This window comes from Aulonocara stuartgranti (assembly GCF_965226115.1).
Source record: "Aulonocara stuartgranti genome assembly, chromosome: 18".
In the NCBI taxonomy this organism is placed as follows: domain Eukaryota; kingdom Metazoa; phylum Chordata; class Actinopteri; order Cichliformes; family Cichlidae; genus Aulonocara; species Aulonocara stuartgranti.
In genome coordinates this window covers 9,836,388-10,063,776 of record NC_138954.1, presented here as the reverse complement: position 1 = coordinate 10,063,776, position 227,389 = coordinate 9,836,388, and the positions used below count along the sequence as shown (strand labels likewise).

The 227,389-nt window shown below is 39.1% G+C and overlaps 11 protein-coding genes and 1 long non-coding RNA gene across 35 annotated transcripts in view; 1 reads left to right on the top strand and 11 right to left on the bottom strand.

The window, feature by feature from the left end:
• Positions 1 to 27,012: 27,012 nt before the first annotated feature.
• On the bottom strand, positions 27,013 to 31,635 carry rabggtb (Rab geranylgeranyltransferase subunit beta). The gene is made up of 9 exons (XM_082513693.1): positions 31,560 to 31,635; positions 31,118 to 31,225; positions 30,613 to 30,810; positions 30,203 to 30,308; positions 30,045 to 30,097; positions 29,636 to 29,746; positions 29,073 to 29,198; positions 28,410 to 28,559; positions 27,013 to 28,218 (listed from the first exon to the last, which is right to left on the bottom strand). The coding sequence occupies exons 1-9, from the start codon at positions 31,560 to 31,562 to the stop codon at positions 28,078 to 28,080; spliced, it is 996 nt and encodes a 331-aa protein (XP_082369819.1). The 5' UTR covers positions 31,563 to 31,635; the 3' UTR covers positions 27,013 to 28,077.
• A 1,283-nt stretch (positions 31,636 to 32,918) lies between these two features.
• On the bottom strand, positions 32,919 to 40,912 carry acadm (acyl-CoA dehydrogenase medium chain). The gene is made up of 12 exons (XM_082512720.1): positions 40,819 to 40,912; positions 39,999 to 40,110; positions 39,737 to 39,834; positions 38,972 to 39,041; positions 38,594 to 38,694; positions 37,677 to 37,757; positions 35,352 to 35,482; positions 35,082 to 35,190; positions 34,701 to 34,841; positions 33,816 to 33,911; positions 33,452 to 33,700; positions 32,919 to 33,370 (listed from the first exon to the last, which is right to left on the bottom strand). The coding sequence occupies exons 1-12, from the start codon at positions 40,831 to 40,833 to the stop codon at positions 33,299 to 33,301; spliced, it is 1,275 nt and encodes a 424-aa protein (XP_082368846.1). The 5' UTR covers positions 40,834 to 40,912; the 3' UTR covers positions 32,919 to 33,298.
• Positions 40,913 to 48,913: 8,001 nt separating this feature from the next.
• rps8a (ribosomal protein S8a) lies at positions 48,914 to 52,456 on the bottom strand. Its single transcript, XM_082512232.1, has 6 exons — positions 52,353 to 52,456; positions 50,797 to 50,903; positions 50,435 to 50,534; positions 50,052 to 50,227; positions 49,475 to 49,604; positions 48,914 to 49,068 (listed from the first exon to the last, which is right to left on the bottom strand). The coding sequence occupies exons 1-6, from the start codon at positions 52,354 to 52,356 to the stop codon at positions 48,959 to 48,961; spliced, it is 627 nt and encodes a 208-aa protein (XP_082368358.1). The 5' UTR covers positions 52,357 to 52,456; the 3' UTR covers positions 48,914 to 48,958.
• A 2,777-nt stretch (positions 52,457 to 55,233) lies between these two features.
• hectd3 (HECT domain containing 3) lies at positions 55,234 to 66,332 on the bottom strand. The gene is made up of 20 exons (XM_082513692.1): positions 66,247 to 66,332; positions 65,437 to 65,882; positions 64,069 to 64,322; positions 63,836 to 63,971; positions 63,264 to 63,385; positions 62,755 to 62,868; positions 62,546 to 62,628; positions 62,266 to 62,431; positions 62,004 to 62,085; positions 61,718 to 61,900; positions 61,584 to 61,636; positions 61,319 to 61,487; positions 61,126 to 61,239; positions 60,861 to 60,950; positions 57,031 to 57,237; positions 56,794 to 56,923; positions 56,242 to 56,316; positions 55,780 to 55,861; positions 55,614 to 55,685; positions 55,234 to 55,454 (listed from the first exon to the last, which is right to left on the bottom strand). The coding sequence occupies exons 2-20, from the start codon at positions 65,785 to 65,787 to the stop codon at positions 55,370 to 55,372; spliced, it is 2,568 nt and encodes an 855-aa protein (XP_082369818.1). The 5' UTR covers positions 65,788 to 65,882; positions 66,247 to 66,332; the 3' UTR covers positions 55,234 to 55,369.
• A 964-nt stretch (positions 66,333 to 67,296) lies between these two features.
• Positions 67,297 to 71,492, bottom strand: best4 (bestrophin 4). The gene is made up of 10 exons (XM_082514979.1): positions 71,478 to 71,492; positions 71,231 to 71,399; positions 71,046 to 71,146; positions 70,728 to 70,961; positions 69,873 to 70,027; positions 69,681 to 69,758; positions 69,084 to 69,236; positions 68,464 to 68,544; positions 68,227 to 68,381; positions 67,297 to 67,666 (listed from the first exon to the last, which is right to left on the bottom strand). Exons 2-10 carry the CDS (start codon positions 71,380 to 71,382, stop codon positions 67,399 to 67,401), a joined length of 1,377 nt encoding a protein of 458 aa, XP_082371105.1. The 5' UTR covers positions 71,383 to 71,399; positions 71,478 to 71,492; the 3' UTR covers positions 67,297 to 67,398.
• Positions 71,493 to 76,065: 4,573 nt separating this feature from the next.
• Positions 76,066 to 87,914, bottom strand: LOC309693574 (uncharacterized protein). Its single transcript, XM_082512927.1, has 3 exons — positions 87,605 to 87,914; positions 81,349 to 81,497; positions 76,066 to 81,262 (listed from the first exon to the last, which is right to left on the bottom strand). Exon 3 carries the CDS (start codon positions 81,258 to 81,260, stop codon positions 80,019 to 80,021), a length of 1,242 nt encoding a protein of 413 aa, XP_082369053.1. The 5' UTR covers positions 81,261 to 81,262; positions 81,349 to 81,497; positions 87,605 to 87,914; the 3' UTR covers positions 76,066 to 80,018.
• A 398-nt stretch (positions 87,915 to 88,312) lies between these two features.
• Positions 88,313 to 91,577, bottom strand: LOC309694082. The gene is made up of 3 exons (XR_014272792.1): positions 91,171 to 91,577; positions 90,257 to 90,353; positions 88,313 to 90,002 (listed from the first exon to the last, which is right to left on the bottom strand). It is a non-coding gene; the product is annotated as an uncharacterized lncRNA (long non-coding RNA).
• Positions 91,578 to 92,733: 1,156 nt separating this feature from the next.
• Positions 92,734 to 161,304, bottom strand: glis1a (GLIS family zinc finger 1a). Of its 3 annotated transcripts, none has more exons than XM_082514827.1 (10): positions 160,824 to 161,304; positions 129,792 to 129,856; positions 128,735 to 129,663; positions 118,801 to 118,962; positions 109,707 to 109,820; positions 106,564 to 106,690; positions 103,274 to 103,427; positions 96,707 to 96,840; positions 96,522 to 96,620; positions 92,734 to 95,995 (listed from the first exon to the last, which is right to left on the bottom strand). In XM_082514827.1, the coding sequence occupies exons 3-10, from the start codon at positions 129,626 to 129,628 to the stop codon at positions 95,853 to 95,855; spliced, it is 1,827 nt and encodes a 608-aa protein (XP_082370953.1). In that variant the 5' UTR covers positions 129,629 to 129,663; positions 129,792 to 129,856; positions 160,824 to 161,304; the 3' UTR covers positions 92,734 to 95,852. The 3 variants fall into 3 exon arrangements, with proteins under 3 accessions (XP_082370953.1, XP_082370954.1, XP_082370952.1); XM_082514828.1 differs by having other exon boundaries at positions 128,735 to 129,650; XM_082514826.1 differs by having other exon boundaries at positions 128,735 to 129,856; positions 160,824 to 161,303.
• A 4,954-nt stretch (positions 161,305 to 166,258) lies between these two features.
• LOC309693472 (heterogeneous nuclear ribonucleoprotein C) lies at positions 166,259 to 176,678 on the top strand. Of its 14 annotated transcripts, none has more exons than XM_082512711.1 (10): positions 166,261 to 166,496; positions 169,266 to 169,374; positions 170,890 to 171,158; positions 172,487 to 172,559; positions 172,750 to 172,809; positions 172,899 to 172,931; positions 173,060 to 173,229; positions 173,720 to 173,833; positions 174,119 to 174,282; positions 176,058 to 176,678. In XM_082512711.1, exons 2-10 carry the CDS (start codon positions 169,370 to 169,372, stop codon positions 176,160 to 176,162), a joined length of 993 nt encoding a protein of 330 aa, XP_082368837.1. In that variant the 5' UTR covers positions 166,261 to 166,496; positions 169,266 to 169,369; the 3' UTR covers positions 176,163 to 176,678. The 14 variants fall into 14 exon arrangements, with proteins under 14 accessions (XP_082368840.1, XP_082368837.1, XP_082368827.1 ...); XM_082512701.1 differs by having other exon boundaries at positions 166,262 to 166,496; positions 174,116 to 174,282; XM_082512708.1 differs by having other exon boundaries at positions 166,262 to 166,496; positions 169,204 to 169,374; positions 174,116 to 174,282.
• Positions 176,679 to 177,571: 893 nt separating this feature from the next.
• On the bottom strand, positions 177,572 to 182,554 carry LOC309693388 (putative ferric-chelate reductase 1). Its single transcript, XM_082512520.1, has 7 exons — positions 182,414 to 182,554; positions 181,727 to 181,826; positions 180,467 to 180,673; positions 179,682 to 179,792; positions 179,313 to 179,454; positions 179,018 to 179,164; positions 177,572 to 178,494 (listed from the first exon to the last, which is right to left on the bottom strand). The coding sequence occupies exons 2-7, from the start codon at positions 181,823 to 181,825 to the stop codon at positions 178,442 to 178,444; spliced, it is 759 nt and encodes a 252-aa protein (XP_082368646.1). The 5' UTR covers position 181,826; positions 182,414 to 182,554; the 3' UTR covers positions 177,572 to 178,441.
• A 10,034-nt stretch (positions 182,555 to 192,588) lies between these two features.
• Positions 192,589 to 217,086, bottom strand: LOC309694737 (uncharacterized protein). Its single transcript, XM_082514945.1, has 33 exons — positions 216,974 to 217,086; positions 215,280 to 215,332; positions 214,738 to 214,764; positions 214,584 to 214,652; positions 213,574 to 213,627; positions 213,350 to 213,430; positions 213,125 to 213,187; positions 212,978 to 213,043; positions 212,498 to 212,536; positions 212,368 to 212,418; positions 210,669 to 210,773; positions 210,472 to 210,537; positions 206,959 to 207,018; positions 206,732 to 206,803; positions 206,518 to 206,583; positions 206,239 to 206,307; positions 206,018 to 206,077; positions 205,692 to 205,757; positions 201,625 to 201,690; positions 201,107 to 201,160; positions 200,940 to 201,011; positions 200,774 to 200,845; positions 200,328 to 200,384; positions 199,938 to 200,009; positions 199,788 to 199,856; positions 199,585 to 199,656; positions 199,323 to 199,385; positions 199,075 to 199,137; positions 198,301 to 198,375; positions 198,178 to 198,217; positions 197,317 to 197,368; positions 196,683 to 197,097; positions 192,589 to 195,786 (listed from the first exon to the last, which is right to left on the bottom strand). Exons 2-33 carry the CDS (start codon positions 215,325 to 215,327, stop codon positions 194,158 to 194,160), a joined length of 3,933 nt encoding a protein of 1,310 aa, XP_082371071.1. The 5' UTR covers positions 215,328 to 215,332; positions 216,974 to 217,086; the 3' UTR covers positions 192,589 to 194,157.
• Positions 217,087 to 219,903: 2,817 nt separating this feature from the next.
• Positions 219,904 to 227,389, bottom strand: part of apol1 (apolipoprotein L, 1) — a 25,529-nt gene continuing 18,043 nt past the window's right edge. For all 9 annotated transcript variants that reach the window (XM_082513089.1, XM_082513091.1, XM_082513090.1 and 6 more), the window contains 5 exons: positions 224,843 to 224,887; positions 224,036 to 224,113; positions 223,914 to 223,950; positions 223,562 to 223,613; positions 219,904 to 222,816 (listed from right to left, as the gene is read on the bottom strand). In XM_082513089.1, the coding sequence (XP_082369215.1) occupies positions 221,811 to 222,816; positions 223,562 to 223,613; positions 223,914 to 223,950; positions 224,036 to 224,113; positions 224,843 to 224,887 (1,218 nt within the window). In that variant the 3' untranslated portion in view covers positions 219,904 to 221,810. The remainder of the gene's footprint in view (positions 222,817 to 223,561; positions 223,614 to 223,913; positions 223,951 to 224,035; positions 224,114 to 224,842; positions 224,888 to 227,389) is intronic.

Here is a 227,389-nt window from a genome sequence, read left to right as displayed (position 1 = left end):
CACCACCACCAGGTGAAGTGTCTTGCCCAAGGACACAACGACCGAGACTGTCCAAGCCGGGGCTCAAACCGGCAACCTTCCGATTACAAGGCGAACTCCCAACTCTTGAGCCACGATCGCCCTCAAGACAAATAAAGGCATTTTTTAGTCTTCTTTTGAAGACTGAGAGCCAAACGTAACAGCTTAAAATGTCTGGCTAATATCAAGCTTAACCTGATATAACTATGCAGTCAATGAAAAATCCATTTATTTAAATTTACTGCTGGACTTAATAGATCAGATATTTTTCAGCAAGATTTCTGCTCATGTTCAGAACTGTCTGCACAATTACACTTTCACACATGTTTGATCTGTGTTTTGGGATGCTTTTTACCTCAGCTACATCACTGAAGCTAACCAAAATGAGAAGGAAAGGGAACATTATGCAAAGCGTTTATAAGTAACTTTTCTATGAAATATTTATACTTTCATGAACTTGGTGGTATGATGTTGTCCTGAATTATATCTAATCTACAGAAAAAAGTGCTGTCAGTCATATTCACTGATTTTTCATTTTTCTCATCTCTTTCTCTGGTTTCCTCTTCTGAATTCATACAAGTCAAAGTATAGGTGTAGGAACCAAGAGAACAAGTAATCATTACTGTACAAAATCAGAGTAAAATACATATAGACAACTATTTATATTCTGTGTGTTATTAACAGAATGCCAATCTTCATCTTTATTTTTTAACAAAAGAGTTATCTGATACCAATACTGTGTGTTGTTTACCTTTGAGGCACACTGATCTGATCAGACACTATACTCCAGTAGTCCTTGAAATTCAAAAAGTTCTAAACTGGTAAATTGTAAAAATCAACATGTGATTTCACCAGTGCCGAGACGAACAAAGTTAAAATTGAATCATAAGTCAGGCAGAAAGAGGCAGAATGATAACACAGTGCACCGCTGAGAGAATTTGGAACTGGAAAAATCTAATCTGGGATTTTAATGTGAGGATTTATCTTCCTTTTTTTATTTAGCTTGCTCTGTGAACCCAAAGCACAGCTGTTACCTTTGAACTGGCAATACAGGTCAAATGTGCTCGTGGGCCTACAGCTGGACTGCAGCTGATGGGCCCTGGAGCTGAGGGTGGCCCAGTTTAAACTAAAATAATGACAAAGTCAATGTTAATTCAATTCCATTCATATCATTTTGGTTCAGTTTTACTAATATAAATTCACAGTCACAGCCACCTAAAGATACTTTATATTGTAAAGACCCTACAGTATTAGAAAGATGTTTAAAGTCCATTTGTTTCATTAACGGTGGATCTTAGAAGGTTAACCAAAGCGATGGGTAACTGGGCATGCTTTCAATAATTTAAGGATCTCATATGTGTTAATTCACTTGTGGTTTGCTTTCCATATCACAATGGTCTAAGAAGCGTGTGGATGTCAGTGCACAGTGAGGTACATTTTTCTTCTGCCACTCTTTTGTTACCTTGGTTTTGGGTCATTCTTATGCTTGAAGACCCATCTGTGAGTCATCTTCAGTGTTCTGGCTGAGAGAAGGAGGCTCTTGTTCAGGATTTTGAACCCTTAATAGAAAAACAGCTGCAAAGCATGTTTCCTCCTCCGTGCTTAAGTGTGGGGGTGGTGTGATTTTGGTTTCATCTGACCACAGCAGTCTCTGGCAAATTTAAGATCATCCTGTACATGTTCCTTCTTGAGCAGAGGGACCTTGTGGACCCTGCATTGTGTGTTACCTCCCAGTTTGGGGCTGATCCGCCACCTTTCTCATGATCATTCTAACCCCATGAGGCAAGAACTTGCATGGAGCTCCAGACTGAGGGCAATTGGTGGTCATTTTTATTTGTTTCATTTCCAAATAATCACACCAATATTTGTCATTTTCTCACCAAGCTTCTTGCTGGTGGTCTTGTAGTCCATTCCACCCTTGTGCAGGTCAACGGTCTGCTTCTTGATGTCCTTTGACAGCTCTTTGGTCTTTCCCATGATGGTGGAGGGGGAAAAATCATTGTGAGGACGTGTGCTTTATACACAAAATAAGCTGCAATCAGTAAGAGTATCTGTAATTGACTAATTGTATGACACACAGCCAATCTGGGAATTCCGGTTGAGTTATTTCACTCAATGACATGCAAAGCGACTTATATCTTTTATGTAATGTATTTTTTTGTGGATTTTTGGTTAATATTCTTTCTCTCTCTCTGCTATAATGAAACTATTATAACAATTAGAGACTGTTCAATACAAATTCAACAGGGGATTCCCCCACTGTCCACACAGAGTCCTCGCTCTTTACATTCAAATAATTATTTCCCTCACTGTACGTACAACTGCTTAAAAATTGAGACAGACCCCATACACTCCCATTTAAAAAAAAAAAAAAAAAAAAAAGCTTTACCACCCCACCACCACCCCTTTCAACACAGCAGTACAGTGTTTATCTTTTTTCTATTTTTAAACCCATTTAGGAGTCACCACAGCAGATTATCTCCTTCCTTCCCTATCCCTAGCATCTTCTGTCACACAAATCCTCTGCATCCATAAACTTTCTCTGGGTCTTCCTCTTCCCCTCCTGTCTGGCAGCTCCAACTTCATTACACCCGCCATCCCTCCTCTGCACATGTCCAAAACATCTCCGCCTTTCCTCTCTAACTTCTCCAAACGCTCAGTCTGAGCTGTCCCCCTCATGTACTCATTTCCACTCCTATCCATCCTGTAAACTTTCTTTTATAGTTAATAAATTACACATTTAAATTGCATTAGAGGTTCATTCATGAGCACAATTACTCAGTGAGAGGGTTTGTACCGTTTGATCTTATTTAGTGTTCAGTTGTACCGAGACACACAGGTGCACCTTGCTAACCAAGCCAGCTAGCCAGTGCTGATACTTTCCTGGGTCTGCCTTGTCATCCAAATAAAGTCACATAAATTTTTAAAGCAAAGAAAAATGGCAAAAGTCATGCTGGCAATAAGTTTTCAAGCAGCAGAATACAAGCCGACGACACAGCAGCATAAAAATAGATATACTTCTGGGGTGTTCATGTGTGCCCACATGCACATTCATACTGCTCGAGTATAATCCTAACTTTTCCATATTAAGCCAATCAGTGACAAACTATATAAAAAAAAAAACTATAACATTTTAACCCCTAATGAACTTGTTGACAGATGGCATTTATCAACAGATATTTTATATTGGTGGTTTTTCTTCTACTAATACATAATCAGATGTACTTAAATGTAGTAGAATTTTTTTGCATTTGTATATTTTCAGTACAAATTCCTGATTATACTTGTGTGCCTTTACTCAAATAACATTAAAACACAGTAAAAGTACTGCCACCATAGAGTTAAGGGTTCAATTTACATAGAGGGCAGGTTGGTAACAGTTGGGAAGGTAAAAAGTTAAGGCTATATTTATTTCTTTCACGACATGACATTTATAGATGCAATTTGTGTTGAAATATCCATCAGCCCTACTGTTATATTTTTGGGAGCTTATAATTTTTAAATTAACTGTGGGAAGAAGCTGAAACAAGGGCAATAAACTAGAAAATCTTTTTACGTTTGTTTGCAACATCAAAATACTTCAGAGGAAGCACACTATGGGGAGATGCATGAAAAAAAAAAGTTTCTCTGACTCAAATCAACAAGCTCTTTTCTGGAAGCAGGATACTGAGCCGTACAAAGAGAGTATCAAGTGCAGTATAATGTGGAGAAGAAGTCATGTTGGGAGAAAATCAGTGTGAAAATCAGTGATCTTGTCAGATCAAAATTAACCTCTGGGAACATGTTATCTTGTAAGAACAACATCCATATGTTGTTCTTACAGCAAGTCCTGCTGGAACACGATCGCCGTTCCAAAGATAGCACATTTTAATCTTGTGAGGATAAGATATTTTTGTGGGAATGCGATCAGGTTGTTGTGAAGTTATTGCAGTGTGAGAAAACAAGAACAGAAGTTGCAGGAGCAGGTCGTTACATTACGGAAACAAGATCGATTTGTGGAAAGAATTATTGAAATGAAAATCATGCAAGTCTAGATAATCTTGCTGTGCTGTTGTGACAGCTCCTTCCATTTGCCACAGATTTGACATTTTCCAGTGTAGTCGTTCTCCCAGTGGGCTCTTTGGGTCAGCGCCGCCTTTTGTAAGGAGTGTCAGGAAAATGTAGAATAATTTAATTTTTCAAGTGTGTCCTCTGACTGTAATAAGTCTTTGGGGATGCAGCCACACTGCTGCCAAGTTTCATTTCACCTCGCTGCATGATGCAGATGTTATTTAGCTCTTTTTTGCTTTGAGAACAGACTAGAGCCAGAGTCAAGGATTGACTCATAAAATCAAATTCACAGCAACGATAAAAATGTAGCAAATAGTTAAAAACTTAAATCACCATTGTGGTTGTTTTCTCTCCCAGTATTTTTACTGGGTGTTGTTTATTAGGCAGTTTCTTGGAGTGGACTTAATTATGTAAGACAGACACACACTTATTGTACGGCTATATCAGTAATGCTGAGAGAAAATAGTTTGTTTTTAAGCTCGCAGCTCTGTTTGATTTGTTTTTCTTTTATAATTACAAAAACTTATGTGAGAACATTTTTGTTGTTTTCTCTGGTGGGTAGATAAAGTCAAACTTGCACTTTTTTTTTCAAGTGCTGATTTCACATGAATGCAAAACTGTGGCATTGAAGAAAATTGATCAATTACCTCCAAGAGCAGTAATCAGTGCTGAAGTTGTGAAAGTTTCTAAATTAAATCCTGAAATATTGAGAAGTGAGCCAAATTAGATTTTTGTCATTTTTCCATTTGTATCTTAGCTTTTTGTTGTTGTCGTGAAATTCCAGCAAACAGATGCCGTTTGAGGTAACACAAGGACTCAAGGCTACCTCAGGATACCTTAAGAGTCTGTTACACAGCAGGAAAATTACAGGTTCGCTGCTGTCAGCGAGAACATGCAAATACCACACAGCATGCACACAGGTGACTGATGAGCTCGAACGAGGTCATGAAGGGATGAGGATAACCACTGAGCCAGTGGACTATCACTGTGTGAGGTCATTAGTGTGTTTGATTACCTTATTTTTAATCATCAATATTCCCATAATATTCATAAAGTCTTACTGTTTTATTAAGCCTTCTTTTTTCTGAGTGTGTGAATGGGTGGATGACTGGATATGTAAAGCGCTTTGGGGTCCTTAGGGACTAGTAAAGCGCTATATAAATACAGGCCATTTACCATTTACCATTCTCTATTAGCCTTTTTACTGTAGTTCTGTGTTATTAGAATTTATTACAGGGCTGCACAAGTTACTCTTTATTTAAACAGTCTAGAGAAAGAAACAACAGAATCATATTATTACCAGTAAAACAGATAGCCAAAACAGAAAACACAATCAAAAACAACCTGTGGCTTTTCTAGGCAGAGTTTCCATGTTCTAGCTCGTCCATGTGTTTGTTATGGATACCCTGGCTTCCCCCGACAGCCCAGAGGCATGCGCTTCAGGTTAACTGGTGATTTTAAATTGGCCGTATAGGTGTGAGTGCGGCCATCTGTCTCTCTGTATTAGCCCAGTAATATATTGGCAGCCTGTCCAGGGCGTAACCCACCTCTCACCCAATGACAGCTGGGATAGGGTGCAGCCTAACTGTGACCCTGTACAGGATTGTGAAAGAGGATGGACGGATGGAATCAGAAAATAAAAAAATAAAAGGTTTTCAAGCTAACCATCAGTTACCAAAACTTTTCTCATTTAGAGTCAACAGCTGTATGTACTGTTGATCCCATTACAGTTTGTGCTTCTTATGGAACAGTTTTTGCTCCAACACAGGGAATTTAATAAAAGTGATTGTGGAGCACCAGTGTGCTACTCACCACTTTTGGATGAATGCAACTTTGTGTGCTTATCCAATTTGAAATGCAAGTTAAAGGGTGGCTCCTTTGACAGTGATATTGCTAACGTGCACCAGCAAGTGATCAGAATGGCACTTCCAGGGAGTCGTGCAAATGTGGCGAGAGCAGTGTATGGCTGCTGAAAGGGAGGACTTCAAAGAAAAAGGCTGAATTTAAATGAGGTTTTTGCTCTTTATAGGTGCAGTGGTGGAAATTTTTGATGGCACCTCATAAATTTATCATGTAACTCCAAAATAGTGGTATTCATGAACATCAATGGATGAAGAGCTTGCCATTTTTACATTTTCTTTCATTATTACACATTGCCAAGAGATCGGTGAATAAGGAATATTTTTGGAATGAGGTTGCATTTGATTCATACAAAATCACAGAGATGGACATGGCTGAAGAGTTTAGGTATTTGAAATGCTTTGCTACAGGGAAGAAAGTCACTAAACAGAAATGGCTGCAGCCAAACCCTCTAACAGCGGACCAATCGATGGCAGCTGTCAGCAAAATAAAGTATGGAGAATCTGACCTTTCTCTTTAAGACTGCAATATGATAAATAAATAAAAAAAAATTTAAATGCTAAAAAAAAAAAAAAATAGCTATATAGAGCAAACATTTGTGGATTTTTTCTCTAGTCACCTTAACTTAAACCTACTTAAGTCTATGAAAGCTAAGCATTGCTGACATCCATAAACTGTATATTAAAGATGGACATTGTGACATCACACACTGGTTAGTGAAGTCCTGTTGTGCAAGCAGATGGTAGGTGTTAAAGGTTAAGATTAGTCTGTGAGTGTGTGTGAATGATAGATAAAATCACTTGTACAAAAAATGTTTGTGTGAATGTGATCATTGATGGGTGAGGAATGCTGTATAAAATGCTCAAGTAGAGTAGAAAATGTAATTATTTAAGAATCAGTCCGTTTATCCTCTACCATGATTTTCCCACAGACTTCTAATCATCAGATTTTTGCAGTCAAAGAAGTCGCCCCCTGCTGGCCTTTGGGGGCAATACAGGTTTAAGGCAATTCTGCACTGGCTTCTTTCAGAATCTGGAGCTATGTTAATCTTTTTACATACAGACACTCAAAAAGATCTTCTTTGATGCATTTTAACACCATTCAAAGACATTATGGATGATCAGGTTTGAATCATATGATGCTGCCATCAAAGCCGAAGAGGGTAAAATAAATACAAAGATATTCTGAAATAAAATGTTATAAGATTTTTTTTTTAACTTACCATTCATATTGTTAAGGTGTTATTTATTTTAATAGAAAAGTTTAATTTAACACAATGACCACACTGTGTACATATGCTGATGAGATACAATAGATCAGTCCATATGATGACAGCCTGGTCAGTGTTAACTACCTTCAGAAAATACCGATGTAAATAAAGTTGTCTCCTTTCAAAGAGTTTGCTTAAAGGCGATCTCAAACTGTTACTTGAATGAAATCCTGTCTTGCCAAGGTGTCACATTCCTTTATGAGAGAAGGATTAAATATATTGTAGAAATCTCATTTTAAAAAGCCAAGGACACACAAACACAAGTTGTGGCCACACAACCATCAAATTTCAATTTAACCTTCTTTGACAGCACATATTTGGAGAGCTGATTTGGTTTGAGACATTGATTTTATGTTCTTTCACAGAAACTCTTGGAAATATCAGAGAAAGTGATAGAAACTTGGCAAACATCCTGTCTGTCTTTCCCATCACGCTATTCTGATGCTGCCTTTGTGTTCCTCCTGCCTGTATGGAAGGCTGTAATTGAGTTCAGCTGCAGCCTGCCTCCCTGCCAGATGACATGACACCTTGAGTAAACAGAAATTTTCCAAGATGTCAGTCTTGTTTGCAAATGAAAGAAACCAATCTCAGGTTCTCTTTTTTTTTAACAAAAAATATTTGATATACACCAGCTGCAATTACTGAAGCACAAACAAGCATGGATTCACGAGGTACAGACACTTGCTGCTTGAAAAGAAGCACATACCCACACCTATAAAACGCTCTGAGTGGGTAACCACAGCCTGCTGGTACACCTCACTTCTTTTGATTAGGTTCTACAGCATTGATTAAACTTCTCAGTTATTTTCGGCAGGTGTGAAGCAGGTCCTCTCAACAAATCAATAGCTCTATCGGGGATATCACCAAATCTCCTTCTTTCTCGCTGTCTCCATCTCTTCTCTTTTAAAGCTTTTCAAACAGAGCATGAAAAAAGTAACCCTCAAACGCTGGAAGTGCAACATCACGGATTAAAATTCTCAGAGTAGCGTGTGCGTGCCACTGAAAGAGAAAGTCAAGGTCATCTGCATCTGAAATTACCTCTGGATGATTAACGGACTACGGATCATACTCTGTCACCTTTCATGATGTGATAAGCACCTATCAGTCTCAAGGAAGCAGAGGAAGGTAGCGCTACACCTTCAAGTTAGAAACTGTCTCAGATGGGTGTCTCTGCTTTGTACAGTGGATCAAATGACCGACAGCTTCACCTTCAACTAGCAGCAAGTGAACTTCCAGTTGACTTTCCAATATAGAAACAAAGTGTTTTGTCCCACTTCCACAGGCCTGATGTGTACAAACCAAATGCATGCATGTACATATTTACTTAGTATACTGTGCCATGGCCAAAAGAAAATCCTCATCCTCATCAATCATATTTAAATATCCACCCACAGCAGCAATAAAACTCTAGGGTTTCTCGCTTGTGTACTGATGGGACGGTGTGTTATGTTGGTAGTGTTCCAGCGTGGGCACACAACATGTTAAAATCCTACATGGATTTAAACTGTGGTATGGATTTAGGACACAGCTTAAAGTCTTCCCCCTTGCTAGCAGCTCTAGAAAGCTATAACATGATGCTGACATTAACACTAACAAGTTAGTAAAACCAAAATATTCATCTCCTTAGCATGCCTGCATGTCAACATTTGCTGTTCAAAGATTTTTGCTTTACAGGTACTTGGTTACAGATGTGAACTGCTCCATTGCATTTTTGCCTGATGTAGAAGAAAGCTTTGTGATGACAGAGTTATTGCACTAAACAGGAATATGTGCAAGTTAAACTATCAAACAGCTGTAGAGATTTTCCACTCTGAATGTTTTGGGAAACAAAAATCAGGAGGATTCTTCCTCTGAGGACCATGCATATCAGTACAAAGGTTTGTTCCAGTAAATCTGTTATTTATATTTCTAAAACTCAAGAAAATTCAACCATCCAGATTGTATTTTTTCACTGAAGGCATTACAACAAGAAAACACTAAACATTACTTTTGTTTCAACAGCATGGCATTGTGATAAAAGTCCAGAAGTTGGCCTCCTTGCAGATAAGGGCCACCCTATTAAAAATGTTTGAACCACTGTGAAACAAATAATATGACAAAGGAGATCAACTGAAATCCTATCTCAAGCAAGAATATAGGGGGGAACAGCCAAACTGCATCAATAGATATCAGCTCCCAAACGCTCACAGAGTGCTGTTCAAAGAAGAAACCATGCAGCACAAGCCGCTTGTCTGACATTAGTTATCACTGCGTCCAAATGCTCTTTCAGTTTCCAAAAGCAAACAGCCACCGAGGCATGGTGTTAAAAATGGTTCAAATTTTTTACAACTCTAATAAAATATAAGTGAATTTAGGAGCTTAATGTTGTTAGATTATTAATATTAAGTTAGCTAAATAAATGCCACTACATACCATGTTTTCTCTGAAGACAGAGCAAATGCACAAGCACATGGAAGATGAAGGTTAAAGGTTAAATTGTTCTAAATAAAAGTGCATGTTGAGACTGCCTGATTAGCAGAGACAAATACAACCATATGGTAGGAAGAAGACCAGCCAACACGCTGTCAGTGACTGATATGTTGAAAAAGTTGTGATCCCAGGTTTCAGTTCACACTGGAATAAATCAGAGTCTGAAGTGTTATAATATTTTTCGTCCTAAACACCATAATACACCTGAATATGAATATTCAAAAAAATAAGGAACACAGCACTGGAATAAAATAGAATAGCCCTTTATTTTCATTGTACATGTACAACAAAAAGGGAACGAACCTCATCTAGTGCAGCAGACTCTTGGGCTCAGAAATGGGGTTAAGTCAACCTTTAACAAGCTGACAGTAAACACTCTCCTTTCCTAACTAGGGGGACCAGGTGGGACTGCACAGCACATTTATCCCTTGTCCTCCTGCCCCAAATATTGAAACAATGTCCTACATTTTGATTTGTTCCAGTTTTTGAAAGTCAACACTGAGAAACTTTTATTGAGTGGCTGTGGAAAAAAAACAGCCACTCAAAAGAATTTAATCACGGGTCTTCTGCAGATTAACACTTCACTGTCTTTTGCTCCCTATGCCACCGCTAAAGTGGAAAATTGCAGATTTTTCATAGAAAATAGAAAAACACAAATGAATGTGAATCATACCATAGCAAAGACTGAGAATTACTTCCCACTGGTTTCACCCAACTATTAGAAATGTCATAGAGTTTGTTATGCTTCTATCAGTTATGTGTGAGCTCAAAACAAGATGTACCAGTTGATGGATGAATCCCACTTTAACCCAAATGATTACTAAGCAACTGAAGCAACAGGTAACAACAGTGTGATGGCATTAGCCACGCATCGGTAAAATCAGTCCATACATTCACCTTAGTTTGTTTCGCAGTTAAGTCAAGCAATATAATCAATTAATGTCTTTGCTTAAACCTAACAGTGATATTTTGAAGTGCAGCTATAATAGCATTTAGTGGTTTTACCAAAAGAAAAGTTTTCTGTTACTAATTATGTTTCTCTTTCTTTGAGTTACCTGATTTGGGAAGGTGGCTGTTTCCTGTCTGGGCAAAAGGCGTGGCCAAGAGCTGAGGAGTTGGATGGTCGTGCTTGGCAGGACCAACCAAGTGCTTCTCAGAAACGGGGATGTTTTAGGTTTACTTATGTAGTTTCGTGCTTAGTTAGTATTGGCGTTTGTTTTTGTTTCCCCTATCGTGTGTAAATGGTTTGGCCAAACCACTGTAAAGGTTACCCTCTTGTGTCTTTGTGTTCAGGTCAGTTTGTGAGTTAAGTTGTGTCCACGTTGTTTGGTTAATTTTCTGGAAGTTACAGTTTGAGTAGAGTTATATTTAGTTGACCTCTTTCATGGGCCTGCCAATTATATTTTGAATTTTGTCTGTTTGAACTTTTTGGGGTTGGTTAAAATTAAAAAAGGCCATTTTGAAGACATTTTTCCTGTGTCCTCTATGCCAGGGGTCTCGAACTCCAGGCCTCGAGGGCCACTGTCCTGCAAGTTTTAGATGTGTCCTTGATCCAACACAGCAGATTTAAATGGCTAAGTTACCAACATGTCTTGAAGTTCTCCAGAGGCCTGGTAATGAACTAATCATTTGATTCAGGTGTGTTGACCCAGGGTGAGATCTAAAACCTGCAGGACACCGGCCCTCGAGGCCTGGAGTTCGAGACCCCTGCTCTGACAGTTTTAAACATTACTGTTAGAAACATAATGAGGAGAAGCTTCTTCCCCCCAGGCTATTCGGGCCCTGAATCAGGTGTAGGACTGGACTCTCACACACATCACATCACCGCACGCACTCTGTTTATTTGCACACTAATTATAATTTATTATCTCTTTTTTTCTTTCAAAATTTCTTTCATAAATCGTTATTTGCACATTCTTACTACTGTAAATTTCTGAGTTAAAATCTGTAAATTTTGTAGTAATCTGTGAATCTTGCTGTCATTCTTACTGTCATTTAATGGGCGGGCATTGCACAGCAATAAGCATTTCACCACATGTTGTTCTGTGTATGGTTGTGTGTGTGTGTGACAAATAAAATTCGAATTTTAACTAATTTTTTTCCGCTTGTTCCACTTGGGCCTATTCCTGCTGCCGTAGGCTAAGTGACAGGGTGCACCCTGGACAAGTCACCAAGCGTTCAAACCTGTGGGCTATTTGGAATCAACAGTTAATGACCAGTTAGTTAACCCTAACCTCTTTGGACCGTGGGAGAGAAACCCTAATTCCCAATAAAATGCTATAAGAACTTGGACTATATCCACTATTCATCACTAATCTATTCAGTAATCTATTCAGTATTTCACTCAATCAATTAAAAAACAAAAAACAAAAAGTGATCCCCGTAAGTAAAGTCTGTAGTATTCATCCTCGATATGTCATGACAATTCATCTAAAAGCTTTTCACCAATGAGAAATTGTGTGCCTTCAGCACACAGTTAAAACAACCACCTTTTTTAAAAGTGAGAATGTGAGAAAAAATATTTTGAATTTTTTTAATGCTTCAGATTAATGTTTGCTCACATTTCAATAGAATGAGTTGAGACTTGCCATTTTAGACGAGCTTCTCTTGCGTCTGATAACAAAAACTGCCTGCAGAGAGAGAGAAAAGACATTGTGTCTGAAGTGTTCCCACAGAAGCTTGTGATGAAAAGGTGTGGGGAAAAAAGTACCCGAGGACAAAAAGTTAAAATCGTATAAATGTGTAAAAATAGAGGGTAACACAGAGAAAGGCAGACAGCCTAATAGTCATAACAGATTTAGACTGCTTGAAGGAAGCATTGCCCTGAGGTTCATTTAAGTACTTTTCTCTCATCAGCGAGGAAAAGATCTAAAACTGTGAAAAGAAAAGAGAAGCCAGTGCAGTTTTTTCTCCCAGAGCTATTGTCTAAAAATACTGGACACCATGCTGCGAAGTATGGCTCTGATTTCAGTTTCACAGAACCTGCATCCATTTGCTTGATGGGAACAGTTGGCGTTGGTCTGATTCCCAGGCTTCAGTTCGGTGCAGTGAACCCAGTAAGAAGATGCCTGAGTGATGATGCCCTCTCTGCCCCCTGAAACCCTCCTCCTGTGCTGACAGACACAGACACAAAGACTCTGATAGAGGCTCTCAGCTGATGGAGACAAGCCTGTAAGTACTATTGTAGCAATAATAATTGCAGATATAAGTGATGTCAAAGCATACCTCAGCATGTACAGTGGGGGATTCAATTTCTAATAAGGAGGAATTCCTCTGTTTTATATTACATACATACACATAGTCAAGCTGCATGTTCTCCACATTTGTTCAAACCTGAAAATCCATTTTATCCCAGCAGGATCTTGAAATGTTCTGAAAAAACCCCAGAGACGTAATTTCTCTTTCACAGTCTTCCCATGGCTCCAAAATTTTTCAACAGGTTTGTGGTCAGTTACAGGAAAATCTTTGGTCTTAAAGGCTTAAAATAAGTATATAAGAAATTAACATATAGAGAAACCTCAACCTTGCATTCTTTTTAATGGCCAGCGGGGGAAGGGGGGGGGGGGGGGGGGGGGGAATGTCCCGTGGTTGCAAAAAGAAGTCCGGCTGCATAGAAGTCTGTAACAAAATGACTCCACTTCTCACTTGTTTCAACACCTCAGGAGACATTTTTGCAAAAAGAGTATGATTTCAATCTCCTTTTTTCAATCTTTTTTCATATGACATTAGCTCTGGTAAGTGGCTATCATGTAAGCAACCAATGTCCTTGGTTTATCCACCAGTGGGATGTGTCACAGTGACTACATCCATGTTTTATAGTCCATATAGCCTTCAAAGCTGTGTTTGAACTCACTTTTCTGCTGCAGTATGAATCATTCTTCACAAAGATGCAAACCAGAGAGTCGAAGATGCCTCTGAAGAGTAGACTGCTACTCTTTCTTGGTCTAGGAGGAGTGGATTCAAAGCTCAGAGCAGTGACTTCAGACTTCACTATGGGTTCACCCTATTGCCATTCACCTTTGTCTTGGATTCAGCAGTAAACAGGAGTTTTTCCCTCTTTCTCCATGAAATGCTGGCATGTCTTAGCCCAACACGGATGTTTTTTAAGACATCACTTGAGACACTACTTGTAGACAACAGATTTTTTTAACAAGGCTTTTGGTGAAAAGTCTTAGCAAATTCTGTCTGTGATGAAGCTGTTTTTCTGTCTCCCAGTGAATGCAACCTACAAATCTAATTTCAGAGTGGAAAATAATAAACTTACACCAGGGTTCTTTATGTAAGGTTTATAGCATGAAGCCAGAGATCTGAGAGTACACCACAAGTCAAAACAGCCTTGCAATACTAATTGAAAACAACCTGTTAGACAGATGAATTAGTTTAATACAGTGGACACAGATATATTGTTAAAAATGATTCACTGATCATGAAATATTGAATAGCTAGCGTTGGGAAATGGATTTCTCCAGAAAAGCTACCTACTGTGGCTCTGTTCTGGCCATTACTTTGTCTTAAGTCTGGGCTTCTTATAAGAGTGTGGTGAGTTCTGTAGCTCAGCTGCAGGGGAAGGGTTGGCCAACTTGGCTGGTAACGATCGTCTAATCATGCCTCCTCTATTTCAGTAGCACATTGGGACCTGGAAGAGGAAGAGAGCTGAGTTGGAGCAGCAGTGCGAGGAAACTGGGCAAACAAGAGAGAAAGGGACAGCGGCTGCTGCAGCTTGGAAACAGCTCTGTAAATAAAAGTCACAAATATTATAACCACTGTGTGTGTCATGCTTTCTAAAACCCATTTATGCTGAAAATCTCTTTGAGGAGTATGGGAAAAATGGCATCGGTGTTCAGTGGGTTTCAAATTAACAATATTAGTTAAGTGTGGATGTGAGGTTGGCTCAAACTGATCGAACACCATAAAGAATCAAATAGTTTTAAAAAAGATATGACGTATGGTTGATCTGAGTACAGGAACAGTACAGTACAGTACAGTCTCATTAAGCCATGACTGGGATTTTACTTTGGAGTGGTGTGACCTTAATGAGCCAACAATGTTCAGGATAGTGAAGCAAGTGTTGTTAAAATAATTTAAGATATGCTATGCACAGAGATGAACTGGGAGAGAGTAATGGATCATAAAATGATTAAAACAAATTGGTCGGTGGTAACAGATGTAATATAACATGAGCATCAAATAGAAACACATCTTTGGACCATTATTTCTGGAAGGCTGACTTTCCTGATGGGGAAAGAAACTGCAATTTCAATTTCACTGGTATGCCCTGATAATCCAAAACATAAAAATAAATCAAACAGACTACCTCAACTTTTGTGTGGACACGGTCGCCCCTGCTAAGACGGTACGGTGTTATCCTAATAACAAACCGTGGGTAACACAGGAAGTCAAAGCTGTCCTCAACATGAAGAAGAAGGCTTTCAGGAGCAAAGTGAAGGAGGAGATGAAGGCAGCACAGCGGGAGGTGAAACGCTGCCTGAGGGAAGCAAAGGACACCTACAGGAGGAAGGTGGAGCAGAAGTTGGAGAGGAACAATATGAGGGAGGTCTGGAATGGTGTGAAAACCATCACAGGCCACAACACCAAGAAAAGCACAGTGGGGGGGACTGTGGAGAAGGCAAACGAACTCAACAACTTCTTCAACAGGTTTGACCAGCCCACAACCCCCCCACCCTCACCTTCACTACAGAGTCCAATCCCCACTCTCCTACCTCCCTCGCTTCCCCCCCTTCCTGACACCATGACACCCCCCTCCTCCAATCCCTCTCTCAGCAGCAAGACATCTCCCCCCCTCCCCTCTTCCCAAACATCTCCCAGTGTCACAGTGGATCAGGTCAGGAGACAACTGAGGAAGCTTCGCCCCAGAAAGGCAGCAGGCCCAGACAAGGTGTGTCCTAGGATGCTAAAGGCGTGTGCTGCTGAACTTGGGGAGCCGCTACAACGAGTCTTCAACCTCAGTCTGCGACTGGGGAGAGTGCCCGCCCTATGGAAGACATCCTGCATCGTCCCGGTCCCCAAAAAGAACCGGCCCAATGAGCTGAATGACTTCCGACCGGTGGCACTGACGTCACATCTTATGAAGACTCTAGAGCGGCTCTTCCTCAACCTCCTCCGACCACAGGTACAACATGCCCAGGACCCACTACAGTTTGCATACAAGGCGGATGTCGGCGTGGAGGATGCCATCCTGTACCTCCTGCATAGAGCCCACTCACACCTGGATGGGGGAAAAGGCACGGTCAGGATCCTGTTTCTTGACTTTTCCAGTGCCTTTAATACCATCCGGCCCTGTATGCTTCAAGAAAAACTGAACAGGATGGAGGTGGACCCCTGCCTGGTGGCTTGGATCTCCGACTACCTCACCGACAGACCACAGTACGTCAGGCTGAAGGACATCACGTCTGACACAGTGGTCAGCAGCACAGGAGCACCACAGGGAACTGTGCTGTCCCCTCTTCTCTTCACCCTGTACACCTCTGACTTCTGCTACAACTCTGAATTATGCCACATTCAGAAGTTTGCAGACGACACAGCCATCATGGGGTGTATCTGGGATGATCAGGAAGAGGAGTACAGAAGTCTGGTGAGGAACTTTGTCGCATGGAGTCACACAAACCACCTGCAACTCAACACCTCAAAGACTAAGGAACTGGTTGTGGACTTCGGGAGGTCTAGAGCAGGTCCACTGCCGGTTCAGATAGAGGGGGAGGAGGTGGAGGTGGTCAACAAGTACAAGTACCTCGGGCTGTGGGTGGACAATAAACTGGACTGGTCATGCAACACAGAGTACCTGTATAAAAAAGCCCAAAGCCGACTGTACTTCCTCAGGAGGCTGAGGTCTTTTAACATCTGCAGGAAGCTCCTGAGGATGTTTTACCAGTCAGTGGTTGCTGGAGTACTTTTCTATGCTGTGGTGTGCTGGGGGAGCAGCACAACAAAGAAGGACTCATCCAGGCTGGAGAAACTGATCAGGAGGGCTAGCTCTGTGGTCGGCATGAAGCTGGACACTCTGGTGACAGTGGCAGAGAAAAGGACATTAAAGAAACTGATGGACATTATGGACAATGCTGGGCATCCTCTGCACACGGCCATTAACAACCAGAAGAGTCTGTTCAGTGACAGGTTGCTTCTCCCAAAGACAAGAACTAACAGACTTAAAAACCTTTGTCCCACACGCCATCAGACTGTTTAACTCCTCTCTGGAGGAGAGAGGGAGGGGAAACAGGAGGACAAAGGAGGGAACAACTAAGCTGTAGTGCCTCTTCACCTCACTGTGCAATACCTTGTGCAATACTTTTGTAAATAGTCAATGGTGCAATAGACTCAATACTTGAAATGTGCAATTCACTTGTATTTTTATTTTTATTCCTATTTATTCTATTTATCCCCTTCGTATATTTTATTTATATTGTCTCTGTATTTATATATATGTGTGTGTGTATAACTCTGTAACTTCTGTCGGTGCTGTGCTTTTTTGGAAATCGAATTTCCCAGAGGAACCCACCCGAGGGATTAATAAAGTTCTATCTTATCTTATCTTATCTTATCTTATCTTAGATAAAACTACATTGCTCAAATTTTTTTTATCATATTAGAAATTGTGCAGAAATTTTTTTAAATGGGCTTATTTCTTTTTCTAATATTGACCTCAGCTTCTGTTCACTGCACTTGCCTTGAGCACACAAATCCCACTCGCCAGCTTTTCAAATCATTTTGTTTATGAACAGCATCCAACCAGAAGAAAGCTGGCTTAAAGGTAGAGTAGTATCAAGACCTACTGTAAGATAAATACGTTTTTTTAAAACAGTGGATCATTCAAAGCCATTGTAGCAGAACCAAATAAAAACAAGGACCCTGAAAATGATTGTAATCAGTTGGACCATAAAATGTAAAGGTGATTAGGAGATCCTGACAAAATGATAACACTATCAGCAAAATTTAACAGCTGCTGTGGAATCTCACTGTGCTTCAGCAGGTGGACTTTTCCAGGTCGTCACATTTGAAATCTTCATATTTATCTTTTTCTTGGCTGCTTTCTGAGCTCCTTTTATCTAAATCTAATCAGCTGTATTACAAATTTGGTCACACATTACCACACAAGAAATCTCTGTTAGTTTTTTTTTCTCTATTATTGAATACACTGACAACTTTTTATAATTAAAAATGGGCTGAATTATAATTTTGGTGAAATATAATGGAAATTTTAGCTTTAATTCAACATTTAATTCAACATATTTTCACAAAGATTATTTAGAGTATTTTCTCTGGATTGATCTCAAACAACAAACCCTTCTTCAGAAAACTCTTAATTTTCACAGTTGTCTTATGATGAACATTTTAATATTTCATAGTGATCTGGTAGTTGTGGCTTTCCAGAACAGACCTGTGTAAACCACAATTTTCACACATCTGTTTCAGAGGCTATACTCACACTTCGTATCGCCTGCAGCCACAGAAACAGCGGATAATCCGCTGTCCTGTGTTCCTCCGCTTTCAAGACAGCTCACAAGAATGAATCATTTTGACTCACTATGACAAATTTCTCTCAAGCATAAATTGAAATGTAATTACCACAAGTTCTTTTGGACACTGTGTCATTTTGTTAATGTATGAATGATTCATCTCAGAACACAAGGTTCATTTGTATTAATAAATGAATTGCAGACTAGGAGTCCGTGCCCAAGTAAAAATTTTGTTTCCATTTCCATTTTCCCTTCAGCAGCTTTAAGGACATTTTTATTCTTTCTGAACTCTGATCCATGTCATCATCACAGTCCAAAATTTGTGCTTTACTGCCTCCTAGTGAATACAACAGTAGGTGATAATGGGTTAGAAAGATTTGTCAGATTACCAGTTATCACTGTAGGGCAATAAATATGACATCTGCTGCTTTTCACACACATCATACCAAAGACAAATCTAGCACCCGGTGGTCCATTTACCAGCTGTTATGGAGCTTTTCATCATCTCATTTTTTCTTGTTATTGTGGAAATGTAGCTGCAACCTGTCATTTCAAAAGTTATGGAAGAAGCTGTTCAGGGAAAGATGAACGAGAGGTGTGAAGATCTGCATCATAAAAGCAGATGTCAAAAAGTGCATAACTCATTTAGGTTTTTATTCCAGATTTATTGTAAATTAAAAATAGGGAAGATTTGGATTATAATTTATAAGAAATATTTAATGCTCTGTTCTGGCTATTACTTGATTTCATCAGGCTTAACACTATGACCACCTGCCTAAGATTGCATTTGTCCCCCTTTTGCTGCAAAAAGAACACTGACCTGTCGAAGCATGGATTTCATGGACCCCTGAGGACGTGCAACCAAGATGTTAGCAACAGATCCTCAGCCACATCCATCAGGGAATATCATTTCAATGTAAGCATGTACATGGTCTGTAACAATGCTTAGGAAGGTGCTACAAAGTAACATTCACATGGATGGCAGGACCCAAAGTTTCAAAGCAGAAAATTGCCCAAAGCATCACACTGCCACCACTGACATCCCCAGGTAAGGTACGCATAAGCATCCGACCATCCACATGATGTAAAACAAGGGTAGGCAAGTCCAGGCCTCGAGTGCTGGTGTCCTGCAGGTTTTAGATGTGTCCTTGATCCAACACAGCTGATTTGATGGCTAAATGACCTCCTCAACATGTCCTGAAGTTCTCCTGCTAATGAATTAATCATCTAATTCAGATGTGTTGACCCAGGGTGATATCTAAAACCTGCAGGACACTGGCACTCGAGGCCTGGAGTTGCCTGGGGAACTCGACACTACCCCTGATGTAAAATAAAACATGATTCATCAGACCAGACCGACTTCTTCCAGGGCTTCATGCTCACATGTCCATTATTCGTCCTTTCGGCAGTGGACATTGGTCAGCATCCACACTCTGACTGGTCTGCAAAGCCACATTAGCTCATCTGTCAGACCAGACCACACAACTTTTCCTCACCACATGCATCACTGAGCCTTAGCCATTGATGTTTTGGAGATGCTCTGACCCAGTCATCTAGCCATCAGAACTGGAACCTTATCAAATTTCCTCAAATCATCACCCTTCCCCAGTTCCTGCTCCCAACATAAACTTTGAAGATAAAATGATGAAGAGATAATGAGTGTTATTCACTTCACCCCTCAGTGGTCATAATGTTATGCCTGATTAGTGCATACCTCAAAGGTATGTTTTATAAGTTCTTCCTTTTAAAGAGCAGGGTAGTGCTAAATATACTGATAACAAGTGAATTACAATTAAAAATCAGATGTATCTCACAAGTTCTGAATTCCTAACAAAGAAGACTATTAGGTTCTTGCAACCTATGGTTAAGTAGCTTGTAGAACCACCTTTAGCAGCAAGTAATCCTTTTCTGTGTGACTTTATCAGTCTCTCAGTGGGAATTTTGGCCCATTCTTATTTACAGCGTTGCTTCAGTTTATCAAGAGGCAGGCATTAATTTTTGCACAGCTCTCTTAGGTTTCTGCCACAGCATTTTAATCTGGTTGAGGTCTGGGCTTTGACTGGACTGTTGCAGCACAATGATTCTTTACATTTTCAGTCATTCTGTTGTAGATTTGCTGCTGTGCTTGGGTTCACTTTCTAATTGCATGACACAATTTCGGTCAAGTTTTGATGACTGAGAATGCATCAAGACATGTAACTCTAGGGTTTCGTGCTTCATCTTGTCTGAGCACACTCTGACTTTGCGGTGAGTTTGCTGGTACAACCACTCCTGGGAAGACTGGCATTGAGCAAGACTTCATATTAACCATCAGCAGTGAGATTTCAATAATCATGCCTTCTACACTTCTCTATCTACTGATGTCTCGTTTCACTACTGTGGGGTTTTTCCTTAGTAACTTCAAGTTGTTAGTTGCTTAGAAAATCAATCCTCATGAGACACAATGAAATATTCTCTTGAAAGTTAAAAGTTCAGCCCAGCGTACATCTCAGAGGTGCCCTGCTGTCATGAAACTGCAGATGCTCCAGAACAGCTTCCAAACAGACCTTGAGTTCAGATTGTTTTGCCTGCTCCTGTTTCTGAGGTCAGGAGTAAACTTTTGTTCATGTTACTCAATAGCACTACCTGTAGGGATGTTCTGTTTTCTTAAGAGTCTGGCTTAGTTCAAACTCTCTTAAAAATATAATGTTTGATGTATGAATAAAATATAAGAAAAAAAAGAAATCTTATCCAGTCTAAGTGGCTGACAGTTCACCATAGAAGAAAATGAGTCATTAAAAAATCATGAAGGATGGTGTTGATGCCTGATCGGAACTTCAGGTCACAGCAAAAAACAAAAAAAGATAAAGTGGAAAGTAATTAAGATGAGAACGAAGTCATGATTTTCTCTCTTGATATTTTGCAAGTCAGTCTCACAGCAAATGTACACCAGCTACAGCTTTCTACAGTGGGAACGGCTCTAAAATTATGAGATACTTTCACTTATTCCTGTTTCTTTCTACTGACCTGCATACAAGTCATGTGAATGTCATATTTTTTCATTTTTTCCATTCCAGGTGGTGCATGACTCAAACACTGGACTTATCCTAGAGACTGGGGTTTAGATTCTGTGTAGGTTCGTTTTTAATATTTAATTTGTATTTTTTAAAATATATATTTTTTGCTGTTTAGGCATGTTATCTTTAGAGTTTGACCCAGGAGACTTGGAGTTTGCGTCCTATGTGGTATCATTAGTTTTTCTGTATTTTTTTTTATATTGTTTTTAGTTGTTCTTCTGACAGTGTTTAGTTTTGTTTGGTTTTTGGGTGCAATTATTTTTTCATACTATTTTTAGACATTGTCTTTAGGGCCATCATAGCTGTTACACCTTTTGCTTTGAAACTGTGCAGTTTTTAATCATCTATACATCCACACATTTTCTTAATTGCTTTTCCATTTCAGGGTGATGAGAGAGCTGGAGCCTATTTCACGCTCGTGTTCGTACCAATTTAGAATTGCCAGTTAACTTTAGTGTGGGAGGATTGTAGAGTGCCCAGACAGAACACCCACACAAGCACCAGGAGAGCACAAAAACTCCACACAGAAACGCTCCAGCCAGCCAGCAGATTTGAACCAAGAACCCTCTTGATGTGAGGCAACAGAGCTGACCACTGTACTGCTTTGGTACCCCATGAGGAACTTAATTGTTGAATAAAAACTGGACTTGTCTAAAGAGCAATCCTGACCGCCTACCACCATCCATAAAGCTGAGTATTAGACTTCTTGTTTTCACCAGGAGTCATGGGCCAGTTTTTCTTGGCTGAGCACACAGACTTCTTGACCCTAGTCTTCACTGGATGCCTCAAAATTCACATTGTGAGCAAAAACTTTGTTGAATTTTGGTGTTTGTTAGCGTTGGACCTTTTCCTGCTAAATTATCCATCTCATGGTTTATCATACAGACATGACAGTGGTTTAAAAATTCTTATTAATAAGTAATCCAGGAAAAAGTCAGTTACGTTTGTGAGTTCTTTAGACAGAAGCTTCAAGCAAAATCAGCAAACCTCAGAGATTTTTGAGGCAGTTTTGTTTTTCTTCACCTTCAGACTGAAAATAAGCTCACTGCATAGAGCTGCCTGAGAGATTTTAGACACCTGATATCCTTTCACTTCAGCCAAAGCACTGAAAAACCTATATTTTTGAATGACAACACGGTGAAGCTTTAAGCAAAGCCACAATACCAGCTGCAGCTGCTCTGTCAGTTGATGGGTAACAAACTCACCAGCAACATGAGGTAAATTATAAATTTGTTGGAAACAAACAAGACTGTCCAATTCATGCCAAAGCTGCAAAACCGACCTCTCGCGGAGCTGCTGGGAGGCAATAACAGAAGCAGAATAAAACCAAACTGGGTGAAAAGTTAAAAACAAAACTGCTCCAAACTCATGAGTAATCTCTACACACATAATATTGCTGTGGCTTAATTAAACATTTATTAAGTGATTGTCTGCTGTGCCTGTGGTTTAGCAGCGTTTGGCTGCAGCTGCCTGTCCTGGACTAATCCTCTGTATTTTGTGCTGAGAGATAACGAGAGGGTGACAGGACTGAGAAGAGGAGAGGGAGGAAAAATGGGTTGCGGCTTTCCTTGCAAACAAATACGACAGAGAGGTGAAAGCTGTGATCCATCCATCTGTCTCTCTGCTCCTTTTCTCTCTTTGGTTTCCTCACTCTTCGCCTCTGTCTCTCATTCACACTTTTTTCTTTTTTTTTTTTGCTTCTCTCCCACCTTCTGTCTTCCCTGTCTCTTTCTCACTAATGAGAGCCAGTGGGGTTTCTCAGCAGCCTAACAACCAGCATGTTTGTCTCTGCCCAGACACCAGGGGCCCACAGATTACTGCTCCCCCATGGACTAAATGAATACACAAATAAATACAAGGCTCCCAGTATATTTTCTGCAGCACCACATTGCACTAAGAATATAACACGATGAAAAATGCATGCGACAGGAATGGTGGCAGAGGTGAAGGCAGGGCCAGGGGCACCTTGGGTCTGATTGGCCCCTGCATACCTCACGCCAGAGTCAGAGAAGGATGGCTTGTTAGTATTATGGATGGAATATTGAACAGGTCAGCTGAAGATGTGGGGGACCTCATGATTCCAGGTTTTATTAAACGAGGTGGCACAAGGGCGGCCAAGGAAACTGCTGGGAGGCCAGGGGCAAAATCATAAAAAAATATTTTAAGATATCATCTACAAAAAGACACAAAACAAACTGATGCAAAATGACCACAGGTATATCCAAGAAGGCCAAAACACACTAAAAAAACCCAAATCAGGCTCAAAAGTTCATAAAAAGATTGAAAAGTATTAAAAAATAGACCCAATAAGACCACAAGCAGATTCACAAGGACCACCGACAGCCAAAAAACAGTGAGAAACGTGTCCCTCTGGACTCACAGAGCTTAAAAATGACCATGCAATCATGTTAAATATCTTAACACCTTCACAATGTTCTAATGGCGCTTCTCAACAGGAATTAACAGCTCTATGAAATAAGGCTTAGACACAGACACAAAATGACCACTGAAAGACACAAAGCAACAACACATGAAAACAAAACTGAAAATAAATGTAAAAGGACTACAAACAGCTGTAAAATAACCCTGTCACTAACAAGAATCAAAACTTTAAACGCGTCTTATCTAAAGTTACTTCCCAGCATGATGAAGTTCATCAGAATATTAATGTAAAATGTGCTTCACCATCTTCACGATCCTGATGCTCTAATTACTGCCGGGAGATAATAACGTTCTCCATAGTTACTGCAATCATTTTATCATTAGACTGACATTTTATTAAAGCCTTTGTTAGAAAATTGTTTCAGTTAAAGTGTCATTTTCTTATCGCCGTTACATTGCAGGGGGAAATCTTATCTTCATTACATGGAGGAAAACAGGTAGGAGAGAATTACAGAGACGGACTGCATCCATCTTTTTACCCCGGTCCATTACTGCAGTCTGCCACCGCTGTGAAACACAATCTCTCACACAGCATCGGCAGAGTCTGTGGGCTGCCAGCTTCATTACTGCAGCATCAATCTTAATGCTGGAAGTAAAAGAGTTTTATCCTAATCAATGCAATTCATGAAAGTCTTTAACTACAATCTGTTTAAATGCTTAACATTAGATATTAAAGCTAAAATATCTCATGACAGACTGTGGATTTAGTTTATGGATTGCAAAAGGAAAGAATAAAACTCCAGTATGACACCGTCTATAACCTGACTTCAAAAACATGTAAATTTCAATAGCATAACCAAAAACTAAATGTAGAGTATACTGCATGTTATGGCTTGTGTACTGAACTGCATTAATTTAATGCCTAATACAATTTCTATCCAGTCTGTTGGTTTTATATAATTATGACGGACTTAAGAGAGACTTAAAGCAACATATATATATATATATATATATATATATATATATATATATATATATATATATATATATATATATATATATATATATAATAAATAAAGGTAAGGCTGCCATCTAGTGGCAAAGCTAATTTAGTTCTGCAGAACGAGCTCATACATATGAAAACGACGTCTATACAATATTTAAGATTCTGGTACAAAGTACAAACATGTTAAAAAAATGTTTTCAAATAGTGACTGTTTATGCAGTTCAGAGGCGTTATGACAGGGAATCAACAGACTCTTTATGAATGCTTTCCAGATCAGTTTTAATCCATTAGTAATTAAAACCTCTGGGCTTCCAGACTCTCTAATCAGCCAATCACATGGCAGCAACTCAGTGCATTTGGTCAAGATGACCTGCTGAAGTTCAAGCTGACTATCAAAGTGCAAACGAAAGGTGATTTGAGTGATTTTAAATGTGTCAGAGTTTTTGCCAAACAGGAAGGTCTGAGTGTTTCAGAAACGGTTGGACTATTCTGATTTTCCCACACAATCACCTCACATTCTATCACATGTCAGAGCTCAGACTGCTTTGACTGATAGGAAAGTAACTCAAATAACCACTCGTTACAACCACAGTATGTAGAAGGGAATCTCTGAATACAGCACCGTGAACCTTGAAGCAGCTGAGCCACGGCAGCAGAAGAGTTTTGAAAGGTTTTCCTTTGGTCATGTTGCACTTTTTAGAGTGAAATAACTGCAAAAATGATTCACACAGCTTAAGTTACCGTGCTCACAAGATGAAATGTTTGCATATCACACATGCAAAGATGCTAAAGTAACAGCAGACACAGGTTACAGCTTCAAAAGCAAACCAACAGCAAAAAAAAACCCAATATTTAAAACTAAAATATTAATTGTTGTTTAATTGTCTTTCATTTAAAAATCTCCCACATTTCAGTGCTCCAGCTCACCCAGTGTGAAAAATGCATGTTCCTCTTTTCATTTTTTAAATAGTTTTCCATTTTTAAGTAACATCACAGTGAGGGGCTTACTTGGGGTTATGGGTAAACATTAAACCAAAACCTTTAATCAAGAAATCAGCACATTATTCCACAATGAAAAATAATCATCACTCAGTATCACCATAATTAGCCCCATGCGAGCCAAATGAAACAGCCTGTCCATTAGTGATAATCTAGCTGTAATATAGGAGAAAAACAAAGGAGGTATTTTCTCTGCATTATTTACCTCTTTTGATTTTTCTTATATTATATTCATATTTTTACAGCAGTAGGTCTGAATCCTCCTTACCGCTGATCATTACACCTTTTCTTCCACCATGGAGTAATCAGCTTCATCTAAAAACCTGTTAGTATTTTATTGGTAGTCGATTGAAGTTTACCTGAGCATGAGAGGCAGCAGATGGCCTTCCTCTTTTGTTAGCTGAATAAGTAAAATAAACCAAACTGTTACCCTGGTCTGCAAAATGGATTTGTTTACTCTGTGGCTGTTCAAGTTCTGTGTAACTTTTATGTAGTTTGAAGTAAATTGCCACCATGGCACCTTTCTCACTTTGTCTTCTACAGCAGGGTAACAATAGATTCTTCTAAATTGAAGCCCAAATACGTAAATAGACTCGATGTGCATGTTAGAGATGAATTGCTATGGGATTTGAAAATTCAAAGCCCAAGTTTAGTTTAAGTCTTTGTGGGGCATTATTCAAATTTATTCACCAAAACACTATGGAGACTCTAAACTTGTATCACTTACAATTAATGTAAAAGTAGACTTTAACTTACACGTTTACTATTCGGATATGGGGAAAAGTCTCAATATAGTTGCCTTCTTTTCATTTTCATTAGAGTCAAGTTTCAACTTGTATTTTAAATAAGCTCCAGCTGCTCAGTTAATCACACGGGGTCCAACAGCGACAGAGGCGGCGCCGCGTGTTTGATTTGGCTGATTTTTACATCAGAAGCTCTTCCTGACCCCAAGGGATTTGTGTTTCCTCCTGGAATCAAATTCATATTAATGACACAAAACGTATATTTTAAACAATCAAACAGAAATAAAGCAAAACAACATCATCATCAATCATATGGTCCTTTTAATGCTTGATCTGAAGATGCTTTTATGGGTTTGAGCGGCCTTTTCATCCCGACAATAAAATCTCGTTTTTGACATCATTTTTGTCTGTTGCAAGTTTGAATCATATCCAGAATGTACAATTACGGGAAGATAAAACTCCGATGACTGGCATTATTTATCTGCATTATCTTTGTTTGCTGACGAAGTCAATTTGTTTTTTATTTTAATATGTTTAGTGAGCAGAATCCATTGAAAACTGAACTTTAAAACTTATAATAACACAGGGGTCACTCTATGTGACTATTCATTTTGTATAGCAATAACATTTACTCAGTATTAAAAGCCCTTAAAAGGGGAAAACTAATAAGAACGAATGCTTTACCAACTCACTGATAATGTCTCTCTTTATTGACACTTAACAGTTAACAAAGAACAGATAGAAATTTAATTCTGTAAGACGAGAAGAGTGCACAAAGTGAACTTGAAGCTGTCTGAAAAGCCATTTCATTTGACGGTAAGACTGGAAATATTTCATGTTGCACGCACTGTGGAGGCAAATCTAACACAGCTGCACTGAGCAACATACATTTAAATAAATAGTGTAACTAGGATCCTGGATAAGACATTAAACGTACCAATGATAGTGTTTAAGCTCTGGGTGGTTCCAGTCACAAAGAGAACATTTTCTCTTTCCATAAAGCCCGCCAAAATAAGAGTCTGTGTAGGTTTTATTTTAATGCATGGAGAAAGCTGTCCTATGACACATCTCCACTTCTAAAGCCTACTGAGCAGTGTTGCTCTTCACATGCTCTTATCAAATACATAATAAGCTAAAGGCAGGAAATTGAAAAAGCTCTAGCTTTATGTGTGACAACATACTAAAATAGCAAATCTAACTTTTACCTTTTCTCCCTCAGCCGAATTCATCTGACTCATCGCTTCCATTCTTCACTCTCAAGTTCAAAGCTGATAAGCTATGAATATTCCCAGTCATTCCAGTAACAAACATGATAATAAAGCACGATAGGACAGAATAGAAGGAACTTCTGGCCAAAGAAACTCATAACACTAATAGCTTCTTGGCTAGAGGACAAGCTGGAAGGTGATAACATCAGGAAGATGAAACATTTTAACTGTGAGCAAACTTTCACATTTTCCCCCACAAACTGACATAGTGAGTAAGTTGAGAAGTTGTTGTTGCATGTTGTTGAATGTTTTTGCATGATTTCCAGCCTTCTGCAAAGATGACACGTCAAAGCATCTTTTTAAGCCCCTCCTTTCGTTGCAGTGACACAAGAACACCGACTCGATGAGTAGCAGGAGGATTAAAACAGAGAGGTTCAGAGGAAGTCATGTCCAAACTGTGAGACTCTGTGCACCCGAAATCCAGCCGTGCCATGAGCTTCTGTTTTGTGCGGGTGGAAAAAGTGTCTGTGTGATGCATCAGAGGGTTAGCTGAGGAGGTCAGGCTGCAGACCAATACGCTGAAGGACATCCTCGGGCATGCACAGCACCGGATTCACCGGTTTGATCTGTTCGTCTCCAAGCAGGGAGAGACCTGCAACCCCGAACAGGGTGTGGAAAGGATCCACCTGCAAAGGAGGATTAATAGGAATCAATAAGACTGATTATAGAGAAAATACTACAAAAGTGGGCCACAGAAATGGACCAAAACACTTCGCACTCAGTGTCTTTGAAACCACCTGCTTTACCTCACATGCAAAGACTTTTTTTCAGTCCAAAACATAAATATTCAAATTTAGATTCTTAAAATTCTTCTCACCATATCTCCTGGTCTATCGGCAAAACCTCCCGTCTCCTCGTCTTGACAGGCCAAAATAAACTTTCGCAGCTTGTCTTTGTCAATCCAGCGGATCCTGCCGATGATTTTCAGCGAGGCCAAAACCCACCACGAGTAGCACACATCTGGAAGCTGAATGATACCGAAAGTAAACCACAGCTGTTGCACGTATTTTCTGCCACATGCCGGTTCAGAATATGGAGGCAGCAGTCTGCAGAGACACTGAGAGCTCCCTCTACCCACTCCACCTCCTTTAGCTCCACTTTTCTTGGTAGGATATGTCTGAAACACCTCAACTAGGAGGCGTCAAGTCAGTCAGCCCAGTCAGTCTTAGTCAGATGCCTGACAACCTCAACTGCCTCCTTTTGATGTGGAGGAGTGGCTCTACTTTGAGGCCCAAAGAGGACAGAGAACCCAGCCACCCTTTGGAGGAAGCTGATCTCCTCCTTTCAGACACATTAATATTTTATTTAATCTTAAAAACTGTATTTATTACCAGGTAATCCAATAAATCATCAGCCTGTTCAATCTGCATTATTGCTTCTACAGCTCAAACTCTTCAACTGCGAAGGAGTCTGAACTTCAAACTATAAAACCAGATACTTTCATTAAGTAACTCAATACTTCACAGTGTTTGGCACAAACCTTCTCAGGTCGACCATTCAGGCCTCCAGACGGCAGCTGTCTCTCACACAGCCACCACCCCAGCAGGTCAGCGTTCAACTGGTGTAACTGGCCAGTGAGCGACAGGAAGCCAGTGCAGCAGTAAATCTGACAGACAGGAAGGAAAACACCGGAAATTGATTTAAATAACAACTGATCCTAAAGTGCCAAATTCACCACCATCCAGGTTGAACACGTCATCCTTACACTGCAACTGTCTTGGCCTCATTTATAAGTCAGCTTCATTCAACAAGACTGGTGTGCAGGAGCAAATCAGGCAGGAAGTGTCAACTTAACATATCATTCCTTTATTTTATTTTAGGTTGAAACTTAAAAGAGTTTTGCTGCTTTTGTTTAAAAAGATTGATTTACTGTCTGACATCAATTCAATCAATTTAAAAAATGAAATTGTTATGATTATTGAATCTATTGACAAATAATTGCAATTTTGCTCAATTCTATTTTCTATCAAATAGAAACAAAACACTTCTGAGAGTCTCCAAACTTCTCTGTGGGAGTAAATATCAGTATATCAGTGAACTCACCTGACCAGCATGAGACTCAGAACCAGGTCTGCATCCAAAGCCTCCATCAAAGTTCATACATGACAAAACAAACTCTACGGCTTTGTCAACATTGATCGTGTCCATCTTGCCCTGGGAAACAAAAAACATCTTAAAATGAAGTATAATGAGCTTAAATTAACAGTTTATTAAAACATGCTTGTTAAGACTTAAGAATGAAAGGGCTGTTGAGTCAACTGATGAACTTTGTGATATTGTGTAACTTTATTATTTATTTAGCCTCATTTTATCGACACAAAATAAAGTCCGATGCTCCCACATAACACTGCCGAGTAATGGACTTTCTAAAACAGGTTCAACTATAAAAAGTTTTAAGTTAAATAATAAATCATGTAAATAATAATTTACATGGAAAGACTAACATACATACCAGTAATGCGAGTGTAGCAACAGCGCAGAAGGAAAACCGTGTGTCTATTTCTCCTGCAAAGACAAAAAAAATTTAGAAAAATTGTTCTTAGCTTTATTTATTTCTTCCCTAACTTAGAAGCACGTGTATTGTGGGATGTGAGAGTAAAACTCACTCACCCCACTTGTCCCCCGCAAAAGAGCCATCTTCCTGCTGCAGCCCTTTGACATATTCCACAACTTTGTCCACATCAATCGCATCTACGCTGTCATACAAGCACAAGATCTGAGGAAGAGAGTTCACAAAATACTAATAAACAAGAGAACATAAAATACACCATGTGCAGACCATTCAAGTTCCTTTACAGACCAGACACTATGGGACATAATTTGAGATGTTTATTTGAGCTAAATATAAGCAGCACTATGAAGAAAAATAAATAAACATCTAGAGGAATAAACACTAGAACTGCTAAAAAATTTTGCTAAAGAGGGGCCAATTCAGAAATATTAAAGCACATATAAATATTTAAAAGTTCAGTGTATCATCTAGAATTAAAGCTGTAGAGAATACGAGAGTAATCTGCTACCTGGACGGCACTGAGGGTGTAGAGCAGGTGGGGGTCATGTCCGATGCTGGCGCTGATGCCTCCACACTCGTGCTGACAAGCTTTGATGAAGTCTACGATCTCCTGCTGGTTCATTCTGGGTAGCTCCCCCATCAGGTCCATCACAGTCAGCCCCCAATAGATGCCGCTCATCCTCAGGTACTCAGACAGCGTGTACTCCTGACAAAACACCAAAGGTCAGCAGCGTTAGTTCAAAAACATTGGCTGCTTTTTAGTGATTGCCCCTCTGAACTCCAAAGTCTACCACAGAAGTTCAACTGGATTGTTATCTGGAGGTTTTGAAGACCACCCATTCAGCGACCCCTTAGAATTTGAGTCCCACACTTTCTCATCCCATTCAGTAACTCCTCATCTTCTTTGGGTAGGATCATTGTCGGCGGAATGACAACGACCACCCTTTTCTTGCAAGTGGCCAAGCCCAGAATAGAAACACAGATATCAAGGCTCTGATGAGGCCTGTACTCACATAGTCGTCCTTTTTGGAGCCGTAGGCAGCGATGTAGTCTGCGTGTTTCTCCAGCAGCAGCGTGCTGGGAGCGTCGGGCTTTATGATCACATCTTTCACCTGGGTCCCCTGAAATTCAACACACATCAACAACACGTCAGACAGCCTTAAAACTCAATAACCTGAAAAAAATCAAACTTGACTTCTTCCTCTTCGTAATCTAGCGCTGAGTTAACCCCTGTTTAGCAGATAAATGGCTGACTGTTAACATGATTCACGGCTTGTTGACAGGCTGCTACATGCTAACATCTTAGCCACTCTGCTAGCTGCTTTCACTGATTAGCGCGCTTGTGTGGGACTAAGTTTGGATAGACTAGAGGAAAGAGCACACTTACATAATATTTTATTGTAATGTTATCCTAAACTACACTCGTTATCACACTAGAAACAGGTCGCTAGTTACCATTCTGACATGATCCGGCGTTTTCCTTCTTCCTCTTCTACAACAATTCGGGCTGTTGGTTTGAAGCGCGTTATTGCCACCTATTGGTTTGGAAGGAGAACTGCAGCCTAAATCCTCATATTTGAAGTGATATTTGTTACTCGAATATATTTAAGCACAAATGTTCAGGTATCTTACTCAAGTCATTTATTTTTGCAGTGTTGGGGGAAAATTTCCCACTGCAATTATTTTTCCATAACCATCATGTGCAACTTCGAGCAAGGCACCACTGAAAACACTATGACCAGCTACATCACTGTGTGGTTTGGAAACTCCACCTGAATCACATAGTAAATGCAGCAGAAAATATCACTGGTTGCTTCATTGCCCTCCCACCTCGACAACTGTAACACCTGCCTAGCAGTCAGTATTGTGGTGACCTCCTCCATCAGACTGATACACAGCTTCAAAATATTGAACTCCTTCCTTCCTCAACTCACTCCCCACTCTGTCCCCCTAGAAGACTGGATTCTAACAAACCCACACATGAGCAATGTGTCTTACACCTAGCCTTTACATAAAGGACATTAGTGCTGCTGTTGTGTCTTGACGACTATATGGCTGTTATCTACACAGATTACTTCAATTACAGAACTGAAAATGAAGCAGACTTTTTAAAGTTAAAGAAGTTGTTTTAATAAATATAATGAATATTTGACAGATTCCTAACAAGTGAAGCTTGCAATAAAAAGAAATAAAAAAAAAACAACATGGTTGTGAATGCTCTGTCATTAGGTAATGAGCTTTCTCTCAGCATGTGGAGGACTCAGAAGAAATGAAATTTAGAAAAGACTCAAATTGCTTGTTTATTTAGCAAATGGGAGAAAGGAGAAGAAAGAAAAATAAATGTTTAGACTGAATGAAATAATTTATTCAGTGACAATTTATGGACACAATTCTCTATGATGTGACAACGGTCTATCGTCAGCTCATCCACACGTGCCTTGTCTGCACAGGTAAGCCGTAAAGCTGACGCTTTACACTGGATATTCATTTGAAATCTAGAAGAGACAGCAGCTAAATGTAAAATCAAACTGTTTTCAGACAGCATGCAATTTTACACTCATCAGTATGTTTACACATTCTGGCAAGAAATTCATTTCTACATTTAAAACCTTTTGTTTTTAAAAAAACAAGCAAAGATCAGTATGAGAGTCAGAACTGAGAGAAAAGGCTTAGAGTAAGGCATGAAGAAATTAATGACCATTTATCAAACTCCTGATGCAAAGAAGAGTGAATGTGATCAAACACCAATCACACTGTTCAAGTACTGCAGCAACAGAGTAAGGCTGAAGGTTAGAAAAAAGGACTAGGCTTGCACTAACTTTAGTCCCAACAGTTCTGGTTCATCAGCAGAAGCTTCACAGCACAACAGGCAATTGGTAGATCACACTATTAATGCTACACAATAGGCCCCCCACCATCATCATTAACAGAAACTGTTCTGTGATCAGGACATAGCTGTGTCATATTCTGCGACTTGATGGATTGGTGTAACTTATGGCATCGTGAATTCTGAGGCAAAAGGAGGCTGATGAGTCTTGTTGATCTGGATCACTCTTGAAAACCGCAGTAGGATGAAGTGACATTAATGCAAAATTTTGATCGTTATCCTGAGTTCAAGTGGCCAAATAGAACAGAAACAAATACATTATGTATACCAAACATGAAAAGTAAGTTTAAATGATGATGAGCAGACTTCATTTCTTGGCTCTTCCCAGGTGTTCTCGGGCAATAATGAGCCTTTGGATCTGAGCTGTGCCCTCGTAGATCTACAAAAGAAATCAGATTAATTAAAGAAGATGAAGCTGAGATGGTGTAGTAGTGCATAGTTGCACATTATTGTCACCCACCTGGTAGATCTTTGCATCCCTCATGAGCTTCTCTACAGGGTACTCGCTATTGAAGCCGTTGCCTCCAAATATCTGAACAGCATCAGAGGCCACCTGATTGGCGATGTCCCCTGCGAAGGCCTTGGCGATGGAAGCGTAGTAGGTGTTTCTGCGGCCCTGGTCCACCTCCCAGGCAGCACGCTGGTACGCCATCCTAGCCAGCTCTACCTTCATCGCCATCTCAGCCAGGAGGAAGGACACAGCTTGGTGCTGCAAATCAAGAAACAGAAGCACGTTGATCTTTTCTTCATCTGAGTTTAAAACAAAAAGCAGTCCAATTAAGGATACCCAGATTTTAAAGGACAAACAAAATGCATGAACACACCTCAGCAATAACTTTGCCGAAGGTCTTCCTCTCCAGAGCGTAACTGGTGGCTTCGTCGAGCGCCCTCTGTGCCAGGCCGGTAGCTCCTGCTGCCACCTGCATTGGAGCAAATACATGAACAACCGTGCTCAGACAAATCTTCAGCTACAAGTTTAAACTTTTGTCCTTAAATCTGGTGATGTTGCATCCATTGTTGTCCTTGTTTAGTTTCCTGCTGATGTTTTACTACATTTCAAAGTTCCTGTTGTAACAGAGGCAGCTCATAAACTGAAACAAAGCCAGGGTTTTCTTTGGCATTTTGCCTATATAGGATAGAGACAGTGGACTGACAGGAAAGCGGGGAGAGAGGGGGGAAAACAGGCCGCAAAGGGCAGGAGGTCAGACTTGAACCTGGACCGCTGCTTTTCTGGCCATGCAATCACATGGTCAACCACTGAGCCAAACTGGCACCCAATTATCGCCATTTAAATCATGGTTCATATTTGTTAGCACACGTTTGAAAATTTAAGAGTCCACACTAGTGCATCTTTGTACTGCTGAGTCACACTCAAACTACAAGCTCAGAGACAACTTTGATCAATATTAGACAGTGAAAATAATAAGATATTCTCCTTAGCTGCAAGTGTTAATTCTCCAGGAGCACAATATATATCCCTTAAACTGTAGCAAGTTAAATTAGATTCAAATGACAGGGGGGGGGGGACCCACTGCTTAACACCTTTAAAGACCAATAACTTCAGATTTTTGCACTCCAATTTCTAATCCTTTTATTTGCAGATATAATTTGATGCCAAAAGATGAATCATGTCTTTACTTCTTGTAAAGATGAAGCTATGCACAGTAGTCGTTACAGATGTTAGGTTTTGTCACAGCTGGAAAACTTACTGGTGGCCTGGTCATGTCAAAGGCACCCATGGCAATTTTGAATCCAGATCCCTCTCCGATCAGGACATTCTCCTTCGGTATTCTCACATCCTCAAAGGTAATGCCCCTCGTGTCAGAACACCTCTGGCCCATGTTCATTTCCTACAGGCACAAAAACAAAATAAAATTTAAAATGGGATACATTTACAAACTGAACATTTTTCCTCCTTTTATTACATATAATTTTTAACAAACAACAATCATTTGTACTACTCAGTAAATTATCTGACATTACATGTCTAATGTTTATAGAACAGAGCATCAAACTTCTGCAACATTTAAAATATGATTTACTCACTGAAGAATGTGCTTAATGTTTTAAAAGACTCTTTTTCAGCTCACCTTCCTTCCTATTTGAATTCCCGGAGTGTCTGCATCCACAATGAAGCCAGTAAAAGCCTTGCTGGCTGAACACTTGGGATCTGAGTTAGTGCGAGCAAGCAGGAAGTACCTAAAAGTATTAGAGACTAAATTACCAGACAGAAGTTGCTGTAGTAGTCAGAGAGAAAAGTAGTGCAAATTTCAGCATTCAGAGTGGCCTTGAGGACGAATGCCCTTTAAAACTGATCACTACAACTTTGCAATACATCAGCAGCAACTGTGAGCACACACCAGTTAGCTTTCCCTCCGTTGGTGATCCACATCTTCTGCCCATTAACAACATACTCATCGCCCATTTTTACGGCTCGTGTTTTGATGCCAGCCACGTCAGATCCTGCCCCGGGCTCAGTGACACAGTACGCCTGCAGAAACCCACACAGGAGTTAAAATGAGAACAGCAGCACCGTCTTTCATTGCATGTTTGCTGCTGTCAGCACACAGTAGTAAGACACAGAGTTTATGGTCCTTTTTACAAGATAAATAAGGCATGACGGTATAACAAGAAGCACTCTGAACTGCCTTGTTGTTCAAAGTCTCCTACACAAACAAACTTTCCTTCATTTGTTACCATTTATTCTATAAAGGGTATTAATAAACAAACTTGAAAGTTAAATGCTCTGTCATTGTGTTTGTTGTTGTTGGGTTGATTATTGACGTCACCTGCGCCCACCATATGTTAAGGTGGTGCTTTAAAAAGAGTCACAGCCACAGGTCGTAGAAACTGAAGCCACAGGCTGAAGTGTGTTTGTTTCTACCATATATTAAAGACATTTGTGATGCAACTGCCTGCCAGTGTCCTTCAAAGTTTTAGGTGGGTCATAGCGACTTAAAGATTACAAAAGTTCCTATAAAGAAGAACTTTCTGTGATAAAGCTCAAGAAGCGTCTACAGGAGGTGCTGGATTATACGCATGGAACATCAAACTGGCGATCCCAGTGGATGGAAAGGATGCACAGAGAGCACAAAAGGGTAGGCAACCAGTCATCAGACGGGCTCTCCACTGAAGTAGTGATCCACTTTTTAGCATCACCGAGCAGAACGGTTTGCACCAAAAAAAAAAAAAAGTCATCTACAACAAGGTTCACAGAGTGGCAGGAGGTACAGATGGACACGCAAAGAGGACTTCAGGACATCCAGCATAAATCAACTTATCCAAACAGACAGTTAAGTAATCAGGAATTATCTTCTTTTTAAACCATCTTAAAAAATAAAAAATGTCAATTTACAAGCAACACTTAATTGCAATAACACCAAATTATTTCAATGAATGTAAAGACTCTGGACACCACTCCCTCTGTACAAACCATTTACCAAAATGAGGAGCAAACAATTAGTGGATTACAATTAAGAAATTAAAATCTAGGAAATTCTTTATTTGCACCAGAATCTAATGCCTCTGTATCAACTTTGTTGTTTAGTTGAAGAAGAAGTTAAGTTCTTTTTGTTTTTCCTAGAGCAACAAAATGTTCTTTTTAAAATTCTCGCTGCATGAAAGGCTCTAAAAGATCTCTCAGTTATGATTTGTCATTTGCTAATGTTGATAAAGGTCATCCAGTAGTGCTGCTAGATAAGCTCGTGAGTCCACTGAATATTACAGATTTCCACTGAGGTCTACGGAAGTCCGTCCACAGAATTCCTCATTAAATTAGCAGAAACAGTTTAGTAAGAACTCTCCCTTACAGAAACAGGAAGTCTCACTGGGTAGCCCTTTCAGTCCCAATTATGGAAATTCATTCATGGAGAAGTTTGAGCCTGATCATCTCCTGCTTATCCAGGGCCAGGTCTCAGAGGCAGCAGCCCAAGCAGAAGAGCCCAGACCTCCCTCTCCCCAGCCACCTCCTCCAGCTCATGGCACACCGAGGTGTGCCCAGGCCAGCCAAAAGACATAATCTCTGCCTCCTCCTGGTAGGACATGCCCAGAACGCCTTACCCAAGAGGCACCAAGAAGGAATCTCAATCAGATCCTCAAACCATATCAGCTTGCTCATTGTGCCATATGGCAACGGCACCTCTGCTCGGACTCCCTCCCAAATGACTGAAATTCTCACCCCATCACCAAGGAAGGGGCCAGCCAGTCCAGAGAAAACCACCACTTGCATCCACATCTTATTTTTTTGGTCACTACCCAGAGCTCATAGCCATAAGTGAGGTTAGTGATTTAGAGGGATAAATCAACAGCCTCCAGCTGACACTGCAGAGGCTCGCACCCAAGTGTGAAACAGCAAGAATGAGAATTAGCACCTAAAAATATGACGCCATCATTCTCCACAAGAAACACCTGAACTGAATGTTTGTAAGTACTTTAATTCTAGATGACAGTTTGGCACATTGACACTTAACTAAAATCAAGAGTAGTAACCATGACAGTTAAAGATCTAATATTTCCCTATCAAATATTACAGAGGAAAGAAATATTCCTTAAAATATATGAGGGCACTCTTATCTGTATGCATGTTCTGCAGTAGATGATTGAACTACTGCAGAACAAGCAATATCACTAGATGCTGCATTCTTCCAAATATCAAATCATGTCATCGTTTCCAATTAAATACTTACACACATGAGAGGCTCCTCAGTCAGCCGTCCCAGGTATTTCTTCTTCTGTGCATCACTGCCAGCAATAATGACAGGCATTTGCTGTGTGGGGGAAAACAGATACAGTTCATTCTAACACAGCTACTCTTCTCCTCTGTGCTCAATATGCATGAAATAAACTTTGGGAAAACATCATTAGCCTTATTTTCTTAACATGAAATACTTTTGTACGTGTGAATCTAAACAGCTGGCTGATGAACAGTCAAAAGCCGGCTCCAGGGAGCCCGTGATGGCTGATTACATAAACCCCCAAGTTTCCCCCCGGGTTCAAAATAACCTTTTAATCATCCCTGATATGAGTTCTGTCCTGCTGCCAAACTCTTGTTTATTGGCTTTCGTTTTAAATTGTCTTCTTGGTAAATGGACTGTATTTGTATAGCGCTTTACTTAGTCCGTAAGGACCCCAAAGCGCTTTACACTACATTCAGTCATCCACCCATTCACACACACTGGTGATGGCAAGCTACATTGTAGCCACAGCTGCCCTGGGGCGCACTGACAGAGGTACCTGCTCCGATTCCTGTCCATATGTACTGAAAAATTATGCCTCTCTGGCTAAGACTTCTCCTTTTCCCTTACTTTAGGAGACATTTTCTCCTCTGAATGTGGAATGAGAGTCAGATTCTGATAATATATGGCCCCTTGAAGCAAAATTGTATTTGTAATAATTTGCTAAATAAACAATATGCTTGGCAGCAGTCCATTTTTGGTGGATCAGTTGCAACAACAGGTTGTAAAACATATTTAAACAAGTTACAAAGCCAGTTTAAAGGCTCTAAATCTGGTTCTAGGTTTGTGTCTTGGTGGGCCTTAAATAAATAAATAAATAAATAAATAAATAAATAAATAAATAAATAAGCAAGCTGTGAATAACTTACTCCGAGAGAGTTTGCCTCCATGGCAGTTTGCATCCCTGTGCATCCATAAGCCAGTTCCTCTGTGATGAGGCAGCTGTCAAAGCTCGACAAACCCATTCCACCTGAAAACAAAGAGGAACAAATAAGGTTTTCAAATGCAGTGTTCAGTGTGTCGAGTTTCCTGAAATTAACACATGTCCACTGCCATTTTCCCCCAGGAACAGCAAACATGGTCACACTAGGCAACAACATTACAGCTATCTGTATTATCTCTTTATGTAAAGGCAACATGTATGGTATGATGGAGACTGCACTAATATTTTACCTGTGAATGAATCTCATCCATGCAAAGCAAAGTTTAGAATGAGCCACTAAATTTCAAATAAGAATGCAACACACCATATTCCTGTGGAATGTGACCGTTAACCAGACCAAGCTCCCACGCCTTCTTGATGATGGGGAAAGGATACTGTAAAGGGAGACAACATGTCAGTGTTACCACTTTTAATTTCGTTGTACCTGTAACAATGACAAAGACATTATGTTTCTGATTGTGATTCTACTAAGCCTCTAACAATCATGCCAAAGGAAAAAAAATAGAAAGGTTAAAGACAAGTCTGTGTACACAAGCAAATATCCACACACACACACACACACACACACACACACACACACACACTTTTTGTCCGCTAGAGTGGGATTTTCACGGCATATTCTGCACCAAAATCTGTGCGTTCATCATTTGTTTGAAGCCAGCTCACCTCCTGCAACCACTTTTCTGAGAATATGCGATTCTTTTGTGGTTCGGACTCCTGACATTTCTTTGTAAGTGGAGGAACACCAAAGTAACTGCTTATAGGAGCTTGCTTCTTCGACATCTTTACGACTTCTAAACAAATGTCTGTCCTCCTCCAGAAAATCTTATGTACGCAAACACGCGTTGCAACTTCTTATCTGATGCGCGTCTTTTATTTTGACAGCGAATGCGCACCTGCGGACCACTTATGTGCACCCCTGACTATAGACCTACTAAGTGATAACCGTAATTGAAAATCTCTACAGACATCAACAGTACAAGCACATCTACATATATGAAGTAAAAAAAAAAATTTTTTTTTAAAAATTTGACAATCGCTACAGCAGCCCAATCCTCGCTTTACTCACTTCACCACTCTTGTCATAAGCAGGAGCAACAGGTATGATCTCTTCTCGTGCAAACCTCCTCGCCAACTGCTGGAACTCCTTCTGCTGATCGGTCAACTCTGTGGGCCAAAGAAGCAACAAAGCATTTTAGCTTTATTTTAATAGATCCCTATAAACTACATCACTGGAGCGGTTATTTGCTAAACAAGAATTTCATGCATCAGTTACATGAGACCCTACTTTAAAAACAAAATGATATTACCAAGGCCTACAGCCTATTTACCAAATGAGAAGCCAAGGGGTGGAGCAGGGCTGCTGGAAGATGCTGTGGCACTGGCTGTAGCTGTAGAAGAGCTCTGCAGACGGATCCCACACCGCACACCAGCTCTGAGGACCTGTATGTAAAAAATATAGGTATGCATCAGACAGTTTGTGACACCTCACACCTGTTAAATTAAAAACTTAAGAATCATTAATCACCACCCATGAAAATGACACAAAAAGCCTAATGTGAGGGCACTTTCTTAGCACTGCGAGTTTCCTGTTCGTGAATTCTTTACTCATATTCATAAGCCTGTGAGCCGTGGTAATGTTTGGCTGCAACCCAGGAATAGGAGCATTAATGGTTGAGTTATTTGTCTTTTACTGCCGTGTTTGACAGTTGTGTCTTCATATTCCTGTTTACTTCTGTAACAGTGCTTTTCAATCGCTTGTTTGTTTGCTGAGATGTAACATTGAGATTTATAAAGGGGTAGAGTCTGTCTCTTAAATTTCTTTGAAAACTCCAATGTTGCCTAGTCCAATTTAAAAAGGTAAACCTTTTGGTGTAACTAATGCACTAATGCGTATTTTGACAATATAAAATTACGTGTAGATTTAGGAGAAACCTTTTTACATGTAGACTAAATGAACATTCCTCTGATAACGTCTCATAACGCTACAGCACTGAGCTAGCTAACGCTAGCGTGTGACGTAGTCGCTAAACGTGCAGAAAATCGGATGAAGATCGATAAACTGTCAATCGGGAGGTGCTCACAGAAAATCTTTAAGGAGTTAACCCACAACAGAGACAGGTAGATCATTGTTAAGATAGAGAATTTTACCTTGTTCAGCAGCATTGTTATTGCACCAGAGGACTCTCTACACTAACCGTGTTCTACCTTTGCCCTACTTCTACATAAGCGTCCTCTCACCCAATCAAAGCAGTGACATTAGTCACGTGTCATTGGTTGGCCGTGACTGTGACTTTTACCCCAGTTAGTTACTTAAAAGCTTCACCTTACAGCAGATATCACTTTAAAATGCGTTAAAGCACAGAAAGATTACTTTAGCCAAATAAAACGAAACTAAACCTAGATGTTTTTCCCCAAAAAAATAATCATTAACTAAAATAAAACACGACCAAGATTAGGCTTTAGTGCACATTTATGGAGAATTTGTACAGGTGGAAAGTAACGAAGTACAAATACTTAGTTACTGTACTTAAGTAGAATTTTCAGGCATCTGTACCTAACTTGAGTAGTTTTGTTTTCTGACAACTTTTTACATTTACTCCCTACATTTTTAAACAAATATCTGTACTATCTACTCCTTACATTTCAAAACAGACTTTACTTTTGACTTAACGCATTTGAGGGAACTTATTATTATTATTTCAAACATCAAACCAATTTCACCATAAACAGTGACGCATGAAAGGCAATCCTGTTCTCTGTGGTATTTAATAAACTGAAAATTTAAAGCTCACTTGTAAGTCCTGTGTTTTTTAATCAGATGTTAGAATCAGATTTTTTTTCATATTGTGAAACCTGCTGCAAAACAAACCATAGCAGACTAACTGTGTTTTTAAAAGGTTGCATTAAAATCCGCTGCTTTTTAGCACAGGGTAAACAGGTTAGCTGGTTGTACTGTGATGGATTTAAAGTTACGGTGTGTGAATGGTGAACAGTGGTTGTGGTGCTCATGGTCAGAGTCAGGTCACATCAAGTGTAGCTGAGATGAATTTGAATTTAAGCTGATGATGCTTAGATTCATTGACTGAATTCCACCTTCATACAAACTGTACTGTCTAATATAAAGGCAGCATAAACAGTGTGCTGTCAGTGCAGAGGATGGAAATCAGCCAGGCCAACATTAAACATCTGCTGACATCTTGTTGAATTTAGGTGTGCAAGAAAATCTACTCATAAGAAATTACTGCGAGTTGTGATTCTTTTCTCCACACTGAGCCACTACAACTAATTTTAGGTTTCCCCCTCCTGCTGAATCCCACTTTAACCTCGTTCCTACTCGTTTTCCTGTTAAGAGGCAAAGTCAGTGTGATCAACTATATTATTATTGTGTATTATTATTATTGAGACAACACAATCAAAGGTTCTGAATATTTTGAAATGATTTAATAATTTAGGTGAGCTTATTGATCCAAATATCAATAGTATCAGTACCACCACTGCTATTGGTACTGGATCAATACTAGCACAATAGTATCAATACTTCATGCTCATTAAAAAAATGTTCAAAAAGCTCTTCCCAGGAGGGTGACACGGTTTCCCCCCTGGTGGTCTTCCTCGGGTCCTCGTACTCTGGGACCTTTGGATGTCTAGGGCCTGGATCTCCTCCATACCTGCTTCATGCTCTGGGGGACGGGGCTATGGCTCCCCACACTCCGTGCTGATCCACACAGGTGTTCACAGACACAAACTACACCTTTGTTGGCTGCTACCTCAAATCACATTGTGCGCTGTCAATCATACGTACTGCACAGTAACATGTAATATTTAGTATCTACTGTTAGCTACTGTTAGCTACTTTATTGTGATGGTGTTGTATTTATTATGTTGCTCTTTTTTGTTTGTTTTCTCTTCTGTTTTTTCTTATCTCCATACAGGTGATCCAGGTGTTTTGTTTGTTTTTCAATTCTTTCTTTCCCCTTTCTCACCATCTCTTCTCCCCTCTATTTTTCTTTCTCTCCCTCTCTTTCTTTCATTCTTTCTCCCTGTCCTATCCCCCAGTCATGTCTACCCCGTCTGTAACAACCGAAAATCAAGTAAAATAAATACTTAATTATAATAAAGGTCAATCAAATATGACAAGGCCATGATGATCCAATTGGTAAAGTAAATCCGCTTGGCATCTTTCTTGGCCTTCAGACAACAATTCTGATGGCTAAAGATCCAAACGGGACAGGCAAAAAAAAAAAGAAAGAAGAAGTGGCAGGATGTACTGTGAAGTGTACAGGGCTCTACTCTGCACAGATTCAAAAAAAATGCTGCAAAACTGATACTGCAAAAGCAACCTGAGAGTTTCTCAAACTAAAGAAATGAGATATTCTTTAATGGTCAAGTCAACCCAACAGAGCATGCTTTTCAGGCCTGGCAGAGCAGGACAGGACAGGTGATGTCCATGAGTTTTTCAGCTATTGACTACAAAAGGTGTCTATGATACAGTTACTAAATGATTTTGAAGTACTGCATCTGTTTTCTGGACAGGAAACACTCAAACTCTCTATTAAAAGTTGAGTAGTTTTGAATATTTGCAAAACATATTTTAGTCTATCGAACACATTTTAATATTACAGGGAGTGCAGAATTATTAGGCAAGTTGTATTTTTGAGGAATAATTTTATTATTGAACAACAACCATGTTCTCAATGAAACCAAAAAACTCATTAATATCAAAGCTGAATGTTCTTGGAAGTAGTTTTTAGTTTGTTTTTAGTTTTAGCTATTTTAGGGGGATATCTGTGTGTGCAGGTGACTATTACTGTGCATAATTATTAGGCAACTTAACAAAAAACAAATATATACCCATTTCAATTATTTATTTTTACCAGTGAAACCAATATAACATCTCCACATTCACAAATATACATTTCTGACATTCAAAAACAAAACAAAAACAAATCAGCGACCAATATAGCCACCTTTCTTTGCAAGGACACTCAAAAGCCTGCCATCCATGGATTCTGTCAGTGTTTTGATCTGTTCACCATCAACATTGCGTGCAGCAGCAACCACAGCCTCCCAGACACTGTTCAGAGAGGTGTACTGTTTTCCCTCCTTGTAAATCTCACATTTGATGATGGACCACAGGTTCTCAATGGGGTTCAGATCAGGTGAACAAGGTGGCCATGTCATTAGTTTTTCTTCTTTTATACCCTTTCTTGCCAGCCACGCTGTGGAGTACTTGGACGCGTGTGATGGAGCATTGTCCTGCATGAAAATCATGTTTTTCTTGAAGGATGCAGACTTCTTCCTGTACCACTGCTTGAAGAAGGTGTCTTCCAGAAACTGGCAGTAGGACTGGGAGTTGAGCTTGACTCCATCCTCAACCCGAAAAGGCCCCACAAGCTCATCTTTGATGATACCAGCCCAAACCAGTACTCCACCTCCACCTTGCTGGCGTCTGAGTCGGACTGGAGCTCTCTGCCCTTTACCAATCCAGCCACGGGCCCATCCATCTGGCCCATCAAGACTCACTCTCATTTCATCAGTCCATAAAACCTTAGAAAAATCAGTCTTAAGATATTTCTTGGCCCAGTCTTGACGTTTCAGCTTGTGTGTCTTGTTCAGTGGTGGTCGTCTTTCAGCCTTTCTTACCTTGGCCATGTCTCTGAGTATTGCACACCTTGTGCTTTTGGGCACTCCAGTGATGTTGCAGCTCTGAAATATGGCCAAACTGGTGGCAAGTGGCATCTTGGCAGCTGCACGCTTGACTTTTCTCAGTTCCATCCATCCATTCGCTTCTGCTTATCCTTTTCAGGGTCACGGGGGGCGCTGGAGCCTATCCCAGCTGTCATAGGGCGAGAGGCAGGGTACACCCTGGACAGGTCGCCAGTCTGTCGCAGGGCCAACACACAGGGACAGACAACCATTCGCACTCACATTCATTCGTACATTCACACCTAGTGACAATTTGGATTATCCAATTAACCTATCCCCACAAGCTGCATGTCTTTGGACAGTGGGAGGAAGCCGGAGTACCCGGAGGGAATCCACGCAAACACGGGGAGAACATGCAAACTCCACACAGAAAGACCCCGGCCTGATGTTGGAATTGAACTCAGGACCTTCTTGCTGTGCAGCAACAGTGCTAACCACCGTGCTGCCCTTTTCTCAGTTCATGGGCAGTTATTTTGCGCCTTGGTTTTTCCACACGCTTCTTGTGACCCTGTTGACTATTTTGAATGAAACGCTTGATTGTTCGATGATCACGCTTCAGAAGCTTTGCAATTTTGAGACTGCTGCATCCCTCTGCAAGATATCTCACTATTTTTGACTTTTCTGAGCCTGTCAAGTCCTTCTTTTGACCCATTTTGCCAAAGGAAAGGACGTTGCCTAATAATTATCCACACCTGATATAGGGTGTTGATGTCATTAGACCACACCCCTTCTCATTACAGAGATGCACATCACCTAATATGCTTAATTGGTAGTAGGCTTTCGAGCCTATACAGCTTGGAGTAAGACAACATGCATGAAGAGGATGATGTGGACAAAATACTCATTTGCCTAATAATTCTGCACTCCCTGTAGACAAGAATAACACAAGTAAATAAAAAAAATTGCAGATTTTAAATGATGATTTCATAACCATGTCTTCTTGGGAAGCTGAGTTAAACTAACTACTGCCAGACTCAAGAAGTTATTTAAATAGAACCTGCCTGACAAAGTGACAAAGACTAAAACAAACACATTGTGTGTCCCATGATCTAAAGAAACAGGTGACAAACAAAGTCATTGACATCTATCAGCCTGGAAAGAGTTACAAAGCAATTTCTCAGGCTTTGGGACTCCAGTGATCCATTGTGAGAGTCATTATCTGCAAATAGAGAAATCCTGGAACAGCAGTGAACCTTCTCAGGAGTCAACGCTTCGACTTCAACTCACCCAAGAGGTCTCAAAAGAACCCAGAAAACCATCTAAAGAACTCAGAGTCTCAGTGAAGGTCGGAGTTCAGTGATAAGAATGAGATTGGGCAAAAATGGCATCCATGGGAGAATTCCAAAGGCTCATCTCACATTTTCTAAAAAAATATCTAATGATCCCCAAGAGAGAAAATGTTCTGTGGACCGAGAAATTCAATTCTCTGGAAGGTTTGATTCCTGTAACCTCTGGCATAAAACTAACACACCATGGAGGGTTACGTGGCCATGTCAAAATCCTGACTTAACCCTGCTTGAAATAATGAAAACCGTCTGCGCTTGCATTAACACAATTTTGCGAAGAAAAGTGGAAAAAAAGCTCCTCCACAGTGATACGAAAGACTGACAGTTACTACCAGAGATGGGCAGTAACGCGTTACTGTAATCCAGTTACTTTTTTCAACTAAAGAGTAATGTACGGGATTACTATAGCAAAAAAAGTATTTAGATTACTGATTAGATCAACCATGGATAATAAGGAGTGCAGGAGAGAGTACGAGCATGCAGCATTCAAAGCGTTGACGTACTGACATTACTTTGAGTTTTATTCCGTAAAAAGTGAATGAAACATTAGTGTCCACTGTACACTCTGCGTGGGAATGTGAAATTCACAGAGAAACCCCTGGATCCCCCCACTAACATGACTGCTGTGGCACCAGGCAAACCTCCACCCGCCCCACTCCTGCTAAACAGGTGACAATAGATTTAAGAGCGAAAGGACTTAGTGCCGCTGAATCTTTAATTGTAATTATTTTTTGCCGTGTTTTACTTGCATCTATTTGAAAGAGCGAGTGTAAACACAAAACATTATTTTATTTTATATGTTGAAATATGCAGAAAACAGTTTTTTTTATTTTAATTTAAATTTTTTTTGACATTTAGGAGTCACTGTACAGTATCATGTGCATCAGCTTCAATAATTTGTTACAGATATCCATCTAAATGTCTTCTTCTTTTTTTAACAACGAAAACATCCATGCAAAAGAAGAAAAAAGAAGAAGAAACTAAGAAGAAGAAAAACAAAACAAAATGACAAAAACAATTAGTGAGAGAGATTTAATTACCAGTAATATAAATAATAAATCTAAGGTTAACAAAGTCTAAATCTGGCCTGCGTGTTATTATATAGTCCATCCATTTCTTACAACATGACACACACAGGTCCCTCTTGTAGTTCACATCCGCTCGTTTTCTCCATCCTGTAAATGTCCATTATGACGTCCATCCACATGTTCATTGTTGGGCTCTGACATGAAAGTCATTTTTTGTGAGGGCTTTTTTGCCTACCACCAACAAAATATTAAACAAATATTTATCGTTCTCTGTCCATCCTTCTGGCATGAGTCCAAAAAATAAAGATTTACTTTCTAGAGGCAAATAACTTCCAAATATCTCTTGTACTGCTACATGTATTCCCTTCCAATAAGTTTTAATAACACGACAGTCCCAGTAATTATATGATAATGATTTGCATTTGTGTTTCCACAATTCTTCCAGCAAATGGGAGGGTTACTTTGATTTTTGGTGAGATGTAATAAAATATGTTATCAGGCTTTTCCAACCAAATTCCCTCCAGCTCTGTGAGCTGCTACATTTCCATTGGTATGTCCTTATTGTTTTCCACTCCTCCTTCATAATATCTATACCTCCCTCCATTTCCCATTGTTTTAATATGTAGGGTTGAGTGTGATTTCATGTTTATTAACCCTTTATACAAGGCAGCGATAAAGCCTCTATCTTTATTTGAGCTGTATGCCCAGTCTAATAGCTGTTTGCTTAATTCAGCCTTAGATTTGATCTTTTTGCCTCATCTGTAGGTATCTACAAAAATCCTGTGTTTCTAACGAGTATTTTTCTTTAACCTTTTCAAAACTAGTAGTCTACCTTTCTCCATTACCATACATAAAGCTGTTAATCCTTTATTTGTCCAATCTTTGAATCTAGAATCCAATTTACTTGGAACAAAATGTGTATCGTATGCACACCACTTAAGAATTGCTACATCTTCTTTTAGTTTATACTATTTTATTACTATTTCCCAAATTTTAAAAGTCAGCTTGATCCATGGATTTAAAATAGTTTTTATTAAATCTTGCAGGCTACTCGCTAATTGTATTCAAGCAATTGTGTTTTACTCACATTAACTTTGTATCCTGATAACAGAAAATAGGTTTAAATGTTAAACAAGTCTCTTCAAGTCAAAGACAGTTGCATATAACTCAATTTTTGCTTAAAGCAATGTGCATAAAATTGAAAGATTAAAACTAATAAAACAACTTTTAGAAAGAGGCTTTTCATTTGATTCAATTTTATATGATGGATTATGCAGAAAAAACTGAATTGGGCTGAAAGTTCTTTTGCTTTATTCTGTAATCAGGTTGTGCATCATGTTTTCGAAAAGTAACTACTTAATGATAAGTAATCATTAAGTAATGGATTACTTTTTTCGAGAAGTAATTAGTAATTACTTTTTTTCAAGTAACTTGACCAACACTGGTTACCACAAATGCTTGATTACAGATTCGTTTTTGCTGCAAAGGGTTTCGTGACTCATTAGGTTTAAGGGGAATTGTTTTTTCACAAAGGTCCAGACTGAGGTTAGGGTGGTGTTTTTACCCTTAATGAATGGAATTTTCTCAGGTTATCTTTTGGCTAATACTTTTTAACCTAAAACACACCTCATCAAATTGGTTTAAAGACTTAAAACATTTAACCACGTGAGTTTCAATTAATGCAATCCTTATGTTCTTCTAAGGAACTGATTTTCTCATTTTCTACACACACACACACACACACAACACTTTACCTCTCAAATATGTTATCCAATATTTGCAGGCTACATTGGCAGAAATAAAACACCCTCAAGATTTTTTCTGGTTATTTGCATCAAATCCACTGCTAAGTGTTAAAAGTCATACCTCGACTCCAACACAAGCAGTGTTAATGTAACGAACAGACATTAACAAGTATTTGCCTTATATTTACACCAACACCTAAGCAGCAGAGGCCTTTCCTCATTAAAATAGGTGTGGGAATGTCATTCTAAATAGTTGCTTTTACTCAGATCTGAATACTCCTCCAACTCAGCAATTCATCTAATGCACTCTTTAACGCATGCAGACCTGAAGGCAGTCAGAAATCTACATTTTTATATTTGTCACTAATTATAAGGTGTGATCAGTTTACCCCCAGTTAGCCTTTGAAAAGAAAATCCAGTTCTGATTGAATGCACAAATAACAGTCACATCCAGTGAAAGAGCAGACACAGTGGACAATTGTGGGACGTTTGGATTTTATTGACGTATCAAACAGCTGTACATCTATTTGCCTTTCTTGGCCTTGATCTTCCTCAGGTAGAACTCCAGCTCCTTGCCCTCCAGGATGTAGCCGTCTGCTCTGCCGCACTGGCCGGGTCTGGAGGCGATGCAAGCTGCATGAAGGAAGATGGAAGCAGAGTCAGTCACATTATCAAGGTCAGTACATCAAGTTTCAGATGTGTGGGTTTGATGTTGCAGAAATATATTTAAGGCAATGAGAGCATGTTAACGTCAGTCTTTGCATTTCTCCTGTCATTTGACCTTTCAATAAAAATACAAATATTTTATTCCTAGCAAATTTTTAAACAGTCGCTCAAAATTATTTATAATTCTTGTGGAAAGTGAAAACCTTTTTGTTAAATACACCAAAAACACTGCCCTGGTATTTGTATTTTAACACATATGCACAAGATAAACTGCCACACATGATTACACTTTCATACTCCAAAATGAAAACTTTCAAACAGCACTCACCACTTATCCAAGTAAAAATAATTCTGCCACAAATGTTGGACTTACCGAGCAGTTTTCCCTGCTGGAACTGCTCTTCCAGGAGTGAGCTGATCTTGGCGTTCTTCTTGCGCTCATCGTACTTCTTCTGGGTCTTCTTTGACCTCTTCCTGTTCAGGATCTCTTCCTCCTCAGGGCTCTGCATCAGGATGGGAAAGCAAAGCTCTTTAGATGTTGCAAAAAATTACTGCACAAAAACCACATGCTTTGAATGTTCTTTTAATGAGCAACTTCAGTTGACAGGTCTTTCTCAGAGTCTTTACTATCACCACTTCCATTCAGTAGCAGAACTGGACAAGTTATCGTCATGGAAAGACATATCAAATCTGTTATCTTTGTTAATAAAGATAAAAGGCTTGTACTTTGGTTGTTTATGGACAAATAAAGACGTCTTCCACTGAAGGGAGACGAAAGGCATTAAAAAAAAAAAAAAAATTTAAGAGTCTTTGGTATGACAAAGCTGCTGCATATGAAAGCGATGTGCCTCCATTAGCATTTAAAAAGCGTTCACAGTAACACAAGAGAATGCGAAACCTAGTTATAACATGCTTTAACTACAAGCATCAACACTGAGCTTATGACATACCAGCTTGGCGCCCTTCTTGCGTCCCAGTGGAGTGGCGTAGTGAGCCTCATACCACTGCCTGAAGGGAAGACTGTCAACAAGGACGATGCAGTTCTTCACCAGGGTCTTGGTTCTGACCAGCTCGTTGTTGGAGGCATTGTAGACCACATCAATGATCCTGGTCTTCCGTGTGCAGCCTGAATACACAAAACCCAGGCACGATCATTAAACTTCCCACTGAATCTGACTACATAGTTTCATAAATCATTTAACTATGAATAGAGAGAAGGTGTCTTTCTCAGGAGTCTTTGCTGTCACCACTTGCATTCAGTAGCAGAACTGGACAAAGTTATCATCATGGAAAGGTGTGTGGAATATCAAAAGGTATTCCAGGAGAAACTTACACTCAGAGCCCCATGAGAAGTTTCCATTGTCCAACCTCAGAGCTCGGTACTTCTTGTTCCCACCGCGGACCCTCACCGTGTGGATGCGGCGAGCTCCAATCTTTAAAAAAAAAAAACAACAAGAACACATTGTATTATAGTTTATAAAATGATTTGTGTGAAACCTCCTTTCCTGAGCAGCAGCATGCATATGCTTTGAAGCGTGTCAGTGTAACTATGACAAGTCCTAACATTGGTAAGCCCAAAGCTTTGAACCAAAACGGCTCAAAAAAAAGACCCACCTAAGGTCAAGTTTTCATCACCCACGCTACCACATTATTCAGTCTAATCAGGTAAGAGGTGCCCCCCGCAAAAAAAGTCACCTTTGTGTTTGCAGCAGGTCGCCCGAGCTCATACTTCCTCTTCTTGTGGTAGGGTTTGCGTTTACCGCCGGTCTTGCGGCGTTTATGCCAGTTGTCCCTTGAGATACCTGCAAAAGTAAAATACGGAAAACTAGGAGTCAGTTTACTGGGCCAACAACAAGATACTAGCAAGAAGATTATTTTTTTGTGCTTGAGCAATCAGTTCTCCAAGGTAAGGGTTGTCCGCAATTTGATTTGGATTCCGCATAAAAGAGTTTCATCATGTCGCTCAAGCAATCAAATGGTACTTTAAAATGGCAAGATGTAGTTGCTTTTGCAAAAAGTTAAAAATTAACAAAGCCAACTTGTGTTGCATATTAACACAGATTTAAACTATTTTAACAGTAAACAAAAAACTGAGATGAGCCAACTTCCAGACTCAAAACCACACAGCAATATTTCAGGACTTGCCAATAATAACACAGCTAACAGCATCTTGACAAAGTGACCAACACCAGTTTGGTTACATGCAATACTCAGATACATGCATTCAGAAGCTCTTACAGACCCACTACATCACATTGGTACCTTAAAATCTCAGTCTTCTAGGCTACAAATACACCCTAGACTGTGCTATCATAGCATTCCTAAAGTCAGGACATAAACATATTTCCACAACTATTATATATATTCGTTTGGGTTTTCAGTAGTAATCCAGGGGCCCTACATCACCAACGTGGACCTAAAGCCACCAAAACATGTGGCTAGTGACATCTCCTGTGTTCCACCCTGCATGCAGGCCTGCTAACTGTCCCACTCAATGAGCATTAGTCTTTATTCTCCAAGTGGCTGGTGCTCCACTACTCCATGTTATGGTTTGAATGTGGACCAGATAATTCAGTCCATCTTCCAAAGCACAACAAGGAACATTTAGAGGTGAAGCCCAAGGTGTCCCACTGGAGAACATGAATGCATCATAGAGCATGCAGGAAGGGAGACACGAGACAGGCCGGGTCTACCTGCGACATAGCTTTCAAAATAAGATGCCTCTAAATAGGACAAAATAAAGCTGAATTAAGCTCGACAACAATAACTAGACAAAATACTTCTCTAAAAAAGCATAAGCATTTACATTATTACGTTAAGCGTCTCAGCCAAGCAGCGTGACAAGATCACGATAGGCATGCTAACTAAGCTAACTTCGACCAGCCTAAACAGTTGAATTTGCGAGCAAAGATGTCCAACACTTCTCGTATAAAGCCAAATTAACGCGAAAACACCGCTACTTCACAATAAAACGTCCCAAACCAGCCACAAGAGAAGTCTTTGGGGACGCTTCAGCCTCAACAGCTAACTACATAGCCATTGAGTGCAGCCATCTTGGATACTCGCTTCAGATAACGACTAGAAAATATTTCTTTAAAACAAATTAAACATACTATAGACAGCAAAGAGTCAACTATTTCTATTTAGATGACAACATTTATCGCTATAGCAAACCATTACTGGAATATTCCTTCGTTAAAACATCAGATGGGTAAGGATTCGGTCTCCGGCGCGAGCATGAAAACACGTACCCATTCTCAGGCGCCGGCTAGAAAGAGGAACCGCAAGGGCTCATGGGGAGGTTTGAACACCCTAGGTCTCGCGAGAACTAACTCTTCAGCGAACGAGATTTCCTTTATTGTCTCAGAAAAGTTTCGAGATATCACTACCAGAGACAGAACAACATTACAGAAAGTACAAAATTGCTTTCATATTCTCTAAGGTTTTCATTTTCTTCTTCTTCATCAGACTGTTTCATTTATGTGTGGACACAGCAGATCATCTGCCTCCATCTCACTCCATCCCTTGCATCCTCTTCAGTTACACCAGCTTTCTGCATGCTCTTCTTCTCCTCTGAGGTCTTCCTCCGTCCAGTATATCCAATTCCCTCCTTTGCACATGTCTAAACCATGGTAGCCTTGAAACTCTAACTTTGCCTCCAAATCGCTCAGCCTGACCGTGTCCCTCTGATGTACTCATTTATAATCTTGCCTATTCTGGTCACTCTCAATTAAGGTCTGAGCATCTCCAGTTCTTCAACCTCCAGCTTTCCCTCCTGTCTTCCTGCAGTGCCGCCATCTTCATACACCATAGCAGGCCCTACTATCATCTTGTAAACCTTCCCTTTTACTCTTGCTGTTATCATTTTTCCAGATATCGCTCAAGGTATCACATACAGGTGCATCTCAAAATCTGAAATATTCTGAAAAAGTTTATTTTTTTCATAATTTTATTCAAAAATGTGAACTTTTTTATATCCCAATAACACATCTCAAGCCTTTTTTGTTTTATTTTAGATGACTGTGGCTTATAAATCATGAAAATCAGAAATTCATTATCTAAAATTATTAGAACATATAGTATATATGTTACTATATGTTAGTTAAGTCATATTTTTTCCAGTTGTGGTCTGAAGTTTACACACTCGTCATGGGCATAAATATCATGGTAATTCTGGGACTTTCATGATTTATTTGCTTATGCAACATACATCTTTCATAACTTTAAAAAAACAAACAAACAAGAATTGGATGTACAAATTTGAACTTTATTTTCCTCTAATCCACACAGGGTCCAAAATATGCATGCACCTCCTCATATATTTGGCTAAAATCTGCTTTAGCAAGATACCAGATACTTGTGGTTCTGCCTTAATTCTGGCAGGATATTTGGCCACTCTTCTTGGCAGAATTGGTAGAATTCATTTAAATTGATTTCCCTGGCATGGACCCACAATCCACACATTTTTAATAAGGTTAAGGCTGAGGCTTCGAAAGCGCCAGTCCACACGCATTATGTTAGCCTGCTTCATCCATTTCAAAACCAGTTCTGTTAGGGTGTTTGGGCTCATTGTCCTCTTGAAACACCCAACTGCCTTCAAGTTTAGTTGTTGATCCAAAGTAAAGTATAAGAATTTGAAGGTACTCCCTCCTCATTATTCTATCCACTTTGTGGAATATACCAGTTCCACTGGCGGCAAAACAGCCCCAGAGCATGATGCAACCACCATCTGGTATAATGTTTTTAGGTCATCTTTACTCCTCCAAACAAACCTCTTGTCACTGCAGCCAAATAACTCAGTTGGTCTTGTCTGACCATAAAACTTTTGTCCAGAATGTATTTAGCTTGTCCATCTGGGCAGCGGCACATTTCAGTCACGCTTGAAAGTATCAACTTTGAAGCAAGGCAGTCTTTCTTGGTCAGCAACCTCTCAGTCCATGGTGATATAAAACTCCCTCCACTGTTCCTGCAGTCTCCAGCTCATGTTAGGCTTAAGTATTTCGCTGTTCCTGAACATCCTAACCAATTTGATCTTATCTAAGAGTGACGGTTGAGTTTTTTAACAGACCTTGCCAAAGGGATGGCAGATCCAAACAAAGTATTATTTTTATTTACTTGTCCTTTTATAAATTCCATCTGTGCCTTGTAGCAACTGTCAGACAAATATAACCACAATAACAGAGTTGTTACCATTGCAGACATTAAAGACACTAACAACAAGAAAGTGGTGTAGGAACACAATCACACATCAAATATAAGTAAGGGACATCCATATCACACCACATCATATAATCACCTATATTTGTTGAACAGAGAAAGGTTGAAAAGACCTCTGGGCTCAAGATCTTTTATAGACTGGGCCATTACTGCCATATGAAGTGGCTGGTGAGTGGATAATGACATGTATTTAATTACTGCTGTGACAAAAGGACTTGATGACTGCAGGGAATGGTGCAAATGTTCTGTTTATGTATTTGCATGCACGCGTCTTTCAGCGTGCCTTTGTCTGCTTCTCACTGTGTATCACCATGTTGTTATTTTTGCTTTTGTACTCCAACTCTCCTCCCCGAGTCCCGTCACGCTGCTTAAATAGAGGAGCCACGATTAAACGATGGCTACCTGCTGTTGACCATCCTTCCCTGGCACTGCCCTCTCCCTCTTCAGTGGCTGAGTCACAAACCACACCCCGCAACAACTTCTATTTTGTTTTACAATTTTTAGAGTTAGTAGTGAAAACAGATGTCATTTCAAAATGTATAATAAAAGAATAGACATAATGTTAAAGAACGTGTAACACAGGTACTTTAAATAGGTTGTTTTCAGATACAAATATAATAAAATAAAGATTAAGAATGAGTAAATACATATAATGCGTAAATCTGATGTAAAATTTTATTAACAGTAATTAATTGGACCGTGTGTTATACAGATGACTTTATCTGTTTGATCATTTTTAACAGTTTGGGTTTAGAAACACTGTTTACTCATTTTTATTACCAGCAACATTTAAACATGACATGTCATGATAACTTCTTCCTGTTTTGTCTGGGTTAAATGAGTCTTGAAGAAAAATTTGATCTTTTACTGAGTTGAACACATAAAAAGTTAATAAAAACCATACTGAGTCACGTCCATGTTTCCATATAGTTATTTATTATATACAGCTATTGGTTATTTGGCAGTTGTGAGGGTATGGTGAAAAGTTGGCAAGATATCTTGATTCGACTGAGTTGTGGCGTGTGCAGCGGTCAGTGAAACAGTAGGGAGATCACTCTTCCCAGGGACTCATGTCGGTATCAATGGCCACACAGTTGTACGCAGCATAGCGCAGCTTCTCCTCACAAACTTTCGCACTGCAGGACAAAACAAGGAATAGAGGAAACACAAGACAATAATGTAACAGTGCTGTCAACTTCAAAAACTGCTTAATAATCTTTAAGAGATTTAACTTCTGTTAAATCATCAATGCATCATTAATAACAGTGCACATAAAGCACATGGGGTTGTTATACCTCGGATAGTTGGGTAGATAAAGGGTACTAGAACATGTGGAGGACTGTGGAAGTGCATCAGTCGTTTCAGAGCTGAATCAAGAAAACAAACAACAAAAAACAAATTACAATCAAATCTAAATCTAATTGTAGTCAAATAATAATAACTACGTACACTTGAACTCACCCTTGTTTGTCAGGAAAGACGTAGATAGGTGCAGGAAGACGACTTCGACCGGTTACAAACCTCAGAAACCTGCTGCGATCCTCTGAAGACAGAAATCAAGAATATCAGTCTGGGTCAAAATCTGCACTTGAATAATGCAGACACAAATACAATTTAGCATCTTTATATAAACCTAGAACCTAGACCATAAATTCACCATGAAAGAGTGAACCGAGCTCATAGACAAAGCACGATAAGGTTTATTTTTCAATCTTATACAACCCGTCTTCTTCTTAACACCAGAGGATCTGCCCCCTGCTGGTCATTACAAAAAATAGCAATTTAAGGGATTTCTCCATTGGCGTCATTTTTCGGACCCAAAAGCTTTATCTGTCTTTTATATTTGGCCATTGGTGCAGAGTTTATGTTGTGAGAGCCATTTACTAATTTTTAAAATGGGGCAAAAATAAACAGTGAACTCACCATTGGTGAAGTTTGTCAGCGCCTCCCATAAGTACTGCACTCTAACATCACTTTGTTCCAGGTCCTCATAACGTGCTGGTGGGGAGAACAAAAGATTACAATGGTTTGGTTACTTGCAGCATTTTGTGACTTAATACAACTTGCATCTTATTACTTCACCTTAACTTGTACCTTAACAGAAACAACATCTCAGACCTCATTTGTGGTCGAGGATTTGAAAGGAACGTGGATAAAACGAAGATGGGAAAAGTCCCACAAGAGGTCAACCTGTTTTGTATTTTTAAAGCTACGCCAAGTCCACTTGTGAAAAAAGGTACCACATGCATACACGGGTGTACTGAAAATGAAATACAATTCATTCGAAAACATAACAGATACCACTGCTAAAATTAGATTTAGTTTAAACTAAGCTAGAATTTTATTTGAATTTATCCACTTCCAGTTGTGTCTTGGATAAATTACTTGCAAATGGTCCCATTTCACTTTCTTAATTACGACAGAAAAATGTCTGCTTATAGTCAAAGTCAGTTTAAATCCAGGCCGGACACTCACTGAGTCGCTTCAGAGCTTCCACAGTGATCTCTGGGTCTCCACATATTTTCTTTTCCACTTCCTGCCAGGTGAGCAGGTCCAGCACTGCCTGAGGAACCACCTTCAGCAGTCCCGTCTGTATGGCAGCAATCTGTAACACACGTGTACAAACCACTAAAACATCACTGGAGTATTTTACAAAGAGTTGGCTTAAAGAGTAAAAGAAATACGGGTAATTCCAATTTATGTGAAGCCCACCTGCTGTTTGCTCTCCTCCATCCGAGCTTTCTGCACCAGGCGGATAAACTCACTGCGGTCCTCATAACGAACTGACACATTACTGCCACCGGGGATCAGTTCCACCATTGAGCCATCCGTCAGCAGAGTGGTGTAGACCAGCTCCTCCCCAAATCGGAACTCAAATGTCTCCTGGTCCATGTTCTCCATGGCCTCCAGAAGGTTTACCTGAACACATGTTCACAGTGAGGCAACCAGGAAAACAACCCATCCAATCTGTTAATTCCTTCTAGATTTTAATTTTAATGCAAAAAGAAAAAAACAAACCCAAAACGCTACATGAAACAAATGTAATCGATCAACAAACTGTAGGAGCAAATTAATAATTATTATAAAATAGTGACAATAAATTCTTGTACTTTTATGAAACACAGTCAGCAGAGACTTTTCTTCTTTCAAAGCTTTGACATTTAAATGACACCACCTATGGAACGCCAGGACTGCCATAATGAATTAATTAAATACACCATTAAATAATTAATTAAATGTGGCAATAATTAATTAAAATTGGAATTAATTAATTAAATAAATAGTTATGATATATGTAATTAATTAATTATTGACACATTTAATTAATTATTTATGTATTTCACGTTTTAATTAATTATTGACACATTTAATTAATTAATTATTGACATATTTAATTAATTATTTATGTATTTCACATTTTAATTAATTATTGACACATTTAATTAATTATTGACACATTTAATTAATTATTTAATGATATATTTATTTATTTCATTTTGGCAGTCCTGACGCCTGGCTCTCATCATGAAATAATTTTATCTGTCAGCCTCACCCATCAAACTCAGGGGGCGGGGTTAACGCTGATCGAGTCAAAACCATTGCTTTGGCCTGGTGGCCATTGTTTCTAGCACACAACAACCGGCATGTGGAAGCTAACAGAACTGAGCTTTGAAAAACCCTGTTTGTGTGTTACCAAATACCGTTTTAATATTTTTTTAGCCGAGAATGTAGTGGTTTAATCTTCATGTGTCTGGTCGGTTTGTCAAGATACAGCCTCTTTGCAAAAGTGTTTCGATGATTTCGGAGATGTCGTCCCAGTCTCACGGCAAAGCGTGGGATAGACCCGCTCGCCTCGCAAGCAATCCCACCGACAAAGCGCAGGCCCCGGTACACAGCTGTAGTAACCCCCGCTGACTTCTTTTACTGAGGTTATATTTATCGGTGTTTTATTTCCTGATGTTCTTATGTGTCCTACGTGTTTCAGTCGCCAATTCTGAATTATAACTAACATTAAAAACATGTTTAAGGAGGAGAGAGAGCAAATAAATCTGTTCAACATCTGATCTTTGGGTTTTTGTTCAGTAATCAGCGTGACCTGTGTATAAACACATAAAAGAGATAACGTTGGTGTTTCCGTCATGTAGTAACTGCTGGCTTTAACTGTACAAAGGTTGTTCGACACTATGAAACACATACAGACTTCATGATGTTCGGCTAATATTTTTATTGTGAATATTAATCATGCTGACCTCGCTCTGTACACCACGCAGCGAGGTCAGCATATCCACGATATCCTCAGCTCCATGAGTTAACACAAAGTTTCCCAGCTGACTATCTAACTGCCAACTATTCCAGAGACGTGAAAATATACAGCATAAAGAAAAGTGTAAGAGACTCAGCAGCAGATTAGAATAACAGTTATACATTTAATAAATCACCAAATGAATCCAAGAAACGAGCAAACCTGTTCCGACAATTTGAATTTGTATTCCCTCAGCTGCAGACTCGCTGCTGTTTAAATGTTTGAAAAGGAAGATTAGATATAAACAAACGTCAAACATAGACTCAGTCTGCCTTCACATTTGATATGAGGCCAGCACGTATAGTGGCCTCAGCAGGCTATTACTGAAATACACGTGCTATATCATAAACTATGATATAAACAGGGAGGTCCTATTAACATGTTTAGTTTTAAAGGACACCTTCCTGCCTTTAGTCTCATTCATGAGCAGTATTAGTTTTCTTCTAACATCCAGAAGTCTGCACGATGTGTTTCATAGTTTGTAACAAGCCTTTGACAGGTAAACATAACATGACCGAAAAAGCAAAAAAAAAAAAAAAAAAAAAAGAGAGAGAGAGAGAGAGAGAGAGAGTGTTGACATAAGAAGAGAAAATTCTCTCAATTATGGAGACAGGCAAATGGTTCATTTATGTTTGATGTGTGTTTATTCCTCCCTAAATATCGTCGGTGAAGTTTGCCATGCACGTCAGATTTTCCTGCGCATTTTTATACCTCTGCCAACAGAGAGAGAAAAAAAAATCACATTCTAACAGACAGCTGGTGCTTAGAATACAGTTGAATAACTATTAAAAAACAGATGATATTTAGATGATAGTTCAGTCTAACACATGTGCCAGTGAACCATTAAACGTCTGTGAAACTATGCAGTTATGAAACGTAACTTTAACCTCAGCCAAACCGATTTGCTCAGTTGTAAATAAAACAGCGAAGTAAACGTGACCCGACAGACAGAACCTGAGTGAATGAAGTCCAGCGTTTAACCACTGAGAGCTAAAACTCAGCTGAGGTTTCAAAGCTGTGTGCCGGTGATTGGACATCAGCCGCTGATAAAGCTGGCTCGCCTATAAAGTGCTCTGTAAGGAAACAAGCTCCAGCAGCTCTGCGCTCGGGGAAAACACTATATTTACTTATCTTGTGCAGAAAAATGCGCTGACATTGCGTTATATCGAGCACCGGCTGCCCAGTTAAACTGTGACTATCACCAGGTAACTAGGCGTGTTTCTTGAATTAGCAGCAGGTGTTAAACAGCTGACAGATGAGGAGGAGGATGCATGCAGGTAAACTGAGGGTCTGCTGAGCTGATCGCTGGTTTCGTGAGAAAAATGTCAGCTCGTTCTTTATGTTACAGAAGCACAGAGACACAAGACCAGGCGGAAAGAGACGATCGTTCGGTGAAAATGAGAATCTGCGAATGCAACATGTGGAACACGGAGAGTGGAATATGTAAACAAACCGGTTAACGTAACCCCCTCGGTGCGCTCTGCATGCTAACTGTTAGCAGAGCTAGTGAAATCTCTGAAAACATCTGAGCACTTTTGCAAACATGTTCTATGTTGACAACCTGACCAGACATACGGCGCGACATTCGCGGCTAAAACACTGTTAAAAGTGTAGCTGGTGACAGAAAAACGGGGTATTTTAAAACTACACCACCACCATTGCTGCCTGTGATTTGATCTGCATTCTGGGATAACTGGCTGCCCCAAGTCTACACAAGCAATCGATTATCTAGGATCGACCTGTTTTGACTTACTTTGCACGGCAACCAATCAAATGTTAGAGAAGCTGCATGGGCAGCGTTAACCCCGCCCCCTGAGTTTGATGGGTGAGGCTGACAGATAAAATTATTTCATGACGAGAGCCAGGCGTCAGGACTGCCAAAATGAAATAAATAAATATATCATTAAATAATTAATTAAATGTGTCAATAATTAATTAAATGTGTCAATAATTAATTAAAATGTGAAATACATAAATAATTAATTAAATGTGTCAATAATTAATTAATTAAATGTGTCAATAATTAATTAAAATGTGAAATACATAAATAATTAATTAAATGTGTCAATAATTAATTAATTACATGTGTCATAACTATTTATTTAATTAATTAATTCCAATTTTAATTAATTATTGACACATTTAATTAATTATTTAATGGTGTATTTAATTAATTCATTATGGCAGTCCTGGCGTTCCATACACCACCATGTAAATGTAATGATTTGAATATCCTCACCAGTACAGAGTCTACTGCAGCAAAGTCTTTACTCCAGCTGACAGCTTCCCCAATCAGCTGCTTCCACACAAGCCCCGGAAGAGCCAAAACCTGCAGGAGTGAACACACAGCAAGTCTGAAAAGTCAAATATCTACAACTAATAAATATTTACAATGGTAATTATCTATGTTACAATAATTTAATAAAACCATTACATTTTTGTTAAAACCCAATAAATATTCTTACACTATTTCTAAAATTGCAAACAACCTACAAAAGACTCACCAAGAAATCTTTCCCTCTGAGAGCAGCACCCATCAGCTGACCGATCCACTCGTATTTGTGGAACTCTTTACAGGAAGGGGTGGGAACGTAATAATCTCTAGCCTCAAAGTCACCCTGACAGATGAGCAAAAGACACTTTTAGAACAACAGTGATATCCATTCTGATGATAGGCGGCAATGGGATAGTGACTACCTGATTGGATGTCCGGCTGAAGAACGGGAGAGGCATGGGACACTCGGACGAGCTGGGGCAAAGCTCCTCCGACATGTCTGCGAGGCTATCTCGAAATCCACCTCCTTGGTCGATAATTCCCTCTGCAATGAACTTGCATTCCCACCACTGGTCATAACGAGCGGGCCACCTGAAGGATCAAAAAGGCACACTGGAGATTCAGATTTTAATCCTCGAGTTATAAAAGTCCTAAATATTGGACACAAGAGGCTGATAAAATGCACACCTGTAATCTAAAGTTTTCTCAAACTTGTCTGACGGCTTGAGACCCTCATACACCTGCAAGAGGAAAAATAAAGCATCTGAATTATTGCACATCTTCTCTACACATTGAATTTTAGGCTTCCTTCTGGTCCCTACCTGGTTGAAGACGGCGTTCTTGCAGGTTGGGTCCAGAGATGAGTTGTCCCTGTGCTCCATGGCCAGACGTCGGTTAATGTAGAGTCGAGGCATGAAGTTTGGCTTACTGGTCTCCGAGTCTTTCAGGCACTGAGTGATGAGGGCTGAGCGGCGCTTGGACAGCAGCAAGAACTGCTTTATGCTCTAATGGGCACCAAAAGACACATGTTATAAAGAAACACATAAAAAATGCTTGCTGTTGTGCACAGATCATAAATGACATGTTAAAAGCTTTAGGACGGCTCACTTTGATCTGGTTGAAGGTACCCAGGCTGTAATCCCAGGCTGGCACTAGGTGCGGGAGCGCGCTGTCCAAAAGATTGATAAACCTGCAGACAGAAAGAGACACAAACTGGAAACACCTTCTGTTTACAGATAACATGGACAATCAGAACACTTTATCTTGAGGGTAAAGACCTGAGAAGTTGAAGAAGGATATTTTTTCCAAGCCCGAAGACAAATATTTAGTTCTGTAAAAAGTACATGGGGCACAATGTTCGCTGACCTACCTCTGGATAACTAACGCTCTGCGGTACAGGATATCTGGTGGGGTGCCCTGCAGACGTGGGTAGCGGACGAGGTTAGAGGACTGGAAAACATCAGCGTTCAGACCCAGATCCCTCTCACAGGACGACTTAATCTTCAAGCCTCGGATCCGCACATCTATTCCATCCTCTGTAAAAGCCAAAATGAGGAAAAAAGCGTTGCTTTATGTTCAGTGCAAAAGCTCCTGCAAAAGCATTCAAACAGAAATCAGCTAGTTTGACACAAAAACATAAAAATTCTGACCTCTACATTCCTCGATCCGAATTTCTATAACTGGTAAATGGGAAGTCATATCCTCAAGCACACACACTTCTCCTATCAGATTACTAGAAACATAAAAGTAAAAGTACATAAATGTAGAATATAAACTGTAATCAGTATGCATTCATTTTTGAACTTTTTTTTTTGTTAAATTGCAAACTGTAGCAATAATCTCGTTTGACAAAACTTACTCATCTATGGTGACGTCACTTAGCTTCTTTAGGTTGTCTCCTTCTCCTCCAAACACTGTGACTCTTTTGGGCATGTAGTTATCATCCGTTGAGTCCACAGTCAGTATCAGCTTACTAGTAAACAAAACAGGCAATAAATAAAATATTGAGACCTCAGCAGCTTATCAGTGAAACAAAAAGAGACATAAAGTGCTTCACATTTTTAAATGTCTAATATAGCAACTCTACGTGATGATTACACCATCATAGGGATAGTGCAAAATTTGGGTATAATACCCAGATCAGTTGTTGTCAAACTTCTTACTTTAGAACCCAAAAACATTATATTCATACCATTATATATACTAATATTAATATATACATTACACCACAAGGCAAAAAACTGCATGTGGCACAGTTTACATTACAGTTTATCTTAATGATCTTGTTGTCATAGTCACTGCACTGTCCAAGCCTTTGACTTTATTTTTACTATTCTTTACTATTACTCAATTTTTGTGTTTCCTTACTTGACCACAGTGCCTTTCTTCATGTGCAGGCGGATCCAGTGTTGGCCCTGCATGCCGTCGCTCTCCCAGTAAGTTTCAACATCGCCATCTGTCAGGCAACTCGCCCCCCCGCTGGGATCTTCCTGTAAGCAAATATCAAGGTTTGATGAATGGACTGAATTCATAAACAAACCCATTTTAAATTCATAAATACATACATATTTGTCATACCCACAAATAATTACATGCATGTTATACTAGACTGTCTATCATGATGGTCACTGGGTCAAATTAAAGTCATAAAAACTTCTCAGATCAATCTAGTTTCCTTTCACTGCATTTTTGATGTCATCAGGAAAGAGGTCCAATGTAACTCCACCGAGAACGCCAATCCATGTTTTGCCAACGTTAAAAAGAAAAGAAAACAAACCTTACGGACTAGTTACTAGTATTCTATTTACCTTAACATGACATCACAAACTACAATCCTCATTTTCTTTTTTTTATACTTAGAAAGATTTAGACTGTTTGAAATGAGATTTAAAGTCAGTCGATGCGAGTTTCATTTGTGACGAGGGCTTAATTTTGCTCACCGAGCATGAAGACACATCGATGCTGGTCACACACTGCTTCACACTCCCCAAGTTCTCGTCCTCTTTTCCTATGTGATCGTAGAAGTAATGCACGAGGTCCTCATCACATTCATATGTCCAAGTAGGAGGAACATACCTGAAACAGTTCAACTGAGCATTAATTGCATTCATTTTAAAATCTGCTGCACCAGAAAACTCAACTTTCCATTTTAACTTTGCACAGACGGACTCACCTCAGCTTCTGGATGGCAGCCTCATCACACTCTGCGATTTTGGGTTTCTCGCCAATGTAAAGTGCATTCTCCACATCCACCACTTGTTCCCACCTGTTGCAGGGCTTGTGGTCGTAGCCAAAGAGCTGCTGCTGCCTAGTGACAGTCTCTGGTGACTCCACGGGTACCAGCCTGTCGCCTCCCTCGGTGTGTTTACACACGAGGATCCAGCCTTCCTCCAAATCTTGGCCCGGACGGTGCTCCTCCAGCTGCTCCTGGGGACAGCCACGGATCAACTGGTCAACATTTGCTTTCTTACCAAATTTACAATAATTGAGAACACACAAATCAACCTATAATACCTTTTTCGAGTTCCATATTTTAAATTTTGTGTCACAGCTCATAAAAAATTCTTATTTATCTTGTATACAAAGTTCATCCACTTTCTGAAAAATCCATATTTCACTCCACCCTTGTTACCTTTAAGCCAACTGTTTTCCTGAATGGCTTGCCCTTTTGCAACCAGTGGGATTAAACAGCAGGTATGAGGAGCTGCATGTCTGAGATGACATTAGGGATATCAGCTTTCTATGACCTCATACAGAGCCAAGAGCTGAAAAACTGTCTGAAATAGTTTTATTTGATGCCAAACACAGGAATTATATTCCTGTGTTTGGCTTACATGAATTATTTGTATGTAACAAAACCCATTATTTCTAACTTTAACCACAATAGACATGTGCACCATTATTGTGCAATATACACTGCAATAATTATAATCAAGATTAATCTATTTTTGCTGTAATAAAATGTGGCAAAAATATATAAACCTCTCTCTTTCTAACTCAGTTGCTCGAGCTTATATTCATGATTCATCATTTTACAGAGCTCTTATTGATAGTGACAAGATCACCTGTTTTTCTGAGATTACCAGTTAAACCTAATGCATATCTTTGGATGAAAATCACTGCAGACATGAGAAGATCCTAATATGATATCACAAACTGAAATCTTCAGTCTTGCCTTTCATTCAGAAAAAACATTTGATATAAGAACTGGAATCAGTTAATGTGAGTTTCATTTGTAAAGAGGGTCAAATTTCACTACTATGTACCTAATATGTTACTTTGCAGCTCAATACTTTTATTCTTTGACCCTTTTAGAGCTGTGTTATACTGAGCCTTAGCAAAGCCACTCAGTTCATCCACTGTCTGAAACTGTCTGAGTGCTTTTAGGCTCACTGGATTATTGGACCTCATTATTTAATGTGAGCATCCACCACTGTAACAGTATGTAAAGTGTATGTAAACAAAGGGTTATTGTTGTTTCAAGCAGCACAAAGACTTTTACTGATGTCACTGCATCCAAGGGGAAGTAACAGCGTCTTACCTTATTCATTTTGACCCAAAGGCCCTGGCTATTACAGTACTCCTCCCCTGTTGTCCGGATGCATGTCCCTTTCTTTGGTTCAATGTTGTACTTGCATGCTTTCTTACTGTGGGCAGTCTGATGGGGGCTTTCGAAGACAGAGACTATGGTTTTTCCCACGGTGGAGCCTCCCGCAGAGGCACCGGAGGAGGAAGCGGATGAGCTGGAAGATGAATCCTTGCAGATTTTGTAGCACACTTCTTTGGGGACATAACACAGACACTCGGGCACCGGTTCGCTCCTCCTGAAAGTTTCGATGCACCTGTTCAGGAAGCGGATCCTGCCGAGCAGCAGGTGAGGGTTGTCGCCCATCGTGAAGGTGGCAGTCAGTAGCTCAGCAGTAGCAGGAGCTCATCGGCTGACATTACACCGCTTTTGTTTTCCTGCGTGGCTGCGCAGGGATGCTCCTGTCAAACCAAACAAAACCCAACTTTCTTTAGAAACTTTGTCTTCGTTTAAAATATCGATTAATTAAACTGGCTCCTAGCTCTCCTAATAAAATCTGAACACTGTTTGAAATGCTAGGAATTCGCTAATCAGCAGGCAAAGTTCCCTGACACAAATATCACCTCCTCCCATTAGGTAAAAGTGAGAGCGCTAACATTAGCATGCTACCAGGGTGTTCAGTAAACGAGTCCATCCCTCACCGCAGCTGTCATCAACAACCCTGGCGGCCAGCTAGGCTCATATTTAACAAAACTTCACGGGACATGAACATTTCACGGAGTAAGAAGTGTGGTCAATTCTTAAAAACAGTAGATACCAACGTACCTGCTGACAAGTGTCCCGCACCCTGTTACAGATTCTATGGTTTTCTGACAACACGGAAGAGCAAAGACTCTTCTGATCCTTCCGGCCTTCCGTCGCTGTTTCCTTTACAAAATAAAAGCTTCTCAGTCGAGTATTTAATTTTCTTAACTTTTGAAGGCTGAACTCCGAAAATAATTGCCAGAAAGTTCACATTTTTCGAACCCTGACTGTTTATCCAACCTTCCAACACAACTTTAAAAAAAAAGAAATTAAAAATAAATCTGCATGGATGAGTTTTAATTGGTATTTGCTACAGCCGGGATTTTTGCGAAATTCATTGATTAATATGTTTTTATAAAAACTCATAAAAACTCGTGTCAGATACGATTAAATACATTAGTGTGATCTAAGTGTAAAGAATAAACTGCAACTTTAATATCATTATTGTTAGTGTTGTTGTTGTTAAGGGAAATCACGTGGATTTATGTAAATACAGTTATAGCAAGGGAGGATTACTTACTGAACAAAGGCTTCAGACCTCCAAGGCTTTCACAATCAAAGGTTTACTATGGATTGAGTTAAATACACCTTTTTAATAGCATTAATCACATCTTACAGAGCCTGTGTGGAAGACAAACCTATTTCAGTATATTCAACAATCATAAACATTCATAATTTTCATTATACCGATAAAGTTTTCATTTATGAAAGACTTACAGTCATCAGGGTTTTACAGTGTTTTCAGTCACAGTGTTTTCTGCTTTGAAACACTTTAGCTCCCTCCAAAGAGTTTTTAGCCACTTAAAGTAAATTGCACAATAATGATAATAATAACATATTTTTCATCTGGAATTTTATTTACTCAAGAATATCAGACATTTTTTTCTCATAATACATAGATTTCTGACAGATAGGATAAAATGGGTCTCTGACACAGTACTAAGCAAACAGGAGATCTAATAGTTAATAATTAAATAAATAATTAGTTTTGTGCTTAATTTCCAAAAATGTCTACAAATAAAATCTGAAAAGGATGAAATCTTATTGTAGTTCACAGTTAAAAACAAGCGAGACCTTTCAATGTCACATTTCCACCTCCCCAAAAAATGTTTTCAAACATTTTTTTGTCATGTTTACAATAAACGTTTTCAAAAACATGACAGCAAGTATCAATTAGTTGTGTTCAATTAAAACTTTAATTAGTCCCCTTTCTTGTTCTTTGTGAGTGATCACATCTATTTCCCTTTCATCATCCCCGTCTGCCTCGTTTGGGTTTGACGAGACTTCCTTCAGAGAAGAGAGGCTCCCACTGCGCAGGATGCCTTTACCCCACTGCAGAAGGCTGTTGAGCCCATCACTCACAGAGCCCTGAAGGTGCAAATGCTGTTTGTTCATAGGAGTGCCTCCAGGCTGGTGAATCTCTAGATCTTCAGCACTCATCCTGAAAACATGGAAGATACTTTAAACCCAAAGATGGCAGTGGTTGTGATTTATTTAGGAATGTAAAATCAAGCTATTACAACAAACTGTCCAGAATGGAAGTGTTAAATAAATTTTAAGTATAAAAATATACTTACATTTTCAAAATTGTAACTGAAAATTATGATATATTCCCATTATCATTATGTAATATTATCATTATTATTATATTATATTATCATTATCATATGGATTAAAATTTTTATAAAAAATGAAAAAGATTTTTGACAAGCTACAAAAAAAAAAAGAAAAATCAAGATAATCATAGAAGGATTGATATATAATTCCAGTTCTACTTATAAATAGAGTTCACAAATATTTACATTTTGAATAAAATACACACACACATATATAACATAACATAACAAGATGAAAGAGGTGGCTTGGGTGAGGGAAGTCTGGGCCTCTCTGCTCAGGCCGCTGCCCCCGCTACCCGAACCCCATAAGGTTCGGGTAGGGTGGATGGATGGATGAATGGATGGATATACTCATATATCTTAAATTCCATCCCTCTCACTTTACCTCATGTCATAAGTGGAGCCTTTGAATGCTGGTCTGAGGCTCTCCGCTGCTGTCGACAGAGTGTAAGGGATGGAGAAGTGTCTCTGCATCCAGTGTTTGTCCTTCACCATTGGAGCCAGATTCTGGTACATGTCGTCCACAGCCAGCATTGACACCTGCGGGAGAAAGAAAGAGATTTAACATCTCATTCTAGGTTTCTAGTAGTCATAATTAGGGGGAATGTCTGAAGGGGAAAACCTGAAAGTTTCTGTCAATCAACTGGTTCGTTTCAAAGTCATCATCATCTTCGCCAAATGGATTGATGATCAGCTCTCCCACCTACAAAACAGAAACAGAAACTGGACAAGCAAACAGTGGGGAAAAAAACTGCATGCGTCAGTGCTTCAGCATGCCTTTCTCCATGCAGCTGTGATATTCAGTAAACATCTCAGTCTACTGTTCCCAACTGATGGGTCAGGGGCCTCCAATTGGTCACCAGATAACTTAGAGGGTTTATGAGTTGAACAAAGAAAGTTCGCATACATAAGCTTGGCGTAGTTGTATTAGTTATTCAAGTAAAACCAAAAGACAATCTTGATAGGAAATCTCTTTTTAGAACAGCAGCAACAAAGACCTCAGCATCACATCATTGTTATTTTTTTTACTTTTCAACTGCTGTGAACAACCAATTTATGCTCATAAGGTGTATTTTATGAGCTTATTGGATGTCTTTTTTTTAAAAGTAAAATCATACAAAACCACAATGTTAAAACTGTCACAAAAAATAAAAAGTACATATTTCCCTCTGAAATATGATAAGACTATATTATAGAGCCTGGAATGGAAGTGTGCACTTATACATGATGGTGCTGTGTTACCTTGAGCCAGCCAGTGTAAAAGAAGAACTGCAGCAGGGTAAAAACAGGGACGTACAAGTCCAGTCTGTGGTCCTTGTAACCTTTCTCGGGATTCAGGAATTGTCGGCCAATCACACAGAAGCCAAAAAATGAGTAAACTGCAATAGTTACTACCTACACAGAAAAAAAAAAAACAATGAGATAGAAAATTAGGGGTTGCTAAGTACAGTTGTGTCTCAGGAGGTAGAATCATCTGGTGATTTATATGAAATTGATGAAATCTGACAAGCACATATGTTGTTGAAAAGAAACAGCAGAAAGGTTTTGTCATGTAAAAAAACACATTTTATGTAATGATCTAGGCAAAAAACCTGAACTGGTCATGAGTTAAAGAAGCATATCCATGTGCACCACTAATATGATTCAGGACAACAGCAACATTACATGCTGATGGTTGGTTTAATCTATAAAAAAATCTAAAAAGAATCCAAGTTTTATTTGATAATTCCTTAATATGTTCTAGATATAAAAATCTTTGAATGTATTTAGTTATGAATCAAGTCTATAGTGATGTACAGCACTTAAATGAATGGCTCATATTTCATTGGCTGATCGTACCTGAGTGTAGACCAGAGGGATGCTTATCCAGTCGTAGTGGAACAGCAGACTGCACTTTGCTCTGTAGTTATTGAGTTCCTGCAGATGTAGTACAGCAGTGGAGTTTACGCACACTTTAGAGCCATAGATTATTTGTAAGTCATAGAAAATGTGTAGGTCTGCTCTTGTTGCATTCTTTAGTAAACTCCTCACATCCATCAGCAGCCTCAGAGCTATGTCGTCCCTCACTCGGCCCTCCTCTCTCGCTCTGGACGCCAGGTTTGAAAACCACGTCAGAGGCATCCAGTACTTGTTGAAGTCAGAGTGCAGTGACTCAAACTTTTTCAGCTCCTCCAAGGTCATAAATCCTGCCCACGTATTAGACACACTTAGTTAACATGATATATGAAACCATTAAATTACTGACAGCAATTAAAGTGACTGCAATAAACTGAACTGCATAACACTGAAATGTTAGTATTAGGATTTTATTCACTTTAAAATACAATGAAGTAAATGTGTTTGAGTTTTGGTCTGTTAGTTAAACTAAACAAGACTGAGAATCATGATGGCTGTTCTTTTTTTTTCCCATTTTTCCCCCCGTTGTAACTGACAAAATACTTGTATCCCAAAAGCCCCACTGCCCAACTCAATCTTAATCACACATTTTTACTAAATGGACAAACTCCTTATCCCTGTGAGGTGTACAGTGGTATATTGTGACCTATAAAAACAATTCTCTTGGCTGAACTCTTCCCTGTTTTAGTGCTAAAAATATATATTTCTGTGTGTTTATAAGTATTTGATGTGTAGAAAAAACTTATTTCAGCATTATTTTGTAACTTATAACTAAGATTTGGTGAAGTAAAAAGATGCCTGTGAGAAGTACAAAAAGAAGAAGTCTTGAGTAATGAGCCCTTTATTTTTTCCTCAGTATTGTCTATATTGGAAGCACTGTCTTTCTTACTGGTACATTCAGCAATTATTATATGTCTGAATATGGTGCAAAAGGTACATTTGAGATTTTTAAAATTAACTCGACTTTTGATTAAGAACTGTTGCTCTCACCAGCCTCCACAATGTGGTCCAAAGTTGGGAACCGCTTGTGAACTCTTGTGCTAATGGAGCGGAGAATAAGGACTGAAGATAAATTGGCATATCTCATGAGGGTTCGTCTCAGCAGACGGCCCTTCTCATCAGTCCCGTGGACGTTCCCAGACACCACCATCATCAGGTTGTCAGGCAGTGGGAAGCTGGTGTACTGACCCCACCACCTATTAAAGGCCAAGGTCACATAGAAACCTAGAATAAAACAAAAAAAAGAGAGAAAGTTCATGCATATGATTTTTTTTTTAGTTCTTTAACTGCTGTATGATTCATTCTTACCAAGCACAAACAAAACAGGGATGTAGTTGGTGTTGGTGAACTGATCACAGTAAAGGGCGATACGCTCAAACAGATCCTGCTGCCTCCGTGTGAGGAGAAACCTGTGGAGCAAATTAAAATTGTCACTGCGAGACAAACAAGCAAAGCTAGGTAAGAGTAAGAGCGGTATGAAAATGTGAATTTACCTGTAAAACAAACTGAAAAACAAATAAACACTACAAAACACCAGTAACTCCTTGTAGAGCAGCCTGTAGATGCTTCCCTTCCACCTGAACAGGAGCCTGGAAAAGCCAGCAAACCTGGCATTGGCCACCTCAAGACTGTAGGAAACTGTCATGTTTAAGCACCAAATCCCTGAAAAGCATTAAAAGGCATTTAAATGTATGTTTAATAATTACATATACATAAAAGACTTTTTAAGACCTGTCCTACCTCCACCTGTGCTGAATCCTGTTGTCCTGAGAAAAAAGTTTCTTCCTCTGGGCCTGAATTTAAAGCTCTCTGTGGCGCTGTCATAAATTAACACCTTAGTTTTATTACTTGGGAACCTGCAGCCTAAGTGAAACACACCTACGGTTACAGACTGCATGAAAACATCTCTTTTTAAGCTCACATAACTGGTTTGAGTGATCAGCAATCAAGTTATTATTCAGTAAAACCTTCCAGTAAAAGTTATAATCTATAAGGTTCTCAGTCAACACAAAAGTGTTAATAATTATTGTGTTAATTCCTCCTGTTAGTGCTGAGCTGACTTAAATATTTTTAAAAAGTTAAATTATTCTTACAGCTGTCATTTATTCTAAAAAAAAAGAAAAAAGATAAAGAATAATTAATGATACACAAAAGCAAAAAACAAAACAAAAGACAAAAAAAATCTAGTGTTGTATCACATTAAGCAAACAGAAACACTAAATTATTACATGTCAGAGGCAGTTGGGCTTAAAAAATATATTTTATTTATATACAAATTATACATATACCTGTATAGGGCAGCAAGGTGTCATGGTGTTTAGCACTGTTAGCTCACAACAAGAAAGTCTGAATCCAGCATCTGTCCGAGGCCTTTCTATGTGGAGTTTGCAAGTCCAAAAACGTGAAGTTAGTGGGTTAGGTTAACTGGTGACTCTAAATGGCCCATAGGTGTGACTTTGAGTGTGAATGGTTGTCTGTCTCTCTGTGTTAGCCCTGTGACAGACGGATGACCTGTCCAGGGTGTACCCCGCCTCTCACCCCGTGCCAGCTCCAGTCCCCCCCTGACCCTGAAGTGGAGACGTGAAAGAGGATAGATGGATGAATAAGCTATATAAATTTAGATTTTTAATGAAACTTGTACGCAAACAATTGGACTGCAGCTTCTTCTAAACTATGTATGATTTATCACACTCAGGAATGCATTTTTTATAAGAGCAGACTATAATAATCGTGTATAATGTTACATAATGACGTCATTACAGCTCATATTGGATTGTAATCTCTGCAGGGGAATAGCTCTTTATATGACTTCTAAATATTTAGAATTGAGGATTTATTTTATGATCAAGACTGCCATCTGTTTTATAAATGTATCCATTTTATGTGCGTATTTGAGAGGATTATATCAGCTGTGTCAGTTTTACTGTTTGATGATGTATTTATTACTGTTATTGACTTGCTTCGTCTAGTTATCCGTTTTGTTTTTTAATCATTTGTTCTCACATAATAAAAAATGTGGCGTTTTAAGCTATATGTAATACTATTCTGACTGCTGTATGTGCCTTTTCTTTTCAAATAAGGTTTACTTACATATGTAAAGTAGAAAGCAATATTTAAGTGAAAATGCACTGCACACTTTTTCTGTCGACATGCCTTTTTCTGATGTAACACAAATAAGTACTTTGGACCTGCTATCTCAGCATCCTGCCACAGAAAATCAAACAGAGCGCACACAGATTGATTGCTCAGCAGAGGCCGCTAGGTGCGTAGACTGTGTTATTTACTGGTGACTGTGATAGCAACAGTCTAAACATCAGAGCTGTCAGAGGTGTCCATCCCTCCAGTCTCCGTCCTTTGTAACTGGTTGCTGTGCTTAGCTCACTTGTTTGTTTTTCACATAGTTACAGCTCCTCACTGTAAATCAGACTCTTCTTTTCCAGCCCTGCTTTGGACACTGGTTCTGTTTGCTCACCTCTGAGTGGACATTTATGAGGCCATGTATCCTCCACTGGAGCCTGGATCAGCAATCACTGTGGACTTCTCCATTCCCAGCCTGAATCCGAGTCTCACAGTGTTTACATTTTTATTTGCACTGATTTTTGTTTTACTAGGAGATTAAAAAAATATATATATATCCACGCTAAAAAAGAACTAATCTCAATTCCTGACACTAGGTGGCATTATTGTAATGTGGAGCATGGCTCTGAGCCTCAGCCCTTAGGCCTGTATTTACTTCATAAACAGAGACACCCAGAGGCTCCTTTATTGACAGAAAACAATCAAAGGAACATCTGACATATTTAACACTTTGTTTGCATTTTATGTCAAAACTCTCTCTTTATTACTGGTTCCAGAAATCTTAAAAGTCTTGCTTTTTACTTTGCTTCCCTCGTGAGTATCAAACTGACACACAATGGTTTGTCTGTGATCTTGATCTATAGATGAAACACACGCCCAGATTAGCATCCATGGATACTCAGACAACTGTTTCAGCCTAGTCATTTCCTGCCTTTGGCTACTGATTGTGGCTAAGATCTCTGAGAATGGCACTTCCATGCCGATCATTTTGGTAACCCAATGCTGTAATTACAACTTCCCACGGTGAGTGAAATTAGAGCTCAAAAGAGGGATTTCAGGTAGCTGGGGTCAGCCTGGGTCATTGCCAGGGCAGAAAGGGGAACAGAAAAAGATTAGGAGTCTGTTTTCAGAGATACTGAACACAAATACTTAAAGACAAGCTTTTATTTCTCTGTCAACAATATTAAAGTGTATACACAATCAACATAGTGCATCTTCCTGTATAAATGTGGTTAAAAAAATCAGTGCTTTTATTACATACAGTATTGCCATTTTACATCTGAATGATTACTAATGATTCAGCGATACTGAAGACGTTACGGAGTGTCAAATATGTAGCTAATGGCACAAAATCTGTCTGCAGCATTTGCAAAGTGTTAACATTACAGAGAATCAGGACACAATTTTGTCTCAGGCAGATATCTGACTCATTGTCAGTTTTACAGCATTTTTACTGAAAAAACAACAACGTTACACTTAGCCTGTCACCACAAAAACAAGCCAACGTAGTTTGTTTTTCTTTCCTTTACAACAGTAGCCTTTCTTAATGAAAGTAGACTGACTAATTATAAAAAACAAACAAACAACAAAAAATCCCAAGCCTTGACTTATATTTGACACTTTTAAGACATCTCAGGCTGTTTATCAACTGTTTTATGAATTGATAGTTTATTAGTTTTCTTTTTTCTTTTTTTTTTTAAATCTTTGTTCAAAGACAATAAAACATATACAATGATTTTGCTGGTCCGGACTTAAGATTAAACTAGCCTACATAGCCTATTAACTAAGATGTCTAACAGGCTTTTTAGGCTAACAAACAGTTTGTCAAACAAAGCTCGTTTATGTTAAAATGAAGGAGGGTTATAAAGTTTGATTACTTTTTTAAATATTCGGATTCCATGTATCCTATTATTTAATTTTGGCAATTTTAATTTCCCAGCAGGACTAAATTTAATCAAATTCAAATATATTTAGTCTAAATGTTACGGCCCTAGCAGGGCCTCCTTCTGAAGGTGCCTGTGTGGGCGTGTCCCACCACCTCTTCTGCCTGAGGTGCCACACTTCCCTTTTGTGCAGCTGACTCTCGTCAGTAATCAAGGAGATTTAAGCCCAGGGAAAGGTGATCTCTGGGCCAGAGTGCCATTAGTGTGGTTACAGCTTGTGAGCTGAGTGTTTGTAGCTAGTGAGCTGTGTTTTTGGTGGTTTTCAGCTAGTGAGCTTCATGTCCGTATTTGCAGTTAGTGAGCTGCTCTTTCTTTTTGGCTTACGTTTTACTTTATTGACAAAAGCCTGAGTTTTGTTTTCTTAAATGGTGATAGCGGCTTGTCCGTCTCTTTTAGTTGAGCTACTTTAATAAAACTCTTTAATTTAACCCTCATGCCTTCTTGTCTCCTTTTTCTGACCCGGACACTTTTTGTTACTTCCCCCTCACCGCCTAGACCCCTCAGGGGAACGTAACACTAAAAAAAAAAAAAAGTGTGCTTATTGAAATGTATTTGACACTAAGCAATAGCACAACACAAATGTCCAGTAATTTAGAATGTAATTTTAGAAACATGTAAACCTTTGGACTTGTAGGTATTTATACAGTCAAAAGTATAGTTAAGGTAGTGAAGTTTGAAAGTTGGCGCTTTTTTATGCCTCTTCCAAAATTTCAAAAGTTAGCATGTTTGCTAACTAGCAAGAAAATTAACCAAATATATGATTCATTTACAACTTTAGAATGTGGGTTTACAGGTTACAATAAAAAAAAAAAGGTTAATAGTACATTCACCGTAGCTTTCTACTGTTTTTAAATGTTAATCCTGAATGTTATCAGTGTGGTTTAGCTAAAGTTATCTTATATATATCAAGCTTTGGCTAAACTTTAAACAAAACAAAACTGGAGAGACCACATCATAAGAGACTACTTCATTCATTCTAAATTAAAAACACACTGTTTCATATATGAGGTAATACGAGGTAAGGTTTACTTATTGCTAACTTTACATGTAGCCTTAGCCTCACTCTTTTTATGCATTTTTTGTATACACCAAATACATTTTTTTTAACATTAGTCATTTCAATTAATATTGAGAAACCATAGGCAATATTTTATTTTTACCAGTTCATGAAGTAAGTTTATTATTAGCTAAAATTCATTTGAATCTCAGTGTTGCTTCAATGTAATTAGCAAAATAGTCAAAACAAATGTTTGTTTGTTTTTTTATATATATATACAAGGACACATAAGAACGACAGTAAGTTAAAAAAAAACTAAAAAAAATGTTTATTAATTGAATCTAAATTATAGAATTTGATTTAAACTTTTAAAATGTGGTGAAATTCAGCAAAACTCTCTGTCACACGGGCTTAGGTGACTTAGGAACTGTACCAAAAACCACCTTGTGATTGCTTTGGCTACTAGCAGGTTGCTAAAGTTTGCATTGAAGACAGACTTCACTGCAAACCCTTGCTATCCAACTACCAGTTGTTAGTGAAGATTGAAGAAGCGTAATGTAAAATAGGAACTGGAGAATGTTCATCTTCACGGAAAAAGTGTGTCAAACGACTGAAACTAACAGGCTTGAACACACAAAACTTCACTTTGAAAGCAAAATGTCTCAGTTTCCAGTTTGCGTTGCACTCTTCACAGTTCTACAACACTTAGTGAGGAGTTGGCGAATGTTTGCAGACAAGTTAGAATGCTCCATGCAAACTACGGGCAATCACAGCAATCTGTTGGCAATCAAAGTAATCACAGAGGTTTTTGGTGCAGCACTATATACCGCTGTCTGATTAATTTTATCCAACAACACCCAGGAAGCACTTGCCAACTATTCAGGAAGAAAATGTTTTTCCTTAGCAACCTCTTGCTAGGTCCCCAACCAGTCTCCAGGGCTGTGTGACTAGAACTTAGACTCCAGGAAATGTTTTGTCTTTAGTGGTGGGGATAAAGACAAGACATTCATGTAACAGAGTACAACCTGACTCTAACAATATGCTAACTTGTATATAATTTTTGCATGTTTGGCCAGATGAAGGTACCGAAACTACTTGGTTAGTTTTAGGAAAAGACTGTGGAGGAAAAGACTGTGGATTGGGTTAAAATACTACATTTATGACTACCACAGGATAAATGAGGCAAATTGTGTCCATATTTACAAACAAGCAAATCACATTTCATGGCTATTTCACAAATTGTGAAATTAAATTTTGTCAGCAGGTTATTCAGTCAGAAATAAAGTCCAGTACATAACTGCTGCCAATGTAAACCTATGACAAAAATATAAAGCTTGACAGGCACTGAAATAATAACCAGAGAATAACATCTAAAATGCACAGAACTGTACATCAGTGGCATGTAGCTGTATGTCCCTTTTACATTAACATAACAACAAGCTGTTTTGTGAATCAACTGTCTTTGCATTTGTCTTTTGACCGAAGAGCACTTGGCAACCTTACAATGTTGATATATAAAGCTTAAACGTAAAATATGTGAAAACTCATCTGGAAAATACAGATCAGTTTTTTTCAATTGCAGGAAGTTCCACACCCTTTGCTGCACCCTCAGTATTTCACTGAACAAAAAAACCAATTAGCCTGCGAAACCAGCAAGTGTGAGAGCGAGACATCCGTCTGTTTTCCACATCTTTGATAAGGATCGAGTGTCCTACACTGTCACAATAACCCTGCTGAGCACTGTTTTCTTTCGTGCAGGTCTCAGCTCCACTTTACCGAACAAGCACTGCTTAGATTTGTATCTTAAACCAGCATTTAGGCCCAACTGCCATGGCCTTTTTCAAACTCTCTGCACATTTCAGTGTGTGACGCAAAGCAAGCGTCGTCATCTTGTCTGTCCTTTTATCCTCCCTTAACAATGAAAGACACATAAAATTAGATTTGTCATCTTAGCTTTACATTCTACATTTAGCTCTAAATTAACTACGAACATAGCGGTGGGATTAGTCATTGTTAAGCACCTATATTTCTGGTTGTGCAGCTTAATCAGGAATTCTCTTGTGTTCGGTACAACAAGTCGAACAGGAATGGCCGGAACAACGACAGTTGTGTGAGGTAAAGAAAAAGTAGACACAAAAGGCTGCTGTACTTAGCAGTTAAAAATATATCCTCGTTCCTTGTCTTTAAAATGACATTAAATGCACACTGCACTCGACTCAGTATTAAACAGAATAAATCTATTTCCGCGTTTTTCCATAAGCGAAAAAAAAAAGAAAAAAGGAAAATCAGGCCTCCCTTTTGAGCCGTCACTGCGTTCCTCGGGTCCCACAGGAAAAGCTCCAGATTAAATCACTTCCTCACACATTGTGATACTGTGGAGGCTGGACCACACTGTCCCTGTAACTAGTTAATGCATTGTTTTGATTTGGCTGTTGTTTTTTTACACACTAATAGGAAATTTGGGGAAATACATTTATTTTTTCTACCCAGTTATAGACTGATAAAGCTCCCTGATCTGTGTGTTACGTATGGAGACAGAGGTAAAGGAGCATTGTTCTTCCTAGAACTGAGGGCTTCTGGACTGAGATCTCAGATGTAGTATATCCACCTGATTATCACTAGATATAATTTAACTTAATGTTATTTTTTTATGCTAGAATATAAGAAGTTTTATGAAGGAGCATAAAAGTGATTTACTTGCATTCCTGATCAGAAAATTTAATTTTGCTGTTTGAATGTTATGTTTGATTCATTTCTGGCCTCTCACTGAAGTCCAGTATACTGTCTCAAATTCAAGTATGAAAAATTTAGTTCAGTGAATTCAGTTATTTCAGTTGTAAACAAGTCTTTGAAAGATTTCTGAAATATTTGTGTTTTCTTAGTTTTTTGACAGGTGGTCTAAGAAATTTGTAAGGTACTCTATGTTGGATGCTTGTAGTAAAAGCCAAAGGTCTAAATTGTGTGTATAAAGCCTGCGAGCCAAAAACCCAGGCTTCATTCTGCTTTTAGCATTTGTTTTTCTCTTTTGTTTCTCCTCTAGGTGCTGTATAAATGTCATATAGAGTGGGTAATCGTAATATGGTCTAAGCACACAGCTATAGCTGCGAGCACAAAAGCCTCACTCCTGCTGTTCAAATCTGCTCCTTCTACAGGGCAGCCAATCAGAAGAAACTTGGCTTAAAGGGAGATAAAAAAAGTCTTGTTTCAGACATAGAAGAGCTGACCAACATAACAGGTCTTCTTTCGATGAAGGGCAAAGAGCTATCTGGCTTTGCCCAGGTTAGACATCAACATACTAGCACCTTAAAAAGGCCCAGTCAAACCAGAATACTGAAAACATTAAATTTGTATACATTTAGTTACCCAAATTTATGCCTCAAAGCAAGCCAACACAGCAGTGCTGGTTTTGAAAGAAACCAAATTAGTGTAAAGTAGATGTTTTTCTGTGGGTTAAGAACAGGCGCATCAGTGTCGGCTGCATTTGACTTACAGGAAGTCCTTCACTGCTAATTTAAACTGCACTGTTATCAATGCTGTGCTTTTCCACCTATGACAAGTCAACATGTCCACTGTAAAAAACAACAACATGTATTTCTGCCTCTGATCACTGACACTAATACATGTATGAATTTATTTCTAAATAAGCTTTGGACTAGCATTAGCATCTTCATGTTAGCGCTTCCCTGTTAGATGTAAAACTGTTATCAAACCTCCAAAACTAATTACAGAAATCTTGGTATTTCCAGGCTTTTAAACTTAAAAACGTAACTTTATTTATTCCAGACACAGAAGCAGAAATAAAAAACTTCTAAAATACTATGGCGTGAGCATGCATCGAAGCCATGACAGATTTGTCATTTATTGAGCTACAGTGTTGTTTCTGCTTAACTTTAGTTTCTGCATTTATCAGATAGGGCAGTACAGACAGAGCAGGCCCTGCTGTATCTTTATGCTATGGGAGGCTAACTTCTAGAAACTTTCTGTGTGTTATGACACAAGTATATGACTATTTTAAGGAAAACTCTTTTCAGATATTTGAGAGAATCAAGTGGATCAGTTGCCAAACCAACTGAGACTAGGTAGTTCTGCTCTGATGAAATAAAAAAGAAGACAGACAAAAACACAAAGAAGGACAGAAACCTGTAGTAACTTTGGCAGGAATATCTTAAGACCTCATCATGCAGGAAGTTGGTTTGAAGGCACCATGTGAATGCCACAAATATTCTAATAAAGATTTTTTAAAGTATTTCCTGTAATGCTGATCTATTCTTTGGTGGAAGATGATGTCGCCACATTCTCGTACTCGCCATGGTCCGAGTCCTCCAGTTCGATACCTGGCACCAGGTTGTAGTACTCGGTTGACTGAGTCATGTAAGCTTTCTCCCTGTCAGCTGAGTCTTTCATCACTTCTGTGACACTCACCGTGTCCAGCTCTGTATTATTGGCCCCATCAGGCTCCTGGGAGCCTTGCCTCTCCTCTGTGGAGCTGGAGCGGCACGAGGTGACTCGCGGAAGAGACTCTACTGAGCCCAGCTTGATCTCCACTTCTTCATAGATGTCCCTGGTGCTGCCCAGGAGGGCGGATGCTGGGCGAAGCAGCAGCTGGTTCTTCAGGATCCCCTCTCCAGCTTTACCCTGCTCAGCCGCTGAAGGCTGCTGTTTGCTGCGATGCTTCTGGCCGTTGGAGCTGGAACTGTGAGGCCTCTTTTTTGAGCTGCTGAAAGTAGGCACTTCTTTTTTCTTCCTCGTCCTCCCACAGCACCAGCAGAGCAGCAAGGTGGACAGGACGAGGAGGGGAAGGACAATGAAGAGCGCTGTGAGGCCGGCTGGCCGACACGCATCGGAAACCTTCACCGACAACACAGTCCTGCCGGCCAGGTGCCAGGGAGAGAAGCAGGTCATGTTCCAAAGCAGATCCTGCAGTTTGATGGTGCGATTAGCCTCCCTTCTTGCCTCCAGGCCTTCCACTAACAAGCAAGAGCAGTCCCAGCGGTTCCCATCCAGCTCCAACTTTTGAAGCCTCGGATTGTCCAATATAGAGCTAGGGAGGAAATTTAGCTGGTTTTCTTGTAGAAACAACTTCTGGAGGTTGTTGGAGTCCTTTAGAAAGTCCCCAGGAAGCTCCTGAAGTAAGTTCCCAGCCAGATCCAGCTCCTTCAGACTGGGCTGTCTCCCCAGAAACCCACTTGGTAACATTTTTAGTCTATTATGACTCAAAAAGACCTTCTGCAATGCAGAGGCCCCAGAAGCCTCTTCGCCACTGATATCGAGAGAGCTGATATTACAGTTGGAGAGATCCAGTGTCACTATGTTTGTTTCATTGGTAAACACAGACCAGTCCACACGGGTGAAAGCAGATCCAGAGTAGTTCAGGCAACACACATCAGCAGGAACCTTGGAGGGAAACTGGGACATAATGGTGGCTCCTGGACAAACACATCCAACAGCAAGTCCTGTCTTCACTAGCAATATGAAAATCAGCCGGAGACTCCACTGGAAAACCATCTCTGAAACAGAAAAGACTGTTAAACCCAGCACAGAAAACATGACTTCATCACTACATATTGGTGCTCTGTCTGTTACTCCACCCTACCTGTTTCCTTGTCTCTAGGAAGGGATCCACTTTATGTTGGCTAACAGAGCTGGAATTATAGTTGTAAACCTAGCAGCTCCTCCTCCAGGTTGCTGTGAGGATCGCAGGAGTTGGCATGGTGACGCGAATCACTGGGGATCAGTTGCTAGCTGTGAGAGAGGAAACAGATGCTTCTATGACTCTCACATGAAAGTAATCTCTTAACTGGCAGATGGGAGTTACACATGCATGAGTGGAGTGAAAAACCGGACTCTAATCTGAGAAGAAGGTTATCTACACAGACTTAGACCCCCTCAAATCTGGATCTATGTCTCACTTTAATGCCAACATGTCAATAAACTTGCTCTTTGAAACAACCTCCAGCATTTTGGTGTTTATGGTTGAAGTTGATTTAACTGTGTGTTTGTGTAAACCTGCTTGTAAGAATTAACTTTGTAAGGTAAATACAGTAGTACTTAATAGTTCAGTTTAAGCCTGAATTTTTGTTTAAATAATTATAATTAATTATAATGCCAGTCAGAAACACCCAAGCTTACTAGCATGCCTTGTAAAAAGTGATATACAACTAAAGTATAAAACTGTAGTTAGAAAATTGCTTGAAAGAAAGTCTTAAAGACTTCACGTGTGATGCAATTTACCAAATGCACAGTGTACAGGATGTACACGCTTTATACATGGAGATAAAAATGATGCTGAGGTTCATTATGGTCACAAAAATGCAGCAGGGTTTCCCACAGATTCTGAGTCTATTTGTGGAAGTTGGGGCCGAGCATGTGTGTGTGTGCACTCGACGGGGGCACATGCACACTTCTTAAGTAAATAAACTGAAAAGACTACTTGGTGACAAATAAATAACAGATTAATAAAAGCAGCAGTTTGTGAGCATGAACTCTGTGGACATGAGCTGCACTTGCTCAAGGCAGCTTTGATTCACAGTAACTGTACCTGTAACTTGTACCATACAGAGTTTATATAAACCATGCAGATAAATATAAATAGCATCCATAGCAGATTTGAGCTATTCCCAGTTTGTGTTCTTTCTGTTAAATTTGGGGCTTGAAAAGCCCACATATTGTTGCTGTGATGGTTTTTCCAGAATCCTCAGTGACTCTTTGGACCACCGGGATAAAAATATGCCCTCCAATGAAGATAAATGAGATTTAGAACCTGTTTACAACATTTCTTGGAGCGAAAAATCTGTCTGTGCAATCAGCGAGCTGAATATTTTTACTTCCAGATGTAGAAGAGTCTGTGGGGATTCTTCAGAACAACAGTAAGTGCTTTTAAATGACCTTCTGGTGCATTTAAACTTTGCTGGTTAATTTAGTTTTGGAAAAACAAATGGTTACCTCAGTGAATATATGCTCTTAATGTCTGTGTAGGGCACTGGACTTAACTTCAACAGCAAAATACAAATGTGCTATTTTTATCCATAAATATAAACTTTGTTTTGTAGCGTCTGGACAGGTTCATTTTGAAAATGTACGGGAATAAACAATTTCACAGCACGTATAGTAAAAAACGAAGATGACTCAGAGGATGGTACCCAAAATGTCTTATTTCACTGTAATTTCACTCCATCGTAATTACTTTAAACTCAGGTTTCATCCCTGCCGTGTGTCTGGCTGGGAGAACGTGACACGACAATATTTTGGAAAACCTGCACTTGGAGACACAAATAAACTAATTGCTGGTCACTTCCTAAAACTCACATGTGTACTGTGACGCCGCCTGAACATGAAAGCGCATGTGGTCGGCATAAACAAGGCCTTTCTTTTCCAAATGACTTACATGTGAAGCGGGCAGGATGACACCAGCCGGGACGGAGACTGTGTTTGTTTCGCCCGCCAAAAAAAGGAATGCGATAAATTATCAAACAAAAAAGCAAGACCCACCGCGGTCTGCCTGTAGACCTCATGTAACCATGGCAACCAACATTTGAAACCAACTTAAGGTAGGGACGGGCTTATCCCAAATAACCTTCACACAACTAAGTCACATGTTAACAACTGGCAACTAGTTACGGTTTCTTCCTGGGTTCAAACCTGAGCAGGGACCTTCTGGGTAGAGTGTGCATGTTCTCCCCGTGACTTTTATCTTAACTTATTGTTGCTCTTTGCTCACAAGCTCAAAATCTATTAGTTGTTCCTTGTACAAGACCAGGGGGTTAGGGCCTTGCAGTCTGTGACTCCAAGGCTCTGGAACAGATTACGACTCCAACTCTGTTTAGCTGACTGAAACTTTTCTGTTTAATCAGGCTTTTTAATTTGTTTTGTTTTCATTTAACATAGTTCTCGTCTTATATTAATTGTGTTTTAATTCTTGTACGTGCTTTGTGACTTTTATGCCTGTGAAATGTGCTACAGATATAAACTTTACTTACTTTGGATCCCTGGTTTCTCCTACCCCGCCTATCTCAGCTCAGGACACTCTCACCAAAGAGATTCCTAATCTCAGCCAAACTCCAGATGCCAGAATTAAACAAGTGATAGAGAATTTATCTGAAACCTTCTAAAACAGGGGTCCCCAATCCCAGTCCACAAGGGCCGGTGTCCCTGCAGGTTTTAGATCTCACCCTGGGTCAACACACCTGAATCACATGATTAGTTCATTACCAGGCCTCTGGAGAACTTCAAGACATGTTGAGAAAGTAATTTATCCATTTAAATCAGCTGTGATGGATCAAGGACACATCTAAAACCTGCAGGGACACCGGCCCGCGTGGACTGGGATTGGGGACCCCTGTTCTAAAAGAAGAACATTTGCTTTTCTTCTAAGCTGTTCTCTGGATTTTGGACCTTTGTTTGGGGAAAACAAGACACAAATCTTCAAGTCTCAGAAAGCTCAATGTATTTTCACTATTTTGATGTCTTATATCAAAACGGGTTATATATTGAACCCACTCTATATAGCGACAGCACTCCCTGATAGCAGTGCGCTCCCAAGCAGCGAAATGCAAATCATTAAAACTGCTCATGAACAGGTTGCTGTGTTTGCCCGTTTGTTCCTCTTTTCATTTTCTCTTTTCAAATATGGATAACCGTGTTCTGACTGGGAATATTCTGTGTGAATGTGTTCTAAATAATTTTGATTGTTTTGTTTACTGGTTCCATTTATCATACTTTTCTAAATGATTAAATACATTCTGGTAGAAATAAAAAGGGGGGCTAAGGCCTTGAACGGGCCTTTGATGTGTCAGTGGGATGTGTCCCAGCTAAAGAGGCTTGCCTTGAATCGTGCAGTCTCAGAGGCTCTACTGCCAACATCCTGGAGTTGGACAACACAATTCCCAGACCAGAACCAACCAGACATGTCTATAATTCCTGGTTTACTCAAGTGTAGCGTTTTTAATAATTTTCTCAGACTCTTCCAGATCGTGAGTGTGCTCCTCTGTAAAACCAGATGTTCTCCTGGACATAAAAGAGGCACAAATGGCTTTTTTTCAACCTTGACTTAAAATATCAGCACAGCAGCGAGGCTCCTGAACAAATGCAGGAAGTGAGCGTCAGTGGAGAGAAATAATCTGCCTTGAGCTGATATCTGCCGCTTGTAGAGATGATCTAACATTTCTAGTATGAGTATGAGGGAGGATGAGATATGGTCGGTATGAAGGAGGCTGTATATGTTAAAGGGAAAGTCTGTATTAAATGGGATCTTATTGCACTTCTGACAGTGAAAACAGCTTCATAGAGAGTATAACAGCTTTAATTGTGTATTTTAATCGTCACTTTAGACTAAAACTAAATTCTTTAATATTAGCATGAAGTGACTTTGAGTAAAACACATCCTTTACAGGGAATAGCTGATTTTTCCCAGCAGAGCCAAGCTGTTAATGTGAACTAGAAGTTTAGAAACGATACAGCACTGCAGGATCTTTTAATGATATCTGCTACATTAAAAAAAAAGTTTGACCAAGATCCAGACCGAATGACACATTTTACAGTTGAAAAACCGTAAATTAACCTTGTTAATGTTCTCTGTAACAATAAAGTACTATCCCTTAATAAACCTGATCCAGTGTGGCTGCACTGTTATATCTTCTTAATAATTTTCCAACAGATACATCTGCACTCGGCTACTGATATACTGGTCTAGCTTTAGCTGTCATATTGGACGTAATGGCTGGTATGGCAACAGAGCAACAGTCACTGGAGACGAGTTTCTGGACACCTGATAAATGTAAAGTCATTTACATCATTCTTGTTTTGGTTTGGTTTGTGCAAACTCCTGAGACAAATATCTGTCCTCTTTAGCAGCTACGTGCTCCAGTGTGTTCACCAGCTGGTTTCTAACTTTGTGTCTGCAGTTTGGTGCGAAGCCAGCAGTCCACAGACAGTTTACATAGCTTTTTAACACTCAGGAGAACAGTGAGAGTGAACCAACGCTGGCCAGAAAACAAAAGATGAGCTGAAAGACACTAAAAGTGAGGGGTGAAAACAGTTATATCAGTCATTTGCTCCTTCTGCCGCGAGCATTCCTGGGATGACAAACAGGCATGTTTCCACTTCAGAGGAATAAAATCTGAATAAAATATGATCACTTCCATCTCCATATTTTTATTTTCTCATATTTATTCAGGACGAATATGGGAACTTGAAGGTCTCCCTGCTGGAAACTAAACATCTAAATCTGTTGCAGAGTACTGAACATGTGACATTCACTTGTGCTGGGATGCTGATTAGTTGATATATGGAGTAAAGCGTCATTAAAGGGGACTTATCATTCTCTATAATTCTTTCTTTTTTTATTATACCGAGGCTCGATACAGCTCCTTGGTTCTGAAACAAATCATTGCCTTTAAGGCAAATTGCTTCTGATTGGCTGCTCTTCACAAACAGAAGGTTTCACAGCAGGCAGTTGGTGCTTCTGACCTCACAGCCAGATCATTGTTTGGGTGGATGACTATATTATTATTATACAGAGCCAAGAGCAGGAAAAACTGTCTTTAAAAACACTGAGCTTTTTGGCTCACAGGCATAATACTTACACTTACTCTGACATCAGTTTTTAACACTCCGCTCATGTTTAATATTAAAATCCAGTCTTCTAATCGTATATGTATGACAGAAACAGACAGAGAGCATGTTAGGTCCAGATTAAAAAGCAGACATTTATTGATAAATCCTCAAAAAATAAGGAAACAAGACAGCAATCACCAATTTAAGATCTACCAGTGGATGTTCATATGTCATCATTTGAACAGAGCCTGTATAGTGCTCTGTTTATTTATAATATGCACCATTTCATTTGCATGTTGCACAGCCCTGTGAGAAATCTTTGTTCTAACTGATGGCTATCAAGACCCAGGAACATCCCTCTGAACACGGAAAAGGAAAATGCGTGAAGGAAATAATTTGCCTGGAGTTGGACACTTTGGTTCAAATGTTCACACCCGAGCAGGAGCCAAGTCTGGACAGCTCTTGTATATGTGCAACTAAGTTCATGCAGTCGCTCGTTAAGATAACTGCATGTCTGAAATGTCAAACTCCCATCTCGCCCTGATAACAGGGGCAGTGAAAAGGTTATAGGGTCCCTGCTGAGCAGCATCTGACTGACATGCCTTGTTTGAGGTGTCAGTCAGTCTATGTCCAGTATTCAGTGCAAACATTAGCTGATGAGCTGATCTTTGGATTCTGACACTACACACAAACATAAGTCACTTGCTGACCTTTGCAGATCTTCTGAGTTACGCCTTTAAGAAGATTTAAATCTGGAGAACAAGGATGAGCTCACTGACCAGCAATGTGAGTTGCTACATCCTCTCTGGGAGCAGAGCTTCCTCTGAAATAACGGTCTCCATTCTCCTTCATTTGAGCAGAAAATATCTGAGCTAAATTAGAGCTGCAGCTGACCACACACTGGGGTGGGGGTGGTGGGGGGGTGATTTGGGGGCTTATTGTGTAAAATTTTAATTCTCCAAACTCAGTACTGTTAAATATTCAAATGTAATTCAATAATTACCAAAATCAAATTAATTAAATATTCTAAACACTTATTTGGTGTATGGTCGACTTTCTGAATGTGATTGGATAGCACTGGGTCACATAGGTCCGTGACCACCTGCAGTGCTTAAATCTGGCCACTGTTCACCATAAAAACACATTAAAAGCATTATTCTACGACTCGGACCAAAACAAAGTGGCTATAATTGAAAAAACAAACAAACAAACAAACACGGGAACACCTCCTAAAAGTTAAGTGAAGGTGCGTTTTGACGCACAAACACGCAGTCCATATTTAAAACACATCACCTTACCTGCGATGTCAGCTACAGGCGTGTTGCGCTGAAACCCTGATGGACGACTCGAACATCACGCACAGCCACGGCAGCAGCTCCTCTCTCCTCTCTGCATCCCATCAAGTGGTCCGTCTGAAGGGCTTCCCCTCTTCCAGCGAATCCGGGGGCGCGTCTTCCTCCGAGAGGAGTGTGGAAACACAGCCTCCTGGTTGTGTGAGGGAGTGTATCTTTGTGTGGGTGTTAATAAAGTTAATCCTTACACAATGTGATCCTTTATTTGGTTGAAGACGACAGATTGAACCCTCGCTGAGCACCGGGCAAAGTTTAACTGAAGCCACTGAAGGTGTGTGATGTAGCAGGGCGCCACCTCTTGGTTGAAGTCGTTTTCAACATTTCACCGACTCAGGATCGGATGAATCCAGTGTTGGCGTATTTTAAATAATAAAAAGCAGATAAATATAAACTTGAATTCTAGCAAAATTTTGTAAAAATTGAGTGCATATGTTGTATTGGTTATTTCATGCACTAAAAACAGCTGAAAGTGGCTGAGAAAAATGTCTGACTCGTATAATCCACAACCCACAGGATGCTGCTGTTCCAACAGTAAATAATCAGAATCAGAACACTTTATTAATCCCAGAGGGAATTACATAAAGAACTATTAATATCAAAAATTAATTAATGGCACAAGTAAACACACTTGTCACTTTAGCAGGGGTACAGATACTTTGGCAAGAGTTGAATCAACGATTCAACTTTATTACTCAAGTAAAAGTGAAGGAGTATTGCCTCTGAAATATAGGCATTTATTAAAGTCAGACTTATATACTGGAAGATTCAAAAAATCATCTTAGAAACTTCCGATTGTTCCAAGTCCCAGTAATTGTGGCAGTTTGAAAAAGATTTAATAAAGGTTTCATAAAATAACAGTCAAATTTCAGATGAGAGAAGAAGAAAAAAACTAAATGAAAGTGGCTTACTGCAGAGTGCAATTACTGCACTTGTGTTCATTATGGACCGATTTCTGACAGAAACGTTACACACTGCAAATTCATTCCCTCACTCACTTTAAAATAAATAAAATACTGATCATCTCGATGCCCCTTGTATTGTGGCTCTCCTGCTTTGAAAGGGAAACTGCAAATACATGATTGCAACTACAAAGATATGCACGGGCCAGCTTCACTGATGCTCTGCTCCACAGAGTTAGTTTTTTTAGGACTTCTGCCTCGGCCTAAACCAACACACTCTCAAAATTTGACCAGCTGTTCCTGAGACGTAAAGTTGAAAACTTTCCAGATTTTGTTTTCTCTATTCTGAATATTGACACATTTAACCTGGTTTCCCTTTTAAGTGAAATTTTATAAGACTTGGTACATAAATATTTCAGGTATTGTCAAAATGTTGTGATCTTTGACCACCGAATAATTAACTTGAACACTCAGTTTCAGGCGATCTTCTATACTTTTGGATCTGTATGATGCCAGTGAGAGTGGATATCCCAAATATGATCATCTCAGCCACAAAGAAGCTCCATCCATCTGCTGTTCAAGCCTTATGCTTGTGATAGGCAACCAATCAGAAGAGGTTACATGGAGGCAGAGGAGACCTAAACTCATATGGAACTGTGAACCAAACAAAGCTCCTTTAATAAAGTGCAAAAAAATATGTTGAATTCCCTCTAAACAAGAAATTATAATATAAAGACCAAAATATAATCAATTCAGTGTGGAATACATATGTGTCAGCAAATTTTCTACTGTGTTTTTCTCCACATACTGTCAATGATCCACTGAACAGCCCCCACTGTTGTTCTGAGGCAGCTCAGTCATCCAAGTCTCACATGAATGCCTTTTGGGAAGTCAAAGAGGCCATAAGCTTTACTAACACCTTTGCTTTTACTATGAGATGCAGCTTTAATGTTTTCTTTGTATGTGCACCAATAAGTTCTTTTTGTAGAGAACGACGGTGCAGTGAGGGCACTTCACTGACTTTAAATACATCACACGTGAAGAGAGCAGCTCTGTGGCTTCAGACTGTGCCGCCTCGGCAGGTGGTTTACAGGCGTCTGGAGGGGGAGCCGAGTTTGGCTGACAGGATGGCGGAGTGTCAACAGGTGACACAAGTGTGCAACAATGGTCTGACATTACAGAGTCCTCTCCAGCTGATGTGGGAAGGTTACGCTCCAAAGGAGGCTGCGCTGACCTCTGCTGGGGAGCACAGGGAATGAAAAAGGATGATGACGATGATGCAGGTGCCCTGATTTCTGCCGAAGGTGGCACTGTATCACATGTGTTTCGACATCCAGTTACGTGTAATGTCATATCCTCTTTGCGCATGATTGTTTTTTCACAGTGCGGGCAGTGGTAATGACCCGTGTCTCGGCAAGGCAGGTTGCATCTGCAAATGTTTGTATCTGCAAGGGACAGCCATACATCACAGTTAGGAATTTAGCTGTCTAGCTGTGATTTTACTCAGTGATGCGATGGCATAAATATTTAAAAATCATGTTTCTTTCAAAGTAACTCTAGCTTTCTTCTAAAGCTGATCTACTGACTCCAAATCAGAGTTGGTAAGAGTAAGTAAAACTGTTGACCTTTAAATGTACGGTAAATGCAACGCTGTTAATCAAAAGAAGCCCACATTTATTTCCTCTTGTCATCAGCTTACCTTGGAAATAAACGGCATTTTTGATGTGGGACTCCAGATGTCTGCACATAGTCCTTGCACGTGTGGTGGTGAATTTGGGACACAGAGGGCAGCCCAGCTGTAAACAATTCCCAGTTTTACTCTTTAACTGGCATCCAGTCTTAATTATGGATGGATGCATCCTTCATCATATTTTTATTTACTTTTTCCTTTATACAAAAATAAAACATATGATGATGATGGATGGATGCATCTGGAAAACAGTTTTTTTATTATCATTATTACTTGTTCTATGTGGTTATTTTATAAATTATGAAAGAATAAACTACACAGCCCACATTAGGAGCCGGTTTCCAGGACAGTGACTAGGTTAAATGCCAACCGTCTCCTTACACGTTGTTAGGCTTGTCAACTGCGAGGGTCACAGTAAGCTCCAAGAGTCACAGTAAGCTCCAAGAGTCACAATCTTAAAAATGAGCTATATGTAAGAATTTATTTTAAAGCTGATTCAAAAAGAAACAATTTTGCTACCAAATGCAGTTTATTATCCAAAATATGTTTTCTGCCTCTCTGACAAATAAAAATCATCATCAGCCACACAACAGACTGAACAATGAACAATAACACACACACACACACACACACACACACACACACTGAACCTTCAAATTCACACTAATATAACAAAACCCCGTCAAACCAGTAAATATTTAAAGTGTCTATCAATTCAGATAAAGTATTGAAGAACCTTTTTCTACACCAATCAGCTGTGACCAATAAAGGACGTTCTGGTCTGCGCATGCGTGATTATCTCAAGCGCTGACAGCTAAAAACAAACACTCGCTTTGACAGGTTTAACACTTTAAGACTGTCACACACTAGATTCTTCGGTATATTCAAGTTTAATGTAACGTAACTTTAGAAAATATTCTTACCGCTGTGAGAAAACAAAAACAGATGCAGACGGACCTCCGCGACAGTTACCTCCACAGGTTGCAGGAAATTACGTGGGCAACTTTACTTCCTCGTCTTTAGGTTTACTGTGGTTAGACTAAAGGTGCAAGTCGCCCCCTACTGTAGTAGACGGTAACATCGTCATTACAGTATATTTTGAATATTAGACCTGGTTTCTATATATTTAATTGAAGCCTTTTGAGCTATCAGCTTCTCTTCCCGGACCTGCCTCACTCTGTTTCCCTGCATTTGTCTTTTTAATATGAACTTCTCGACTTCCTGACCTCTATGTAACATCGTCTTAACTCTGATGAAGAGCAGCTGAATTGATTACATGGCTAGTGCTGCTAAATCCTGCAGGAAGTGTATTAACAGAGGACTACAAAAGGAGAAGTGCTGAGTAATCTGGCCCTGTCATACCTTAAAAGCCTCACAATATCATTTTAGCTAACCTGAGCACTTTGCTCTCAGACTGCAGGCTTGTTGTTGGTTCCTAGAGTTTCTAAAAGTACAATGTTAGAGAAAGGATTCAGGTGTTAGGCCTCTGTCCTATGCAACCAGCTCAGAGACATACACCCTCTCTACTTTTAAGATTAGACTCAAAGCTTTCATTTTTCATGAAGATTCTGGATGATCATTTATGAATCAATCACACTAGAGTAAAAAATGAATGGCTAATTCATTGCAACTAGGAACAATTCGTGGTTGCATTTGGCAACTGATTGCAAATAGTTGCAGCTGGTGGCCCAGAGATTGAATGTGCCACATGCTAAACCACCCTAAACCTTTGGGTGGCCAGTTGTAAAGGTAAGCTGGTGGGAGACAGACAAAGGTTAGCAAATAACTGCTGTCTGACTTATAAATTCAGACCGATTGGTTGCTTTGTTCTAATGTGACTGTGGCATTAGCTGTGCTGCTGTAGGCCCAACCTGCTGGGCGACTTCCCATGATGCACCAATTCTCCTCTTTTCACTCCTAGTGCGTTTATATGGCACTACTGTAACTTTTCTCTGCTCTTGCCTGTAGTTTTGTGTTTTGTCTTATTTGTTGATCCTCCTCCATTCGGTCATGGCATGATTGCCCCTCTTTAAGCTGGTTCAGGGAGTTCTCTTCAATGCACCATCACCAAGTAGTTGGTCATGCAGGAATGCTAATACAATATTAAGCACCTTGAGATGACTGAGATGAACTGGAGGGATGTAGAAATAAATAATTTGATTGAAAATAATCTGAAGTATGTGTACTTGTGTTTTTTGTTTCTAATGCAGCATAATCCAATCATTTCATGTTCTAAAACCATTTTCTTATAACTATTGCTCTAGGAAATGTAGCTAGTAACCTTTCAAAAGTCTTACAATTTAGAGTGGGAATGAACTTGATCCAGCTGGTCCAGTAGATGGCAGCATTACCCAACCAAGATCGTCCACTTCTAAACATGGAAAACCCAAAATAACAAAATTAAGAATTATAATCATTGTTTGTCACATTTCACACTAAAATGCAGTACTGATTCAGTACTTAAAAACAAAACAAAAACAAGCAAATACAAACAGATTCTTTTTATTTTGGTATAAAAGACAGATGCATTTTTATACAGTTCAGTAAGAAAACTCTACAAAATTACTACAAAATCAGTGTAAACATTTTCTGGTTGGTCATTTTCTCAAAGTCTCTAAGCCGAGACAGAAAAGAGTGCAGAGAAGATACTGTAAACACTGAAAATAACACTGATTGAAACTGTACAATAAACACATAAAAGGCAGCGCGCTGAAGAAACGAGTCACACGATTATACTGCTGTCCTGTTTTTGAGAATAACTTTATTTTAGTGCAGTTTATTGCATAGTTTTGTTTGTTTCATCAACATCAACTCCCCTTTGTGACATTTCTGGAACATTTCTATACAGCAGCCCTCTTTTGGGTATCTGCTGCAGTTTCCCCTCTAGTCACAAGCAGAGTGAGTTTGCTCATTGACACTGCAGATACAAGATAATCTGGTTACTCACAAACACACACTATGACCTTAAAGGAGTAAATTATTATCTTCAGATGATGTCTTTCTTGTTGCGAGCTACATATGATGACTGTTTAGTGTAAGGCTGCAGCTGGGTTAGGTTAGCTTCACACGAGGACTGGAAATAGCTTCATACAGCTTTAAAATGTTTTCCAAGCTTCCTACTTGAGACAGAATATTGTTGTGCACACCATAAAGCATGCTAAAATTCATCCTTTTGACTTCACACACATATGAACGGGATAAAATGAAACAACTTCCACTGCTCTATTAAAAAGCTACTTTCAGCTGCTCTTTTATTCATAAGGAGTCACCACAGCAGGTAGTTTGATTGTCTGAGATATCTTTAATACCAACATTTGTTGATAGGCCTCTGTGTAACTGACTGAGGTGCTACCTGTAGCTACAGGCAAGGACATCATAAACTGCAGCTGTACAGGATGTGGGCTATGTTTATAAAACTATAAATGTCAGAGGTTCCATACATGAATTTGCTTTGAATAAGTGAAAACCCTTCACAGCACATCTAAATGTTAAGACTCCAGTTTATAGATTTCTATTCAGACATTCAACTGAGCATTTTTGTGGTCGACTCATTTGTTTTACATACATACAAAAAAAAAAAAAAAAATTAAGACTGGGAGGAGACACAAACCCAGCCTCTAGTGACTCAAGCCAGTGTACTCCCTCAGTGCCAGAACCAAGCCTGGATGAATGTGGGAGGGACACTGCATCAGCAAAGCCGAGTGTATATCCTCCTGAGAACTACAGGAAAAAAGTATCTTTCAGTTTAACTTTATTGTGATTTCCTGTCTCTTTGGATCAGAGGCCACACAAATACATGAGATATCATTGGAAACATAAATGAATAGACTGATTATCAGGAGGAAATGGTTGGAACCATTTGCTACGCCTCCCCTTGGAAAGAAGGGAGCAGCTGAAAGCATCTTCTGTGGATGTTTTTTAGGTCCATTTTATTGCTTTTGTTAGACCCATGCTAGCTGTTTCCAGTCTTTATCCCGCACTCAGCTAACCAGCTGGTAGCTGTAACTTCATAGTTAATACAACAACAAGAAAGAGATATCGGTCTTCTTATGTAACCCGGATAAACACACAGCAAGAATCTCTCCCAAACGCTGGACTAAGCTTTGAAATGTTTAAACTGCTGAATGTGTTGAATTAAAAAGCTGAATCTGAGCGTTTTATTTACAACTTTATGTCTTTGAGTTATTCTTGAACCTCCACTGTTTTATCTAAATCACTGTGAGGACTGCAAACATTTAAAAAACATATTTACACACAAACAACAAGAAAATATGAAATTAGAACATTTTGTGAATGTGGATGTTTCGTTTTACTGATGTCTTTGTAATCATCTTCTACATTCCACTTTGTGTACCCACACGAGGTTGGGAAGCATTGCATTATGGATTACTTCTTTGATTATCTCCTACAAACCAAGCCACTGCAGAGGCAGAAGTGTCCTCACTAGCTAAGATCAACATTGGAGACAAAGACAAATAAAATGAAGTCTGCAGCTCCTTCTATCCAGAAAACACAAATGTTGTGGTCATTTTTGAATTTAGAAAAAAAAAAAAGTCATTGCTACTTTGCTACTGAGAATACTGTGCAGAAATCTTGACCAACTCCTAATTTCATTATACTTTACTTCCAAGCAGCCAAACACTCTTGTAATCTTTAAAGTGCTCTTGAGCAATAGCCCTCCAGGCTTTCTGAAAGTCTTTCAACATTTTTCTTTGGACACTGGTTAGAGCTTGTACCTGAGCATTTTCACAGGAATGTTTTTGTTTATTAAGCCACTTTACACTGACCTCTGAGCAGCATCTTTAAAGAATTTTAGGGAACTGAACAAGCAAGGGCCAAACGAAGAAGTGGCAGGCTTATAACGCTATTCTAGTAATAGTATTATCATCTGACAGACATGCCCTTGGGGATCCTGTCAGATCTGATACTGTCAGATTTCGGTCCACCATTCAGTACCGTCTGATAATCATCTTAGTGGCAACGCTCCCAAACACACTGAAGATGCAGTAAAAGCTTACCTGAATAGAAAAACACACAACGGAACAGTATCGGTCATGAACTGGGCTCCCTGTTTCAACATTACTGAAACAGTATGGGATCATGTAGACAGAGCACAGAGCTCAATGCAGCAAACATCCAAAGAAAAGCTTTAAATGTTCTTCAGGAAGTCTGGAGGACATTTCCTAAAGACTACTTAAAGAAATTAAATGAAAGCATCATACCAGATATTGACTTTCAAGCTTTTTAGAAATCTGCAAACACTGTTTCTGCCTTATATCTTTGAACATTTCAACAAATGGCATTGCCTATTTCCCATTTTGCTAGTGAAATATAAAGAAATGTTGGGTGGGTCAAGACTCTTGCACAGTACTGTCTCTCTGTGATTTTCCCTTTTGGCCATTTGTTTGTTTGTCCACAGATCCACAGCTTAACAAGAGTTTTTCAGCCTCTAGTTATTTTTGTACCATTTAAACTCCCACTGGCTTTTTTCTCTTGCCAAAAAAGGAACAATGCTGATAAAATGCTCCTTAGATATATATATATACACAAGTGAGTGATTGTCAGCTGTCGCATTCATGCTGCATAGAATATTTCTGGGTGTCCATCACGAGTCCAGATAGACGGAGTAAATCTGACTGAGGCAGCGGTCGACACCACCTGCCTGGAAGAGGAAGCTGTCGTCTGGGCAGGGAGGCAAGGAGTAACCGCCCCCCGCCTGACCCTGCAGGTCCTGCAGCAAGTCAAACCCTGACAGAAGGGAAAAAAAAAAACAACACAGCAAATGAGTTATTTAAATGTGAAAGGTTTTATTATTACATATGGGAAAGAGTTTAGTTGGAGGTTTTAAAAAAAAAATGCAAACAGATAGTTGCCTTCATAATTGTTTGAGCAATTATAATCAATGTTTTATAATAAATGGCATCAAATAACAGCATGGAAACCATGAGGCAATATTAAAACCTACTACAGCTCACTGTTTATCTGTCTGCTCAGTAAATGTTTAGTCTCAGTTTGCTCCCACTGTTCTTATAGTGTCACTTTCAGTAGCTGCTTTTAGTAAAAAGTCTCTAAAAACCTTCAATTGACCAAATGGACAACAAGCGGATAAAAAGCTATTAGCCTCAGTAAAGTTTTACTCTTTAGTCAGATAATTATCAGCTATATAGATCTTTTTAAAATTGCATTAGAAAGCTTATTTCAGCTCTGAAATAAAACTACAGGTTACCACAGATATAGTTAGCAACAAGCTACATTTGTGTAGTTGACGTCTCACCTGTAGAGTGGGAGGCGGGCTGGTTGGTGAAGTAACTTGCAGGCTCAAAACCTCCATCGCTGGGTGCCTGAGCCATCTTTCCCTCTCCATACAGGCAGCCTAGGAGAATCACAGAGTAGACAAAGATGAAGCATGGCATTGAACACACGCCTCGCTCACATTACTTGACTTGATGTTGTCTGTACCGTGTTGCTGCGAGAACACTTGCTGTTGGTGGTTGTAGGTTTTCTGGAAGCCCTGCAGCCGGACATCTACTCTGTCTGAGCAGGGACTCGCTGGGATCACGTCAGCGGACACAAACAAGGAAGCTGGTCTGTTCCTGGAAACGCACAACATAAACATTTATCTAGCATCAAATCACAAAAACAGTTGCCTCAAAGCGCTTTATACTGTAAGGTAAAAACTCTACAGTAATGTGGAGAAAACCCCAACAACCAGACAACCAACCACCAGGCCAATTTTGGATTAAGCCCTGCTGCCACAGATGACCACCTTTTCTGCTTGCTCACCTTCCTTATAAATGGCTTCTTCACAGACATCCAACCAGTGAAATCATTCCTGATTATTCTCAAGTAGACAGATAACAGTAGATGGATCAACTGATGGGCCAGATGCCTTTTTCAGGTCGTGCGTCAGGTCTTTGGTAGATTTTTTAAATATTTCTTAAGGACATGACTTTCAGAAACTGCCGTAGATCATTTTTAGGCCCATCACTTTTCCTTTTGTTTTTTAGGCAAAACTGGACCAGTTTGCTTAACCTTCTAGGACCTGGCGTCCACATATGTGGACATCACATTATGGGTTGTCTAGACCACAATACTAAATTTTACTCTGCAAGGGCCTGATATCCACTTACGAGGACATTATACTGCCACCGTTCTACTGAAATTTAAGACGAATGTCCTCATAAGTGGATCTAATTTTTCAAAGAAACAAAAATCAGGTAAAAAAATAAATAAATCTGGTAATTCTTTGTTTTTATATTCATCAGGTTCCAATCAGCCCAAATAGCAAAGAAAAAAAAAAAATGCCATGAAAGAGTTCGGGTCTTAGGAGGTTAAGGACACACTCCACACCACATTGAGATAAGTTTTCAGTTAATAGTTCTTTGAAAATTTTTTTTAAAGACCTCCAGAAACTGCAGAACTGTTGCTCAAGAGCACTTTAAATAATTACAAGAAAGTCCAGCTCCTTGGAAGTAAACCATAAAGAAATAAGAGATGACTTAAGATTTCTAAAGTTAGTAACATCAAACTATTCTCCACAAACACGGTTAACTTTAAACTCCAGTACTGATTACTGCGTGTGTTTCAGTGTTAAAATGAATAAACACTGACCACATTCATCATAGTGATGGAGTGCTACGTGTCAACAGGTCCTACTGAAGCCATTTAAAGACCAAATCTAAGTACAAGTTGAAAGTGACAGGTTTGATGGTTTAACTCAAAAATTATTATTTATTTTTTTTAAAGTGGAAATGAAGTTTCCAGAGAATTGATCCTGTATGTGACTGACTCAGCCCGGCCTGTTTCTACACTAATGCTGTTTTTGGCCTGACCTTCACTTCTGCTGAACTGCTGAAAGTTTCTGTCACACTGAGATGTATATCAGCGTTTGTTAAGCACCATAAAATTCAACACAAGTTTTCCAAGCCAATAAATATTATGGTAAAACGATAATGATGTTGTAACTCTCTGATTGATGGAACTTCAATCTTAGTTGTATTAAACTAAAGTGTGAAAATTATTTCATAGGGAAGGTTTCAATCAATGTAAGCAACAACACTGACTCTGATACAATGAACCCAGGGCACGAGGTTTTCAGGTAATTAAATCAGATAATCAGCTGACCGCTGTATACATCAGAAACATGTAAACACTTCTCTTCTGCAAACAGTGCAGTTTGTATAAGAAAGCGTTTCCACCTCAGGAGGGTAATGTGCTGCAGAGAGCTGTATCCATCTCTTTGCTGCAAGAATGTGCTGACTGTGCACAAACACTCTGACTCAACATGGAAACGAATGAGTCAGTGGAGCCAAGTCGACGAGAAGAAAGAAAGGCAGCTGAATTTCTCTCTAAGGAGATACGCAGCTGAAAAAAAAAAAAAAAAAAACCCCGTACGGTATTCAAGTGCCCCCCTTCCACCTTCAAAGAGCCCACTCTCAGCATTTCATGTGGCCTGAAGGCTTTCCTGGATGATGTACTGCAGCATATTGGTCCCCAGAGAGCCAAACAGCACTGGTTTCTGCTGGAAGACTTTTAGTGGGCTTCATAAACAAGCCAGGCCTTGTCAGAGATACCGATGGCTGCTGGTCTGAACATCGTATATTTTCGCATCTGATCAGCTATAAAAAGAGGAAATGTTTGGAGATTTCTTTACATATCTCTCATTTATCATCCCCAAGTCTCTTTATTACCCATTTCCCATGTCAGATGCTATTACATTTAAGTTAACAGTCTCTGCTTTCATTGGAGAAATACAATAAAAGCCAAAATTAATCAGAAGGACTTTTTGAAACCCAAACTGATATAACTTACAGATGGCTGTGGCTTCCCGAGGTAATAAAATCCAGGTTTTGTATAGTATTATGTAAACAACGTGGCCTTTGATATAGTGTGGCTGTTGAAATGAATGTGCTGCAATGACTGCAAGGCAAAAGAATTCAACACATCTTTGAATTTCCCCTCACTGGCCCCTGAACCATCAGCGCTGACCTTAACTATAAACAACGCCGTCTGCGCCACGGCTTACATTCTTGTAATGTTGCAACAACATAGTTGAGATGTCTGAGCTGTGCTGGGTCGATCTGTCACTTTGTGGCCGGTGTGCCCAACTGCTCACATGCACGAGCTTACCGAGGGCCCAGGGCTGAGGACGCGGCTGTCAGTAAACCTCAGGAAACTTTTTGTCTGATCATATTTTACCAACTGACCCTCTGCAGGACTCACGTTTTTCTTACTAACTACAGCTGCCATCCTTACTGCTTATGCAGAATGAAAGGAATCCAGCTTGCAGAATTTAAGATCTTCTGCGCATTGTGCTGCATTTAATTGGTGCCAGCTTATGATCACAAACCTGATGTTTCGAATTTGAATTTTGAAAGTATTTCGGTGATATGGATTTAATGGATCACAGGGGATTACGTTAAATCTGTGCAATACAGATGGAGATTTAATGGGATCTAAGTGCTACCACTAAGTGCTTAGGGAAACTACAGCACAAGCATTTCATTTTAGAGCTACAGCAAGTAAAAAAAGTGAAGGATTTCACTTAAAGCGGCTATTTAGGTCCAATGTCACTTGGAGTTTCTGCAAAATAAACTTCATTACATCGCCTTCCTTCAACGTGTATAATAGTGTTTCTGTGTGAGCGCTATCCTGGTTAGTGTGCCTGTATCTGATGGACACGCTGCTGCAAAAAAATGCAAATCCAGCACCACGCTACCTCTCTCTTCCAACCGCACAATATATACAAACACTGTGCATCACAAATACTAAACTGATGGACAAGCCTCACTGCGGGCCTCTGTAAATTATTAAAAGACGTCAAAATGGCTCATTACAGCCAGAGTAAACATTGGCCTCCCTATGAGGTCAGAGCATGATGCTGCCTGCACCATGAAGAAAAGATAATTTACTTTCACGTGTTTAACGTCTCTCGTCTAAGTCATTTTGTGGAAAATCAAGTGCTTGTCTGGTATTAGCTTTGGCAGGTTGTCATATACTGTGGGCACCAGTGGGATTCAATGACATCCTCCGCTGCTATAAAGAGACGTCAATGGACGGATTGTGCATAGCTTCATGGAAGCTCTACTGTAGCTGCACATTTTAGGAAGGCGGAGAGATTCTGAGAGAGGTGAGCAAAGTTCCTAAAAATGCACAAAAGCATCCAAATGTTTGATTTATTAAAATCTGTATTTGTTTTGTAAACTTTAAAGTGGTTTTAGAAGTGAAATATGTGATGAAATCCAGATCAAATAGTACTTACAAATTCTGTGTTTTCTTGTATATATATTGGTTGACCGACACAATACAATCTCCTCAACCCAAGGCCTGTGGCTGGCACACATACATTTATGATGTAGTTTTATCACTACAAATACAATAACTTCTTGAGTAGTTTTCAAAGAGGAACAACTAACCGTAACGTGTAAGAACATCTGAAAAACAGAAGTGGACTTTTTTCATTTGTAATCATAAGAAAAAAAAATAAAGATCTTGCAATAAAAAAAAGCTTCTGCGTTGAGACAAATTTCCATTGATACATATTTCTTACATTTTAAAAATCACTAAGCATTTCCATAAACAATCTCAGATATGTGTCTAATCAATACAATGCACTTTGCTTTAGCAGTCAGGGTCAAATCTGAATCCTTTCAAAAAAGATGACATTGACCAAAAAATAAAAAAATAAAAAACCTTCTTCAGCTTCAATTCTAATCAGTGGATTCGCCATCACTTAAACATGCAGACTACTTTTGCAGTTTGCACAATATCACTAAGGGATAGAAGTGAGGTTGGCTTAAATGTCAATATGTATCCCATAAACCAGGGGTGGAGAACTCCAGGCCTCAAGGGCCGGTGTCCTGCAGGTTTTAGATATATTACCCTGGGTCAACAAACCTGAATCAAATGATTAGTTCATTACCAGGCCTCTGGAAAACTTCAAGACACGCTAAGGAGGTAATTTAGCGATTTAAATCAGCTGTATTGTATCACACTCCGGTATTATCAGTGAAGGAGTTCTAGTTAATTGCACTTCTAAGTGGTCTAAGTAAAGTAAGACACACGAGGCTGTCGGCATAAATAAAAGAATAAAAGACAAGTGGCACAAAATCATGGAAGGATATGTTTTTGTCTAGTCCACTTTTCTCGCTGATGAATTGGGCAGCATCTCCTCTGCCTGCCTTTCTGGAAAAGTCACAACTATACATAGTAGACCTTTTGCTACTTTCATTTCAACCCTAAGGGTCAATGATGAACCCTAAAGCTTAAACCTGTTGAAATCAGTGCTCAGAGAAAACAACCAATCTTAACATTTAAGCCAAACACCGAAAGGCCACTTGAAAACAACCCTTGGAAATATTGGAAGAATTTCATATGAAACAATGTGCATTATATGGTAATATTTTATATCATTTATTAAACCACAAAAATGTTATTCTGGCCTTTATTGATGCTATTTTATTAGACAGACTGTTTTTGTTTTTACTATAGTGCCAATAAAAGTTACTTTATGGGCAAACCTTCAATGACCAATAATTTTAGGCCCTATTGTCCAGAAACTGCAGCCCTGGAGGCTTTCAGCTGTATCTTTTTAGTCTCACTTCTACTTTTATACTTGCCTAGAGAAAATTTGTCTCAGCTTACAGTGCACATAAGTTCTGTGGTCTCCAACTACCCAATCAGTGCGACCACAAAGCCATAACTCCATCTCTGGTGATAATGTCTCTGGTTTATTCAAGAATGCACAAGCTCGGATCTCTCTGGCTTTTTCTAGAAATCAGAGATGAGGGAAAGCAAAACAAAATGACTGTGAAATCTTTAGTATCACTTTGAAGCTTCAGTGTTTGATATGGAACAGAGCCGGACTGCTCAGAAGTGTTAAGCAGCTTAGAAACACTTTAATACATGCCAGATATGTTTAAACAATACGTTTAGGACATATAAAAGCAGAGGTTTTGGGGGCGAATCCTTGAAAAGGATACAGAAAGGAGCATAAAATTGAGGTCTGTTAGTTTTCACTATTTTTATCTATAGTAGAAAATAACTCTGAATAAAAACTGCCACATGAGATCTTATTCAGCTCCACTGTGGTGAGTTGGCAGCAGAAATCCCAGCAGCAGATAACTGAAAACCTTGCCAGACACCACGAGGGGTAAGTAGGAAAATATGTCTTTTCTTTATTTTTGTGATTTGGATGAACTGACTATTTTACGTTTGCCTCTTGTTTTATTGTTAAATGTCAGTAAAGTAATCTCCTTCCCAAGAAATAAAAGCAGCCCAATGTTGAAATACATGACACTAAGTCACTCAACGCCCGAGCCCCCCCCCTACTTGTCAGAGCTCCTCTCTGCCTATGCTCCAGGAAAACCCACGAGATCTAGTTCAAAACTATTGTTGTCCATTCCACGGACTAACCTCAAATCTCGTGGTGATAGATCCTTCTCTGTGGCAGGTCCCAGACTTTGGAATAGTCTCCCCTTTAATATTAGATCTGCTCAAACTCTTGAGCAATTTAAATCTTTACTAAAGACACACTTTTACGCTCTGGCTTTTAACACATTATGACCCAAGCATTTTGGATTTATCTGAATTAGTTAGTATTGTTTCAATTCTTCTATTCTATTGTTTCTATTGTTATTATTGTATTACACTGTAGTTTTTAATTTTATTGTTATTGTTAAGCACTTTGTGCAGCATCGGCTGTTGGAAATGTGCTATATAAATAAATCTGACCTTGACCTTGACCTTGACAGTGTAGAAATTAAAAATGATAGATGTTTCTTTGCTTTTTATTATATGAAAGAAAATATTCACAATGGTGCAACAAGATGCAACCTTGGGGAAGATAAACTTCCATCAGATTTAACTACTGCCACTGCTGCCCATAAGCAAGTCACTAAACATCTATTACTCTGCTATAAAAACTAAGTGGACTGTTTCCAGTCCAGCTTCGTTGTATGAATAAATAAATAAATGCTCAGGGGATGCACCGCATTTAACTTGAACTTGCTCTGATCTTACACTCACCCCTCTCTCATGCTCCCCGGGCTTGTTAATGAAGATATTGGGCTATTAGCATCAAAGTTTCCCTCCAGGCCTGGATACCTCGAGTCTGCTGATGGGGGCAGAAACTCTGAATTCCCCCGACTGTGGGCGGTGCTGCTGCTGTTTGAGTACACACCTGAAAGAGAGCCACAGATAACCTCAGTAAATCTGCTCCACCAAACATTTTGAGCATCCACCTCCACATCTGGTCCCACATCTAGTCTGAGGTCTCTGCAGCAAAGGTTGGATGATGTATATAACAGTTACAATAGAGTAGGAGTTAACATTAGAATCACTAGAAACTTCAACTGCAACGTATTTCACTTCAACACCAAATTACATGTAGCCAAGTTTTCCAAACACCAAAAGTTTAGGAAGTGTTGCAATGCTTTTCATTCTCACATCTTTTGCTGTCAGAGATCGACCGCAAGTAGTTGTGGCAACTAACTGGTTGCCCGGAGGCTGAGTGTGCAATCTCCTCATACACTGGGTAAATACTTTCAATTGCACAGCAATTGCACAAACAATCACAGTCAGACAGAACGACTTTGATTAGTTTTAGACAGACTGGTGAATGTTTTAAGATAACTGGCATTTAGAAATGCAGAAAGATTACCAGGGTGTTGCAATAAATCTGTGTCAGCCTGCAACACCTTTCCTGTCAGTCGAGGCTTAACTCAACTAGTTGCTAACTGGCTGCTCATACTCTTGACAGGCACTCGTAAACATGACCATATTTCCCCAGTCTTGGCTTGTTTACACTGGCTTCCAGGACGTTGTAGAATTGATTTTAAAATTTTATTGCTTGTTTTTAAATCTCTAAATGGATTAGCTCTGTCATACCTCTCTGATTTGTTAACTAAAAATACTCCAAATAGAACTCTCAGGTCAGCTGAGAAGCAGGCTGAAAAACTGAGGAGACTGGGCCTTTGCGATAGCTGCGCCCAAACTTTGGAACAGTCTGCCTCTTGAAATTAGGATCTTTCCAACATTTTTAAAACCCATCTGAAAACACATTTTTACTCTCTACCTTTTAATTGTGTTAAAATTGTGTTTTACTTTGTTCTTTGTGTGGGTTTCTTCTACTTTTTTACTTTTTTACTATGTACAGCACTTTGGTCAACCTGTGTTGTTTTTAAATGACCTTATAAATAAATGGATTGATTGATTGATATATAAATAAAAGTTGCTGAGCATCTGTGCCGTTAAATCTTCCTACTACATCACTATCACATCACTACCTGTAATGATGATTTTCACTGGGTTCAAGCTGTATTGAATTGTATTATAACAAACACCAATAAAATATAAAGAAATGAAAGGCTGACTCTACTCAGTGTTGCACTTTATTTTTCAGCACAGCCTGAATTCTCTCAAGCTGTCTTGCAATTTCTTTAAGTAGTCTTCAGAAACGGCTCTCCAGGCTTCTGGAAGGACATTCAAAGATCTTTGGATGTTGGCTGCCTCTTGTTCCTTTCTCTGTCAAGATAATGCAACACTGCTTCAACAATGCTGATGTTTGGGCTCTGAGGAAGTCAGTCCATGACTGATAGTGCTCCACTGTTGGCTCTTCTATCCAGGTATGCTTCTACTGTCCGCAATAATTTTCATGGTGAAAAATTGAACTAATATCAGTCAGATGCTTTGCAGATGGTATAACATGGTGGATTAAAATCTGACTGTACTCTTCTGCAATCATTCAATTTTGACAAGCGCCCCAACACCGCTGGCTGAGAAGCAGCCCCAGACCATGACAGAGCCTCCTCCATGTTTTACAGATGGCTGTAGGGATGTTTGTACCGCTCTACTGACCTCCTCCATAAATACTGAAAGGCCAATAAAACTCTAATTCGTATTCATTTCCCAATAACAGCTGTTGCCAGTGATCTTCAGTCCAGTTACTGAGTAATTTGGCATACCTCAGCCTCTCTTCACATTTCTGATGAGGCTTCAGTGAACAGTAGATGGATCACCTGAGGGGTTAGATTTTCCTCTCAAGTCCTGTGTTAGGTATTTCCTAACATTTGGTGGGTGTGTTTGTTAAGTTTGGGAAGAAATTATGTTTTTGCAACAGATTGTTGGTACCAAGGTGCCTGCAGACATAATTTAAAATGGGTTCTTTGCAAAGTTGTCTGTGTAGACACAACACTGATTCAATTAGGTCCCTTTTACAAGGATTGGACTAAAAATGAGTAACAAAAAAAAGCAGCCAATGTTCAAAGAAAAGCTTTGAAAGACCTTTAGAAAGCCTAGAGAATTATTGCTCAAGACCACTTTAAAAAATGGCAAGAAAGTCTGGCTCCTTGTAGGCAAACAAAACTGTCGAAAATATTAAAATACTCAATTTATAGTTAAATGAAACTCTTCCAAATTATCGTGCAGTAGTGACATTTCCCCCCACTGATGAGCAACTCAATGTGCTATAGAAAAACAATTTCTGGTGTAAATACAAGTATATTACACACAGTGTGCACATATGGACAGATGGGGATTAGACTATGTTGCAAGCAGACTTTGAGGAGTTTCCATGGTCAGCGTAATCCATTTTTCTGTAAACCTTTCAGAGCCACATTTCAAGCCTACAGGGGCTGAATGCTCAATATCACAATACTAAGCTCAATATTAAGCCAAGCTGACAATGATAGTGTGTGTCACCATAAATCCACCTAGTATACCACAACAGAAAGCAGTTTTCAGGCTATAACATTTGGCCATTTGAGATAAGAAAAAGTCCTCCTGGGATTTTTTCAAAATTAAACACTGACATGCTTGTTTCACCCTGACTAAACATAGCTCATAGCGTGCCGCTTGAGGCTTTTCCCTCAAAGTCTTCTGAGTAAAACGGCGAGTAGTCTGAAGTAATAGACATGGACAGCTTTCCTGGACGCTCTCCACTGTCTTTGGCCAACTGAGCCTCAGTGTACCTGACAGCTTCTTGATTCTGGTTCAGCCATTGAAATGGAAAGAAAAAGAGCTTGGCTGGAAAACCCGTTTGGAGAAGCTGAAGGACAAGTGGGGTGAAGGCCAACTTGCCCACAGTCATGGTGCCCAGTAATTGGACAAGGTAAACACTGGCATGATGAGCTATCATCGAAGGAATGAGAGAGGAGGGAAAGGAAAAGGAGCAAATGAGGCCATGGGAGAAAATGAAAGAGACAGCTTAACAGCCCAGGTGTTTTGGGCAATTACTCTTTTCTTTTGGGTTTTGCTCATTTCCAGAGAGGCGCTGGAGGCTAAGCACAGACTTCTGCTACCGTTTCATCTGCACATACCTGTGAAGTCATCTAAAGCCGGTAAAGGTGAGCTGTTTTTTTGGTGCGACGAGGCAGAGCTGTGGAGATGCTGGCGTGCCAGGCAGTCACTTAAGATGTCAGATTCCAGCATCGTGTGCACCTGAACCTGACAACAACACAAAACGCATTACAGCCATATAGATACATGTCATATAACAGCACTGTGTTATCATGCTGGTGACCAAGTGTGGGTGTTTGCCAGCATGCAGGGATGAGAATAATTACGTTAAAGCTGCAGCTTAGTTGTCTTCCAACTATATGCTGTTGGGCAACGCAGCTCCCATGCAAGTTTAAACTAAATGACTTCTCTTTTGATTTCATTCAGTAAAGCAACTGAAAACACAGTGAGCGAGCTGCAGGAGGTTTTCTACTGTTCATTTATCAAAGAAATGAGTTTGCACCAGATGCCTGGTTCTTGTTTCATCTTGCGATCCAGCTTCTTGAGGTACAAAATCCAGAAATCTTATTAGGCAATCGTATTCCAAAAACGTTCTAGCAAAGTTAAGGCTAAACAATTGGCTTTATTTTCCAGCGCTAAACAGAACATCCCCCCGGAACTTTCCAAAACAATTTATTGACAGCTTCGGGATTCAGAAGAAGCTCGCGGCAGACACCCAGGAACCACAAAAGCGGCGTGAATAATCAGCAAGAAATGCTCACCCAAAGTAGCGTTCACGAAGCCAGAAACTTCAATCGCTGTGACACATCAGCTCGAATAAATGTATGCCCGTGAGGAGCTTAAGAAGCTCATCTTTAATATTTCAAAGTTCCAATTAGCCCCACAGGGTTTACTGCAGCACAGGGCGTGTCGACTGTGTCACAACTTACCAACACACGTGGTTCTGTTTAAACCAAACAAGGCATGCGAATACACACACAAAGCCCCAGTGTCACTCACAGGCCATAGAAAACAAACAAGGCCCAGATAAAGCAGAACAATAGGCTCCCTATTCGGACTTCCAGGGAGTGTGTGTAATACTTTGTTTTGTTGTATTTCATCCTACTGAATCATAAACATACCCACTCTCTCCTGCTGCTGCTGTAGTTCTCCAGAAATAAGACCTGCAACCCCCGAGAAGCCCCCTTTCTCTTTGAAAGTTATATAAAGAAGCAGTTCTCTACTATCTATATTTAAGAAAAAAAATTCTGGAAGAACAACATTGTTTTGAACTTTAAGGTTAAACGGGAACAAACATGCATCTCATTTGCTTTTAAACATGAGGTAACAATCAGGAAATAAAATCAAGATGTAGCACCAGAAAAAACCCTGTTTTACTTTCTCTTCCTGAGCTTGTTCATTTTTAGCTACAGATTTTCTATTCAGGGTCTCATGAATGACTGTGTGTGTCTTTATGGAATTTAAAACATAACCTTTTTTGGGGGGCAATTTTTATGTTTTAATAATTATTGAAAAAAGCTGTCTATTTTTAACTGAAATGCCAGATTTGGGGAATGGCACACTCACTGATATTTTTAGGAAAGCAAAGCTTTTATTTGTGTATCACTTTTACAGAAAGAAAATCCTTGTTCAGAAATTGCATGCTTTTACGGTCACTCATTTCTTCCAAATTGGATCAATTTTAAATGAATTCAAGTTCATTTAAATGATTTGGCACCTGCAGGCAGGACATCTGCCTCCAGATGTTAGGCTTGACCATAAATGCTTCAGTTTGGCTTTTGATTAATATGTCTTTCATTCTTTATTTTATGTAAATGTGTATGCTTATAATGGTGAGTATTGTTCCGTAACCACTGCTGATTAAGCAGCTGTCTATGTTGGCCAGGACTCTGTTGCGAAAGACATTTTAAACCTCAAGGGTCTTGTCACCAGCTTAAAATGAGGTTAAATACAAACATGCAGTCATGTGAATAATAAGGTTTCGAAATCTAAGTTCACCCTATGATCTAGCAGCAATAACCTGAAATAATTGTTTTCTGTATGACTTTATTAATATGTGGAGGAAATTTGGCCCACTCGTCTTTTCAACGTTGCTTCAGTCCATTGAGGTTTGCAGGAATTTGTTTATGTACAGCTCTCTTAAGGTCCCACCACAACATTTCAATCAGCCTGAGGTCCATTGCAACACCTTTTTAACCATTCTGTTGTAGAGTTTTTGCTGTTTTTGGACTCATTGTCCTGTTGCATGACCCAGTATAAGCAAGATATAAATGTAGGACAGATGGCCTTATATTGAATCTAAATATCGGTATACAGAGGTGTTCATGTTTGACTCAGTGGCTGCAAGGTACCCGGGTCCTTTGGCTGCAAAAGAAACCCAAATGATCACCGCTTCATCAATGTGGTTGATAGCGGCGGCTATGTTGTGTTTGTACTGATATGCTTGTTTTTTACCAAATGTGGGACAGTTGCCGACATTGTTTTTAGTTTGTAGAGCCTCTTTGTCATTTGTCATAATAACCTTCAAGTTTTGTGCTGAAATAAAATCAAAAACATGCATGGCTGCTCCTAATAACTTCATCAAATAATGAGTGGAGCCTTCATAGCAGTTTGTATTGTTTTCATTATTATGAGAAGAAACACAACTTAACATGTATTCCAAACAAGAGAAGACAAATATCCATCATAAATACAAACTCCAGATGTGCTGTGTATAATTGCAGACAGTCAAGTATAATAAATTGGGAAGGAAAAAAAAATCTATCAAGTAATATAACTTAAAACATTTCATGTTTTATGATGTTAAGCTGTTGAGAAATAATCAATTGATTCCAGTAAATTTCAGCCCTGTGAAGGTGGCTCAGGAATACAAGGCACTGATGTGATCCTGGTTTAAATTATGTACTTTTGATCCCATCCAATAAAAGCTTAAATATGACCCCACTATTGGACAACCTGATAGGTGAGTGGTTAGGGTGCACACTGCATGTTTTACTCCTGGCTAGACGGACCTTTATTGAATGTCTTTTCCACTATCCACCCAAACCATCCATTAAGGGCAAAAAAAATGCAGCTCAAATTTAAAAAAACGTCCCCAGGTTGCTTTTAAAAATGCTTTGGCCATAATTTTTTATTTCTAACCACACTTTCTGAATCCTCCCTTTGCTTCTGAACGACACACAGTCAAGTTTTAAAAACATAGAAAGGTTTTAATGTTCATTACCTTGACCTCCTTTTCCTGAAGGCCTTTGGCTGAATGAGCTTTGACGTGCTTTCGTAATGAGCTGGGGTCAGTGTAGCGCTTGGTGCATCCCGGTATCTGACAGGCGTATGGTTTCTGTGAATGAACCACAAGAAGGAGAGGTGAGAGAAGTTTGACTGAACATTTAGAAGCACCTTGGTTTAACTTTCTGTTATAAAAAGAAAACAGGTGTGCTGCTATTAAAAAGAGCACAAATTATTTTTTGGTGTTTTGGGGAACACTTTCTCCTGCAACTCTTCTTCTAGCGGATTGCAAAAATTTAGCAATGTTGATTTCAGTACTGAGCTAAGGAGAACAAACCTTTTTTTGTACAGAAAACACAACAAAAATAGCACAACACGCCAAATTAAACCCAGAGCTTGAGAGTTATTATTAGATTTACTGTAAGGTGCAGACTACACCATCTCTTATATATCCTACATTATGTATTGAGAAGGTTACGAATTTTCTACACCAGAACTGAATAATATTCACAACACGATGATGATTTTATAGTCTCATCAGATACAACGATGTCAAACATAAAATGTGTGTACAAATAATGGCACAAGTTCAGATGACTCACATCCACACTGAAGGCATAAACATTTAGGATAAAGATCGTAAATGTGGCTACTTCTTGTGACAACTGGACTAACAGAGGAAGAAAGAAGATGTAGTTCTGTCAACATTTTACATAAAGTGCTCCTCAGCTGAAAGGGAGGATATTTACCTTTCATCTGCAGGCTTAAAAGAGGGGAAGAGAGAAGAGAGTTTAGCCATAAATCATTTCATTCATAAAGTAAACTGTATGAGCTACCTGCAGTCTTTGTATTCATATAAAAGTATTTATTTCTGCACATTATTTCCTGAAGGAATAAACATTTCATAGCAGGCTAAAGCAGCTGGAAGACAAAGTATTTTCTGGTGTAATGATATAAAATACTACAGTTAACTGAGTCCTCCTGAAATAAGTAAAATGAGTAACATCGTGGAATGTGTGTTGAAATGTTTTTTACTGTACAAATAGCTCATTTCTTATATGCAGACAGGTTTTCATCATTTTACTTCGAAGTAGAAAGTTGAGTAAGATGACTGTATTTCACAATTTAGTGAATAAATGAGCTCATTGCCATGAATCTCAGATCTCTTTTTTATTCGCTCTTTTTCATTGCCAAGTATTTAACAAGTGGATTCAATTATACATTCATGAAAACACATGTACAGTGTTTATTTGAGCCTTTTGGGTTTATGTGCTGGGATGTGAGCACTACAAGTCAAAAAAATAATGAGCGTCAGGTTTGATGATCGTATTTTTCAGGACATTTTAGCAGAAAATGTGACGAGAGCTGTGATGTAGTTAACACTGCCCAGTTTCTCATCTTTGTACGTGGGATTACGAAAAAAGTTTGAGATTACAGCAGAGATCACAGCTGTGCGCTAGATGAAAGAGACTATGACGAAGAGTGATTTGTTTAATGAAATCAGATAAACTTGCTGCTGTTACATTAGTAGCGAAATCTGACTAAAACTGATCATTTTGTGTTGTATTATAAACCAGGAGGTGTTGCACAAGTCAGAGCTAAAACAACACATTGTTGATGTTGTAAATAAATAGTTAACTTCACCAGGGCAAGGGTTTTAGAGGTGCATGAAGCTGAACATTGTGAGGCTACCACACAGGTCAGCCTGGACTAAAAAGGGTTTAGGACCTGCTGCACATCCATGATGAGAATCTGGCATTCCAACATATCCAAGAAGTTCTCAGTTGGGGGCATTTGAATACAGTGAATCTGTAAAAAGCTCTGATCTGAGCTTTATGAAGAAGCCAACAGAAGATAGGTACACTGTGGTATTAAAGGGATAGACATAGTCAGCAACAATACTCAGGTAGTGTAGTGTGGTGTTTAAACTACACCAAGGGTGCCAAAAAAAGGAAAAAAAGATAAAGAAATTGCCAAGAAAATACCCCTGTACCACCACCCTGCTACTGTTGACACGTAGCAGGGTGGATCTATGCTTTCGTGTTGTTTTTATGTTTAAATTCTGATCTTAAAAGAACCAGACAAGGCAATATTGTTTCTCCAATCTCCTCTGGAGGAAATGCAGAGTAAAGCTGAGCTTAGTGAGGTAGGAAAAACAAATCACCATGGGCAACAGTGAGGTGTTTTGGGCATGACTTTTTATCTGCTTCTTAGCGTGGAGCATCCCAGACAACATTTGAAAACCCCTGCTTTTCAAAATGACTTCTTTCTCTGTAATTAGTCATTTGCCTGAAGATCTAATATGGAAACACTGCAAAGAAATATCATTTCTTTTTTCTTTCTAATATGGCAGCTTTCAGCATATTTGTCACACTTATCTTTGTAAAATATAAAAATTTAACTCAGCTTTTAAATGATAATTTCATTTATTAAGGGAGAGAACTATCCAAACTTAACTTGCCCTGTGAGAAAAAGTAATTTCCCCCTTAAATTGATGAATTAATTAAAAAAAAATAGGACCCATCTAATAAAGGGAAGTAGGCTAAAAGATCTCAATAACAACAAATAATGCTACAATCTAAAGAAACAGATGAGAAACTCCTCTGTCATTGACATCTGTCTGTCTGGAAATGAAGACAGATGTATGAAGTCATTTTTAAGGCTTTGGGACTCCAGCGAACCGCAGTGAGAGTCATTATATACAAACGGAGAAAACTCGGAACAGTGGTGATCATTCCCAGGAATGACTGACCCACCAAAATTACTGCAAGAGCAAATTGACGACTCATCCAGGAGGTCACAGAAGAACCCAGAACATTCTAAAGAACTCACTTGCCTCAGTTAAGGTCAGTTTTTGTGATTCAACAATTAAAAAAAGAGACAAACGAAGAAACATCTTGATAATCCTCAAGACTTTTGTGTCTCGACACTGTTGGACTAATGAGTGAAAAGTAGATTGTTTGGAATGTCTGACTCCTGTTACATCTCATGTTAAACTAACACTTTTCATATAAAGAACATCATACCAGCAGTGGCAGTAGTGTGATGGTCTGGATCCAGACAACCATAGTTGAGGAAACCATGAATTTTGCTCTTTACCAGAAAATCCTGAAGCTAAATGTTTAGCTATCAATTCAAGCCCTGAAGCTCAGGCTCAGTTTGGTTATGCAGCAGGACAGTGATCCAAAAAACGTCAGCAAGTCCACCTCTGAATGGCTGAAATGCAAAAAAAAAAAAAAGAGCCTTTGAAGCTTGGCCTTAGTCAAAGTGTGGATTTAAATGAAATTGAGTTGCTTTGGCATGACCATAAACGGTCTGTCCATGCTTGAAAACCCTCCAATGTGGCTGAATTAAAACAATTCTGCAAAGAAGCCAAAATTCCTCCACAGTGATGTTATTATTACAAAAACTTGAAAATTTGATTGCTGTTTGTGTTGCCAAGGCTGGCACAACTAGTTATTAGGTTTAGGAGTCAGCTGCTTTTTCACAAAGGTTCAGGTAGGATTGGATAAGCTTTTTTCCTTTATCATATAAAAAAGAAAAAAACAGCATTTTTGCATTTTACCTGGGTTATCTTTGGCTAATGTTAAAAACTGTTTGATGATCTTGGGTTTGACAGTAATGCAAAAAACAAAGTAGTATTGAAAAATCACTTGTATTTTTTAATGATGCAACAAAACAATGAATGAAGCAAATGAGTAAAAATGCTGTAAAAAGAATTTTTAGTAGAAATATATCAGGACAGGCTTGACTATAATAATGCTTGTGTCAGTGGGATTGTTATTTTTCTAATGTCTGCTCGATTTTTCTTCTCCAGTATTCCCAATTTTTGTGTAATTCTTAAACAAATACATTTCAAATTATAGACATGCAATACCAACGTAGATCTGGCATCAGAGTAAGTGCTGCTCTACAGTGTCTGGGAAAAAAAAAAAAGGAAAAAAAGGGGGCAATTTCAAAACTATTTCAGGAAAAATATTCCCTGTGAGACCAGCTCAGTTCTCTCTTAGTCTAAACAGATCAGCACCAAATGAAGTGCTGTCTTTCTAATCTTAGCATAAATTCAGGGTAATGACATGCAAAGTGGTTATGGCAAATGACAGCTCTGAGACAGACTGTAAATTCATAAACTGCATATCAGTTTCCAATTATGTGTGCCAAAAAAATTTTGAAATCTTTTTTTCCTGTTGCCAGGGCTCAACCCAAAAAAACCCAAAACAAAACCCTGGCATTATTCAGCACCACATTTCATATCGGATTTGTCACAGTCCATCACCTTTTTGCACTTCACTGCCATCGTAAAATGAAAGCTCTCAATGCTTTTAATACATTTCCAAATTCTCAAAACAAACCACATTTTTATGTTATGTGAGCGTTAAGATAAGATAAGATAAGATAACCTTTATTAGTCCCACACGTGGGAAATTTGTTTTGTCACAGCAGGAAGTGCAGAGTGCAAAAGTTATGAGGCAAAAATTAGAATACAATAAGAAGTATTCTAAGTTAACTTAGAAAGGTAATTCCTGCTTGAGCCTGCACTTACTTTAGGACAAAATTCCCCAAAGTGTCATATTAGTAACACAATACAAGCTGTTTAATCAAACTTGAAAAACATTTCTTGGCCTGCCGTTGCACTACTCAGCAGTTATTTACATTCAGACAGGCTTCCACTGGGCCTCCAGGATGGCGCCAGATGTGTCTGATTGTTAATTTGTGACGCAACTTCGAAGCCCCCATTAGCCAGTGTGAAACCACTAAAGGGAGAAAATAACTTGCTGTAATAACAGTGGAGCGAATCGTGAAGCTCCATCTCATCCGTGTAATAAGAGATCTGATTCGCGGGATTACAGCTAAATTCTCATCACTTGTCAGCAGGAGTAGAAATAACTGTGGTCTGTAGGGTAAATCCACAGCAGGTATGCAGTTTCACAATCCCAAAAATGTCAGACTGTAAAGCAGAGACCACCTCACACCTTATATTACTGAGCAAATATTATTTATCTTAATATTCAGAGCAATTATGTGTAGTCTTGTGTTTTTAAAGTGTATGGTCTCATGCATTGCAGCAATTTTTAAACATAATTTATTGTGTATTTTGTATAAATGTTTCAAGTAAATTCACCCAGACAGACATGAGCAGTGATACTATAGATTCACTCGCCACTTTTTTAGATACACCTGTTTATTTGCTCATTAATGCATTAATCTAATCAGCCAATCACATGGCAGCAACTAGGCTTACTGAGGCATGTAGACATGGCCAAGACAACCTGCTGAAGCTCAAACTGAGCATCAAAATGAGGGAGAAAGGTAATTTAAACATCTTTGAACACGGCATCGTTTTGGTTCCAGACAGGGTGGTCTGAGTTTTTTGGAAACTGCTGATCTACTGGGAATTTTTCCACGCAGTCATCTGTAGGGTTTACAGAGAGACAAAATTAAAAATACCTGCTTGATGTCAGTGGTCAGAGGAGAATAGCCGGATTCTTTAACCTGACAACAACTCAAATAACCTGAATGAATAGCACGTTGAACCTTGAATCAGATGGGATACAGCAGCAGAAAACCACAATGAATGCCACAATAGAACAATAGAAGACTGGATTTCTGCTCTAACGTTCGGATGGTAGGGTCAGAATTTGGTATCAACAACATGAAAGCACGGATCTATCCTCCCTTGTTTCAGCGGTTCAGACTGCTGGTGGTGTAATGGTGTAGGGGATATTTTCCCTTAGTACCAGCTGAAGATCATTTAAACATCACGAGGTACCTGAGCACTGCTGTAGTGTACCCATCTTCTGATGGCTGCTTCCAGCAGATTCGTAAAGCTCAAATGTTCTCCAACTGATTTCCGAACATAAAAATGAGTTTACTATGCTCAAATGACATTTACAGTCATCAGTTTCACTCCCATAGAGCACATTTCGGATGTGGTGGAATGGCAGTTTGGCATCATGGATGTGCAGCCAACAAATGTGCAGCAACTGTGCAGCATAGTGTTGAATCCAAGCAATGAAGAGATAAGTCAGTTCTGAAAACAAAAGTGGATTTAACCTCCTAAGACCCGAACTCTTCCACGGCATGCATTTTTAATTTCTCTTTGATATTTGGGCTGATTGGGGCCCGATGAATGTAAAAACAAAGAATTACTAGATTTTTTTTTACCTTATTTTTGTTTTTAAGAAAAATAAGAGCCACATATGAGGATATTCGTTTAAAATTTTGATAGAACAGTAGCAGCAAAATTGAGTATTTTGGTCTAAATAACCCAAAATGTGATGTCCACATATGTGGACGCCAGGTCCTAAGAGGTTAACCCCATACTACGAAAGTGTATCTAACCCAGAGGCTCAAAAGGAAAAGTCAATTTCACTCAGTTATTTTTAGGTAAATACCATCTGCCAAGAAGGTGATGTAACTGACTGCTTTGTTTTGTTTTGTTATTTGTTACCAGGTTTGCTCAAAAAAGTTATACTGTGCATCAAAGGCTTGGAGGTGGACAGAGATTTCCAAATATTAAATTATTTTGAATAACCTTAGACACTAAAATGTTGTTTAAACATAAAAGTTATGACAGGTTCATCTACAAGATTCATCCAAACTGTAGCAAAGCACTCTTACTTTATATTTAAAGTTATTCTAAAACTTATTTTAAATTTTTTAGAATTCAGTACTTTTTTCTACAATATTTTAAATGAGATTTAAAAAAAATAAAGCGCTTTCTGAAAAGACCTCATCATATTATTAAATCCTATTTATTTAAAAAACAGTTCTTCAACAATCTAATAATGTATTATTAGATTTGCTTGTTATTGGAGGACATTTACTTGTAAGTAAATGTCCTCCAATAACATTTTACCCAAGGGACGGAAGTTTTATCAGAAATATCTTGTGAAAGTCTTGATCCAGCTGATTTTTACATCATTATTATAAAATCACTTCATAACATTTTCCATGTTTTGCCAACAAACACTTTGGTCCAAAAAATGTAACTAATCATTTCAGCCGATAAAAATAAGTGTAATGGTTTAATAACTAATGTTTTTTCCCTAAAATATAGTCAAGCAAAGTTATTATGTAATATTAAAAAATATATATATATTAAAGTAGATAAATACCATACTAATGCAGCATTTAAATACATCCCCTGGGCATGAGAACACCTTCATGGAAAGAGTGACAATGCTGGCACGACACTTGACACCTGGTACACAAGAGTGGATTACGAGAAAAGGCCTGTTTCTGTTCTTTCTCAGGCTCCATCAGCTGTGGATTTCATAACTTATTTTGCAGTTGTAACCTTAATTTATGATCATCAAGAGCACGGGGGACACTCACTCCCACTAGTTTGAGTCCCCTGATGAATTTAATGTCGTTACTGTAGATGGTGTGTATGAAAATTCCTGGAAATTCACGCTGTCTTCACGGTTGAATGGATTCTATTTTTTCCCTGTTTTGTATAAACTGATCTGACACAAGCAGACTCTGCACAGCAAGTTAAAATTGGCTCACACGCACTAGCAGTTTATCTTCCCGAGTCATTCCCAGAAGGTCCCATAGAAAGCTGAGGGAGAGGCAGTCTGCTGCACTTTAACCCTCTGAGGTCTCAGCCACTGTTTTCAACTGTCTGCTGCCTCTGTTAACATAGCACTACATCTACAACAAAGCACATATAAAATCCTGAATAAATGCAGTACTGTAAAATAATTAACGCGTTTTAAGCACACCTGTGTTGGTATGAAAGTTTAAAAAGTCAATTTAATGTTTATTCATTTTTCAGCACACGTCTAAAAAAGACCAAATTGTGCTATATAAATAAACTTGCCTTGCCTAAAGTTCTCATGTGGCAAACAGAATTATAATATTGTGGTCGGCGATTAGGTGGAACCTTTTTCTCCTTAACCCTAACCTGTACACCGTACCTTTGTATTTAAAACAACCGCTGAAGTTTGGTGGGGGTACTGTCATCACAAAAGTCACAAAAACACAGTCTGTTTTTCAGGATTACTTTGAAACAAATGTACCTCTAAACAAAGTTTATGTCACTTATGTTGTCCAGACAAATCAGGTACATGTCGCCGTGCCAACCCAAGTAACAGAGCTCTAACATAAGTGGCAACATTGTAGCCCAAACCATGATTTTGTATTATTTTTTTTATAAACTTAACCCAGAGGTTTTAAATATCTAAACCCAATCAGGTAATTTATTTTTAACTAACAACATAGTTAAAAATACTAAAAAAGGAAACATGTATGACTCAAACTTGCATCTCCGGCTGTAATGACTACCTCCACTACGACTCACTACAAAATAAAAATCATGTCCAGAAACACAGTGCACTAGATTAGAGCTGATTAGAGCTGAATTCATTTTCCTACGCCACATTAGCAAGAAGCTTGTTTACCTGAATTTCCCCAATGAGGGACAATAAAGGATATTTCTATTGTACTTCTAGAGATTGTGACCATTTCCCAAGCTGTGTTAAACTTATTAAACTGCATTAGTTTAGAAATACTATGTTGACAAAAAAAAAGTGTAGAAATCTACAGTTTTGCTGTGTGTGCTCTCATTAAAGAGTAATAAAGTTGTTGCTGTGGTATTGGGATCCTACATTGTTTGAATTATCAGCCTTAGTGCATTTACACAATATGCAATTAGGGCAAAGGCAAAATACAGCAACAGAATGGGCATTAATGCCAGTGAGTGTCTTTAATTACAAGAGTTAATATAGCATACAAACATGTCAAGAAAAGCTCGTTTTTTTGTCTCCATTTTAAAAATGGCGCTATTTCCAACATACAGCAGTTCAACCAGGCTGAAAGAGGTTACATGCATGTATGATGAGTTCACTGTCTCTGACCCAAGCCAGAATAATTCTTCATGTTATCTTCAGATTCTTTCTGTACTTGCATATAGCGTGTTTACATGACCTTGACCTCTTTGTGACCTACTGTTATGGTGACGTTTGCTTGGAGAAGCAAAAAGCAACCAGCTATTGAGTCCACTCTAATACTACAAACTGACAGAAAGCTCAAATTAGGAGAACGTGCACTATAATAGAGCACATCCTAAATGGAAGGAGCCCACTGACCGTGTCCAGATGTGTGCGCTGGTGTTTAGCACGATCACTGGAGTTGCTGAAAGCCTTGAGGCAGCCGGGGTGCTGGCAAATGTAAGGTTTCTCCCCCGTGTGGCTCCTCAGGTGGATCTTCAGGTTCTCCAGACGGGAGAACGCCTTGGAGCAGCCCTCAAACTAACAAATAGAAAAGCAGAAGATTTTATATAGAAAAATTATTTAAGAAAATGTGCCTAGATTATCTTTAAAAATTAGTAAAAGTGGCACTTTGCCCATCAGCGTACACTCAACAATGACAAAATGAAACCATGTGTTTAGACATTTTTGCAAATCAATTGCATTTAATACCATCAGTTAGTGGGGAACCATACACGGTGAATATGTGCCATCCTATGTTTTCCAAATATTAAAAAGAATGTTCGTAACAGGACAACGCATTAACCCATTCCACTCCTGAGGCGCCTGTATTAGAAGGAGACCGTGTGATATTTAAACAGAACCTGTTGCTTTTTATAAAGACTAGTAAGCAAGTCTACATTCACTCAACAAGTTGCTTAGTGAAACCATGACTAAGAAGATCCAGCAGGTAACAGGTAATGGAGTAAAAATATTTAAAATTGGTTCAGCAGTATCAGTGTTTACTAATATATTGTCATTAGTCTGCTTCTTTCATAATTAAAGATTAAAGAGGAGTTAAAGGATTTTTTTTTTTCCATTTATATATTTTAACTGTACTCAGATGCACTGAAAAAGCAGTAGATGAAATAACTTGATAGTGTTGTGCACACTGCTGATAATAGTTGTGTAACAATCTAAAAAGAGGGCTTGAAATTCAAATCCTAGATACTGTCACCTTAGAGAGTTGAATGTCATATCGCCTAAAAGCTACCGCCACCGCTTTAATCCAGTGACAAGCAGTCCCGACTCACTCCGCTGACCCGATACTCGTTTCTCCTGTTCACGCTGGCCATGAACACGGGTATAATGTGCTTCATATAAAAGTAATGGGTTTCAAAAACCCCGGTGTGACCAACTTTTTTGTGAAAGTGCATGCAGTGAGCCAAAATAAAGCTTCAGCACTTTGAGAACGTAACAGTTTATTTAAAAATTTGGGAAAAAGAATGTTCATAACTGGACGATTTCTGTCACTTTATTTGAAAAGTTTGGGGGCTTTTAAGTGCAGTTTGCCATCAGTTTATTGCATTTACACAAGAAATCAGTGTCTAGTTCTTGAAAGATTTTAAGATCTACCGATTCAAATCTGTGACGGTAGACTAACAACTACATGAGAATTTAAAAAAAAAAAAAATCATTCTGACATCTCTTTAGGGACTCAAAACAAAATAACAAAACTACAACATAAACTAAGAAATCATTAAATCCCCTTATGTTCCTTTAAAATGCTTAAGTTGTAACTACGTTTGACATAGAACTTAATGTCCTTACAGAAAAAACTAAACCAGAGGCAATGTACCAGTATTTATATCATAAACTTCAGGTAGTGGCTGTTCTCCACTCAGAGAAAAAAAAACGTAGCCAAAACCACACAAACACACACGCACCGACTGCGGTAGGTACTGTTTCAATGAGCCTCAGCATGCTTACATACTGCCCGACATACTGCCTATGGTTTATATCTTTACAGAAATTCCAATTTCTACTGATCAGTGTTTCATATTGTATCTTTATGTCAGAACGCCAAATATATGGAAATATTTAAAAAGGAAGTAAGAGACAGCATAGACCAGGGGTGTCCAAGTCCAGGCCTCAAGGACCGGTGTCCTGCAGGTTTTAGATATCACCCTGGATCAACACACTTGAATCAAATGGTTAGTTCATTACCAGCCCTCTGGAGAACTTCAAGACATGTTGAGGAGGTAATTTAGCCATTTAAATCTGCTGTGTTGGATCAAGGTCACATTTAAAACCTGCAGGACACCAGACCTCGAGGCCTGGAGTTGGACACCGCTGGCATAGACACACGCAGAAGATTTACATATAGACCAGGGGTCCCCAATCCCAGTCCACGAGGGCCGGTGTCCCTGCAGGCTTCAGATGTGTCCTTGATCAATCACAGCTGATTTAAATGGATAGATTACCTTCTTAACAGGTCTTGAAGTTTTCCAGAGGCCTGGTAATGAACTAATCTTGTGATTCAGGTGTGTTGACCCAGGGTGAGATCTAAAACCTGCAGGGACACCGGCCCTTGTGGACTGGGATTGGGGACCCCTGATTTAGACCATTTTCATTTGTCAGTATTTTTTATATTTAGAAAAAGGTTTTGAATCAAAATAAAATAATTTTTTATTCCCATGACACAATTTACTCTATAGATTTAACTGTTCTCTCTTCAAAATGACAAAGAAAAAAAATCAAGACCGATCATCGTGTGTGTGACACTTAAATTTGCATTTAAAAGAAAATAATCCCCTTATAATCTATAGATATTTTATAGATTCTATACAAATATTATATTTATTTCTTAAAACTTTTGATAAAATCTTCAGAAAATTGGTCTCTAGACTCAGTTCTAGTTTAGCACTGAAGGCTTGAATAAAGTAATTCTTTTACATTTTTTTTTTAATATCCAGAATTTATTCCACACATTTATTAGCCATCACTAATGAGTCTATAAATGTCACTCACCTCATTAGGTTTAATAAGCCTGTACATAAAAAACACACTACATCATCTTGATTAATTAATCCAAGCTTTGAAAACACCTCGCCACAAAAATACAGACGGGCAATTGAAGCATTCAAACACTGAGTCACACAAGAACACAGATGAAGCCCTGAGAAAGTGAAGCTGTAACATTTCAACAATGTGCAGCTGTGAAGTCAAACCTCACAACATTAGTCTGAGTTATCTGAGAAAAAAAAGAAGCTTTTTTGTAGTTTAATCCATTGCCACAGGAGGACAATATTTAAGATCTATAGTTTATGTTCTGATATTTAATGCAAATGTAATTTACTCTACATTTTTCAAGACTTAATATCTTTGCCATTATTAATTTTTATTCCCCTTTGAAAAAGCACCTACTTTTTCAAAACAATTTTTCTTCTTATTTTACTAATACACACAACCCTGCCAATGTTCGCACATACAGACACACACACTTATAATTTAAAACTACGTTATCAGGAATAGAGATGGCACGATACCACTTTTTTATGTCTGATACCGATACCGATATCATAAATTTGGATATCTGCCGATACCGATATGAATCCGATATAGTGTTTTTTAATCAACAAAACTGTTTTTTAAATATCTTGCTGCATTTTGTATAAGTTCATACTCAAGTTTAAAACAACAACTACACTAAAGCTATTCTGTTATACCTGTATACAAAAAAAATATTTCATAGTTCAGCAATACTGATCAATCTAATAAACTTAAACCTACACCATCCTCCCTATTCTGGTATTTTAAAGAGTACTTAGCGTAAATATTAAGCAACCTAACTAATAGGGTTCCAACTCCCAGCAACAACAAAAATAAAAAAATAAAAAAATAGGGAACCACCCCTCATGCTCCACCTCATGATGCTTAATCGACGTAATCAACCTTAATTTGATGCAGTGTGAAAAAAAATGCACAGAAATCAATTATTTTTCAAGAAATATTAAATAGATTCAACATCTTTCTTCAACAAAATTGCAGACTGCACAGATGGTACCTTCCCAAAGGAAAAAGTACTATAGCTTACTAGGGTATATATTTATATTAGACTTAATAGTCACTATATACAGTAATGGACTTCTATTCATTTTACATCAAATTAAAACTTTGGGTGTCAGATAATTATTTATTAAAAGCTTGACATTTTAAATGAGAATAAGAAAGAAAAGTATGTCTTTGTGCCCCCTTTTCCCTGTTCATGCTCTATCGGCCCCCCTGGCTAAACTTTGCTAGATCCGCCCCTGCACATTTACCAGCCGTCAGCTACGTAGAAAAAGATCCTCGAGTAGAAAGTAATATTAAATACATTCTAACAACAGCTTATCAAGCTTAAACGTGCTGCTGTTGTTCAGCCGCTGGTTTCCTCTTTCTGGTGCAAAGTGGGCCAAAAGCAAACTAGAGAGACGGACTCGCGACAGAAAAGCCGATCAGCTGATCATTAAGCAGTTTCATGATTGAAGTAGCAGCAAGAAGAGGCAGTCGCCTGTTAAGCTTAACGCAGGAATGCTTTACAAACATTCAGAGATGGACTTACACACTTGCTTTACTTCTCTCGGGGATAACTTTGTCGGAGATGAAATGCCGGGTTGCTAGCGAAGCTCCAAATGCTATCCAGACCACCGACAGGTCCCGCATGCCACAGCCGCTCTATCACGTGATGCATACTGCTCCGACGTGCTAACGTTCTGAGGTGAGTTACGGCGTGTTGCAAGTTTTGTGAGGTGCTTTCGTGATATTTAATGGATCGGATTACTTTTTTTTTTTTCTCCGATATCCGATCCAGTAATTTAGGCCAGTATCGGACCGATACCGATACGTAATATCGGATCGGTCCATCTCTAATCAGGAATGAAAAAGACGATCACTCCACACTATATCAGGTACACCTTGTCAGTACTGGGTTGGACCCTCTTTTGCCTTCACAGGCATCTTACTGTAATTCTTGGTGGTGCAGATTAAACTAGGTGCTGTTTACACCAAATCCTAACCCTACAACCCAAATTTAACATCAGAAATCAATACTCGTCACACCAGTTGATGTTTTCTCTGATATTCTACGGTCCAATTTTGCTGAGGCCATGCAACTTGTATATTCAGGTTCCTGTTATTAGGTAACAGGATTGGCAGATGATGTTCTTCTGCTTCACTGATTGTAAAGAGTTGTTATTGAAGTTCCTGCCGTCTTCTATTAGACCAACAAGGCATTTACGCCCAGAGAACTGCTACCGATGGGATTATTTCATTTATAAACCATTCTCTGTAAACCTTACAGGTGGTTGTGCAGGAAAATCAGCGTAAATTAGAAGTATTGGAAATACTCAGACCCGACCATCTGGTACTAACAATCATGCCACCGTTTGATGCCCAGTTTAAACTTCAGCAGGTTGTCTCGAGAATGTCTTCATCCATGTCTTGGGTTGCCATGATTAGCTGATAGATATCTAATACCTAAAAACAAACAAACAAACAAACAAAACTAGCTAATGGGTAAAGTTTCATAAAAGAAAAAAAAAACAAGCCCTGCAGTTTATACTACAGATGTGATATAATGACGAGTAAAAGAACCATTGACTAATACTTATTATTTATAATTACATATTTGGTACTCTCTTGAGTCTTATAATTCCTGCTAAAAATATTTTGATGGGAAGACATTTTATTCTGCCTTTACAGCTGATAATATTAATTTTTCAGACAATGCTCGTCATTCGAGGGTCACTGGTTTTGGTCTTTTCATGGTTATATGACAGACAGATCATAAATGTACATACATGTGTATTTTATTGAAGCGTCATAAATTACACATGATGACTCTCACACAGTGGGTTTAGAGGTGCTTTGAGAACTCGTGTTTACAGCCTGAGGAACACCTGTCCAATCTGGGGCTTGACATTACGAGCTGGTAAATAAAGCTGAATTCATTAACAAACACTGACTGCATTCATGTGAGATATATTCATTTTCCACTGCAGCACCGGGAATGACTTAATTCACATCTTCTGGCATAAGAACTTTATGAAAATGAAATGACGTTATTCACGTAGTTCAAGTTTGACTAATGACTAATTTTTTGTGTTTATGTTGATTTAATATTTATTAGTTGGCAGCAGGCTGGATCACTATAATGAACTAATTCACTTATGAAGGAAGCGTATCCCAGAGTGAGAACTTCTGAATGAATTACTAATCCTTAGGCTGATGACAGCAGGGAATAACGGAGAGAGCTGCTCAGGGATGGGGACTTGGCACCAAACAGCAGGTCATAATGGGGCAGATGTATTCAGGTCATGAATTATTGAGCTTCATGAAGTGACTCATGACAGAAGTGATGCAGGATGACGCATCGCTGGGGCTCAAAGGCCACTGTTGTGATGGTAAATGTAGAAAGGACCGTGTTTTCACACCAGCGTGGTTGTAGATCTGTCTTTATCTTAGTGGCCTGGGTTAAATTTATGGCTCAAATATATGAGCCTCTTTTTTTAACCCTTTAAGACCTACCATAGAACCAAGTCCGCCAGAGCTTATATTATATTTTTACATGCTGTGGAGCCATTTTTGGGAGCATTTCAAGTTGCTATACATCAATACAAGCATTATAGCCCAGATTTTAATAATATGTATTCATTAAGTGCATAGTAATTACATAAATTGCAAAAAAGTGCAATAAACTACAAAAAAATTGAAAATCGTTTTTGATTTTTTAACATATATTTGTAGTTAGAGAAATTTAAGAGGCTTATCCCTCAAAACTGTAAATACAAAAAAGTTGCACAAAATAGTTTCCCACCACAGGAAATTTATTTTGAGTGTCTTCATAGTTTAATTTTTGAAATACACCAATTTTTATACACTGCTGGAAAAACGAAAATAAATATTATACTGCAAATTTGCAAAAAAGCAGCATATGCATCAAAATAAACTATTTCCAGCAGTGCAATATGAGTCCTAAGCATCCCAGAAACGACACAGAAAGTCATAAAGTCAAAGATAACTTTTAAAAAGAGCAGTATAGGCCCTGAGGCCCTGATCGCAAAAAAGACTACATTTCCGCGAAAATGACGTCACTTCCGGTTTCGGCCAGGTAATGGCGGAAATGCAAAAGTTCGCGCTGACGTCTATTCCAACGTAGGAAGTGTTTTGAACAGCTGATCGGACCGGCAAAGCGTGTTTCTGGAATATTATGTTTTTGTTCCTGCAAGCGCTTTTTATGCAGTTTTTGCAAAGCTTTATGTGGAAGGAAACCGTGACCTAGGACAAGCTGATGGCACAATATGTAAGTACAACTCCTCCGGTTTCATATGCAAAAAAAATTTTTGCGCTAGCTTAGGTGGTTGCAGTGCTACCGGGATTTAAAAATAGTTACGCATAACAGAGCGTTCCCGCTCCGATCGGCTCTAAAGGGTTAATTATTTATTGACATTTAAAGTTTTATCTGCTGAAACTAGCGAGCTATAGAAGCAAACCCATTGGGTGTTTTTTGTTTGTGCAATGAACAAAACAAAGGAAAGATTCTGCATCCATCCACTTCCTGCTGCTTATCTGGGTCTGGGCTGTGGGGCAAGCAGTCAAGGCAGTCAAGGCAGCCCCCCCCCCTCCCCCCTCCAGAACCTCCCTGTCTCAAGACCCCCACAGAGGGACACCAAGTCACTTTCCACTGTGAAATAATCAGGTAATCAACCTTTTAATTCTATAAATGAAAAAGGGAAAATCAGATTAAGTTACACATAATGTGACAGGAAAATATATATATATAACAATAGATGCATACACATTTTACTGTGGTTTTCTTCTACTCTTGTGCTGCATTTCTGAAACTGCATAGGTAATAATCCTGGGGACTTGTAGTATTCAAAAACTGCACACAATGGCCACAAATATGAAAAACCATCTTTTTGTCTTTAGGAACATACTTTCCATAAGAGACAATCATTTAGCTGCTGATCTAAGGACAATGCATAATGTCTATGCTAGGCAATAAATTAAATGCATCTGTCAGAAAAGGCTCAGGGTGATCAGCGGTTTTCGTATGCTTAGACACATCCTCCATTCATACATTCATTCATTCCTCCTCTGGCATTCATGAGTCAGGGAAACCTGTTGTGACGAGAGGAAAAGGTTTAAATCATTTCCCTGTCTAACAGATGGTTCATCAGTCTGGCAGAAATCAGTAGAAGACTGTGAGCTCATTAATGCCTTTCAAACCCAGTTAAAGCTCCAAGTGGCCCTGGCCCATGCGATGCTGGAAAGGATGAGATACTGTATGTTTTGACTGACTGTTCTAAGATTTGGCATGTGCTGGATAAATCTCTCCAAGTGAAGGGAATAAACAAACAAACAAAAAACGTTCATTCTCACAAAAAAACACATACACTGTAGCAGCCAGCTTAACTAGACATTAACCAACAGGGATGCACGTGCAGACTGGATCGGACACAAAACAGCCTTTAACCTCTCGGTTTTCTAGTACTGTATTTTTCGGACCATAAGGCGCACGGTCGATGAACGAGTCTTTTTTCATACATACGGCGCACTGGATTATAAGGCGCATTAAGCAAAAAAAAAAAAAAAAAGCCAGATAAGTCAAACTTTACTCAACTCGTTCCATTGATTCATTAATGTTGAATTCTCTCGCAGCTACTCTATTCCCATGTTGTCACAGTATATTAATGACTAACCTTATATTTTACAGCACCCTGCCATGCGATTGCATTTGTCCCTAACCATCAGGAACCCTCACGTTAACTTTTGAGTGGAAAAAAGTTAGCGTTCATCCTCCAGCTTCACTGTGTTTATGTTATGCTAACATAGCAGTGTCGCTAGCGATCACGTAGCACATCATTATATACCATGCTAGTCCAACTTCAGTAACCCTACAAAAGTCACTGCTGTTTAGTTTTCTTCTTCTTTATTTATGTTAGAAGTGATAGCAGAGCTGTATGTTTTAATTTATTTAGAAATCCCATACAGAACATGGTATATCATCCTTAGGTAGAAACTAGCAAGCTAACTTCCTGCTAACTTCTAACTCTGTTAAATTTCATAAATTCTGTTTTCATGGATGCCCGGATGTTAAACTTAATTGTTACACCTGGTAAAGCAGCAACACTGATCATTTTATTAAAGATAAAAGAATTTAGACCGTTTCTAACTCTCAGTGATGTCGCAGTGTTTATTGTGTACCACATAAAGTTGGTTCAAGGTCAGTAAGCAAACAGAATTCATACATAAAGTGCATAAGGCTCACTGTCAATTTTTGAGAAAATTAAAGGATTTTAAGTGCGCCTTATAGCCCGAAAAATACGCTGCCTGTACGTCCATTAGTTCTTAGGTGAGAATAAAGCAGCTATCATTTGGGTTTGTTCACAGTTGTGATCCTCTTGTGTCCTGCATCATGTTCCCTTCCTTGATCAACAGGTCCCAACATTCTCGTTATATACCAGGGGAATCAGGAGAAAACAGCCTTCTGGTACGATGGCTGTGCATGCCAGTACTTTATCACAGCCACACATTTAGGGGGACCCATTATGCTTTTCTTCATTTCCTTAGGTAATATATATATATATGTCTATGTTATAATAGCGGATGCTCATTAAGTTTCACATAATGACATTAGTGTATGTACAATCCTCATTAATTGCAGATGGCTACAAACGCTTGGCTTTAGTTTCCATCTGCACCTGATTCTGTATGAGCTAGAGCAGATATCCCTTATATGGCTGTCTCAGACACACAAGCCCCACCCAAGTGCTGTTCAAAATATCTTTTTATTTGGGGCATCAAATCAGAAGAAAGTTAGCTTAAAGGAAGGGAAGGGGAAGAGAACTAAAAGACTTGTTTCAGATAAAGGATGACAAAGAATGGTTATTTTGACCTGGGAATCATGTCAAGTGGGTCTACTAGAAAACATGAAGTTAGAAATAAGTATAACAGGTCCCTTTCAAAGAATTAATGGACACAAAGTGCTGGTTTTATGTTTTGATGCTTAAAACCCCTTCCATTTGACAAGGTACTACTAAGAATATTACTGTTATTGCTAAATTAAATAGTTGCCGCATTGCTCTAATAAACTACTGTTGTATAAATTCCTTAACGGGGAAAACTCTTCCAAGAGATTTCTGTTTTGCAGTTTGAGAAGTAGTTTGTGTCTTCTCTCAGTAACTTCAGATTTATTTATTTATTTATTTATTTATTTATTTTAAACGGTCCGTTCTGACTCAGTTATCCATTTATTCTGTCATTTAACTGTTGACTAAAGCAAACTCACCATGCACTTGTTGGGTTTTTCTCCAGAATGGACCCTCATGTGGATAAGCAGCTTGTAGCGAGCATTGAACGGTTTGTTGCGTCGCACGCAGCCAGTCCAGAAACATGCAAACTCCTCCCCCTTTCTCTGGTCGATGTGCACTTTCTCGATGTGCCTCACTAGCTCCTCCTGGGTGCTATAAGTGGCACTGCAGTCGATCCAATGACACGGTTGCTCCTGCTGGTCAAGCGTGGGGTCCTGTCCCACAGGTACGTTAATCATGGGGGACTGAAGAGAGGACTGTGTGCTGTCCTGATTGCTGTATCCTTGAAAAGCCTGATTTAAATGGTACAGCTCCCCCTGCTGGTTGCTAATTTGAAACTGTTCCCTCTTACATGGCAAGAAATCATCTGCAGGTTCTTGTTTTACGGAGCAATATTCCTCCTGTGGCTTTTGTTGTTGTTGAGACAATTTATTGTTGGCATCAGAAAGAGGCAAGCAAGATGCAAAAAGTAGAGATGAGGAGGCAGAAGACAGTGAGGAAGGTGGCGAGGCGAAAGATGAAGATGTGGCACAGCTGGTGAGCATGTAGGAAATTGGGAAGGAAGGCTGAGGGTAGCAGCTAAACCTCTGAGTGCTGTTTTGGGTGTCTGTGTGAGCTGTGGTTGCAAAGTCCTCCACAGTCTTTTCTACGTGGGATCCGGCTGTCTTACAGTTGAGCAGGGAGGTGAGGTCACGCCCAAGCGAGGAGAGCGACAGTGAGGTCCTGGGAAGACAGCACAGGCCTCCCGATTGGATCGATGGCTGGCAGAAGCCACCAGAAGACAGCGGCGCCTGAAGATCCTCAGCATCCTCAAACACACTCCCAAATCCAGGAAGAGTCACATCTGGAGGCCCGAGATCAGGGGGCCACATGCCAGCCCCCACTCACAGACTCCTACCAAGAGATCCTGTCAGTAAAATCGTTGAAGTCGATTATCTTGGAGCAATTTTAAGACCCCATTGTAGATAAAACCCTCTGCAGCATCTTTTCGCATTCAAAGGTAATCAAATTAGATTCATGTGCAACTTCTGGCACCTTCTGAATGTGTAGACTTCAGTCATTTGTTCCAAAGTGTTGCGTGGTCAGTCATCACTCCAGCACTGTGGGAGACAAAAACCAAACCCAAATGAGTCATCATAAAAAATACATAAATTTAAAAAAGTGCTTGAATCTTTTATGATCGAAAAAACAGTTTAAAACCTGAAGAATTGCATTCAAGTATATGTACCCTAGTTTTCTTGCCTAACTACGACACAAGTCTTGAAAATAAACAAGGTCAGTTAGCTGCAAAAGCTACTGCTGAAGCTAGAGTTAAAGCTGACCTACAGTATGATGCTCTTTGCAGCTCCATAATTTTAATATTGGAATCTAGCAGAACAGCTTTGCATAGGCCACATTTCAATAATAATCCTTATTTATCTTATCCTGGGCCTTGGTGCAGCCCCTTTGTTCATCTAGTGTCTGAAACAAGTTGTTCTAGCCTATCTGCCCTTAACTTTTCTGTCTTCTGACTGGCTGTCTTTTGCAGACAGAGCGCTAAAACAACAGGTGGGTGGGGATTTACTGCTCAAGGGCAGCGCTGACATAAAAAGGGCCTACTATACAGAAATCTATAGTCAAAAGGGCTGTGAACCAGACAGATAAATGTTGTAGAGCAAAAAATAAAATATAATAGCCTGAAATTTAAAAAGATTAGCGTACGATGCAGCATGAAATGGAAAAGCTGCAAAAAGTCACTGCGCTGGAACGAGACACGTGTGATGATCTGTGCATTTGAAAAGAGATATTCCATCTCTTACACTCAAGCCTCACCACATCTACCATGGAATTCACCCATCAACCACTGGTTCATCACTCGGCCATTGCCTCAGCAGAGTTTCCTTCACAAACAAATTTCCAAAGATGCTTCTCTCATGAGAAGCATTACTCTAAACTTAAGGACTCACAAAACTAAGAAAATCTTGATCAAACTGGGGATTATTTTCACCAAAACTGTCTGTAACACTCTGGAGGTCCTTGGATTTTATGGTGTTTAGTGTCCTGGCTGTTGGGTTTAATGATTTGTTTTTTTACTTTCATTTTAAAAGAAAAACCTGTTTCATTTCTGACCACTACACAACATGCAGAAGACTGTTTAAAAAAAAAAAAAAAAAAAGAGGACTGGAACGCTCATATTGTCTAATGAATGTTTCTTATAAAAATTCAATACTTGTATCACCTTGAACTGACAATTCATTAAACATTCATGTGTTGTGTTGATAAAGGATGATGTACCACTCATGCTGCTAAAGAGGACTTGTGAGCTTGTTTCAGTCTGAAACACTAATCAACACAAGAAGTTTTTTTACTTATAGTAATTTATATTGAGCAGCACGGCTCTAGCCTAGGACCTCTCAATCTTTATGCAAACATGGGTGGAAAGGAAAAGGTGGTGAGAGCAGTGACAAGACCCAACAGGCATCAATAAGAGCAGATTTACTTTGATCAAGTCAGATACACCATGAAAAGGAGGAACTGGGGTGGAGGCTGTCTAAAAAGAGGCAGATCTGCACCTAGTATGGGACAGACTAAAGCACAATAAACAGTGTGCCCTTGAAAAGATTTACCAATTGGTTATGTAGAAGGGTATCAGCTGAGCCATCAGCTAATGTGGGCTGGTAATGAGATGAGCTGCTGAGCCCGGAGTGCAGCCGAGCTCGACTTTGAGACCTGCCTGAACTAACGCTGCGCTGTTTGGAGATCAAACAGAAGTTGACTCAAGTAGATTTACCCCAACTCCCTAAAAGGCCTTAAACACAATCTATAAACAGATTTTGATTTGTAAAAATGATGGACTTGCCCTTTTAAAGACAGCACTTAGCACATTTTACCATGTCGGCTGAACTGAGTCAGGATTGATTGTAACTCAGCTGGTGTGACAACTTGCCACGCTGTTCAACAGTATGAAGCATGAAACCCAGACTGTCTCATTCTCTAAATGTTATTCCCTCATTTCCATTTTGTGTCCAATCATTAACAACAAATAGACCACAGTGACCAGAAGGAAAGGTTTTGGATGGAGTAAAAACCAAAACAAACACAGTCCAGCGCTCCTTGTCAGCAGACTTCAGTCAAATATCTTAGAGTGTAATTCTGCAACGAGTGTGTGTTTGCTGCTGCGACACTCAGAGCTGATTCATTACTCCAGGCATTTAGGCCACCCTTGCAGCAAACAGCCAGTTGCTGTGTGGCAGCCGATTGCCTGGAACCTGGTCCAGATGCTTGTTAACAGAGGAAGAGTAATGGACCGCATCTCACCGCTTGCTACTGATGCAATACAGGGAGGCTGGAAAATGGTGGGCCAAACACAAGCACCCCCACCCCTGTCACATATACAGTAGCTCTACTGTGCAGAAGTCCTTGACTGTTTATTGGACTTGACTTGATTTCCACAGTTCTCTACCATCTGCCAGATATCGATGATCTAATTTTCAGTAGGATCGCTGCCACGTGTAATTAGTCATTGGAAAGATTCAAAAGGATTTTATGCTGATGGTTATTTTACGAGCCACAGGCCAACACAGCTAAGAGGATGAGTAAGTTCAGTTCTGTAGTTATATTAGCTGACGAAGGAGTCGCTAAGTGTAGGTTAATGCCCATAGTTTCCTGTTATAGTCTGGTTTACAGTTTTACGATTCTTCCTGTAAATCGCTGGAGTTCCCCCACCATAGTCATGTCATGGGAACTGTGGTTGACTTTTAATTAGAGAGGCTGCGATGTGTCTGTGTGTCGATGAGTTGCAAGGGATTAACGATAGCAGATGTGGTTTGGCATGTTTGAAATGGGATAATTCCAAACTAGATTCTTTTAGCTGTAAGACCTTATGAATATGAAGATTTGATGTTCACATTTGTAATCTAACTGCTCCTCTTTAGCGTCAAACCGGGACTTGTGTAAAAATCCTCTATGCCATAAATACAGCTGTAAATATAGCACACAGAGGACATTTTTAGCATTGTCTGTTCGCAAACCACTTTGGTCTTGATCCAGAAAGAAGAGTTAGACGGCAATACTAAGAAAAGTGACCCACAAAGCCTCAACTGAACCAGCAAACTCTATGAAATAGCAGCCTCATCTCATGTGGCGTCTTTTAAGGACTCACTCGCTGTGGTTAGCTAAACACAGCTGTGGCATTTCAGGACAAGCAAATGTGTACTTGTCTCAACAATAAGCACTTTGGGTCTTGAATTACAAACTTTTTCAGTGCCTCTTGGTTCAACTCAAACATGGGAAAGATATCCTTATTAAACTGAGAAATGCGAACACATACAACAGAATTAGGTTTCCCAAATCTTCATAAATAATCCAGAGCTGTGGCAATTAGAGTTCACTGACTTGTGCTAAGACTGAGCACACATTACTAAGTAAATAATATTTATTTCTTGTTTTCCACTCTTATCACCATCTTGCCCAAGGACACTTCGACGTGCAGACTGGAGGAGCCAGGAAATCGAGCCTCTGACCCTCTAATTAGCAGATGACCAACAAAAAAAAAAAAAAAAAAAAAAAACTAAAACAAAATATAAACAAACAAAAAAAACGTGTGCAGATTAAAGATATCATACCACACCAAAAGATGATATTTCCCAGTAAAAACCACATCTGTAAACAACAAAAACCTGACTGGTGGGTCTTAAACCCACAAACTTTGAATCACATCTCAAGTGTTTGACTAGGAATCTAACGTGCTATTGTTTGCACCAAAAAGCCTGTTACAGATCAACTTTATTTACACATAAGAGTAAAGTTTAGTACACACAAATACGCAGGATCTCATTGTTTTGCACTGTCAAAACAGCACACAGTTTGAGTTATCACTTCATCAGGTGCATGTGAACTCAGCATTTTGTCAGATTCTTATGAGTAAGACTTAATATGTTTGTCTCTGGGAGCTTTTGACAGAGGAAAAAGGTTCTCCAAGCACATAACGGTCAGACTACCCTCTCCCACCCAGCCCTTAAAGCTGAAGTAATCAATATGTGTTATGCAAGCGTTTAAGAACAAAGATGAGCGTGTCAAAGTGTTTCGGTTTCTTTCAGCTCATTGTTTTGGATGAATGTAAACTTGATGCTCTCATCAATCATGTTTCCAGACACAGCAGGAAGCCGTTTTAGTCAAAGAGCTCTGATAAAACCTCTGTGCACAACTTACTGAGCACCAGACCAAGACAGACGGCATTAGTGACCAGCTGTTGAACATGGCAGAGGAATTAGTCACTCCCTATGGAATTTCTTTTGTGATTACTGTGGCTAAAAAATGCTTTGCAGCAGCTTTTCTCAAAAATTCCAGATTCATGTGGCAAAGATTTATGTCCTTTTACTGCATTAAAATTGTAATTATTGCAAACTGTAGTTATATACACATTGCAATTATAGCAACATTACAAGCATAATGTTCATAAGTGTAACTTTTTTAAAGAAAAACTGCATCAACTTAAAATGAAAAGAATGTATCTGTTTTTACAGTACACACATGTCATGTTAACAACACTTTGTTTGCAACATTTTCCCAAGCTCTTTAACGGCAATTCTTTTTCTGCATGCCTTAACTATGCACAAAAGGTATGAAATTACAGGATAAATCATGGCCCAAATGTTGTTGTTTTAAAAGCTTTGTGGGTGACTTCACTAATACAAATGTTAAAAAAAATAAAATTGAAAGTTCTTGAGTAATTTTGGTTAATCTCAGAAATAACATAAATTCCAAGATGGACTAAATGGCAAATAAAGAATGGCCTATTTGGTGTTGGTGGAGACCAAAATCAGTGATTAAATGAGGCAACAAGGACGTTTTTTCCTAACACAACATGTTAGTGATAAATTTAAAACATGGTTTGGTGCCTTCAGGCTAAAACAACAGCAGCAATCAGGAGGATTAGCTAAGACAAGCTTTTGATATGTTTTGGTGCAGCAGTCCCCAACCCCGGACCACCGACAGGTACTGGTCCGTGAGCCGCTTGATACCAGGCCGTGAGAGTTGAGGCTCGGGTTATGGTTTTCGGGGATTTTATCGTTAACTCTGTTTCCCTGGGTCTTTTCCCGTGTTGTAGTTGCGCGTCTTATTTTGAAAGAAATATTTATGCATTACCATAGTGACCAGAGAGCATTAAGAGGAAGATTTTACTCTCGGTGTTGTTGGCGCATTTCAGGAGAAGGCTGCTAATAAAGTTACACAATTACACAGTGAATTTGCGTTGATTGTTGCGTTTACACAACAATATAGTTTTTGTCTTGGTCGTATCATTTTATTTTATTGTATTTATCTGCGACACTGTAAAGGCCGTTCTGCGAAAATATTGTTGACATTAAACCGGTCTGTGGCACAAAAAAGGTTTGGGACCGCTGTTTTAGTGAATAAAGTAGAAAGACATGGAGAACACAAACCTCTTTGTGTTTGTGTCCTTTTTAAATGATCAAATAGTAAAAACAACAAAACAAGAGTTTAAAAGGTAAATATTCATTATCTACTATTCTGAATAATATGTGCATATGTGAATGTGCAGTATTTACAATATTTTTCGTGTACATGTATTCATTAGTGATGATTTTCATATTGGCTTACAGAAAGAAGTTGCTATAATATCAAAACAAAGTAGCATTTCTAAGACATATTTGCATCATTCATTTCAAAGTACACCTAAGTTCTGATTTGTAACTCTCCCATTGAGTTATATTAGACTTCTCACATAAATCATGCAAGACTAAAACAAGTGTAAATCTTAGTTCCTGAATTAGAAAGAAAATACATGTAGAAATCCTCAAGGCAGCAGCATATTTCAGGTTAAGACAATATGTTTGCAGGAGAATAAAATCTCATAAATGTGGCTGGCAATGCATTAAAGAAAGCTTTTTAATTACATAACTAGTTTCACAACTGTCACTTGTGTTTTTATAATGAACATGAGAGACCAGTATCCCAGTAACCAAGAAAGTTGGCCGCAGTCTGAGAGTTTACACTTCTCTAAATAATTTGTCTCAGATCCTCCAATTTCAAGTTCAAGTTCAAGTTCAAGTTCAACTTTATTGTCACTTCAACCATATACAGTTTAAAAATACACAGTGAGGCGAAACAACGTTCCTCCAGGAACCAAGGTGCTACAAGACAAGTTAGTGCAAAAAAATAATAATATATAATATATCTAGTAATAATATTGTGCAAAAGAGCATTTACAGGTTGGTGTGTGCGATGGTTTGGTGGTGTAGGTCAGTGTGTTTGCGCTTTGTGTTGGTTAGTCAGTCCAGTCTCAATGTTTTGAGGTATTTGAGTTAAGCTGAGTGATAATGTTAGTGTATGTGTGTGTGTGCGTGTTTATCAGTCAGTCCCTTTTTGCTGAGGAGACGGATGGCTTGTGGAAAAAAGCTGTTGCACAGTCTGGATGTGCGTGCCCGAATGCTTCGGTACCTTTTTCCAGATGGCAGGAGTGTAAAGAGTGTGTGAGAGGGGTGTGTCCGATCAGCCACAATGCTGGTGGCTTTGCGAATGCAGCGTGTGGTGTAGATGTCCTCAATAGAGGGTAGAGAGACCCCGATGATCTTCTCTGCTGTTCCCACTATCCGCTGTAGGGTCTTGCGGTCTGATATGGCACAGCTCCCAAACCAGACAGTGATGCAGCCGCTCAGGATGCTCTCAATAGTTCCTCTATAGAAGGTGGTCAGGATCGGTGGTGGAAGCCGGGCCTTTCTCAGTCTTCTCAGAAAGAAGAGACGCTGTTGGGCTTTCTTGTGCAGGGAGCTGGTGTTGAGGGACCAGCCGAGGTCCTTCTCCAGGTGTACACCCAGGAATTTGGTGCTGTCAACGATCTCCACAGAGGAGCCGTTGATGCTCAGCGGTGAGTGGTCGCCTCGTGTCCTCCTAAAGTCAACAACCATCTCTTTTGTCTTGTCAACATTCAGAGACAGGTTGTTGTCCTTACACCAGTCCGTTAGTCTCTGCACTTCCTCTCTGTACGCTGACTCGTCGTTCTTGCTAATGAGACCCACCACGGTCGTGTCATCAGCGAATTTAATGATGTGATTTGAACTGTGTGTTGCTACACAGTCATGAGTCAGCAGTGTGAACAGCAGAGGACTGAGCACACAGCCTTGTGGGGCCCCAGTGCTCAGTGTGGTGGTGCTGGAGGTGCAGTTCCCGATCCGTACTGACTGAGGCCTTCCGGTCAGAAAGTCCAGGATCCAGTTGCAGAGGGAGGTGTTCAGGCCTAACAGGCTCAGCTTTCCGATCAGTTGTTGGGGGATGATCGTGTTAAATGCTGAGCTGAAATCTATGTACAGCATTCGGACGTGTGAGTCCTTCTTGTCCAAGTGTGTCAGGGCAAGATGGAGTGCAGTGGAGATGGCGTCGTCCGTTGAGCGGTTATGGCGGTATGCAAATTGCATTGGGTCCAGTGAGGGGGGCAGCAGGGTCTTGATGTGTCTCATGACGAGCCGTTCGAAGCACTTCATGATGGTGGGTGTAAGTGCGATAGGGCGGTAGTCATTGAGACAGGACACAGAAGACTTCTTGGGCACGGGGACGATGGTGGTGGCCTTGAAGCACGTGGGGACAACGGCACTGCTCAGAGAGATGTTGAAGATGTCGGTGAGAAAACACCTTAATCCTGTGAAAACAATTTTGTGGGATTGTGGTATGCTAATAAATCCTAGTTTACTGCATTTTCAGGTCATTAGCCTATATTTGTCCACAGGAAACTGGAAAGGCAAACTTTTTTCCTAACAGCTTCCTGCTTTATATTCAGTACACATTCACACCTTGCTATATTCATACAAGTGACTGCACTAAAGATTCAAATAAGCTTCCCTACTTTGCTCTTATGTTTTTATAAGTACTACTTGCTCGTGCTACAGTTGGTCAGTAATTTTAGTTCGATGTTAGGTGGTTGCTCGGAAACATGATGACATCACTATATATCATGCATAATGAAAGCTTTGTGGATATAAATTAGATGTTACTGTTTTGAAACTGAAATTAAATCCTTAGTGGTTTTATGAGGTGTTAAAAGTGAGTAAATGCTACAAATGGTCAGTGATTTTAGCCTGTTTGTAGGTGCTTGCTAGGCAACATGATTGTATTAATCATAACATCCAATATAGATAAAAATCTTCAGGGGCCAGTGTTGGATGTTCAACTCCTGATGGGGTAAGAGGAATTCGCAAGCAAACAAACACACGGAGATTTCATGTATTAAAGTCAGATTTTCCAGAAAGACAAACCAGTAACCAGTAACCAGTAACTAAGTAAATATTCTCCCATTTATTCCCCTATAGATCTTTCTATATATTGACGCATCTGTTTCTTTCTACTACTGTTCAAAATCTATGAACACCCCCCCCCCCCCCAAAAAAAAAAAAAAAACCCAAAAAACTTTAATGAATCCCTTTTAATGAGCTAGTGAAAAAGTTCATTTCCTGAAATAAATACTTTTTTTTTGCCGGTCAACTCATAGCCAATTGCAGAAAAAATCTAGACATAAATTTTTATTCCAGGTTTATTCTTGACTGATCTTTTGAATTCTGTATAAGAAAGCATATTAAATGTAATGTTATTAAAAATGTATTGCTACTTTACAATATTGGACCACTTTAAATGGCAAATTACAACAGAAGGAAATTACTGCTGCTCTAACATAATTCAGTCTCAGTTTTACAGTTAAGCACAGAGTTAGCTCAGGCAGTTCAGCTAACCTCGATTGCCAGCTCACATCACCTGAAGGTTCAGCCAATACCCTTTTATTCATCCAGTTTCCTAGCTCCTATAGGGTTCACTGATTAAGCTGCAGACAGTCTTGCAAGCCACTTTGCAACCCACCTCTATCTTTTGTGCTCTGACTTAATCATTGCCAGTTTTGTTGTCAGTGATCTCTGTTCTGTTCCATGCTGGGTCATGGGTAACAGAGCCAAGCTGCTAAATATACATTCGTGCACATTAGTGGAATTTATTGGGTCCTCAAATAAGCACATTTACAGATACCTCACAAAATGTTTATGGTAAACAGTAGCAGAGAAATTGTGACGCTGCTTTTTTGATGCTCAAACGCATGAATCCAGATCCAACAGCAAACACAAGCTTCAATTTACTACTGTAAGCTCATGATTTCACAAACATGAAATGTACTTACTTTGAAATCTGAGTTCTGCAGCTCCACCGAACCTCAGTGTTTATTTGCCGATTTACCCCAGAAGACAGAAAAGAAAACTACCTGCTGTGCTGATATATCTACCGCTAAGAGACCAACTGGCACCTTTTGCATATATATTAACAGTGACAACTGTTCATCATCATCCTCAGCAAGACTCCCATCAGAAGACACATAGAGGGCAGTAATAAATTCCTATAAATGTGCTTTGGATCACAGTCCTGCATGCTGGGGGACAGAGTTTTTGTAAAAGTGAATAAAAATATGAGCACAATCTTCTGCTTCTGTTCTGCACTAAACTCTAAAAATGTCCCATCTGTACAAGCTGTCAAACTGATTCAGCTTCAACAGGAGAACGATTTATTTTCACTGAGGGAAGACGCCTGAGCTGAAGCTGCTGACCTGACACTGCGGGCTGAATACAGAGACACGTTGTTGTGATTAGAGGTGTACGTTACCCTTTTCCAAAACCAAGAACCAAGTACCCAATGCTGAGAAAAGTCTTAAATATTTTTAAACACAATTTGCTGTTGGCCATCACGAGCTATGAACTTAAACACTGACGTAACTAAAAATTTTCAAATGTGAGTTTGAACAAAAATTGTTTGGAGTGTCAAGATAAAGATTCACAGGAACTTGTGTCCTACATTAAAATCCCACTAAACTCTGATGGGATTTTATTCAGAAGTAACTAAATATCAGCACAGAAAAGAGGACAAAAAAAGCAAGATGCCAAAAGTCTAAAACTGTATCAGATTTTTCTAAAAAAAAATCGGAGCGCACACATAAAGATCAGAGTTTGTAAAGAGGGAAAAAAAGAAAAATCAAAAAAAGAGAAACCCTTTAAGAGCAAAGCACTCTTCGTGCTAAGAGTGCCACAACAATCCAGCAACAACTAACTAATCATCAAGTGTGAACACGTGTTTAACAGCTTGGCAGTTTGATGATCTGGAGCATTCAGGTGTGTTAACACAATGACAAAGTAGTCCCAGAAATGGATGTCCCAGCAAATTGACCCCAAAGTCAGACCGCTCAGTGAAATTGCACAGTGCACAGTGGTGGAGGGGCAATAATTGGGGTTTGTTTTATTGCGCGACATGGGAATGTCGCAGTCAGAGTCCACCGTGAACTCTTCTGTATACCAAATTATTCTAGAGTCAAATGTGAAGCCATAAACAAATGCCTGCAAACTTCAATAAAATGAAGCAACGTCGTTAGAAAGAATGGGCAAAAAAATGCTCCAAAATGATGTGGAGGAAGTAAAGTCACACAGAAAAACATTCACGGGGCATTTGATCATAATTATGTAAGTGACATGACTGAGATGTGACAAAAGTTTATCTAAACTGCAAAATAAATGAGTATTACAAAAAAAAAAAAAAAGAAATCAGGAAATTACAGAAACAATAAACACAGAATCTTGTGACAGTGTATCTACATGTACAAAAATACGAACAAAACTCTGGTTGTCATTATTTTTAGTGGTTCCACTGCGCTTTATGTTTTTATTGATGACAGACTGGATGCTGGTCACGAACCAATTATAGTTACCATCTTTCAAGACCTGCAATGTTCATTCTTCAGCCTGTTTTTCATTTTCCAATGTTGTGTGAGTAAGAGTGCTTTAAGCTTCAGTTAGTCAATGTGACAGACGTGCTGTGGGAAGTTTCAGTACAAGTGGAGAACAGAATAGAACCAGGCTGCACAAATGATTACTGAAATAGATACTAGTGTCTTTATCGTGACATTACAAGACACCAGAGGTACAACATCAGTTCTTGTAAGTCCATGTGTTTCTGGTAAGATTATTTTCATGCCAATACTGTGTAGTCTGAACCCTTCATTATGGAAATTTTATGTATTAAGCATTGCATCAGTTGCTGACTGAATTTGCCAGTGTTTTTTCAGGTGGAAATTTAAAAAAAGGAAAATAGCCCAGAGCTTGAGAGGTTAACCACAACCACAATTGTTCCCAAACCTAACCAAACCTTAGCCACTGTGTTGTCACACATGAAAACATGTTACAAGAACTGTGTTTTGGAGGTTTGGGAAAGCACAGACTGCTGAGGTTTTCTGCCAAATATGGGCATCATGTCAAGAAAATATCCTGCTGAAGGCCTATGCTGTACTTGGATTTTAACATGAAGACTGAACGACACGTGAACACTTCACAAAAAATTCTACTGCGAATTAAAGAGCTTTGTGTTGACCGAGAGCTCAAATGGAAAGTCAGACATAACTAGAAGATGAAGCAGGTGCAAAAACACCTGTGGATGGTATGGCCATGCCAAAGTTCCAGTCTGGGGACATCAATGCCACTGATGAGGACCACATGGCTGAGAGTTGGCACCTCGTTTCTGAACCTGTCCGCTCTGTGTGCCAGTCAGCTTCTCGCAGCCAGTTCTGTGTGAAAAAGGTGCTGAATACATTTATTCCACGCAAGTATAAATCCCTACGGCATCCGTGTCAGCTCAATAAAAGAGGGCAATGTGAAGCTGCAACACTGCCATGACAAAAATCAGTGGTGACGCCAGTTAAGACGCTCAGCCATGTCTATATTTGCAAGCATTGCTGAAAGCAAGGCTAGTTCTGGTAACAAAAAACACCAATGCCTGCAGCACAGCTTGAAACTGAAGGAAAGAATGCAAAGCTGCAATACAAGACCCCAACAGAGGACCCGATTAGTCTTCCATCCCCACAAATATAGACTCTGCAGCTGGAAGGAAAAACAGAGACCATCCATCAAAAAAATAAAGATCCAGGTAAGTGTTATTTAAAACAGATATGCCCTCAAGGCTGGGATTGGTTACAGTGGCCGTGAAAGCTCAACAGCTTAGAACAGACATGCAAAAAGACAAAACAAGTGATGTTTAACAACAATGTAAATAAAATACAGAAATGAGCTGCAAATAACAGACTGAACAATGACAGATGGCATGTGCAACGGATAAGCACTCTGGTTGTTAACCAGGTGACTCGTCAAAGAAGCCTGTGCGTTGTGGTAGAAAATGAACTTTATGTGCATTTATTTTAATGTTCTTATTACATAATACATCTAGAAGATTATGCCTCTAAAAATTAAAAATCATAGTTTACTTATATTTGGTTGCTTTTTCATTCAAGGTTGAGCAATACAGTGCACATTTTTACCATGAAACTTAGTAGAGGAGATGCAGAGACGACCATCTGTTTTACAGTTGATGAGCCCAAAGGCTGTGAAGACAGCATTTTAGATCAGGAAAGCAAGCACGATCATAGTCATTGTTTTTTTTTAAACAATCATCCTCATCTTGTTTTTTTTGGTTTTCTTGTTTTTTCACACTTGCAGTATCATGCTCTGTTAATTTGTGTCGGAGGTTCGTTTCTGTAACATTCTCAAGCGATCCCTGCAAAACTTTCTCATTACTCACCTTGTCACCACATTTGTCTCTGTCGCCTTTATCTTAACCAAAAATGAATTTTCAAATTGAAGCCTTGCCATATTGACACTCTGACACTGTGGATGATGCACATTTGGACTTCACTAAACACTGGAAGTGGTGTACTTTTGCACAAGAAGATGGCCTTGAAGTGGCTTCAAGTCTAATTCAAATCAGACATGTTTATTTTCTCTTTATAGGCGCAGGAGCAAAACTTTTTGACCACATCTGGCATGACTATAGATGTGTGCTATGAAATCATTTGGAATAGTTATAGGCCTGCAATTCAAATCAATGTTCCAAATAGAAAATACATATAACTAATCATAAAACTGGCTTTGTTTAGCCCCAAGCACACAAGGCTGGACACTAATCGCCGACATGCATGTGCGAACTACTTACTGAAATGTAGTGAAACTGTTAAAAGTGGGACACAAACCAAAAACAGAGACTGATTGCTTTCAAAGTAAATGTTCCACCTTCTGAAATGTGTTAAATACAACTGTAAGGCACAATTTTTACTCTGAAAGCAAATAATCTCCATATCTGGTTTAACTTGCACTTTTTCAAGTCATTACCACTCAACTAGTAATTGTCAGCTGTTTGCAGACAAGCTGGTGACATCCAACGTTTTTACAGATGTAGGACCTTTAGTTGTTTTGTTTGTTTGTTTGTTTTAAGAGAAATATATACAGAGCCTAAAAACTGATCTTACTTGTGTGGCTAAATCTATCACAAAGCCTCACTGGGTCACCAGTATAGCTTCAATTGTTTTAATAAACTGAGTTTTGATGATGTGAAACAGAGGGAGAGAATATCAACATTTGTTTTCCACTTATTTTGATGCAGTGTTTCTGCTCTAATAATTCTGTTTTTGTTAGTGATTCTTGCTGGTTGTAGACTTTGCAACGGTGCTCTTGTTGAACTTCACATAAAAGCTAAGTAACTAATATCCATCATCTGTGCCGGTAACTCAAACTTAACTATATAATCACCTGCAGCTGGTCTGAAGTTGAGATGCTTTAACGAAGTCTTGGCTGGTTTCCTGCGAGTGTTTCAGCTCAGTGTGCTGTGACCCCGTTTGCCTCGAGTCTCTGACGTGATGACTGTGGCTGGTGAAAATCTGACTCACTGGTAAAATCCCCTCCCTTATTTTGATATATTCAGTCACTTTTATCATTAGTATTTAACACTCCCAATTCCCTAACACCCCAGTCCAGTTAAGTTGTGTGAGCGAAACCAAAAAATTGTTTGATTTCGAGACGCAGTTCGGGTCAAAGTAAGCTCACTGGGAGCAGGTGAATGATTCACTCTGGTATTGCAGAACATGAGGATTTGCTCTTGGGTCACAATTCATGCATGCCATCTTAATAAAAGGTTTAAATTACTGTTGACTTTATTCACAGTAATCCTTCCTCTGCACTGAGACATTTAATAGCCCAGATAGGGATTTTAGAAATGTGCAATTTATTGAAACTCCAAACTAAAGTCTATTTTACTGGATGAGCAGGAGGGATTTTGTTCTTTTGTTTCATTTTGAATTACATATCTGCACATAGAAATGACCTATTTCAGTTTTCTATGAGACACACACACACACACACACACACACACACACTATGGTTGTAATCAAAATCGCTCTGCAGTTCAACAAAAAATTTGCTTCACTAAGTGTTTTTATAATAACGTAGCAGTGAGTGACATTAGAAAAGCTAAAACATGAGAAGAGAACTGCATGTTTGAGGCGTGAAGACGTAAAATCAGCACACTTTCCACTGTTTCCTCTGTGCAGAAGTAGGGGATTCACCAGCAAAGGGGAAAACCAAAGGAGGAGAAAAATTCAAACAAGAAATGATTTTATTTACTTTGTTTATCTAATTTATTTGAAGTTGTTTGTTCTTTCATTGCAGAGCTGCTTTCTGTCATGTGCTGTCACTGTAGTTTTGCTCCTCTGTTTTGATTTTGTTTTAAGTAGTAAAACCTTTCAAATAAACACTATTTACACATTAAAAAGATTGAGAATTTGTCTTTTGGTGTGTTTTCAAGAACAACAAGAGGGTACATTTTGGTGTTGTAAATGACTCCCAAGTGGCCCGTTACTGGTGGAGACAAGCTTTTCCATGATCTCATTGCATTATACAATTTACTGTAATATCTGTTGCAGATTTAGAAAACACCATGTAGCACTGTCGACTTTGTATGAAAGATGGAAAAAGCTCTAAATCTGCATTCCCACTAATGACCAGCAGTGTGAGACTGGCCTCGTTCACCATTTTCAAGTCTTAAAATTCAACATGAGGTGCAATTTGTACATTATAGTCCTCGACAGACTACAGGAGGAGATGCTGTCCATCGATCATCTAGTGTCAAAAAACCAAGATGATGCTGGCCAAATAGAAGATGGAATTGGCAACAGATGATGCTACATTGACTAAATCCATCTTTTATAAATAGGGTTTGCTTAACACTTGTAATTATTAGTACGTTCAGTTGGTTGTGATTTCACAGATTAACAAAAGCAGATATTACATTTTGTAGTGAGGTGAAGCTGAGTGTAATCAAAGGAACAAAAAAGAATTTGTATCATAGTTTTGAGTAGCTCATAAGAAACTTGCTCATATGTGAGAAATGACTACAATGATATAGGCTTTAGAGTCAAGCTATTACCTGACAATGTAAACTTTAAGTCCAAAAGTACCAAAGTCCAGAGTCCATATAAAATATGCGATGAGCTGAGCCAGGTTAGGTTTTGAAAACCAGACACCATAAGCATAGGATGGATTTGACGGTGAAACTGAGGTAAACTACATACTCCTAAGGCAACAACTTATCAAACACAAAGTAGGCCCAACCCAGCGTCATTCTTTTGTATCCTTCTGGAGATTACACACCAAACATGTTGAAAAAGCAAAACTGACATGAAATTCAGAATGTTTCCACTGCAAACTTGCAGCTTGTAATTAGTGTAACATTATATTCAGAAAAAAATCATTCACCATCAAACATGAGCTTTATAAATAAAAAGGAAGAAACAAGGATTCTGTGTTCAATTCAATTAAATGCTTAATTGTCCAACAAGGGGAAATTAGTTTAGCAGCAAGAGCAATAATAAGAATAAACAAAACAATAATAAAAAGTTCTTGTTCTTCAAAGTCATGTTACCAAACCAAGCAGTGATACAGAAAGAAATAACAGATTCAATAAAAGGTCTGTAAAACAAAGACAACATTTCAGAAGAGACATTAAAAGATCCCATTTACCTGAAAAAGAATCTGTCTATAGGTTCATCCAGTTATCAAGACTCCAGGAGAGGAAGTTGCATCACGACTGCTGCATGTCAGTGGGGCAGATTGAGTGCTTGTTGGCAGATATGGGAACGCATTTGAGGAAGCAGGTAAATAATTTCAGAGAGTCTAGCAGCGTCTAGCTGCGTGTCTCAGGTAGAATAGCATTGTTTTACTATTTGATCTGAATGGTCAGATCTGTTAGTTCACATTTAAAAATAAAACATAACCCAGCAAAATTATGTGGTTGGTTTGAACAGCTGTGAATGATGAGTGAGAAAAATATTTTTAATGGTAAATGGCCTGTATTTGTATAGCGCTTTTACTAGTCCCCCCTAGGGACCCCAAAGCGCTTTACACACCCAGTCATCCACTCATTCACACACACATTCACACACTGGTGGAGGCAAGCTACAGTTGTAGCCACAGCTGCCCTGGGGCAGACTGACAGAAGCGAGGCTACCATATCGTGCCATCGGCACTTCTGGCCCACACCAGTAGGCGGTAGGTGAAGTCTTGCCCAAGGACACAACGACTGAGACTGTCTGAGCCGGGAACCTTCCGATTACAAGGCGAACTCCCAACTCTTGAGCCACGATCGCCCCATGCATGAAACATTTGCACAAAGTTTTGCACTTGTGTGTAAAGGCCTTAATGGGGTCCATAACTTACTAAAGGAACTTCAATTCAATAAGACTTGAAACAGCAACTGAAACCATAAACTCAATAGGAAAGTGAATACTTAGGTGATCAAAGCAGAGAGCCTAGGGGTCATTTTCCCATAGACTTTAATGCAAACATTTGGCTGCCAGAGGAGTCACCCGCTGCTTTCCATCAAAAATATTTTAAGTTATAAGCACTTTCATAATGACTTTTATGTGCAGGGTATGTTTTTTGGTTTTGAAAAGACTATAGCAATGCTTCTTGCGGCAAAATCCATTTTCCCCACTTGTGAATTTCACTCATGTCAACAAGCAAGACATAATTAAGTGATTTTCCTTAAAGCTGCGATATATCCGACTTGGCGCACAACATATGGAAGTATCGGCAGAAGTAAGCAAACACTAATACTTTATACTTGCAACTCTGCAATAAAAAAAACCCTCAAAGTTATTACACTGGGTTCAAGTTACACTCACACACAGTAGCTATTAATAGCAATTTATTATGGGTCTCCTCTGTGACCAAAACATATCCAAGTGCAACGCGAGAATGTGAAAAGACAGCAGAAATCTGCAGTGATGAGTGAGAATCAGCAGCACAAGTGGACTGGCAGCCAACAATCCAGAGTTTCCTAATGACATGAACACAGCATTATATTATCATGCAATTCCTGTTTGACGCAAGACCTTAAGCAATCTGTAAATTTTTTCTTAGGCAAGTGTTGAGATATGCCATTTCAGCTCTCAGCATCTGCGACACCAATTCACATTTCATTTTTCTTCCTTCGCTTTTAAACTCAAACCATAAAAAAAAATATGTGGGTCTCTGCCTTTCCCTCCATCACCGCTCACCTATGCTGCTCCGGCCTCCCCTCTTGGCAAACCTAAACCTTTACAAGCAGGTGTGGATCTGTGAGAAACTTTGTTTTAGTGCAGATGGCAGGAAATTCCAGTGAAATGACAGCGGCTCAGTCTAAACCACAAGTTGTTGTGAGCAGCACTCATGGACCAGATAGAGCAGGGCCAGCAGCAGCAGTGCCTATGGACCAAACTTGGACTCCTGGCCTGCCAGCGCCTTGAAATATGAGCAGCTTCACGAGGCGTCTGTTAAAACTCTTCTGCAATGGACTTATTCCTGGTATGGTGGGTACTGACTGACTCCAGTGTGTCTTTCCAAACAAATTTTGGGTGGTATTTGGTCTGAGCAACCCTGTGAAAACAGATTATGTTTTACATCTAGTGGTTTATTGTAGCCGATGTTTGGTGAACCATCAGTATTTCAGCCAGTAGATCAGTCAGGGCAGCATCAAGCAACACTTTCCAGCTTTTCATGCAGGGCTCCTCCACATGATGTCATGGGAGAATTAGCGAGTGAAGAAGCCGCACATCCAACACTACAAAGCCGGGAATTTAAAGTTTGTTTTTATATAAATCTTGTTACATTGACTATATTGTTAATAATGTAATCTATTACAGTTAGCTGAATAAACAGTTTGACAAAGTTATGCGGTCGTGTTTAGGACAGCCTCAGTTTCACTGGCATCTTCTTGTCCTTGAACACTTTAGTTTCCCTTTCAGTGGCTTTAACGTTGGTAAAATCAGCCAATTCATCAGTGACTGACAGTGTCAGCGTGTTCCAGCTGTTCATTGCACTGATATGATAATTACACAGAGGTTTTCTGGAGTGCCACATTTGCCTCATATGATTTATATTTTTGCATGAGATATCCCACTTGATCCACACCTAATTTTCTGTTTTTTGGGTTGTTTTTTGTTTTTTTACTCCTGTCATCAAGTGGAAATATTCAACATGTTTTCCACAAAGTTTTAGCCCGACAAATTTTGTATCTTTGGAAATGTTGGAATGTGAAGAACAATTTAAAATGTTGTATTTTTTCTGCCTTGGGACAAATTTCACCACAAGCTTCTTATATTGTTAACTCAATGCAATCAGTCATTCAGCACCTCATGTATCAACTGAAGGTGTTCCTGAGATTTATTTTTCTTTGCTGTAGGAATCTGACAAACTTTCCATTAACATGTAAAACGTTCCTTGTGCTGCCATGTAGTTGATATTTTTTTAAAAGCAGCAAAGTACGTGAACTTTAAAATGGGACTTATTATTCTCATTTCCAACTTCACAGTTCAAAATAATCCTTGATTTTTATATTTTATTGGATGTTGGCACAGCCCCTCAGTTCATCCACTCTCTCAAATAAGTTGTTGTACTGATCAGAAGGTTGGTGGTTTGATCCCCCACCACTCTCCAATGCACCCATTGGACTATAAATGTGTGTGAATGTTAGATAGAAAGCACTTAAGCATTAAAAAAGTGCCTGTGTGTATGAGGTGTAGAGTAGAACAGCAGTATGTAAGATCGAGTCCATTTACCATCTGATATCAGTGACAGTAGCCAACAGCACAAATGTTGTTTCCTGCAAGATGTAACCTTTCATAGAAAGTTGAGTTTTTTTCCCCCTATATCATCATACATATAATTCGCTCAAATTACCTTAAAATATTGTGATATAATTTTGAAGCTGTATCACCCACCTCTACACTGAATTACAGTTCAAGTTACATTTCACTGTAATTCTGCATGCTTTGTAGCTGTGCATGGCTATTTTATCTAACGTGTGCTATCAAAATTATATTTAAATATACTCTGACACCAGATACTTTTGCCCAGTACATGCTTCTGTGTGTGTGTGTGTGTGTGTGTGTGTGTGTGTGTGTGTGTGTGTGTGTGTGTCAAAAACAAATAAAGTGAATACAGAAGTTGTAGGAATAATGAGCAATAAATCGTAGTGTGAGCTAGGAAAACATACACAATCAATAAAAGGAAGGAAGTCAGAAGTGTTTACAGCTGTTTAAAATGGCAACACTAAGACAGAATGAAAAGCCAGCAATCATAAAATGAAGAAAGCCACAATGGAGACATCCAGAGATAATGGTGAATTTTCTGGAAGAGAATCATAGTGTTGCGCTTCATTGTTCGCATTGAAAATGACAGAAATAATTGCGTAACATCTGAAAGAGAGCTGAGAGAGAAGCCGGGTTTATTTCTTAGCTCCGCACAGCTTGCTAATCACAGCGTGATTATCAGCTTCAGAAAGTTACAGAAATGGCAGGAAACGAGCAACTTTGATTAGATGTCGGTAAGGTCCATGTGTGCGAAACCATTTGAAACTATACACAGCCTCACTGTGGAGGTAAGGGTTTAATGACCTTCTACCTTTATCAGACCTAACACAGAGGTGATGGTCTTAAGCCTTAGAGTGGAAGCTTCACACAGTAATTACAATATGTGGAGAAAATAGAACTTTCTCAGTTGCATCAAAGAAAGAAATGCATGCATGCGTCTACTTCCACATATGGAAGTGAACGTATTACTGAGTACACTGTTAGAACAACAACAACTTTCCCCAAAGGAGTGAAAGTTTGAGTCATATCTCTCTACCTTATTCACTCTCTTGCACTTGGATGCTGAGGAGTGAATATGGCACAGTCACGCAAGAAAGGGGGGAGGAAAAAAAAGCACATCAAAATACTCATTAAAGTAATGCTTTTAACAAGTTCCAGGACACAATCTTAACTGTACTCTGAGTATTCATTTCAAAACAACTCTCACCAACCCTCTTCTTTGTAAGCATCAGTGAAAACTCATGTTTTACTTCAACATTTCTCCCTGCAGTTCCAGCAGACCCTACGCCACCTTTGAAACACTCCTTTTTTCTTTCTTTAAAAAAATAAAAATAAAAAATAAACACAGAAATGTAAATTGATTTCCTTCTGGGAGTAGATGAAAGCTACATATGTCGCTCTGCAGATTCTTCAAGCCATCATTAATTTTGACAGATCTCTTTAATTTAACTGCTATATTTGTTATGCTTGTATGTTAGTCTTAGGAGGTTCCCAGTAATAATATTTGAACTTTATTGCAACAACTCCCTCTGCATTGAGTCTGTTACTCTCTTTAGTGCACACGTCCCAACACAAACTAATGCAAAAAACAGCACATGATGTTGTTACTGGCAGTGGCTACATGCTCTGTAAGAAGTATACTTTTAATTTAACATAATAATTTTGTCATTTTTCTAGGACAGTTCCTCTTTGTTGCCGAGTTATTTACCAATCTGTTTGCTGGCACATTGTTTATTGCTGCTGCATTGATTTAATCACTTTCTGCTCTGCTCTCTTGCTGCTTCTGCTCCAACCTCCTGCTGAAGACCCCATGGGAAATAAACCAATTAGCTTTATTTTGTTATCCTTTATGAATGTGTGTTCATCTTCAAAACTGTACTGTAACAAAAGACAACAGAGCTTTAAAATATGGGACATGTTCTTAATATACCCTAAACTGCACTTGCTGATATTTTTTTCATATGTAAAAATGGAAGAGGTCTCCCACAGAGGATTACTGCCAGCTCTGCCTTTACCCAACAGCTTTGATCAGTTAGATCAATCATTGTTTTGGTTTTACGGCCTACGGATGTATTATTTTGGTTTACTTTGACCACCACGCATGGCTTTTTATTCAGTATGAAGCCCTAAAAATACACTAAACACCACCTGCTAAGGACCAAAAGAGAGCCAGAAATAGATTAGATCTGAACACAGTGGACCATTAACCAGACCAAAGGCCAGACATTTCCCTCAAAGTTGGTGAAGACCAAAAGCGGAGCTAGAAGGAGTTAAAAAGGAACTAACCAGTCACTGTGCTAGGTATGCCAATTTAATTCCTCATTAATTCTATTCATAATTCATTCTAATCAGACAATTAAGCAGCTCAATGCATTTAGGCATGAACACATGCTCAAGACAAACTCCTGAAGTTCAAACCGAGCATCAAACCGAGGAAGAAGGGTGATTTCAGTGAGTTTGAACGTGACAGGATTGTTGGTGGCAGACAGGCTGGTCTGTGCGTTTCAGAAACTGCTGGTCTTTGGGGATTTTCCCCACATAGTCAGCTCTAGGTTTTACAAAGAAGGGTCCAAAAAAGAAAAAAATATCCAGTGAGCAGCAGTTCTGAGTGAGAATGCTTTGTTGATGTCAGAGGAGAATAGGCACAGTCTTTCAGGTTGTTAGAAACGCAACAGTAACTCAAATAAATTCTTTACAACCAAGGTATGCAAAAGATCACCTCTGAATGCACAACATGTCAAACCTGCATATAAGCTGCAGCAGCAGAAGACCACACCAGAGCAAAATTGGACAACAAAAGACTAAAAAAACATTCCCTCATCTGATAAGTCTCAATTTCTGAGGCAAAATTCAGATGGTAGGGTCAGAATTAGGTCCCAACAACATGAACGCATGGGTCTATTCCACCTTGTAGCAATAGTGCAGGTTGGTGGTGAGGGTATAATGATGTGGGGGGTATTTTCTGGGGGGCCCTTAGTACCAGCTGAGCATCGTTTAAACACTGCAGCTTAAGGCTGGGTGATATATCGAGTTTTAAATATATCGCTATATTTTTATACGAGATATCAGATGTGACAATATCGTTTATATTGATATAGTCTATGTTACCTTATAATTATACTTGTGGAGCCGCAAGTTTGCCTCTTTTTCGAGATATCAGATGTGACAATATCGTTTATATTGATATAGTCTATGTTACCTTATAATTATACTTGTGGAGCCGCAAGTTTGCCTCTTTTTCGTCCACTTTTGTCTCTACGCAACGTTACTCTGCCTCGCCTCTCCTTCACTGAACACAACTCCCCCTCCCCCATCGCTTCACCTGCAGGCAACGAAAAGATGGACACGGCAGCTATCAAAGAGGAGCTGGTTGGTAAAAAGAAAACATTTGGAGATTACCATTTTAGTGTGGCCAGCGTTATCTTACTGCGGTTAGCTCATTAACGCATTGACGCCGTGCAGCCCCACGCACGGGGCGTTCCGCAGTAACTCGTTAACGGAGATTTGCCGCGTTAATGCAGTTTTGGCGTTAACGTCGTTTTAACAAGATTAATGCTGACAGCACTAATTATTATTACTATTATTTGGAGTGTCAGATGAGCAGCAGAATAATGTATTCTGTTGAGAATGTCGCCTTATGTATAAATTCTGGTTGTGCTTACTGATCGCAAACCAATTTAATGTGCTACACTGCGCTCAGAAATCTGTCAAAAAATGTTTTAGTACGACTTTGGTAAACTACGGAGCTGCACCGCTTGATGGATTGTTGGAGCATTACGGCTACCGTAGTCAGGAGCCTCGCGGAGTGATACGTACTGTGCTTCAACGTAATATTACTGTATTTTGTGTGTATAATGACCAGAAATGGCTCCTGTTAAGAGACATGGTTACAAAGCGGATTTCAAACTCCCGGCTGTCAGTCACGCAGTAGAACTTGGGAACAGAGCAGCTGTGAAATCTGTGTCTTTGTTATTATGCTCAGCGTCTTTTACTTTACATTTTGACTGCACAATTGTGAGCTTTTTGTTATGCACAAAAACAACATTGTTTTATTTTATTTATAGAGCATTATTATTTAATAAATGCTGATAATTTATTTCTGAGTAATTTTTCATGTACATCTACGCTGTATGTTAGTAAAAGTGCCTGTGTGACATCTGGGACACAGCTTTGACTAAGAACTCTCTTTCTGTTCTTACTTTATGGCTTAAAAAAAATATATCGAGATATATATCGTATATCACCATCCAACTAAAGAATATCGAGATATGAATTTTGGACCATATCGCCCAGCCCTACCGCAGCCTACCTGATTATTGCTGCTGACCACGTCCAATCCTTTTAACGAACCCATCTTCTGTTGACTGTTTACATTAGGATAATGCATGACGTCACAAAGTCCAAATCATGTCACAAAGATCATTGTACTAAAAATGCCTCCACAATCCAATAGAGCACCTTAACTAAGTCTGCTCTCAGATTGGGACATGCTAGCTTTTCCTGGCAGGACTTTTTGATGACGTTTCTCCTCAACTTTTTACTGGTTCGACGCCGATGGAAGCTTATTTCCACCACTGAGAAGAGAAAAAAAATGGTGCTGGCTAGCAAAGCCACTTTGAAATTTTGGCTTATTTCAACATAATACCTTGAAATTTTATGGCACTACTTATTTTCTCAGAAGTCCCCTATGACTGAGACAACTAAGCGGGGTCCATCTATGTCCTTACCCTCACCTATGGTCACAAGCTTTGGGTAGTGACTGAAAAAAATGAGATTGCATATACAATTGGTAGAAATGAAAGAGTGGCTGGCCTTTCCCTTAGAGACAGGGTGAGGAGTTTTACCACCCGAGGGGCTCCAAGTAGAACTGCTACTGTTCCACATCGAAAGAAGCCAGCGGAAGTGGTTCAAACATCTTGCAAGGATGCCTTGTGGGTGAGGGCATGTCCCACCAGAATAAGGAGGCCCCGGGAAAGACCCAGCCAACAGTGGGGTGTTCCACCAAAGCTGGAAGAGGTAGCTGAGAAGCAGGAAGTCTGGCTGTCCTTGCTTAGGCTGCTGCCCCCATGATAATGGGTTTTGATAACGGGCGACCGTGGCTCAGGGGGTTTGGAATCGCATCTGTAACCGGAAGGTCGCCGGTTCGATCCCTGGGCTCTCTGTCCTGGTCGTTGTGTCCTTGGGCAAGACACTTTACTCTACTTGCCTACTGGTGTTGGCCAGAGGGGCCGATGGCGCGATATGGCAGCCTCGCTTCTGTCAGTCTGCCCCAGGGCAGCTGTGGCTACAACTGTAGCTGCCTCCACCAGTGTGTGAATGTGAGAGTGAATGAATAGTGGTATTGTAAAGTGCTTTGGGTGCCTTGAAAAGCGCTTTATAAATCCAATCCATTATTATTATTTTCTCAGACGTTTGACTTTGTAAGACAAACTTTTCAGATAATTAACTGAAATTTTTACTTCTGGATGGCAAAAAGAAAAACATTTCAGTTTCCACGGAAATATAGCTAGTAATAATTTCTTACTCTAGTGTTTTTAAATGGTAGCTTAAAAAGCTACTGGGTGCATTATTGCCACCTTTTAACTTTAGTAATATGTGAAGCCTAGATTATACTCTGTTGTGGACATGGACAGCTGGAGACTCGATGGCACATCAGTCTTTGAAGTCCACTTGAAGTTTGCTGCCTGGGTGCAACCATAGTTGGTGCACTGTGATGTACATTCTGCGCGGACCACCAACCCACCAACTCCAACTATCTCCAAACTCCAAAATTTACATGACTGGGACCCCAGTGGACTATATAGACCACAGCAGACTCATAGATATGGAAAGCATAAACCCTGCTTTACAGCTTACCAGCTGCTGAGGGGGAAAGGGTTGTACCTGTATCAGTATCTCTTGTACGCCACTACATTTACACTATTTGCTTTATAATAAACCATATTTAAATACTGGGGACCAAATGAATAAAAAAAAAAGCTTTAATACACAATCCAGTATAGTGTCGAAAGTGATTAAGGCATCGTTTGAGATCATTCACTGTTGCTTTATCTCTTGTTCAAACATTGACATCTAATGCATTTAAATATTTAAGGTATCCAAGTTTCAATCAAGTCCAACACAAAATCAACAAAGCCCAAGGAGGAGCCTTTCCCTGCAATACAATCTGGATTCATTTCTAAACCAGAGACACTATAGATACATTCATACACTCCCGCTCACATTTAATACATCTGTTTTCATGTGCTGTGAAAATAACCTTGAGCATGAATCTGGGATTTATAATTGTCATTTACAGATAAAGTACCCTCCTTGTATTAACTGGAACTCCTATAATCCCACTAATTCACTGGACTGCGCAAAGAAGAAAAGTTCTGGGAGTTGAAATAATTTCCCAAGTAAACATGATTTAAAAAGACATTAGCCCGCAGTTAATAAACACCAGAAACAATGTTGAAACAGTTACCTCGGATACTTGAAGCGAGTTGTATTACCCAGCTGTGTCACCCTCGGGTGTTGCAAAAGAGAACGCACCTCTGGCCAGGAATAATATTTCTGAACGAAACCAAAATGACTCTGTGCTTTTAGGGCAATAACTGTTAATGTCCGTGAAAGGTATGCAGGGGTTGGGCAGCTGAGAAAAACAAGTGACGACCCATTTCATCAACATGCTCTGTCATAAAACAACAGCTCGAACTAGCATGAGATCGGATGTGACAAATTCAGACTCCAGGCTGTTTTTTCAAAGATGTGGAAACAAATATTTATGTATGAAAAAGCAAATTAAATTCTTGCCTAACACTAATTCATCCCATATGACCCAGGGTTCGCTGCAGCTTTGAACTCTTAATTAAATACATTAGGTCATCCTTCCCTACGTAATGTAAACACAAGTATTAAGAGGTCTTTCGAAACAAAGCGTATGACTTTGAAAGACCTCTAATGGCCACCAGAGGGAATAGCATTAGCCTTTTTTTTTCCCCAGCCAAAATCTGATCAGATTTTAGACAAATTTGAATCAGCAGGTTTTTCCCATCAGCTGGTTTTACACAAATTTAGAGAAGTGGGTGGAATATTAGATGATCAAAGGAAGAGCAGTAACTGACTGCATTACAACAAACTTATTTCAAGAATTTATTTGCGTTTACAGTTTTGAGGAGATTTTCAAGATCATTTGGGGAAAATGCCACATTAAAAGCAGCTTTGCACAATTTTGGCAACACTCTCCTAGATTGGTTTTCAATTATCTACGTTTTTTTAGCGATTGCCATTTTTCCAGTTGCTGCTTTTAGTTGTTGTGTTTATGTTTAATGTACTTTAGTACTGTTTGTATTAAAATGTTGCATCTTAAAAAGATAAACAAGGACGCATTCTGAATATTAGCTATACATCTTCTGACTTGGCTCAGAAATCAACAGCAGCACATCAGATAAACGAAACGTCAGATAAATAAGTAAACAAACATGCATGAATGCAACTTTTTCCAGTTCTGATACAACACTGACACCTTGACTGAGGGTTCAGTAAGACACACTATGTTACCATAAATGCAATAAAAGCTTCTCTAAAGCGTCAAACCAAACATAGCAATAGTGAAAGTTAGCAAGAGAGCGAAACTAACAAGGAAAGATTTGTCAGTGGAACTTTTCAGTTGTGTCAATTCACTTGACCTTACTTAGCTGACTTAACAGCTTGAGGTTAAATCCCAAAGTGCTGCAAACATACAAATAAAAGCTGTTGCTATAACAAGTGTGAAATAGCTCCAAACTAGCTGCTAGTTTCTACCATGTTGTAGCAGTGGTGTGGGAAGAGTGAAGGAGTAAAACACAGGACGTAATTAAACAGGTCCTGTTTTAAAGCAAGGGATCCGCTAAGTCTATTCTTGTGTTGGAGAACAGACACACAGGACACACAGGACTTAGTGTTTTGAGTTAAGATGGGACTAATGTGAGCTCACCTGGAAATCTACACACCTTTATATAAATAAAGGCTAAAGAACAAGAGTAGATCAACATCGGATCTTAATCCAAAGGCTAGATCGGTGAATCCCCTGTTGGAAAATCTGTCAGTGATGAACTTTTGAAACTGGCTGAGAACAATAAGGATGTCAAAGACGCAATCTAAAATCGTTAATGCATTTTTGCTTTGGGGAACCTTTTTCTTGCCTTTAACATTTTTTTTTTAATATAAAAGGTCAGAAAATAGTAAAGATTGCATCAATATTTCCTGAATCCAAGAGCATCAGTTTCATTCTAAATCTAAGGGCAAAAAAAGAAAAGAAAATACAAAACTGATGGTGACAGCATTAATGACATGACATGACATGAAGAATTGCCCAAGACTTCTGAAAATAATGATGTGTTGTAATTAATAAGTTGTTTTTCCAGTGCATTAATCTCTGCTTTAGGTCTAACATTTAAAACAGCAGCATGAAGTCAGATATTATCACTAAAAAAGACAGCGAGCAAAGATAAGAACTCAAGTAATATATTTAAGAGAAAACTGTATTCTTTTTAAAAAAAACAAACCTTGCTGCATTATTAAACATCAAAAACCTGCAAATAAGTAATCTCCCTAACAAACGGAAAAACGAACCGAACCAATTCCATAACCCATTCAGCAGAGGTAATTAATGATGCCGCTAAACAATTCATTAACCAACATATTTTTCCAACTACAAAGCTTGTTGGTCTCTCAGTTCCTAAGGGAAATGATAACATTTCAATATATACTGGGGATCAGAGGGGGCTTCTCAGGAACTGGGTTACAGCCATGTTGTAACCCAACATAGCTGGACTGGCCATCGGGCATACCGGGCCGATGGTGATTTTTCGTTTTTTTTCCGTAACGGTATAAACACTGAAAGGTGGCGGATTGGCCAGATGAAGGGAGATGTGTAAAAATAACTCAGTTGTTTGGTGGTGGCTATTGCGGAGCTTCTACAGATTCAGTAACATTAGCAAGTGGTGGAGGCCAGCAGATACAACACGCTGGCAGGTGGATGACGGAAAGGCAGGAGGAGCAGAGACCCAAGGCGGTGAACTGAACTTTAGGTAAGAAGTTATGACCTGCAGTCTATCTGGGTCAGATATAAACCAAGTTTAGGTGGAGTTTATTTTCGTTATGCTGACTTTTCACAGTCAGTTACAATAGCTCGTACGGCGTACTAGCTAGCATGACGGAGTTTCTATACAGCTGGGCGGGTGCTATGATGTTATTGATGTTGAACTTGTTTTATCTTATTTTATTTATAAGGTTAATTATTAGAGTTTCCAACCGTCCTGTAAAAAACGGAATCGTCTCGTATTCAGAGAAAATATTGCGCGTTTCGTATTGAGGTGAAAAGGAGCACAGTTTGTCCCGGACTTCAGCTACAATGAAAAAGACACAAAGCTGGAGTTATTCTGTCTTTGCTGCACAGCTGCCTCTTCTTCTCTCATTCTCCCCCCTCCCTCTCCTGTTTCTACTTCAATAATGAAACTGATCAATGATCAGCTGATCGGCTTTTCTCTCATTTGTTTATTGCCCACTTTGCGCCAGAAAGAAGAAACCAGCGGATGTCGCACTAAACAACAGCAGCACGTTTAAGCTTGATCAGCTGTTGTTAGAATTTATTTATTATTCATTTCTAGTATCAGCTGATGTTTGCTGGAGCCACAGCTGTAAAAGCTGCTGGTCATGATGTCGGTTTGGTTATCTGGTGAGAGGGAAACATGAAGATGAAACCAGGAGATGTCCTTACTGAATCATCAGAGCTGAACAGGTGATGGAGAAACAGGTTTACCTTTTAGGTGACATGAATGAGTTGAAGGGAAGTTATGAACTGTTTCTGAGAGACAAATAACACCAGGATCCTTTTTATATGTAGCTGACAGCTGGTAACTGTGCAGGGGAAAGTTGTATTCTTTCTCACCTGTCTTTCTATCTCCTTTCACTTTTTAAAGGTTGCCATGTTAGAAAAAATATTTTGCCCTGCCATGCTGTTTATTGATGTGGTAAATGAATGGTTTATGAAAATGTATCTAAATCTGTCATCAGTAATCAGTAATGTCATGGTCGGCTGTGTGGCAGGCAGGCAGGAGTGGTGGACCCAAAATGCAGGATTCTCAGGACACGAGGTTTAGACAGAAAATGCAGCTTTATTGCTGGAGCAGAACATCAAGATAAAATAAAACTCACAAAAGCAAACAAAACTCTAAACAGAGATGCAGGAGGACTGGAAATCCTAAACACGCAGCAAGTGAGGGTGAACAGACGTTAACGATGCGACACCGAGTAGGGGAAGACACAGACACTAAATACAAGAGGTGAACGGAGCAAAGAGGAAACAGCTGGGAGACACGGCTGACGTTGATTACACTGACGAGACAGGGAGAGCACAAAGCTGAACGCACTGACAAAGGACACAGACCTACAAAATAAGACAGGAAGCACACGCCAGACAGAGACAGACTCGTAAACAGGCATAATGACGTCATGGACAAACAGAGGGACATACGGGCAGAGAAGACTAAGCACAGGCAACCTAAACCAAACATAAGGGCAAGATAACAAAACCTAAACCAGACATAATCATCATCGTCATCAACATCATCATCAGATAACTAAAGAATCAGAATATAATTGTAATCAAAACAGTATCACCAGAGAATAACCAATCCATAATGCAAAAATAAACCAAAACATAAGAAACTCAAAATGCTGGGTCGACCCGACCCAGGACCGTGACAAGTAATGATCATGTCTCACCTCTAGTCTCCTCTGTCTTAATTTCAGGTTTTCACCATGTGTTCTAGATAGTTTAGGAGGTTAACTCGACCAAGCAGTCTACTTTCGGGTACAGTTTAGAATACCAGAATAGGGAGGATGGTGTAGGTTTAAATTTATTAGACTGATACATATATACCAACAAGACAGTGTACATCACTGTGACAACAGCGTTTGTTTTCATTCAAAGGCTTTATGGTTTTTCCTATAATACCTGGTGGGCCAGTCTCTAGTCAAAATGCCCGGGCCGATTTTTTGTCCCAGTCCAGCCCTGTAACCCAATGACACATTTTGAATCTGCCGTTTACATTTTGAAAGCGGCAATAGTAAAACAATCCACTAAAACTGAAATGTTATTGTTATTTTCTCTCCCCAGTGAGAAGTTGAGGCGAACATACAGCACAACTGTCAGGCCAAACAAATACTTTAGGTAGAAACAAACCTTGGCTTGCTGCTGATTTCCCGCTCGTAGCACCATGGTCCATGTGAGAACTTGAACAAACAATCTGAGCATCTGGTGAAATAATCTGTGAGTCATCGGTGTTGACCAACAACCTGATCAACCTCCCAAAAGCATATTAAAGTAACTTAGTGGTTTCTGAAAAAGCCAAAAATCTTGTTTATTGCTCCTTTAAGAGTCACATATATAACATTAAATTAAGTTAATAAATTATCAGTGATTCCCCACCTCAATGTACATCTCAAAACCATCAATTCCCAGCACAAGCTGCATGTCAGTGACACCATAAGACTAATGATTAAAACAAGCCTCCTCATCGGTTTGCCTCTCAGTAAGCCAGATTTCCACCCCCTGCGCAGCACTTTTCATTCCAGCTACATTACATAAATCAGCAGACTGCAGAGGAGTGGAAAGGAAAAGTCCCATAAGTAACAGGAGGGAAACTATCACAGGGAACCATTTGGGCATGAGCTCACTATAGCGTATAGCTCTTAATTGCCTTACTCAAATGCTTGTTGCACAATCAGAATAAGTTCTTGTGTAATCCAAGATACGGAGGTAAGATTAGACCTGATAATAACATTTCTTGAGGACAGCGTGGAACTATTTTCTTCCACCCAGCGATGATTTTCCTCACTTATCATAAAACTCCTGACAGGTCACTGTACATTTGCATCCATCATACATCAGCTGGAGTCCATTTACAGAAACTCTTAGTTTTCTGGGGTTTTTTTTTTTGGGGTGGTGGGGGCTTCGTTAGGAGAAAACACATCATATTGTTTCAAACGTGCTAACGCGTTAAACTCCATGACAGCGAAAAAAATCGTGAAAAAAACTTCATAAAAGTGCAGTAAAGTCACATCAGGCCAGCTGTTCTTACCGTGTGGTGTCCCCTCATCAGCTTGTTGTCAGTAGGTCTTTGCCTCGCGCTGACTGCACGCGGATTGTACTTCCCACTGTCACTGCAGAGCTGTCGGCTCAAGAGCTGCAGCTGCCTAGCTGCCCGCGCGCGCACGCACGAACTCTCTCCCCTCGACGTGAGCTAATATACGTTCATCTGTAAGCATCTGTTACTGCTTTTAAAGCTCTTTCATAATGCTGCATATGAAGCGCTCGTTGAGTCTGTAGTGTTTTAACAGTGAGCAACGAAGTAAAAAAAAAAAAAAGTTTAAAAAAAACGACTTAGACCAGGGGCGTGTCCAGAAGGGGGGTATGTGGTGAGTCTAAATATGATTGGCCCCCAATCTGAGTTAGAGGGAAAATATTAATAAAACAGAGAAACGTTGAAGTGCTTTCATTTTATGTTGTCCTTGCAGCCAGTATGTATGGAAGCTATGGAAGGACTGATTCTTATATAGCGCTTTTCTACTCTCCCAGAGTACTCAAAGCGCTCTATATAACATGCCACATTCACCCAATCACACAAGCACTTTCTCTGTACTTAATGCTTTCTAACTACATTCACACACATTCATACTCCGATGGATGCATCGGAGAGCAACTTGGGCTTGACATGCAGACTAGAGGAGCCAAGGATCAAACCACCAACCTTCCAATCAGTAGGTGACCTGCACTACCTCCTGATGTACAGCCACCCCATGCCCTCTGTAAGTCAGAATTTCAAGTTAGGTATTTCTAAAGAACTTGGATTTTTGTGTTGTTGAGTTGAAACTTTGAGATGATCACTCAAAAATATCAACATCTAACATTCAAGCATTTATTTTTCATCAAAAGAAACAAAAAAGTTGTTTTTATTTAGAATTTTTTTTTTCTATTGTTGTTGGTTTAGAAACTAAAATGAAAAAATAGAGATAAATCTTGAAGTACTATTTTGGGATAGTATTTTTGAAAGAAAAGTTGAAATAATATTTCAAGTTTAATCTCGAACAAGGGTGACAATTATTTTAACTTTTTTCTTGAAATGGCACTTTGATATTTATCTACAAAAATAGATTTTAATCTCAAAAAGAATAATATTAATAAAATTTATATTGTGTGTGGGACAAATTTGGGCTACATCATTGTACCATACTGATCTACTTTATCTGCTCCTGTTTTTAGATATATAAGATAAGAAACTTTACACTGATTGGTAAAATCGGTTTGGGAGTTTGTTGGTGTGGTAAGGATGGAGTTCTTGTAAATAAATTGTCCCTTTTGGCTGATCAAGAACAAAAGGACCACCGTTTTATACTACACTCTCAGACTGCTGTAGCCTGTTTACATTATCTTCAGGTAAATTCACCTATATTTGCTCGTGGACAGTGGCTTTACATTTTAAAAGGAAAATACGAGAGCATTTCTTTTTTTTAGGATAAAAAACTGCCCAGGAGTGAGCTGTCTTGGTGGAAGCTTGCACCTTCTACATGTAATATGTTGTATGTGTGAAGTATTGAGTCTTTAGTCATAATTTGGGCATGTATATCACTATAGTCTAGCTATAATATACATAGATTTAAGGCATTTTTTTATATATATAGTCATCGTTTAAATAGAAAGTTTTAACCTTAGTAAACCACACATATGCCGGCTAGTTTCACGTCTGTAGATTTCATGGTTACTATGATTGAAGAAGCTTTAGGTATAATTCATAGTAAACTTACTTCAATCAAATTGGAACATTTGGTAGTTTTAACCAACCTCACAGGGCAAAATCTCTAAACTGCTAATGAGTACTGGGAAAAATGTTTTCCATACATACAAACTGTTTTTATCACTGTATGATTCTGATAGAAGTCCACTTTCTCATTGAAGAATGGCTATTTGATATGTTATCCTCGTGCTAAAGTCAATAGAAGGCATGTTGACTGTAAATCAGTTTATTGATTATTAGCACCTGCAGCACACGGGTCAGAGCAGGACGTTAAATCTAAAGCAGCTCCAGATGTGCTCTAAATAGTTTAAGCCTCTTAAGACAAATGCATCTGTAAAACTATAAGTATGCATAACAGAAAGTTTTATTACGGTTTTTCCCTGTACGGTTTACCACTTTTCCTATATTATAACTGAAAGAGACTTAATATTAAGTTCACATGGCTTCTCTTCACTTTATGATATTTGTATTTCCAGTGGTTTCCCTATAAATTGTGTTGAGTGTGTTTGAGGTGCTTGGTGTTGACCTTACTTTCACCATATTCTGGTTTCTGCTCCGCACAGTTTCCTATATGGTGTCTCTGTCGCTGTCAGGTCTGCATGATTTATACCAGGGTGAAAAGTGATGGCACACATTACCATCCCATCACTGCCAGCACTGACATGTAAACTCCCTGCTACTCCAACATTTGTACCAATCACGTCAATACTTGGACACACTGCATAACAGCGTGTCAAACATCTGTCTCGTCCTCACGCTCTTAAGACTTTCATAAATACACAAAAGAGGCAAACAAGCAGAAACCTTTCATCTGTGTACATGATCACACAGTAAAACTGCAAGTCAGAGTATGAGTTCTGATTTCTGAGAAGATGCACAGAGCTGTAAACAAGTCCTCTGGGATGGAGCTGCAAACAAAACCAGATGGGCAAAAACAATTCACAAAAGAACGTATTCTCCATGAAAATTTGGGACACAGGGGCTTCGCTGCTAGATGCAGAAAGCAGCTGGTGTTAATCTCTCTTTTTACCATCCCTTCTCTTTAAAGTCATTCAGAAATCTTTTGAAAATGAGAATTAAAGCATTTATTCAGGGTAAAACACAAGTGTTTTATCTGCAGCTCATTTTCATCTCAGAGCAAACAACAAATCACTGGAGATGATGGACTGATGTTCCAACTTGGAGAATTAAGTAGGGTCTCAAATTCACATGCTTTCAAGGCTTTTTCATTGTGGGATATTTGGTATTTTGCGATGAATATAAAAAGATATGCAGGCATTTTGACACTCTGCAACCAGCAATGACTTTAAAAAAAAATCAAATTAATGTAATAAGAGCTCATCATTTAACTCAAATTGGTAAGTGTCTGTCCCATAAATTAAATAATCCCAGCATTTTTGGTATTTCAGATATTTGGTTCACTTTTACTATAAAAATATGCCGATATGCTATCACCTCTCAAGCCCTCTGGAGACACATAATGCATAGATTTTATAGAGCGTGTCCTCAGCGATTTTCTTTCCTCTCTGTATTACTTGACTTTCTTTGTGTTGAGGACCTGTTTCTTCTACATCAGTGTTTTATGTTAAGTTTTTTATATATATATATATATATATATATATATATATATATATATATATATATATATATATATATATATATATATATATGAAACACTTACTGTTTGCAAGGTATAGCAAGAGGTGTTACTTCCTTTTCAAGACTTACAAGCCAAAAGGGTCTAGCAAAAACAGCATACAAGCTAAAAGATTTGGTTGATACACCTCCTCGGTTTGCCTCTACTTTTTTTCTTTGTTTAACCCTTGTGTGGTGTTCGTATTTTTGTTACTCAGCCAGTGTTCATGGGTCTGGTGGACCCGCTAGAGTTTTGGCTTTCCAAATTAACACTATCAAACAATTTTATGTTAAATTACTCAACAGATGTTTACTTCATCCCAATTACAAGACATATGAACAGCAAACATGGTTAATTTTTTCCCTTTACCTTTGTTAGATCACATTTATGAATTAATGTGCTTCTCGTTTTTCTTTTATATAAAATGTTATAAATAAATCAGTTATAATCAAGTGGAGTGAGTGGAAAGACACAACACATTTACACGTGAAAAAATAATTAATTGTTTAATTTTTCTTTTGAAAAAAACTGAACACGGGTCTCACAGACCCGAACACCATACAAGGGTTAAGACGTTGAAAAAAATTGTTGCACAGCACCTGTACACTAGGTGTCCTCAGTGAGCTTTCTGTGTCTGTGTATAACAACGGTGGGCAACTTCAGACCTCGAAGGCTGGTGTCCTGCAGGTTTTAGATGTGCCCTTGAACCAACCCAGCTGATTTAAACTGCTAAATGCCCCCCTCAACATGTCCTGACGTTCTCTAGAGGCTGGTAATGAACTGCTTATGTGATTCAGGTGGGTTGACCCAGGGTGAGATCTAAATCCTGCGGGACACCGGCACTCGGGGCCTGGAGTTGCCCACACCTGGTGTATAACCTGACTTTCTTTGTTTCAGGCCTCGTGTCTACACAGCTGTCGCTTTTCTCCACTCACTCTTGTATATGTAAATAAGAAGAGTGGTCAGGTCAATATAACTAATCTTCCACGTTTCCATTTGGGTGTGTTTTCTTTTAATTAAAAAAATAAGTCCCTATTAGTCAGTTCAAAAGAGCCTTTTCACTAATCTCCTAAACCTTTTCTTTTCAACTAACATCACTTTATTAGTTGTGTACCTTCTATTAAGCTCTATTAATTAGCACATTTTGTTTTTAATGTCTACACTTTAATGTGCTGGGTTGAAAGGAGTAAAAAGAACATAGGAGCAGATGTACTACACTTTATAACTAAAGAGTTGCAACCTGCTTGTCCAGTTCTTGAAACATCCCAATAATTATAATCAGTTGTGGTGTTTTTCTAAGCTTATCTGTAATTATCTAAATGTACGCATAGCTTCTTTGTGGTACATTCTTTCTTCTTGGTAGCAGAGCCTTCATCTGATTAAAAAAATGTTCACCCTCTAAACAGGTAAATCTCTTAATCTGTGCCAAATACTTGTTAAACTCACATTCATCTTTTTATAAATAACAACACTGTCATCTCCTGGCCGGCTGTGGTAATAAACCAGAGGCCTATTGCTATTAGATAAATGTAAGTAAACGGCCCGTTAGACAAATGCGAGAGGCTGTTGAATTAGAAAAGAACTTTATTAAGTCAGAGTTAATCACAGTTACAAAGATGACTCATACTGGTCTAATTGTTAGCCAATGTTTAAAAATAAAAAACCACTGAATGTGTTTTCACAGCAAGATAAGCAAAAGTTACTAAACACTGTTCTAACATAAATATCTTGTTTAATATATATTTATCAAATATATATTAACCATAAGTTATCAAATATACATTTAATTTATCACATAATCTTTAAAAAGGTGAAAATAGAAATTAACATAATAAAAATAAACGTTTTAAATAATTCATTTTTTAACTAGAGGAAAAAAACTAGAAAATTTCTTTGTTATTTTGAATTTAAAAAATGTACTCTTTTGGGTCAAAAAGGGTTTCGTTTGTTTTGTTAAAGGAAGAACTAAAGAAAAATAAACGTATTTAAAGAGTCCTAGTTTTTGGAGATTTTATTCTGAAAAGAGTGCGTAGTGATTTCTCCAAGAAAGAGGGTGAGTATGTTTTATATGTTTAGCTGGAGTGAGAGTGGCGGGGTGCTTCAAATGATGTACCAGTTACCGATTCCGGCCTCCTCGAATTGCACCGCAACAAAAAACAAGCGTCTCCGTCAATGACCGCGCCACCACCGCCTTTATGCGTTAGCTCGGCGGCTAGAAGAAAGCTAGCTAAGGGGGCTGAACCGGGTCTGCTCCAAAAGGACAACCTAAGTAACAAATTGACAGGTTTTACCGAAAGCAAGACATTTTGTTCGTAAAGGTCGTGGTGAGTATTTTGTTCCCAGACATTTTTCATTTTTCCTTCCTTTTTCTTTTCTTTTTGGATTTTTTTCTACGATGCTTTTTGGACAGGACGTAATGTGCTGGCTAGCGAGGTAGCTGGCTTAGCGGCCTCGGAGATGCTCATCCCCTCCAAAAAAAAAAGAGCACAAACGCTGGTTGTGGTTTTTAGAAAACACGACGCTTTGGATGCCTCTTAGCAACAGTCTCGTCCACTTTTTTGCAAGTTTGTGTAGCTGTATTTTTTGTAGTGTTTATTGTGAAGACTTTTCTTTTACGGGACTTGCTGGTTTTTGGCACGCTTTTCAGCCAGCTGGCCAGCTAACATTAGCATGTTAATAACCGCGGCAGCAGCAGCATCCTGATGATTGATTACACGTTATCGACTTCAGATTTGTCAGAATTTTGCAGGTTTTGGTTTTTGCAAGACAAAGAGGAACTGGTCTGATGGCTGTATACTTTTTTTTCATGCTTTTTAATTGTTGGTTGGCTAACGTTAGCCATGCTAGCCGGCTTTGATCCCGGAGGCCAGTCAGGGCCTGTGTTTCACACTGAGGCCTGCTGAAGGCGCTGTCGGGGTCCAAGCGGGTGTGTTGTGGATGGTTTAGGTAATTTTTGATTATCCCTAGACTTTGCTTTTTTTGCTTCGGCTTTGGGTTTTTTTCTGCCCCCTATGGAGTAGTTTTTTTTTCCTCGTGTTTTTCCCCCTCCCCCTCCCATGATGAAGAGTGATTTTTATTTTTATTTTTATTCTTGAGTTTGAACGGTTTGGAGTGCCATTGGCTTAAGTTTTTACATAACGTTACTAATACACATTTGATTAATTAAACATTTCATCTGAACCAGTATTATGGTTGTGTATATGTGTATCAAAAGCAATCCACGCCCTCACATTCACTCCATTTACCCTTTTTATGAGAAAACACAAAGCTTATGGAAAATAAATTTAAACATCACTATTATACAATACTGCGCACAAGTCTCAAACCGCCACTCATTTCTTTATTTCGTGCCAATAATTTATTGAAATGTGTAAATATATAAATTAAAATATGATGTGTATAAATAAAAAAACAAATACAAAAACGTTTTGTAAATTTCAGTTGTTTGGTATGACCACCCTTACCTTTTAACATGGCCTGAGTTCGCTCATGAAAGTTTTCTTGGAATTTCTTTTAAGGAGCTTTCAGGAATAGTTCTCCGGGCTTCTTTAAGACATTCCCAGAGCCTCTGCAGTGTTTTTATAAATGGCTGTATGCCTGCACTGTTGTACCTCCTTTGTGGTTAGATTTAAACCAAAAATTTGAGATTTTGATTAATTACTTCAGAAGACCTGTTGCCCCTGGTTTTCAGTCCAGATTTTGTGTAATTTGGCAAACCTCAGACATTTCCCATCCTTAAACATAGCTTCTCTCTTCTTACACAGACCATTTTTGATAAGGTTTCAGTGAGCACTACATGGATAACCTCTGAGATCCAGTTTCAAGTTTTTGCTGGATTCTCTTTATATATATATATCTAATTTAAGGATATGATTTTCAGATACTGTTCATTTGCTGTAGCACTACACACCATACGGAGATAGGTCAGGTTTTCACTTAATAGTTCTTTGGGAATCACCTGATTGGTGCAAAATGAACTACATTATCCTTTACATTTTCCATAGATTTGCTAAGTTTTCTGTTACTTGAGTTAGGTTCCTTTCCTATGCTTTTGATTTATAAGCCTGGGTTAAGTGGTTTCATAAAGACACAAACAAACATACAAAAAATCCTCTGGAAATGAGTGTAAAAGCTGCCAGTGTCCAGGGAACAACTCTGAAAGACCTTCAGAGATCCTGGGGAACTATTGGTCAAGACTTCTTGGAGGCAAAATATAAAGACATCAGGGGTGGCTCGAGACTTTTCCACAGTACTGTTTGTTATGGCAAAAGCACATTTACACTCTTGATTTCATAATCTCTGAATTTGGTGATTATTAGTAATAATAATGAAATCTCTGGTTACCCTTAAAGCTTCTCTAAATATAATTTTCCCTTTAATTTCCCCCTGCTGCTGATGTAATTCCCAGTTCCAGAGTTTTTATTATAACACTACTTGTGTTTAACAGATTATATACTATATATTTTTGGCTGACCTTTTGTATTGTGTCCCTTCACATACGCACCCCCGTGAGTACTAATAAATGGATCTGCCCATATTTGGACTAATAACCTTAGCTTAGATAAATTCCAAATTTTAATATTTCACTGATATGTAAATACCCCGCTCTTCTAGTTTTTATAAGCGGTTCCATCTAAGTCATTGTGAACTTTATGTGTCAGTAATCAGCATTAATTTGTGGTTTGTCTAGGAAATGAAAATAAAAGCAAACGTAGCACAGGGTTTTGAAATTCATCCAGCTTTGCTAAACTTGTTGGCATCTCGGCTGCATCTAGAAATGCAAACAAATGTCTAAGCTACTACACCCATATTTCTTCACACACTAGCAAAGCATATGCGGGCTAAGCCAGTGCACTTTCTGTCGATTGATTGCAGTCCCAGGTATCAATTTGTGTCTGGTTCTGTTCTGTATTCTCACACTTCACCCAGCCTTAGACATTGCAGTAGGTATACATGCATTAGGCTCTACTTGTAGTCTCATACTGGCTAGCTGTCTAACTCATCACTGACTCTTGCACACACTCCAAACAGGTAAGGCTTCGTACAAGATAACCCTGCTCAGCTTGACCGAGGTGTGTTTTCTGTCACCTCAGTATAAGTCGCCAGGGGCGAAGGTGAAGGTCGAGACACCAGCCCAAACTGAACCCAGCCCACAGTCTCAAACATCAGGCAGACGACAGCCCTGCACACAGACGCAATGGAGTGAGTGATGATGAATGAAAACCCCCTCTTCTGTCAGCCAGGGGGTTAATGTTAATGCCACGTAACTGTTTTTATGTTTACTGCCCCTCTCCAGACTTTACACACACTGGGCAATGGGCTTCACACACTTGCTTATATAGTTTACTTAAAATGTTGATTACATATATTCAGTGAGGATTGGGCAGCATTACAGTGCTACAAGAAGCTGTATTTGTATCTACAGCTAAAGCTCTACACCTGTACTGCAGGTTATTAGTTCATTGAAATGAGTCTGGCATAGCTGGGGCTCCATTAACAGGTAAATGAATTATATTAATGGCGAGTGATAGTTATTTTTTTTCTAGTTTCTTTTATTCAAAATCGTGCATTTTAGTTAAATATTTGTTTTACTTTTCTGAAGAAACGCACACCCCTTATTTAATGTATTATGAAAGCACTGACAGGCATACCATAAAATTCAGAAGGAAGAAGGAACAAAGTTGTCATTTTGTTGTTGTTGTCTTTGTGATTATTATGTTTTATTACTCAACCCAGAGCCCCAAGCACTTCAGGCATTAGAATTAGAGATTTCTGGTATGAAACAAATGTCACTACTTCCCACTGGTCTAGCTTTCTGTCATGGGTGTGTGGTTGGAGGTGTTGACTGTAAGCTTTGTGAAGAGGAAGTTTAGTTGCTAAATGTAAATGTTATTGTGAAAATATTTTGCATTAAACCATACAAGATAAACGATAAGCAAAGTCCTTTTAAATTTGATTATGCAGATTTGCAGTTGTTGTCAGATGTTTGTTTGCATGTTTTACAATTTGCTTTTAAACTTTTATATGAAAATTATACGACAGAACTACGTAAAAGTACTAAAACAAATGCTCCTTTGAAAATGATTTAAATGTCTGCTACAGTTAGATTTAGTCCATTGTGAACTTTTTACTTTATAATTTATTTTAGGTGATAAATAACAGGCTTCTCAGTTAGAATGAGCCTTTAGTCGGCACCTAAGCAGGAGGCATACTGCTTACTTTAAAGGCAAAGAGTGGATTTTGGCTTACTTGACAGAAAACAGGGTTTTCTAGCCATTAGATAACAATGTTGTTTGTTAATAAATTAAACCCAGATATTTTGATCAAGATTTGTCTTTGGCTATGCCTAAAAGCCCTTAAGAGGACAATTTGTTTTATATCCAGGAAATCACAGTTGAAGAATCACGTGGTTCGTGGTCTTAGTGCTTGACTTTGTTTCCATCAGTTTGGATTTCTTTTAGATGAAGAGGAAATGATGCAGCTTTTAAATATTAAGTACATGGAAGCTGGTCGGAATCTAATCAGTTTCAAATTTGTAGAATAAGAAAATTTTTTTAGAAAAATGCAGGTAACCAAACTAAATTTCTCAGGAAATCCTGATGAGTCCTTGACACTTTGCTTTGTGACTCGGCAAAAGCAGGATCCATTCAAAGGGTCAGATATTTCTCATCCTGCTACTAAATCGGCTGCATATGTGTCTGTGTGTCTTCCTGACAGTCGTTCGCCCACCTCCTCCAGCCTGATGAGCGCCAGCAACGTCACCAACAAGACCGACCCACGCTCCCTCAATTCGCGGGTCTTTATTGGCAACCTCAACACGCTGCTGGTCACCAAGGCAGATGTCGAGGCCATCTTCTCTAAATACGGCAAGATCGTAGGCTGCTCTGTCCACAAGGGCTATGCCTTTGTGCAATACGCCAATGAGAGGAATGCCCGAGCCGCTGTCGGCGGGGAGGATGGGAGAATGATTGTTGGACAAGTGCTTGGTGAGGGCTCAGTCTCTGAATTTTCATTTAAAAGGATTTTTCTCTTTATTATAGTCTTATTTAACTAAAATAAACTGAACTTCTGAGCTCATTGTTTGAACCTTCTTAGTTTGTTACCACTTTAAACAGTCACTGTTTGTTTGCTGGGGCTGATAAGTGATAAGTTTTTCCCCCACCCTTCTTGACGCAACCTCAAAGACATTTGTGTCTCCTGAGATCAAAGCAGGGATCTTTTGCTTGTTAGGCTTCCTGGTTAGACCCTGGGAGGAGCTAAGATTTAGTCTCATTTGTTTTTACTCAGAAAACTTATGTTGTTAGGCAGGAATCTTAATATGTCCATCTGCCGCCATAAAATATACACACATTTCCCAGTTTAAAAGTTTAACTGCTGGGTGTAAGAGGTTTCTCACTGAGAAGTGAAAAAGTCTACACGCAGTGCAGACTTTGGTGCGTGAGAGCTGGATCACAATTTGCTTTCAGACTAGTCGTCGGTATGCATCCAGTCATTCTGCTGCTCCACAACACTGCGTAATCAATTTGTTGTTTCGTGTGAACAAGTGTGAATGTTTAGGTATAATTTGCTTATTTTAAACAAATGATTTTCAAACATTTCTGCTTAAATGTGGATGTGAATTCATTTTCTCACTACCTGAGAAGATGAGCTGAAATACAGGTTAATGAGGGTCCCTTGGCTGTGAGAATGAAACTGAGATGACTCGTAAGACTCACTCAGTGACAGTAACAATGAAGTCTGATAGTGATAGATTACAATACTCAAGGGATGCAAGAGTGTAATTGCTTTACACGTTGTCTCACTGCTCTGAAAAGAAATGAAGGAACTAGACAAGTAAAGTACTTTGATGTTTCTAATTGTATTTCTTCATTTAATCTCCTTTTAAAATGTTTTCAGTGGTAACAGCCGTAGGCACGAGCAAGCCTGAAGTACATTTGAGGGAAAATGTAACATAAAATCCATTTTGTGTTAATTTTGACTCATTTTGACTTGTCAAAAGAAACACCAAACTTCTCACTCACAAATGTGTGCCATTATTATTTGTAAAAGAGAAAGCAGGGAAGTATGTAGTGCCAGCAGCACTATTGTTGACTACAGTACAAAAATATTTATAAATATATTTAATGTTTATATAATATTTAATAAAAGTGTATTCACAGCAAACCTCTAGTAAAAAAAATTTTAACCTTCATCAAACCTGCTATTTTCTGAAGAGAGACTCGTGGCATTGTTAAAAACTTCTAAAGCATTGGTTTCAAGTTATTTGTCCTCTCAATGGGTTTGTGCATTAATGTATAATGTAACTGTCTGGCAGACATCAACCTGGCTGGAGAACCCAAACCGCACAGATCAAAAAGCACCAAACGCTCCGCTGGAGACATGTACAGGTAAGTATCAGCTGCAAACCTGAACAGAAAGCCAGAAATGCCCCCATCACTGTTCTTGATGAGGGCATAAGTGACTTTTGATTTGGCACTAAAGGAAAAACTTGATGTAGTTAGAGAAAAGAAAGAATGCAGTGATACCAGCAAGTCTTCATATTTTTCAACACAAGCTTTCTGTTCTTTTGTTCTTCCACAGCAGCAGCAGCAGCTCCTTTGACCTCGATTATGATTTTCAGAGAGATTATTATGACAGGTGAGTAGATCCCTGACGATGGATGAGTGCTTTACACTCACGCACAGTGCCAATCTTTGTTGTTTGTTCATGCTTTGTTGTTTGTTCAGCAGTTCATGCTTGAAGATGTCACTCAAAAATGGGTATGAATGTTATTTGATTAGAAAAAGCAGTAATGCTTCACTTCTACCACTGCTCTGTTCTCACATTCAGCACAGAGTATGTTTATTCATTTTTTAAAAAAAATGTAAAACCTCTTGTTTGATAACAGAATGTACTCGTACCCGTCCCGTGTCCCTGCTCCTCCTCCCCCATTGTCACGGGCTGTGATCCCGTCGAAACGCCCGCGGGTCAGCCTTAGTGGAGGAAGCAGCCGGCGGACCAAAAGCAGCTTTTCCTCTTCATCCAAGAGCAGTCAAAGGACTTCCTCATCCAGAACAAGTGAGTCGGCTACCTGGTCCATGCAGCTGTCTGGAACTTCAGCACAACAGTATATTATCCTAAATTCGATCAGTTTCACTGAATACCAAACTGTTGTTGTTGGTGCTGTTATCATCATCAACATCCTGCATAAATCTGCTTTTGTAAAGATTTACAGAGGGTTATTCAGTCAGGCCTACAGACTGGGCAGTGACTGTATGGCCACACAATAATTAACACATGATGCACCAGCACAACCATAAGTACCGGCAGCAATATCGGCCACTTACAAAGGTCTAAATACATTTAATTAGCATCTGGCTTATCAGACTTATTGCTGGCAATACAAACCAAACCCACTGTGTTGTACATTTTCCTAATTACTTTAAACATTGGGCCAAATAATAATCTTTCAGTAACCTTATACACGTCCTTTGATACGGGGGGCAACTGTCAAAATGTACCCTCGTTGTAGAATAAGGCTTTCTAACTCCCCACCCCCATTCCACAGTGAAAGTGGATGAGCTACAGACAATCAAGAGAGAGTTGACGCAGATCAAAAGCAAAGTGGATGACCTCCTGGAGAGCCTGGAGCGTATGGAGAGGGACCATAGCAAGAAGTCAGGTAGGAGGGACACGGCATGTTTTAATGGGGAGTGCTGAGTGAGGTAAAACTCAGCAATAAATGCCTCCGTGTTTAACCAGATGGCCTGTAAATGAAAACCTACAGTACAGAATGATCTCACACATTCTTTTCTCACAGCTGTAATACAGCTGCTTTTGTTGAAAATGAACTATAACAGCCTCTAAAGATTTCTAGCTTTTATTATATTTTTTCCCAGAGTAGCCTTTAAGTTCATTTAATAGAACAGATAACGGGTCATGAATGTACCTTTGTGTTTGGCAGAAGGTAAGAGTATGAAACCAGAGCCAGGAGAGGTGACTTCACCTCCACACCCAAGCAACAAGAAGGATGACAGTTTGAAGAGGGAGAGGGACAACCAGGATATGAATGACTCTGATGAAGAAGAGGACGACGAGGAAGAGGAGGGAGACCTGCTGGAGGAAGAGGAGGTGAGGTTTGCAAATGGTATTCAGAGGGAAAGGAATAAATGAATATGGGTTTTTTAGGGGGACTTTTTATTCAAATTCAAATTCAAATTTCAAATCCAGCACTGGACAGACCTGCCATGTGCATCGTGTGGTATCAAGCATCACACGTTTGGGATGGGTGAGGGTGGCTGAGTGCGTATCTGTGTCAGTGTACATGCGTGTGTGTATCCGGTGTCCTTTCAACCAGTTAAGCGAAAGTCAGCAGTCCGCAGCCTACGCAGGTGGCCTTGGAAGGATATGTGCGCAGAGACCCACAACAGTCTGATTATCAGGGAGAAGATTTTGTTGTTTTCAGCCAGCCGGCCTGATGGGCCTTTTAGCGACATGGGGAGCCAAATGAGAGAAATTTTGGTTTAGTGCGAACGAGCTGCCTCCAATGCTACAGCCAGTCTAAATGTCCTTCACTGGTCACCAGGTCTGTCAATTTCCCGCTAAGCTTCTCCAAGATCTTATCCATGTGGCGTTCAATAACAACAGTCTGAGTACTCACAGCCCGCCCCATCGCTTCGATCATAGCAGCCAGCCTTGTGGGGTTTTGAACGGCTCTAACCGCTTTCTTCAGTCTTCGATAAGCCAGCTCCGATCGGCAAGAACCCTGTTATTATGGTTCTGAATAGGTAGAAATCTTCTATGTCCTCGATTGACAGTCCCGGGAATCCCAGGCACACGACGCGCCACTTCTAGCACCCATCCAGCGTGTATCCAGCAGGTCCCTCCAGGACATATGGGCTCTCCTTAACCCAGGCTTGCGTTCAGGGGCCAGTGGATCAAATCCATATTCTTTAGGTTTTAGAGAACAAGACTGAGAGACTCTCTGGGATAAAGTTAGACAAGATTACACAAGGGCATAAGAAGCCAAGCAGGAAGAGATGCGTCTGCCTCCATCAGAGCCGACAGCAAATTTTATTTGTAAGAAGAAAGAACTTCATGTCTCAGATTTTCTCAAACTGCTGACATGTGAAGTCATTTTCTGAGAAATTTTATGGCATCGGGTTTTATTCATTCATTCCTCATTACCTTAAAACTGGAATTCATGTGATTTAAGTCCGCTAAGCTACAGTGAGTGCTCACTTGATCCAACTCAAGTCTGTCCCCTTCGCCCTCCGAGTTAATGGTTCCATGTGCCATCATGCCTAAGTATCTCTCAAATGGAAGCTTAGAAAAACCAAGTACCAAGTTTTAAATCTCTCTTAATATTCTAAGGAGCTTGGAAAGAAAAGTGACTGGACTTAAGTTGCTTGAAGACATTTTGCCTCTCATCCGAGAAGCGTCTTCAGTTCTAGGGTCAAATAGTGGAGTGTCCCAGATCCACCATTCAACCCTAGAACTGAAGACGCTTCTCAGATGAGAGGCAAAATGTCTTCAAGCAACTTAAGTCCAGTCACTTTTCTTTCCAAGCTCCTTAGACTACGATGACCTGGATGACTGAGCCTTCAGACTCTCTCAATATTAGCGACTGCTACAATATATACTGCTCTTAAAAAGAAATATTAAGAAAATGTCAATCATTTATTGTATTGTGCCTACTGTTTCCGTTTCAGCCAGAAGTTTTCAACATTTCTAAAATGATCCCGATCAATAAGATTTTTCTTCTTTTTCTCACTACAAGTTATAACAAAAATAGTAATTTATGAAGCAACTGTCACCTAGTGCCACATACAAAAGTTTATTTAAATGAGTTTTTTGAAATATCCGAATACGATTTCTTTTTTCATCACTTATTAAATTGTCTGCAGGTGAAAAGTCAAGAGAGGGATGAGGAGGAAGAGGAAGAGGAGGAAGGCGAGCACGTGGAAGCAGACGATGATGGTGACAGCGTGAATGGAGACGAAGACTCGTAGGCACAGATGACAGCCCCGCATGCGGTGTAGTCGCAGCTTCCAGAAGGACATCGGACTCCTATTTTAACTCTAATATTGTAGATATAGGAAAAAAAACAAAACGTACACACACGCACATAAACACACACATAAGCATGGTGCACACACTCTGTCATAATGTCCCTAAAGGAGATTTTTGTTTGCGTATCTTGCCCGTCATCCGGTACCCCCTATTTACAGGAACTAGTTGTAGGTTTGGGTTTGTTTTTTTTGTTTTTTTTACAGCGTCGTTACTTGTCTTCAAGAGAAGGCACGAGTGTGGACTGGTGATGTTCTCAGAGACGACAGCTCGACGGACATGTCTTAATGTGAGGGCGAAAATTTCTGTTTAAAAAACAAAAACGTTTTTAGCTTCAGTGTGTTTTGTTTTTCTCATCAGTGAATTAGTTTGGCCTTGTCTGTCTGTATGTTACTGTCAGTTTTTATACTATTCAGTTAAACTGTAAAGGAATAAATTGCAATAAAATATTGAATTTGCTTTTGTGTTTTGTTTGGCTCGACATGGATCTTTTGTATTGACACTACAGAGATGTTCCTTATCTGGCTTCACTTAATTCAGATGTCATGAATTCCATTTACATGGTTATCACTTCAGTAAGTAACCCAGGGTTTCCTGGTGTAGTCAGAAGCATTTTCAGCATATTTTCAAAGGGAAGAGGGGAACTAAAGTAGAAAAACATGAAGTTGAAAACCATAGTTAAAGCATCAGTGTGAGTGTGGGGGATTGGAAAAAGGTTATACAGTTTTTTAGCTCTCTGAATGCACAATAAGTTGAAGCAGGCATGCTGCAGAAGAACAAATCATGTGCAACTCCTGGAAACTGAGGCTATGATTAAAAACTGATCTGAGAAAACTGGACAACAAGAGATGGGGGGGAAACATTGCCAGTTTTGGTTTGGGCTGCTACATTCTGACTATAGGGTCAGAATGTGATTATTCCGGCAGGATAATGTGTGTGTAACAAAGAATGAGATGAGATGAAGTGCTCAAGTTCACAGTATTCAAATGTTTCCAGTGTGATACTCAATTTGTGCCACAAAGACTCGGAGCAAGCCCACAAGCAAAAGTAGTTCCAATGAAATACAACACAAGGTGTGCCTATTAAATTGTGCAATGAGCATCTGTTACTGTGACACGTAGCACAACAGCTGCTTTGTTCTAGCCAACTAAGGTATTTTATGGTTTCTGTCAGATGACCATAAGCGCTTAAGTGTGCAAATCAAAATCAAATGAAGTTGCCATGATGTCATAAGCAGTGCGCCACTCTCGTCATGGTTACCGAAGTGACTTCAGCAAAGGATGCAATGGCAAACCTGCTGTCTCAAGATGCATTTTAGGGAATTTGGACATCCTTCACAACACAGAGTGCATTTGTATTTGATTGTTTATTTATATCTTATAGCTTATTTAAGGCACTGCAGATATAAATTAGCTAGCAGCTACAGGTTGCACAAATCATCTTTTCTCTTATGAGATCAGTGTGTTATGCAGTTATATCATCATGCTGTATATCATGAATGCACTGAGATTCCCACGAACAATCATAAACAGCTGTTAGTCAGCTTGTGCAGAAGGTTACTTGTATGCACTGAACATACAAGTAACAAAATGGGGATGTACCCGATGTTTCTCACAGCCAAAACAGGGCGGTGAGAGGGAAACGAGATGACATTGCAGTGATCAGTTTTGAGAGATTCAGTACCGTGTGTCTCTCGATTTAACCAGATGAGGTTCATTTAGACATCAGTCACACCCTCATCACCACCAGGAAAGATTGTCACACTGTATCTTAGGGGATAGGATTTATTGATTTCACTGTACCGGGTCCAGAGATGCAGCTCATGAGATAAGACCATAGTTTAACTTTATTATAATTAGCTTCAGTTTCAGTAAGTTTATCTTTTAAAAGATAATCTACAATCAGTACATATATCTGTTAAACAAAACCATCTTGCCATTTGTCTAAGTATGCTTACTTGTAGGTGTGTGTATGTAAGTCACATGCATGAATATAAAAAATAATATATATATATATATTTGGTGACTAAATCCACACAATTACTTTGAAACTGAACAACATAACATCTTCAAATTCAATAGATACAAAAAGTGCAAAGGAAACATAAAACATTTCACTATTAGTTCAGTAAACACGTCATAAATAGCTTGACACTCAGATTTTCTGGCTTTGCAAACCAGTCATCTTCACCGGGTCACAGGTTCTTCCTCTCTGCACTCTTTCAGGCTGTCTTCAGGACGAACAGCATGAGGACAGTTAGCAGGAGTGTCAAAGCTGGCAGGGAGAAAAGACAAAAAAGCAATTATTCAGAAAACATCCATCAGGGTTTCTGCTGGTTAAAGTTAAGATATCTTTAATACCACATGGTGCAAAGTGTAATTATGCATCATAGTCATTGCTAAAGAAAAATTCAGCCAGGACAATATGGGCTAAAATGACATATTATCCCTGCTCTTTCTGTTGTATAGCAAATTTATTGTCATGCATTTGCTCCATTAAAAGGGCCAGAAGTCCAATAATGGCTCCAGCAGTTTCTAAATGTAGCTGATTTATACATAGTTTTCATTGTCCCCTTAATCTATGGTAAATTATACATTACTTACTTGGAAAACTAATTTTTTTTCTTCACCACTATCTTTTACTTATAACTCTAAAATGTTTCATAGTAGAATGAACTAATTTATTAAACAATATTTAGTAACTAAAGCTTCAGAACTGGGTATTGTGAACTGTGAATCTTCATCACATTGAGCCCTAAATCTACAGTCTGAGAATAAAATGTGAGTGTGGTGTTTACCATGACTGTGAAGAGCGCCACTGGCTGAATTTTTTGTCGTAGAAGGTGATGCGGTGGTGGTTGTGGTGGCGTTTGCAACATTGGCGCTTGGGTTGGCGAGGTTCAGAGGATTGGTGGTTTTGCTAGCTGTGAAGGCCCCAAAATTGCCTGAAGTATAAAACATTGAAAATAGTGATGAGGATTCAATTTAACCTTCATTTACAGCTTCACAAATAATGTAGCATCTAACGTGTGTATTTATGTTGATAAGAGTAGACAACAAGTTACAGTTGAAGGCTGCTTTCACTGGACTTACTTCCAGTCAATGGTCCAGACCCAAGGATGACAACATAAGTGGTAGAATCCGCGCTCCTGGTGTTGGTGGCATTCGAATTGGGGACACTGAACTCACACTGGATCTTTCCATTGACTACCTGGCCTCGTATCTTTGTCACAGTCTGATAAAAACAATTTGACCATCAGGTAAAGTATTACATTTTAAAAAACCCACTTTTTGTTGTGTTTTTTTTAGGGCTTTGATGACTGAATTACAGAGTATGCATTAAATAATTTTTAGGTTAGCAGCTTTTAGGAATGTGTTCTGATCATCTGTCAACCGTTCAACTGTTTCAGCTTGTTTGGTAATGTTTATCTGGATACGTTTTAAAAGTAGTTACAGCCTCACCGAATCAAATGTAGAGAGTGTGTTGTTGATGTTGTTTCTCTGCCGAGCCGCAAAGACGAATGAAGCATTGTTAGAGCTGTTCTGAGCACAGATGTAAAGCGCAGTGGTACCCTGAAAAAGAGCAAGCAGTTTTAAGGGTTATATACTTCCTTAACTCACTGGTCTCACTTTTAACTCATTACTTTGGCCTGGACCAATAAAGACATAAACACATAAGCAGGTCTGTGTGACCTTATAGAAACACAGATGTAATTGATTAACCTTGGTATAGTATTTCCTAGGTGCCTTATCCTTAACTTGGCCTTATCACTTGTACCTTAACAGCAGTATTTACATTTAGTTTGGTGTGAAGGTTTCACATCCTGGTGTGAATATTTGACTAAGCAAGGTGGTGGCTTTCATTAAATAAACCTCTCTCGGTTATTATTAAATCTATATTTAGAACATGATATATTTTAAAGATATTTACTAATGGAAACCAATGCCCATTTCCAAACACAACCCAATTATTTAAGGTTTTTTTTCATTATGTACCAATGTCAAATATTTCATTAATTCTCTGACAGTGAGTAAACATTTCCTGTCAGAGGATTAATGGCTAGGTAATGGAAAAGTAGTTGAATGAAATTAATTTAAAAAAGAAATTGATAACATAGGAAATCAGTTATAATTATTGAAAAGGTAACATGTAAATAAGTATAACTCTTCAGTAAATAATTGTTTTGGGTTAACATTTTGGTTTAGGTTAAACTTAATCATCGCTCTGGTTTTGTGTGCTGTGGTACCTGGGTTGCATTGGCGGTGAGCCCCAGTGCGATGTACCCAGTGGAGTTCCCACTGAGCTGGAACATCAGCTCGGTGCCGTTAGGAGCTGTAGTGTTGCCTGCAGCCACTGATCCAAAGAAACAGCTGCTGTTCCCAGCAGGGTCACAGTTGTCTGGGGTCTGTATGCACAGCTTACTAATCCCGCAACCTGTCTTTGTAATGTTTACCTAGTAGAGAGACACACGAGCATAATCCAAGTCACAAAACAGCTTAGCAGCTTCAACTTCTGTGTCAACACTTTGACGAATAATAGCATCCCAGCTCATGAACTGGGAACAGCTGCTATTAGTTAACATTAGGTTACTAAAGGCTTTATGGGAAATGAAACTCTACCTTAAAAAAAATTAGAAATGTATAAATCACACAAATCCCATTAATTATATGATTTATAAAAGCCACTGTTTAGCCATATGTGACTGTTAGACTGTATGTAAAAGATGGCAGTAGCCACCACACCCATCTCGATTCTTGTCTCCCATGTTGGAGCCTCATTCTGAACATTTTTGCAACCGCCATTACACAATCTGTAACCTGCTCTTTTACTCTAATGTAGATCTGACCTCATTATGTATTAAATTAGATAACATAAATAGTTAGCATTTTCCAACTATTTATTTATAAGTGACTTATGTATGTATGTATGTATATATATGTATATATTGTACTATTCTTAGTTAGCGTATTGTCTGTCTTGTCTTAATGTTGGTTTAAAATGGAGCACTGTAACAAAAAATAATTTCCCCCAGGGATCAATAAAGTATTCTGATTCTGATTCTGATTCTGATCTGAGATCGTGAACTCAAAAGAAACGCGCTTACTGAGTTCATCGATGGGGAGACATTTTTCCATAGACTTTTATATAATTAGACTTCTTCACTTCTCCTCCTGCTGGCTATTATTATGGATAAATGCTCAAGGCACTCCCCCTGCTTTTTAGACCCACTAGCATTTTTTTTCTTCTCCCATGATAATAATAATTCTCAGAATGTATAAATATAAATAAAAGTTTAACCAAGCTAACCATGCGCTGTTCTATTTCACGCTGTAGATGCTTAACTTAAAAAGACAAAATTAGCAGTAAATTCTGACACTATTTCGTACAGTAAAACTCATTTCAGCTCCTAAATATGTAAAAGTGTATGCTTAACAAATGCACTCCATCCGTGTAAATCACCATGGTCACAGTCGTATTGTGCTGGCAAAGTTAAATATAAACCAACCGTTGCATTAATGGCAAATGTGAAACTGTCTGCTGCTTGGACCCCCGGAGCCACAAAAAGCATCACTGCGGCAATCAGCAGGCTCAGGCCTCGCTCCATTCTTTCCAGGAAAGCAAACAGTGAGAGAGCAAATAAGAGAAGAGCAGATAAGAATGAGATTGCAGACTCTTTTTTTTCCAGAACAAACTAAGCTCCTTTACATTCTACCTCAGTTTTATTATAACAACTTGTAAATTTGAAATTTGTGTGTAAAAAATGCAGTTATAATAAAATGTTTTGTTCTAAAATACAGTTAAGTAAAAAGATTGTAAAAAAAAAAATGAATTGAAAAGAAAAAATAATAATTTAAGCCATGTCCACAAGGCTGAAAACACATTTATACACAAATGTACTAAGTACAGTCAGTCATTTAAAAGGTAATAAAACACATTATGGTTTATCCAGACTGGAATATTGACAGAATAATTATTCATTTAAAAACAGAGCATCGTTCCTTTTCTTTTCCAGGGTTTGTTTTTTCTTTGTGTAACTAAAAATCGATTGTCAGATTATCTAAATAGTATTTCTAGAATTCTCATAATTAACCTGATTGTGCTTTAAAGGATAATGACAACAAATGAAATAGAAGCAGGCATCCAGGAGAATCCAAATCTAAAATGTAATTAAATAAAGTTTGGAGAGACTTACTCGATGCTGTGAAGTTTAAATGCTGCGTTGAAGGATTGTTTTCTGCTCTCTGTGGGATGATCCGCAGTTCTGGTGATGGAGCAATGTGGAAGTAGCTTTTTGTTAAATAAGGGGCGGGGCTTGATAAGAATACACCTGTGTACCTGCCTGGGTGTGGGTTAGTTGTTTGCATTACTAAAGCAGTTTCTGTAGAGCAAGCCTTGCTAATGTCCTTGGTTTTTTCTTCTTTTACGATTTTCTGTTAGGAGTTGACTCACAAGGTTACTTTGGTTCAAAGTTTACTGCTCATCACTAAATACACTGTGAAATAAAGAAAACACGCATGAGAAGATAGTTTGGCTGAGCTAAATTAAATATAAATAAAAGTCAAATATTAATTAATTAATCGCAATCATTGTATGACTGTTTGTATGATTGTTCTCACACTGGATTCTCCTTAAAATAACAATGTAATATAAATTGGGCTTAGATAAGCAACTTCATAAATATGTAAAACATCATTTTGCATTTCTTTTCTTAGTGTATGGGTTTTCAAACAAAGCAGATTCAAAGTGGTTTTTACTGCCAGTGTCATTGACTGCCAGTAAAGTCAATGACACACAGCAAATACACGTAAACACCGAGAATGAACTTTATAGGGCTTTATTCTGAGAAGTGGAATATTGAGCATTCACTTGCACTGTAAAGGAACATTTCCCCCCAAAGAAAACAACAATTCCCTTTTAAGGAGTTAGAGACGATGTCAAACACCCAGATTATTTGGTACCTTTATAAAGAATGTTGTGGCGTAACCACAGTTGCATCGTGATCTGACCTTCCTGTCAGCTTAGTTACACTTTTTGGATTTTTGTGTTCTTTATTTCCTTTTCAAGGAATTTCCTTTTCGTTTCTGGAAGTCTTTGTGTGTCATTACGTCACATGGGGTGTAGCTCAGGAGGGAGGGGAGGTCATCTACTGATTGGAAGGTTGTTGGTTTGATCCCTGAGTTTAGATGCCAAATATCCTTGGACAAGAAACTAATCCCAAATTGCTCTCTGATGCATCCATCGTGTGAATGTGAGGTAGCAAGCACTTACAAAGCATAGAAGAAAGTGAAGGTGGCATGTTGTAGAAAGTGCTTTGAGTGGTCTGGGAGAGTAGCAAAGTGTAAGAATGAGTCTGTTTACCATTAGGATGATTTCATCCTGCTTAGTGTGACTTTTAAAAGAAGGAGAAAAATTAAAAAAGTAAATTTGACAAAAGTCCAAGATCTAGAATTAGTACCAGTCCATATGATCTTACATAGGACATCATTTCATATGAGCTTTCTTACTTTTCTCGTCCTAGAGAAATTCCATTTTTACTACAGTTCATTGGTCTTCATATGATTTTGTCCATGTCACAAACTTTTCCCCTGTGAAAAGCTTAGTGAGTTGGATTTTGAAAGGTTTCATAGACCAAATTTGATCATCATATAACATCCTGTTACCGTTAATTGGATAAACAGCTAAGAAAATGGATAGCTGGTTAGATTTTAAAATATTTTATTAATAGGCGCATTTAACTGCTGATATTATCCAGACTAATTTTGCCGAAATCACACTTTTAATACAAAAACCTCATATTTTGTGGTTCCTGAAACCATATTTAGAGGCTTGTGGGAGTGTCTCCTCTGAGAATCAGACCACATTTTGTGGCGCCACACCCTGCATGCGCTGCAAAGTAAAGAGTTAATTCCAGCCAAACGTGCCCCTTTACAAAGAATGAGAAAGGTGTCTTTGTGCCTTAACAATAACCATATGCATTCCTACATTTAGGGTCACATTTCATAAGTTATTATTGTAAGAGAACGAGTGAGTGTTTATCCTGAAACTAAATCTTAGAATGAAGCTTGTGTTATTTACCAAAAACAGCTTCTTTCTTCTTAGCACTTCATCATTCTTACGGAGAATATAAACTATTTCCCACACTGTGGATAGCAGGCTTTTATGGCTGACGTGAAAACCATAAAGGGCACCGATTTGTTCATCTTTGAGGGCAAATTTAGATTGAATTTGTGGAAATTAAATATAACTAAAAATTCTTAGATTGAAAGTCTACTTATAAGCTTTTGGAGTTAGTAGAGGGTTTAAATACAGTGGGAAAAATATTTAATTTGATCTCCCGAAGAGAGAGACAAAGTATGAACCAAAAACCCAGAAAGAAACACATTACATGAAGGTTATAAACTTATTTGCAGTCTTTGAGTCTTTGTAGTTTTTTGTACTGGGTCACCAAGTTTGTACACATCTTGGGAGGGATTTTGGCCCACTCCTCTTTACGGAAGCTCTTTAAATCCATTAAGTTTCCTGGCTGTTATTTGGCTTGGCCCAACAGATTTTTATAGGCTTGAGGTCTGGGCAATTCATAACCTTAGAGTGCTTCTTTAGCCACTCCTTTGTTGCTTTTGCGGTTTAATTCATTATCAGGTTGGATGACACATCCACGAACCATCTGCAATATTCTGGCTGTTCTCATCTAGATTTTACAGAACATGACCCTGCCTGTTGGCATTTCAGTGTGGGGAAGTCGTCTGCATCTTTAGTAGATTCATATATCAATTTATATAGATGTATTATTTAAAATATTTTTTTTACGTAATGTGTAACATAATGTTTTTTTCTGGATTTTTTATTTTTATTTTGCTGTTGTTGATTTTCTGTCTCTCCCCAATATTCATTGTTTTCTTAGTAAGTAAACTTAAACAAATTCGTCAAGGGATCAAATAATATTTTCCTGGATTGCATAACAAGGTCTTAACCTTATCGCTGTTATACAGAATTAGTACTGAAAAAATAAAACTGAATTAATGTAATTTGACTGACAGACTGACAGACAGCCGTTTTTACAGCCTAATACTGGGAATGTACCTGTAGACTGCACAACTGTCAATATCTGCCAGTATTTACCTTGCACCAGGAAATAAGCTACCAGTGGCTGATGTTTATCAGTTTCCAAGTATGAAATTTGAGCCTCTTTTTTTGGTAACTAACAATACTTTGTCCTGTCATTAACTACAGGATAAACTTATTTAAAATACTGGCAGTGGTGCAGAACTACACAGTGAGCGAAACTGATTAATATGACATTTTAAATGTAAATTACAAATCCTTTTCTAAACAATGAAGCTACAGTCCTGTGCAAAGGTTTTAGGCAGGTGTGAAAAATGCTCTAAACAAAGAATGCTTTCAGAAATATAAATAATTGTTTATTGGCCCCGAATGTATTCTGCAGCAGGACAACGACCCCAAACATACAGCCAAAGTCATTAAGAGCCATCCTCAGTGGAAAGAAGAACAAGAAGTACTAGATGTGCTTGTATGGCCCCCACAGAGCCCTGATCTCAATATCATCGAGTGTGTCTGGGATTACACGAAGGGACAGAAGTGTGAGGAAGAATTGATGCTGTTTTAAGGGTAAAGGTTGGTCACACCAAATACTCATTTGATTTAGATTTCTCTTTTGTTCATTCACTGCACTTTGTCGATTAATACCTGCACCTGCAATGTTTGCACAGTACTGGATGTCAGTCAGGTGATGTATACATCACAAAGTTGATTATAAGGATGAGGTCAGGGCAGGGATGGGAGAATACAATAGTGGACTCTAGCATGGGAGAGGCCCAGTTGTTTTCTAGTCTACTTCAAGCCAAAAGTCAACATTTTTAATTTTACTACATTTTTTTTTTTATTGCGTATTTTATTGTAACGACAATAACAAAACTCCTCTAAACTTGACAGGACTTATTTCTTCTTTGTCTAAAAGTAAAGTTGCCCTTTTACATACACTGAGCGAAACCCTTGCCATAGTAATGTCATCCTGTATCTGCTATTTTTCAAATATAATTTTGTTTGCCTCTGTCATAGATTGTATAGAAAAATATATTTTACACAGTTTATGGTCTGTGATGATATAGCACTAAAAAGTCATTCAGGTGTGGTGGTATTGTTCCCTCAAATCGAATCTGCCCACTTTGGCTCCAGGAACACTTGACTTAAGTGGCTAAAGAAATGTCAGAGTACAGATCCATTGGTAATCTTATGTCTTAATGATAAGTTAACTGATAAGCAATCTTTAAGAGAGCTATTCAGAGGCAGGATGGCTGGTATAGGAAGAAAAGGTCAAACCATATCTCCTTTGTAATCTGAGATCTACTTAAGGTTTGAAAGGTAAATTCCCAGCTGCAATTTGACGTCATGTGACTTCATTTTACTAAATACTCTTCTTCACTGTTCTCTTTTCTTTTTTCACATTTAATCATTCATCTAAATTTTTTAAATGTCACCATCTAGGAAAAAGTGCCGAATGATTACAGTAAACTGTTTATATGTACTTGGGCAAAAGAAAGAGTATTATTTCATGTATCATTCTGTTTTAAATATATTTGCTTTCATGCAAGTCAAGTACTAGTCTGCTTTTACTCTGAAGGTCAGGAGGGGAGTGGACCATGAATCCTGAATATGGTCAGAATAAGGAGCTCTTTTGTGAAAAACAAAATCGCTACGGTTGGGGCATCAGAATACGCTTTTTCTTTAGGGGGTTAAGCAAAGTACATTTGGTTAAGACAACTTTAAGTGGCAGTGACCCTTCATCAAACACACTGCAGGGCTGATTTCACCCCCCCTAATGGGCTAAACTCTGTTTACTCTGCAGGTCTGAACTGTTTCACAAAAATACAACAGTCAAATAAGCCGTGCCCTGTGCCGTCAGAGAGACAAAGCAAACACCAGGACACAAAGTGACACCAGAGTAGAGTAATGCTGATTTGAATGACCACTGAGCCAAGATAGCACGAGCCCAAATGAGGTCATTGTGAAAGAGCTCATTTACTGCTGATTAATGTGCAATGGCTGTGATCTGTACATATGATCAGCATAATTGATGATCTCATAGTATGAAAAAAATGGAAGTCTGTGGAATGTTCCAGCTTAAGGAATGCCATTGTTGGTCACGTCACATCTCTGATTCAGCCTGTAGTGTCATAATACTGAAAGGACTGACCTGAAATACTGGACAGATGGCTCCTAAAAATGAGTAATAGATTTTGTTGGTCTGCTTGTTCTTCCTCTAGTTTACTTTTACAAAGTTAAACTCATTTATCTTTTGTTTAAAAAACAATAATGTTTCCATTATATAGTCAATACCACAGATGCACATATCTTACTTAAATAATTTGTGGTTCAAGTCAGGGGGCGTCAAACAAAAGGCCCAGGGACCAAAATGGGTCTAGCAAAGACTCTTATCTGCTCAACTGGACAGCTTTAAAAAATGTGAACTATAGAAACGTCTGTTTTGTTGTTGTTGGGGGTTTTTTGAATCACAGTGGGCTGTCTGTGGCCCACAATGTAAAAGGAGTATGTAAGTAATAAAAGTTTAACATAAACCAAAAACTACATCTTTTATGAGCTTTTTTGTTTTTAATTAACTCCTTTAACCCTTACACATAACAAACCTAACCCTATTGCTTGCTGATCTGCTGGGATTTTCTCAGTCAACCATGGCTTAAGTCTACAGAGAACAGTCTAAAAAAGAAAACATCTCCAATGAGCGGCAGGTCTCTCGGTAAAAAAAACAAAACTTATTGAAGCCAAAAGTTGGAGGAAAATGGACAGATGGCTTTAAGTTGAGAAGGTAGGAAGGTAACAGTAACTCAAATAAACACTTGATATAACCAAGCTCTGCAGAGCATCTCTCTGAATGCACATGTCACTCCTTTAAGCAGATGGTGTGCAGCAGCTGAAGATCACACCAGTTGCTAATCCTTTGAGCTAAGAACAGGAAACTGAGGCAACAATTTGCACAGTTTTACCAGAATTTGATGACAAAAGGCTGAAAAAAAAGGTCCCTGGTCGATGAATCTTGATTTCCGGTGTGACCCTCAGATGGTAGGGTTAGAATTTGACACAAACATCATGAAAGCCTAGATCCATTCTGCCTTGTATCAATGGCTCGGGCTGGTAAGCAAGGTGTGATGGTGTAGGGGATATTTTCTTGGCCCCTTTGTACTAACAGGGCATCATTTAAACCCCACAGCCTAAGATGTACCTTACAAAGTGGCTGGTGAGTGTATATACGCCTGAAAAAACGCCCCCAACTTTTATTCTACAATAGAAATAGAAATGAAGGAGATCACATACTACATCCACTTCAGTCACATTATTAGCAACACGTTGATCTTGTCGAGGATAAAGAAAACATTAACACACACACTCACACTGTATGTTATACAATACTAGCAGCAGAGAAACAATAGGCACATTGTTTACTGTTTTGTCATAAACTCTTTCCATTTGTCATGATGTTGAAACTCTTCCTCATTTTGAGATAATGATCACTTGTTATGTGTAATAACACGAAGTATGAAGCGTAAGAACGTTTAGTCTTTGAGGAAAAATATCACGCTGTTCCCTTTTCTTCATCATGTTTGACCAGTTTTCCTGCAATCAGATCTGTTTTGAGTTAGGCTGCTGCTGTCTTCAGTAAACACACTGGTGCTTTTCCATATGACTAAATATAGCCTTCCTACCTGCTTGATATTTAATTGATTAAAATAATCAGTTCCTCCCAGAGAGGAAGCAGGAATTGCTGTAACACCTTCTGTTTCATTGTAGAGCAGCACACCACGTTTAAAAAAAAAAAAAACAACCCCTGAAATGATCCCAAATCCTTTGCGATAATAAAATAAACGACTGAGATAAGAACATACTGGTTTCTCCTTTAGTAAACACAGCCACAATTTACAAGATAGTAAAAAGTTTTACCCTGTTCATATTTAGCCTTCTACTTATTAACTTGACCTCTCAAGGACTCAGCTGGTCTACAGTAACACAAGCAGCTTGATCACTGAGTTGCTTTTAATGTGCCGCAGAAAATAGCTGAGATCATCATGGTGTTAATGCAGGCTTATCACATGGTTACAAACCATGTGATAAGTATTGTGCTTTGTAAACACTTTTCCCTTATGTTTAATTTATGGTTTTATGTCATAATGCGGCTGTGCGCACACGACACAAGAGGTGAGAAAGTGAACTCAAAAGGCAGCTTTATTGCTGACACAAGTGGAAAACAGTACAAAACTAAACTGGGAAAATATAAATTAAACACAAGGAGAGGCACACAAGGAAACACACAGCCGTGGATGCGGAGATTGCGACATTGGCAAAGAGAAACACGGGGCTTAACTACACCGAGGAATAACGAGGGGAATGCGACACAGAAGGAGAGCACAGCTGGGAGTGATTAGGCCGGACGAGACAAGGGAAAGAAAACTAGAAAGACTGATATGAGACACGGACCTTCAAAGTAAAACATGAAAAGCACCGATTGAACTCTAAACACGTAAACTTAACAGAGACTGGGGAGACAGAACAGAGGCCTGAAGCGTGGGACAGAACGGCACAGAGTAGACACGGAACACAGGGAAGCCATAACAAAACCGAAGAACGAAAACTTTAACAGCCATAACTGAACCTAGAGTAATAATAATAACTTAAATAATCAAAACAGCCCAACAAAGGACTCAGAACATAAACCATAATATAAAATACCAAAACACAAGAGACTCAAAATGCTGGGTCACAAAGACCCAGAAGCGTGACACTTTATTAAAGGCTGGTTAATAAATAGTTAATTTAAACTATATATAATTTAACAGTTAACTAACAAATCATTTTTAATTGACCCATCACATTCATCTCACAACATTTTTAGGGGATAGATTGATTTGGCAGATTTTTCTTTTCTTGTTTCAACATCAGATGTCCTTCCTGACACAACCCCAAAAGCATTTGTATCTCCTCCCAGAGCCGAGCCAAGGCTCTTTTCTTTGTTAGGCAAATGTGCAAACCACTGTGATCTGTTTATAACATAAATAATGCAATCTATTAAAAGTGGTGATGTTATAGGATGGCATTTTAAACACCCCCAATAGGTCCCAGTTCCTCCAGTCTACACATTAAATTGTACGGAAATGTAGAGTGCTTTTGGCGGTAACAACACTGCTTTGTATAATGGAAATGTAGCTTTTAAAGACGACAGAGTATCTCTTAATTTGGTTTTGGTAAACTGCAACGACTTCGATCATTTTATTTTGAACCATCTGATCAACACTGTAGCTATGGTATACACCATGAGAGCTCATCGGTGAGCTTAGAAACTCTTGTACTTTAACTGTGGAAGTGAGATCCATGACATCTGCTTCAAGGTTATTAGGTGTAGCAGAAAGGACACAAAACAGACATTTTCTCTTTTTGTTTACTCATGAAAAGCCCAGAGGAGTAGAAAAGACCCATGTAAAAACACATACAATGACTATACACAGACTGAGACACCAGTGATGAAAACACAGAAACAAAGTACCATCACTAAAATGTAGCGGCATTAAACCTGAGAGCATGGGCATGGAGGAAGCGACACCTGGTTAAAGTGCTCTGTTTGAAAAATCTCTGTAACAGGTGAGCTTTAAGAACACGAACAGGTATCACATGATTAATCTATCAGCCTGGCGCAGTTCCAGGGTGTGTTTTACTTTTGTAATTTAATGACTCAAAGTCAAACTGGCTTTTTTGTCATATAAAAAACAATTTGGAGCATTTCTGTAAGAAAACCTTGTTAAAACATACAAGTCATACAAGTTTTACTTTCATACACGAATAAAAAAAACACAGACACCGTGTAACATATTTTAAATAAATGTAAAAAAGGTTATATGATGTTAGAAGTCAGTAATAATCATGACTGGTTTTTTTGTCATTTATCCTGTGTTTAATCACCGACTTTGGTTGATTGTGTTCAACAGAGGAAGGAGGGAGCATCTAAACCTAACCCACCTAAATCTGCCTAAACAAATGCTGCAATTACATACTGTCAGGTTTATATGGTTGATTGTCATTTATGCTTAGAAATATTTACTCATATATGCTTAGAGTTTAGAATCGATGTCATATTGATAGGGGTCTGATCCTTAGTAGTCTGCAAAGACTCTGTGTGCCTTCCAGACTGTTCTGGCATTCACACCCACATCCTGGGAGCATGGGAGAGGTCATTAAGAGGTCATACCTTCTTACTGTTTCATGGCAGGATAAACACATCTATATCTGTTTTAGTCTAAGTGCCTTTTGTTTAGATGAACTGCTGGACTCCCAGACCAGCAGGTTTAGGGAAGTCGTTTATGGGGTCACATTCTGACCACACACACACACACACACACACACACACACACACACACACAACGCACAGACAAGGTACTCTTTGTTTGTATGCATATGTCATATGTTAATGAACCTATGCATACTCATGTAACCTCAAGGCTGTGGGTGGACAATAAACTGGACTGATCATGCAACACAGAGCACCTGTATAAAAAAGCCCAAAGCCGACTGTACTTCCTCAGGAGGCTGAGGTCTTTTAACATCTGCAGGAAGCTCCTGAGGATGTTTTACCAGTCGGTGGTTGCTGGAGTACTTTTCTATGCTGTGGTGTGCTGGGGGAGCAGCACAGCAAAGAAGGACTCATCCAGGCTGGAGAAACTGATCAGGAGGGCTAGCTCTGTGGTCGGCATGAAGCTGGACACTCTGGTGACAGTGGCAGAGAAAAGGACACTAAAGAAACTGATGGACATTATGAACAATGCCAGGCATCCTCTGCACACGGCCGTTAACAACCAGAAGAGTCTGTTCAGTGACAGGTTGCTTCTCCCCAAGACAAGAACTAACAGACTGAAAAACTCCTTTGTCCCACACGCCATCAGACTGTTTAACTCCTCTCTGGAGGGGAGAGGGAGGGGAGACAGGAGGACAAAGGAGGGGAACAACTAAGCTGTAGTGCCTCTTCACCTCACTGTGCAATACCTTGTGCAATACTTTTGTAAATAGTCAACAGTGCAATAGACTCAATACTTGAAATGTGCAATTCATTCACTTGTATTTTTATTTTTTATTCCTATTTATTCTATTTATCCCCTTCGTATATTTTATTTATATTGTCTCTGTATTTATATGTGTGTGTGTGTGTGTATATATATATATATATATATATATATATATATAATATTCTGTAACTCTGTAACTTCTGTCGGTGCTGTGCTTTTTGGAAATCGAATTTCCCAGAGGAACCCACCCGAGGGATTAATAAAGTTCTATCTAATCTAATCTAATAAAGAGCAGCGTTACGGGGGGAGCGGACGAGAGCAACTGGGGTCAAGCGAAGGAACGGCGTTTGTCCAGTTCTCTCCCGTGCACGAGAAACATAAAGAACTTTGCCTACTCGTGTCTTGCTTTGCTGTGTAGTTAAATTGTCTTGAACGTTCCAGCGAATAGGTTTAAGCTACAAACCCATCACATACAAATACTGCAATTGCAAAACATACATAAAACATCTAAATGTAGTGTCTCTGAAGCTGTGGAAAATAAAACGGGTAGGTATAGCACGGGCTGCAAATCATCCCGACTCACCAAATTCAGCCATTCACATTCACAATTCGCTTATTATTCAGCTGCAGAAATGTTACAGAGTGACTTCAGCCACATCTTAAATGTATTAACCTCCCCTTACTTATTTTTACTATTATCCATTTTAGTGCATTAGTTAGTCGACTAGAAAGTGCCGATGGCCTGTAGACTACTTTCTGCTAATCATGCCACCATGCCACAACGCACTGAAAGCTTTTGCAAGAGTCATTCTGCAGGTTGACTGTATGGCAGGACCTTAAAACATCTGCCCCTCCAAATGCAATGATTCATAGGAAGTCTTAGTGTCGTGTCTCACAGTGTTTGCAGATAGACCCCCTTACATTTTCCCACTCAAAGGGAGAAGCAAATGAGTGAAACAGAGAGACTAAATTCAGAGTTTGAACCTATTGCAAACATTAGCACGCTAATCGTCACTGTATTATGTAGTGTGTCAGTATGCCAAAGGCTTAGCAGCGGTTGGTTATTATTATTTTTACTGATAACTGTCTAATGATAACTTGGAATTCTAATTTAGCAGATTTACTTGTATTCTCAGGTGTCATAATTGATTTGATTCCATGTGAAGTGATGTTAGTGTTGATTTTATTTATTTATTTATTGTTTTTGCATTTGCCATGTTTTATTGGGGTATTTATATGTTGTATGTCGAGTTATTTTTAGCACTGCACAGTAGCAGAAGGTAAATTTTCCTCTGATACAATAAAGTTTTACCTTTGACCCAACAGTCGTGCTGAAGGCATCAAAGTCATTAGAGTTATCATCTGTGGATCACACAAATCCCATGAAGACACCCGTACTCATCACATTTGTAAGAGGTGTAATCAAGACGTTCTGGGAGTCAAAAATCAAAAACCAAACATGCTAAAAAATTTCAAGACGATATTCTAATGCATCTCTGGACAGCTCACAACACTGCTGCTGGCGTTCCTACATCACTGTCTTATTGTCAAATGACAAAAATCAGCTTCTTTTTCAAACTGTCCTGACTTTCAACTTGAAGCTCCTCACAGAGCATCAGGTCAGAAGTGGGACAACCCCTACCCCCCACCCCAGTAGTGCTACTGTTTCATCCTTGTATCTGCGTCATTAAAAGGAGTTCAGTTAGCCTTCTGCTGCTCCTGTTTGTAATGTACGCCTCCATGTACACACAGCTATCACTGGTTTACTGCAGTACTGTGAGAAACCGTAGATGCAGTGGATTTTCTTGTTGAAGTAACACACTGTATGTTTTTGTTGGTAAGGCGGTAGATGTTAGAATTAAATGTCCAGTCCGTCTCGCAGGAGAGCTTTGGCACGAGCTCGTTGTCCTGGTTGGCTGTGTTCATGCTCTCTCCCTCTTTCACTTCCTCTCCTCTCTCTGTTACTCCTCTGACTCTCTCCATCGTCTTTTCTTTTTGCCTTTGTGTCACCTCCCTCACCTCCTGCCCTCTCAAACTGCCTCCTTGCACTCTCCACCCTGCTCCCATGCTTCTCATCTCCCCTCTCCCTGTGCTCCCTCTTGTGGTGGCTCCTCTTTGAATACTCTCTGCTGCCTCCTAACTCTCTTTCTGACCCTCTCCTCTTCGTTGATGATATTTCGTGATCTTGGTGCGACTCCTTCCTGTTCTCAGTCTCCTGACATTGTCTCTTTTCTTCTCTATTTTTTGCCATTTCAGCTCTCCAGTCCTTCACTCCTCTATCCTCCTCGCTCCCTTTCCTGCTTTGCCTTTCTTCGCCAGTTCCTCTATTTAGATGTTCACCTCCTCTTTCTACCCCTTTCTCACTGCTGCTGCTATGTCTCCTCTTACTGCGGTCCCCTGTTTTTACAGATGTACTTTCAGGTGGCTTCCTTTCTCCTTCATCATCCCTGCTGCTTCTTCTCCTTTCACTTCCTCTCTCAGGTTTCACTCGCTCACTTTTGCTGCCCTCTGATCTGCTCTTCACTTCCTCCTGCTCTTTTCTACTTTTATGTTTCTCTTTCTCTATTGTTTTATTTGTACCAATATCATCGTTTATCTTGCTGACCTTACCATTACAGTTGTCATTTCCAGCTGTTATTCTGTTTTTGGTGTTTTTGTCTTGTTTGCTTTCTTTCTGAGACTGTTGTTTCAGGACTTCTTTGGCAGTTTTGCCACTTGCCTTGTTTTTCTCCTCTTTTTCCTCATCGGGCATCTTTTCTTTGGACTTGCATTTCTCTTTGTCTTTGTCGTTACTGTCCTCCTGTTTTTTCTCCTTTTCTTCATCTTTTCCTTTCAAGCTCTTCTCCTTTTTCTCCTTCTCATCTTTTTCTTTTATGCTCTTCTCCTCTTTCTTCACCTTTTTAATTTTTGAATTTTCCTTCTCCATTTCTTTACCCTTCTTCTCAACCTCTACAACCTTCTTGTCCACTTTCTCCTCCAGGAGGTCCAGCTCCTGCTCCAGCTCAGCCAGCTTCTTTGGATCAGACACCAAGTCGTCCTCAACCTCTACTTCCACCTCCTCAACCTCCTCAAACTCCTCCACCTCAATGCCGTCCATCGTCTTCTGCAGCTGCGTCTTCACCCTGTTGAGCTCCAGGAGGCCATCTTGAAGGTCTTTACATACCTCTCTGATCTTGGTGGCAAATTTGGTTTTGGCACCCTTGCGAAGCTCATGAGAGTCTTTAGCGAGGAAGAAAACATCCAAAGCCAAAAAGAGTGCCGACATGACGCCTGTGGTGACGCTGATGGCCTGAGCGGCCTTGGCTATGCCGCCTGCCCTACCTAAAACCTGCACGGTGCTGACGAGCTGGTTGGTGTTGATCATCAGGGCTTTTCCCGCGCGGCCTCCCTCTTTCATCACGTGTTTAATGTTGTGGTTCATAGCTTTTTTGGCAGCACTTTGAGCGTATTTCTCAAAATCCCACTCCTGCAGGGTGTCAAGACCTTTCTACAGCAGAAAAGAGAGACAATAAAGAGATGGATATATTTGATTTTAAAGTCAAACCTGTTGATAAAATATTATTGAGATATCATTTTTTAACATTTATTAAAAGAATTATTATTTTCTTCTTAAAAGGTCGAGTTCACCAAAGTTAGGTGTTAAAGTTGGGTGTCCACGCTGCCCGCCCTCCTGCCCAACCAGCAGAGTGACGACAATACTCCATCAGCCTTTTACAGCCAAGGGGTATAAAGTACCAACCATACACAATCAGTTAAACATGGACTTAACTGACTGAATCTAGGCTAGATTACATCTCAGAGTGTCTAAGTTCAGGGATACAAAACTCTGGATTTACAGTCCTAGGAATTTAAAACACTGCAGTCATTGTTGCAGTGCTGTAATGTAGTATTGTGTCACAGTAAACTGCCATATAAGCACTTGACCAGAGCAGCGCGTACCCATGCACAGGCGTTAACCTTTGAGAAAGAAAGGCTGCCACTTTATCCTCTTTGAAAAAGCCCAAATCAATACTTTTAAGTATATTTTAATACCTTAACAAAACTCGTAAATAATCTTGTGAATAAATAGCACATACAAAATAAGGTTTTCATTGGATGCTTTGCAGTCCTGTGAAATTTAAGTACATGCTTACTGCCTCCATAGAAATAACAGGTGCTGCAAGTCAACACAGCTTGGAGCTGTATGATGCCACCTGCTGAGGGATCTGTGATACTACTGCAAAGCTTAAGAGATTTCAGCTTGGGCAGGCAACATGTTTCTTTGCATTTCAAAACAAAACAAAAAAAATCCATCATATTTTAGTAGGCTCAGGAATGTATTCTGATCTCAGAGAGTGTGCTTTAAATACTTTGTTCTTAACCTTTTAGAAAAAATCCCCTCACCTGCACAAACTCCATGCACTCTCTGAGGACTTTGATCTCCTCCTGGTAGCCCTGGATCATTTTCTCCATCTTCTTACGGTCCATGTTGGAGTGGACCGTATCTGTGATTTTAGCCGTCGCTGACGTGATGCTGCCTGCCGTCGCCACACCGATCCCCACTGCTGTCACAATAATAGAGGCGCCAAAAGTGAAAGGCGCCAGAATGAGGCCTGTGATTGTGGTGACGCTACCCGCGACGCTGGCCACGCCTCCGCCCACAGCGGCCGACACAGTCTTCTTATGGAACTCATCCGCAGCGTCCGCCATAGCCAAAAGCTCCAGGATGCGATGCTGTAAGGACGCCCCGCGCTGGTTGAAAAGACGCACGAAAAGACGGGCTGCCATGTAGACGCGGTCGGCTGCCTGCTCCATCGCCCTGCAGAAACAGACACAAACAGAAACATTATGCTTATCAATCTGACACATAAAGTTGTAATTATTATTATTAAGACTAGATTTACTGCTAAATTTAAGCCTTAAAGTTGTCAACAAATCAAAAAAGAATTATACCCTAAAAACAAATGCAAAAATCTCAAATATTATGTTTACTGGAAACATGAAGGTAAAGTTATTAAAAAACAGAAACTGTATTCACATTTCCTCATCCTCTGCCCGGAAATCAGAAGTCTCATTCCACTCCTTCCAACCTGGCAGACAGCAGCAGAAATAATACAACGAGTAGACAGAAAACATAAAAAATATATAATAGTTCTCCTAAATGTTGAAACTAGGGCTGTGCGATATGACCAAAATCTCATATCCCGACGATATGAGATTTATGAGATGAGACGTTATCGGACGATAGAATATCGTCCGATAACAATATAAATCACAAAAATGTAACATTTTCTGTAAATTCTGTGAATCTCGGGCAGCTCGACTTGCGGGAAGTGTTTCCAGCTGCGCGCCATGTAGCTGGAGTTGAGTGTTTTAACCGATGCATGAAACGATACATTTTTAGACATAAGTTGTAAAGGCCGCCGTTTTCTTTTCTTTTCTGTGCTGCAGGGAAAAGCCTGTTCTAACGTTTGAGTCCAAGGTTTATTTTTTAGCACCTGGCGGCTCTTTTTTAATTCTCATCTGCTCTTTCACGTGACTCAGTTTATTTTGAAAAGTCTCAACGGGATCTTGAGCTTTATTGTGAAAGGTTTGTGGAAAATAAACAAGCGGACACGCGATGCTGTTACCGTTGTTGTTGCTAACCATAACGCATAAAAACAGGCGCTTGTCCGTCTGTAGTGTGGTTATATTAAATATAAGAGAAAGAGAGAACTTTAAGAAATTAATATAGCCACTACAGTGACCATCAAAAACGATGAAAAAAATATTGCCGTAAACAGTTTATTTTGCGACACCGCGAAACAAACGATAGCGTAAAATGAAACGATAGACGTTTTTATATCATCATCCGATATATATCGTTATATCGAACAGCCCTAGTTGAAACCACACTAACCTTTGACTGTGTTCCACCACTCCAAAAGCTCATCCTCTTCCTGAAAACAAGAAGCTTGAATGAAGAGACAACTCATCTGTCAAATACCATAAATGACTAACACTCACAAACTCTGAGGCTCACCGGCTCAGTTTCGACTGGGTTTTCCTCAGTCGGATAAGCAGCCATCTCCACCGGCTGAACCTCCACTGTGCTCTCCTGGAAAACAAATAATAAAACAGCTGTTAGTCGCACTGTTGCGAGTTTCCTGTCAATTTAAGCACCTTGAGACGCTTTTGTTGTGCACTGGCGGTACATAAATAAAACTGAACTGAATTCATGAAGGCGTCTCTTGATTGCAGTCTTTGAAAGTGATGTGTCTACTTCCTTTGATAGTGTTCTCGACTTGGCTCGATGCTATGATATTGGGTTTTTTAAAACCATGAAAAATATTCTGTCATTATGCACTTCAGTTTTCTTCAGTGGTGTTGCTGAGCTGATCATTGTAGTCGAATCCACCAGACTGTTGATTCGGTCACTCCTAATTTTTCCCCCCTCAGTCTCAGTGAGTTAATGCAACACTTTTGTTAAACCCTGTGAATTAAAGCTGATAATCTGAACTCCAGCCACATATTACATTCTGCTTAAAATCCACTGCGGTGGTGTACACATTGTAAATTACGATATACATATAATAACACATACGTGACAGGTCCACATCAAAAGTCAGAGGTTATCCTATACAAACATTTCTTGTGTGAAAATTTAGAAAAATGAAAATTAAAGACAGTTGAAAATCATAGTTCTGGTTGGAGGTTAAATTAAACAATATGAACATCAAGTGGAGAATTTTAAAAATTTCATTCATGAACCACAATGAATATTTTAACTTAAAATCTTTAATGCCATCATGCTGACCTGTGCTGGGCTCATCTCCTGCAACTCAAGAGTTTCCTCAATGCAAGGCATTTCATCTGAAGTCTGTGGAGGAAAAATGATGATGGTTGTCATAGACCACAATAATCTACACTGAAAGACTTTACATTTTACAGACTGACTGCAAGTTAATTATTAATAAATATAACTTTGGAAAATCTGGTGGAAAAATAAGGTAAAAAAAAAAAAACGCCAACAAAACAAAAATAACAACAGACAGATGCAGGTACCTGAGAAGCCAGGCCAAGTTTGGGAATGTTAGGAAGAGTTTTCTTAACTCGGAATGACACAACCTGAAAGAAATAAACAAGAGTAATGTTTTATTTATTTAAGTGGAGCTTTGACATCAAAACTGAGAACTCAAATGATGTAAGAAAACGTCTGGATATGCATTGATTATTGTTGATGAACTCCAACTACAGCAGCTGACACTGGAAGTAAAAAGCATACGTCGCACTGATTGTGCTTATTCCTCCTCGTATGCGCTCTTACTCGTCTTTTCTTTTTGATGGTCCTCTTGCGTCTCAGCCCGCCTCCTGCTGGAGCCTCCATGTCCTCATCTTCCTGCAGCAGACAACAGGAATAATTTATTTTCAAGAGAGATCGGCTAAATTTCCTAAAATGTTACTTGCCCAAATTATTAGCTTAAAAAGCTTAAAAAATTGGGATTTTTATGTGATTGATGTCATTTCTACCTGTTGCTCCTCAGTTTTGGGCGTCCTTCTGAACATCCCAGTGATCCCGGAGAAGACGACTTTTTTCTCCTGTTAACAAAATAAAACCATGAGGCATTTATTTATTTATTTGCTAAACCTCAGAAACAGTGTTAAAATCAAAAGTCTGACCTTTGGGGTGCTTGAAGCTTCTAAAAGATTGTCATTACTGGCAGACAGCTGACTGTTTGCCAAAGCCGCCTCCTTTAAAAAGACAAATACAGTCTTATATAAACTATTAGCACTTATTTTGTGCACCAAACAGGGACAAAAATGTAAAGATTACACTATAATGTTTAAAACCTTTGATGCAGAGTCTCTCATCTAAACTTATATTTAGATTTGCTGGCATCACATTATTAATACAGAGCAGAATATTATTTCTGTGTGCTGCGTCTTACATGCAGCAGCACAAATAGCCTAAACCAGACACTGCATTTCCACAAGTAGAACTCCACAACACTGAGAAAGGATAACTTCCCGACCTGATTATCCTGACAGTAGTTTCAGTAGTAATCTCACCTTTCCTGCATCTGTGAGGCTGTCACAGCTGGCTGACAGCTGCCTCGAGAGGGGATCCTGGAAAAGAAATGCAGTGAATTCAGGAAAAAAGTCCAAATTATTGTATTAAATGATGAAAACAGTCTTTTGATTGATGGTGCTTTCAAAACTTTGGTCTGGTTGAGCGTGATGACATGACAATAAGATTTTATTAGCTGTGTCACATCTGCTTTTGTTTGTGTGTTTAAATTTTTCATTATTTGCATCCTTGTTTGAGCTGCTGTGGAATATTTTCAGAAGTGAAATAAATATAAATGACATTTTGATTCTTGTTTTGAAGTAAGAAGTAATGACAAATGCGAAGGAAGAAGTACAGTTTTGGCCTTAAAGAGTCATTTTCTGATAATGTACTACATCTAACTCTGAAAAGCATAAAAATACATGAAAAATCCAAATGTATTTGGCACCTGAGTAGCGACAGAGCGTGGAGCTGGTTTGGGAGACTTTTTGAAGAATCCTGCCAATCCTCCTGTTTTTTCCTGAAATATATGAACAGTAAATAATCAAAGACATAAATGAGGGTGAAACAGGTCATGACTGTGACTGTCCAAATGTCCTGGTCCACATCTGTACCGTTGCTGTGTTTGCTTCTGACAGGTTTTCATCGCTGGTTGATAATTTCTGTTCTTCATCTGCGTTTGTTTCCTGAACAAACACAACATAAAGCATAAAAAAGACCAACACAAGTACAACTGAATATCTTTGAGTGTATTATAGTTATTTAAAGGGCAACACTGCACCTCATCTGCTGGTTTTGGAGCTCTCTTGAACATCTCACTGAAATGTTTTTCCCCCTGAAATCAGACAATTAACAATCTTGCTAACAGACAGTACAGACTACATCAGTTTCATAAGGTCTGTCTGAAAAGTAACATGGCTAACAATGACTTCTTCTTTTTCTTTTTATTAGGATCAATATCTCCAAACATTGATTGGAGATAAAACAGTGTGTTGAACTGAGGAATCCAGAAGAGAGAAAACAAAAACGAAGGGTAACTCAAGCACCAAGACAAAGTTAAAATGTTGATGTGGAAGTGGTTAAAGTGTGACGACATGAAATCCCACAAAGGAAACGATCTGACAAACAAATAAAAAAAACAAGACAAGAATGAAGCAACTCAGTATGAGGTCTGCTTTTATACACAGTTTCAAGATTACACGGGATGCCGTGTGTGAAAGGGGAATATTACTGATTTAGCATAAACACTGAACGTAAAAAGCTGAACATGTAATCGCTCTGCGCAGGGCTGACACTGACCTCATCCAACAGGTTGTCAATGCTGCCGGATCTTTTTAAAATTTTAGCCAGGCCTCCTTTTTTCTGCTAAAACAAACACATTTAAGTTACTTTTTAAAATTCATTAAAACATTCAGTAGCAAAAACTGTCTCAGGGAAAATAAAACAGGAACTTGACAACACGCCGACTTTCGATATCAGTAAGCCTCAATGTCACAGTGATTTATTCTAGTACTGTACGGAAGTTTAACCCTCACTGAAGTGTACTTGCATAGTATTTTAATTTCCTCTTATACTTCTACTCCCTTACAGTTATTTGACATCTAAAGTTATTGCTTAATTTTCTTAAAAACACATTTAAGTTAGTAAAATAAAAAATAAAAAAGCACCGTTCACACATTGTGTGCAAAATGTCCTCACCCGAATATTTTACTCCTTGAGTTAAGTTTCACATAAGCGTATACTACAAGCAGGTAGGTGGAGAGTTTGAGAAACTGGCTGCTTAGAAGTGGACTAATATGGATCCACGAGGACGTCAACATGTCAAATCGATTTTTATTTCAATTCAATGTGCAGTTGTCAAGATAAGATGTGATGTGTCCAAAGAATTCTTGCAAAAAGTGTAAAACAAACCAAAGAATTATATGTAAATACAGTATTTAGGACTTACTTTAATATTTAAAAAACACAATAAAATAAAAAGGGACCTTCTCTGCTTAATTACTACTTCAACTGTAAGTACTTTAGAGTCTTTTCTTTGTAAGATTTTACTTGTAATAAAGATTTTGACACATCTGCAGAGGTTTTAATTATGTAGATTATTATATAAGTATCAATATTTCATGACACATATTTGAAAGCAGTAAATGACTCATTGCACTCACTGCATCAGATCTAATGTGTGTGGCCAGGTTTCAGTTCATGTTCACATGACTAACGCAGCTACAGTTGATTTTTGTTTTGTTTTTAAAGGAGAAGAAGGTTTTTTTTGTTTTTTAAATCGAGTACCTTTGTGACGGTTGTGTCATTCACATTCTCACAGCTGGCAGATAACTGAGCCTCAGTATTTACCACCAACTCCTGAATTAAAAGCAAAGAACAATAAAAACCAACGTCTCCTCTGTAGCTTGGTGTTTGATTATAAGACCTGGTTCGTTAGCGGTTTCAGTAAAAGTTGCGGATGAAGAGATTTGCCATAGAAGTTGGGTTTTTTTGTTTGTTTGTTTTTGTTTGAGCCAACAGCTCATCATGAAATCATGAACTCTGTGTGTTGGCTTGGTGACAGACTTGATTTGTCTATGGCACCCTTCCTTTCACCCTGTGACAACCAGGGTAGGCTTCAGCCCCCTACGACTGTAAATTAGATGAGCAGAAGAGGACAGACAGAAGGGAGTGTCTGACATGGTGATGCTTAACCAATGTGTGCATTCATCAGAAAGACCAAAGCAAAGCACTTCTGGAAGTTGTAGAGTATTTAGGCAATACCACCACAGTGACAAAACAAAAAAGAAAATCTTCCAAAATATGCATACGTATAACCAGTAACTATAACCAGTAAAGTATCACTATGACTGAATATGAAAAATAAGAGAAAAATTGTTTCCTGTACATTTAGCTTTTTTTAGTCTGCCTATGTCAAGTTCTGCTTGTCCCTGAATATAATAAACACGTCTTTGTCATTTCTGTTTTGCTTTCTCTGGTACGTTTAGCCAACAGCATATCTGTAATGCAGGGCACCAATTCTTAAACTGTAAGGCCTATCTATAGTAGACCTGAGAGGTCAAATGCACTGCAACTTAAGAAAACACCTCCCTTTCAAAGTGTTGACGTTTAGATAGTGATTGTTCTCATTTATCACCTTCCCACCATTACCTTCACTTTGCCTGCTCTCTAATCCTTTAATTTACCTTGAAGCACACTCTCACGATCCAATTTTTTATTCCTGTGCACTGCATTTATACTCTTTTGTAAATATTTATTTGGGGGCTTTTTGCCTTTTTTGACAGGGTGAGAGAGAGCCGGGGAAGGGGACTCGAGCCCAGGTCACTGCATTTCAGCCATCAGGCATATAGGCACCTGCTCAACCAGTGAGCAACACTAGTACCTGAATTTATATTCTTTAGTAATAAATATAAACTTCACTTTAATTTACATTGTTTTCAACCAGTTTATATTCTAAATGTGGGGAGCATCTTTAAATAATCACTAACATTCATAAACCTTTCTTCTGTAAAACCTTTATTTTCTACTCCAATATAACCAGGGGTGCACATAAGTGGTCTGCAGGTGCGCATTCGCTGTCAAAATAAAAGACGCGCACCAGATAAGAAGTTGTAAGGCGCGTTTGCGTACATATAAAAGGCACTGTTTTTGTCCGCTAGAGTGGGATTTTCACGGCATATTTTGCACCACATCTCTGTGCGTTCATCATTTGTTTGAAGCCAGCTCACCTCCTGCAACCACTTTTCTGAGAATACGCGCTTCTTTTGCGGTTCGGACTCCTTCTGACATTTCTTTGGAGTTGGAGGAACACCAAAGTAATTGCTTAAAGGAGCTTCTTCGACATCTTTAAGAGTTCTAAACAAATGTCTGTCCTCCTCCAGAAAATCTTATGTACGCAAACGCGCGTTGCAACTTCTTATCTGATGCGCGTCTTTTATTTTGCCAGCGAATGCGCACCTGCGGACCACTTATGTGCACCCCTGAATATAACCTCCTGCTGGCCTGTGAATCTCTTATCATCCTAACAAACCCCAGCTCCATCATCTTGGATCACAGCTGGTGCTGGTCTGATTAGAGTGGCCCTCCACCTTGCAGCGGTTGTCCAGAGCAGAAAAAAAGACTGCTGTTGTCCGAGATGGTTGAGTGTGACCACAGGATGAGCTCCTCAGCAGTCCTGGTGTGAAATCTTTTATAATCCTTCTAGTTTGCATTATTGGGTGTGTGTCTGCTTTGATTAAAGGTTGGTGCCAACCTTGGCAGATGTAGCTTGTAGCTGTCTGTTAGGCTCCACCTCCTTTCTCCTATACACAGTAGAAAAAGGTTTTCACCACCAACTGGCGTTTTCATCAGTCAGTTAGCAGTGTCTGGTTCAATCACCCTCAGATTTCTGGCTTCAGATATGAATATTATAATAACACAAAGTCCTCCAACGTTTGTTAAAAACTCTTTTTTGTTGACACTTTTGCCTCCATTATCTTCACTGAGCTGTTTACTCTTTTAACTTATCTTAACACATACACTATAAACTCCATTTCCCCCCATGTTCTCCACTTTACACCTTTTAGTATTTTACTGACCACCACATGAACCCTACCTGAGTTTCCTTCAGCTTAAACCAATATTTGCAGTAGTTCATGTTTTTCCTACAGACGTAAGATTTAAGATGTTTGTGCGTGTGCATGTACCAAAGGTGCAAAAAAAGTATTTCTGCATGTGCATATGAATGGATTTGAGTGCTGCAAAAGACTGACTCTGAAATACATTTTTAAAAAGCCACTTTTAAGTTTCTCCTCTGCAAACATTTTAACTGTTGTGTATTTCATGATGTAGCAGAATGATGTAATTCAGCTGCCTCGCCTGCGAGTCTCATGTCACGTGGGTGAACTTGGACTGCATGGGTGCTGCAGCTCTCAGCGAACATCTAGAGCAGTATGAGGACATGCCGCGTGTCCAAGATGGTCGAACTGGAGTCTATTTAATGGTGGAATGAGGTCCTCTATGGAGAAGAAGCTGAATGATATTTGCACTGCCACAGTAAAAACTAGTCTGGAACATAAGAGATGGGGGTAGGTTGGAAAAGTAAGTAGTGACTGAACTTTTAAAATTAGAGATGGACGACTGTTCCGCACTTTTTATTTTCTAATACAGACTAGAAATAGATAAAAATAAGTCCGCAAATGTATCTGGGTGGCCTCCCCAAATGCACACTAGTTATTGAGAGCCTGTCATTTAATAATTTCAGCGGTTTACACAACCCCTGCCGGGCATCCCTTCTCCAGGAGTTTTGGGAAAAAAAATTATCTTTTCTTGGTGACATCAGAACAATTAATTGGAATTACATCAAGATAATATTAAATGATCCTCACCTTTGACTGGGCTACAGTCAGATCATCATTGGAGTTGGGTAAGTCACCATGCAGGGACTGCTGGTCCTGAAACAAAAATTTTTGTTTGAGTAGTTATGAAAAACATCATGGGAGTCAGGGAATGTTTTATCAGATTTTCTAACTGATCACTTTCAGCTTTGGCTTGTTTCGGCAACTTCTTTAACATCCCAGCGTATCGTAGTTTTTTTTCCCTGAGACAAACAGGAACAGTATGCTCGTGCTCATTTATCACAGATCTCTGTGTGTACATTAAAATTCCACGTGACGTTATCTCTGCTGCCACTACAGCAGCTGCTGGACCTCACCTTGTTTTTAGACAGGCTGTCGCTGCTGGCAGAAAGCTCACTGTGGGCACTCAGATTCTCCTGAAACACCAAAGTCATTTGAGAGGGAAAAAAAATATACCGATAAACTAAAATTAATGTTTCTGTCCACGTATTTCTAAGGCAAATAAGTTCTCCTAAAAGTTAAACCATTATTTTAACAATTTAAATTGTTATTTTGAACAGTTCTGTTGCAAGCTCACCTGCGTTGGCGTCTCAGCGGCTGGTTTTTTTGGCTTTTTAAGGAAACCAAACAAGTAGCTTCCCTTTTCCTAAGATAGATTAGATAAAACATGATGATGACCACACATCTCCATCTTTCCACAAACACAAGAGAATTGATATTGATGATCTAAACGCATGTACAAAATTAGAGCTTCCGAACAAAAACAACTCCATGGCAGCTTGTCTAACTCCCTCCCTCGGCCTCTATCCTCTTGTGCAAGAGAATTTCCTCATTTGCTAAAGATAAGAAAACTTACATGAGACATCTCTGATGTTTTCTCCTCTTCTTCTAGGTCTTCAGAATTACTGTCTGCTTTATTGTCCTGCCCAAAAAATAAGAGCGTGCAATTTGATTATCAGGTGATGGAAGCAGTAACCTAATCATGCGAGCTTATGTCTTTTGTGTGACTAGTTACGCAATACATGTGCATATAATCTGGTATGTTTTATGTGTATTTTTGATGATTCTACCTGATCAGTTTGAAGACTTTCTGTTGGTTTCCACCTCTTCTTTAACATCCCACTGTACCATTGGTTTTTTTCCTGAAACAGACACGAACAGCATGCTCATGCTCGGTTATTCTACCCAAAGTCAGACAACTAATTTTGCAGGTAAATATACCACTGAGCTGTATGTGTACACTGTAATTCCAGATAACATTATCTCTGCTGCCACTACAGCAGCTACAGGGCCTCACCTTGTTTTCAGACAGGCTGTCGCTGCTGGCAGAAAGGTCACTGTGAGAACTCAGATTCTCCTGAAACACCAAAATGATTTCAGATTTTAAAAAAGATAATAACACTAATATTATCCAAAAAGTTGATTCTGGACTCAGCATTTTCAGTGGGAGAAACATTTCGCCACTCATCCAAATGACTTCTTCAGTCTCGGCTAACTGCCTGTTTCCCCAGATGAAACAATGGTCTGATTGTTTCATCTGGGGAAACAGTCACTAAAACGTTGGAGGTGGTTCATAGGAGATTACAGGACCCCAACCTCAGCAACAGGACCACTCTCAGGACCGACCAAATGTGTTTGTGTCTTCATTCCACCTATTTCACATGCAAGGGTCAGTACTACAGACAGAAAAATGGGTGTGCCATGGGTTCCCCAGTTTCACCCATTGTGGCCAACTTGTACATGGAAAAAATGGAAAAGAGGGCTTTGTTATCCTACCCTGGAACATCACCAAGTCATTAGTTTAGGTATGTGGATGACACCTGTTCAGTTCAGTTCATTTTTATTTCAAACATATACATTCACCAACATTTCATAATATCATTCCATGCAGTTGTTTGAAAAGGAGTTGGCAGAAGTATGTATTTATTTAGCCCGACCCCCTCAGGTTTACATCTTAATCATTTCCTCGTCATCTAAATTTAAACAAGAAAAACGCATACAATGGTTTCAACTTTTCTCACATTCGACTAAAACTATGTTTAGATTTACTATTTTGCAAAGGAAAATAAACATCACTTTGACTGCTGTCTTGGGTTAATTGCATTTTCTTCATTCTTTTACTTATTTAAAATTTATTTTTTGAGTTTTATTTTAAACTGGTTTATATCACTACTGACTAGAGATGGACCGATCCGATATTACGTATCGGTATCGGTCCGATACGGACCTAAATTACTGGATCGGATATCGGAGAGAAATAAAAAATGTAATCCGATCCGAAGTATCACAAAATCACCTCACAAAACGCGCTACTTGGCGTAACCCAGATCGGCGCATCGGAGCAGTATGTGTCACGTGATAGAGCGGCTGTTTGGCGGTCTGTTGGAGCATTTGGAGCCTCGTACGTGCTTCCTAACTGCGGCATTTCATCTCGGCGAAAACTATCCCAGAGAAGTAAAGCAAGTGTGTAAGTTCATCCCTGAATGTTTGCATAGTATTTCCACGTTAAGCTTAACAACTGATATATTGAGCCACAGCTGGACTGGCCATCGGAGTTCCATATTGAGGTGAAAAGGAAGCGATTTGTCCCATACTTCAGCTAGAATTAAAAAATAGACACAAAGCTGGAGTTATTCTGTCTTTGCTGCGCAGTTGCATCTACTTCTCTCATTCCCTCCCCCTTCCTCTCCTGTTATTACTTCAAACATGAAACTGATCAATCATCAGCTGATCGGCTTTTCTGCCGCAAGTCCCGTCTTTCTTGTTTGTTTATCGCCCACTTTGCGCTAGAAAGAGGAGACCAGCGGCACGTTTAAGCGTGAAAAGCTGTTGTTAGAATGTATTTAACATTACTTTCTAGTATCAGCTGAGGTTTGCTGGGGCCACAGCTGTAAAAGCTGCTGGTCATGATATCTGTTTGGATATGTGGTGAGAGGGAAACATGAAGATGAATCCAGGAGATGTCCTTACTGAATCATCAGAGCTGAGCAGGTGATGGAGAAACAGGTTTACCTTTTAGGTGACATGAATGAGTTGAAGGGAAGTTATGAACTGTTTCTGAGAGACAAATAACACCAAGATCCTTTTCTAAGTAGCTGACGGCTGGTAACTGTGCAGGGGCGGGTCTAGCAAAGCTTTGTCAGGGGCCAGGTAGGGCACTAACAGGGAGAGGGGGGCACAAAGAAATACTTTTCTTTGTTATGTCATTTAAAAACTTTGAATAAATAATTATCTGAATCTTACAACAAAAGTGGTCATCTGATTAAATGTATAGAAATCCATTATTGTATATAGTAACTAATAAGTCTAATATACACCCTAGTAAGCTATAGTACTTTTTCCTTTGGAAAGGTACCATCTGTGCAGTCTGCAATTCTGTTGAAGCAAGATGTTGAATCTATTTAAATATTGAAGAAAAATAATTGATTTCTGTGCATTTGTTTTACACTTGCATTAAATTAAAGTTGATTACATCGATTAAGGGCGGGGGGTGGTTCCCTAATATTTTTGCTGGGAGTTGGCAACCCTATTAGTTAGGTTGCTTAATATATCCACTAAGTACTCTTTAAAATACCAGAATAGGGAGGATGGTGTAGGTTTAAATTTATTAGATTGATCAGTGTTGCTGAACTATAAAATGGAGTGCATTTTTTGCATACAGGTATAACAGAATAGCTTCAATCTCTTGTTTTTTAAAACTTGAGTATGAACTTATACAAAATGCAGCAATATATTTTTTCAAAAAAAACAGTTTTATTGATTACAAAATACGCTATATCGGATTCATATCGGTATCGGCAGATATCCAAATTTATGATATCGGAATCGGTATCGGACATTAAAAAGTGGTATCGTGCCATCTCTACTACTGACCTTCATTTCTTCTTTTAACTCATTCCAGAATTTAACTCCCGCTATTGAAATAGACATCCTTTTAAAAGTTGTTCTTACTCTTTGTATTTTTAAATTCCACTTCCCTCTAAAATTATACCTCCCTTCTCTCTCTAAGAACCATTTACTTATTTCGACTGGGAGCATCCCTTTCCTTGCTTTATATATTATTTGCACTGTTTTAAACTTTACCAGATCCTGGAATTTTATAGCTTGCGTCTTAATAAAGAGTGCATTTGTGTGAGTCCTATACCCCTCCTGATCCTGAGATTTGATTGTCTGGGTGAAAATCAAATCTCAGGATGTACCACAATTCACGGATCACATTGACTCGGTGGACCAACACATCAAATTCACCAGGGAGGATATGAAAAGTGGCAGGTTAGCCTCTTAGACTGTGAGATTTCTATCAGTAATGGGGGACATTTAAAAGTTGACGTATACCGTAAACCTACACATATGGATCAGTATTTAAGGTTTGACTCTCATCATCCACTGGAGCACAAACCTGGTATCATCAGGATGCTAGAACACAGAGCAAACACCATCCCCACAGACACAGTGGCCAGGGAAGCAGAAGAACATTTTTATTTCTACATTTTACATCATTTTATTATTTAAGAAATAGCGCACACTCACTTGTGCTGACATCTCATTTGGTGATTTTTTTTGTTTGTTTTTAAGGATACCAGAGAAGAAACCTCTCTTTCCCTGGAAAGGAATGTTTGTTTGTTTTCTTTTGGCATAAACACAGCAGCAAAATTAATTCAAAGTTACTCCAGACTGCTGCTGTACGGCTTATGAACAGGATCTAAATACATACACAGAATTAGAGCTTTGTGTTTAAATGATGGCATCTTTGCCTCTTTCCTCCTGTGGAGTTTCTCCCCAATGCTAATGCCACTGCAACAAAACTTACATGGGACGTTTCTGATGTTTTCGCCTCTTCTTCTCCTTCTTCAGCATCACTGACGGCTTTACTGACCTGAGAGCAAACAAGAAAAAAAGAGTCAAAAAAAATTATCCAACATTAAGTCTACACACTAATCATATAATGTGTGCATTTTAAATGGAAAAGCAGAACTTTACTTTTAATATTCTTTTATCAGTTTGTACCTGTTTGGGTTCTGCGGTTTTTTCTTGCTTGATTTTCTCTACAGATTGTTGGTTTTCTGAGGCCACTTCTTCTGTGCTAGAATCTGGACTCTGCTTTCTGCTGGCCTGAAAAAAGAGTCAACAATGTGATTGATAAACAAAAAACAAGACGCAAAAACCCCCCCCCCCACAAAAACAAATGTGGCTATACCCTAAAGCACGGGCGCCAACATCTACAATTTCTTTACATATGAAACAAGTTGGTCATTAACCAAAACAAAGTATTGTAACAGGCAAATGCGGCTCTCAACAAAGTTACAAATGAAGTGACGTCATGTGAAAACTTAGTAGGCAGTAAACAAAGTAGACCCCAAAAAACATGTTAAAGACAGGAAGTGTGATTTTATGCACAGTGTTGGGGAGTATACATGTACAACTGTTACGTATTTAAAATACAAAATATGAGTGACTGTATTCCGTTACAGTTACCGTTTAAAAAGGTAGTATTCAGAATACAGTTACTTTGTTGAAATAAATGGATTATTTTCCTGTTTCATATGTTAGGCTGTGCCCTTTTTGGTAATTCCACGCCGGTGGAAACCCGAACAAAACACGCATTAAGAGGCTCTAATGCCTGTGTCTCAATCTCAGGGCCCAAATTATTATTTAAAAAATGATTTAATATGAAGGCAATAGGCAGAGTTTTACAGGCATAGCCCTAAAGAATGTAGCCTCATGGGCAGTGTAGTGCTGCAGGGAGAATGGACTGCCATACCCATTATGTGTCTGTGAGCGCGAGGAGGGAGAAAAAGGAGAGTCGAACAGTAAGAGTTGTGACCGACCAGAAACGGGAGATGGGAGCATGTAAATATAATAATAACCACTGCAGCCAAAAAGAGTGCCTGACGAGCCCAGTTGTAAGTAAGCTATTAAGACTCGAAGGTTCCGTTGGAGCAGCCTTTCAACGCCGCTCTTTGTCTCTCGCTAGCAAACTTGACCCAGACAACAAAGTAAAGCTAGTTTTCGGCTACGAGCCCAACACGGAACCCGACGTATTAGCCAGAGGTCCCTTTACTACGGTTCGGAGCCGCAGACCTGTTTTATATACGCGGGGAATAGTTTTCTATACGAGATCGCTGCTAAAAGTGCAGCCTTACCTAATGTCCACCCTACTGTTACTCATTTTATATTAAGATTTAAAAATCTAGTTAGTATTGGTATGGCGAGCAACCTTCAGTAAAAGTAATAAATCACACAGCAATAGTACATTCATGTAGTTGTAAAAAGCACGATAATATATTAAGTAATCCAAAGTATTCAGAATACCTACGTAACGGAATACGTTACTAAATACATTTTGGGGCATGTATTCTGTAATCTGTAGTGGAATACATTTTAAAAGTAACCTTGCCAACACTGTTCATGCACCAACTTTCACGTGCTTGCACATCTTGGTGGATTGTTAAAATAGGAAAGTGTTTATAAACACCAGAGCTAAATTAAACCAACAAGTTGTTTTCAATTTGTGCAGCCAAAGATATATTTTGTGTTATCGTCTTATTAAATATTCGATCATTTTTGAAAGTAAAGCAACATCAAGGCAAAGTGAAGAAAACCCACACAGTGCAGTTAACACCACCGCGACCATCAGTCAAAGTGTTTGAGAGACAGTAACGCGCAGCAGCCACCACTAACAGAAAGCTCAGGCTGGGCTTCGTACCTTTGGCGATGACTTGAATTGCAACCCTTTCATTACTGCTTTCAGAACGCCCTGCCAACCACAGTCACATGTCACAAAAACAGCTGAGATCACTGACAGTGGAGCGCTTGGTAACACGCATGACACATACCGGTTTGCTGTCGGGAGGGGAATGGAGGGGAAATTGTTTCTAGGGAGGAACAGGCATCATAATTTAAAAGAAATATTCATTTATATAATGAAAAATAGGATTTCGCCACTTCCACATCCATCATTAACTAATTTTGAAACAACTTGTTGTGCATCACTGCTTACAGAACAGTATAAACAACAAGTAGATACATTAGCCTGAAACAGTGCAAAAGTACACACACACACACACACCCTGATATGCTAACACAAAATGTTAAAGCTTGTCTAAAGCCCTGCTGTGCATTTACACTGAACAGCTGGAGGTGCTTTGCTAATAGTGAAAGTGGGCGCTCTCCCTTTTTGGCTCCACTGAAATATTCCAGTCAGCATTGAGTTATTACCCTACAACAAAGCACACGTGTAGAGAAAGAGCAAGACATTGTATGTACTGTGCATGAACTAAGCCTGAGCTGAGCATTATTGGGTGCAGTTCAAATACCTGTTTGAAGTCTGCATCATCTTTGGGAACCGCAGCAGCTTCAAGTTGCTCAGTTTCTTTGGCACTCTGGAAAGAAAGAGGAAGGTTTTGATCTGGGAGTTTATGAAAAGAAGCGAGGAGGAAGATGGTACTTTGCTGCGTTTGTACCTCTGTGACCTTGGTCTGTGCGCTCGGCCTGCGTTGGCTGTATCTGGTTGGGGCGTTCAGTTCCTGCAAACACAAAATGCCCCACATGGAACAATAACAAAAGACATATGGAACAGGAAAGAAACATGAAACCCTGAGAAGCTCCAAACTCATGTTCATTTCAACATGAAAACAGAAAACAGTAAAACAATAGTTTTACATTGACCCTGAGAAAATGTGCTGTACCTTCTCTGTGGGTCTGGGTGGGACCACAGACGTCTCAGGTGGTTTATCTTTTGTCTGTTGTTGCTTCACATTTCCATCGTTCTGATAAAGAAAAAAAAAGTTGTAAACTTGTTTTTAAAGGTCACACAAATGAGCGAGATATCTGAAGTAGGAAAATGAAGGAAAGCTGTAATGATGTAAGTGGTAAACAGCAGTAGTGGAGAAGCAACACAATGTGTACACACCCCATTGTATGCTGCTGTGACTTTTTTCAGTCTGTATTGTGTGTGACTCAGTTCCTGTGGAGAAAATACAAATCTGGTTTGAAATAAATGAGTACAGTAGAACAATTTAAAACAGATTTTTAGAAACCACACAGTTTTTTAGACTGAAGAGCCACTTTCACACAAAACTGTAGAGAATCCTGTCAGAACATTATTCAAAGTTCATCTTTCTCACATTCAGGGCAAAGCAGGAGTAACTTTGATTACTGGAAATGCTCTGCGTGCTTTTCACAGGCAGACACTCACTACCTGTGAATTCACCTGACACTTATTTGTTCTAATCTCACACTGGTACAAATCGCTGACATCACAAAGACTCTGCTCGAGCGCTGGCAGGTTACAGACCGGCTGATGAACGATCTGACTGCGTTCTCACATCACTTGTGTCAGTGTTCAAGGCTGGCAGGCATGTGTGAAAACAGCTTAAGAAAAATGTTTAGGCTGAATAAGATAAGATTTCCCAAAAAACAAAAAAATAACATAATAGTTTAAATAAATAAGAATGGCCCATAAAGTAAAACGATATAAGGTAAAAATTAACAATGTACACAAAAAAAAAATTAACACAAAGGAAAAAATATAATAAAATTTAAGATCTTAAAAATGACTAAAACAAATCAGATGTGATCAAATGATCAGTTAGTAAAAGTCTAATTGATTAAAGCCAATAAAGCTTCTTCTGTAATAAAAGAAAAATTTGTCACCTGTATTACAGAAGAAGCTTTATTGGCTTTTAATAAATGACCAAAATTATAAAGCAGATATTTCTTTTGTACTCAGAGGTCATCCCATTCAAAAACAATCTCACACCTAACGTCCATACGGGAAGAAGCCGTTTTTGAACAGTTCAGCTCCTGTTAGCTTCATCATTTCAATGAAAAATCAAATAAGTCAGCATGTATTATTATCATTAACCATTTGATGTCAATACATTTGAAATCTTTTATTTTCTGTGCACACGTAGGACTTACAGAATCTTTCGGTCTCTGAGGAACAGCAGGAGGGGGTTTCTCAGGTCTCTGTGGTTCATTTCTTTTTATCTGAAAATATGTTTATAATATATTTACAGCATGTGATTATTTTAAACACCAGCTTAATTATTTATTTATGTGTTTATCACTCTACCTCTGTGGGCTTCGGAGGAGGTTTGGGCTATAAATGGAGAAGAGAGAGAAAAAAAGAGAAGCTGTTAGCTATGCTAAGTACTGTTTGGGCTTTGGGCGTTTAAAGGTTTAGCTTGTAATCTATTAGGCAAATATTAACAAGATGTGCGATTAGTCTCTAATATTCTCTGCAGCAGCTCAGACATACAGCATACATAAATAACAATTTGCAGCCATAACAAGAACAAGATATTGTGCAGCTTTTTGTGATGAAGTCAGTCCAGGATTAGAAGACACAGTAAACACTAAGATGACCTGAAAACACAGACAAAATAACTCCTCCAGCATCGTTCCTGCAAAGTGCTTGAAAGATTCTACAGAAAAACTTGTTCAGTGTAAAATGCAGCTTGTACACTGACTAATTTGTGCAAGTACTCTCAATTTACTTCAACACTTAAAACATCTGCACTGCAGGCTGTATATACATTTACAGCACCGTATGGGTGATGTGTTGGGGTTGTGCATTGCTTGTGTTTGTTCTGTGTTAACTGTAAATGTTCTCACCGACTTTGGTTTCTTCTTGACTTCTGGTTTCATCATACACACCTCCATCCTGCCTGCAGAGAGAGATAAAGGGTTTAACTTCTTTGTGATGGCAGCATCACCATTTGTATGCCAACGGGAGCAGCAGCAGCAGCAGTAAGAGACCACCTTCCACCATTCAGCACAGCAAATATCGACTTGTCCACAGTTTATTGCATTCACTAGTTCATGCATTTATTACTTCCAGACTGGACTACTGTAATTCATTATTATCAGGATGTCCTAAAAACTCCCTGAAAAGCCTTCAGCTAATCCAAAATGCTGCAGCAAGAGTCCTGACAGGGACTAGAAAGAGAGAGCATATTTCTCCTGTTTTGGCTTCCCTTCATTGGCTTCCTGTTAAATCCAGAATTGAATTCAAAATCCTGCTCCTCACATACAAGGTCTTAAATAATCAGGCCCCATCTTATCTTAATGACCTTGTAGTACCATATCACCCTATCAGAACACTTCGCTCTCACACTGGTGCCTTCCTTGTTGTTCCTAGAGTATTTAAAAGTTGAATGGGAGGGAGAGCCTTCAGTTTTCAGGCCCCTCTTCTGTGGAACCAGCTTCCAGCTTGGATTTGGGAGACAGACACTATCTCTACATTCAAGATTAGGCTTAAAACTTTCCTTTTTGCTAAAGCATATAGTTAGGGCTGGACCAGGTGATCCTGAATCCTCCCTTAGTTATGCTGCAATAGATGTAGGCTGCCGGGGGATTCCCATGATGCATTGAGTTTTTCCTTTCCAGTCACCTTCTCACTCACTATGTGTTAATAGACCTCTCTGCATTGAATCATATCTGTTATTAATCTCTGACTCTCTTCCAGAGCATTTGATTTCAGCTATATATAAATTTTAAATAAACACGAAAAGTAATATTTTCAGCCATATGTACATACTGTTACAGTGGTGCATGCTTCTATTAAACATATTTATTTCAAATGATGAGGTCAGCATATGTAGAATCCTCTGAATCAAAAGCTCAGGCTTAAGACTGTTCTCAGTGCTCAATATTAGATAGTGTTTTTAAAAAAATAATATGGCCGTGTTAGCTCTGGCTGTGTGAACAGAAGCCACCCACCTGCTGTTCAAACCTTGTGACCATGAAGGGCAGCCAATCAGAAGAAAGAAAGCTCAAAAGGAGAGGAGCTGAAAGAGCTACGTTTCAGATACAGGATGAACCGAGGGCTAAAGTAAAGTAAGGCTAAACTGTGAATCACGCAAAGCTACTCTAAAAGGGTTCAAACTAAAAAAAAAATTAACGGTTCATTGAACGCCCGCTCCCCATTTCCTTTTGCAGCTTTTAAGTTTAACTTTTCGAGGGTTGACTCACAAACATTTGCTCTTACTGTTTAGTTTTTAGTTGCTCCAGGCGTTGCGATTAAGGAATTAATCACAAATATTCTGACTGAATTGTTTTCACGCTACCGATTACAAATACAACCATGCAATTTATACTCACAGTGCTTCTCAAAACTGAAGAAATGTATTTGAGTCAATAATAAACCGTAAGCTTACAGGACCTGACCAACTACAGTGTCAACACTGGAAACCAAAAATAACACAGGTTAGCTTCCACTGTGCGTATATTTAACTGTAAATGATAAACAAGAAGCTTGTACACAGACAGAAAGTCCCGTCGATGTCTCACTGAGCAGTTTCACCTACCGGAGGTTTGAAGACGCCGCAGACACTCGTGGACATCTAATTTGTAATAAACAAAATCAGTGCGGAGCAAACCGACGACTCCTTCACGGTCAGGGCATTCTCAGGAGTTTTTAAAACTTCTCCAAATCCGCACATCTGCACACTGGTGCGTTCAGGAGTTCCGCGAAAAGCTGCGAAATCACATCTTCGAGTGGAACGCAGCGGTTTTATTTTGTTTTTGTCATTTTAAGTACAATTCTGAACTGAAATGAACTTTACTTATCCTTACCAGAATGAAAAACAACATGAAAAAGATCTAGCTGCTTCATTTTCCAGTGAGATGTAGCACGTACAGGCAACTACTGACAGACTAATACAGTGGATTAGACAAATAAGACACCTTGTAGAGCAAACTTTTTCTAGATTGCCCCACTGTAGAAGCCCCATTTACTTTATTTCATTTTATTTTATGTAAAGAACTTTTTTTTTTATAATTTTTAGATTATTATTCTTTTGTTTATCAAAAAAGAATAAAACTGATATCATGTAAAAACATATATGCCTACTGCTGAGCACAAAACAGAACAAAGCAAAAAAAATCTAATTCTTTGTCTTGTTTACTTTATTCATTAAACAGGTTACTGTATTTTACAGCTACTTTAACATTTATTTTGCCATGTTTGTCTATTTTACTTTACTGTCTATGTGTGTTATAACATAAAAAGTGTTACAAAACTCTCCTTGATTTCAACAATCTTTGTAATATAATGCTTTATGACTCAAGCATAACACTCTTTCACTAAAACTACATTTTTGTTAATGAATTCAAATAAACATCTGTAATTTGGAAACTTGTTCAAAAGATAACATGCTGTTTTTTTGTAAAACTGTACATTTGAAAACTCATGGTCAAAAATAATAATAATTATGTTTTAGCATTAAAATGAAATTTGGATTTGAGAGCTTGTCCATAGTGGTTCGTTAACTATTGCAAAAACACCAGAAAGCTGATTCTGCTCATCTGCACGTGGAATTTTCAGAATCATCCAAGTAAGGAACTGATTAAGCATAAAAAATATTTTGGTAATTGCCAATGCTGTTAATGTAGTGCAGGTAAACCTTACACTAGGTGTTATTCTAATAAATTTGTTAAGCACTATATATATATATGTGTGTGTGTTACATATATATTGTATTTGATATATAAATTAAATATAAAAATTCCCCGCTCACCCCTGCGGGCAGTCTTTATCCTTCAAGCTCAGGTCCCCTACCAGAGGCCTGTGAGTTTGAGGGTCCTGTGCAGTATGTTAGCTGTTCCTAAGACTGCGCTATTCTGGACAGAGATCTCAGATGTTGTTCCCGGGATCTGCTGGAGCCACTCCGCCTAGCTTGAGAGTCACCACCTAGTGCTCTGATTACCACTGGGACCACTGTTACCTTCACCCGCCACATCTTCTTGAGCTCTTCTCTGAGCCCTTGGTATTTCTCAAGCTTTTCGTGTTCCTTCTTCCTGATGTTGCTGTCATTCAGTATCGCTAGGTCTATCACTACTGCAGTCTTCCCCTGCTTGTCCACCACTTACTATGTGCAGTTGGTTAGCCATCACCATTTTGTCCGTCTATATCTGGAAGTCCCACAGGATCTTGCTCGGGCATCTCCCATTTTGACCTCGGGACTTTCAGGTCATACTCAGCACACATTTTTCTGTATTCTGTACCTGGTTATGGCGTTCCATCTATGTCCTGCCTGCGGGCATCTTGCACCCTGCTGTTATGTGCTGGATAGTCTGACAGACATCTTTACACAGCCTGCACCTTGGGTCTTGCCTGGTGCGGTGGATCTAGCCTCAGCTTGTGCTGAGTATGTGCTCATGCATGCTATCTGCCTGTCTCATTCAGTAAGCCCAAGTATTTCGACACCACCCAAAGATAAGATTGTTCGCTGATTGAGAAAAATTTATATATATATATATATATATATATATATATATAAAAAACACCCAGCACGCCCCTGCGGGCGGTTTTATCCTTCAAGCTCGGGTCCTCTACCAGAGGCCTGGGAGCTTGAGGGTCCTGCGCAGTATCTTAGCTGTTCCCAGGACTGCGCTCTTCTGGACAGAGATCTCCGATGTTGTTCCCGGGATCTGCTGGAGCCAGCCAGGCCATCCATCCATCCATCCATACATCCATACAATAGACTGGTGACCTGTCCAGGGTGTACCCTGGCTCTCACCCGATGGTAGCTGGGATAGGCTCCATCCCTCCCGTGACCCTGACAAGGATAAGCGGAAGAGAATGGATGGACAAACCAAAAGCAGCTTCTGTGCTTTAAATCCTCACAGGAAAATAAAACGTTATTCAATCTGGGGAGTTCTTGCAGTCAGTAAATATTTATGAAGTAACTGTTCCTGTATTTCACCTGGTTTTCCCTGTTGTAGATGATGCAATTTCTTTGTCTCCTTTCTGGTTTCAGTGATGTAAAGTCACCTGGAAAGGGGCGTGTTCAGTTAGAGGGTTACCTACCTCTGTGGGAGCCTTGGTCAGTTTCATATGACGTCACTGAAGTCATGTAAGTATTTGAAATCCTAAACGAGATGCAAATTAGAAAATAGTAAAAATCATTGTTCGTGGAAAAACAAACACTGATACATTAAGAGAGACAATAATAACAATAAACAGTGGAAATTCACTGGCTGCAGCCTTTGTCCTTTTAGATCATTTAATTAAATTAAAGGTAACTTTCTAGATTTAAAACAGCCACCAGAAAATATGTTTTGGAAGTAATTAAAAGTCAATAATTAGTTTTTAAAAAATCCAGTAAAGACTTGACACAGGACCTAAGGGATGGATTTATCTGCTCTCTCTGTGTGTGTGTGTGTGTGTGTGTGTGTGTGTGTGTGTGTGTGTGTGTTGCAGCCATGACAAATCTGTGATTAATTACAAAAAGCATAAACATCAAGTAACAATTTATTTGAAGGTAACAGAATAATCATTGCCATTGTTGACAGACTGGCGACCTGTCCAGAGTGTACCCTGCCTCTCGCCCAAGACAGCTGGGATAGGCTCCAGTGCCCCCACGACCCTAGAAAGGATAAGCGGAAGCAAATGGATGGATGGACATATATTGAACAGAATATTGCACAAAGAAGGCATCACTAAACGATCAACTTCACCCAGCACAGAAAATATACATTTATTTAACGGTTATAAAACAGCCCACAGAGCTTTTACCATCAGAGCTTCCAGTGCAGACAGCTAATTAACCCTCAACCCTGAAATAATAAAGATAATAAAAACGAATCTTCTCAGGAAAAAGCAACTCAGACTTTGGTTTTTACCCTCATGTTTGTTTTACTCCTGGACAAAATGAAATCATCTGAGAGGAAACATGACTACAAACCAATTAGTTTAATTCAGATTAGTCCTTTTCTGATACTGTTTAAGTGGACAACTGTTAATAAGTTCAAACTTAGCTTGGTTAAAACCTTGAAGTTTACTGACAACCAAATAAAATTACCTGCTAATTAACTATCTAAACTATGTTAATGTTAATATAGTTTTGCATGAAAACATGATTTGAAATATATTATTTACCAATTATGTATACTGGGAAGGAAAACAAAATACAACAACAACAAAAAGCTAAATAGAAAATTAAAATAAAAGTTTTCCATCAGTGCTAAACTCCATAATACCAACTGAAGGAAATGCATTTCTTAATATATGTATACCGTATTTTTTGAACCATAAGGCAGAGCGGATTATAAGGCGCATTAAGCAAACAAAACAGTCAGATAAGTCAAACTTTACTCAACTCATTCTTCTTGCTTCCTCCACTTCCCTACTATTGATTCATTAATGTTGAATTCTCTTGCAGCTGCTCTATTCCCATGTTGTACTGCGTGACTGGTAGCCTTGAGTTTGAAATCCTTATACACACACACAATACGGCAATATTATGTTGAAGCACAGTACGTATCACTCCGCGAGGCTCCTGACTACGGTAGCCATAATGCTCCGACAATCCATCAAGCGGTGGGGCTTTGTAGCTTAGCAAAGTCGTACCAAAACATTTGACACATTTTTGAGCGTCGTGTACCACATAAATTCGGTTCGAGATCAGTAAGATCAACCAGAATTCATACATAAGGCACACCAGATTATAAGGCGCATTTTTGAGAAAATTAAAGGATTTTAAGTGCGCCTTATAGTCCGAAAAATACGGTAACTGCAACACATTTACAAAAGGCAGTTAACATAACACCACAACCTCTAAAATTGTTCTCTTTGGAAGTCATGTTATAGATTGTAAGTCCCTGTGTACACGCTCAGTAGCTTCTAGCTCTACAGAGGTTCGACTGTTTTAAAACACTGCGAGCAGCTAAGTCATTCCTGAAGGTAAATGGGGCAGCCATTTTTTATGGAATGACCCACTAGATGGAAACAAGCTATAAACTTAAGCAAAGTCCAAACTAGGGTTTCCAAACAGCTGCTGCAGCAGTACAAAATCCAGTTACCTTTTTTTAAATTTGCTCTTTTCATTAAAATATACAAAACTAATCAGCCATTCTTGATGTTATCTGAAACACACCAATATCATCAAGGCAAATGCATCTTTAAAGAAGTCGGATCCTTTATTTCAGGTTTAGATATTTAACTTAATATTTTAACCTTTAAGGGCTCCTTTTGGACAATTAAAATACGCCTGATTGCAATTTTACTTAAAAAAAAATCTGGCACCAACCACCTCATAGATAGTAAAATACAAAACATTTGCTTGTCTTTTGGGAATCGGACTGAGTTTTCCTTTAACCCTTAACTAGGAAGCAAAGCTGAAAGAACTTCCTAGTTATGTGTCAAACATATTCTCTGTTCTCAAGGTCCTTTTTGATGGCTTTTTTAATGCGGTCGATTTCATCTTCGTCTGAGCTGTCATTGTCCTTCTTTTCACTGTTCAAATCTTTTCCATCCTTCTCCTTCTTTTCTTTGTTGTCTTTCTCTTTTTTTTCACTGTCCAGATCTTTGGTGGTCTTCTCAGAGTCTTTTTCTGGTGAGTTGAACTGCAGCTCTTGATGTATTGAGTTCAGCTCCACCAGACCATCGTGCAGCTGTTGCGCCACCTCCCTGATTTTGGCAGCAAACTCTGATTTTGCCCCTTTCTTGAGTTCTTTTGAGTCTTTGGACACAAAGTAGATATCCATAACTACAAAGAGTCCAGTAAGCACACCGGTTGCCATACTAGCAATCTGGACTGCTCTGGCTGCGGTGCTACCTGCTACATGGGCAAACTGGACAAAACGCATGATCTCATTGGCATTGACGAGGATCGCCTTTCCTGCCATGGCGCCATCTTCATAGAATTTGCTAGTAAGTGAAGGAAAGTCCTGATTGTATGCGCTATTCTTCATCTTGATCAGATCGAACCTGCGCAGGTTCTCAATACCCTGTTTGATGAACGTCAGGCACTTGTTGATGTCTTCCATCTTCTCCTGGTAGTCCTGCACGATCTTCTCCACCTTCTTGCGGTCCATGGTGTTGTTGACCTGGTTGGAGATGCCAGCACCTGCTGATGTCAGACCGCCTGCCGCAGCAATGCCCAGTCCCACTGCAGTCACAATCAAGGAAGTTCCCATGGTGAAGGGAGCCAGGGCGAGGCCAGCAACAGTGGCGACGCCCCCAACGGCGCTGGTGGAGCCGCCTGTGATTTGAGCGATCTTTGTGTTCTTGCTGAACTTGTCGAGCCCATCAGCGATGCCGTTGAGGTCGATGACATGCTGCCAGAGGCTCTCTGCCCGGTCCGTGAACAGTTTGTTGAAGACTCTGATGCCCTTCTGCAGCTTCTCAGCGGTCAAAGCAAAGGCCCTGAGAAAAGAAATTTGAGTCCTATTATACATTTTATAAGTAACTCCATCAAAAAGGCCATTTTGTCTCATTTACACCAACAGAATAAGTGTTAATTAACCAAAATATATATTTGATATTTATTTAACTAGTGATTTTGAGGAAAGCAGAATATCTTGTTTCTCAAAGCATGACAAAACAAACCTTTTTTTAAAGATTATTCACACCACTGTTTTCATTGGAATTGATTATTGATTATCCTTCCTCAGGAGAAAAGTTAAGTGTTGTTGTTTCGGGGAATGAGCTTCTTCAGTTCTCCATGGTGGATGTTTATGATGCAGATATATTATAAATTTTGTGTTGTCCAATGGTGGGCATAGCAATATTTGAGCAGCTCCAGAATAACCTTTTACATTTTATTCACATCACAATATGATAACAATATGGCAACAAAGGAAGATACCAAAGCAATATTTTATATTCAATTCTTGAATCTTAGCCATCAGAGCAGACTAAACCTTCTGGCAAAGATAGCAGGCGACAAGGAATTAGCAGCCTCGATTTAATGGTTAATAAGGAAATCAACATAAAATGCTACCATCTTCTTAAGAGACACAGCAAAGACATTTTAATGTGCTGCCTCCCTAAATTGATGCATTTATTATATTATATTGTAAAAATAAGTATAGCAGAACGGACCCCTGAAAGACCAAAAACAGCATTTAATGAAACATAAACACCTATATTAAAGCATATTAAAGCTTACTTGGCCTCTTCTTTTTCTGTCATGTCTTTATGTTGAGGTGGGTCTTTCCATTCTGAAAAAAAAAATGACAAAAGAATGATTTATCATCGTTTTGTGCATCTTAGCAGCCCAAAAGTATGTAAATGCAAAACTATTACACTCATGCATGATATTAATCTGCTGCGATAACAGCATCAACTCTTAAAAAAAAACAAAAAAAAGGCCTTCTACCTGATTTTAACATCTGGCTGAAAGAATTTGGTTCCATTTCACCACAAGAACATGAGTGAAGTTAGTTTCTAATGCTGAGGGATAAGAATTACTTTAAAAAAAAACCACAAAAAAAAAAAACCCCATTTCATTTTCAACTTACGCTCCACAGTTTCCCACCATTCCATAAGATCCACATCCTGAAAGACATCATTAGGTTCCATGTTTGTTATTTTTGCTTTCCAAATAATGACTGAAGACTGCATTAAAATGTCAAAAACCTACATTACTATGTTCAGCTGAGGCAGTGCCAATACGGTAGTCCTCTAGCTGGTCAAACACAGACCTGTTCGCACCTTCACTCTGAGATGAAAGAAATAGTAAATAATAAAATTACATATCAAAACCACCATTTTAATCATAATTACTTCAACAAAAGATTGTGTCTGCAGTGAAACTGAAAAAAAAAATACACAGTACTTGAGCATGAATGACATTATCATGCAACACATTTGGTCAGTTTCATTTTTTACATGGCTGTTGCGCATCTAAAGAGGAGGAAGTTTTGGTGAAAGGGATTCTGGGAATAGTGACTTATTTCTGCTGTTTTTGCAGAAGTTAAAGGACTCAACAGGGGAAAAAGGAAGCAGAGAAAGACGTCTGGGCATATTGTAGCCTAATCTCGTCTCATCATCCATGGCATAGACATGCACAAACACTGTGCGGCTGTTGTGTGTGGGTTTCATGTCAGCACTGGAAAGGGGAAAAACATGTAGACCACAACTGAGTCTGTTGGAAGGTGAGCAAACACTCTAGAGACAAGTTCTGCAAAGACTGTAAGTCTTTGTTTTCAGAGTGGAAGGAGGCATTAGGTGACAAAAACAGGCTTTTTGTAATGGTAATTTGTAAGTCCTGAACAACAGTGGTTAAACCAGCAAAATGTGGGCAAATACAGTGAGACTCTGAGATAAAAAAACAAAAGAGGTTAAAAAGTTACTTTTGGTTTTAAAGTTTGATGTGCGAGGGGTGAGAGGGAGAAGGAAAGAAAAGAAAGAAAGTTTCTTGATATATTATTTTGATTATATTGTCTACCTCTGCTTGGGCTGTTTCTTGTGCACGTCTCTGTATCACTTTGGCCTGAAATAAACAAACACAGACACACAGTTCAATCGTTTGTAATACCAACACAGGACTTATCTGAATGTTTTATGATCTTAGACATAAAATAAATAAATAATTTAAATAAGTAATTTTTCTTCAAGGAAAAAAATAGCTGAAGAAGGAAAAAACATACAATTTCTTCCTTTTCACTTTCTTTGGTATTCAGGTTTAAGACTGGGTCAGTGAATTGCTCAAAAAGGCAGGCCATGTAATTCATTTATGTAAGCTTACCTGCCAAAACAACACAGAAATACTGCTTTGCTTAAGAACCACAGAGAAATTTGGAGCTAGTTTGTTTATTCATTTCTCAAATAAATAAATAAACAAATTCTGTTTGTGTAACAGTATATCAGAAGGTCTTTTTACCACCTTAATCAAAATTCTTTATGAGCTCAAACAGAGTTCAGTGCTCAAGATTTTAAGGGAGAAGCAATTTTGGAGACATCGTAGTTAGAGCCAAGTTACACTGTTCTATTTCGGTCTTTGGGTAATTTTTATGCCATTCAAAGCTCATGCAAGATTGAAAGCTTGGGGGAAGCTTCACCATTTGTTAATAGCAGAGGTCACTGGGGTAGTTGAAAAGCTCCCTGATCGGCCACCAGATACAGGCTCTGGACCAGGCATCTCCAACTCCAATCCTACTGGAGTAGCCCAGCTATTGTCCTGCAGCTTTCAGATGTATCCCTACTCCAACACGGTTGAAAATGGTCGCATTACCTCTTCAGCATGCCATCAAGTTTGGCAATAGCCTGGTAACAAGCCATTCATTTGATTCAGGTTTATTGGAACAAGGATGCATCTAAAAGCTGCAGGACAGTAGCTCTCCAGGACTGGAGTTGGAGACCCCTGCTCTGGACAATGTAGGGCTGTCTTGGTTGACATGCTTCTTTAATTTTGTGTCACAGTGCTGTTGTGGTTTTCAAAAAGGGGTTTGGAGGGTATGGTCTATTTATTGGGGTATCACACTGTTCATCCACCATAGGACAGTTGATGTCAGAATGCTACACAGGCTAACTGCCAAACCTTGGATTTAGGAGGAGGAATGCTTATTCTGTCCTGGACATGGAACAGTAGACCAGATCTTTACTATCGGACAACTTCTAGAGGGATTGTGGGAGTTTGACTTAGAGTCTATATGTGCTTTGTAGACCTGGAGAAAGTTTATGGCTGGGTTCGTCTCGGGAACCTGTGGAATTCTTGGCAGTATATGGTTTCAGGTCTGTTGTTACAGCCATTTAGATCTTTGGGAGAGCTAAGAACAGTCAGTCCCTGGCACAAAGTCAAGCATATTTTCAGCCATCTTGATGCATGCTCAATTATCTATTTAAGTAAATCTCAAAAGGTAGCTCTTTCAGTGGGAGAAACGTTTCGTTACTCATCCAAGTGACTTCTTCAGTCTCAACTGACTGCAGGTTTCCCCAACCTTATAAACAGTACATTTGCACAATGACTGCAACTAGCCCACTGAATGAACAATGGGCTGTGAGGACAGTTCCTTGATCATTAATATGCAAATTGTCATGACCATTGATCAACAACCACCAATCAAAGACCATTGATCATTGATCAAAGACCATTGAGCAATGGCCATGAGTATCATTCACAGAGAGTTGGGGAATGGCTGCAATCACAGCAACCACTGGAGCACAAACTTGGTGTCATAAAATAAAAGGAAATTATAAATTGTAAGAAGTGTGCAAAAGGAAAAACCAGAGTGCGTGTGGAGAAGAGATGTGTGTGAAAGAGTTCAGTCCTACACCTGGTTCGGTACCCGAATAGCCTGGGAGAAGAAGCTCCTGCTCATTCTCTCTGTTTTGGCCTTAAAGGAGTGGAAGCGCTTCCCAGAACTCAACAGTGAGCAGAGTCCATTGTTGGGATGGGAGAGGTCCATAAAAATCTTCCTGGCTTTGGTCTTGCACGGCTTGGTGTAGATGGACAGCAGGTCAGGAAGCTCTGATCGAATGATGCGTTTGGCCGAATGCACCATTCATTGCAGATCTCGTCTGTCCTGCTTGGTGCTGTTCCTAAACCAGGTGCAGATGTTTCCCGTCAGGACGCTCTCAATGGTGCAGGATTAATAGGTTTTAAGCACCCTCAGTGGCAGATGGAAGTCTCTAAGTCTTGTGAGGAAGAAGAGACGCTGGCGGGCTTTCTTAACCAAGGTGTTAATGTGACAGGACCAGTGATGGGAATAACGGCGTTACAAGTAATGGCGTTACTTTTTTCAGTAACGAGTAATCTAACTAATTACTATTCCTATCGTCCACCTAAGTGGACGATAGGAAAAGTACATGTTTAAAAAAAATGAAGTTCGAAAATCTTTTCTCATGCCTAAAGATGAATAAAAATACTTAAGAAAAAAATCCTGATTGAGGTTGTCATACTTCATGCATGACAGGGTTAAACACCAAAACATGCTGCGCCAAAAAGTGATCCACCCCAAAGATTGCGTCCCTCAACACAGAGAAATATAGTATT

Bases quoted from the DNA above. Each gene is read 5' to 3' on its own strand.
- rabggtb (XM_082513693.1), bottom strand. The intron at 30,309-30,612 runs GTAGCAGATTAC...TCTCTTCCTCAG, and splicing joins ACACCCTCAGTGCCGTCCAG to ATCTTGTGCTTGTATGACAG. The intron at 29,747-30,044 runs GTATGTATGTTA...TTTGTTTCCCAG, and splicing joins TTGCTACACTCGCATTACTG to GGCAAGATGGACACGATCAA.
- acadm (XM_082512720.1), bottom strand. The intron at 39,042-39,736 runs GTGAGTAAAGCG...CTCCCTTTACAG, and splicing joins CTTATGACAAGAGTGGTGAA to TATCCTTTCCCCATCATCAA. The intron at 33,371-33,451 runs GTGGGTGACAAT...TTTCTTTTGTAG, and splicing joins GGGATGCAAAGATCTACCAG to ATCTACGAGGGCACAGCTCA.
- rps8a (XM_082512232.1), bottom strand. The intron at 50,535-50,796 runs GTGACTTTTTTT...TTTTTTTTAAAG, and splicing joins GACCTGCTGCAAACACAAAG to ATTGGAGCTCGCCGCATCCA. The intron at 50,228-50,434 runs GTAAGTTTCTCC...TTGTGTATTCAG, and splicing joins CTTCTCATGGGGCTCTGAGT to GCTGCACACGGAAGACCAGG.
- hectd3 (XM_082513692.1), bottom strand. From the start codon at position 65,787: ATGGGCGACAACCCTCACCTGCTGCTCGGCAGGATCCGCTTCCTGAAC. The intron at 62,629-62,754 runs GTAAGTTTTGTC...TTATGTTTCTAG, and splicing joins AGTGACGTCACCATAGATGA to TAATCTGATAGGAGAAGTGT. The intron at 62,086-62,265 runs GTAGGTCAGCGA...TTCTGTCTGCAG, and splicing joins AGAGCGTTAGTTATCCAGAG to GTTTATCAATCTTTTGGACA.
- best4 (XM_082514979.1), bottom strand. From the start codon at position 71,382: ATGACAGTTTCCTACAGTCTTGAGGTGGCCAATGCCAGGTTTGCTGGC. The intron at 71,147-71,230 runs GTAAATTCACAT...TTTGCTCCACAG, and splicing joins TTTTTCAGTTTGTTTTACAG to GTTTCTCCTCACACGGAGGC. The intron at 67,667-68,226 runs GTAAAGTGAGAG...CCATGTTTTCAG, and splicing joins GGCTCCACTTATGACATGAG to GATGAGTGCTGAAGATCTAG.
- LOC309693574 (XM_082512927.1), bottom strand. From the start codon at position 81,260: ATGGTTTTCCAGTGGAGTCTCCGGCTGATTTTCATATTGCTAGTGAAG.
- glis1a (XM_082514827.1), bottom strand. From the start codon at position 129,628: ATGTGGCCCCCTGATCTCGGGCCTCCAGATGTGACTCTTCCTGGATTT. The intron at 103,428-106,563 runs GTATGTGCAGAT...GCTCTCTTTCAG, and splicing joins GGCTTTAGATGACTTCACAG to GTGTGTACTCAAACAGCAGC. The intron at 95,996-96,521 runs GTGAGACGTCAA...CCCTTCTGTCAG, and splicing joins GCCCGCCTCCCACTCTACAG to GGTTTGACTTGCTGCAGGAC.
- LOC309693472 (XM_082512701.1), top strand. The intron at 172,932-173,059 runs GTATGAATGTTA...GTTTGATAACAG, and splicing joins AAGATGTCACTCAAAAATGG to AATGTACTCGTACCCGTCCC. The intron at 173,834-174,115 runs GTAGGAGGGACA...TGTGTTTGGCAG, and splicing joins GGACCATAGCAAGAAGTCAG to AAGGTAAGAGTATGAAACCA.
- LOC309693388 (XM_082512520.1), bottom strand. From the start codon at position 181,825: ATGGAGCGAGGCCTGAGCCTGCTGATTGCCGCAGTGATGCTTTTTGTG. The intron at 179,455-179,681 runs GTGAGGCTGTAA...TGTTTTTATCAG, and splicing joins CACTCTCTACATTTGATTCG to ACTGTGACAAAGATACGAGG. The intron at 178,495-179,017 runs GTAAACACCACA...TCTCCCTGCCAG, and splicing joins TGGCGCTCTTCACAGTCATG to CTTTGACACTCCTGCTAACT.
- LOC309694737 (XM_082514945.1), bottom strand. From the start codon at position 215,327: ATGGAGGTGTGTATGATGAAACCAGAAGTCAAGAAGAAACCAAAGTCG. The intron at 213,628-214,583 runs GTAAGTCCTACG...TTTTCTCCACAG, and splicing joins CTCAGAGACCGAAAGATTCT to GAACTGAGTCACACACAATA. The intron at 210,774-212,367 runs GTACGAAGCCCA...CTCTTTTTTCAG, and splicing joins AATTCAAGTCATCGCCAAAG to GCCAGCAGAAAGCAGAGTCC.